The sequence below is a fragment of the Schistocerca serialis genome, chromosome 3 (assembly GCF_023864345.2).
Source record: "Schistocerca serialis cubense isolate TAMUIC-IGC-003099 chromosome 3, iqSchSeri2.2, whole genome shotgun sequence".
NCBI lineage: Eukaryota > Metazoa > Arthropoda > Insecta > Orthoptera > Acrididae > Schistocerca > Schistocerca serialis.
This window is the reverse complement of record NC_064640.1, coordinates 885,623,350-885,911,707: the sequence shown is the minus strand read 5'-3', so window position 1 is coordinate 885,911,707 and position 288,358 is coordinate 885,623,350. Positions and strand designations below refer to the sequence as shown.

At 43.8% G+C, this 288,358-nt stretch overlaps 1 protein-coding gene across 1 annotated transcript; it reads left to right on the top strand.

Moving 5' to 3' along the window:
- Nucleotides 1–59,045: 59,045 nt before the first annotated feature.
- LOC126471119 (uncharacterized) lies at nucleotides 59,046–174,235 on the top strand. The gene is made up of 4 exons (XM_050099201.1): nucleotides 59,046–59,153; nucleotides 133,508–133,793; nucleotides 161,411–163,948; nucleotides 171,961–174,235. Exons 1-4 carry the CDS (start codon nucleotides 59,135–59,137, stop codon nucleotides 172,184–172,186), a joined length of 3,069 nt encoding a protein of 1,022 aa, XP_049955158.1. The 5' UTR covers nucleotides 59,046–59,134; the 3' UTR covers nucleotides 172,187–174,235.
- Nucleotides 174,236–288,358: the final 114,123 nt, after the last annotated feature.

Below are 288,358 nucleotides of genomic sequence, written 5' to 3'. Positions count from 1 at the left end.
AAGAAACCAGAAAAGAAGCCTTGAAGGGAAAGATGACCCAGAGTACTAATGTGGTGCCTTCTGAAGAAGTTACATAAGGAGAATAGTTAGGTTGAACTTTAATTTGCATTTCCTGGAAAGTTTGTGTTTTAAAGTCTATGTACCTTTTCCTCAGATTCTATGAATACTAGAATTATGAAGTTTTGTACACATATTTATGTAAACCTAATAAACGTTGTCTCAAGAGAAAATTTTGAAATAAAATTGTTCTTGTGGAATTATAATTAAAAACTTACGAAAATTCTCCTATTTGCTCTATTTCAAAAACCTCATGAGAGAAGCTTTTAACATATAAAGAGATGAAACAGAGAAATTTTTGTAGAAATCATTTGAATACTTTCTGAGAACAAGGAATATACATTATTTTTTGAAAATAAAACTTCAAAATTAATTCAAGAAAAAGTTGAATATATATAATCAAATGATTATATATGTAAATGTGTTAATTTCATGTAAAGCGTGGTACAAAATTTCATTGCCATATCTCCAAAACTGTGGATTTGGTGCATTTTTGAAATAGTGTGTGTTTTTCATTAACGTCCCCCCTTAAGGCAGGTCTTGTCATGGGGGAAGCCTCGTGAGAGAGGCCCACCGCATGAACGTCTAGGGAAGTGATCCCAGTGGTGGTTTTCCGTTGCTTTCCACTGATGATAAAATGATAATGAGGACAACACAACACCCTGTCCCTGAGGGTAGAAAACCTCCGACCCAGCTGGGAATCCAATCCGGGCCCCTTGGCCTGACAGACCGCCGCGTTGGCCACCCTTTTTTTGTTGATCTTTGTGTTTTGTCATTGGGGACGTCACTGGACATCCGTTCAAGTTCGTTAATTGATCCTTCCACTCAGTTTTTTATTACAGAGGCCAACTAGCTCTCTGACCGAACACACTGAGCTACTGTGCCGGCTCCATTCAGCTATCGGGGCGAACGTAAAGTTTATAGCAAGGTTTATTGTTTATACTACCATATATTACGGTTCCTTCTAGAAACGTTCTATGGTGGAGCGAGATTAGTTGTACGGCTACTTCAGAGCAGTTATTAGTTTTCATGATCACGACGAAATCGATTCGTACGCCTAAAAGGCTTCAGGTGTTCGCCAGCTGTGACTTTTCAACATTTCCATTTCACTCTGCTACCAGTCCAAAAACAAGTGACCATTCATGACGGGTCATTTTTATACACCCTCGAACTCCCATTTAGACCAACGTTAAGGCAGAGCAGTACTGAAATATGGGAAGCGCAACTGTTTCTTAAGAAATATCATTTATGGATGAACTGCGCCTTACCACTATCCGACAAATAAGTAGAAGTTTGCTACAGATGACTTAATGCGATCATTCCACTTTCTGTCTGTGTTTGAATGATATGAGTGACTATAGTTGTACCTTATCGATGCAGTTGTACCTTATCGATCATACAGTCGAAGGTTACTGCGTTTTTGCGTTTCATGGAATCATACGCGACTATACATTTCTCCACGTTGTAAGTTGGTTGCAACAACTGAAGTTCTTGCTGTACATGACTACAATTCATATTACATAAAACTTTATCAAAAATAACTGCATCATCTGAATCATATATCATATCAGCGCACACTCCGCTGCAGAGTGAAAATCTCATTCTGGGAACTGCATCATCTGTATAAAGATTGAGACTGAAAGTAATTGTTCCTGTTAACCCATTAATGTATAATATAATCAGTTACGACTCTGCTACACTTTCTTAGACACAAGTTGTTATTTCCGTACCTATAAACGACCCTCCATCTAAAATAACGTGACTCATTCATCTTGAGAAGAAAGTTTTCAGTCCAGACGAAAACCTGCTTACATATCCTTCGTGAAATTATTTTGTTTAATAGACGCCTATGTACTATTGAATCAAAAGATGTTCTAAAATTTCGAAACACCAAATCAATCCAGTTAGCTCTACCCCTGGTACTTAAAATCGTACATGAACAGCTCGAGTTTGGTTTCGGGTGGTGGTTGTTTCTGATATCCGCACTGGTTGCCATGGTAAAGGACATTTTGTTCCAACTAGGTCATTATGATTGGTCACAATTTCTTCGTTTTCCGTCCTTCTTTAGTTGCCCCAAAATTTATGGAGGTGTGGTCTGTCTATGCAACTAAATGATAGGCAGTTTTTATTTTTCCATTCGAGTTTCGCTGTTTTTGTTTGTGAAGCATCTTCAGTGGCAATTTTCAGCGTTGTTGGTCCATATTATTCCATATATATAGCCCTGGAAATGCGTTCATTCAGTCATGATCCATCTCGTCGATTTCTGGCGTATTTTCACTCACATTTATTGTAACACGTCACATGCACTTTTCGTTTTGTGATCTATGTGTGTGTGTTTACAGAGTGCCGGAAATGGTCCAGCTGGAGCATGTGAGCTGAATAAACACATCTTCAGGACCACACATATGAACTAATATGGACTAACAAAACAGTAAAACCGCAGAAACATTCAGCCATGCTGCCTCTATAGCCGTCCATGACTGCGAAGGTGTAGCCGGTGCAGTATGTTATCCACTAACTGACTTCTCGATTATATCTCATAAATGTTCGATGGGATTCATGTCGGGCGAATTGGGCGGCCAAGTCATTCGTTCAAATTGTCCAGAATGTTCTTCAAACCTATCGCGAACAACTGATTCCCACTGACATTGTGTATTGCCATCCATCTAACAACTACATCTATATGGCTACTCTTCAATCACATTTACGTGCCTGGGAGAAGGTTTCATCGAGTCAGCTTCACAATAATTTTCTTTAATTCCACTCTCAAACAGCGCGTCTAAGAAGAAAAATGGTTCAAATGGCTCTAAGCACTATGGGACTTAACATCTGAGGTCATCAGTCCCCTAGACTTAGAACTAATTAAACCTAATTAACCTAAGAACATCACACACATCCATGCCCGAGGCAGGATTCGAACCTGCGACCGTAGCAGCAGCACAGTTCCGGACTGAAGCGCCTAGAACCGCTCGGCCACACCGGTCGGCGCGTGGAAGAAACAAAAACCTATATTTTTCCTTGCGAGCTCTGATTTCCCCTATTTTATTACAATGATCGTTTCTGCCTGTGTAGGTCTGCGTCAAGAAAATATTTTCAGGTTCTGAGGAGAAAGATGGTGGTTGAAATTTCGTGAGAAGATCCCGCCACAACTAGAAACGCCTTTGTTTTAATGATGTCAAGCCCAAATCCTTTGTCATGTCCGTTACACTCTTTCCCTTATTTATCGATAACACAAAACGTGCTGCTATTCTCTGAAATTTCTCGACGTACTCTGTTAATCCTATCTGGTAAGGATCCCACATCGCGCAGCAGTACTCCGAAACAGAATGGACAAGCGTAGTGTAGGCAGTCTATTTAGTATATCTGTTGCATCTTCTAAGTGTTTTGCCAATGAAACACCGTCGTTGTTTCGCCTCTCCGACAACATTTTCTGCGTGTTCTTTCCAACTGCTGTTGTTCGTAATTGTAATTCCTAGGTATTTAGTTGAATTTACGGCCTTTAGATTTGATTGATTCATCGAGTAACCGAAGTTTAACGGATACCTTTCAGCACTCATGTGGACGACTTCACACTTTTCATTAGGTAGGGTGGATATCCAAATTTCGTTCCATTCAGATGTCTTATCTAAATCGATTTGCAATTGGTTTTGATCTCCTGATGACTTTACTAGACGATAAAGGACAGCATCATCTGCAAACAGCCTAAAACGGTTTCATAGATTGTCTCCTAAATTGCTTATACAGATAAGGAACAAGGCTCAAATGGCTCAAATGGTTCTGAGCACTATGGGACTTAACTGCTGTGGTCATCAGTCCCCTAGAACTTAGAACTACTTAAACCTAACTAACCTAAGGACATCACACACATCCATGCCCGAGGCAGGATTCGAACCTGCGACCGTAGCGGTCGCGCGGTTCCGGACTGTAGCGCCTAGAACCGCTCGACCACTTCGGCCGGCAAGGAACAAGGGAGGGGCTATAACACTACCTTAGGAAACGCCAGAAATCACCTCTGTTTTGTTCGATGACTTTCCGTCAGTAACTACGAACTGTCACCTCTCTGACATAAGATCACGAATCCAGTCGCACAATTGGGACGATATTCCATAAGCTCGCAATTTCATTACAAGCCGCTTTTGAGGTACAGTGTCAAAAGCCTTACAGAAATCTAGAAATACGGAATAAATTTGAAATCTCTTGTCAATAGCACGCAACACATAGTGTGAGTAAAGCGCTACTTGTGTTTCTTAAGAACGATGTTTCCTAAATCCGTGTTGACTGTGTTTCAATAGACCGCTCTTTCTGTTGCTACCGCCTTTATCCCGCATTGTGCGCAGGGTTGGCAAGGTTAAGTACGGGATTGGCATGCTTAATTTTAAGGGGTGGCCGGATGCCCTTCCTGCCGCCACCTCATACCCCTCAGGACGGAGGTAGTGTACCCCAGCTGTCTGTGGCTAGTGTAAATCGTGAAATAGTGGGAATGTGTTTCAAATGTCTGCGAGTCGTGTAACTGAGGCGGGACGTGGGGACCAGCCCGGTATTCACATAGGAGGATGTGGAAAACCGCCTAAAAACCACATACAGTCTGGCCCACACACCGGCCGTCGTCGTTAATCCGCCGGGCAGATTCGATCCAGGGCTGGCGCGCCTACCCGAGTCCAAGAAGCAGCGTGCCCTGAGCGGAAAAATCTCCGACCCAGCCGGGAATCGAACCCGAGCCCTTAGAATTGTTGTTCTGTCACGCTAATAACTTTTTTTTTATTTTTTTTTTTACAGTAACAAACATAAACTGCTTCTAGCATTTTTTTAAATATACAAGACAATGACTTTAAAAAATAAAATTCTTCTGGGAAACGTAAATAAGTGGACTTTTTTTTTACATAATAGTGAAAAAAGAAAATAAAATATCCTGCTTCTGTCAGTACAAAACAATAACGTTCTACGTTCCTCTTTTAGGCGCGTACCTCCCTAATCCCGTCATACCTCGCGTTGGTGTCGGGTACGTCTTCACGTGTGTTGTGGATCCTCTCCACTGTCCTGGTCCGTTCTTGTTCTGATACTTATAGACAATAATTACATTCTCCTACCCGGGACACCCCAACTGGGTGGGGGATTAAGCAAGGCACTCCCTAAAAAATTTGCGTAATACACTCCTGGAAATTGAAATAAGAACACCGTGAATTCATTGTCCCAGGAAGGGGAAACTTTATTGACACATTCCTGGGGTCAGATACATCACATGATCACACTGACAGAACCACAGGCACATAGACACAGGCAACAGAGCATGCACAATGTCGGCACTAGTACAGTGTATATCCACCTTTCGCAGCAATGCAGGCTGCTATTCTCCTATGGAGACGATCGTAGAGATGCTGGATGTAGTCCTGTGGAACGGCTTGCCATGCCATTTCCACCTGGCGCCTCAGTTGGACCAGAGTTCGTGCTGGACGTGCAGACCGCGTGAGACGACGCTTCATCCAGTCCCAAACATGCTCAATGGGGGACAGATCCGGAGATCTTGCTGGCCAGGGTAGTTGACTTACACCTTCTAGGGCACGTTGGGCGGCACGGGATACATGCGGACGTGCATTGTCCTGTTGGAACAGCAAGTTCCCTTGCCGGTCTAGGAATGGTATAACGATGGGTTCGATGACTGTTTGGATGTACCGTGCAATATTCAGTGTCCCCTCAACGATCACCAGTGGTGTACGGCCAGTGTAGGAGATCGCTCCCCTCACCATGATGCCGGGTGTTGGCCCTCTGTGCCTCGGTCGTATGCAGTCCTGATTGTGGCGCTCACCTGCACGGCGCCAAACACGCATACGACCATCATTGGCACCAAGGCAGAAGCGACTCTCATCGCTGAAGACGACACGTCTCCATTCGTCCCTCCATTCACGCCTGTCGCGACACCACTGGAGGCGGGCTGCACGATGTTGGGGCGTGAGCGGAAGACGGCTTAACGGTGTGCGGGACCGTAGCCCAGCTTCATGGAGACGGTTGCGAATGGTCCTCGCCGATACCCCAGGAGCAACAGTGTCCCTAATTTGCTGGGAAGTGACGGTGGGGTCCCCTACGGCACTGCGTAGGATCCTACGGTCTTGGCGTGCATCCGTGCGTCGCTGCGGTCCGGTCCCAGGTCGTCGGGCACGTGCACCTTCCGCCGACCACTGGCGACAACATCGATGTACTGTGGAGACCTCACGCCCCACGTGTTGAGCAATTCGGCGGTACGTCCACCCGGCCTCCCGCATGCCCACTATACGCCCTCGCTCAAAGTCCGTCAACTGCACATACGGTTCACGTCCACGCTGTCGCGGCATGCTACCAGTGTTAAAGACTGCGATGGAGCTCCGTATGCCACGGCAAACTGGCTGACACTGACGGCGGTGATGCACAAATGCTGCGCAGCTAGCGCCATTCGATGGCCAACACCGCGGTTCCTGGTGTGTCCGCTGTGCCGTGCGTGTGATCATTGCTTGTACAGCCCTCTCGCAGTGTCCGGAGCAAGTATGGTGGGTCTGACACACCGGTGTCAATGTGTTCTTTTTTCCATTTCCAGGAGTGTATGTTCGATATCTCGGATGTCTCATAAGCTGTGAGTGATGTTCCTGTAGTAAGGCCCAAAAGTCAAGCACATTCTTACTGCCGTCTCGGAAAAGATAACGCACAGTCAAACCTCGAATCCAAGTCACTGCGTTTGTCTTCGTTCGGGGATAATATGTCCTATCTGGGAGAAGTAGTGTGCGTGGTTCTATTGTTTGCGGCCCCACCCGAAGGAGGAAGGAGATCATTTTTTTGACCAAACACCATACGTCCGCCGAAGGACCGCATATCAGGCGATGCTCCTCAGTGTCTATAACATTGCACTGCGGACACAGTGGCTCGTCCGCCATATGAATTGTATGCAACCTGGAACGAGTCACGTATTTCCCATTTACCACCTGATACCACAGTGCGCGCGTTCCCGTATCAAGGTGTGGTTGGTGCACTGTACGCCATACCACTGACCACGTAACTGTTGGTTGGCGGCGCTCTACGGCATTATTCGGCCGTCGTCGAGTCAAGATGTGATATATATCACGTTCCGTCGCCGTCCTGGTAGTCGGTAGTTCCATATGTACATAACTGTGTTCCACAAAGAAGGTTCGCATATGGGCAAGCGATGGTGAGATGTGAGCCACCGCTACCGGAGCCGAAAGAGAAGGTGGAGCGAGTTCGTCTATCAAGCTGCCCGTCAGACTTGTCTGGTGTCGTGTCCACAGCTTTATCATTGTGGTTACATAAATAGCCACTGCTCGGTCACGTACGTGGACTAGTCCAAGACCTCCACGACTACAAGGAAGGGTGAGGGTTTCGTATCCTACCTTAAAAAGCAGACCTGTGCTCACAAAATATCCTAGTGCCGCCAGGATTCGGCGGGCCAACACCACCGGCATAGGAAGAACTTGTGCCAGGTGGGGGATGCGAGAGGCTAGATAGTGTTGGCAAAGGTGACCCGTTGTATCATATCCAGTGCCCTTAACCTGTGACTTCGGACACTCGCACGAATTGTTTGCAGAAGATGTCTGTAACTCAGTGCCGCCGTGCGTCGAACGTCTGTAGTGAAGATAATTCCTAGGCATTTCATCTTGTTGATCGGCTGTAATGGTGCTACACTTCCTGTCGGGAGTCCTCTCCCGATGTTCATCGCTCCTGACTTTGCCATGTTCAGGCGACTTCCCGTAGCCATACAATACAAATTAATCCAATGCAAGGCCACTCTTGCCTCGTCGCCTGACCGTGCTAAAAACACTAGGTCATCTGCGTATGTTCGGCGTATAAACGTGTTGTGCCTTATCGTCATTCCTTGGAGTCGATTCCGGAACCCGCAAAGCAGCGGCTCGACAGCGATGGCATACAATATCGTTGACAGCGGGCACCCTTGTCTGACCGATCGTGAGATGGTGATGGGCCCCACCAAGCGTCCATTGATGAGCACTTTGGATGCGGCTCCGTGGAGTAGTCTCATGACGACGGTGACAAAACTTTCCGGAAACTTCATTTTCGTCATCACGCCCGTGAGATAAGCACGACTCAGCCTGTCAAATGCGCGATCGAAGTCTATCGAGACCAATACACCCCGGAGACGACATGTTGAAGCCAGTGCGATAACATCGCGGTAGTCGCTGAGTGCCGTTTGTATATTGCTAGCTCCTCCTAGCTGGGTTTGGTCGAGTGAAATCACTTGGCGTATCACGCGTTTAAAGCGTGCTGCAAGTATCCTGGCGTAGATCTTGTAGTCGCAATTAAGAAGGGTCAGTGGCCGGTAGGCCTGTATCCCTGTGCCGCCAGATGGTTTGTGGATGGGGATGATCATTCCTTCCACGAAGGAGGGTGGAAGAGTCACGTTGGGAGACATCAATTCGCAGTACATGGCAGTCCATCGTGGAATCATGAGATCTTTAAATGTACGATAGAACTCTAACGGAAACCCGTCGGGCCCCGGCGATTTTTGCGACGCTCCCTTATCAATCGCTTCCATTACGTCGTCAACTGTGATTTCACTTGTTAACTCCAGGTTGGCCGACTCGTCGAGACACGCGGAGAGCGTTCGTCGGACCTCATGAAAGGCTGCCTGATCGTGTTCCGCTTCTTGATAGAGATGACCGTAGTGTTCCACGAAAGCGTTGGCAATGTCTTTTTGCGTTGTCATGCGGCGACCATCTGGCAGTACGACCGTCTGTATTAAGGTTCTGCGGCTACGTTGTTTTTCTCTGATAACGTGATACATCGACGGGGATTCTCCACGGACTCGTTCAAAGGCCCTTGCACGGATTGCGACACCCTCCAGTCGGCGGCGCGTTATGGAAAGTATTTGGGCCTGTGCTCGTTTTATACCGGCACGACGCTCCTGTGAAGGTGCTTGTACAGAAAGTTCGCGGAGCATCGTGAAATAAAATTCCGTCGTGTATCGCCTCCACATCATCTGCTCTCTTCCGTATGCATTTAACGCTCGGCGCAATGCAGGCTTAACGCATTCCAGCCACCACTGCAACGTCGTCGGATATGTCGGGAGGCGTCGTTCACACACGTTCCAAGTGTCTTCTACTAAGCGTCTGCACTCAGGTTCCCTAAGGTGTGCTGTATTCAGTTTCCAAACACTGCAACTCCTCCACACTTGTTGACGACTCAGGGAGACCGTGCATATATATGCTATGTGATCTGAAAAGGCGACAGGCCACAATTCCGCATCGAGGATCGCAGGTTCGAGACGACGTGTTACGTAAATGCGATCGAGACGACTTGCAGAGTGACTCGTGACGTAGGTGTATCCACGTCTGTCGCCATGTATCTTCTCCCATGTATCAATGAGATTCATGTCCTGTATGAGTTGCCGCAGCTCCGGGCACGAAGTATAACGTGGGTGTTGATCTTTTGGTGCGAGCACGCAGTTGAAGTCGCCTCCAAATAAGACATGTTCATACCGACCTAAGAATAGTGTTGCAATCTCCTCTGCGTAAAATCGGGATCGGTCGCGCCGTCTGTCTGACCCCGACGGTGCGTAAATGTTAACTACCCGTACTCCCAGCACTGTGAGCGCCAGTCCTCGCGCTGACGGCAGGTACACCACATCCTCGGCTACTATGCCGCTACGTAGAAGTATCGCCGTTCCGCTGCCGCAGTTGGTAGTAGGTGTAATGTACGTATCGTACTCATAGAGGTCGGGGAAGCTCTCAACACATACTTCCTGCAGCAGAACGATGTCGACGTCTGACGCATGCAACATGTCTCGTAATAATTGCAATTTGACAGGCGTTCTGATTGTATTAATATTAATAGAGGCTGTTCGCTATGCCTGACGCTGTTCCTCAGTGCGTAAAGCGCACATGAACGCTTATGTTAATTTGTGTGCTGCTGCCCGGTGACATGCGGTCCGTGCGTCAGTCTGCATCTTCTGCGCGGTTAACATCCGGTGGACGCAGCACTCGCCATGGCGGGTGCGTCGTCGGTGTGGGGGTCAGTATCGGATTCGTCGGCCCAGTTCCTGTGCTGGATGTCCAGCTCCCGTCGTGTCTCTCCGGCCGGGCTGACCGAAGGCTGTGGCGTTGCTGCGGTGGGTGGAGGGACTCCTTCCGTCGGCTTTCCGTCCGGTGTGTCTGTATTTAACCCCTGTGTGGCATGATTCGCGTCGTACTGCTGTGTGGGATGGAGAACCTCCCGTTGCGCATCCGGATGCACTGTATCGACGTTACACCCAAGTTCGTCTGCTGTGGACTGCAGTAAGCAGGTATCCGACGGCGCTAGCCGTCGTTTCTTGTGGCGCTTCGGCGATCGTTGTTTGCGCGTGTGCGCCTCCGTATCCGAGTGCGGAAGTGACTCCCGGTGCTCAGGGACGAAAGCAGCTGTCGGCACAACAGCAGGATCAATTTCCATTTCTCCTACCGATCCTTTCCGCTCGGTTAAGTGCGTCGTCGGCGCCGGAGCGGCAGAGGTGCGCGTCGTTTCGTCACTGGAGGCGGTCTCTGCCGCAGTCGGTTGCCGTAAACTGTCAGGATTCTGTAGCTGGTCGTTCTTCGGGATGGGATTCGTTAGAAACGCGTCCGCATACGTTAGTGGCAGCGGCGTCAACGTGGACGGAGGTACGGGTTCGCCGTTTGGAACTTGCACTATCCTCCGCTGCATACATTCGGAACGGACGTGGCCCTCTTTCCCGCAGCCTGAGCATGTTTTGGGTTGTCCATCGTATATGACTATAGCTCTGCATCCGCCGATGAACAAGTACGAAGGTACATGTTGTGTCAGTTCTATTCTGATTTGACGCACCCCATTGAGAACGGGGTAAGTCGTGAAGTTGGACCATTTTTCCTCAACGTGGCTAAGCACTCTTCCATATGGGCGTAAGGCGTCAACGACCAAGTCAGACGGAACCTCGAAGGGAAGTTCGAAAATACGTATGTTTCGTAAGCCCAGTCCTGCATGATTAATAGTTACTTCTCCAACATGTCCATCAGAGTGACGAAATTTGAGTCCATGTTTAGTATCTCGGATGATTCTGTCACATACTGCATCGTTAATCAGCTTGACGTAAACGACACTGCTCACTATGGAGAGGTGGATTCCGATAAGTTCGTTGTAGTCAAGTTTAACTTCGTCTCGTAGGAACCTTTCTATTTCGTAGGCTTTCGGTCTCGCATATTCATTCGAAAAACTAATCTTGAGAGTCGACTTTCGGTATGCATGTGCCATTCTATATCGAGTCGTCTAAACGCCCGAGTACGCCGAAGAGGTAAACAACTGCGCGAGCGCGAACTTCTCCGGCAGGGACGTAAACAGACGTCCGTGCCGTAGCACCGCCGAAGGCAGACTGGTGTTAGTGCTCTCGGCTACCCTGGCAGGTTGTCAATAGATCGCTCTCTTCGAGGTAATTCATAATGTTCGAACTCAATATATGTTCCAAATTCCTGCTGCATATCGACGTTAATGATATGGGACTGTAATTTAGTGGATTACTCCTATTGCCTTTTTTGAATATTGGTGTGACCTACACAACTTTCCAGACTTTAGGTACGGAACTTCCTGTGAGCGAGCGGTTGTATGTAATTGCTAAATATGGAGCTATTGCCTCAGCATACTCTGAAAGGAACCTGAATGGTATACAATCTGGACTGGAAGTCATTGATTGTGCCTTGCTGCTAGCATACTTTACATACTACTCTTCTGATTTTGTGCCAGGTTTCGAGACAAAGATTCGTTGTGGAAACTATTTAAGTATCTCGCATTGAAGTCCACGTCACATTTCGAACTTCTGTGAAAGATCGTCAGTCTTGCAGATTCTGCGTTCGTGTAAATTTGACATGCTTTTTCGTTATTTCTGCAACAGTGTTCTGACCCGTAAAAATTCCGTCGCTGTTTGTGAACATGAAGTCAATGAAAGGCTCCAGATGGTCTCCAAGTAGCCGAACATAACCATTTCCAGTCAATGATAGATTCAGTTGGACCAGGGAACGCAGTGTATTCCACGTAATCACAGCCAACACCATTATGGAGCCACCACCAGCTTGGACAGAGCCTTGTTGACAACTTGGATCCATGGGTTCGTGGGGTCTGCGCCACACTTGAACCCTACCATCAGCTCTTAACAACTGCGATCGGGACTTGCCTCATCTGACCAGGCCACGGTTTTCCAGTCGTCTAGGGTCGAACCGATATTATCACGAGCCCAGGAGAAGCACTACAGGTAGTGTCGTGCTGTTAGCAAAGACATTTGCTTCGGGCTTCGGCTGCCTTAGCCCATTAACGCCCAATTTTGCCGCACTGTCCTAACGGATATATTATTACTTTGTCCATAATTGATTTCTGTGGTTATTTCGCGCATTGTTATTTGCTTGTTATCACTGACAACTCTACGCAAATGTCGCTGCTCTCCGTCGTTAAATGAAGGCCGTCGGTCACAGCGTTGTCCGAGGTGAGCCGGTAATGCCTGAAATTTAGCATTCTGGACACACTCTTGATCGTGTGGATCTATGATACTGAATTCCCTAACGTTTTCCGAAATGGATTGTGCCATGCGTCTGACTCCAACTACCATTTGGCGTTGAATGATAATTCCCGCGGAGCCTCCGTAATCACTTTGGAAACTTTTCACGTGAATCACCTGAGTACAAAAGACTGCTCCTCCATTTCTCTCCCCTTTTATACCTTGTGTACCCGATACTACCACCATCTGTATATTATGTGCATATCGCTATACTATGACTTTCGTCACCTCAGTGCACATTATCAGCACTCTTAATTTGTTGATTTTCTACGACGACGTTACAGTCAGTTGGTATAATTGCTAGCCATAATCATGATATTGAAGGAATTTCTCTCTCTTTAGTTTAGAGTATGTGAAGATTCTAATTTTTACTCGAAGTCCTCTGTTCAATACGGCAATTGCTTTGCACACGTGAAAACGGAAAGCTACGACAAACACTTACTCAGTGACGCAAATGAAACAACTATTCAATTTATTTCCTGTTTTGCCCCGTGTCTTGCTGGTTTTTTTCGTGACGACTGAAAAAAGGCCGCAGATGTTACACAGTTACCACCATAGACAGTTCTCGGTACACCCTGTAGCTTGGTACTGGAACAGAGTGACACAACCAGCGTTACGCATCGCGAGACGAGATCCTTTCCTTCAGCCGACCACAGTGGCTGGAAACAAGTTCAGCTTTTTTTACTGAATCGGTAAGCGGAGCGTAACTTCTAAGCACAACACAAGGCCAGCTGTAAAATTTACGACTATTATCCTATCTTTGTTCAATGTTTTTAAATTCCAGTTATATATACTAAGTCCCGTAGCAGCTGTAAAACTTGTGCAACGGCATAAATACGAGTTAAAATTCACTGAACGATAAAAAAGGGTGCTCTTCTGTGTTCGTCAGGTACACACTTGTCTCACATAACTTAAACACTGAGATAAGTTAATATTATGTGATTATACTTACATGAATAGAATAAAATTAGTCTAAATCCCAAGAGATAGTAGATGGAAATTACATTTTTCCTCCATCTTTTACACCTGCAAAAGCCTTGGGGGCTGGATCAGGGAATGGGGACGGTAGGTTTACGGTGATCAGAAGACTAGGAGGGAATTGGAGTTTTAATCCAAAGAAGGGAGCTTCAAGCTACTTAGTCATGGGTGAGGCTGGGGCAGATAAGGCGTTTGTAGCTGTAAAGAATGGTAGAAAAACGTAATCTCCATATCTGGCCTATTAGTCACGTAAGTTCCGTCCACAAGGTGTTGCGGGCCAATCAGTTACGACGAACCACCCCGCCAATGACGTCATTGGATGCAGTATGGAGGAGCATCGGGTCAGCACACTGCTCTTCCGAACATTGTCGGTTTTCATGACCTGGATACGCTACTATTCTGTCCAGTAGCTCTTCTATTGGAAACAATAATCCGAGTGCACCCTGTTTCAGTCCTTCCACTAATGAAAACTCCCTGGTAGTAGCGGAAATCGAACTTGGGTTCTCCGTATGGCAGTCAGCTGCGCTGCCCTTTAGCTATAGAGACGGACATATATAGTTATAGCAATTTTAGTCTATTCTCGTCATTTTGTCGTGCGGTTACTAGATGGGGGCCGCGAGGGATTAGCCGAGCGGTCTTGGGCGCTGCAGTCGCGGGCTGTGCGGCTGATCCCGGCGGAGGTTCGAGTCCTCCCTCGGGCATGGGTGTGTGTGTTTGTCCTTAGGATAATTTAGGTTAAGTAGTGTGTAAGCTTAGTGACTGATGACCTTAGCAGTTAGGTCCCATAGGATTTCACACGGTTTACTAGATGGGGGCGCAGGTTTGTTTGCGGTCGAGGTTTAGCCCAAGACAGTTCAGTCTGCTGGTAAGGTGGGTGGTATGATTACGGATGGTGAAGTGGAAGACAGGAAGTACGTCCTCTGATTATTGCCTGTATTTTGATAGGAGTGATTTTAAGATACTGGAGATTACGTCAAAAAGGGAAGTTACGGTGTTGAGTGTTGATGGACAATTGATAAGCTTGGAGAGCGGGGTGGAGGACTAAGATGGCGGTATCATGAGGTAGATAGATGAAATAGGCTGCTGGGATATATAAGCTGTGTGCAGGAGATGAAGGAGAGGGGATAAGACCGGTCTTCGGTACACTCCTGTGGATGAATGGAAGATGGGGATTGGTTCTGATTGATGGTGACGAAAGAGGAGCGGTGTGTCAGAAACTAAGTATAAGACAGGGATAGTTGTTTGGCAGTGCAAATGTTTGTACGAGTGTCGTTTAGTAAATAACGTCCCACAATTTTTTTCTCAGAACATTTTGCTCCCACCATTAAGAGTTAGAATTTGGTGACCATATCATTCAACATTTATTTTACACGTATGATTTTTATACAATGTCTCCATAATATTCTATGGCCTTACGGCAGCGTTGTGTAAGAATCATGTTATCACTGCATGAATTACTCTGTCATCACTTCAAAACCTATTCCAGTACAGAACCTTAACGGGGCCTAGAAAGTGAAATTCCGAGTGCGATAGGTCTGGGCTATAGGGTGGATGAGACAGTGACATCCAAACTACTTCTGGCGATACGTTATAGGATTCTGAGGATTGTGTGTTGGTGTGTAATGTTGTGTTGGAGCAAGATTTCTCGTGGATCGTTCTCAGAAAGACCATGTCACAAACGGTTCTTAAGTTTGTTCAGATTCTTCACGTACGCCTCTGAATTAGCTGTTGACCACATTGGTAACACAGCCCCAAAAAGGACACCATCACTATCCAAACAGACTGTCACCATGACTTTGTCAGCAGGAAGCTCTGCCTTGAGTTTCTTCCTTCTTGACGATTGCGTGTGGTGCAACTCCAGTGACTGCCTCTTTGTTTCCCGACCGAGGTTTTGTCACTGTAACTATCCGTGACAGAAAGGACTCTCGATTGGCCTCAAACAACTCCAGCATTCCAAATGAATTGACTTTTCTTCGAATCTTATGATCTGTTGTAAGAACTCATGGAAACCATCTTGAATTCAGCTTTGAAGAGCCAAGAGTCACAATCATTGGACCCATATTTTCATTGTTCACCGGCTACTGTTGAGCCAACTGTCGATTTGTGATGTGCCAGTCTGCAAGTATAATTGTGTCCGCAGTGCCGGGAGCAGTTCCTGTGGCAGTAGTCCCGATCATGGCCGACAATGAAGATCAGATTCTCCACTTCTGACGCTTAAACTCTCGCTACACATTGCCCAGCCTCGTTGCCATACACTAAACACAAATGGTTATGGATGTTGACAACGGGTTGTTTTTCCGCAACCAAGAATTTAATTACAGCCCGTTGCCTATAACGAGTGTGCTGAGTGGACGCCATTTGATGGTTTACTACGACTCTACCATTTGTCGGAACTGTTCGAAGCATCGCAAAGGGGCACATGAAACATCACATTTTATGTATCTAGAAGAACTTCTTCCTATATACACGGTGAGTCACTAACTATTACCACCTAGAATAACTCCGAAAGTATGATAGGAGATGAATAGTTCGTGGGACAAAACTTGAATGGGACAACGGGGGCCATAATATGACGTTGGTTTTTTGTTGCTAGATGGGGTCACTTCAGGGATACGAAGGTCAACTTTTTTAAAAAATGGGATGCTATAATTTCGTACTTATTTTCTGATGCCGGTTATAGAGACGAATACAATGATGTGTAATAGTAAGGTCCTTGAAGGTCAACTAAGTTCACGAAAGTGGCATGTACGTCCATTTACAGAAAGTGTTCGAAGTGATGACCATTGGTATCAATGCAGTGCTGCAATCGTATGATAGACTGAGCGGTATTCATTATCACATCAGCACTTATCGATGCACATACGCTGACAATTCTGTCTCGCATATCTTCAGGTGTAGTTTGAACGTCTTTATAAATAATGTCTTTTACGAATCCCGACAAGAAAAAATCCAGAGGCGTCAAGTCTGCCGAACGAGTCGGCCACGACACATCTCCTCCGCGTCCAATCCAACGATTTGGGAATTGTCTCTGCAACTCATTTCTAGCCATCAGCGAAAAATGTGCCGGACACCCATCATATTGTCACCTCATTATGTTCCTTGTTCCTAAATGTATCTCTTCTAATAACAGACGTAATGTTTCTTGCAGGAATGTGGTGTACGTCCTACCATTAAGACTTCCTTCGATGAAATAGGGGCCTATAATTCTGTCCTCCAGAATCTCACACCATACATTCACCGACCACGGTTTTTGGTGTGCAACTTGCCTAAACCAACATTTATTTTCAGTTGCTCAATAATGCATGTTATGTAAATTAACATTTCCATGGTTCGCAAATGTAGACTCATCAGTAAATACAATCAAATTAATAAATGTGTCATCCCTCTGAATCTGATATTGAGCCCATCGGCAGAATTCAATGCGACGCATACAATCCGTACAAGTTAATTCTTGGTGGGGACTGATACGGTAAGGATGATATTTATGGAGATGCAGACCACGAACAACATTACTCTGGCTCATGCCAGATTCCCTTGCGATTTGACGCGAACAAAGAAAAGGATCTCGAACCTCAACAGTTGTTCTCAATTTATCATGCACATATTTAAATGTACTACGTGTAGGCCGAGTACGTTCAGGATATCGTTCAGCGTCTCTAGCTCTCACTGAATTTCGTTGGCATTCTCCATAAATGACAGGCATATCAACTTCTTCTTCGGAGCAATACATCATTCTCATTCGCTTGATTCGACGATACTAGTCTTACCGTTCCTATTAGTGTTGTGTTGCGAAACCGTCGAATGGTGTTTACATGTCAATGGCATGTTAGATGGATACGCCATATTCGATGAATATTTACTATTTGCAAGATATACGAGAGAGAATTGTCAGAGCATGTGTTTGGATAAGTGCCGAAATGATAAGGAATACCACTCAATCCATGATAAGAAGATTGCAGCACTGCATTGATACCAATGGTCATCACTTCGAACACCTTCTGTAAACGGACGTCCATGCCTCCTTTTTGACCTTCATTGACCTTCAAAGACCTTACTGTTACACATCATTGGATTCGTCTTAATAGTTGCTATCAGAAAATAAGTTCTAAACTACAGCATTAAATTTAAAAAAGAAGGTTAACCTTCATATCTCTGACGCGACCCCACCTAGCAACAAAAAACCAACGTCATATTATGGCCCCCGTTGTAGCATGCAACATTTGTCTCGCAAACTTTTCAGTTACTATCATACCTCTGGAGTTATTCTAGGTGGCAATAGTTAGTGACTCACCCTGTATACGGCCTTAGAAAAAAATGAAGCACCCACATTACATGGTCAGATGTCAATATAACTTCTTATACATATACTTCAAAGACGGGTATGTAATTTATTAGATTTGGAATTCTGTGTGAAAGGTAGAACGGCCACCATAGTGCTTTAGTTCTGTTCGTGTTTAGTGTTGTTACCAGGCCTGGTAGGATATATAAGGGGCCTGAACAATGTTACACCGTTTCTCCCTTGATATCCAAAAAGCCTTCGACCGGGTATGGCATTCTGGACTGCTCTTCATGCTACAAACCTATACACCCCAGTTAAATATGTCAGCCTCGTAGCGATCTTCCTTCAACACCGAACTACACATGTCACAGTCAACCATGCCTGCTCTCGCATCTTTCATCCCGGTCAAGGTGTGCCACAAGGCTCTGTCCCTTCACTCCTCCTTTACATACTATACACTGCGACATTCCGAAGCCGCCTCCCCCAACTTATCTCCTGAACTGTGCTAATAGCACCACCTACCAACCCACTCAGTACACCTTTCAGCTCTCCCATGCGTCCCAACAACGGCACCTGAACCTCCTAGTCGAGTGGTGTAATACGTGGAAATTTCAAGTTAGTCTCCAGAAAATCCAAGCCAGCATTTTTGGTGCACCAGTCGGCGTTTCTGTCTCCAGATTTCCATCTCTCCCTCTACAACCAGCCCATCTCTCTGACTAACACAGTGAAGTACTTAGGACTAACTCTCGACAGAAAACTAACATGGAACGCACACCTCGTCACCATCGAACACAAAGCCCGAAACCAACTAAAACTACTAATAGGCTGCCATTGGTGTCTAAATCCTATCATTATCCTCATCTGTAACTCCCTCATTCACCCCTTCCTAATTCACACCAACGTTGCCTAGATCATTGCTTCTCCAAAATTCTTTAAGTCCATTGAAATCCTAGAAAGGAATGCACTTCGCCTCGCCTTCCGCATCCGCCTACCTACCCCAGATTGCATCCTTCACCAACTCATGCACTTCCCACACCTTCTTCCCTTACTAAAGCACCTTCGGATCCGCTATATTAATCGTAAAACCCGGCTCCAGCAACCTGTTTCCCACTCACTAATAACCAATCCACGTACCCTGCTGTGCCACAACATTCACATCCCATCTTCCGTGCACCACCATGTCGTATCCATCCCCTCCCGCCGGAATTTTAGCCAACTCCCACTCTCCAACGATGATATCCGTACCGAGATATACCCCTCTTTCCAATTCTAATCACAATGTTCCACGGCACGTCATTCTCCCATTTTCTCCTTCCCCCTTCATACACTTTGCTAACTTCTAGTGGTTACCTGTAGTTCTACACGGCCCCATAGTCATACTCACCGTCGCATCATCATCTTGACAATTTTTTTAAGTGCCACATAGCATCATCATTACACAATGGCATCATTAACGTTCATCAGGTGCTGTATTTTTAACTGTAATATAAAATCATTCAACGAGTTTTAAAAGCCGTCAGTATTTTCCATCATGTGTATTTTACAAAATCTTCGTTTATTGTCACCTGTTTTTATATAAAAAATCGTCATTACTGTCCAACTATGTATTTTTTATAAAATCATCTGTTATTTTCATCTTTCTTAAATTTTAACCATCATTAAATACAGTTTTGTAGCGTTTGGCTGAAGAGCGGCTTTATACGAATCCAGCCCGCCCCCACAGTGTAGAATTGAAATAACAATAAAGAAAAGAAGTGCAGAAGTTGAGTAATCACTGGGAGGAACACGGAGATGCCACGTACTCGTCTGATACGGCGTTATCAGCACCTAACATAGTTTGAAAGAGGTCACATTGTGGTTCCCCATTTGGGCGGCTGGTGGAACTGTGCATTATCCAGATTTGTGGGTCATTCGGATGTGACAGTGGCCCAACGTTGGATTAATTGGGAAGGTGAGGACGGGCATACTCCTTATCTAAGTTACTGGTCGACAACGCCTGACCACCGCAAGGGAGAGTCGGCCTACTGTGCACCAAACACATCGTTAGCGCTTTACATCTGCACCTGCCATCTGAGAAAAAGTAATACAACATTCTGTGTCATCCCACCCACTGGTCAGAGACTAGCGGCAGCTGGACTAGGACTGTTGACTCTTTTAAAAATGTCGGTAAACCGATATATCGATATTGAAAAAATATTATTATCGGCTCTCGATATATCGAAAACAGTTAGTGATATATCTATATATCGCCGCAAAATTATCTACGTACCGGTGAAAAAAAAATCGGCTGCACATTGTAAATATACTGCCAGTTTTACAGCTTCATATTTAAGTATTGACTTATTATTAGATATTCTGTACATCAACAAGGTAGCAGACTGCTTATTCCCCTTAGAGCAAGAACTGAAAGGAAAACGATGCACGTTCATGCTTTGCGATAACCACTTTTATAACAATAGTAACTGCATGTAAGTGGCACAATAAAAGCTGTCGTTGGATTTCGTCTGGAACACTTCATGTCGATTTCCTGTTTTTTCATCTCTACAAGCGCCGGCGAACTAGCAGTCGCAATGTCAAAACTGCGTAGTGAAGTTAAACATTGCAGTGTCTGTTGTAGCGCCGAGCGCCGACTACGTCGGCATTTCCTTCACACGTCTCCGCCCATCGCAAAGGCCTATCTTGTCTTGTCATTTAGATTTTTGTTCATTAGTTTCAGCAACTGTTTTTGAAGAATGCTGATGTGAAGAAATAGCGCATCAGCTGCGTTAAAAATGGTTTTTTAACGTAACTGATGTGCCACTTCTTCACATCGGATATAATGTTATTCCATTCACACTCACTCACACACACACACAGACACACACACACACACACACACACACACACACACATACACAGATAGAGACAATTTTCGCCGATATACGTCGATACTTTTTGGGAAAAAAAAACATCAATATATCGATATTTTATCAACACTCCTAAGTTGGAATAGAGAATTACCGCCACATGCATAGGTCTCCTTCGATGAATCAGTGTTCTGCACTACCATGAATAACCGTCGGCGAGTTTGGTAGCGGCCTGGCGAGAGGTACCTTTCTTCCAACTTTTTGGATAGGCGCTGCAGTGTTATTCCTGGCGTAATGGTGTGAGGAGCTATCGAGCACGATTTCAGGTCACGGGTCATAGTGACTGAGGAAACTCTGACGGCACAAGCGTATGTGACGGACATCCTGCGTTCTCACCTGTTATCTCTCTTGCGATAGTATATCTCGGTGCCAGTTTTCAACAGGACAATGCTCTTCCAAACATGTCTGTACTATTTGTCTTCGAGTTGTTGAGGTACTTCCGTGACAGCACTAACCTCAGATCTGTCCCCGATAGATTATGTGTGGCACCAGCTATGACTTCAATTCCGTCCCAGTGTCAGGATGTTGTTGTTGTTGTGGTCTTCAATCCTGAGACTGGTTTGATGCAGCTCTCCATGCTACTCTATCCTGTACAAGCTTCTTCATCTCCCGATACCTACTGCAACTTACATCCTTCTGAATCTGTTTAGTGTATTCATCTCTTGGTCTCCCTCTACGATTTTTACCCTCCTCGTTGCCCTCCAATACTAAATTGGTGATCCCTTGATACCTCAGAATATGTCACACCAACCGATCCCTTCTCCTAGTCAAGTTGTGCCACAAATTTCTCTTCTCTCCTATTCTATTCAATACCTTTTCACTAGTTATGTAATCTACCCATCTAATCTTCAGCATTCGTCTGTAGCACCATATTTCGAAAGCTTCTATTCTCTTCTTGTCTAAACTATTTGTCGTCCACGTTTCACTTCCATACATGGCTACACTCCATACAAATACTTTCAGAAACGACTTCCTGACACTTAAATCTATACTCGATGCTAACAAATTTCTCTGCTTCAGAAAAGCTTTCCTTGCCGTTCCTAGTCTACATTTTATAGCCTCTCTACTTCGACCATCATCAGTTATTTTGCTCCCCAAATAGCAAAACTCATTTACTACTTTAAGCGTCTCATTTCCTAATCTAATTCCTGCAGCATAACCCAATTTAATTCGACTACATTCAATTATCCTCGTTTTGCTTCTGTTGATGTTCATCTTATATCCTCCTTTCTAGACACTGTCCATTCCGTTCAGCTGCTCTTGCAGGCCCTTTGCTGTCTCTGACAGAATTACAATGTCATCGGCTAACTTCAAAGTTTTTATTTCTTCCCCATGGATTTTAATTCCTACTCCAAATTTTTCTTTTGTTCCCTTTACTGCTTGCTCAATATACAGATTGAATAACATCGGGGATAGGCTACAACCCTATCTCACTCCCTTCCCAACGACTGCTTCCCTTTCCTGCCCCTCGACTCTTATAAGTGCCATCTGGTTTCTGTACAAATTGTCAGGATATCGAGGACTAGTTACAATAGTTGTGAGGTATCTTCCTTCAGGAGAGGATACGACGGCTTTATGACCTCCTTCCCAAGGTGCATCAGTGAATGAATCCAGGCCAGAGAGGTTGCAACGTCTTGTTGATACATAGGCTCATACAGTCAAGGTCTTTGCAAATTATACTCGATTTTGTAATCGCTGCAGTAACATCACATGCCCTGTCAGCCCGTGAAGTTTCATTTTGTTTCCTCCTACCCTTCTAGGTGCTTCGCTTTTTTATGAGTCACTGTATATAACCGGATTCAAAAAAAATCGGAGCATCATTTATTGACCGACCGTCGTAGTTTGGAAAGGGGATGCGAGGATGCCATATTCGAATTAAAGCTTTTCCATGGTCGAGAGAGGCGAAGAAAACGAAACGACGTTTTTTCAGTTGTAGGGAGATGTGAACTGCGGTGTCCTGTAATTTGTCCCCAGTAAAATTTGTGCTCTGAAAAGATATACAACTGGACCCTATTCCCCCTTTCGGAACTCCGCAGGTAGAATAGCCGAGGGTTCTTCCGTGGCGTGCTGGCGAAGAGGACTGGGGATGTTCGAACAAGTAGAGTAAGAAAAAATTTTTACAGTTGGAAGTGATCCTAACTTATCTTATTTCTAGAATGAGATATTCACTCTGCAGCGGAGTGTGCGCTGATATGAAACTTCCTGGCAGATTAAAACTGTGTACCAGACCGAGACTCGAACTCCGGACCTTCGCCTTTATCCCGCCTCCGGCCATCCTGATTTAGGTTTTCCGTGATTTCCCTAAATCGTTTCAGGCAAATGCCGGGATGGTTCCTTTGAAAGGGCACGGCCGATTTCCTTCCCAATCCTTCCTTAACGCGAGCTTGCGCTCCCTCTCTAATGATCTCGTTGTCGACTGGACGTTAAACACTAACTACCACCACCACCACCTTCGCCTTTCGAGGACAAGTGCTCTCTCATCTGAACTACCAAAGCACGACTCAGAGCCCCTCCTCATAGCCCAACTTCTGCCAGGAAGTTTCATATCAGCACACACTCCGCTGCAGAGTGAAAATCTCATTCTGGAAACATCCCCCAGGCTGTGGTTAAGCCATGTCTCCGCAGTATCCTTTCTTTCAGGAGTGCTAGTTCTGTAGGTTCGCAGGAGAGCTTCTGTATTGTTTGGAAGGTAGGAGACGAGGTATTGGCATAAGTAAAGCTATGAGGACGGGTTGTGACTCGTGATTGGGTAGCTCAGGTGGCACCGGTACGGTAGCTCAGCGTGTTCGGTCAGAGGGTTTAGTTACCCTCTATAATCAAAAAACTGAGTAAACGGATCAACGAACAACCTGAACGAATGTCATCGGTCGTCCGCTACGAACAAATTCAACCAACAATATAGAAAAAAAATGAGACTAAAAAAAAAGGTGGTAGAGCACTTTCCCGCGAAAGGCAAAGGGCCTGAGTTCGAATCTCGGTCCGGCACACAGTTTCAATCTGCCAGGAAGTTTCATATTTTATTTCTGTCTGATGCAATAACAAAAAGTTTACTTATGACCGGATCTTCTTACATAATAACTTACGAAATAATTTTTCAGGTGATAATGCATAAAACGAAATTTTTTAGACTACGACAGAGTAGGTCTACGGATCACAAAGGAAGGAAAATCAGCATTTAAATGTTGAAACAAACAGAAACAGTGCAATACGCGTACGTAAGAGCGCATGTCGTAGAACGTCATGTGACCATTCTTTCGATAGTAGGGTGTATACTATCTGGCCATTTGCATGGCGGCGTCGACGCGGCGTCTTGCTGCAGACCTTTTGTCAACTCCAGCAGGCGTTAACTATAACACTTCGCTCAGCCGAGCTGATCACCATACCCACTGGGCTGGACGAGAGGTAGACGGCAACTCATAGGCAGCGTTTCAGTTGGACGAGGACTCTGGAGGTGCAGATAAGCCGTGACTTCATGTGCAGGTACTTTCCAGGTACACTGACCGAAAATTGCACCGGGCGCAGTTTTCACATACCCGTGAGCTGCAGAACCATTCCAGTTGTACCCAGACCACAGCCACGAACTGCATTGGGGCTTATACTGGGTGATCTGGAGTAGGACATTGGAGATTCCCTTGGTGGTGCGAACTATGTATTGCTTTCTGGCGGTGATACCATGGTATATCGTCCTTTGTGAGTTTCAGAAAATTAAACTGGACGTTGCCGATCAGTGATTCCTGAAACACTGCTGTTGCTGAAAGCCCAAATTTCGATAATAGAATCTATGATTAAGCGATGTGTGACTCTTAGGCGTAGGTTTTTTCGAAATTGACAGTGAGCTTTGTTTTACGAGATATAAGTTTTGTATGATGATGGCAGCAGTCAAAACGTCGTAATAAATGAAAAAAAGACGGTATAGACGGCATTGCTCATGTAAGTTCACAGTTGTCGTGGAGCCATTCTGCATCTACATACACATAGATACTCCGCAAGCCACCGTACGGTGTGTGGCGGAGGGTATCCTGTACCATTGCTTGTCATTTCCTTTCTTGGTCGACTCTTAAACGGAGCGAGGGAAAAAGGACTGCTGTATGTCTCCGTATGAGCCCTGATTTCTCGTATCTTCGTGGTCCTTGGCGGCAGTAGAATCGCTCGGCAGTCAGCTTCAAATGCCGGTTCTCTAAATATTCTGAATATTGTTTCTCGAAAGGAACGTCGCCTTCCATCCAGGGATTCCCAACTGAGTTCCCGAAACATCTCTGTAACACTTACGTGTTTTTCGAACCTACCGGAAACAGATTTAGCTGCCCGCCTCTGATTTGCTTCGATATCTTCCTTCAGTCCGACCTGGTACGGATCCCAAACCTCGAGCAGTACTCAAGAATAGGTCGCACCATCGTTGTATATGCGGTATTCTTTACAGGTGAACCTCTCTTTCCTAAAATTCTCCCTATAAACTGAAGTCGACCATTCGCCTTTCGTACCATAGTTCCCTAATGCTCGTTCCACCTTATTTTGCTTTGCAACGTTACGCCCAGATATTTAAATGACTATACTGTGTCAATCAGATATTAATAATACTGTATCCGAACATTAAATGTTTGATCTTCCTACCCATTCGCATAACTTACGTTTTCCCACATTTGTCGCTAGCTGTCATTCATCACACCAATTGGAAATTTTGTCTAAGTCGTTTTGCATCTTCCTACATTCACTCAACTTCGACACCTTACTGTACACGACGGTATCATCAGCAAACAATCGCAGAGTGCAGCCCACTCAGTCCGTCAAATCATTTATGTATACAGGGAACAACAGCGGTCCTATCAAACTTCCCTGGGGCACTCCTGACGATACCCTTGTCTCTGATGAACACTCGCCGTCGAGGTCAACATACTCGGTTCTATTATTTAAGAAGTCTTCGAGCCACTCATATATCTGTGAACTTATTGCATATGCTCGTACCTACGTTAACAGCCTGCAATAGGGCACTGTGTCAAATGCCTTCTGGAAATCAAGAAATGTGGAACCTGCCTGTTTCCCTTCATCCATAGTTGGCAGTATATCATGTGGGAAAAGGGCAAGCTGAGTTTCGCATGGGTGATGCTTCCTACACTCCTGGAAATTGAAATAAGAACACCGTGAATTCATTGTCCCAGGAAGGGGAAACTTTATTGACACATTCCTGGGGTCAGATACATCACATGATCACACTGACAGAACCACAGGCACATAGACACAGGCAACAGAGCATGCACAATGTCGGCACTAGTACAGTGTATATCCACCTTTCGCAGCAATGCAGGCTGCTATTCTCCCATGGACACGATCGTAGAGATGCTGGATGTAGTCCTGTGGAACGGCTTGCCATGCCATTTCCACCTGGCGCCTCAGTTGGACCAGCGTTCGTGCTGGACGTGCAGACCGCGTGAGACGACGCTTCATCCAGTCCCAAACATGCTCAATGGGGGACAGATCCGGAGATCTTGCTGGCCAGGGTAGTTGACGTACACCTTCTAGAGCACGTTGGGTGGCACGGGATACATGCGGTCGTGCATTGTCCTGTTGGAACAGCAAGTTCCCTTGCCGGTCTAGGAATGGTAGAACGATGGGTTCGATGACGGTTTGGATGTACCGTGCACTATTCAGTGTCCCCTCGACGATCACCAGTGGTGTACGGCCAGTGTAGGAGATCGCTCCCCACACCATGATGCCGGGTGTTGGCCCTGTGTGCCTCGGTCGTATGCAGTCCTGATTGTGGCGCTCACCTGCACGGCGCCAAACACGCATACGACCATCATTGGCACCAATGCAGAAGCGACTCTCATCGCTGAAGACGACACGTCTCCATTAGTCCCTCCATTCACGCCTGTCGCGACACCACTGGAGGCGGGCTGCACAATGTTGGGGCGTGAGCGGAAGACGGCCTAACGGTGTGCGGGACCGTAGCCCAGCTTCATGGAGACGGTTGCGAATGGTCCTCGCCGATACCCCAGGAGCAACAGTGTCCCTAATTTGCTGGGAAGTGGCGGTGCGGTCCCCTACGGCACTGCGTAGGATCCTACGGTCTTGGCGTGCATCCGTGCGTCGCTGCGGTCCGGTCCCAGGTCGACGGGCTCGTGCACATTCCGCCGACCACTGGCGGCAACATCGATGTACTGTGGAGACCTCACGCCCCACGTGTTGAGCAATTCGGCAGTACGTCCACCCGGCCTCCCGCATGCCCACTATACGCCCTCGCTCAAAGTCCGTCAACTGCACATACGGTTCACGTCCACGCTGTCGCGGCATGCTACCAGTGTTAAAGACTGCGATGGAGCTCCGTATGCCACGGAAAACTGGCTGACACTGACGGCGGCGGTGCACAAATGCTGCGCAGCTAGCGCCATTCGACGGCCAACACCGCGGTTCCTGGTGTGTCCGCTGTGCCGTGCGTGTGATCATTGCTTGTACAGCCCTCTCGCAGTGTCCGGAGCAAGTATGGTGGGTCTGACACACCGGTGTCAATGTGTTCTTTTTTCCATTTCCAGGAGTGTAAAACCATGCTGATTCGTGGAAATAAGCTTCTCAGTACCAAGAAAGATTATTATATTCGAATTGAGATATGTTCAAGTATTCTGCAGCAAACAGAAATTAGGGATATTGGTCTGTAATTCTACAGGTCCGTTATTTTACCTCTCTTATGTACTGGAGACATATTCGCTTTTTTTTTTCTAGTCGCTTGGAACTTTGTGCTGGGCGAGACATTCACTATAAACGCACGCTAGATATGGGCCAATGCTGCAGAGTGCTCTTCGTAAAATCAAACTGGGATTCTATCCGAATCTGATGATTTACTTGCTTTCAAATTGTTTCTCTACGCCAGGTTTGCTTATTACTATGTCCTACAGACAGGAGTCTGTCCGACGGTCAGATGACGGTATGTTTGTACGATTCTCCTGTGTGAGCGATTTCTTGAACGTGAAATTTAAAACTTTGGCTTTCGTTTTGCTGTCTTCAACTGCCACACTAGACTCGTCGAAAAGGTACTCAATGGAAGCCGTAGACTCGCTTACCTATTTTACATACGACCAGAATTTTCTTAGGTTCTCTTCCAGGTCTTTTGTTAAGGTGTGACGGGGGTAGCTGTTGTATGCTTCGCGCATAGATCTTTCCTCAGATGCACAAATCTCTACTAACCTTCGCTTGTCATCATTATTGTGTACCCTTCTGAGCCGAGAGTGCAACAGCTTCTGCTTCCTCAGCATCCGCTTAATTTAGTTATTAAACCACGGTGGGTCTTTTCCATCCTTTATCCACTTACTATGCACAGAACTCTACAGGTCACGATTTATACAGTCTGGTTAAACTTTGTCGATAATTCCTCTACATGCGTCTTACTCGAACTAAGTTATGCCAGTTCATTGTCTAATAACTGCTTATCTGCTCTATCTAGCAGAAACACTCTCCTAGCCTTCTTGACTGATTTATTAACTTTCGTAAATATAATTGCTATAATGACATCATGATCGCTAATCCCCGTTTCTATTCTGACGTTGTCAATAAGGTCCTGCCTATTTGTAGCTACAAGGTATAAGATATTTCCATTGCGTGTGAGCTGACGAGCTAGCTGCTCAAGACAATTTTCAGGAAACGCATTCAAAAGTATTTCGCACGACTGTCTGTCTGTAGCCCCCGCAAATCCATTGACATCCCAGTCAATACATGGCAGGTTAAAGTCGCCTCCAACCAGTACTGCATGATCCGTGTATTTACACGCTGTTGACCATAGACTTTCTTTGAGTGACTCTAGAATTGTCGCAGCAGAATCAGCTGGCCAGCAAAAAATTCAGCTTTAACTTGGTTTCACTTACACCTGTTATACTCTACCATATGACTACATTTCACACTCAACTTCTACTTCAATAGAGGCCATATTTATGTCAGTTGCAATGAACACTCCCCCTCCTATGGCCTCTAATCTGACTTCCCGATATACTTTCCACGACTCGTTAAATATCTCATAGCTTTCCACTTCGGGTTTCAGCTCTCGGTCTCAAGAATAATTTGAGAGTGAGAACTTTCCCGGAGGGCAGTAAATTCAAGGATTACATTGCTTTTATTTGTAAAGTGATAGGCAGCTTGAATCTTCTTCGATGATGCGCTCACAGAAAGCCTCTATGCACGACGCCTCGTTTTCAGCATCTGCTACTGGCGACGGGTAGGTAGGTCCGTGCAATCCTCACGCTACCATACAAAAATTGTAATAAAGCCACAATAAACTACACTAATACTATACTACGAAGGTCACTCCAAAAGATATGCACACTACTTTTGTAAAAATACAGTTTTCATTCTGCATGTGTGAAAATTTTGCAGTGGGTAGATACATCGTTCCCGCTTGTTTTCAAATTTAGTTCAGCCTGTTCCCGTGAGTGGCGCCGTCACAGCATGTCTTCAAGATGGCTGCTACACTTGACGTTCGTCAGAAGCAACGTGCTGTGATAGAATTCCTGTGCTGTGAAAACGAGACAATGGGAAATATCCACAAGAGGTTGAAAAAGGTGTATGGAGATGCTGCTGTCGATCGCAGTACAGTAATTCGGTGGGCAAGCAGGTTACGTGATGAAAGCGGGCACTGCAATATTAGGAACGCCAGGCCTCGTACCGCATGCACTCCAGACAATGGGCAGAATGTTAACGAATTGGTGACTGCTGACAGACGCATCACAGTGAACGAATGGTCACGCTACGTTAGGATAGGGGAAGGAAGTGTTTGCAGAATACTCAAAGTGTTGGCGTTAAAAAAGGTTTGTGCCAGGTGGGTTCCCAGGATGTTGACAGTGGCTCACAAAGATACAAGAAAAACGGAATGCAGCGAACTTTTGGAACAGTCGAGAATGATAGATATGAATTTCTTGTAAGAATTGTGACAGGTGATGACACATGGCTCCATCATTTTTCACCAGAGACGAAGAGGCAATCAATGGAGTGGCATCGTGCAAATTCACCCAAGAAAACAAAATTCAAAACCACACCTTCTGCTGGAAAAGTTATGGCTATGGTGTTTTTAGATTCCGAAGGACTCTTGCTTGTGGACATCATGCCAAGTGGAACCACCATAAATTCTTATTCATATGTAACGACACTGAAGAAACTTCAAGCTCCACTGAGTCGTGTTCGACCACATCGGCAAAAGCAGGATGTTTAGCTGTTGCACGACAATACACGGCCACATGTCAGTCAAAAAACCATGGAAGCGATCACAAAACTCTGATGGACAACACTGAAACACCCGCCTTACAGGCCGGCCGGAGTGGCCGAGCGGTTAAAGGAGCTACTGTCTGGAATCGCACGACCGCTACGGTCGTAGGTTCGAGTTCTGCCTCGGGCATGGATGTGTGTGATGTCCTTAGGTTAGTTAGGTTGAAGTAGTTCTAACTTCTAGGGGACTTATGACCACAGCAGTTGAGTCCCATAGTGCTCAGAGCCATTTGAACCATCTGAACCACCCGCCTTACAGTCGTGACCTGGCTCCATGTGACTATCATCTCTTTGTGAAACTGAAAGACTCTCTTCGTGAGATGAAGATGATGACTTCGTGAGATGAAGATGATGGCTCCCTTCTGCACGCTGCCAAACAGTGGCTCCAACAGGTTGGTCTAGAAGTTTACCATGCGGGTATACAGGCGCTGGTTCCAAGATGGCGTAAGGCAGTTGAGAGGGATGGAAATTATGTGGAGAAATGAAAATATTGTTCCTAAAGGATGTATCTACACACAGTAAAACTTTCAAACATGTGGAATAAAAGATGGATTTAAAAAAATAGTGTGCATTTCTTTTGGAGTGATCCTCGTATTTTATTTGCTTGGGGTCTAATTAATTTGCTTAAAATGTTCCAACATTATTTCGCACCATATTCTATCGCTTCTCGTAAACGCGTGTGATATGGTGGGACATAAAATTGGAAATCAATGCGTCCAGTATCATAGATGAAGGTGAAATGTGTTTCTGAAAGTAACTCCCCTGTTCGAACGTATTCACCATTTGCATCTAAGATCATTCAATGCTTGTAACGAGTTATGAACGAAACCCACATCATCTGTCTGAAAAGCCAGGTGAAAATAGCTTATTGTGCATTATACCAAAACACGTAGAAATTCAGGAATGTAATCAGGCATAGCTGGCACGGAGAGCCGTTTGTATGATCCTATGACACTAAACGCCTCTCAGTTCATGGTATAAAGTTCCTGCTACTGGTAAGTGAGGACAGGAATAACAAATTGTATTCAGTGAGATCTCCTTTTGGACGGATTTAGTTTTCTTACTGATTTTTCATTGATGTTTAGTGCAGCTTGTTTCTTCTTTATGTCCAGTTACTTTGACAGCTTTTAAGAATGTATTTCAAACAAAATCAACAAGCCAGAGAACCTACAAGGTGTGTACAAGATCACTTCTTCCTCTTATTTTATATACAGGGTGGTCCGTTGACAGTGACCGCCTCAAATGTCTCACGAAATAGGCATCAGCCGAAAAAACTACAAAGAACGAAACTCGTCTAGCTTGAAGGGGGAAACCAGATGGCGCTATGGTTGGCCCACTAGATGGCGCTGTCATAGCTCAAACGGATATCAACTGCGTTTTTTAAAATAGGAGCCCCCATTTTTATTACATATTCGTGTAGTACGTAAATAAATATGAATGTTTTAGTTGGACCACTTTTTTCGCTTTGTGATAGATGGCGCTATAATAGTCACAAACGTATAAGTACGTGGTATCACGTAACATTCCGCCAGTGCGGACGGTATTTGCTTCTTGACCGTTTACCAATTGCGCAAAAGGTCGATATCGTGTTGTTGTATGGCTATTGTGATCAAAATGCCCAAGTGCGTGTGCTATGTATGCTGCTCGATGCTGTCGCGACTAATCCGCACATCAGTAGCAGACAAATTGCGCGAGAATCGTGAATCACAAAAACGTCGGTGTTGAGAATGCTACATCAACATCGATTGCACCCTTACCATATTTCTATGCACCAGGAATTGCATCGCGACGGCTTTGAACGTCGAGTACAAGAAATGGCTCTGAGCACTATGGGACTTAACATCTGAGGTCATCAGTCCCCTAGAACTTAGAACTACTTAAACCTAACTAGCCTAAGGACATCACAAACATCCATGGCAGAGGCAGGATTCGAACCTGCGACCGTAGTAGTAGCGCGGATCCGGACTGTAGCGCCTAGAACCGCTCGGCCACCGCGGCCGGCGAACGTCGTGTACAGTTCTGCCACTGGGCACAAGAGAAATTACGGGACGATGACAGATTTTTTGCACGCGTTCTATTTAGCGATGAAGCGTCATTCACGAACAGCGGAACTTAAACCGGCATAATACGCACTACTGCGCAACGGAAAATCCACGATGGCTGCGACAAGTGGAACATCAGCGACCTTGGCGGGTTAATGTATGGTGCGGCATTGTGGGAGGAAGGATAATTGGCCCCCATTTTATCGATGGCAATCTAAATGGTGCAATACATGCCGATTTCCAAGTAATGTTCCACCGATGTGACTACAAGATGTTTCACTGCATGACAGAATGGCGATGTACTTCCAACATGATGAATGTCTGGCACATAGCTCGCGTGCAGTTGAAGCTGTACTGAATGGCATATTTCATGACAGGTGGATTGGTCGTCGAAGCACCATGGCCCACAAATTCACCGGACCTGACTTCCCTGGATTTGTTTCTGTGGGGAAAGTTGAAGGATATTTGCTATTGTCATCCACCGACAACGCCTGACAACATGTGTCAGCACATTGTCAATGAATGCATGTGCGAACATTACGGAAGGCGAACTTCTCGCTGTTGAGAGGAATGTCGTTACACGTATTGTCAAATGCACTGAGGTTGACGGACATCATTTATAGCATTTATTGCATTAATGTGATATTTACAGGTAATCAAGCTGTAACAGCATGCGTTCTCAGAAATGATAAGTTCACAAAGGTACATGTATCACATGGGAACAACCGAAATAAAATGTACAAAGTACCTACGTTCTGTATTTTAATTTAAAAAACCTACCTGTTACCAACTGTTCGTCTAAAATTGTGAGCCATATGCTGGTGACTATTACAGCGCCATCTGTCACAAAGCGAAAAAAGTGTTCCAACTAAAACATTCATATTTCTTTACGTAGTACACGAATATGTAATAAAAAATGGGGGTTCCTATTTAAAAAAAAACGCAGTTGATATCCGTTTGACCTATGGCAGCGCCATCTAGCGGGCTAACCATAGCGCCATCTGGTTTCCCCCTTCAAGCTAGACAAGTTTCGTGCTTTGTAGTTTTTTCGTTTGACGCTTATTTCGTGATATACACTCCTGGAAATTGAAATAAGAACACCGTGAATTCATTGTCCCAGGAAGGGGAAACTTTATTGACACATTCCTGGGGTCAGATACATCACATGATCACACTGACAGAACCACAGGCACATAGACACAGGCAACAGAGCATGCACAATGTCGGCACTAGTACAGTGTATATCCACCTTTCGCAGCAATGCAGGCTGCTATTCTTCCATGGAGACGATCGTAGAGATGCTGGGTGTAGTCCTGTGGAACGGCTTGCCATGCCATTTCCACCTGGCGCCTCAGTTGGACCAGCGTTCGTGCTGGACGTGCAGACCGCGTGAGACGACGCTTCATCCAGTCCCAAACATGCTCAATGGGGGACAGATCCGGAGATCTTGCTGGCCAGGGTAGTTGACTTACACCTTCTAGAGCACGTTGGGTGGCACGGGATACATGCGGATGTGCATTGTCCTGTTGGAACAGCAAGTTCCCTTGCCGGTCTAGGAATGGTAGAACGATGGGTTCGATGACGGTTGGGATGTACCGTGCACTATTCAGTGTCTCCTCGACGATCACCAGTGGTGTACGGCCAGTGTAGGAGATCGCTCCCCACACCATGATGCCGGGTGTTGGCCCTGTGTGCCTCGGTCGTATGCAGTCCTGATTGTGGCGCTCGCCTGCACGGCGCCAAACACGCATACGACCATCATTGGCACCAAGGCAGAAGCGACTCTCATCGCTGAAGACGACACGTCTCCATTCGTCCCTCCATTCACGCCTGTCGCGACACCACTGGAGGCGGGCTGCACGATGTTGGGGCCTGAGCGGAAGACGGCCTAATGGTGTGCGGGACCGTAGCCCAGCTTCATGGAGACGGTTGCGGATGGTCCTCGCCGATACCCCAGGAGCAACAGTGTCCCTAATTTCCTGGGAAGTGGCGGTGCGGTTCCCTACGGCACTGCGTAGGATCCTACGGTCTTGGCGTGCATCGGTGCGTCGCTGCGGTCCGGTCCCAGGTCGACGGGCACGTGCACGTTCCGCCGACCACTGGCGACAACATCGATGTACTGTGGAGACCTCACGCCCCACGTGTTGAGCAATTCGGCGGTAGGTCCACCCGGCCTCCCGCATGCCCACTATACGCCCTCGCTCAAAGTCCGTCAACTGCACATACGGTTCACGTCCACGCTGTCGCGGCATGCTACCAGTGTTAAAGACTGCGATGGAGCTCCGTATGCCACGGCAAACTGGCTGACACTGACGGCGGCGGTGCACAAATGCTGCGCAGCTAGCGCCATTCGACGGCCAACACCGCGGTTCCTGGTGTGTCCGCTGTGCCGTGCGTGTGATCATTGCTTGTACAGGCCTCTCGCAGTGTCCAGAGCAAGTATGGTGGGTCTGACACACCGGTGTCAATGTGTTCTTTTTTCCATTTCCAGGAGTGTATTTGGCCCGGTCACGATCAATGGACCACCCTGTATATGCCCACGCAAAAATAAATCCGTCATACACAATGCTAACTGCCAAAGCCAACCCTTTATATATTAAAACGCACGAATGGATTGTGAGCAATATTATCACTTCCCTGGTGGACAAGATTGCGCACCGAAGAGGAGCTCACAAAACTTCGTTGGACTTTTTCTCTTTATCAATCCTACAGCCCGCATCTTGCACCTTCCGACTTCCATCTGATTGGTCCAATGAAGGGTGCAGTCTGTGGGGCGGCGGATGTATAAGTTTGTAACAATAATAAAAAATCTGATTGCTGGATATATGCTTGCGTGTTGAATCAATTTCTAGCTTTTAGAATGTTGTTATTGCTGTCTTTTGCCGTTCTCAACACTGGCTCTCTATTTACTCCGTGACTCCCAGAAAGTGATTTAATAAAACTTGGAGCCAGTAAATAGATATCCGAGTGCCCACTTTACCTGAGAATGTTCTTATAGCTGCAGCTTATAGCTCTGAGGAATTAGGAGATTGTCCGGGATTTCTAATCAAAAACGGTTTTCCAAAATAGTTGAGTATATTCTGAAATTCACTGATAAACAACACAAGTATCCCTACAACCTAACTAACAGAACAGTTCAGAGTCTAAGGCGCTGATGCAACTATAAATGTCCGAATCAAATGTTAAAAAGAATGCTCGCCAAAATTTGATGAAAATATTTCATCAAACGCCACGCTAAATATTTGGTAGAATGACTGTCCCGCGACGGCACGTGAAAATACGACCAAACGCAAACTGAAGCTAGATAATGAAAATCACCCCAGAATTAACACTTCTCATGAAATGTTTTCATGGTTCCGCATATCTCTAGTAACTTAATACGGCACCCGAGGCTGTTTGTAGCAGATACACTGATGCGACGCGACTACCGACACAGATGGCGTGTCATTCAGTGTCTGGAGAGAACTGGGGCCTAGCTTCCTCGCGCAGTGTTCTTATATATAAAGCCGCGGTGCGGACGGCTGAGGGATCGCCTAATCTTTCCGGCTCTCTCGACTAGCCGCTGGGCTAGTAACGCACCACTTCAAGTTACATAATAATTTATAGCTTCTTTGGCTGATGGCCGAAGAAGCTCTTAATTTAAACGTGCATTCAGCACGCAGGTAAGTATTGATAATAAAATTTTGACGTGGCTAAGTTAAATACTTTCGGCGAGAGAATTAATTTAATTGCCCTGCACGCACTAGATGAGCTCTGAACTGGCCCTGTTGAGATCCGCTATCGCTATAATTTTATAGGTATTAAAAAGAAACTTTACACATGTTCATAATCATAGCGGACCTCCAACCTATTTAAATCTAAACATCCTAGCCTTATTTACTAGCCTACTTAATCTATCTTGCTTCCTTCAGTTTTGAGACGAAAACCAGAAAATCATGAATTTCCACTAAAGTCTTAATTTGTGAAATCCAAAGTACTGTTTTTATTAAATCATTATGAAAGATGAATCTAAATATAAATTTTGAAGTCTCTAGCTCTGTTCTGTTGCGCCAATGATTTTTCCAGAAAAACGTCCAAATCTCGGAAATGGCTGAAGTTATCGAACTGATATTTAACACACATTAATTTAGTATTATTTCTGACATGCTAGAAAAGTTTTAGTTCATTTGCTTGATTTTTAAGGTATTGCGCAACATTTATGACGTCAGAGCTAGTTACAGCAGACTGGCTGGCACACAATGGAAACTGATGTGAATTTACAACAGCGTGAGTAGGCTGCTTCCCTACATCACCCTCTACTTAAATTTTTTTGTTTATGAATGTTAATGAATGAAAAAAAAATTTAATTACAAAAAGGGAAGCAAGAGTACAGTTTAACTCCCTATGAAAATTCAAAATTGAAATATAAACCTGTAGAAATATTAAAGAAAACTTATTACCTAAATTAATTATTTAAATTGTAGGCATGTTTACTGCCTTTTAAACATTATCATTACTCAAAATTTTAAGCAAAGTCAATGAAATATTTTGGCATACATATTGCCTTAGACAAACAAACACATAAAAATTGAAAAATTATGAAAATCTTAGATCCATTAAATACATTAAATACATTTTTACATACACAAATTCAAAGAAAATAACATGATACATAAACAGATGATTATCTCTTAGCAGTCTTTTCTAAACCTGAAAGAAAAGTTCACAAATAATTTTTACACACGTGGTTGTAGCCGCTTTGGCTGGCGTCCTACACTTCCATTCACAAGGGTAGAGGAGGGGAAGTTGCTATGGTGTGCGTCCTTCACGTTCTCTCTAAATTACATGGGGGAAAGGGGAGGGGTCACTGTGAGTTGTGTCCAAGTCACTCCACGCTTTCACGCAGCTACCAGGCTGCCATTATCTGGTTTGTCCTGTAGAACAAACAAAAAGAGTGCCTCAGACTCTGTTCACTTAATATCTAAGGGTGGGTCACAATGAAATGGGGATATATACATTTTATCCTTCACAATGTTGCTGGAACAAAGTTAACAGAATTTTTTCAATTCTACTCTTACGATTACTTAACTGTCATAAATTCGGTAAACAAATGGTTCAAAACGCCATTAGTCACTTTAGAGAAAATTTATGCTCAAGGCATATAATCATAAATCCTATTTAATCTGAATTTATTAGTTCTGGGCCGGAACACTGAACCAATGCTCGGTACATTCCTGATAAATCTGCATTTTATTTACTTAACTGACTCATCTTTGATTACTTTATTCTTAGAGATAGTATGAGTATGATTAGTGGTTATTTTCTCAGCTTCTTTGTACATGTGAGTAACTTTTGGTAATAGTACAGTTGTGAGTGTTCAAAACACACTATGTTTAGTTGATTACTAAATCCACTTATTGGTCCTCTGCTGTTATCAGTTACACATCTGCAATTAGGTACTTACTTACTTTGAAGTGTATTTATGCTGAGCTAAAATAATGCTTCACGTCTATCAGTATGTTATTTATTTATTTTGCTAGTGTATGTACTTATTTAACACTCACTCTATTAATATTTAAAGCATAGGAAAGCACATTTATTTAATATTCATAGTGTACTGCAGTTGATTAGTTTGCTCACGCGACAATCCATTTCCACTCGATCGGACGCTGAAACCTCAGGTAGTCTCTCTCGGACCTACCACTAAACTGCATCAAATAATTATGGACTAGCGTAATGCTATATTCCTTAAACCTATAGGACAACATGAGCTACTCTGTCTCATCTAACGTAAGGGTACCTATGGTCGCATTCACGCCTCCAACTCATAACCTCAACACGTGTAGGTGTATCCTGTCACACACTACACTAAAATAATGGCCAGCTCCAACCTTATAAATACTTCAGGGACGTGTCCTTCACGTCTCAACCACAAACACTGCTCAATTCTATTACTCTGCCTTCCTTGCTACACTAGGTGAGTTCATCCTTACAACTTATCTACATATTTTTCATAACACTAAGCAATCTCTTTCTTACTATTTCTCAGTTAGCTCTAATGCATACACTAGGTTTCACTACCACTTTAGATCTTGCTTGTACATGAATTCATATATCTTTTTAAATTACTGTTGGTGGACCATTTCCAATAAAACAACACTTGTACTTACTATATTACCAGGGTACTATACATAATTGTTACTCAAATACATTTGTATCTTAATTACGTCATACTTCTCTATTGTTTATGTCACTATTAGGTTTGTCACATTAGGTATTTTGTTTCACTAATCGGTAGATAGAATGGTTACATAACTCATGGCTTGATAGCCATGACAGAAAATTTTAGTATTTGGAAAGAAGAGGTCGAAATTTTTGAAGACAGGAAAGATGAAGGATGAGTGAGACCTGAAAAGGAAAGAAGATCTCACACAGCTGGGACCGCACAGCTGCCACACTGTGTGGAGGTTATAGAGCAACCTCCTCCCTACAGCCTTCATTCACTACCTATAAATTTCTTTAGGTCAATCACGTTCCTGAGACCTAAGAGCTTCTTACTTTTAGGGTACTCTAGCCTATATGCATTGGCATGTGGTTTTCCTATGATCCTGAAAGGTCCTTGGTATACGAACATGAATTTTTTTGTTTCTGCATTTACTTTCTTTGATTTTTCTTTGGTTTTGACAAGGACTAATTGACCTATTTCAAAGCTAGTAGGTACAGCTTTCGCGTCATGACGCTTCTTCCTTTCCAACGCTCTTTTTCTCATATTAGCCCTGGCCTTTAGTTTCTTTTCGTCTGTGGATATTTGCATTAGAATAGGGAATTCTACCATATCTGCAATCACATTGTGCGGTTCTTGGCCAAACATCAATTCGCAAGGTGCAAAACCAGTTGCATCATGTCTTAAGTTGTTAATTACATTCTCAAAATACTTAATGTGCTCTGCCCAACTTGAGTGTTTCCGAGCACAATAAGTTCTGCAAAGCCTATTCAATTCCCTCATAATACGTTCACTCATATTTCCTTGGGGGAAATACGCAGATATTTTCAGATGTTTCACGCCGGCCTTATCTAGACATTCCTTAAATCTATCAGACGTAAATTGAGGTCCATTGTCTGACAGCAAATTCTTCGGAACGCCAATGTTCACGAAGAAATCTTTTTCCAACTTTTCAACCAATGTTTTTGCATTTGCTCTTTTAATTGGGTATAGCTTAACATATTTACTGAATCCATCCACAATAACAAAAACATGGGTACAACCACCTCTCGAAACTGGAAGAGGGCCAAACAAATCACAAGCCAGTAATTCTAGGGTTTCAGTTGGCTCTACTGAATGCATATCTCCTTGTATTCTGGTGTTGGCAGCACGGACTTTCTGGCACACTACACATGATGCTAGACGCTTGGCCACACGGCGGTACATGTTGTCAAACACCACCTTCTCTTGTAATTTGGCAATGCACTTCTTTGCACCGTAGTGCCCATACCTCAGGTGTACATAGTCGATTAGTAAGTCTACATGTTGTGAGGGAAAGCACAGCTTCCACTCAGAAACACCTACCTTCTTTCTTCTAAACAGAATACCTTTATGCAGACAATAGTATTGTGAAACCTTAGGATAGTTCGCATTTCCTAAATAGCTCTTCACTAATCTCAGTTGGTCATCTGCATTCTGCTCACGTCTCAAGTTCTTAATCACTCTCTTTAATGCACTTTCTTCCTTTACTTCGTGCAATGCAAACATTCGAATTTCATTTAGGTCTGTTGCTGTAACTCCCGCGTCATCACAGAGCTCCGCACTTCTAGATAGCCCATCAGCTACCAGATTGTCTTTCCCTTGAATATATCTAACCTCAAGGTCAAACTGCTGGAGATACAATGACCACCTTACCAAACGAGCATTCCTCAATTTACAGGTCTTTAAAAAGGTCAATGCCTTATGGTCACTGTAAACTATTATCTTGTGACCTAATAGATACTGCTCAAACTTTTGTACCCCAAATACAATTGCTAACGCTTCTAGTTCTGAGATGCCATAATTTCTCTCTGCTGCCTGTAAAGATCGACTTGCGAAAGCTATAGTCTTGTGCACTTCTTGTTCGTTCTCTATTTCTATTTGGAATATCTCCACAGCTATACCATAGCCACTAGCATCAACAGACATACAGAAAGGTTTTTCAAAGTCAGGATGATGCAAAATTGGACTATTAATTAAAGACTGTTTAAGCACCTCAAACGCCTGTTGACATTCTGCTGTCCAAACTCAAGGGGTATTCTTTTTCAGCAGGAGGTGAAGACAGGGAGCATTAAAAGCCTGATCACTAACAAAACGCCTATAGAAGCCGAAAAGACCGAACATTGATCTCAACTGCTTCTTGTTTCTGGGAGCCTCAAATTTTTCAATTACTGCTAGCTTGCCTGGGTCAGGCAGAATACCTTTTCCACTTATCCTATATCCCAAGAAACCTATTTCCTCTTTAACGCACTCTGTCTTTTCAATCTTTAGTTTCATGCCACCTTTCTCAATAGCCTCTAACACTTCCTCTAATAAAGCTATGTGTTCTTCCCAGGTAGGAGTTGCTATTAGCAGATCATCTACGTAAACTGTTATTTTATTGCTTAAAGCAGGTCCTAAAACATGGCACATCACACGTACGAAGGCACAAACAGAGATATTAAGTCCGAAAGGTACCACACGGTATTGGTAACAAACTCCTTCGTACAAGAAAGCTGTGTACTTCCTTGAACTTTCCGCCAGTGGCAAATTCCAATACCCACACGTGATGTCCATGGACGTTAAGAATTTCACTCCCCGGAATTTTTGCAGTAACTCGTCCATGTTCTGCGGTCTATCACTTTCCCTAACCACTATTTCATTCAACCAACGAGCGTCCAAGACCAATCTGACACTCCCGTCTCTTTTTGGTACAACAACAAGAGGATTATTGTATTCACTGACCGCTTTCTCAATCACACCCCACTCCAGCATTCTCTGTATCTCCTTTCGAACCGCCTCCTTCCTTGCTACATGTATTTGGTATGGCTTCCTGAAAAACACTTGGCCGGGTTTCACTTGTAATTGACATTCATAACCCTTGACTATGCCAGGTCGATCCGAAAATACCTTATGATGCCTTTTCAGAACCTGTCTCAGTTCTTCCTTCTGATTGGCTGAAATCCTATCGATTTCCTGCAATTTAGTTTCTATTTTGTCTAAAATAATTGCTTCTTCTTCTTCTTCTGTGTTCAGCTTATTGTTATTAAGATTAACACCTTCGTCCCAATACCTCCTGTTTTTCAGAACTCGTATAGGCAGCTCCCAAGTTTCATGATCAGTTACTACATGTTTATCACTAAAAGATACTATAATTATTCCGGTTATTGGCAAGACCATTTTTAACTGGCTTCTTTCAAAGTCAACAACACTCTGATATTTTGACAAGAAATCTATGCCAATTAAAACCTCAATACTGAGATTGTTTACAATTAAACATGGATGATCAATTAAATTACCATTAATGTTAAAGGGTAGTAAAGCTTCTTGCTTTACCATTTTTGACACCTTGCCAGTAGCACCAATTATTCTTAGTCCTGATACCCTCATTACAGTAAGTTTGTCTTTACCAGGTAATGCATCAAAGAAGGACTGAGATATTGCACTCACCTCACTTCCACTGTCTAAGAGACAACGTACATTGATACCCAACATATTCACTATTATTATAGGGTGGCTTATTCTAGGTTGTACAGGTGGTTCCTCACATTCATCTAGTAGTTCCTTTTGGATTTGTCTCCAACTAAAGTGATCGACATCTGTCTTCATTACATTTAAGTCACAGTATGTAGGGGTTTCCTGAATTACATTCTCAGCTGCCTTTTCCAGTCGGTCTATTAATTTTAAATCGAAACACCGCACGACTTCATTATATTTAGTTTGCTGAACATGACCCAAATTACTGTAGTCTGAGCGATTCTGCGCTTCCAGACCGGGCATAACATTAGTTACAGCTAAACCACTTTCACCATTATCGTCGGTTTCCTTCTTAAGTGACAACTGGTCACAGCTACTGGGTTCATCGACCCCAAACAGCCTACCCTCTACATTCCCACTTATCTCCTGTCCTAAATCTATTAATACATTATCAACATCCTGCACAGGCACTTTAGATAAGAGCACATCATCTTCATCGTAGATATAAGCATGAATTTCTTCTGCTTCTTCACCTGTCAATTCAGTATTCTGTAGCTCATCCCTACTGTTACACTGCTGCGCCTTCTCTTTCTCTTCCCACTTAGAAAGCGTCTCTAACACGGTATCTATCAAATACTGTGAGTGATCTAATATTTCTGTTGTATCCTTAGGTGCTACCGACTCTTCATCCACATGTTCAGTTTGAGTATTCTGATCTGTCTTACCAATTCCCTTAACTACTGGCATAGGAAAAGTAACCGCCTGGTGAGCGCCAGTGTCCTCATAGACGGGAACTAGTTTTCCTGCCTCGGCATACTACTGTTTCCTTTAGTTTCATTATAGTTAACTGGCATAGCCTTACTTTCCGTACTGTTGTTTACATGCATATTTCTGTTTGGAACAAAATTATTATCCCTTGGATGCCATTGTTGGTTCTGATAATTGTTTCCCCAATTCCTACTTCTCTTAGGATTACGAACACCTACTGTTCTGATGTTTACATTGCCATTTTGCTCGTTCCTAAAATTACTACTATTATTGGTATTGGCATTTCTGTTATTACGTGCTTGCTCCTCATTGGCAGCAACACGTTCTACACGTTCCAAATATTCAATGAAACGATCCAGATTGTCTCTAGGGGCTGATATAATTCTAGTTTGCCAGTACCATGGCAGTTTAGCTTCCAGACCTAGTATAATCATTTCTGGTTTTAGCTTTTCCGCCAAATGTGACAAACGTGAAATCCATGACCTAGCAAACTCTTTAATAGATTCCTTGCCTGCATTGAAGCGTTTCCCACTCCAAAATTCTCTCAACACTTCATTTTGCTTATTGCTAGACCAATACTCATTAATAAAAGCTGTTTTAAATTCCGCTAATGTTTTACATTTCAACATAACATCAGCTGACCAACGCATGGCGTCACCTGCTAAATGGCTTTTAACAAACGAGATTTTCTCTCGTTCAGACCAAGTTGGTGGAATCACATCTTCAAAATCGTTCCAGAAATCTAGCGGATGGATATTTTTATCTGGATCGAACCGCAAGAATTGCCGACACCCGATAAAAGCGGCATTTGCAGCTACAACTTGTTGTATACTACCATTACCAGAAGTTACTGAAGCTACTTTACTTTCAATGTTAGCAATGTTAGTACTAATATTTTCTACTTTCATTTCAACATTATCTACTCTTTGCACAATATGAGTAGTGTCAGTTTTGATTGCATCTACTTCTGCTTGACATATGTTTACTTTTATATTAACATCTTTAAATCTATCTGAGCACAGTTCAGATTCCGCCTCGATCTTTTCTGTTAACTTGTGCTCCAGCTTCGCGTCTTCCATTTGGAAGTCTTTGCGAACCTCAGCAACTTCGGATTTAACTGTTTTATACATTTCAGAAAACTGTTGAGCAACCTTTTTCTTAATATCCTCATGATTGCAATCAATTTTATAATTCAAACTGTCTAGATCCTCTTTCAACTTATTGCAACCAGCCTTGAAAGTATCGTCCATTACCTCCAATCGTTTATTAAAATTTGTTTGGCTGGCCACAATCTCAGACTTTAATTCAGCATTACTGCTTTTGACCTGTTCACTTATTTCAGACTTCAATTCAGCATTCATTCTAGCATTACTGGCTGACATTTCAGCATTACTGCTTTTGACCTGTTCACTTATTTCAGACTTTAACTCAGCTGTCATTTGTGCATTACTGGCAGCTATTGCTTGCAATATAACATTTAGATCAACAGCCCCAGCACCTTTGGGTTGCTCACTAGCTGGCTTTTTATCACACTCAGGTGACAAAAAACTAGCTCCAATACCAGAATCATCAAAACCAAATGAAACTTCTGATTGATTAGTCATATCTAACTTCTCCTTCTTAAACTCTACCATTTCTGATGACTGTTTCGTTTTTAATTCATCAGAGAAACTATCATCCAATAAATTTACAATTTCTACTTTCCGCTTTACTACAGGGGTCTCTATTATTGAATCATTGCCCCTTCCCACACTACTGTCAGGAGACAATACTTCATATTTCACCTTAACATTATTACTTTCAAGCATATTTACACTTGAACCGTTGTCTGGATTTACAGTTCCCTCAACAGACATAGGTTCTAATTTAAGTTTAAACTCAGTTTCTTTTGGCGGTTCCATCGCCGACAGTCTTTTAGTGCAGGTTAGTAAAATTTTTAACAGCTTTTCACTTAACTTAGTTCCTTCTGCAAGACGTATGGCGTTGCCGGCACGGCGTACCAGGATTCCTGATGCGACGTGGCACGTTGAACTGCAGACGGCTCTCCAACGGCTGTTGTGTGTTTGCGTAGCCCGCACTTGCAGGCTCAGCGCCGGCTGCTCCAGGGGACGACTGCAGTACGGCGAGACTGGCTTCTCGCGATGCCGGCAGCACCGCTAGACTCAGTGCCAGCTCCGTCAATCCAGATGCGTTGTTAATCCAATTGCGTCGTCCACATGCACACGTAACACATTCACTGTTTTATACTCAGTTGCGTGTCGCATTTCACTCGCGAATCCGAATAGTTAAAAATCACTTTCACTTAGTTGATTTCCCGGCCGATGCACCATATGTGGGGCGGCGGATGTATAAGTTTGTAACAATAATAAAAAATCTGATTGCTGGATATATGCTTGCGTGTTGAATCAATTTCTAGCTTTTAGAATGTTGTTATTGCTGTCTTTTGCCGTTCTCAACACTGGCTCTCTATTTACTCCGTGACTCCCAGAAAGTGATTTAATAAAACTTGGAGCCAGTAAATAGATATCCGAGTGCCCACTTTACCTGAGAATGTTCTTATAGCTGCAGCTTATAGCTCTGAGGAATTAGGAGATTGTCCGGGATTTCTAATCAAAAACGGTTTTCCAAAATAGTTGAGTATATTCTGAAATTCACTGATAAACAACACAAGTATCCCTACAACCTAACTAACAGAACAGTTCAGAGTCTAAGGCGCTGATGCAACTATAAATGTCCGAATCAAATGTTAAAAAGAATGCTCGCCAAAATTTGATGAAAATATTTCATCAAACGCCACGCTAAATATTTGGTAGAATGACTGTCCCGCGACGGCACGTGAAAATACGACCAAACGCAAACTGAAGCTAGATAATGAAAATCACCCCAGAATTAACACTTCTCATGAAATGTTTTCATGGTTCCGCATATCTCTAGTAACTTAATACGGCACCCGAGGCTGTTTGTAGCAGATACACTGATGCGACGCGACTACCGACACAGATGGCGTGTCATTCAGTGTCTGGAGAGAACTGGGGCCTAGCTTCCTCGCGCAGTGTTCTTATATATAAAGCCGCGGTGCGGACGGCTGAGGGATCGCCTAATCTTTCCGGCTCTCCCGACTAGCCGCTGGGCTAGTAACGCACCACTTCAAGTTACATAATAATTTATAGCTTCTTTGGCTGATGGCCGAAGAAGCTCTTAATTTAAACGTGCATTCAGCACGCAGGTAAGTATTGATAATAAAATTTTGACGTGGCTAAGTTAAATACTTTCGGCGAGAGAATTAATTTAATTGCCCTGCACGCACTAGATGAGCTCTGAACTGGCCCTGTTGAGATCCGCTATCGCTATAATTTTATAGGTATTAAAAAGAAACTTTACACATGTTCATAATCATAGCGGACCTCCAACCTATTTAAATCTAAACATCCTAGCCTTATTTACTAGCCTACTTAATCTATCTTGCTTCCTTCAGTTTTGAGACGAAAACCAGAAAATCATGAATTTCCACTAAAGTCTTAATTTGTGAAATCCAAAGTACTGTTTTTATTAAATCATTATGAAAGATGAATCTAAATATAAATTTTGAAGTCTCTAGCTCTGTTCTGTTGCGCCAATGATTTTTCCAGAAAAACGTCCAAATCTCGGAAATGGCTGAAGTTATCGAACTGATATTTAACACACATTAATTTAGTATTATTTCTGACATGCTAGAAAAGTTTTAGTTCATTTGCTTGATTTTTAAGGTATTGCGCAACATTTATGACGTCAGAGCTAGTTACAGCAGACTGGCTGGCACACAATGGAAACTGATGTGAATTTACAACAGCGTGAGTAGGCTGCTTCCCTACAAGTCCATGGGAAGCAGTGATGATACGGAGGTTACTGACGCAGCAAGACTTAGGCTCCGGCATCGACCGGTAGTGCGCCACCATGCGGGCATACAACCCCTCTCACTAAGGTAGCGTAAGACCTTCACATTGAACGGAGATTATATTGAAAAACAGGGTTTTGTAGTTGAAAGAGTGAGGAATAATATAGTATACTGGAATCCTGAATAAAACCTACCTGCTTTCAGAAAAAAAAGTGTGTTGCATTACTTGTTGAATGCCTCTTTCCACATAGTTTACATGCAAATAAATAAAAGTATAGGCACACACAGCATTGTTCAGTCTTGTATTTACGTGTTTCTTTGGTTGACGATCGGGTATTTGGAATACTGGAGGATAAGTAGACCGCAAAGCACCCGAAAACTGTAAATAGCAATGGAAGACGGTCATAAGATGGAGTGCTAAACTCCTATTCCTTTAACACAGCCGTATAGTAACATCATTGTTGTTTAACGCTCACTAGTAATGCAGGGTCATACACTATGTGATCAAAGCATCCGGACACCTGGGTGAAAATCACTTACAAGTTCGTGGCGTCCTCCATCGGTAATGCTGGAATTCAGTATGGTGTTGGCCCACCCTTAGCCTTGATGGCAGCTTCTACTCTCGCAGGCATACGCTCAATCACGTGCTGGAAGGTTTCTTGTGGATGGCAACCCATTATTCACGGGCTGAAGCACTGAGGAGAGGTATCGATGTCGGTCGGTGAGGCCTGGCACGAAGTCGGCGTTCCAAAACATCTCAAAGGTGTTCTATAGGATTCAGGTCAGGACTCTTTGCAGGCCATTCCATTACAGGGATGTTACCGTCGTGTAACCACTCCGACACAGGCCGTGCATTATGAACAGGTGCTCGATCGTGTTGAAAGATGCAATCAGCATCCCCGAATTACTCTTCAACAGTGGGAAGCAAGAAGGTGCTTAAAACATCAATGTAGGCCTTTGTTGTGATGGTGCCACGCAAAACAACAAGGTATGCAAGCCCCCTCCATGAAAAACACGACCACACTATAACACCACAGCATCCGAATTTTACTGTTGGCGGTACATAGATTGGCAGATGACGTTCACCGAGCATTCGCCATACCCACACCCTAACATCGGTTCGCCACATTGTGTACCGTGATTCGTCACTCCACACAATGTTTTTCCACTGTTCAATCGTCCAATGCTTACGCTTCTTACACCAAGCGAGGCGTAGTATGGCATTTACCGGCGTGATGTGTGGCTTATGGGAGGCCGCTCGACCATGAAATCCAAGTTTTCTAACGTCCTGCCTAACTGTAATAGTACCTGCAGTGGATCCTGATGCAGTTAGGAATTCCTGTGTAATAGTCTGTATAGATGTCTGCCTATTACACATTACGAAGCTCTTCAACTATCGGCGGTCTCTGTCAGTCAACAGATGAGGTCAGCATGTACGCTTTTGTGCTGTACGTGTCCGTTCACGTTTCCACTTCACTATCACATCGGAAACAGTGGACCTAGGGATGTTTAGGAGTGTGGAAATCTCGCGTGCAGACGTATGACACAAGTGACACCCAATCTCCTGACAACGTTCGAAGTCCGTGAGTTCCGCGGGGCGTCCCATTCTGCTCTCTCATGATGTCTAATGACTACTGAGGCCGCTGATAAGGAGTACCTGGCAGTAGGTGGGAGCAGAAAGCACCTAATATCAAAAACAGATGTTTCTGGGGGTGTCCGGATACTTTTTATCACAAAGTGTATTCCTCGTAGCCTTGTATATACAAAGAGTTTATTTCTTTAAGTAATGCACCGTGGTAATTGTTGAACGTTGAAAGTCTCGTAATTATGTGCATCTTTTATTGACGACTGGATACTTGGAATACTAGTGCAAATCAGTCTAAAATAATGTAACAAATTGCAAAAAGTGATGCTAGGTGCTCATACAATGGAGTGCTTACAGAAAATGCTATGCTGTCATTAATTTATAATAATTCTGCTGAGTCACAGTCAAACACTCTAATGTCTAAGCGTCTTTCATCATAAATTAAGTTACCATTTCCCAGCAATTTGCAGAATATACCATAACATCATTAAATTATCTTAGTAATTCAGCCATTCCCCATTCACGTACTGTAAGATCAAAGCGCCTTGCCTCTAAGCTACGGTTATATTTACCGCTATTCATTATAATGGAAATGAAGGCCCATGCTTCTTGACAGAGCGTAGGGGAACGATGCGGGAGACCTACACCGACGTACTAGGTAAGGTCCTAATGGAGGTGGTTTGCCGTTGCCTTCCTCCGACCGTCATGGGGATTAATGATGATGCTGAAAGTGAAAATCCCTGAGACCGCTGCGAATCGAACCTGGGACCCCGTGCTCGGGAAGCGAGAACGCTACCGCGAGACCACGAGCTGCGGACCGCCATTTATTAAGCTGGGTAATTCTGCTGCTCATGATCTTTTCACTATAGTGCATAAACCTCGAATAATGAAACTAATCCCATTGGTCTGATAATGAAAGGAGGAGGGGAGCGGACTTCATTTAAGTCTTCTTATTTGTCTAGAGAGAAAAGAGGAGGGTACAGGGAGGCTGACCTTATGCCCACTGAGGATCGATGAACTTCATTTTCCCAGCATTTTTATATCACACGATTGCCCGACAGGCATGGCTGGGAATCAGGTTACACTGTGCCTCGAATTTGGTCCTCATACCCCCTCTGACCCAGTACTCGCGTCCTTGTATCTTCTTGTGGCAAAATATCTGTATACCGTCTTTCTTGTAGAGTCAGAATAAGTGACGTGTGCGTCTCAGCCGCGCAGGGTAGCGGTGCGGTCTCAGGCACCTTGCCACGGTTCGTGCGACTCCCCCCGTCGGAGGTTCGAGTCCTCCCTTAGGCATGGGTGCGTGTGTTGTCCTTAGCGTAAGGTAGATTAAGTTAGATCAAGTAGTGTGTAAGCCTAGGGACCGATGACCTCAGCAGTTTGGTCCCATAGAACTTACCATAAATTTCATTTGTGCGTCTCAATGGATAAAAGTAGATTTTGGAATTATAAGACTTCCAGAATTCCCTTGGTGTCTTAGTTCCTTATCATTCTGTACTCTATCGTCGGAGATGATGTAGACACTAGGTTCAAATGGTTCTGAGAACTATGGGACTTAACATCTATGGTCATCAGTCCCCTAGAACTTAGAACTACTTAAACCTAACTAACCTAAGGACATCACACAACACTCAGTCATCACAAGGCGGAGAGAATCCCTGACCCCGCCGGGAATCTAACCCGGGAACCCGGGCGCGGGAAGCGAGAACGCTACCGCACGACCACGAGCTGCGGACTAGACACTAGGTTATAATTGTTCAAATTTATGATGCCCGATTTTGCCTTATTTTTTTTTTTAAAATTGCAGGCACAATATTCCACCTTGTAATACACCTACACTAGCTGATCAAAAGTATCCGGACGTTATTAGTGAGACGTGTCCACCCTTCGCCTCTATGACTTGAACCCTGCTGGAGACGCTATCGATGAGGTGTCTGAATCTCTGTTGAGGAATGGCAGCTCAGTCACCCTCAAGAAGGGAAACTAGACTAGGTAGTAATGTCGGACGCTCAAGTCTGTAGTGAAGTTAACGTTCTAACTGAGCCTGAAGATGTTCCATTGGCTGCAGGTCGGCACTCTGGACAGGCAAGTCCATTCCAGGTAAGTTAATGTCCAGAAACCGTTCTCTCACAGATACTGCATCATGACGGGATGCATTGTCATGCCGTTACAGTCATCGTCTGCGAACGGTTCGTCTACTGTTCGTGGTGCACAATTCTGTAAAATGTGTTCATATCCTTCCACATCTACCGTTTCCTTAAGCCGTCAGCACACGGAGCTTGCAACCGAACGTTGAGCGTGCCGAGTTTCTCACATCATAGCGTGGAATAGCACGTTCGGGAGTCTTTCCGCCAACGCCACCTACGTCACACGCACGCCGTCTCCCTTCAGTACAGAGTTGTGAGGCGCCATATTGGCGTTCATTTCAAGCCTATACGTAAATATGCCGTTTCTGAGCACCAGCAAATTGAGAACCACTGGAAAACCTGTTGTTAACTGTATGATTCGTTCCGATAAAATAACGAGAAACATCATATTCGTGGCAAAAGAATTACTGTAACTTGCTTATTGTGAAAGCATGCTATTTGAAGGAAGCGACACACTGAAGATCCACCCACAACGCATTGTTCTTGGTTCAATTTGTTATAATTAAAATTCAGTTAGTAAGATATCGACGATTAAGGTTTTCAGCCAGTGCTCTGATTGAGGGTCAATAGCATGTTGTTGGTTTAGTGAAGTGAGTAGCGTCGTAAGGCAGTGGTTCGCGACTCGAATCCTTCATATTTTTTTCCTAACATCTGCGTTTTTATTAGGTTCTGATACTTTATTATTAGTTTAATATAAGTATATACTATAATATTTGATGTTATGTAAATGTAAGTTCGCCTTTCTTTGAGAGGTGACTTTGTTCGATTGGCTTAATGTATAGGACAGCTTGCGCTACTTGTAAGAAGATATTTTGCTTCTTTTTCTTTGACGCTTTGTAATTCACATCTTGCAAATATTGTGCTACTGGGTAGGAACAGTGATCAAGTAAGGCTGACCTTGGGATCTTACTAAAATGTGGGAATGATGAAATAATGTTTATCTTATGTGGAGAAGCATTGCAACTTTGTATCGCACTGTTTGTAATGGAACTTTCATAAGCCTGTGTCCTTATTGATTGGACATGGTACTGTCCTTTTCGTGGACGATGGAGGAAATGTGCGTTTTAATAGAGCTAACGTGGGAATTTTACGCCCGTCCATTTAGTAAACAGTGTGATTTACGAGCTAGAAACATCCCTCAACTGCCGCTGGAGTGCGTTGCGATCGCGTATACTACATTGGGGCCCACGTACGGTATGCACAAGTCTCATCGTTTCTAAGCGTTCAGCAGCACGTTGAAATTAGCACGCTCAACGTTCACGTTCGACAACACGGACCAAGTGCTGACGGCTTTAGGCGCGATAAGGGGACTAGAAATCTGAGGATGACGCGGATAATTGCAGGGTGCAAAAGGTTACACACAACATCTGCGGATATCAGACTGTAGTCACATGAGTCGAGAGTGTAACGTAACAAATTATTACGAGTCGCCATCGTGCGTTGAAAGCATAGCTTGCCGTGCAGCCGGGAGGAGAGTAGATATGGTTCTCAAGCTCGCACAACTCACGTTGACTTCTGTGCTGCGCGAGCGGTGTACTTGGCTAACGCTGCGTGCAATACGTTACACACATTGTCTCTGAATATCAAAAGCTACTATTAAATGTTAATAGATCTTCTTCATACTTATTGTACCTAATTCTATGGATAACACAATCATACTGCTAAAATTTCAAAAAAATGGTTCAAATGGTTCTGAGCACTATGCGACTTAACTGCTGAGGTCATCAGTCGCCTAGAACTTAGAACTAATTAAACCTAACTAACCTAAGGACATCACACACATCCATGCCCGAGGCAGGATTCGAACCTGCGACCGTAGCGGTTACGCGGTTCTAGACTGAAGCGCCTTTAACCGCACGGCCACACCTTAAAATTTCATACCAATAACATCCGTACTTTTGGAGATATAAATTTTTACCTAAAACACATAATAACCGTTCTTTCATTGTGAAATTTGAGTCACGGACTATAATGTGTTCATGTATAGTATCAATTAAAACTAAAACCAAGAGGATAGGTTCACGTAATCTAATTTTCTGCAATTTTCTTTAGTTTCTTACCACAGATTTCTAACGTAATTAAAAATATTTTGGAAAACTATAATTTTATAGTGTTTTGATTGTGTGAGTGTTTTGGAGAGACTGAGTGAATGGGGGACATACGTGTAAGCGTGAGAAAGTTGTTGTGAAATAGCGAAATTTGTGGCGTAGTCCGAGTGACCTTGATTTTGATAAAAGGCAGTCAGAAGGGTCGTTAAGTATAAAATTTATTAGTAATTTATTCTGTGTAAAGCAATCGTATTTTGTTTTCATTGATTTCGGAATTACGAGATTTCTAGTCTAAATTACTTGTGGTTATCTCACTGACTGACGTTAGAAATACCGTGAGTACAGAAGTCCTCGAGATGATTTGAGTGACTGCTTAACATATTAGCCAATAGCATTTCAGCATTTCCCGCGCGGTTGAGTATGGCTTTGTGCCTCAGATCTAAGAGTCGAGATAGTTGCTCGGGAGCCGTCTTCTGGTTAGCACCTATGTTAAATTCCGCTGGTCAAATTTGTACCAAAACGAATAAATCTGCGCATTTCGTCGGTTCTCGTGTAGTTGATAAAAAGTGACTACAGTGTTAGGTATTTTGAAAAAATTTGAGCTTTGTGAGTGTTTTTTTTTTTTAGGAGATTTCTAATGTGAACATTTCAAGTCGTACATAAACTCCGTGTGGCGTGTTTCGTGGCAATTACGAGACATGATGGCGGGCACTTCTGTACAAGAAGACTACTGAACGACTGACTGTGTTAACTCGTAAATAGTCGTGTGTCAGTGACTGTTTAGGACGTTTACAATATCGGGACGGATTAAATATCTTCTTGCTGCTTTTGGGTGTGAACTTGTTATAGAGACAGTCAGTAGCATTCCACGACTGATGTTGAGATATTAAATACGGGCTTGACAGCCATTTTTAGCGTTTTAAAGACAATAAACAACTAAAAGGAATTTTTTTACTTTTTTTTTCAAACGATCCATGGAAGAATACCGAACGCTCGGTAGTTTAACTAACTTTCAGTTACCGCCCAGCCCGCATCTCGTGGTCGTGCAGTAGCGTTCTCGCTTCCCACGCCCGGGTTCCCGGGTTCGATTCCCGGCGGGGTCAGGGATTTTCTCTGCCTCGTGATGGCTGGGTGTTGTGTGCTGTCCTTAGGTTAGTTAGGTTTAAGTAGTTCTAAGTTCTAGGGGACTTATGACCACAGCAGTTGAGTCCCATAGTGCTCAGAGCCATTTTTTTTTAGTTACCGCCCATAGACTGGAGTTACGTGGCCCTTGCGTGGTAGGTATTTAGTCGAATTTTCGTCAATGCTGGTTTTGTCGGTTAAACCAGCCTCTACCATCGTACAGCGTAAGGGCAAACAACCTTAAATCTCTGCAGAAAGGTGGCCTGATTGTTTAATAGATAATGAGAGACCAACCCGCCCCACCGCAAGAGACATGAAGCAGTAATTTCGACGGTAATGAGACTAGATTGTAGTCTATGCCCAATGTCATTCCAGCTGTATATGGAGCAAGCGGTAAAGGAAACCAGGGAAAATATTTAAATGGAATTAAAGTTCAGGGAGAAGAACTAAAAACATTCAGCTTTACTGATACCATTGTAATTGCGTCACAGATGGTAAAGTACTTGGAAGATCAGTTGAACGAAATGTGTAACGTTCTGCAAAAGGATTATAAAATGAATATCACCGAAAGTAAACAAGTTTAATGGAATGTAATCAGTTAAATCAGATGATGCTGGGGGAACTGAATCAGAAAACGAGACGCAATGGATGGTAAATGAGTTTTGCTGTTTAGGCAGCAAAATAACTGATGAAAGCTGAAGCGTAAGCCATTATTCAGACTGGCAATAGCAAGAAAAGCATTTTTAACAAAGGTATTTGTTAACATCGAATAAATGTTTATTGTTAGGAAGTGTTTCTGAAAGTATTTATTTAGAGGAGCGGCAGTCAACGCAGTCCGTACAGTCACTACTAGGACGTTCCTGCTTCCATGGCAGTACGTGGTTTGAAAACATTTTCATTAGGTTTTCTTAAAATTTTGCCATAAACTATTTAGAAAGTAATTATTATTATATGTTTCAACTTGCTGTAATTCTGCTTTATAAATTTTGTGAACTAAAGTGGCTTCCCTACTTCATAGATCACCGTTACTGAGGAACCCGAGTGTGGTTAGAAAATTTTACTGTTAGCATAGATACTTCAGTGGACGGTAGGTAGAAAAGGTTGACTAATTCTGGTCTAGAGTGTAGTCTTATACAGAAGCGAAACATAGACAATACAAATTTCTGGCAAGCAGAGAATAGAAGCTTTCGAAATACAACGCAACAAATAATATAGGGAGACTTGACAACTGAGGAGGTGCTGACTCGAGTTTGGAAAATGAGAAGCTGTGACGCAACTTGATTAAAGAGGTGGATCAGTTGACAGAAAACGTTCTGAGCTATCAATGAATCTCAGTTTGTTAATGTAGGGATGCACAGGGGGTAAAAATTATAGAGGGAGATTGACAACAGTAAACAAGTTCATTTGGATATAGGTTTATAGGTTGCTGTAGATGTGGAATTCGTGGTGGGCCGCATCAAAACAATCGGAAGACTGATGAAAACAAAAATGTAGATATGAAGAGGGTTGCACAGGATAGTCTAGGGCGGAGAGTGACATCAAAAAATGGTTCAAATGGCTCTGAGCACTATGGGACTTTACATCTGTGGTCATCAGTCCCCTAGAACTTAGAACAACTTAAACCTAACTAGCCTAAGGACACCACACACATCCATGTCCGAGGCAGGATTCGAACCTGCGACCGTAGCGGTCGCGCGGTTCCAGACTGAAGCGCCTAGAACCGCATGGCCACACCGGCCGGCCGAGCGACATCAAACCATTACTCGGACTGAAGACCACAAGAAAAACCACAATCTGGGAACCCAACGCTTCTGAGTCTCGTTCCTTAAAGGGTCCGTCATAAAAGCCTTCAAATTGGTTGTATCCAGGTTGAGCGACTCTGTACGAGCACTTGGTAACGACCTCGTCCATGAAGGCGTGTGCCAACTGCTACGTGTAAATGTGTGAAGGGCAGTGGATGAGCCGTTACAGGGGTGTCGTGAACTTTACGACCACGGGCTCTGCACGCCGTGAGGTCAACATGGTGTTTGCGACTACAAGTAATGTTTTAGCCGTGAGTTTTCTGACCGTTTCATTGGTAAGAACATACCTTCACATTTTATCTGGGCTTAGGCATGTAAATTGGCATGTTGATACTTTTATTTCTGAATTACTGCAATACTGCAGCAAATGTCGTGCTTAATATCTTTTAATTTCCAACTTAATTTTTTGTTAGAAAAAATAGATTTTAAACTTCTTAAATCCCTCTTATCGTCAAATATTCTTGTCTTTACCTTTAGTCAAGGTTAAGGTAGATGTTATTTCTTTTTTGAAGATGTAAGCAAGAGGAATATTTCTTACTTTCGGCTGAAGCCTTTACTGCGTCCTTCTACGGATTATTTATTAGAAAATATACGTTTGGATGTTTTTGACTTATTGAGGACTTTAGTTTCTTGTGCTAGATTTCGACTGCAGTTATTGTCCTGTGCCGCTAGGGTTTTCCATCCACTGATTTACCATACAGTCTGCGAACTGCGTGGCCCTTTTTCCACAGGTCAACTCCTCCAGTTTCATCATCATCTGAGCATCAACACTGTTTAGCGAGCACTGCATCACACGTATAGAAAAACAATCGGACTTCATCTCTGTCTTTCTATCCGTCCATTAATCCCAGTTCTTGTATTTTCTTCCACGGAGGTTAGTCGAAGTGAAAATCGTAACCAGTAAGGGATAATTCGGGGAACATTGTTTCCATAGCTGTGTGTAACACTATGGTTTTCGGTGACCACTCAGACATCTTATTGCACTGAAGCACCAAAGAAACTGATATACGCATGCATATTCAAATACGGAGATATGTAAAGAGGCAGAATACGGCGCTGCTGTCGACAACGCCTATACAAGGCGGAAAGTGTCTGGCACAGTTGTTAGATCGGTTACTGCTGCTACAATGGCAGGTTATCAAGATTTAGGTGAGATTGAACGTGGTGTTATAATCGGCGCACGAGCGATGGGACACAGCATCTCCGAGATAGCGCTGAAGTGGGGATTTTGCCGTACGAACAATTCACGAGTGTACTGTGAATATCAGGAATCCGGTAAAACATCAAATCTCCGACATTGCTGCGGCTGGAAAAAGATCCTACAAAAACGGCACCAACGACGACTGAAGAGAATCGTTCAGCGTGACGGAAGTGCAGACCTTCCGCAAATTGCTGCAGATTTCAATGCCAGGTGTGGCCGAGCGGTTCTAGGCGCTTTAGTCTGTAACCGCGCGACCGCCACGGCATGGATGTGCGTGATGTCCTTACAGTAGGTTAGTAAGGTTTAAGTAGTTCTAAGTTATAGGGGACTGATGACCTCAGATGTTAAGTCCCATAGTGCTCAGAGCCATTTGAACCATTTCAATGCCGGGCCATCAACAAGTGTCAGCGTGCGAACCGTTCAACGAAACATCGTCGATATGGCCACTCGTGTACCCTTGGTGAATGCAGGACACAAAGTTTTACGCCTCGCCTGGGCCCGTCAACACCGACATTGGACTCTTTATGACTGGAAACATGTTGCCTGGTCGGACGAGTCTCGTTTCAAATTGTATCAAGCGGATGGACATGTACGGGTATGGAGGTAACCTCGCGAATCCATGGACCCTGGATATCAGCAGGGGTCTGTTCAAGCCGATGGAGGCTTTGTAATGGTGTGGGGCGTATGCAGTTGGAGTGATATGGGACACCTGACACATCTAGATACAACTCTGATACGTGACACGTACGTAAGCGTCCTGTCTGACGACCTGCATCCATTCGTGTCCATTGTGCATTCCGACGGACCTGGGAAATTCCAGCAGGACCATGCGGCACCCTACACGTCCAGAATTGCTACAGAGTGGCTCCAGGAACACTCTTCTGATTTTAAACACTTCCGTTGGCCACCAAACTCCCCAGACATGAACGTTATTGAGCGTATATGGGATGCCTTGCAACGTGCTGTTTACAATAGATCCCCACTCCCTCGTTCTCTTACGGATTTATGGTGTCAATTTCCTCCAGTACTACTTCAGACATTAGTCGAGTCCATTCGACGTCGTGTTGCAGCACTTCTGCGTGCTCGCGGGGGTCCTACACGATATTAGGCAGGTGTACAAGTTCTCTTAGTGTATTTCAGTGTGTAACAATGTGGTTTTCGGTGACCACTCAGTCATCTTATTATTAAATCCGGAGCCGGCCGCAGTGCCCAAGAGGTTCTAGGCGATTCAGTCAGGAACAGCGCGACTGCTAAGGTCGCGGGTTGGAATCCTGCCTCGGGCATGGATGTGTGTGATGTCATTTGGTTAGTTGGGTTTAAGTAGTTCTAAGTCTAGGGGACTGATGACCTCAGATGTTAAGTCCCATAGTGCTCAGAGACATTTGAACCATTTGAAAACGTACTATATTCAGCTCCATAATCCAAATAGAGTCATATTAACAACTGATGTAGGACAAGGGCAGGATCAGTAAGTAGGATAGAATGCTCCAACTTTTTGGTTGCACATATTGACGAAAACTTGAATTGGAAGAAGTAAATTACTGAGCTTCTCAAGCAGTTTTGTTCAGTTACTTTTGCTCTTCGTATAATTGCTGATCTTGGAAACAAACGTATCAACCTACTGACATATTTTGCATATTTCCTCTCAATAACGTCGTACAGAATAATTTTCTGGGGTAACTCAGCACCAAGAAGGAAAGTACTGATTCCAAATTCTGGATTCTAATTCTGGAATATTTACTTCGTCTTCTTTGGTAATGGCATTTCGACAGGCCGTGCTTAGTAACTCTGCTTTAGCAGCTCTGTCATTAATAGTATTTCCGTTGCTATCGCGCAGAGAAGTGATTGATTGTACCTTCCAGCTAGAATACTTTACATACTACTCTTTGAATTTTGTACCAGGTTTCGAGACAAAGATTCGTTGCGGAAACTATTATAAGTATCTCGCATTGAAGTCCACGCCATATTTCGAACTTCTGTGAAAGATCGTCAATCTTGGAGATTCTGGGTTCGTGTAAATTTGGCACGCTTTTTGCGTTATTTCTGCAACAGTGTTCTGACCCGTAAAAATTCCGTCGTTGTTTGTGAACATGAAATCAATGAAAGGCTCCAAATGGTCTCCAAGTAGCTGAACATACCATTTCCAGTCGCCGGCCTGTGTGGCCGAGCGGTTCTAGCGCTTCAGTCTGGAACCGCGCGACCGCTACCACCGCCTCGGGCATGGATGTTTGTGATTTCCTTAGGTTAGTTAGGTTTAAGTAGTTCTAAGTTCTAGGGGACTGATGACCTCAGATGTTAAGTCCCATAGTGCTCAGAGCCATTTATTAAATCCGGAAAAAGGTTTTTCATATTTATCTTGAATTTTATCTGGGAGCAAAACAGTAAACAGGAAACACATTCGTCTCCTCTTCTGCGCTTCTGATATCGACATGTATTGTGCTAAACCTACAACAGGCTCAGAGACGCCATAGTCGGAAAGTTCACTTGGCCATCGTAGGCTACTGCTGCTATGTCGCGAAACGGAGGGAAGCAGCGAGGGTCACCGCATGCGCTCACTGCCTGTCGACCTCTGTTAACGGTACATCGTCAGCTGGTCCGATGCGCCAGACTCCACGTCGGCGGCGGAAGAAAACGCTCTACTCGTATAACCAGAGCTTCCGATATTTGGAGCCTGTCGCCTCGAAAGTGAAACTGAGTTTTCCCAAAGGCTCCGCGGCGGTAAGGAAAAGGGGGGAGGCGGGGGGGGGGGGGGAGAGACTGCGAGTGCCCCTCCAGCCTGTAGCGGCTTTGGCCTGCGCCGGCGTCCTTTCTCCGGACTTATAAAGCGGCGGGCGCGCCGCCCCGCGCCTAGATCGCTACACGCCGGCCGCGCCACTCCCTGCAGACATGTGGCTCCTCATTGCAGGTAAGTCGCACCTCGCAATCACCTACTGTTCGCGCTGAGCTCGTAACTTAGGCTGCAGGGTTCAATACCTTTTATGCTTTCGATCTCTTCCTCCTGGTCGGCGCTGGTAAATATTTCCCGGTTTACTCCTTTGCGGTTTCGTTGGTGGATAGTACCCTGCGTTGCGGGCACCATAAAATGAAGACACCACTAACTTGTTCTTACTACTGTGATAATGTTTTGGTTCTATTCTGCGTAATTGTATAACTGAACAGACAGCAGTCATATTGCTCGAACAGTCCACGGGTATACTGCCGGTTCATAGCGTCCAACGGGCACAATATTTCGGCGATCAGACATGTCGCTATCGTCAGGTGCGCTGACGATAGCGACATGTCTGATCGCCGAAATATTGTGCCCGTTGGACACTATGAACCGGCAATATACCCGTGGACTGTTCGATCAACAAATACGCCGGGAGAAACTCAAGAATCACAGCAGTTATATTGCTTTTGTTTCTTAGTTTTAACCTTTGTTTTCTCTGCAAAGCAATCGCCGATGCGGGATGTGGGATATATAGTAACTGATACTATGCGATAGGGCGTCACGGAGTGCGCGAGACGATTTTAGGAAACAATGGTTTAAATCGAGGTGTAGGCGGAAGGCCCGCGCCGGTTACTTTCACCGGTGCCGCGTGCGTTGGTCCGTTAGGTTGCAAAGTGTGGCTAGGTCCTTGGGCGGCGTCAGCTGCGGGCCTCGACAGCGATAGGAAGGCCGAGGCCCCTCCGACGTCACGCCCACAGGCTCAAACAGCACATACAGCTCCGTTCTCTCGTTTCACAGGCTTAACAACTACAGTACGCTACCATAGTTCTTCAAGAATGTGGCGATTGTTTCGTTCTTTTTCCTCTCAGACTACTCTTCCACGGTCCTCTAGTACTGCCACAAACTTGGCATTTCATGCTAGTGTTTGTCTCGTGATAGAAATACAATGAAGCATTTACATAGTTACTTGTTTTTAGTTTCACGGAAAAATATGAACGAATTATCTTACTTACTCGTACAATGTCTCCACCGCCGCTCTCAAGTGCCATTGATACGTAGCAAAATTGTCTGTTTCGGTCCGAGTTGTGCTTACATAAATTTATAAAATAGTTCGCGAAGAAGACCGTAAATGTGAAATTACGTTTCAGGCAGAGAAAGACTGTCAGTCCATTCAAACAAAAGCATTTAGGTCATTGCATAATTTATCTCTAAAAGACCTCGTCAACATGTTTCTTTAAATATACTCTTTGGCGCAACGAAAAATTTAAAAAGACTAACCAACAGTTCACTTTTTGTCCATACGAGAGGTTATCACACTAAAGGAATTGCATTCTGTTTTGCTTCTGTTCTTGTATTTATGTTGCTTTCGTTCATAGAACTTGTCTGAATTATTTCGGTGGGAATGATTTTGGTGTGTCAATTATTGGTATAACTGACGTTACTGCTTTGAGTTTTCCCACTGAGTGGATTTTATATCATGTTGCTTTTTCAGTTCTAAATAATAAATGTTAGTTACTGACATCAAATACTGGGGTGTGTTTAGTGAAACAGGGTCGAGCATAAATTAGAATCATGGTGTAGTAAAACTCTATGGTACACGCACTGAATCATTCGGAATAATCAAAATTACGATGCACTTTATTTAACAGAAATGTTATAATAGGTTAAAGAGTATACTAGAATATCCGACGATTGCGCTATCGGTATTTAAATATAAAATACACTCATTTTGAGATGAATACAGAGAGTGTAACTGATAACAATACTTTTCAAAATAAAAGCCATTTCGATACTATTTCCGTAAGGAGACAGATAAATATGAATATGCTTACGCAAGATTACATAGAACTATGTTTCTAAAACAAGTCTGAAGATGTTCGAACGTTACAAAGTTTTCAATGTGCCCTGTTTCACCCTATTTATCTTCTTAGTTTCAGTTCATTTTAAATAAAACATTTGTTGTTTAATTGGTTACATCTTATTTTCTTTATTATTATTGGTTGTAACAAGTATTATAAGTAAGTAGTGGAAAAAGCCACAGATTTAATCAATAAATTTACATTAGATTTAACAATTATTTCCATAAATTTATGGGATCTATTTGTATGATACTGTACTAGCTCCGTTTCTTGGAAAGACAGTGTGTGAAAGCAGTGGACAGTAGTCACCGACTCTCCGAACTTCATATGCTATTTATGTCGTAAGTACTTGTTAAGGAGCCTGCCTTTGGAAGGACATACCCTGCTTACCCACCTTTGAACTTGATAATCGAGGACTCTCTTTATGGGAAACAAATTCGACCTTTTTGGCTCTATAAATTACAGCGTGCTGAAAAGCGAACTCATAAAAAAAGTTGCGTAAGTCACGAATTACGCAACGCACCGTGTGCTGTGATGCAATGCTGCAGAATGCGAAGCCGAGAAACTTGAAACAGGCAAGTTGCTTCCCACGTTGGATACCAGATACAGCTTCAGCCATGTGGTCCTTCAACGTCTCAGATTCGGCACAGCGGTTTATTGTCTCCTCCACTCTGAATTGCGACCGTGAGACATGATTATGCAGATGCCGTCTGCCTTGTTTTTCATAAACAGCGCGATTATAGCATCAAGCGACGATTCTGGATGGTAGACGAGAATGAATTATGCAGTGGATATAGTATTCAAGAACTAAATCCAAATATTTTTTAAAAAAAGAAAAAAGAAAATGATGTTGCTTGAAGACTACGCTTGACATCAGCGAAGCATATACTTCCAGTATTTCTTATTTATCAACAACACTCATTACTGGTTGCTTGTTTACATTATGAATTTTTATTGTTCAATTTTGACCCGGGAGATGTGAATTATATGCTGTTTTGGACATATACTAGACACAAAACTAAGAAATTAAAATAAAGCTACTGGAGCTTTTGGTCATTTCTAAACTTTAACGATTGTTGTGGTATTTTACTCCGAATATACTTCTGTGACGAACCAGGCGGGTTTTTAAACCTAACGAAACAGTGAAAATAATCATGTGATTATTTCAGATCATGTTAGCCTGTGACTCAGGAACTTCCGCATAGCAGAATAGCGAAAAAGCCGTTTAACGTTGAACACTTGCCTCGTAAAACTAAATTGCTACTCGTGGGTGCAAATTTCAGTAATTTGACTCTTAAGTAGAGTAACGTTAAAGCCACTTAGAGTTCAGTGTAAACAATTAGGTGTCGTCAAGGATTTTTCGGCGCTCTCAGGTTAGTCTGTCGCGTCCTTGCGGCAGTGATTTGCATGTAAAGCAACGCTTGGCCTTGAGTGGTATTGCCGGTTCGACTGACGGAGTCAGGGCGAATATCTCATCCACGTGTACAGTGCTGGGTGCATGAGTATCAGAGGAACTCGTCTGTAGTTTTCTACGTTTGCTTAGAAGTATAGGCTTTAACAGAAGGAATTCTGGAAATATGTTAGTTTAGGAACGTAGAGATAGCATATCTCACTGCAGATGCCAAAGTAAGGTATTCTATTGGGCCGACTCAGCACATTGCCTATCTCCAGGCGCAGAGAGTTAGTCACTCATAGTGAAGCGTTTTCTGTAAAGTATGATGTCTTCTTCGTTTATGACAACTATAGTAATCATGGACGATAAATAGTTTGGACAAGAAGAGAATAGAAACTTTCGAAATGTAGTGCTACAGAAGAATGTGAAGATTAGATGGGTAGATCACATAACTAATGAGTAAGTATTGAATATAATTGAGGAGAAGAGAAGTTTGTGGCACAACTTGACTAGAAGAAGGGATCGGTTGGTGGGACATGTTCTGAGGCATCAAGGGATCACCAATTTAGTATTGGAGGGCAACGTGGAGGGTAAAAATCGTAGAGGGAGACCAAGAGATGAATACACTAAGCAGATTCAAAAGGATGTAGGTTGCAGTAGGTATCGGGAGATGAAGAAGCTTGCACAGGATAGAGTAGCATGGAGAGCTGAATCAAACCAGTCTCAGGACTGAAGACCACAACAACAACAGTAAACCTCTTACTAGGTTATACGTGGATGGACAACGAACTAGGGCGCAGAAGTTCTCTAGATACTTGTTCGTAAATGTAGGCTTTGTTCAAAATGATATTGCATATTCCTTAATTGAATTAGATATGGAGTATAGGTACATCATTCGTGGCAGAATGTTGCGTCATTCAAAGACCTTGTGGGAACTATTTCTAAGAAAATGACATTGATATACTCGCAGGCTCGATCGATATACTTAGTCAATTTCAAAATCAAAATTCATTCAGTTCTTTGAGCTGTTTGGGATTATTTCCCTAAATCACTTACCCGAATATCACGATCTTTCATTTTTTCTTCTCTTCTACTCTGCCTCTAATGATCTAATCTAGAAATCCGCCGCTCTGACCGCTCAGCTACTGAGCCGAACGAGGAAAGGGTAGACATGCTACTTTTATACGGCGAATGCCAAAGAAATGCTGTCGAAACAGTACGGCGGTATAAGGACGGCGAACCCGATCGTCGCTGTCCGTCGCGACAGGCAATTGCCCGAATTATGAGGTCACTAGTGTGAACAGGCAGCTTGAATGTCAAAAAGAGGACGAGCAGGAAGACTGCAACTGACAGAGCACATAAAGAAGCTGTTCTGGCTACGACACACTTATCAGTCCGCACGGTGGCACGAAACGCATTGCCAAGGAGTGTGGGATCAGCCAGGCGAGGGGCATTCGCATCTTATAGCGGCATAAATTCCATGCCTGTCATCTGTCTCTACATGAGGCACTCGAAGGACTTGATTTCGACCATAGCACAGAATGTTGTCGGATTGCTCTGCAGCGCCTGCGAGATGACACTACATTCTTCCAAAGTGTGCTCTTTACCAACGAAGGCCGGCCGATGTGGCCGACCGGTTCTAGGCGCTACAGTCTGGAACCGCGCGACCGCTACGGTCGCAGGTTCGAATCCTGCCTCGGGCATGGATGTGTGTGTTGTCCTTACGTTAGTTACGTTTAAGTAGTTCTAAGTACTGGGGGACTGATGATCTCAGAAGTTAAGTCCCGTAGTGCTCAGAGCCATTTTTACCGACGAAGCAACCGAGCGAGGTGGCGCAGTGGTTAGCACACTGGACTCGCATTCGGGAGGACGACGGTTCAATCCCGTCTCCGGCCATCCTGATTTAGGTTTTCCGTGATTTCCCTAAATCGTTTCAGGCAAATGCCGGGATGGTTCCTTTGAAAGGGCACGGCCGATTTCCTTCCCAATCCTTCCCTAACCCGAGCTAGAGCTTCGTCTCTAATGACCTCGTTGTCGACGGGACGTTAAACACTAACCACCACCACCACCACAGACGAAGCACATTTTACGAACCACGTAATGTGCATTTACGTAATATGCACTACTAGGCAGCTCAAAACCCACGCTAGCTTCGTCAGGTACAACACGAACAACAGTGTAGCGTAAACGTATCATGCGGCCTGGTTAGAAATTCCATTGTGGGACCTTACATCAACCCAAGGGTGTTAAATGATAATACGTATGCACACTTACGATAAATTCCACACGTTTTTCTGGAAGATGTAACACTGGTTAAGCGACAGTGTCTTAGTTCCAACAAGTCTATTTTGTGGTAAGGTCTTATAGGACCAAATTTCTGAGGTCATCGGTTCCTCAACAAGTCTGTTGCTCAGCTCACTCTTCCCTACAAGTCTGTTTTGTGGTAAGGTCTTATAGGACCAAACTGCTGAGGTCATCGGTTCCTCAACAAGTCTATTGCTCGCTCACTCTTCCTGCGTTGCAACGCATATACTAAACTAAAAGTTTCCTGACCGTTAAATAGACCGAAATGCTTCAGTACAATGTCCGGCCAGTTCCCCTGATTTCTCTCCTCTCCAATGAAAGATGCAGTCTATCGTGAAGCCCCAACTACGCCAGACAATACGCGCTGTCGAATCGGCACAGCATAAAGCAGCTTTCATCCAATGTGTTCTCATCTGTCCATCTCTCTCTCGAACGATGATTTCAAATTTGCCTCGCATTCGATGGCAAACAGTGTGAGCACAAGCTTAAATAAAGTGTAAAACCACGTTTCGTTAAGAAAAGCATTTATTTTGTGGGTGAGATTTCGTCAGTCACTCTGAATAAAGTGTTTAGTTTTTTAAATGTGTATTCATTCTAATGACAATTTCGAGTTATTTATACAGACACATTCGTGCGACAAATGGTTCAAATGGCTCTGAGCACTATGGGACTTAACTGCTGAGGTCATCAGTTCCCTAGAACTACTTGAACCTAACTAACCTAAGGACATCACACACATCCAAGCCCGAGGCAGGATTCGAATCTGCGACCGTAGCGGTCGCGCGGTTCCAGACTGTAGCGCCTAGAACCGCTCGGCCACTCCGGCCGGCTTCGTCCGACAGTAGCGTGTTTTAAGAAGTATTCAGGCATGACCAGACAAGGAAAGGTCAGATATTATTATTATTATTATTATTACTATTATTACCATTATTATATAAATCGAAGAACGTTAATTAACTAGTTTATTTCTTCCGTGACTAGGGCTGTTTATCATTATGAAGTATGTACGACCGACGTTTCTGTTTCGGCTTTGACAAGCAAGCAGCAGCAAGAAGGTTTGAAATGGAAAATTGCCAGACAAAGTAGCCTCTGTTTCCACAAGCATTTGGAAATGTACCCACAACTGAAACAGTTTTCCTAAGTTCCATATGATGCGCCGAAGACCCATATACAAAACTCATAGCTGATCCTTTATCTATGTCGTACCGGGAATGGGGTTTCTCTTAGTGGCATAGGATTTTCTTTCCGGTCACGAAAGCTGACAACGGCCGGGAGAGCGGTGAGCTGACCACATGCTCCTCTATATTCGCATCCAGTGACGCCTATCGTCTGAGAATGACAGTGCGGTCGGTCGGAACCGTTGGGCCTTCCGAGACCTGTTTGGATGGAGTTTAGTTGTACTTCAGTAGGACTGTCTTGCTGCATATAACGATGGAGCCTAACGCGAGATATGTGCTTGCCGGTGTTTACACCGCAATAGTCGCCTCTGATCACATTGCTTTCCAATTTTAGTACATTTCTCGGATTCTTGCGGAACGTTTCAACTTCATTATTCAAAAATGGTTCAAATGGCTCTGAGCACTATGGGACTTAGAACTACTTAAACATAACGAACCTAAGGACTTCACACACATCCATGCCCGGGACAGGATTCGAAACTGCGACCGTAGCGGTCACACGGTTCCAGACTGTAGCGTCTAGAACCGCTCGGCCACCCCGGCCGGCCAATGTCATTATTAATAAGAAACATATCACTGCACTCATCTTTTCATGCGATTTCGGATGCTATTTAAAAAGGTATATCATTCCATTAAAAAATGATACTTGCTTCAGTAGCTCGATCTGTATGATTTTTAAGACTCTTTATCACACAGCAAAGCATGTACCCCCTAGTGTACTATCATTTGCTGAAAACCTCTTTTCTCTATCTAGAACTCTTCACGAAATAAAAGGGGTGTTACGTCTTATGTTACTCACCCTGCATAGAGTGATAAGCTGCCCGTACTTACGGGTTTCACGCAATGCACAATGCCTTCAAAAACCAAAGGGAAGATTTTCATGTCCTCATGCTCTCTGTGCGCAAACTATTAGTCCTACAGAAAAACTGAAGAAGTCGTTTTTGTAGGAAATTTAATGTAATGTACTTATTTAACTTTTTACTGCGATACGTTTTCGTTAGAGGTCACAGTTTTCAGATATTCAAAAGATACACATATTAAGACCACTTTTATACGTTATTCTTAAATAAATCGAAATCTATGTCGTTCAGCGAAAATGAATGCCAGTAAAAAATTTAACTACATTAAATTTTCTACAAAAGCTCTTTTACATGTTTTATGTAGAACTAATGGTTCGAATGTAACGAGCGAGAGAATATGATAGTCCCGTGTGTCGTTTTTGAAGGCATTGAGGGTTGCATAAAACCCAGAGGTAGGGGCAGTGAATCAGCCTATGGTCAATGTCTACTACGAGGTTGGATATTGCCTGGTGGCGTTGCGGAAAATGATATGTTAAGGAAAGTATATGAGAGGATCAAAGATAGATGGGGAATCATTCTAGCAACGACATGGACCACAAATGTAGAAATCTACTGACATAAGTGGCTTTGACAAAAGTGATATTAATATTACCCAAAGCCTGTGAACGAGTATCTCGAAAACGGCGAAGCTGGTCGAATTTAACGTGCTACTGTAGTGAGCATCTACAGGAAGTCGTAGAACGACAGTGAAACTACCACTGAGCGATAAGTGGTTGGACGTCCACGACTCGTCATAGAACAGGGAATTTAGAGAGTTGCATGCTCTGTAAAGCAGAATAGGTTGCGATCTGTCGCATCTCTGCCGAAAGAGTACAACGCTGGTGGACGCATAAGTGTTTCGGAGCACACCGTTCATCGGACATTGTTGAACGTGGGGCTCCACAGCAGACGACCATTACTTGTTCACATGTTGACTCGACAACACCGTGAATTACGACTGCAGTGGCCACGGGACCGTGGGACGATGACCCATATGTGCCCGATTCGTGATCGAGTAGGCCAATACACGTTTGTGCTACGCCAGGTCATTGTCGTCTCCACAAACGCCGTCATCCATGCGAATGGCAGTCTGAAATGTGCACCCCGCCAAGGACGCTGCTTGGTGGGAACAGTATTATGCTATGAGAGACGTTCGGCTGCGCTCGCGTGGGACCTGCGGTGGTAATCGAAAACACTCTGACAGCTGTGGGCCACCTGCAGCCCTTCGTGCTTATGTCTTTCCCGCTGGCCATGTCATCTTCCGGCAGGATTATTGTCGCTGTCTCAAAGTCAGAATCGTGTTACGGTGGTTTGAGGAGCATGGTAGTCTACTCTCGTTGATGTGTTTTCCACGAAATGTGCTTGATGTGAATACAATAGAACCCATTTGGGTCGCTATCAGGCGCCATCACAGCGTACACAAATCAGCGGCCCGATGTTTAATCACATGACTTGTGGGTGGTCATCTGGTGCGAATAAACGTACTGTAAGTAGGCTGTTTAGGTTTTTATGTTGGTAACGTCACGTAGCGCTCTGTATGAAAATCACTGGTTGTGCTGTGTGCAGTCTGAGGCTGGTTGGCATTGTTGGAATATTCGCTATTGTTGTGTTGGGCAGTTGGATATGAACAGCGCGTAGTCCGCAGCTCGTGGTCGTGCGGTAGCGTTCTCGCTTCCCACGCCCGGGTTCCCGCGTTCGATTCCCGGCGGGGTCAGGGATTTTCTCTGCCTCGTGATGACTGGGTGTTGTGTGATGTCCTTAGGTTAGTTAGGTTTAAGTAGTTCTAAGTTCTAGGGGACTGATGACCATAGATGTTAAGTCCCATAGTGCTCAGAGGCATTTGAACCAATTTGAACACCGCGTAGCGTTGCGCAGTTGGAGGTGAGCCGCCAGCAGTGATGGATGTGGGAAGACAGATGGCAGAGTTTTGAGAGCGGGCGATCTGGATGTGTGTCCGTCAGAAAAACGAAATTTGTAAGACTGGATGTCATGAACTGATATATATATATATATATATATATATATATATATATATATATATATATATATATATATATTATGACTTTTGAACACTCTTAAGGTAAATACATTTTTTTTCTCTATAAAAATCTTTCATTTAATAACTATGCCTATCAGTAGTTAGTGCCTTCAGTAGTTAGAATGCTTTATTTAGCTGGCAGGATTGGCTCTCGCTGTACTGCAGTACTGCTACGGTCGCAGGTTCGAATCCTGCCACGGGCATGGATGTGTGTGATGTCCTTAGGTTAGTTAGGTTTAAGTAGTTCTAAGTTCTAGGGGACTGATGACCACAGATGTTAAGTCCCATAGTGCTCAGAGCCATTTGAACCATTTTTTTTTGTACTGCAGTAGTTCGAGTAACGAAGATTTTTGTGAGGTGATTCATGAAAGGTATAGGTTATTGTTAGTGACGGCCATTCTTTTGTAGGGATTATTGAAAGTCAGACTGCGTTGCGCTAAAATTATTGTGTGTCAGTTTAGTGATGATCGTAATAAGTAAAGAGAGATATGTATGAGTACGTTCAGTTTTGTTCAGATGTTTGAAAATCAAGTAACTTAAGGGGTTTAACAGCACAGTAATTCATAAATTTCTCTAAGGGGATGTTTCATAGTACCAACAAACTGTGGAATCCATGAAACGCTGAATAGGTGACGTAATGCGTCCCAAAGATGGGCCAACAACTTATTAAGCAGGTGGTCATAATGTTTTGTCTGATCAGTGTATACAATAAAGGAAAAAAATCGCAGCTCCAAAAAATAATTAATGTAGAGTAATGAAATTTCTGGAATAAATTTGTCTAGGCAACATGTTTAAATGGTTAGCATTGTAAGATGACAGATTAATGTAAGCGCGAGATAAGCCATTGCAGACGTCAAATGCAGGTACATTAGTAACCAATGTAACCACCAGAATGTTGAATGCAAGCATGCAAACGTGAATGCATTGCACAGGTGCCGGACGTCAGTTTGTGATATGAATTTCCACGCTTCTTGCACTTTTTTTTTCTTCTCTCATTTTGTTCGCTTTCGTTCGTTGCATCGACTCGGGGCGGACGTCGGAAGACACCCGTTTAAGTTCGTCGTTGATCTATTAACTCAGTTTTTTTTTTTTTACAGAGGGCAGTTAACCCTCTGACCGAACACGCTGAGCTACCGTGCCGGCTGCACAACAATCAGTCCCTGACCGGAGAAAATCTCCAACCCCGCCGGGAATCGAACCCGGGCCCTTAAGATTGACATTCTGTCGCGCTGATCACTCAGCCACCGGGGGCGGACTACACTAGGTCGGTTAATATAGGGCCGCTTAGTGCTGGTTATGAATGATGCTGCAGTTGCCGTCCGATGATGACCCACATGTGCCGGATTCGTGATCGAGTAGGCCAATACTGTAGAGCATGTTGGGTTACGACAGCAGTATGTGGGACGAGCGTCATCCTGTTTGAACACACCTCCCAGAATGCTGTTCACGAATGGCAGCACAACAGATCGAAACACCAGTCTGACGTACAGTTTTTCAGTAAAGGTACGTGGGATAACCACGAGAGTGATTCTCCTGTCATACGAAGTCGCATCCCAGATCATATCTCCTGGTGTAGGTCCAGTGTGTCTAGCACTCAGACAGGTAGGTTGCAGACCCTCAAATGGCCTCCTTCTAACAAACGCACGGTCGTCACTGCCACTGAGGCAGGGCCAGTTTTCATCAGAAAACACAACAGACCTCCACCCTGCCCTCCAGTAAGCTTTCGCATGACACCACTGAGGTCGCAAATGGTGTTGGTTTGGGGTCAGTGGAAGGCACGCTACGGGGCGTCTCGATCGGAGCTGTCATTGAACTAACTGACTTGTAACAGTTCGTTATGTCACTGTGGTGCCAACTGTGGCTCAAACTGCCGTTGTATACAGGGTGTTACAAAAAGGTACGGCCAAACTTTCAGGAAACATTCCTCACACACAAAGAAAGAAAATATGTTATGTGGACATGTGTCCGGAAACGCTTACTTTGCATGTTAGAGCTAATTTTATTACTTCTCTTCAAATCACATTAATCATGGAATGGAAACACACAGCAACAGAACGTACCAACGTGACTTCAAACACTTTGTTACAGGAAATGTTCAAAATCTCGTCCGTTAGCGAGGATACATGCATCCACCCTCCGTCGCATGGAATCCCTGATGCGCTGATGCAGCCCTGGAGAATGGCGTATTGTATCACAGCCGTCCACAATACGAGCACGAAGAGTCCCTACATTTGGTACCGGGGTTGCGTAGACAAGAGCTTTCAAATGCCCCCGTAAATGAAAGTCAAGAGGGCTGACGTTAGGAGAGCGTGGAGGCCGTGGAATTTGTCCGCCTCTACCAATCCATCGGTCACCGAATCTGTTGTTGCGAAGCGTACGAACACTTCGACTGAAATGTGCAGGAGCTCCATTGTGCATGAACCACATGTTGTGTCGTACTTGTAAAGGCACATGTTCTAGCAGCACAGGTAGAGTATCCCGTAAGAAATCATGATAACGTGCTCCATTGGGCGGAGGTGGAAGAACACGGGGCCCAATCGAGACATCACCAACAATGCCTGCCCAAACGTTCACAGAAAATCTGTGTTGATGACGTGATTGCACAATTGCGTGCGGATTCTCGTCAGCCCACACATGTTGATTGTGAAAATTTACAATTTGATCACGTTGGAATGAAGCCTCATCCGTAAAGAGAACATTTGCACTGAAATGAGGATTGACACATTGTTGGATGAACCATTCGTAGAAGTGTAGCCGTGGAGGCCAATCAGCTACTGATAGTGCCTGCACACGCTGTACACGGTACGGAAACAACTGGTTCTCCCGTAGCACTCTCCATACAGTGACGTGGTCAACGTTACCTTGTACAGCAGCAACTTCTCTGACGCTGACATTAGGGTTATCGTCAACTGCACGAAGAATTGCCTCGTCCATTGCAGGTGTTCTCGTCGTTCTAGGTCTTCCCCAGTCGCGAGTCATAGGCTGGAATGTTCCGTGCTCCTTAAGACACCGATCAATTGCTTCGAACGTCTTCCTGTCGGGACACCTTCGTTCTGGAAATCCGTCTCGATACAAACGTACCGCGCCACGGCTACTGCCCCGTGCTAATCCATACATCAAATGGGCATCTGTCAACTCCGTATTTGTAAACATTGCACTGACTGCAAAACCACGTTCTTGATGAACACTAACCTGTTGATGCTGCGTACTGATGTGCTTGATGCTAGTACTGTAGAGCAATGAGTCGCATGTCAACACAAGCACCGAAGTCAACATTACCTTCCTTCAATTGGGCCAACTGGCGGTGAATCGAGGAAGTACGGTACATACTGACGCAACTAAAATGAGCTCTAACATGGAAATTAAGCCTTTCCGGACACGTGTCAACATAACATCTTTTCTTTATTTGTGTGTGAGGAATATTTCCTGAAAGTTTGGCCGTACCTTTTTGTGACACCCTGTATACTGGACTATGCGGCAGAGCCATACGCCCAACACGATGGTCTTCCCTCTCGGTTGTGCCACGTGACCGTTCAGAGCGTTGCCTTCTTGCGATCGTCCGTTCTCGTGACCATCGCTGCCAGGAATCATGTACAGTGGGTCCATTCCTGCCACGTCTTTCTGCAATGTCGGAGAAGAAACATCCAGCATCTCGTAGCCCTATTAGACGACCTCGTTCCAACTCGGTGAGGTTTTAATAATGGGGTCTTTGTCTCCTTAAAGGCATTCTTAACTAACGTCAACTCGCCACATCCAATTTCAAAGGCAACTAAAGCTCACGACCAGTACAGCACGTATTTAAAACAGATCAGATTTGCATTCCCATAGTGTTGCTTCTAGCGCCACGTTTATGTGACCGGCGCTAAATTCGAACAGACATCATATTTCAGAGGTAGGAACACGTTTACCAATTTTTATGTTGCGAAACTCCATCTTGGTGTTGCGAATTTTTTTCCGTTACATATATACTCCCTTAAACCAGTGCAACACTTCTATCAACTTGAATCCAAGACTTTGTGAACCGGTGCTGAGTGTCGTACATAGGCAGTTTATACCTGACGTCATCCTCATTGGTAAAGAGTACTATTCTTCCAATTTCGCAAAGTTGGCTTGAGTTTGATGATATATAAAGGATTTTCACCATCAAGAGACTATTTCACATCTTATCAAATGGCTCTGAGCACTGTGGGACTTAACATTTATGGTCATCAGTCCCCTAGAACTTAGAACTACTTAAACCTAACTAACCTAAGGACATCACACAACACCCAGTCATCACGAGGCACAGAAAATCCTGACACCGCCGGGAATCGAATCCGGGAACCCGGGCGCGGGAACACATCTTACCCATTCATGCTGTTGTATACAATGATTGTTTTTTCTCGTATGGGCTCACAGTCCTTGAGACTCATTAGTTGATGTATATCACTTCACCATGAAGCATACATCACTGTTTTGCGACGCCATTAGGTGTTATAAGTTTATATAACGCCATATAGTGCAGCTTAATACATACGATGCCTTGTATCAGGACGATGACGTTTCACCTTGTAAGAATACATGGCCAATCCACTGCTTCACAAAGAAACACGCCCATATTTGCTGCTGGGGTAGTAACGACGACAATCAGTTCTTAGTTCGTCATTTTGTTTCCTTGTATGCAGATAGCCAAGAAACAGCAAAAGCGACATAGCAGGGGTCCTGGGTGAAACTACAAGAGCAGTTACTGAGTATGGTGTCCTTCCGGCAGCGACATACTGAATATCAGAACACGTTATGGTGCCCTCTTACTGCTATATGAAATACGAAACAGTTGTCCATGCAGTGAATGCGTCGGTCCAGCGTGGCTAGAAGACCGGCCTAGGTGGCCGAGCGGTTCTAGGCGTTTCAGTCCGGAACCGCGCTGCTGCTACGGTCGCAGGTTCGATTCCTGCCTCGGGTATGGCTGTGTGTGATGTCCATAGGTTAGTTAGGTTTAAGTAGTTCTAAGTCTAGGGGACTGATGACCTCAGATATTAAGTCCCATAGTGCTTAGGGCCAATTTTTTTGGCTAGAAAAAAAGCCTCCCACCGCTGGACTAGCAGCCTCTGTAGGTCAGTAATGGTCTGAGGGTGATGTTGATCTGGAGTCCTTTGGCCGAGAGTTCTCTATGCATGCTGGATCGGATTTAAGTCCAGAGCTGGCCCTTCTAGATGTGGGATGTGCTCATGCTGCAGGTACACGTCCACCAGCCTACCATCAGATGGAGTCCAAAACCCTAACACACCCCTAAGTGTGTACGGTATCTTCCATTTGGGTTATGATGCACGGCTATTGGCAATCATTGCATGTTCCACGAAATTCCATACCTGATGAGAGCTTAAATTCGAAATTTTCCGGCTGTCAAAATTAACTAACTGAATACTAAATTCAGCAAGACGTAAGATACAAGGTAGAGATAGTAGTAAAAACGGTACTGACTGTTTCAAAATGTACGGCGTACCGCGATTGCCATTATACTTTAGACAATACTTGTAAATTTTAATTTAGGTAGGTGGCGCAGTGATAAGACACTAAACTCGTATCAGGAAGATGGTTCAAATCCGAGGCTTGAAATCCAGTTTTAGATTTTCCGTGGTTTTCCTAAATCACTTAAAGCGAAAAACGGTTTGGTTCCTTTGAAAGCAGACGGCCATTTCCTTCCCCTGGCAAAGCTTACTCTCCTGCGCTAATGAAGTCGTCGTCGCATGTTAAATCCTAATAACCATTCCTTGCTTCATTGTAGCTTTTAACTTTAATGATACTTTATACTCCAAAAAAACGCATAACGTTTACATCCCATCAGAAAGAAGGCAACCGTAATTAGAACTGGAACACTTGCGGACATCGATATTGCTGTAGTAAGGAGGGAGACGTTGAAGCTGGAGTTAGAAACGGAATGAAGGTGACTATAACAATGATCACACTAGCTACATTGCGAAATCTCCAATGACTCACCTCTGAGTTGCCTTGTTTCCTACACAGTCAAGTAAATATTTGTCAAATCGCAGTCGATGCAGTGCAAGCATCCAGGAATTTGAATTTGTGGTTTTTCTGATGCTTAACACTGATAATTTGAAAGTGTAAATCTGAAAACGTAATGTTTTTAGACGCCAAAATCGCTTGGCAGAGACCAGTATTCTAATACTAATACTGACGCTGAAATTCGCTGGCAAAAATTCGTTTTATTGAATGCTAACATGGAATAAACATCAAAGACCTGAATTACAAAAGAATAGTCTACATATATGTGAAGTACAGCAAATCACAAAACTTTTGATTAAAAAAGTTCGGATGTTGTTGTTGTTGTGGTCTTCAGTCCTGAGATTGGTTTGATGCAGCTCTCCATGCTACTCTATCCTGTGCAAGCTACTTCATCTCCCAGGACCTACTGCAACCAACATCCTTTTGAATCTGCTTAGTGTATTCATCTCTTGGTCTCCCTCTACGATTTTTACCCTCCACGTTGCCCTCCAATACTAAATTGGTGATCCCTTGATGCCTCAGAACATGTCCTACCACCAGATCCCTTCTTCTAGTCAAGTTGTGCCACAAACTTCTCTTCTCCCCAATCCTATTCAGTACCTCCTCGTTAGTTATGTGATCTACCCATCTAATCGTCAGCATTCTTCTGTAGCACCACATTTCGAAAGCTTCTATTCTCTTCATGGCCAAACTATTTATCGTCCATTTTTCACTTCCATACATGGCTACACTCAATACAAATACTTTCAGAAACGGCTTCCTCACACTTAAATCTATACTCGATGTTAACAAATTTCTCTTCTTCAGAAACGCTTTCCTTGCTATTGCCAGTCTACATTTTATATCCTCTCTGCTTCGACCATCATCAGTTATTTTGCTCCCCAAATAGTAAAACAACTCCTTTGCTGCTGTAAGTGTCTCATTTCCTAATCTAATTCCCTCAGCATTACCCGACTTAATTCGACTGCGTTCCATTCTCCTCGTTTTGCTTTTGTCGATGTTCAATTTATATCCTCCTTTCAAGACACTGTCCATTCCGTTTAAAGTTACGATAATGCTTGCAATAACTGAATCGTGTTTCGTACAAGAGAGACTCAGATCCTTGGAGAAGCAGCGGTGGTATCTGTTGATGACATCGTGCAGGAGCCTTCGCCCAAGTGAAGGGGGCTGCTCCACTTATTTATTATGCAAGAAGAAGGCAGTCCTTTCCAAGTACCACTCGACTCAACATAAAACTAGAGCCTAGGAGTAACTAGTCTGGCGAAAGTCTATTAGATGGACGCGGAGTATCGTGATTACATCATTTTAACTTGAAAGTGAACGACTCCCACAATGGAATTGGAGGCATTGCTATTAATCTGTTGTGTTATGAGGCAATACACACGTGTTAGGATCATGACGCCGCATCAGAAACTGATATACCACACGTCAGCTGTACAGAGCTAACGGCCTCCACGTTTTTACCTACCATTAAATCTCAGCCTCCAGTTATTTTAAGTACAACTGCTGCTGTTGCAGCTATCAAATATTCATACAATTATATAAGTTATCAGTGAAATGACCACCTAATGTAGCCTTTCGATACATGTCAGGAGAAAAACTTCTATTTTTCCGTTGCCAATATTTCTCATAATATGTGTATGCCATTTCAGTGCTTGGAATGAATTTCATTCGTCTTTAATTTATTCCAGCATCAGTACTCTTCCTTTGAACTGCGCTAACACTGCAGCCCACTGCCGAATAGCTTTGAAGTCGCATAAACGAATATTTAAAACCACGTAAAACTGATTTGTCAAGCCAGTATGTAGCCGTGCTAAAATCGAGTAGTATTTCGCAGCGACTTGATGGAGCCATTTCCTGCAAGTAAGTTAAGTACTTACCTACTCGTCAGATCTTCTAGCACTGAAAACTGTGTTGAATAACAGTTGAACCGAATAATTGTTCACACATTATTCGCTGCTTGGCATGAATACGTGCAAATTACATTTAAGTATGCGCAATCTTATGAAACCTTTAAATATTAAAAGGAAACGTTAAGGATAATTACGTGAACTATTCTTAGAGCTTATGTTTGTTCAAATAACCTTTATTTCTGCATTCAGGGAATGATACAAGGTCAACCCGAACTCTTTGCAATCGAAGATGATTTCGACGTCTCGTGGAGCTTTAGGAACGCAGACTCTATACGATGTGCTGTTCTCACGACAATCTTCAGTAGGAATGATTCGTTAAAATGGAGGATACACGCTACAGGGCCTATTTCCTTAATGAGTGGGAGATACGATCAGCAGGAATAATTCATAACAAAACCAGATCACGTGCCATTAGAAGTATGAAAATAAGGAAGTCTGGTGGGAGCCTGTCGAAGTGTTGACAATAAAAGGAAAATGGGTCCAGCGGATGACGAGGTGACAGAAGACTAAGAAAAGTCGTACAGGACAAATATTGGTTGCAAAACGGTCATGGCATTTTCGAAAGGGCTATCTAGGCGTTCGTCTTTACAGATATGGGGAAACGACGGAAAATTAATCTGAATTGTTGGCACGGATTTCAGTTTAACTCCTCTAGAATGTTAGTCCTGAACCGTAGAATAAAAGTGCCAAGGCTTTATATAATGCTGTAATTTCCGTGTCCGGCAGTGTGCCTTGGTAGCTGTTGCTTCAAGTCTACGCTGACGTCTTTTGAAAACTCTGAAAACTCATAGTATCAATTGCTCAACTGAGCAGACCGGTACATGCGGTGTCTTCATGACTGTACTCTGTTCTCGTCTCCATTGACAGACAAAGGCTTTTCCTAAGACAGAAGAATAAGATCGGCTTACTCCTAGGAACGGCGTGTCAGAGGAGAAAGGTCGGCATACTGTTAATTACAAGTCAGAAAAGAAAGATCAGGTAAGTGGTAAGAACGACAGATTGGGACGCTTTCTGTAGACTTTTTTATGAGGTGTCTGAAGGCATCAGCGTCAATAACGAAATACTGATTCGAAAGCTTTCGGGGAACAGTTCTTTCGTGATCTATCAGTTGCAGGATCGTTTGAGAACCTTCTCTTTTCCTTTCCTAACGTAGCACTCTGCATACTCTAATAGCTGTCATATTCCTTTCACTTTCCTTGTAGCTGCCATACAAGTAGTTTCCCAATAGCAACACTGTGTAACTTGGTAATAATTGTGATTACTTGATGCTCCCTTTCTAACTTTTCCCTTTTCCTAACATTACATATAGAAAATGTTTCATGGTGGTGTGGGCGTACGCGATAATGCCACTAGGCAACTGTTTGCTACTTTTGAAGCTGATTGCAGAACATGCTTCGAACTGAAATGTCTGTTTTTATTCAGAAAAGAACTACTGATGAAACAAATAACATAGATATCTGTAACACTTGTAATTACACGGTGCAGAAGTAATAAAGGGTCATTTCCTTGGAACTCCGTCCTTGTCCCCCATTGCGTCACAGAAGCTTGAAATTTAGCTGAAAGGTGACTATAGCTTTCCTCTGTAATTTTTTAAAACGGGTGGTGCCTTGCGAAGTCACTGTCGAGCTTGGCGACGCTGCAAACAGCAACGTATCGACACATGAAAAAAAGGGCTAACGCTCAGAAGTTATTCTGAGTTGTAATGTGGGTAAGAGAGGTCACATTGGCATCAAATTTCTCCAAAACTCTGCCAAACGCCGCCGTGGACTGGACGTGTCACACGATGGGAAGGTCGTCCACACCCCCTCCCCCTCCCCACCATTAAAAACATCTCACTATTTCTCCTGACGCCTCTGCGATGGAGGCCAGAACTGAGACATCCAGCACTGAAATCACACATTTTTCTTATGAATGGCCGAGAAAAACAGTTTGGGCACGCCGCTGCTCAGAATCGTGACGAAAATGCCTGAGGAGGTGACATAAAGGACGTTAATGATATCACCCCTACCCATGGGACGTCCATTTAACACATTTCGCAATCTAAAATGACTGTTTGCAGTGCAATGTGGAACAGAACGAAGATCTTGATAAACTTTAACCATACTGACATCTCCCATACAATTGACTCTGTCTCTAGGGGCATCGTTTGAGCCTGTAACCACAATGAACGTGATCTGACCCCTTGTGAATGTACCACGACCCTCAATTTTTGGTCTGGTGTACACGATGGAATCACTAGGGTCACTTAAAATCTATTCTTTGAAATTGGAACGCGATATGAAGCAGCAAAGGATGTTTATATTTTTTCTATTCCTCCTATTCGTGGCCTCCTGTGGTGCGATCACGAGGGGAAGTTGGTCAGGGTGAGAGGTTTGCGACATGGACACATGCATGAATAAATGGTCCCTCTAAGACCCTCCATTCTGGGTCATCTGCACTCGTTTATTGAGAACTGAAAAAGGTACCTGTACAGAGACAACACTTCACCGTTTCCTATGCGCCTGCCGGCAGGCAACCCTTTGAGACCCTTCAGATGGCGCATGCCCATAAGCAGGAGTTAGATCAGCAGTGTAGCACTACTAAATTGTGTGCCTGGGAATCAGCCAGGGGCTGTCTCTGTACAGGTACATTTTTCAAATGTTCAACAAAGGTGCTTAGGTGACACCGAAAGTATTGCCGAACTTGGGGTTCTTAGAAGGACCATCTGTCGTTTTATTCATAGACCTGTCAAATTTCGTAAACACCCCCCCCCCACCCCCACCCTGCTCCGCACCTCGTCATAACGGCACAGAGGGGCGCGAAATAGAAACAGAAGGGGTGGAAAAAGCATAAACACCCTGTGCTACTTCGGATCACGTTCAAATGTCGTCGAATGGTTTTGAACGCTCCATAGTGATTCCATCATGTGTGCAAGAGCAACAACTGCAGTCGCGCTGAATTCCAATGTGTCAGGTCACGTTCACTGGGGTTACAGCCTTACAAATGTTATCAAGAAAAACTCTCTATTGGACATAGCACCGCAAACTGTCGTTTTCGACCGCAAGAGTGTGTAAGTGAACGTTCCAAGGGACGCCCTTTATAACATAACTGAGGTCCCTTCTTGGCGATACCTAGCGCTGCTGTGAGTGAAATGTTTTTTTCACCCTGCCAAAAGCAAACCGCGTGATTTCAGTGATATCTGTCGGGGTCCTGACCTCCATTGCAGAAGCCTCAAGAGAAGTGGGTGAGATGTGGGTAATGGGGAGGGGTCTCTGAACACGTTCCCATCGTGTATCACGTCCACTGTGGCATTGGGAAGAATTTTGGCGGAATTTGGTGCCAATGTGACCTCATTAATCCACGTCACACTTCACATGAACTTCTGAGCTCTGCCCATATTTATGGCGTGTGTCGGCCCTTTGTTGTTTGAAGCGTTGCTGAGCGTGAGGGTTACATCGCAGGGCGCCACGCTTCTGCACCATTACAGACAAGGGTTGTAGGCACCTTTGAGCCAATTTTCAAACATGTAGGTCGTAAAGGGGGAGAATGACAGGGTTCCAAAATAGTGATCCTTTAATTCTTTTGCGTGGTGAATTTACTTTTAATGCCCATCCAAAAATATACAGTATGTATCGAGGGCATCGGGAATATGTGATCCATGAACTACAGCGTAAATGCCGTAAGTGTGCATGTACTGTAACAGATTTCACCATCATGCAACTTCTCCCTTTTACCTTGAACCATCTTCGTGCTTAACTATAAAAAAAGTATATCTTGTGTTTCACATTTTCTCCAACTGCAAATTACAGCACCCCAGTTTCAGTTCAGACCGGAAAACTTCTAGTTTTGTAATTCTGAATGTGCTATTAATTTTGATTTCTAACGATACGCATTCTACCTCTCCCTTTGAGAAGCTCTAAAGTCCCTTCGTCTCCAGAAATACAAATTTTAGACACTCCCACCTACCTTTGTTCTAATTTATTCACTCTCCTCCCTTTCTCCAGTACTAACTTCTATTTGTTTCTTAGAATATTGTGGTGCTGAGGACACGCGAATTTCTTCTTTTATCTCTTACCAACAAGTAGTCATTCCATTGCGTTGGTCAAATGGTTCAAATGGCTCTGAGCACTATGGGACTCAACATCTTAGGTCATAAGTCCCCTAGAACTTAGAACTACTTAAACCTAACTAACCTAAGGACATCACACACACCCATGCCCGAGGCAGGATTCGAACCTGCGACCATAGCAGTCCCGCTGTTCCGGACTGCAGCGCCAGAACCGCTAGACCACCGCGGCCGGCTGCGCTGGTCATCTCGGCTGTTTTTATGTCTTCTGACTGACATGGCATCTGTGCCATTTATCACGTATCATAAGACGTCAGGGGAACCTCAGTATAAAATTGTTCCCTCACGTTTACAACACTGACATGCGTAACACGTAAAGTAAATGTGTCATGAATTCGGATAAACCGTAACAGCATGTTTTATATGCTGTTTGTATTTCAGTGCCAACTGATTGCGTAGAGGGGCTACAATGTTAGTCTGTGTTCATCCACAATGGGTTGTGTAAGTACTAGAGAACATTCAGTGAGAAGGGAGGCAGTCAACCTATCCATGATGTATTTCAGCCTACAGCTTCGTCGTTTCGATGGAAAACACAACCATTACGAACTGTCTGTAAAACGTTGATAGCTGCATTTAAGTAGTCGTTAGTACTTCACATTAATTTTTTTCCGCATAGTTCTCATTGCGAGAATCCACAAGCTGTTCTCTTCGCTGCAGATATTATGCAAAAGATGTTTCAGATGTTAATCAAACCTGTGAATTGAAAGATTTCGTGCAATAATTGGTGTATTATCCTAACGAGCTCTTTAATAATATTTTACCCTGCATACCTGCCCAATTTCGGGGCATTACTGACGATTACATTACGGTACTCGATCTTCTCTGTAAACGAGTGTGTGTCAACAAGTACCAGGAAGGTTGTTGTTGTTGCGCCAATCGATAGTTTTCTTGTTAGTCTATACGGATGCTGTGCATGATACCGTGCCGTAGTCCCACACATCCCGTTCACCCGACAGGCGCTAAGATAAATGTCTGGACGGTTGCGGGGCTACGGCACGGTCACTCACGTAACTGAGCGAGAGAAGGCAGCAGCCGACCCACAGGCAAGGAGAACCTCCACGCCTTTCTCCGCCAGAGTGGAAGCCAACCTTTCCATTCCGAGCTACGTATCAGATCCGCATAAAGGCCGCTGTTAATTGAGCTCGGCTGTGACACAGCAAAGAACGAGCAGTTTTACTGAAAGTAGCCGTAAAACGTTGATAGCTGCATTTAAGTAGTCGTTAGTACTTCACATTAATTTTTTTCCGCATAGTTCTCATTGCGAGAATCCACAAGCTGTTCTCTTCGCTGCAGATATTATGCAAAAGATGTTTCAACATTTTATGAACGATTTGCCTGAAATTTTCCCGCTAAGAACGCCGAGACGGTAGCACCTTAATCTAACAACTGGTGCGCTGGATCCAGCTGTCTCTTACAGTCGGTTGCACAACGCTGCGTCAACAGGAAGATTATATAGGTTCTGAAATTCCTATTAAATACATGTAGAAGGGACCTAGTAGATCGATTTTTATGGAGGATACGCTATACAGGGTCATATTCGTTGCATAATTTTTATATGCTCATTAAGTTATACGTATACTCCGTCCACAGGCTCTGGCGGGCCCATCGGTAGCGACCCACCACCGTGTCATCCTCCGACAATGGCTTCATTGGATGCGGTATGGAGGAGCGTGGAATGAGCACATCGCTCTCGCGGGAGTTTTCAGTTTTCATGACCTGGAGCTGATCTATCCGGCCAAGTAGCTCCTCAGTTGAAATCACGAGGCTGATTTCATCCCGTTCGTGGTCTCCCACCAAGGAAAAATCCCTGCCAGTACCAGGAATCGAACCAGGGTCTTCCGCATGGCAGGCAGCCGCACTGACAACTCACCTCCTTTTTTTCATCTTTCAGTTTGTATCGAAAAAGGCTTCTTTGGCTAGTTTCTCACACTATATTACTCACCGTGCTTGTTTCCTTTTTCCTCCACTTCTTTTTCGTTATTTAAACTTAACTCTGGAAATTAAATTTCTTCGTGTTGAGAAGGGGAAAAAATTAAATTAAAATGCTCTCTTATTCGGGATTCGGATATATATATATATATATATATATATCACTTCATAATATCCAGTATTACAAATTTACTCTTTCTGGCGGACACACGTCCAGATCGTCCGCTCTCAAAATTCTGCCATCTCTCTCCCCACATCCACCACTGCTGGCGGCTCACCTATAACTGCTAAGCGCTGTTCACATCCAACTGCCCAACACTACATTAGCGAATATTCCAACAATGCCAACCAGCCACTGACTGCACACAGCACAGCCAGTGATTTTCATACAATATCCAGTATTACAAATTTACTCTTTCTGGCGGACACACATGTATTTAAACCGACAGACTCTGGGGGGTTGTAGGGGACATCAAAATAAATATTTTTCCCTAACGTCATTTTTTCCTTCGAGGATTATTTAAACCGTTGGAGGCCGTATTACGATCTTCAGTAGTTCGAGGGCGTATTACGATTTTCATTTGTAGGCAACTGCTGTCCACCAGTGTAGTACTGCATTGTCTCTGTTTACTAATGGAGCGATACACCTGGAGTGAGTACATTGATATGGTTGGTGCGTACTACATAGCGCACCACCACGGACGAGCTGCACAGCGGGTTTATCAACAACAATATCCTAATCGCCGTATCCCGCATCATACGACCTTTGATGCTGTGTACTAACGTCTGCGTGAGACCTGGTCATTTAGCAGATTACCTGGACAGGGATGCCGTCGCACGGTAAGAAAGCTGCAATTTGAGGAAGCTGTCTTGCAGCATGTGGAGCGGGATCCTTCAATCAACACTCGTGCAATGGTACGTCACATGGGGACGAATCAGACGAATGTAAGAACAGTCCTTCGAGAGCAGTTGTTACGTCAATTTCACTTACAGCGTGTCCACAACCTGGAACCAGTTGATTATTCACCCAGAGCACAGTTTTCGCAGTGGTACCTGGAGCAGTGTGAAATGCATCTTAAATTTCCATCCTCTTTATTGTTTACCGATGAAGCAACGTTCGGGCGTGACGGAGTCTTCAACATGCACAATTCGAATGTTTGTAGTGAGGATAACCCGCATGCCACAGTTACTAACGCTCATCAAGTGCGGTTCTTCGTTAATGTGTGGGTCGGTGTTGTTGGAGACTGTTTAATTGGGCCGTATCTGCCACCTAGTTGTTGTCTCTTGGTCATAAAAAAATGGAAAAGTGTTTGTTGGTTTAATTAATTTGCCGCCAGAGAAATCTTCCTCTACCGGTTTAAATACTCCTCATAGGAAAAAATGGCATTAGGGAAAAATATTTGTTTTGATGTCCCCTACAACCTTCCAGAGTTTGTCGGTTTAAATACTTTTCACCCTGCATAAACGGAGAATGTGCTTTCTATGTTACTAAGAGCGTTGGAACTTCAATAGTGACAACTATTTATTAACAACTTATACACAATAGACACGTGTTTCAAAGTTTTACTGTCGTTCAAGTAGTCACGAGTATTGTCTAAAATCCGTTGCCAATGATGTGGAAGTCTTAGGATACATTTAGGAGCGCCGGTTGTGTTGACAGTTCGAGTGGAACGGCCAGTTGCCCGACGAATCTCTCTAATAGCTCTGAATCGAATGCCATGAAGTGCTTCCTGCAATTTAGAAATCGATTTGAAATCACAAGGGCTTAAATCCGGGTAGTGTGGTGGGTGGTACAGCACTTTCCCAGCCTCGTCAATCGAACAAATCAGTCACAACTCGTGTCATATGCGCCCGATCATTATTCTGCAAAGTGCTGGACGAGTTCTGCAGAAAATGTCGCCGCTTCATTTTCTAAGCTGCTCACAGGCTGCGTTCCAAAAATGAACAGCTTAGAGAAAGAAGTGGTGACATTTTCTGCAGGTCCCGTCCATAATTTTGCAGGACAGTCGTCTGGCGAATATGGCGTAAGTTGTTACTGATTTGTTTGATCGATGAGGCTGGAATGTGCTGCACCACCCACCACACTCCTCGCACTTAAGCCTTGTAACTTAAACTTGCTTCCTAAATTGCAAGAAGCACTTCATGGCTTTCCATTCAGAAATATTACAGAGATTCGTAGTGCAATAAACCGCTGCACTCGAACTATCGACAAAAATGGCGCTGCTAAGGGTATCCTACGATTTCCACATCGCTGGCAAAGAACAACAAAACTTTGAACCGTTTATCTATTGTGCATAAGTTGTAAGCAAATAATTGCCGCTATTAAAGTTCCAACCCTCATACAAGAACAAAATCGACCTGAGTTTCAGAGCCACACGCTAATTTTGATGCTTCTTTCGCAGTTAACTAGAGAAATTGACCGATATGACGACTGACATATTCGTTGCATAAATTTTATATGCTCATTAAGTTATAATATACGTATACTCCGTCCACAAGCTCTGGCGGGACCATCGGTAGCGACCAACCGCCGTGTCATCTTCCGACAATGGCTTCATTGGATGCCGTATGGAGGGCCGTGGAATGAGCACATCGCTCTCGCGGAAGTTTTCACTTTTCATGACCTGGAGCCACTCTACCCGATCAAGTAGCTCCTCAGTTGAAATCACGATGTTAATTTCATCCCGTTCGTGGTCTCCCACCAAGGAAAAATCCCTGCCAGTACCAGAAATCGAGCCGGCCGAAGTGGCCGTGCGGTTAAAGGCGCTGCAGTCTGGAACCGCAAGACCGCTACGGTCGCAGGTTCGAATCCTGCTTCGGGCATGGATGTTTGTGATGTCCTTAGGTTAGTTAGGTTTAACTAGTTCTAAGTTCTAGGGGACTAATGACCTCAGCAGTTGAGTCCCATAGTGCTCAGAGCCATTTGAACCATTTTAACCAGAAATCGAACCAAGGTCTTCCGCATGGCAGGCAGCCGCACTGACAACTCAGCTCCTTTTTTTCATCTTTGAGTTTCTATCGAAAAAGGTTTCTTTGGCTAGTTTCTCACACTATATTGCTCACCGTGCTCGTTTCCTTTTTTCTCCACTTCTTTTTCGTTATTTAAACTTAACTCTGGAGATCAAATTTCTTCGTGTTGAGAACGGGAAAAAATTAAAATAAATGCTCTCTTATTCGGGATTCTGATATTCTTCCGGTTCAGTAAAAGACCATTAGCACTCCAAGAGCGTCGTCAGTCCTCATTGCAATTCAACTCGAATTCAGGCAGAGATGATTAAAAACTTTTGGAATCACTCAACATATTTTCTGCCGTATCCTTGTCGCGTGATCCAGTGTTGCTGATGCAGGTAAGACTGGCAGTCTAATACATGCGGAGTAGCTGTGGTAATCGAGTAATGAGTGAAATGAGCCACGTACCAAGTATACCATCAGTGTTTTGACGCTGGCAACATGTGCCATTCTGGTTGAAAAATAACTTTCATGTCGATACTGGTAGGACTAACTAAGGCCAATTCATTTCTTGCCCACGACTAGATTGATGTTTGACCAGAAAAAATAAATCTCTGTGCGAGGATATCCTGTAATTGACACTTTATGGAGAGATGATTTGGGGTTACACTGATGTTGTCTAACTTCACTATAGTAGGAATTTTCCCACTGACTACATCCAATCAGGTGGATTTAACATCTGACAGTAGTAATTTTGACGAACTTTTCGCCAAAATCTGCTGCAGCCTGCCGATGGATAACTCCAATAAGGTGGGTGCACTGGTACACGCTAAAATGCTTGTTAGTATAAAAAAGCTGTGGAATGATGGAAGGATTGCACCTCCATGTAATTTGTACGGAGGCGGACAAGTTTTGATATGCTCTGGCCAAAATGCTTGAAGAATGGCGGATAATTTCTCCCGAACCCATAAACAGTGCAACGAAGTCTCCCTCCAGCTGTCCAGAATTCTCATAAACAATTATTCCCATGTAGCACCGCAAGAAAGAGTCTAATGGCGTTAAATACGAGAAGTATGCCCGCCAACAGTTTCGGTTCATCTCCATCTATGAACTCTCATCGAGTGTTTGTTAGATACGATCTATAACGGGAAAAATGGGAAACGGAAAGTGCACTTCTTCAACAATGTTCACAGCCAAAATTTCCAATAACTCCAGCAGTACTACCTGGAGGAAAATATCTTACCTCTGGCGCGTTTCGAGGGGAGGCAGATTGTCAGCACATTCAAATCTCCGTCAATAATATAAAGTATGTCCAAATGGAAACGAGACTAAGTCTGTCACACGTAAAAAAGTGTTAATAACAATATTATAATTACAGTTCATGTGGAACTGCACAACTATACATAATTGCCATTGACATTAATGGTAGAAGCTGAATAACTGTCTTAAACGTTGTGCCACGTCCAGGACTCGAACATGGGTCTCCTTGCTTCCTAGGCAGAAATGCTGACCATTACACCACCGCAACATTATGATCAACACTGCTGCACTAACTATTCAGATCGAATGCCCTCCCCAACACAAACTTCAGTTCATATCTTCAGCTTACTTCCCCCCTAAATTGCCACTATTGCCAGGGCATTGGAATAGCACTCCAGCGTTGGACGCAATGGGGAAGTCCCGTACCACAGGTCATCGTATAGATCTTCTTCAGCTTCCAGCATTAATGTAGATAAAGATGAGACTTAAATGTCTTTGGGAAAATTTAATTGTGATGTGCAGTTCCTTTGCTTATAGACAGTTCAACAGCAATGTCACGTGTGATAATGAGACGATTCGTCCGTATGAGCTCTTCCACAGAACAAATCGTCGCACTGGCGGTGACAACGTGCGCCAGCCCAGGGCGTGGCGTGTCCTTGATGTTTAGACTTTCCGCCTCATTACGCTGGCACGACCAGGATATTGTACATCGAGAGATACTGCTCTCCTTACACCTCTTTCATCCTGCGATAAATCTGGGCGATGAAAATGGATAACCACTCCCTGTGACGACCGGGAAAAGTCCCTCGTGCATCCAACTGTGGATACAGATCTCCAGAAATGAGGAAATTGCTGCGAAGCCGTTAACTCATCTTTTGCAACTGGGAATGCCATCACACCATCTCTCAGCAAACACATTCACCCACTGGGTTTACATAAAACTCCGCTACCGAAATAGCCTCCTTTTCCATTGGGCGTGCCCTTTATTTTTTCAAAAAGTGATGCCCAATGATTTCTGAAATCAAGAGGAATGGGCGTCTGGGGATTTACGTAATCCTAAGTGTGACTATTTCGACTGTCGACATTATCTTCACCAATGAAATACGCTTTGGTAGCGTCTAAATGTTTAGCGACGGTCGAATTGGTGAGACGCCTTGTAAACATAGGCCAGCTTGTTAAAACAAGTACTCATACTATGTAAGGAGACACTGTGAGTAGCTTAAGATACAGAAATGTGTTGTGAGAAACGTCAACAACAGGGCGGGACTTACAAACGAACATACGTCAAACATTATACAGTAAGCCTCCTCCACAACTTCTAGAACTTGCAGAATGCATTGTATACGTTGAAAAGTCCACTAGATCTCCAGATAAGACTTCGTTTGCTCAGTTTGTGAGAAGGCAACAGGCTTTCTATCGAAATACTAGGCTAACTGCAACCAAAAGCATTGCGGCTAATTATCACGCTTGTTCTGTAACAAACTTTGAATTGACTGTGTCCCTGATTCTTCTGTAATTTATTCAAGTGAAATATTTGGGGCCTAGAACGCACAATGAGACAGCTTCAATTTACAAATCTTCATAAACTGTGAACATCAGTCATTCAGTTTTTGAAAAACTCTAATTGTACAGATGACTCTGACTAAAAAGATAAGAGGGAACATTAGAGCTTACCGTTTATCTACATACATACTCCGCAAGCCCCCTTACGGTCCCTAACACTCGAATAGTATTCGAGAATGGGTCGCTTTAGCGTTCTCTACGCCGTCTCCTTTATAGACGAGCTACATTTTCCCTAAATTTTGCCGATAAAACGAAACCATCCATTCACCTCTCGTAATACCAGCTTAGTGTGCTCATTGCATTTGATATCGCTTTGCAGCATTATTCTCAGATATTTAATCTATATGAGCATACTACTAATGCTTTATTCGAACGTTACAAGATTGTTTCTCCTACTCGTCCACATTAATTTACATTTTAATACATTTAGAGCACCGGCCACTATGGCCGAGTGGTTCTAGGCGCTTCAGCCCGGAACCGCGCTGCTGCTACGGTCGCAGGTTCGAATCCTACCTCGGACTTGGATGTGTGCGATGTCTTTAGGTTATTTATGTTTAAATAGTTCTAAGTCTAGGGGACTGATGACCTCAGATGTTAAGTCCCATAGTGCTTAGAGCCATTTTTTTTACATTTAGAGTAAGCTGCCATTCATTACACCAACTAGAAAGCCTCTCTAAGACACCGTATACCGTCGCACCTTAACTCAACTGCGACACCATCCCGTACACCGCAGCGTCTTCAGCAATATGCCGCAAACTACTGATCAATCAGTCCGTCAGATCATTTGTGAGTGCAGAGAAAAGAACGGTCTTACCACACTTCCTTGGAGTACTCCTGACGATACACTTGTTTCTTGATAAGCACTCGCTATCGAGGACAACGTGCTGGGTTCTATTACCTAAAAGACTTCGAGCCACTCACATATCTGGGCACCTAACCTTTATGCTGGGACCTTCGTCAACAGTCTGCAGTGGAGCATCGTGTCAAACGTTATGCTGAAATCTGATGCGCCTGTCATGGTTTTATTTATTTAGGCTTCAGTTAACATTGCTGAAAAGTTCTCAGGTTTCCTACAGGGTGGCGGTTTTAAAGTAGCGCGACGGAAGAGTTTCCATCAGTATCGAATCCCTCTCCGCAGCATAGGCTTGTAAAGCCATAAAATGTGATGACTCTCTACTCGGCGGTCGAGATAATTTCCCCACTAAGTCGCAAGAGGTGAGAAGGTAACAACATGCGATTTTTGATCGCCAAGCTACGCGCCAGTCTCCACGGTCAAGTTACAAACTTCTCAGCGGTGTTTCAAGGAAAGGATGTGTCAAGCTGTTGATGGTGATTCGTTCATCGGATAAGAAAATTACGCAGAGAGGTCTTTTAGTGTTATTTGGGAGAGGCAGAGCATCTGTAAGCGGTAGGTTTCAATTTTACCTTCTCTCTCAGTCGCTACAGAGCTGATTATGGTTCGCCAGTGCTGTCTTAACGGATACATCGTTTTACTAAGCTCTACCTGAAAATACTAATTTCTGCAGGACCAATTGTAAACTAGCCGAAACGCTTGAAATACCTTATTTATGCTTCAGTAATAACACGTCTTTCAAGGATTGAAGTAAACTGTTTTTTTTTTTTACTTTACTCTGAAGAGAATATGCCCTAAAAAGTTACATTGGGAAGTAACCTACGACAAAATAAAAACCTTAAATAGTGTGGTACAGTCAACTGGCTGACAAGACTCCAACCGAATGGAATATTTCTAGAGCAGGCTCACTACATCTTTATTTGCCTTATGCTACTTCAGGTAACACTGTCGATTATAGGCGAGATAGGTTTACTCATTCATTTGACAGTGTTCATAATACGATTGGAACTATACGACGAGAAATGAAGGGACGTCGTGAAGTTTGTGTTGAAATGTTTCGAGCGCATTTGGAAAAGAGGATACTTTGAAATGAGAATGAAAGAATTTTGGATGTTGGTTGGTTGGTTGATTTGCTGGAGCGGACCAAACAGCAAGGTCATCGGTCCCATCGGATTAGGGAAGGAAGTCGGCTGTGCCTTTTCAAAGGAACCATCCAGGCATTTGCCTGAAGCGATGTAGGGAAAACATGGAAAACCTAAATCAGGATGTGGGTTTGAACCGTCGTCCTTCCGATTGCGAGCCCTGTGTCCTGACCACTGCGCCGCCTCACTCGGTAATTTTGGAAGTATTGCGTTCAAAATACGAGGGGGCTTCAAAAATGAATTACTCGTTATTATGGCAGGCCAAGTAACTTTTACTGAATGCTCCACTAAGCTGCAGAGTGACATTAATAAATGGCGCAATTTTTCAACATAGTCAAGAGGTAACTGTAAACTACTGTCGGAACATTCTACTAATCTTTCAATTTGTCAACGACATAAATTCGCTCCTTGGTCTCGAAGCCATTCAAGAACTGGTGTGTGAACTTACTCATCGCTGTAAAATCTCCTTCTCACCAGATGTTCTCTCACTTTGCAGGAAAGTTGGAAATCACACTGTACCAGAAATGGACTTCCAAATCGTCATCACCCACGTCTCTGCGGCCTTGGTCAAATTGTTGGTATCATTTCATTATGGCTCGAAACAATATTGATTTTTTTTCCATATAACGTCAGAATTTCAACATGAATTTTTGTGCTATTTAGACGTTTTGACCATAATAATCGTACTACCCGCGTTCTTCGACTTTGGGGCACGTTTTTAAGGAGACCACACCGTGGTTCAGGTCGAAAAAAATCGATTTTCGGTTTTCATCATATTTAGATAAGTACTCTGAAAAGGACTTTGCTGAAAAAAAATTTTTTCTAGCATTTAAAGAGCATTTTCCTACAACGTGTGTCCCCTACATTGCAAGTTACAGATTTTTTTTTACTCCCGAGTGTGTTGGCTATCCTTGGAATGCAACGGCCGGTATTCTTTTGTTTCTGCTGATTGTAAACAACACGCTTTCAAACACGGGGTTAGTTTTGCTCAAGTGTAATTGCGAGTAGTTGTTATAGAAAACTTCAGGTATACTATGGCAGGTAATTAGGAGAAATAAAGAAAATCTGGAAGCAATGGAGAGAGATGTTTGGGCCATATTCTTCCATAAGTCCTCTACTGGTGATAAACCATGTCATGGATTGTGTCCATCAGGAGAAGATTCGTGGTGAAATACAATTGGCTCAGGCAACTGGAGAATATTATTCTCGCCAGCATTCTCTTCCTGCTGCTGTTATTACAGCAATTAAACCTATTTTCAGAGACTTGGATCATCCTGACATTCTAAGAAAATGTCTGGATGGGCAGACACAGAACCCAAGTAAATGTTTCAATAGCATAATTTGTAACCGCCTTCCTAAAACGGTATTTGTAGGCATGCATACAATGAAACTAGGAGTTCATGATGCTGTTATTACATTCAATTGTGGTAATATTGGAAAGTGCTGGGTACTGAAAAAGCTGGGAATTAATCCTGATCACTGAGCTGCAGCATTGCGATAAAATGTGGATAGCCGATGCAGACAGGTCTGCATCTAATATGGCCAAGAATGCAAGAGAAACAACCAGGAAGGTGAGAAAGAAGCTGGAAGACCCGCTGGAGGCCAAAGAAGGGCCATCATATGCAGCAAGACAGTTTTAATTAACTTTAAGTAACAAATTTTACAAGTTTTTTCTTTAAAGTCAATTTCCCGCAAACTAAAATTTTCAGTACATATGCCCCATAATATCAGAAACTATCATAGATAAATGAATAAAATTTTCAGAGACTCTGCATAACATAAAAAGCCACTTCTGGTACTACATTCATTAATATTCCCCCATTAGGAAGTTCACAAAAAAAAAAAAAAAATTCTGCAGAAAATACTTAATATTTTTGTTAATAAATTTAAAAAAGTATTTCTTAAAAACTATAAAATGGATAAAGTAGATTGTAGTACAGTTGACTCTATTAACATCATGTAACATACAGTAAAAATATTAAGGTCGTGCATAAAATAGTTTCTTCAGAAATGGGTCAAATACTTACCTAAATTAACGTGGGTTCGATAGGAAGGGTGTGGTCCCCTTAATTGCTGTGCCATTTCAGTCGTACACTGCGATGCACCTATTATTCGTTTTGTTTATTTAGGCTTTAGGTGTCAATGGTGAAAAGCTGTCGAGATTCCACCAGAGCGGCACAGTTAAGATACCGCGACGTTTCGAAGAGTGTCATACTCTTCTTCTGGCGAAGACCAAACAGCCAGTAATATAAAAATACAGAGTTAACATAAAACTTTGAGAACTGTATCTGGAGGAAAATCGTAACATGGATGTCTCTGCAGAAAACTGTAACATGCACTCTCTTCTGACCATGATCACTCTTGTAGTGCAATGAAAGGAGGAACGAAAGATTAGTGTTTAACGTCGCGTCGACAACGAGATCATTAGAGACGGTTGATGTGAAATGGTCTTAGCTTGGGTTGGCAAATACACTCCTGGAAATGGAAAAAAGAACACATTGACACCGGTGTGTCAGACCCACCATACTTGCTCCGGACACTGCGAGAGGGCTGTACAAGCAATGATCACACGCACGGCACAGCGGACACACCAGGAACCGCGGTGTTGGCCGTCGAAAGGCGGTAGCTGCGCAGCATTTGTGCACCGCCGCCGTCAGTGTCAGCCAGTTTGCCGTGGCATACGGAGCTCCATCGCAGTCTTTAACACTGGTAGCATGCCGCGACAGCGTGGACGTGAACCGTATGTGCAGTTGACGGACTTTGAGCGAGGGCGTATAGTGGCCATGCGGGAGGCCGGGTGGACGTACCGCCGAATTGCTCAACACGTGGGGCGTGAGGTCTCCACAGTACATCGATGTTGTCGCCAGTGGTCGGCGGAAGGTGCACGTGCCCGTGGACCTGGGACCGGACCGCAGCGACGCACGGATGCACGCCAAGACCGTAGGATCCTACGCAGTGCCGTAGGGGACCGCACCGCTACTTCCCAGCAAATTAGGGACACTGTTGCTCCTGGGGTATCGGCGAGGACCATTCGCAACCGTCTCCATGAAGCTGGGCTACGGTCCCGCACGCCGTTAGGCCGTCTTTCGCTCACGCCCCAACATCGTGCAGCCCGCCTCCAGTGGTGCCGCGACAGGCGTGAATGGAGGGACGAATGGAGACGTGTCGTCTTCAGCGATGAGAGTCGCTTCTGCCTTGGTGCCAATGATGGTCGTATGCGTGTTTGGCGCCGTGCAGGTGAGCGCCACAATCAGGACTGCATACGACCGAGGCACACAGGGCCAACACCCGGCATCATGGTGTGGGGAGCGATCTCCTACACTGGCCGTACACCACTGGTGATCGTCGAGGGGACACTGAACAGTGCACGGTACATCCAAACCGTCATCGAACCCATCGTTCTACCATTCCTAGACCGGCAAGGGAACTTGCTGTTCCAACAGGACAATGCACGTCCGCATGTATCCCGTGCCACCCAACGTGCTCTAGAAGGTGTAAGTCAACTACCCTGGCCAGCAAGATCTCCGGATCTGTCCCCCATTGAGCATGTTTGGGACTGGATGAAGCGTCGTCTCACGCGGTCTGCACGTCCAGCACGAACGCTGGTCCAACTGAGACGCCAGGTGGAAATGGCATGGCAAGCCGTTCCACAGGACTACATCCAGCATCTCTACGATCGTCTCCATGGGAGAATAGCAGCCTGCATTGCTGCGAAAGGTGGATATACACTGTACTAGTGCCGACATTGTGCATGCTCTGTTGCCTGTGTCTATGTGCCTGTGGTTCTGTCAGTGTGATCATGTGATGTATCTGACCCCAGGAATGTGTCAATAAAGTTTCCCCTTCCTGGGACAATGAATTCACGGTGTTCTTCTTTCAATTTCCAGGAGTGTATGTCACTTTCTGATTTCCCTGCTGATATTAGGGGTTCTCATCTACAATAATATTTGCCGGACCATGTCTCTGACACCCTGTTACACTGAATCGCTAAAAATTTTCTTTTCGGACCCGTTACGTCGCAGTACGTTCCCAGTGACCTGAGTGGTTGTGATGGGGGCGAGCAGCAGCAGTATTTTCCATTGCGAACGTTAGTGAATTCTGGCTACCCATTAAAGAAATGATTCGTCGGTAACGGGTTACGCACTTTTAACTCGGTTGTGATTGCGATCATAGTCGCCGTCTTCAGAGTTTTGTTCGAACTACTACATTGAAGCCTTCTTAGAACTGTTTCGACATCTGTCAGCAGCTAAACTACAAAAGCCATAAGCCCACCTTAACGACGACGATAAAAACTTTCCAGGAAGGGAACGTACAGTACAGCGACTGTGTAAAAAGTGTAACTGGCGCGTTCCGTAACTGAAAGGAAGAATGCGAGCGCGATAGAACAAGACACGACTCGCGTTACGTGAGCTTTACGAGTACGCTGGCTCCGATTCCCAGACGCCGGCTATGCTCTCACACGTCGTTGCAAAAGCAGTTCCCTTCCTGCTCTCACCTTTCACCGTTCTGGTTCACTGGTAATGCACACATCACACGCATTAACTGTAACAGCCGTGGTGGCGCGATAGTTAACACAATAATCGCTTCTGGCACTACGAAATAGCACTGCTCGTGCCTGCAATCTTGCAAGTACTGGCGCTAGGAATGGGAGTGTTCGGTGCTAGAAGAAGCACAGTCTACATCTCCATCCGATCTACACTCCGCAAGGCACCTCACGGTGTGTGTCTGCTACTACTTTGCGTAACACTGTTAGTTCCCCTTTTCCTGTTCCAATAAATAAATGTAAATGTCGTGTGGCTAGGGCCCCCCGTCGGGTAGACCGTTCGCCAGGAGCAGGTCTTTCGAGTTGACGCCACTTCGGCGACCTGGGCGTCGATGGGGATGAAATGATGATGATTAGGACAACACAACACCCCGTCCCTGAGCGGAGAAAATCTACGATCTAGCCGGGAATCGAACCTGGGCCTTAGGATTGACATTCCGTCGCACTGACCACTCAGCGACCGGGGGCGGACCTGCCTGTTCCAATCACGAATGGTTCGCGGGGAAGAACGATTGTTGGTAAGCCCCTGCTTGACTTCGATTCTCTCTACTTCATGGTCTTTGTGCAAGACACAAGTAAGAGGTATCATAGACTCTTCCAGTTACGTAAGTTATCTAAACGTTAACAGCAAAGGTTTGCCACTGGAGTTGGCGGATCATCTACGACAGCCGTGTTCAAATGGTTCAAATGGCTCTGAGTACTATGGGACTTAACATCTGAGGTCATCAGTCTCCTAGAACTTAGAACTACTTAAACCTAACTAACCTAAGGACATCACACACATCCATGCCCGAGGCAGGATTCGAACCTGTGACCGTAGCGGTCGCGCAGTTCCAGACTGAAGCGCCTAGAACCCCTCTGCCACACTGGCCGGTGACAGCCGTGTCCTAGAGTATAGAGGGTGTCCCATTCTATCGGAGACAGATCTTCTAAAGCGACTAGGTTCAGCAACTTTTGCAATCAGAATAATTGTCAATTTTGGGGATATAGAAATTAGTAAGCTAACATACTTTCCATATTTTCACTCTCTGATGTCATAAGGCAGGGGCGGGCAGGAATCCTGCACGTGTGCGGTGCACTTGCTCGTGTGCAGTTAACACTTGTTCTGCGTGCACACAGGGGCAAGCTGGCCACCCGCTTTTCTCGTCTCCCCACCATACCCGCCTCTCCGCTCCTTCCTCTGTAATGCTTGCTGTATTGAATGAAGGAATAAGGTTAGTAGGAGTGCTTGAAAGAAATCATGGTTTGAAAGAGTACCTATTACCTACTATACGTTTTACTTGTCACAGGTGGAGTTTACAATACGTTTAATACCTGGAAGACATTTCACAAATTAGCTGGTTTTCTCCTTGCAAATTGTGTTCAATGCATTTATGTGTCCGGTAATGTCCACTAAAAATGCAAGGTCGGCAACCCACTCTGGATCTTCTAACTTGGGATCGTACCTTCCGTTGTCCTTTAAATACTGATTTATTGGTATTCTCGGCTCAAAAAATCTTTTGAGTACATTACCGCGGCTAAGCCAGTGGCCTTCACTGTGGTATGGTATGTCACCATACTCTTCCCCAATTTCGGCTAAATATGTTGGAACTGTCTATGTGTAAGCCCCTTGGGATCTCAAATAATTAACTGTCTGAATAACCACTTGCATGACGTTCCCCAGTTTTGCCCTTTCATTGCAGGTGCTGTGTCTGTTTCACCGACACCAAACGTTCGCAGTTTAAGCAGCTGAATCAACAGCTTCTTCAACGGCTTTTAGGATGTCCTCGCCAGTGGTCGTGGTTTTTAAAGATATCATCTAAAAAATCCTCTGTTATGTGCAGAGCAGTGCCCACGCCGCGGACATAAATCACTAATTGCGCGGTGTCTGAAATGTCTGTGAACTCATCAAGTGCGATGGAAAATGCAATGAACTCCTGCACTGCACTGCTTAATTGATGCTAAACGTCACCTGCCGTGGCACTTATACGACGACTTACAGTCCGCTGAGAAAGAGTAATAGCTCGAAACTAATTTGCATTCAGTGGGCAAAGTAAATCAGCAGCGTCATTGATGCACTCCTTTATAGAATCACCTTCAGCAAATGGTTTTCCAGCTCTCGCTATATTAAGCGCAGTCTTATAACTTGCACGTACCGCTGGGCTATCAATGTTGTCGTCCTGAAAAATTGAAAACAGTGCTCCATAAAATGTTAAATCAGTTAGATGAGAGACATGACGAAAGATAGTCGCAGATCTCTCGTGACAACAGCAACGTATGTCAGATTCATCTAGTATCGTCAGATCGCTCTTCTTAAGCTCAGTAAATTTCCCCATCCGCTCAGAATCCGACAATAAATTGTACTGTCCTTGTGAAATTTATTATAATGGCGTTCAATACTAAACTTCCGTTGACCAGCGAGGATACTCCCACATACTAAACATTTCGAATTTTCAGGTTTTTGCACAAAGAATAAATGATTTTCCCATTCCTTTTTAAAAGATACCAAATCTCCACTTCTCCGTTTCCTTAGTTCACTCTGCATTTTCCCGTTCTTGCACGCGAGCAGCACACGTGCAGCGCTGTGCGCTCATGAGCCGCGTGCAACGTTTTCCCGCCCCTGTCATACGGTATAGTATTTTGGGGTAACTAAACACTTAGAAAAAAATTATTCACTCTTCAAAAGAAAGTGGTTAGAATAATGTCTGCGGTTCATAGTCGCACATCTTGTAGACATCTTTTAAAAGATTGGGAATTCTTACAACAGCATCACAGTACATTTACTCACTAATGAAATTTGTTCTCAACAACATGGACCAGTTTAAAAACAACAGTGACATTCGTGATTATAATATCACAAAAAAAGACTTACACTATCCTTTACTCAACCTATCTTTGGCACAGAAAGGGGTAAAATATGCTGCTATAAAAATTTTCGACAAATTACCAGATGAAATAAAATGTCTGACAGACAGCAGTAATAGCTTAACAAATAAATTGAAATCATATCTCCCTGGCAACTCCTTCTATACCATAGATGAATTCTTGAATAGGAATAACTAAATCTATAAATATAGTAAATGCATTTAGTGCTGTTTAAGGTAATGGGGTAAATAATAGAAATATTCATCCTTAACTATGTATATTAAAGAATCTTGTTTCATATGTGCATTTCTTGTGCACTTCACACGTTCACATCATAACGGCTATCGTACCGTGTGATTGATCAATGGAACACGAAACCAACCAACCAACCAACCAAGTACTGCAGTTAGCATTTGATTTGTATTAAAGAATTGATATTCTGTTCGCCAGTTCAGAACATAGCCAACTGGAACGATAAATAAATGTGTGGAAAATACTGCTCAAAAACATTGAGCATTTAATGAAGAAAATGATTGTAACAAAATTAGTTACAAATGTTTATTTTGTTATTAAAACCGCCTTTTCTTCCTGCAAATTAATTTACGTTTCCCAGACGAGTTTCGCCTTTCTCTCTCTCTCTCTCTCTCTCTCTCTCTCTGTGTGTGTGTGTGTGTGTGCGTGCGTGCGTGCGTGCGTGTGTCTCTCTTCAGCAAACTCTCTCTCTCTCTCTTTCTCTCTCTCTCTCTCTCTTTCTCTTACACACACACACACACACACACACACACACACACACACACAGCGAGAGAGATAAACATCATCGTAAACAGGAGGAAACACATAATGGACTCACAATATTTACGTCTTTTTCGAATAAATATCTATAACTAGTGGCAAAAGAATAATAGTGCACCGCAAAGAAGAATGTGAAACATGGTGTACAGTGTGAAAGAAAAAATTCAGAATATAAAATTGTGCTTATATTTCGGAAATGAAGTGGTAGTGGACGAACTCGGACGAGATGAGAGAAAACGCAGATGCCAACAAATTGTAAGTAATTACTTATTTGCAAAAAAAGACACGTGAACTGTTTTATAATCTAAAAATAACAAAACTGTATCGTTCTAGATTGCACTGAAGATGCCTTAGAGTAAGGAAAAGGCGAAATGCGCCTGGGAAAAATAAATTGCAGTGAGAAAAGGCGGTTTTATGAACAAAATAAAATTTACGTACTTGCTGCGCAAATACAGTCGTTAATTACAAATGTACCAGGGTTGACTGAAAAGTATAGTCTCCACCTTCGTAACTCTTCAATAGTTGGCGGCATTGATATGCGTTAGGTACTGGCTTGTTCCGTAGCCTCTTCTCTACAGCTCCAGTTGGCGGGAAGCCTTAGTATCGGACGGTTGTGTTGTTACAGTGTAGAGTATGGAACCCTGCGCAGACGGTCGGTCAATGCGTGCTGTCACTGAATTCTTGACACCAGAAGGTGTCACTCCAAAGGAGGTTCATCGGAAAATGAAAACAAACTCTGAAACGACGGCTAACAAGGATCCGAAAGGAAAAGGGAAATGGCTTCCTGCAGCATGACAGTGCCAAACCACACACTTCACGTGCCGCCACAGCACAACTTCAGAGACTGAATCTCACCACCGTACGGCATCCTCCATACAGTCCAGATTTCGCATCGTCTGACTTCCATCTGTTACCAATAATGAAAGACGATCAGCGCGGACATTATTATGCTTTTGATGAAGACGTTGAGAGAACTGTGAGACTGTGTTTGCGAAAACAGAGTGTCAACTTCTTCCGTGACGGTTCAGAAAACTAGTTCATCGTTGGCAGAAATGTGTCCAATTGGTTGGTAATTACGTGGAAAAGTGAATATTGGTAATTAAAGATGTGAGTCTAAGGATTATTTCTACGTTTGATTTATTAAAATATTCCCATCAAAAAATGGTTCAAATGGCTCTGAGCACTATGGGACTTAACATCTGTGGTCATCAGTCCCCTAGAACTTAGAACTACTTAAACCTAACTAACCTAAGAACAGCACACAACACCCAGCCATCACGAGGCAGAGAAAATCCCTGACCCCACCGGGAATCGAACCCGGGAACCCGGGCGTGGGAAGCGAGAACGCTACCGCACGACCACGAGATGCGGGCTAAAATATTCCCATCCAAACCCAGTTAGCGAAGGTGGAGGCATTACTTTTCATTCAACTCTCGTATTACAACGTAGAACAAAGAAGTGGATATAAAACTATGAGACAATATTAATGTATCTAAGAACTATCTTTTGCGTCAAAGAACACTTGACATATGTCATCGCGGTATTTTTGTAATATGCTGCGTTATTTATTGAATTATACGGCTGACTTTCCCGTCCTTGTTCAGAATTTCTGGTACATCAAATATTTCACACAAACACGACATTCACAAATGGTATCGAGGGTGGTCTTTTAGTGCTTCTTGCTTCGTCGACCATCTCCCAATGCACCGAAAGATAGAACTCCTAGGCGACATGGTTCGTTGTTGATGTTGTCGCTCTGATTACGTCGCACAGCTCCGCGCTACCTCACGACCTTGCTATGAAGTGTCACGCTCGTATAAGGTGCAGACGAGGGAGTCGCGAGGATCATGACACACTCCGTCCCAAATAATAAAAGATTAATAAAAAACAAAAAGACGTGGCTATTTTTCGACATATTTAACTTTTCAGATGTCTTATATAATATCCGGAGAATAAACTGGTGTGTAAACTAAGAGTCCCGTAAATGCAAAGAATTCTAGAAATTACGAGCTGTCTTCAAAACAGGATGCTTTTTAGTTGCCTGTCCACGTGGATGGGCTTCTTCCCTGAGTACCTGCAGAGAAAACTTCAGCCAGGTTAAATGTACACATTCACAGGCTGACACTACCTACGAATAACAACGATCCAAATCCGAAATGGTTCGTGAGTCCGCAGGTGGAATTAACAAACCAGACGAAGTTCAATAAGGCAACACTGAAAGAGAAAGAACCTCGATTAAAAAAAAGAAATTTACAGAAAGGCTGACTTCCCGAATGTAGAGGGCAATGGCTCAACGAAACAGGATTCCTCTCATTTCACGCTCACATAGCCAATTCTTTGAGACCTTTTTACACAGTGGTAACGTAAGAGAAATTCTGATAACGGTGAGCGCACACTACGATTTTATATTGTGTAAATTGTGACATAACTTAAGGTGTGAGAGTTTTTTTGCTATTATAGCTCATAAACCAGTTGCATAACAGTTGTATTTCTCGAAATTTCCGGATGAACGCTTTTAAAATGCTGCACATCTCTGAAATGAAATTCTTGACATTACACAAAAGCAGTGTAGAAAGCACTTACGTGAACAAATGACTTTCTTGACTTGACTTAATTCCTTTGGCCCCTATGGGGGCATAGAGCATCCAGGAGAACTCGCCATCCGTCTCTGTCTTTGACCATTTACCACAATTCTGCCCAGGTCTTCCCAACTCTTTTTGCTTCCCCTTCCACTGTCCTCTTCCATGTTCCCCTTGGTCTTCCTCTCTTCCTTGTTCCCTGGGGATTCCATTCCAATGCTTTTTTCTCGATGGCTCCATCTGGTTTTCTCAAGGTGTGCCCCAACCAGCCCCACTTTCTCTCTCGTATCTGGTTTTCTATAGGTATCTGGTTTGTTATTCGCCAGAGCTCCTCATTACATATTTTTTCTGGCCACCAGATATTCATGATGCGTCGAAGACATCTATTTATGAAGCTCTGTAACTGGGATGTTGTCTTTTTATCCATTTCCCGCTTTCACTGGCGTACAGAAGGACAGCCTTCACATTTGTATTAAAAATACGGATTTTTGTTTTGTACGTGATATTTCTATTTTTCCATATTGGATACAATTGTATGAAGGCAGCATTTGCCTTTTTAATGTGGTTTTTCACGTCATCTCCAGCTCCACCATCTTCCGCCACTATACTACCCTGAATTTACTCTCATTTCCTTTGTTTTGCCTATATTTATCTTCAGGCCAGCAGTCTCTGCTTCTTCTTTCAGCAAGTTTAATTTAGCTTCCGTATCAGTCAGCCTTGGAGCTAATAAAACTATGTCGTCTGCAAAATCCAAATCCTCCAGACGTTCGTGGATCCCCCACTGGATTCCTCGTCTCCTGCCTGCTGTGACTCTTCTCATAACGGAGTCTAGAACGAATAGAAAAAGTGTTGGTGACAAAATGCAACCCTGACGGACTCCAGTTGTTACTTTTATGGGCTCTTTCATATTTCCCTTGTGGGGTACGCAGCATTTGTAGCCATCATATAGATATTTTATGATGTTTAAGATCTTCTGTGGTATGCCATACTTCCGCACGCTTTTAAAATGCTGCACATCTCTGAAATGAAATTCTTATCATTACACAAAATCAGTGTAGCAAGCACTTACGTGAACAAATGATATAGTAATAATAGTAACTATTATTATTATAATTATTATTACATCAAAACGATTTATACATCGTGTAAACGAGAATTGCTTACAACGTACCAGAGCGGTTTAGGGGACATCCAGACGATCAGTTTGATACAGGACACTTGTGGTATATCATGCCGGGAAACCACCTCAAATTGACCTATAAAAGTCACCCAAGCTACGGCGCTCGTGCACCACAACGTGCTTTCACACATAGAAATTATAGAACTAACCTTTTTTTCAGTTTTCTCTCAACATTTGTTAATTTTACCACCGTAAAGTTAACAACTAAATCGATTTGTTTCTCTGGTGCCGCGCGGCGTAGCCGCGCGGTCTGAGGCCCCGTCGGAGTTTCGAGTCCTCCCTTCGTTTATGAAATAACACTTAAACTAGTTAACAGTTTAGGTTTACTCTAGCCGCAGAAGGATCAGAGGTCAGTTATGTATTATCTCTTTTCATAGTTATAGACTACAAAGTGCGAGGCGTCAACTGATTTTCTCTGCTGTTTCCCACCAGTATGTCACAGATTTTCCTTGCATCTGTCATTAATAATTAAAATTGCCTATTTCATAAACGATGCGGTATACTGGCACAGAATGTGGCACGTACACAATTTCAGCAGGCGTAGATCGTCTTTAACATTACAAAAAGAAAAAGTCGCATGGTGCTGTTGGCTGGGAGACGCCTCATTAAGGAGCGCCCCCTTCATCCAAGCACAATGATCCCTTTCCTCTGCGTGTGTGATAACATTTTCTTAACTTGATCTGTTAACTGTAGGTGAACGTAATGGTTGTGTGTTTAGTGTGATGTCACGTTTGTGTTTCATGAAGATGAGAGAAGGGATAGGGTGAAACCAGGTGCTGGCACATAACCTACTCCCCTCATCTACATCTACATCTGCATCTACATGGATACTCTGCAAATCACATTGAAGTGTCTGGCAGAGCGTTCCTCGAACCACCTTCACAGTTCTCTATTATTCCAATCTCGTATAGCCCGCGAAAAAAAACAAAACCTATATCTTTCCGTGCGAGCCCTGATTTCCCTTATTTTATTATGGTGATCTTTTCTCCCTATGTACGTCGGCGTCAACAAAACGTTTCCCATTCGGAGGAGAAAGTTGGTGATTGAAATTTCGTGAGAATATTCCGGCGCAATGAAAAACACTTTTGTTTAAATGATATCCACCCAAAATCCTGTACCATTTCAGTGGCACTCTCTCGCCTACTTCGCGATAATACAAAACGTGCTGCCCTTCTTTGAACTTTTTCGATGTACTCCGTCAGTCCTATCTAATAAGGATCCCAAACAGCGTAGCAGTATTCCAAAAGAGGACGGACAAGAGTATTGTAGGCAGTCTCTTTGGTAGATCTGTTACGTTTTGTAAGTGTCCTGCCAATAAAACGCTGTGTCTGGTTAGTCTTCCCCATAACAATTTCTATGTTTTCCTTTCAATTTAAACTGTTCTTAATTATAATTCCAAGATATTTAGTTGAATTTACGGCCCTGAGATTTGACTGATCCATCGTGTAACCGAAGTTCGGATTCCTTTTAGCACTCATGTGGATGGCATCACACTTTTCGTTATTTTGGGTCAATTGCCAGTTTTCGTATCATATAGATCTCTTTTGTAAACCGTTTTGCAGTTTGTTTTGAGATCCTGATGATTTTACTACTCGATAAACGACAGCGTCATCTGCAAACAACCTAAGAAGGCTGCTCAGATTGTCTCCCAAATCGTTTGTATAGATAAGGAACATCAAAGCGCCTACAACACTATCATGGGGAACGCCAGAAATTACTTCTATTTTACTCGATGACTTTCCGTCAGTTACTACGAACCGTGACCTCTCAGACAGGACACATAACTGACAGTCACATAACTGAAACGATATTCTACAAGCACGTAATTTCACTACAAGTCGCCGTGTAGTCCTGTGTCAAGAGTCGTCCGAAAATCCAAAAATACGAAATCAATTTGAAATCCCTTGTCAATAGCAGTCAACACTTCGTGCGAGTAAAGAGCTAGTTATGTTTCACAAGAACGATGTTTTCTAAAACCGTCTTGACTGTGTGCCAATAAACTGTTTTCTTCGAGGTAATTCATAATGTTCGAACACAATATACGTTTCAAAATCCTGCTGTTTATCGGTGTTAATGATATGGGCCCGTAATTTAGTGGATTACTCCTACTACGTCCGCCCCGATAGCTGAGTGGTCAGCGCGGCGGACTGACACGTGAAGGGGCCCGGGTTCGATTTCCGGCTGTGTCGGAGATTTTCTCCGCTCAGGGACTGGGTGTTGTGTTGTCCTCATTATCATTTCATCATCCTCAGTGGAAGGCAACGGGAAACCACCACTGGAATCACTTCCCTAGACGCTCATGCGGTGGACCTCTCTGACGAGGCTTCCCGCATGACAAGACCTGCTGTACGGCAGAACACAAAGAAGGTTATTCCTACTACCTTGCATGGTATTAGCTTGACCGCCGGGCTTAACGTCCCCACCTTACAGACGGATCACAATCAACGATGTCACATATCCTCACTTCATGAAACACTGGGGAGAACTCTGGTATTTACCGAGCGAGGTGGAGCAGTGGTTAGCACACTGGACTCTCATTCGGGAGGACGACGGTTCAATCCCGCGCCCGGCCATCCTGATTTAGGTTTTCCGTGATTTCCCTAAATCGCTCCAGGCAAATGCCGGGATGGTTCCTTTGACAGGGCACGGCCCACTTCCTTCCCCGTCCTTCCCTAATCTGATGAGACCGATGACCTCGCTGTTTGGTCTCTTCCCCCAAACAACCCAACCCAACCAAACTTTGGTATTTAGTCTAGGATAGTGGCGCGAGGTTTGGTAATCAGAAATCTTACGCCTCTACCTCTTCTCCCCTTGCCGGCCAAATTCCGGTGGTGAATAATTCTTCTACCACCGGGATTGGAACAAACCACCTTCATGTTGAGTGCCAGTGCACAGGCGTGCGATTGCGACCTCGGCAATGGAGGAGGCATTTTAAGCTGGAGGTCAACTCACCAGACGTCCTGCTTCCCTAAGAGTTGGCTAATGTTTCCGAATAGTTTGGCCGGCACAGAGTTGATGGGCGAACCTTGCTTTGTCTTTGTCTTTATTGGTTTTGAGCCCTTCCGTTAGCGTTAGTGATTTTGACTGCCAGCCGGATAAGCCGATTGAGTACACATAGCCTTGGAACTCTGCTCGTGTGTGTCATATATCTTCGGCGAGATTCACTTTGTCTGACAGCGCGAAGGAGCTATAGTCTAGAGTCATCAGCATGGTAGTGAAACGGAACGCATATAAACAATCGAGCTCGATTACGCTGTATCTTTTACTGTTGGGAATGCACCAGCTTTTTGACGATAGGTGGGACTGTCGTTCTTCTTGACTCTGTACTGGCTGACACTGTTGGCAACAGCCCCCAAACCAAGTGTGTCTTCCATAAAGTCGATAATCTACTCTAAAAATTATCCTTATGTAGACGATCCGTATGACAGGCTTCTTTGAGGAGATTTTATTTTACAGCAAAGAGAACAGTAACTGCATAGCGTCGCTTTCTTAACAGTCTGAAGCAAAGATACGATTTTCCATTTTTTACTTGTGCATAATTCCCTCACATTAACCGTATGGCACTCATCCTTGAGGAGCACGCGTAGGGACTCCGTTGTTCTCTGCCGTCTCCGAATTGGACATACGCGGTTGACCCACAGCTATCTCCTTCGCCGTGAGAACCAGCCCAAGTGTCGCTGTGATGCAGGGCTGACAGTGGTCCATCTTCTGATGGACTGCCCCCTTTTAGCCCCCTTGCGGCAGTCCTTTAATTTACCAGCTGCACTTCTTTTAATTCTAGGTGACGATGAATCCATAGCTGACTCAGTTTTACGTTTTATCAGCGCAGCTGGGTTTTATCACTCACTCTAGTGTGGGTGCTCTCGCATGATTTCTCAGGCTACACCCACTCCAGCGCTTTTAATTGTGACGTGGATACCAAAATAGTGTCTTTTATGGTAACAAGTTGTGTTGGTACCTCTATCAAAGCTTTCCAGCTGGAGGTTCTTCGTTTGTAGTTGAGTGGTTGACCTTTTACCTGATCCCTCAACCACTGTAGTCTGTTTTACTCTAGTCAACTATTTGCTCTGCTCCTTTTAAGTGTCCTCTGTTTTGTGTTATTGCGGTGTTTATTTTAGCTCTGTACCCCTTGGTGTTCCCTCCCTCTGGGTGCAGAGGTTAGCTTTTACTGTGTAGGCCTTTTACAAGTATGTCTGTTTGGAACAGGGGACGATGACCTCGACGTTTAGCCCCCACTGAACCCCAAAACCAACCAACCAACCTCACGTTAAAAACATTCAAAAAGCTTTGATTCTGGATGGTTAGGTATTATGGTGGCAATTGTGGCGCAGAATAAGTGATCATAGTATTTTTGTCGAGAGTGACAGATCACACATGAAGGCTACATCATTGTAAGTGAAGCTGTAGAGGTGTCCGATTTATTCCGAATACGCATACAGTGTTCAGTGAATCGTGTCTCAGTGGATCCATCGGTCGTGATGTTCAGGATTTAAATGTCGTTCACAGTGCTAGCGAGAAGAAACGAAACAATTCGAATCACAGACCTATCTATCCATCCGAAACCAGTTGAACGGTGAGTAGCAGAGTAGCAGCATCACTCTCTTCTTTCGTTCATTATAAGAACCGTTTTAACGCCCTGTTAGAATGACGTGCAGAGAATACTTCTACCCTGACATGGTTTATCAAACATTAACCTCAGGCTCATTAACTGAAAATTCTATGTGACTGAAGAGCATAAGCAAACTCTGTAGTGTTAAAAACGCTGTTTTCGTCTTTGTTTCGTCGTCTTAGTCTTCTCGATAGCAACAAAACTCAAGCAGCTCCTCATTAACATTACCTTCAAAATTTTTGTACAATATGACGCCAATGTTAGCCTTTTACAGTTTGACTGACAGTATGATGTGTGGGTGAACGAGAGGGACAGTGGGAAAGAACGAGTGCGACTTTAATCGAGATTTTATTCTATTATTTAACGCTGTAGACGTCTTAAATGTGCTAATAACTCCACAGCTGAGTGCCCTTAACCCTCAAACACACACACACACACACACACACACACACACACACACACACACACAAACACACACACAGCCTCGATTATGTATTAAATTAATTCACAGATCTCGCAGCATACGAATTGTCTTTCATGAGTCAAATGATAATCATCTCATCTCATGCAGTATCTTCCTAGGGTATCTAGGGTTAATATTTGTCTCTGTTACAGGTGGACCGCGCCTACTCGTCATGACTAATTTTGTCCAAATTTATGGTCTATGCAATTTGAAGTGACACAAGTGAAAGCTCCAGACGACTGAGCATTTGGAAAAAAAAGTAGTTTTGGCGAGTGTCAGACGAGCCATGTGTATTTCTGTTAGTGTGTTGTCTTGGCGGTGTAAAGTATGCAGTTGTGGGATCGTGTCTCTAGGCGGAAGTTTTTGATTTTCAATTTTTACGTTGCTTCAACAGCAAATAAGCGGAAATATTGCTAAACATATCGTATTTATTAATATTTTCATAAAGACATGAAACGGAAAGGCACAGGAAAATTTGGGAATGCAGATAAATTTCCAGGAAGGGATTGTAAGGCGTACACGAGAATTGTGTATGTCATACACGTGCTGGGATGATATTCATCGTAAAACAGGGGAAGCAGTAATTTTCTCAGCATCTTCCACACGTTGTAAACCTTGCATTTTTACAATTACATGGCTGTTTTAAAGTTTATATTAAAAACAAACTCATAAAAAGTTCTCTCTTATCACTTATTTGGCAGTAAACCAAGTGCAACGCACCATTTTGGCAAATATTGGCGAGGGTAGCTGGTCATGTGTAGTGAAATGCATTTATATGCAATCTTCTCGGGAAGTGATTTCTTTTTCTCTGTCGATGTGATTAGAGTAATTTTTAAGATTTTTATCGAATTATTTACCTCACGGGTAAAATAGACATGGTAGCTGCCGAGGTCTACACGAAGATCAAAGCTGAACTAACGCAGTACGCCGCCCCCTACACTTTAATTACAGTTCCTTCTTGGAAGTTAGTTACAGATTCCTCGTGGACGCTGTAAGTACAACCTTTTCTCGGAAATGACCATACGACCCTCGGCTTATCTTTACACGCGAACCGCTGCCTGGGCAGCACGCTAACATAAACGGTTCGTACCGCGCCCAACCGGCGCCACGAATGTTGTTTTTTCTAAACACTCGGCCATCTGGAGCTCCCATTTTGCCACTTTCATGTCTGGCGAAGCCATTTATATACCATACATGTGGACGAAATCGATTATGACGAGTAGGCACGGTCGCTCTGTAAGACACACAAATATTAACCCTGCGTACTCTAGGAAGATATGAGATGAAACGACTATCATGTGACTTACAAACGATAATTCGTATCTTCAAGATCTGTGAACGAATTTCATACATAATCAGTGCTGTTACTGGAGGTTATTAAAAAAACGTTCATCTAATCAGTCTTTTGATGTAAACTGGATCACAGGAAACAGGTGAACGAAAATAGAGATAGGAATCTGACGGGGACATGCTAAAGGAATCATTGCCCAATTCTCCTTAAATGATCTAAGAAAACCACGGAAAACCTAAAATCTGTGTGACTGGATTGCGACTGGATCCGCCATATATGAGTCCCGTATCTTAACCAACGTAACATCACAACATTAATCATCTAAGACTATATCTATTTCAATACTCAGCAGATCACAGGAATCTATTAATGACTCCTCATTCTGTTCACATGTCGTGCCCGTGGACACATTACAACTATTCCAAGACTGCAGAGAATAATCGAAATTACGGTTCCACGTTCTTGTCCGTTAAAAGCACATACATTACGGGCGTTGCCTTCGGAGTACCGTGCCAGTCGCGGTCTATAGGGACGACATTCTGCAACGGCAGGAAAGCCTCTTCGTGGTTTGTTTAGATGTAGACGCCATTTAATGGACAATAATGTCCACACAAAGCCCGTCCGATGTTGGAATACATGAAACATGAATAAGTCACAGGGCTGGAGTGGAGTGCTCACTACTCTGATTTAGATAATAATGAACAAGCGTTGGACGCGACTGGTGTGAGGAACGTGGTCTTGAAACCACCGTTGCTGACTGCTATCTTCTAGATGGTTCTTACCCAGCAACTGACTGCGTGCTCCACAATATACGCAGCCGTTTTGCATCCTATACTTCCCTGTGAGCGCTTCACACACACAGCAAGCGTGGCCCACAGCCCGTGGTGACTTTCTGGGACACTTTGCATTCATATCAGTTTGTTACGCCTCAAAATATTATAAAGGAACGTTTTGGCACACGTTATCGCCGTGTTTCGTGCTAGGTTTGGGATATAAGCCAGCTTATGAACTCGCCTGCTTAGCTAAGTGCTAAGAGTGCCTGACTTATGTGAACGACACGGTTCGATTCTCGGTACTGCCAGGGACTTGTCCATCGTGGGAGGACAAACGGCATGCATTCAGCATCGTGATGCCGAGTGAGGAATATTTGAGTGACAAGGTCTGGGTAGCTGGCAACTGTGGGGAGAGCGGTGAATCAATCCAGTACCCCTGCACATCGCAACCGAATGACGCCACTAGCAGAGGGTGACACGGTGGCCAGTCGGTACTGAATGGCCCGACATAACCTTTTGGCGGAGGTTTCGCTTTTTGGTCAACTTATGAACCTGAATGCAATTATCTTGTAGCTTTACAATTATTTTTGTGTAATTAACTTGTAGTTTCACAACGCATCAGTTATGTCAGGTCGGATCAGTTTTCCCTTACTCAAGAAAATAGTTCCGGTGAGTGAAAATTGAGAGAGAGATTGTATATGCTGTACTAAGCAGCGTTAGATTACATCATTGTCTAAAACCCGCACGGAACAATACCAGTAGTAACCATCGAGAATGAAGTAAAGTAGCCGGCCGCGGTGGCCTAGTGGTTCTAGGCGCTTCAGTCCGGAACCGCGCGACTGCTACGGTCGCAGATTTGAATCCTGCCTCGGGCATGGATGTGGGTGATGTGCTTAGGATAGTTAGGTTTAAGTAGTTCTAAGTTCTAGGGGACTGATGACCTCAGAAGTTACGTCCCATAGTGCTTAGAGCCATTTCAACCATTTGAAGTAAAGTAGAATGACCACAAAAAAAAAGGAAGAAAAGCAGATGCCGAGCTGTCATTCATTGGGAGAATATTAAGGTGAATTTCCACGGTCTATGTTGCCAATCTGATACACTGAAGAGCCAAAGAAACTGGTACACCTGCCTAATATCGTGTAGGGCCCCCGCGAGGACGCAGAAGTGCCGCAATGCGACGTGGCATGGACTCGACTAATGTCTGAAGTTGTGCTGGAGGGAATTGACGCCATGAATCCCCCAGAGCAGTCCATAAATCCGTAAGAGTACGAGGCGGTGGAAATCTCTTCTGAACAGCACGTTGCAAGGCATCCGAGATATGCTCAATAATGTCCATGTCTGGGGAATTAGGTGGCCAGCGGAAATGTTTAAACTCAGAAGTGTGTTCCCGGGATCACTCTGTAGCAATTCCGGACGTGTGGGGTGTCGCATTGTCCTGCTGGAATTGCACAAGTCCGTCGGAGCGCATAATAGACATACATGGATGCAGCTTATCAGACAGGATGCTTACGTACTTGTCACCTGTCAGGGTCGTATCTAGACGGATCAGGGGTCCCACATCAGTCCAACTGTTCGCGCCCCACACCGCTACAGAGCCTCCACAAGTTTAGATATGAATGTTAACACCGATGCTTCACTGCTCAGAGAAACTTCAGGGCGAGATGGATGAAGTAATGTAACATATTAACTACTCCAAGGAAATGAATGGAAGTTCAGGAGCATGTTGCCATTTGTACAGAGTCCCTATCCGGATTTTTTATTTTATTTTGAGTTTTACGTTACTTACACTGCAAATAAATCGGAATAAAGCTTAATGTATTGGATTTATTAATACTTTTATTAAAGGCATGTAAATGACACTTTGGGAGTGCAAATAAATTTAAATAAATTTCCAAGAAAGGATTGTAGCTACAGCGTCCGCGAACACTCCTATTCCTAATTTCATTTTGACCTTCCAGCTACCAGCCCTCGGCAGCTGCACACGAACAAGTTTCCAGTGCAAGTAAAATCAGCCCATCTGGAAAAAAAGAATTACATCTTGAGAAAGCTGGATCACAATACATTCCATTGTACATCACCGGCTATCCTCGTTAATATTTCGCAAAATGATACGTTACGCGTGATATACTGCCAAACTGTGCGACAAGGCAGAATATTCCATGAATGTCAACGAAGTCTGTTTTTGTGGAAACTTTAAAACAAACATGTACTTGTAAAAATGCGGCGTTTATAACGTGTACAAAATGACGAGGTAATTGCTACTTCCCCGTTTACTACGCGTAAATATCACCCGAGCACCTGTAAATCATCAACTACAAAATAATAAAAAATCTTCATTTATATACGAATTTCTTGTGTGTGGGTTAAAACCTTTTTCTGAAAATTTATTTGCAATCTGAAATTTTCCTTTGCCGTTCCTTATCATGGCTTTTACGAGAACATTAATAAATATTGGGTTCGTACCTAAGATCGTAGCGTTTATCCATAATTTAATAAACACAACAGATAGAGATAACAGAAACTTTAGTAATCAATAATATATTCCTCTTCACGAGTCACCACAGTCTGCCAACGCTGGGGTAACTTTTCGATTTCGCAGCTGTTGAAATCATGTGGTTTTGAGGCGAAGAACTCGTCGAGCCATGTTAGGAGTAAATTTTCATTTGAAAAAGGAAGTTGAGAGAGGACAAGTTAATCTCTCACCTATTCTTCGCATACGGAGAATTATTAAAGATTTTATTACGACCTGACGCACCTTGAACGAGACTCCAGAAAGTTAATGGCCTGACCAGACGTTGATGGAGCCTGGTAGGGCGCTAAAAGCATGAGGTATTTTTATCATTCTTAGCTGGTACAAGCGGCTTGTTGGGAGTTGAATGCAATTGGCGGCGAGCCCCTCCCATAGTAAATCTTGCCGGACAAGTCCACAGCCGTGCAGGGCAATTCATATTACACCACACCGTCACTGTTCCACCAGATGACTAACATTATCTTTTGTGGGAGAGCGCAACAGTTTGTAAGGGGAGTTGTTGCCTTGTTTGCGGTCAGCCATTCCTTTCTTTTCCTTATGTCAACATAAAGACACCAATTCTCGTCACCAGCAGCGATACAGTATAGGAACGGTCTGTGTTGTTCACAAGCCAATTGTGCAGGGATGCACATATGGCCGCCCGCTGCTTTTTGTGGCTTTGGCTTGGAGCTTGTGATACCCATACACCCGATTATTTGAATATTCGAGACTACATGCAAATGTCACACGATGGTCGACTGATCACAGTTCATCTCATTTACCAGTTCTCGAGATCACTGACGTGTATCATTGTGTGTTAACGCATTTAAACGATTTTCATCAAACCCCAAAGCTATTCCTGAATTCAGACAGTCACTAATGCCAAAACGATCATACTTAAAACAAGAAAACCATATTATTGTCGAGCTCTGTCCAATGACATTAATCCCATACACTGAGCAAATTTTTCTGGCTGCCTCCGCTTCTGTAACCCTTCACTTGAATTGAAACAGAAAAATATGACAGAAATGTTTCGAGTACTCCTTTGGGCACTCCATTTTCTAGGTTGGCAACTCCACTCACTATCTCCTACTGACAAAATGACAATATGTAAACTCAAATAACAACAATGAACTACAAATAAAAAAGACTATCCGTAAATAAACTTAGGGTAACGGGAATAACAGCATACAAAACAAACACGCTATGAATCTATGCACCAACCTACACTTGTGGCCATTAAAATTGCTACTCCAAGAAGAAATGCAGATGATAAACGGGTATTCACTGGACAAATATATTATACTAGAACTGACATGTGATTACATTTTCACGCAATTTGGGTGCACAGATCGTGAGAAATCAGTGCCCAGACCTACCACCTCTGGCCGTAATAACGGCCTTGATACGCCTGGGCATTGAGTCAAACAGAGCTTGGATGGCGTGTACAGGTACAGCTGCCCATGCAACTTCAACACGATACCACAGTTCATCAACAGTAGTGACTGGCGTATTGTGACGAGCCAGTTGCTCGGCCACCATTGACCAGACGTTTTCAGTTGGTGAGAGATCTGGAGAGTGTGCTGGTCAGGGCAGCAGTCGAACATTTTCTGTATTCAGAAAGGTCCGTACAGGACCTACAACATGCGGTTGTGCATTGTCCTGCTGAAATGTAGGGTTTCGCAGGGTTCGAATGAAGGGTAGAGCCACGGGTCGTTCAAAGTGCCATCAATGCGAACAAGAGGTGACCAAGACGTTTAACCAATGGCACCCCATACCATCACGCCGGGTGATACGTTAGTATGGCGATGGCGAATACACGCTTCCAATGTGCGTTCACCGCGATGTCGCCAAACACGGATGCGACCATCACGATGCTGTAAACAGAACGTGGATTCATCCGAAAAAATGGCGTTTTGCCATTCGTGCACCCAGGTTCGTCGTTGAGTACACCATCGCAGGCATCCTGTCCGTGAAACAGCGTCAAGGGTAACCGCAGCCATGGTCTCCGAGCTGATAGTCAATGCTGTTGCAAACGTCGTCGAACTGTTCGTGCAGATGGTTGTTGTCTTGCAAACGTACCCATCTGTTGACTCAGGGATCGAGACGTGGCTGCACGATCCGTTACAGCCATGCGGGTAAGATGCCTGTCATCTCGACTGCTAGTACTACGAGGCCGTTGGGATCTAGCACGGCGTTCCGTATTACCCTCCTGAACCCACCGATCCCATATTCTGCTAACAGTCATTGGATCTCGACCAACGCGAGCAGCAATATCGCGATACGATAAACCGAAATAGTGATAGGCTACAATCCGACCTTTATCAAAGTCGGAAACGTGATGGTACGCATTTCTCCCCCTTACACGAGGCATCACAACAACGTTTCACCAGGCAACGCCGGTCAACTGCTGTTTGTGTATGACAAATCGGTTGGAAACTTTGCTCATGTCAGCACGTTGTAGGTGTCGCCACCGGCGCCAACCTTGTGTGAATGCTCTGAAAAGCTAATCAAATGGTTCAAATGGCTCTGAGCACTATGGGACTTAACAGCTATGGTTATCAGTCCACTAGAACTTAGAACTACTTAAACCTAACTAACCTAAGGACATCACACAATACACAGTCGTCACGAGGCAGAGAAAATCCCTGGCCCGCCGGGAATCGAACCCGGGAACCCGGGCGTGGGAAGCGAGAACGCTACTGCACGACCACGAGCTGCGGACAAAAGCTAATCATTTGCATATCACAGCATCTTATTCCTGTCGGTTAATTTTCGCGTCAGTAGCACGTCATCTTCGGGGTGTAGCAATTTTAATGGCCGGTAGTGTAATACAATAGATTGAGAATTATTTCCAATTATTTGCAGTGTAAGTAGGGTAGAAACGCAAAATAAAAATGTTTCAGCATAGGCATTCGACGCACGACTCTCGGATTACGTTTCTGTGCTCTTTCATCTGCACCAGCAGCTACCCAACACGGATTACTCACGCTTCGGCCGACTCGCGCCAAAAATGCTATTTCTTCTAAACGCGCCGCCATCCGGAGCTCCCACTTATTACGCTTTCACTTCTGTCTCAGACGTGGATACTTTACAAATTTGGACGAAATCGGAGATAAATAGGCGCGATGCCCTTGTAAAGTATCCTATCAGGATGAATTTTCGCACTGCAGCAAGCTAAATGTGCACGGATTTGAAACATCTTGTCAGATAAAAACTATATAGAGGACCGAGACTTGAATCCGGAATATTTGCCTTTCGTAGGCAAATACTCTTCCGACTGAGCTTTACATTAAGACTCACGAGCTTCCCTCAGAGCTCTCCTTACACCAGTCTCCTATCTTCCACACTTTATATAAGTGCAGTGCTGCATACCTTGTGCGGTTAGCACCCTTTTCTTCTAGGAATGCTAGCCCCACAAGGCACGAGGGGGAATTTCTGTGAATTTTCGACAGTATGAATAGGAAAGCGGTACTGATGGAAGTAAAGCTGTAAGGAAGGGTAGCACGTCGCGCCTGGAAATCTTAGTCGAGAGATCATTTTCCTACTATAGACAGAGGTTCCTGGTTTGAGTCCCGGTCAGCCACACAGTTTTAATCTGCCAGGAAATTTCTAAGGTGTGCTTATCGGCAGATGTTTCGTTTCCGTGAGTCAAGCAGATGTGAGTCCTTAACTTTTCCCGGCCAACTGAATGTTCAAATAACATACGGGATTGCTGCCGGGTGACGTCGTCCACCACCGCCGATATTTCGACAGGAGCACACCCTGCCATTCTCAAGGCACAAATGCAAGGAGGAAGCAGTGTGCAAGGGAATTTAATATCTCGCTTCACAGAGGAGAAATAAGGAAGACACCACACACAGAACAAGTAACCGGAGAGTCAACACACAACCAAAGAAAACCAACATCAGAAATATCGATAGTGACTATTAATCAACAATTCAATCCACCCGAATATTCAGTTCACTATGAAGGTGGAAAAGAATGTACGCCTTCTCGTCCTTCATGTGTTGGTCACAAGGAAAACTGATGGTACGTTGGGACATTCTGTTTATAGGAAGCCTACTCACACTGACTTGTATCTGCGAGCTGATAGTTGTCACCATCCAGTTCAGCGTGAAGGAGCACTTCGTACCTTGGTTCACAGGGCCCATGTTATCTCAGACCCTGAAAGTTTGGCAGCTGAGCTATCACATCTCGAAGTCACCTTTCGTCAGAATGGTTATAGTGAGAGGTAGATCAAACTTGCGTTGCGCTATCAGCCTTCTGTGCAACGGGTGAGTAACGATAGCAACGAAGTTGCACCTACGTCTACGGCCTTTTTGCCTTACGCAGGAAGCATTTCCAACAGGATTGGCCGTATTTTGCGGAAATATAATGTGAAATGGGTTTTTCGACCGCCTTCTAAGATTAAGGTTCAAAATGGTTCAAATGGCTCTGAGCACTATGGGACTTAACATCTGAGGTCATCAGTCCCCTAGAACTTAGAACTATTTAAACCTAACTAACCTAAGGACATCACACACATCTATGCTCGAAGCAGGATTCGAACCTGCGACCATAGCGGTGGCGCGGTTCCAGACTGAAGCGCCTAGAACCGCTCGGCCACACCGTCCGACACGGAGATTCTGGCTTGCACGTCCAGCTATTAGGATAGTGTTATTAAGGAAGCTGTTTAAATCAAACTATCAAGCAACCTTATAAACAGAGATGGTGGATTTTGTTTAAATGGTGCTTGGAATCTGGCTGTCTCTCACAAAAAAACAGAGGGACAGAATTAGTGCTACCTCATCTGTTGATTAATAGTCACTATCGATATTTCTGATGTTGGTTTTCTTTGGTTGTGTGTTGGCTCTGCGGTTACTTCTTCTGTGCGTGGTATCTTCCTTGTTTCTCCTCTGTGAACCGAGGTATTAAATTCCCTTGCACATTGCTTCCTCCTTGCATTTGTGCCTTGACAATGGCAGTGTGTGCTCCTGTCGAAATATCGTCGGTGGTCGACGACTTCACCCGGCAGCAAACCCGTAAGTTATTTGAACAGTCAAGCAGATGTTAACAGCAGGTAGAGTCGGAAGACCAATCGTCGATCCACATCATCACATTCTTGTGGCGAGGAGGATGGTAGTTCGGCTGTTTGAGGACACGCCAAGCGGAGAGAGGGCGGAACGCATTGGCAGCCAGTGGTCCGCGCTCGGCTTCGTATTGTGTGGCACCGCGGGCTCTGGCCGGCTGCCCGCGGGAGAAAGAGCAGCAGTGAAAGTGTTCCGTGTATCAGCAGCCGGCCGTCTACTGGCACCGACTGGCGCCCTCTCCGAGTCTCAGCACTACGCTCCTTCCCAGTTTCTCTTTCTGTTCCATATCCAGAAACGTCTACCAAGGCAGGGAGAAAATTTCTCGGTCAATCCAGAAATTGCGTTCATATAAATGCCGATATGTTTCTGTTTTGGTGCTTCATGTTTTCCAGTAAGTCAACCGTCAGTTTTAATTATTTTCAGCCATAATGTCTATGTTTGTAAACCGTGACTGTGTGCGAAAATTATTTATTTCAAGTTTCTGCTACCAGTCACTTTTTACTTTATGCTTAATTTAACATAATGCAACGCGTTTCGAACATGTTTCGTTCATTTTCAAGCGTTTGTACATACATACATACATAGAGAAATGTTATTTAAAAATAAACAGTTTTAAACTAGATTAATCTAGAACAGTTTGTTTTTTACTGTAGCTGCTGGTGTGGCATTTGGGGGGAAGGAGGGCGGCTTTGTATACAGGGTGTTACAAAAAGATACGGCCAAACTTTCAGGAAACATTCCTCACACACAAAGAAAGAAAATATGTTAGGTGGACATGGTTCAAATGGCTCTGAGCACTATGGGACTCAACTGCTGAGGTCATTAGTCCCCTAGAACTTAGAACTAGTTAAACCTAACTAACCTAAGGACATCACAAACATCCATGCCCGAGGCAGGATTCGAACCTGCGACCGTAGCGGTCTTGCGGTTCCAGACTGCAGCGCCTTTAACCGCACGGCCACTTCGGCCGGCTAGGTGGACATGCGTCTGGAAACGCTTACTTTCCATGTTGGAGCTCATTTTATTACTTCTCTTCAAAGCACATTAATCATGGAATGGAAACACACAGCAACAGAACGTACCAGCGTGACTTCAAACACTTTGTTACAGGAAATGTTCAAAATGTCCTCCGTTAGCGAGGATACATGCATCCACCCGCCGTCGCGTGGAATCCCTGATGCGCTGATGCAGCCCTGGAGAATGGCGTATTGTATCATAGCCGTCCACAATACGAGCACGAAGAGTCTCTACATTTGGTACCGGGGTTGCGTAGACAAGAGCTTTCAAATGCCTCCATAAATGAAGGCAAGAGGGTTGAGGTCAGGAGAGCGTGGAGGCCATGGAATTGGTCCGCCTCTAACAATCCCTCGGTCACCGAATCTGTTGTTGAGAAGCGTACGAACACTTCGATTGAAATGTGCAGGAGCTCCATCGTGCATGAACGACATGTTGTGTCGTACTTGTAAAGGCACATGTTCTAGCAGCACAGGTAGAGTATCCCGTGTGAAATCATGATAACGTGCTCCATTGAGCGTAGGTGGAAGAACATGGGGCCCAATCAAGACATCACCAACAATGCCTGCCCAAACGTTCACAGAAAATCTGTGTTGATGGCGTGATTGCACAATTGCGTGCGGTTTCTCGTAAGCCCACACATGTTGATTGGGAAAATTTACAATTTTATCACGTTGGAATGAAGCCTCATCCGTAAAGAGAACATTTGCACTGAAATGAGGATAGACACATTGTTGGATGAACCATTCGTAGAAGTGTACCCGTGGAGGCCAATTAGCTACTGATAGTGCCTGCACACGGTGTACATGGTACGGAAACAACTGGTTCTCCCGTAGCACTATCTATACAGTGACGTGGTGAACGTTACCTTGTACAGTAGCAACTTCTCTGACGCAGACATAAGGGTTATCGTCAACTGTACGAAGAATTGCCTCGTCCATTGCAGGTGTCCTCGTCGTTCTAGGTCTTCCCCAGTCGCGAGTCATAGGCTGGAATGTTCCGTGCTCCCTAAGACGCCGATCAATTGCTTCGAACGTCTTCCTGTTGGGACACCTTCGTTCTGGAAATCTGTCTCGATACAAACGTACCGCGCCACGGGTATTGCCCCGTGCTAATCCATACATCAAATGGGCATCTGCCAACTCCGCATTTGTAAACATTGCACTGACTGCAAAACCACGTTCGTGATGAACGCTAACCTATTGATGCTACGTACTGATGTGCTTGATGCTAGTACTGTAGAGGAATGAGTCGCATGTCAACACAAGCACCGAAGTCAACATTACCTTCCTTCAATTGGGCCAACTGGCGGTGAATCGAGGAAGTGCAGTACATACTGACGAAACTAAAATGAGCTCTAACATGGAAATTAAACGTTTCCGGACACATGTCCACATAACATCTTTTCTTTGTTCGTGTGTGAGGAATGTTTCCTGAAAGTTTGGACGTACCTTTTTGTAACACCCTGTATCTAGAAATCGAAGTCAGTGATGTCTTCTGCTGGTTTTCTTCTTTGTTATTGACTATGTATATCACAGCCTGTATCGGATGCAGATAGATTTGCATCAGTTATGTGTTACCAAAATAGTGTGAAAGGCTTTAATATGACAGTTGATCACTTACAGTTACATCCTCTTGCTGCTTCAGTTGTATCACTGGTGTAATGGCGAACCTGTTGATTGACATTACACTATTGCACATTATATTTTGTCACTGAATGCCACTGCATAAATTACTTCGATGTTACACACGCAACACAAGATGGCGGACTGTAGCATGTGTGTCCGTATCGATTATCGAGGTTTTGTATCGATATTCTTGGTTCTAGTCGATTATTTACATTAAAATTTCGTGAATCTATTGAGTTATAACTGGCTTCAGACTGTTGAAGAATTTTGAGTTTTCGAATACGGTTATTTCATTAAGAATGTTATCTCCATGATTTGTGTTATGTATGAAAATTTCCATTTCCTCCATGATATCCATTCCTTTAGTTTTTCCTATTTTGTGTAAAATTTCGAGTTTGTCTTCGATTTTCAAAGTGTTGTGGACTGGCAAGACAGCCAATCCACTGTGACGGGTAGCCGAAAAGCACGCGTTTAATCTCACGCAGGCTGGCGTGAGGTCTGGAACAGTTAAAGGAGTTGAGTCTAGTATAAAAGGTACATAGCTGCTGGAATACTTAACTTTAATCCATAATTGGTTAACATCGGTCGGACGGTACATGCATCACAAGATAAATAGCAAATGATAATGGCGCCTTGCTAGGTCGTAGCAAATGACGTAGCGGAAGGCCATGCTAACTATCGTCTCGGCAAATGAGAGCGTAATTTGTCAGTGAACCATCGCTAGCAAAGTCGGCTGTACAACTGGGGCGAGTGCTAGGACGTGTCTCTAGACCTGCCGTGTGGCGGCGCTCGGTCTGCAATCACTGATAGTGGCGACATGCGGGTCCGGCGTATACTACCGGAGCGCGGCCGATTTAAAGGCTACCACCTAGCAAGTGTGGTGTCTGGCAGTGACACCACACAAAGGGTGGCTTGTGTCTTTAATGTGAGTTGCTACTGCTGATTTGTTACATTTATCAAGCCTGTAGCAGTCTAAATGTTCTTTGAATCGGGTTCTGAAATTTCTGCCTGTTTGACCGATACAATATTTATTACATTGGCTGCAGGTAATTTTGTAAATGCCAGATGCATCAAGACTTGTATCTGGTGGTTTTATATTGTGAATAAGCTTCCTACTTTGGTTGTTGTTGGTGCTGAAGCTAATTTTTACTTATCTGTTTTTGAATAGTCTTGCTAATTTGTCAGATACTATTCCAAGATATGGCATTTTTACACATTTGACTGCTGGGGCACTGTCAGTTGTGAGTGTAGTTTGATGTTGTTTGTTCAGTTTATTTTTTTTTGTTGTGACATGGTATTAATTAGAGAAGGGTCATATCCATTGTTTATTGCAGTATATGTTATGGTTTCTATTTCTTGTTGGAGTTCTGTATGTTGAAGTGGAAATTTGTGTGCTCTGTACAGCATTGATCTATAAGCAGCTTTTTTATGGGAGGAGGGATATGTTGAGGAGTTTGGTATAGTGCCAGTAGGTTTTCTGTAAACATTGAAAGCTACGTTTTGGTTCTGTTTTGATATTTTTATGTCAAGTTTTATCGTGGAATACTTATTTATACGTCATTGTTCGCACTTCTTTCAACCGGAATATTTTCATCTTTTCTGTGGTCTCCTGCATTTTCGCCGGTAAGGGACGATGGTAGAGGAATGATGCATCTGCACAAGCCCACAAAAAATGCCTCCACCATCTGCTGGAACGGTGCTCTGTTGACTGCCGGAGCGAGGTGGTTCAGTGCTAAAATACTGGACTCGTATTCAAGAGAGCGATGGTTCAAATCCCCGTCCGACCATCCGTGTTTAGGGTTTTCGTGATTTCCGTACATCGCTTAAGACGAATGCCGGGATGGTTCCTTTGAAATTACGCCCCATATTTCTGCAATAAGGTCTTGTGCCGATATCTAATGACCTAAGAGCCTAAAGGAGTTTTGCTATTTGGGGAGCAAAATAACTGATGATGGTCGAAGTAGAGAGGATATAAAATGTAGACTGGCAATGGCAAGGAAAGCGTTTCTGAAGAAGAAAAATTTGTTAACACCGAGTATAGATTTAAATGTCAGGAAGTCGTTTCTGAAAGTATTTGTATGGAGTGTAGCCATGTATGGAAGTGAAACGTGGACGATAAATAGCTTAGACAAGAAGAGAATAGAAGCTTTCTAAATGTGGTGCTACAGAAGAATGCTGAAGATTAGATGGGTAGATCACCTAACTAATGAGGAGGTATTGAATAGAATTGGGGAGAAGAGGAGCTTGTGGCACAACTTGACTAGAAGAAGGGATCGGTTGCTAGGACATGTTCTGAGGCATCAAGGGATCACAAATTTAGCATTGGAGGGCAGCGTGGAGGGTAAAAATCGCAGAGGGAGACCAAGAGATGAATACACTAAGCAGATTCAGAAGGATGTAGGATGCAGCAGGTACTGGGAGATGAAGAAGCTTGCACAGGATAGAGTAGCATGGAGAGCTGCATCAAACCAGTCTCAGGACTGAAGACCACAACAACAACAACAACAAGAGCCTTTGCTGCGGAGGTCGCTAACTCAGGTCTGTGCGGTGGCGCTCGAGTCTAATGTAAGCTGGTACCAAACCAGGTGGTAGATGAAATTTTCGCTGCGAATATTTAGCCGACAAGGCAATGAGAGTTGATTACCAGACTTTGTGGCAATGTCCTTTACAAATTCGAAATTTCCTCGCAGTTTATCATGATGTGAGGTCATGTGACATTGTCGAGGGTGATCCATCCGTCTGACGGGAACGTTAAGCCCGACCATTGTCTTCGTGCTAGCCGAGAGGAGTAGGCTATGTCCCGGCACCGGGTTTTACCTTCTCCCTTCTGCCATTATCATCATCATTATAATAATAATACAGCATCAACAAAACACCACACTATACGCACAGCCATTAGACTCACCCTTATTCAACAAACAGACATAAGACACAGTTCTCACATATTCGCATGCGAAGTGGCTGCTGTGCGAAGAGGAAGTAAACCCATTCCCACTAGGCGCCTAACCAACCTCTTGTGGTCTCCCAATCTACAATGCCATATGATTTTATCGTTTTCTAATGATCTACATCTACATTTGCATCTATATGATTACTCTGCATTACACACTTACGTATTTGGCAGAGGGTTCTCAGAATAACATTGTTTATTCTCGACCGTTCCACTATTGAAAAACGCGGAGGAAAATGAACTCCTAACTCTTTTCATGCCAACTCCGAATTCTTTGATTTCATTAAGACGATCACTTTTCGCTCTGTCGGTAGCAGTCAACAAAACATTTTTATACTCTTGGAGGAGAAAGTTAGAGGCCGAAATATCATCAAAAGAGCTGGATCCAACGAAATTCTCCTTTGTTTTAATGATTGCCACCCAGTCGCTTACAATATCCGTGACACTCACTCCCCTATTTCGCGCCAATACCAAATGTGTTGTGTTTCTTCGAACTTTTTCGAGATCCACCGTTATTCGTATCAGGTAACAATCGCATACCGTGAAGCAATACATCACAATAGGAGAGTCAAATGTAGTGTAGGCAGTCTCTTAAGCAGATTTGTTACATCTTCTAAGTGTTCTTCCACTAAAACAGTCTTTTGTCCTCCTTCCTGACAACATTTTCTATGTAATGTTTCCATTGCCGACGGATCGTTAAACCTTATCTTCCCTTCTTTTGACAGTCGAGATAAATAGCGACGCGTGGAATGCGCCACACTCATTTGTCCAGCTGATTTTTTTCGTTTAGAGCGTGCAATGGTGGTGTTCCGCGCCATACCGATTTACATGCTCTGTGACGAGCGGCTAACTGAGGCTTTGTTGTGGGGCGACGGCATCATTACCTCGTAACGAGGAGGGAGTGACTGATCACGGCTCCCGTCGGGACGAGGTCACTGTAAATTTCTGACAAGATATTAATGGGAATTGATTATATTAAATAATAATTCGACAATTGTATTCATTTCTTAGTTACGAAATACTATTAATCACTCTTGTTCTCGGCGCCAATTCTTAATGGACAGAGATAGTACTAATTTAAACCGTCTTTGTCAGTCAAATTCCTGCGTCTTCTTTGCCTTTGTCCCATTTCTCTACGGGACCGACATTGTTAGACGACACTGTCAGTGGTAAGATGGTGGCCGCACTCTGCCAAAAACTGATTCGAACGTAGCACTTTGCCAGTTATTCACACGTGTAACTGTCTGCAGCTCGTGGTCTAGTGGCTAGGATTGCTACCTCTGGCTCACAGGGTCCCGGGTTCGATTTCCGAGTTGGGGATACTCCCTGCTCGTGGACTGGATGTCTGTGTTGTACTTGTCATTCCATCATCATTCGTGTAAGTAGCTGCATTGGACTGTGTGCAGATTGGGAATTTGCCGGCCGGGGTGGCCGAGCGGTTCTAGGTGCTATAGTCTGGAGCCGCGCCATCGCTACGGTCGCAGGTTCGAATCCTAATTCGGGCATGGATGTGTATGATGTCCTTAGGTTAGTTAGGTTTAAGTAGTTCTAAGTTCTAGGGGACTGATGACCTCAACAGTTAAGTCCCAATGTGCTCAGAGCCATTTGAACCAGACTGGGAATTTATACGGGTGCTGATGACCGCGCAGTTGAGCGCTCCACAAACCAAACATCATCATCATCAAACACGTGTATCTCGCACAATTCTTGCACCCTCGAAATTATTTTTACAATTTTTTCTCAGTTTTGTGCACTGAGACCGCACACCAGTCACTGTTGCCTCCTCGGCTTATCTTTGTCTTCGGCCCCGCTGTGATCGTCGCCACTCTCCGACTGCCATATTAGCATCACTTCCGCGTAGACTTTCTACCTGTCTGTCACACTTCGACCACATAAACAGCACACAAGTGTTCTCACGTTATATTCTTACGGGCACGATACTATTACGAAGAATTCTTGTCTTACAGCATTTTTGTAAGCAAAGAAATTAATCAGAGAGACACTCAGCCGAGAGGCAAAAAATGGTTCAAATGGCTCTAAGCAATATGGGACTTAACATCCGAGGTCATTAGTCCCCTAGACTTAGATTTACTTAAACCTAACTCACCTAAGGACATCACACACATTCATGCCCGAGGCAGGATTCGAACGTGCGACCGTAGCATCAGCGCAGTTCCGGACTGAAGCGCCTAGAACCGTTCGGCCACTGCGGCCGGTCGAGAGGCAAATTCAGATATTAATTTACATATTAAAAATTAATGAAATTTGTGTTAATAAATATGTGAGGTGACCTTCTAGGTATCAGAGGATATGGCCACCTGTCTCTAGAACAAATCAAATGTCTCTGGTTCAATGGTTTATGAGTGCATAAGAACATGGAGAGCGTTTTCCTTTTTAGTGGTCCGTTACGTGACTCATATGTAGCGAACTTCTGAAATATTTCACAGACTTCTGAGAAATTTCTTCTTCCTTCTTCATTCGCTACTGCCTTTATCCCTCAGTGAGCGCTGGGTCGGCAGGGTTAAGTATGGAATGGGCATGGTTAATTTTAAGGGGTGGCCGGATGCCCTTCCTGCCGCCACCCCATACCCCGGGATGGAAGTAGTGTACCCCAGCTGTCTGCGTCTAGTGTAAATCGTGATATGGAGTGAATGTGTTTCAAATGTCTGCGAGTTGTGGAACTGAGGCGGGACGTGGTGACCAGCCCGGTATTCACCTAGTAGGATGTGGAAAACCGCCTAAAAACCAAATCCAGGCTGGCCGGCACACTGGCCGTCGTCGTTAATCCGCCGGGCGGATTCGACCCGGGGCCGGCGCGCCTACCCGAGCTTAGGAAGCAGCACGTTAGCGTTCTCGGCTACCCTGGCGGGTTCACAGATTTCTGAGTAACATAGTCTAGTTTTCCCCCTAATTAGGGCTTTGCCAGCTGGGGTTGCCGAGCGGTTCTAGGCGCTACAGTCTGGAACCGAGCGTCCGCTACGAACGCAGGTTCGAATCCTGCCTCGGGCATGGATGTGTGTGATGTCCTTAGATTAGTTAGGTTTAAGTAGTTCTAAGTTCTAGGGGACTTATGACCACATCAGTTAAGTCCCATAGTGCTCAGAGCCATTTTAACCATTTTGTTAAGTTCCTTAGTGCTCAGAGCCATTTGAACCAATTAGGACTTTCCGCAGGATGTTGTGTTTACACATCAACTGTGCTCCAAAACAAGGACTGAGACAGGCGTTCTGTGACGTGGCGAAGACAAGGCTGCGCCAGTAATTGGCCGTGTCGGGCGCCGCGTGTCGCGGTTCTGCACGGCTGGCAGTGAGAGGTGTCAGATGGAAGTGAACGTGCAGGGAGCGCCAGTAGCGCAGCTGCAGCCTCTTTCAAGAACGACTACTTGATCTGCATCACATACCAGCCACTTCATGACCTAACTGCGTTCGCAGGAAATGTTACACTCTCTCAAGTAATTCGGTATTAAGAAACGTAATGCTCTTTAACTCATACAGGAGCGTTATCACGTTGAACATGAGAAACTTCAAACGGTTCAAATGGCTCTAAGCACTACGGGACTTAACATCTGAGGTCATCAGTCCCTTGGACTTAGAACTACATAAACCTAACTAACCTAAGAACATCACACACATCTATGCCCGAGGCAAGATTCGAACCTGATACCGGAGCAGCAGCGCGGTTCCGGACTGAAGCGCCTAGAACCGTTCGGCCACAGAGTCCGGCCATGAGAAACCACCCCATCTGAAACTGTACTGCACAACATAGTTAGAGAGTCACTTCTTTGAAACCCCGTAATTGTCTCTCAATGCGACGCAGAAATTTGAAACGTGGCTCAAAGGTGTCTATAATCTACCTCCGTAACGGGGCAAAAGCGTGGCGTCCTAAGACGTCAACTTGGGGTTTAGGACACTTCTAACAACAAGGTGTTGGCACAAGCGAAAAAAATTCCAGAGCTCAGACGTTCATGTGAGGAGTAACATGGGTTACTGATATCATATTGGCACAAGATTTGGCCACTAAGAAATGCCCAACACCACCGTGGACGTATCACACAATGTGAAGGTAGAATGAGATTTTCACTCTGCAGCGAAGTCTGCGCTTTTATGAAACTATCTGGCAGATTAAAACTTTGTGCCGGACCGAAACTCGAACTCAGGACCTTTACCATTCGCGGGCAAGTGCTCTACCAACTGAGCTACCCAAGCACGACTCACGCCCCGTCCTCACAGCTTTACTTCTGCCAGTATCTCGTCTCCTACCTTCCAAACTTTACAGAAGCTCTCCTGCGAACCTTGCAGAACTAGCACTCCCGAAAGAGAGGATATTGCGGAGACATGATTTAGCCACAGCCTGGGGGATGTTTCCAGAATGAGATTTTCACTCTGCAGCGGAGTGTGCGCTAATATGAAACTTCCTGGAAGATTAAAACTGTGTGCCGGACCGAAACTAAAACTCAGGACCTGTGCCTTTCGCGGGCAAGTGCTCTACCATCTGAGCTACCCAAGCACGACTCACGCCCCGTCCTCACAGCTTTACTTCTGCTAGTACTTCGTCTCCTACCTTCCATACTTTACAGAAGCTCTCTTGCGGTTCGCAGGAAAAGCAAAGGTCTTGAGTTCGAGTTTCCGTCCGGCACACAGTTTTAATCTGCCAGGAAGTTTAATGTGAAGGTAGTCGAGTAATTTCTTACCCACACCTGACTCCTTCTTTTGAGGCCCTAGCGACGGAGGTCAGAACCGCGACGCCCAGCCTTGAAATCACGCGGCGTTCTTATGAGTGGCCGAGGAAAATATTTCAGTCACACCGCCGCTCAGAATCGCCACAATGCCTCAGGAACTGGCGCAAAGGGCGTCAACGATACCACCCCTTCCTCTGGAGCGTGCCTTACACGCATTTTGGGGTCGAAAATGACAGTTTGCGGCGCGATAAGCAATAGGACGACGTTCTTGACAATGTTACAGAAGTAAATTATAGGCACATTTGAGCCAAATTTCAAAGTGCTGCGTCGCAGTGGGTTAGAATTACGGTGGTTTCAAAGAAGTGACTCTTTAATTGTGTTGCGTAGTGTTTATGTGTATCACGTACATTCCATTTCCTGTGATCTACTTTATGTGAACAAGTCCATTTTGCGTCTACTTTAGGTATAATTTCGTAACTAATGCATCTGTACATATTAAAGTTTTCTGAAATTGCTTGCAGTACGGCGTCCCCAGGGTAAATGGTCGGCACAAGGAAAAACATTCTCGATTCTTGTAGTCTCTCCTCATTTGAAAAGCAACTTGGTTGTTAGCGAAGGGCCACTTACTCCCACTTCCAGAAATATTCTTCGAAACCACTACAACTGCCTCAAAGGGTACACCAGTTCTACGCCGGCCGGAGTGGCCGAGCGGTTATAGGCAATTCAGTCTGGAACCGCGCGACCACTACGGTCGCAGGTTCGAATTCTGCCTCGGGCATGGATGTGTGTGATGTCGTTAGGTTAGTTAGGTTTAAGTAGTTCTTAGTCTAGGGGACTGATGACCTCAGATGTTAAGTCCCATAGTGCTCAGATCCATTTGAAAAATGTTTTGAACCAGTTCTACAACCCACATGCGCAGCCGGCTGATTTCTCTATTTCATGAGCTTCAAATCGCTACACGAAATTATTTAATCCAGGCCTTCCTACCAACCACTATCAGTGGCCGAATGCAGGAATATCAGTTGTCCTTTTCGTGGTCCTTATAATAGCAGTAGCATTCTGCCAGCATTCTCAGAAGTTTCTTTGACCCATCCAGATAGCCACGCGCGTTGCCACACCGCTTCCGGTATTTATGGAGGCGTGCCATTCCTGGGTCGAATCCACCTGCAGATGAACGACGAGGCCTGGTGTGCTGGACAACCTAGATGTGTTTCTTAGAGTGTTTCCCCCATTCTACTCTGTGAATACCGGCCTGGTACCCGCATCCCACCTCAGTTACACGATTTTCAAACATTCAGAAAACGTTCACACACTTTAAAATAGCATAACCATACATTAGATACAGACAGTTGGAGTACAAAAATTCCGTCCTGGAGGGCGGGGGGCTACAGCGAGGGCAGCTGGCCACCCTCTACCACTAATTCTGACATATCCAATAATTAACAAGCACAACAAGTGAAGATAGGCTAGGAAAAAACGAGAAAGAAGATTATCAGTAGTAGCGCTGGGAAATATCAGCCGTCAGGGGAAGATCACAGGCCCTAAAGCCAGTCCCAGGGGCCTGAGCACTATCAGTTTACTAGAATTATGGGAAAACCACCCTATCGGCTGGATACAAGCCCTCATCCCCCAGATACTGGTAAATAGCCTTAGCTTCCTCAATAGCGGATGGGAATAGCAAACAGGTACGACTGGGAAAAGATATAATGGAATTGTATAGGTGTGGAGAATGTTAAAGGAATGCATTCTCTATGTTTGGCCTGTTAGTGGATGCAGTCACTTATTGGCTGTCCGTTGGACGTGTAGGTGAAGTTTGCGTATTAGTCAAGTGTTTGCGTATTAGTCTAGAGTTAGTCCATTATATTTTAGTGTGTTAGTTGACTGGATGGGACAGTCGTGGATGGTTAGGGAGAAATTGGAAATTTGTGGTAAGTTCAATGGGACCAAACTGCTGAGGTCATCGGTCCCTAAGCTTGTTGTTATGGTCTTCAGTCCAGAGACTGGTTTCATGCAGCTCTCCATATTGTTCTATCCTGTGCAAGCTTCTTCATCTCCCAGTACCTACTGCACCCTATGTCCATCTGAATCTGCTTAGTGTATTAATCTCTTGGTCACCCTCTACAATTTTTACCCTCCACGCTGCCCTCCAATACTAAATTGGTGATTCCTTGATGCCTCAGAACATGTCCTACTAACCGATCCCTTCTTCTAGTCAAGTTGTGCCACCAACTCCTCTTCTCTCTCGAATTTTATTCAATACCTCCTCATTAGTTCTGTGATCAACCCATCTAATCTTCAGCATTCTGCTGTAGCACCACCTTTCGAAAGCTTCTATTCTCTTCTTGTCCAAACTATTTATCGCCCATGTTTCCCTTCCATGCATGGCTACACTCCGTACAAATACTTTCAGAAATGATTTCCTGACACTTAAATCTATACTCGACGTTAACAAATTTCTCTTCTTCAGAAACGCTTTCCTTGCCATTGCCAGTCTACATTTTATATCCTCTCTACTTCGACCATCATTAGTTATTTTGTTCCCCAAATAGCAAAACTCATTTACTGCTTTAAGTTTCTCATTTCCTAATCTAATTCCCTCAGCATCACCCGAGTTAGCTCGACTACATTCCATTATCCTCGTTTTGCTGTTGTTGATGTTCATCTTATATCCTCCTTTCAAGACACTGTTCATTCCATTCAACTGCTCTTCCAGGTCCTTTGCTGTCTCTGACAGAACTACAATGTCATCGGCGAACCTCAAAGTTTTTTTTTCTTCTCCATGGATTTTAATTCTTACTCCAAATATTTCTTTTGTTTCCTTTACTGCTTGCTCAGTAAACAGATTGAATAACATCGGGGATAGGCTACAACGCTTAACCTTACACACTACTTAATCTAAGTTAAACTAACTTACGCTAAGGACAACAACCACACCCATGCCCGAGGGAGGACTCGAAACTCCGACGGGGGAGCCGCGTGGACCGTGACAAGGTGCCCAAAACCGCTCGGCTACCTCGCGCGGCGCTTAGGGAGAAGTAATGGAAGCAGCACCTGTGGTCTTTTGTCTTATAATTACTGAGATTACGAAAGACTTATCTTGAGGAGCTGCTGGTTACATCAGGAAGTAAACTGGTTGGAGGCAACGTTGTGATCCCTGTAGTATACGGTAGACGACTAGGAAACCCGTGTCGTTCACGTGCCGAAGTAGGTGAACGAGAAAAGGCGGAATAGTCTTGTCTGCAATGTAGAGCTATAAACGAGAGAAGAGGGAACAGTGCCTCGGGGCATACCCGCAGCTGGGTGGAAGATACAGGTACGCATCGCGTTAAAAATTTGAATTAGACACTATAGGCCTATATCGTTGACATAGATCTGTTGTCGAATTTTAGAACATGTTTTTTGCTCGCGTATCATGTCATTTCTGGAAACCCAGAATCTACTCTGCAGGAATCAACATGGATTCCGGAAACAGCGATCGTGTGAGACCCAACTCGCTTTATTTGTTCATGAGACCCACAATATATTAGATACAGGCACCCAGGTAGATGCCATTTTCCGTGACTTCCGGAAGGCGTTCGATACAGATCCGCACTGTCGCCTGATAAACAAAGTAAGAGCCTACGGAATATCAGACCAGCTGTGTGGCTGGATTGAAGACTTTTTAACAAACAGAACACAGCATGTTGTTCTCAATGGAGAGACGTCTACAGACGTTAAAGTAACCTCTGGCGTACCACAGGGGAGTATTATGGGACCATTTCTTTTCACAATATATATAAATGACCTAGTAGATAGTGTCGGAAGTTCCATGCGGCTTTTCACGGATGATGCCGTAGTATACAGAGAAGTTGCAGCATTAGAAAATTGCAGTGAAATGCAGGAAGATCTGCAGCGGATAGGCACTCGGTGCAGGGAGTGGCCACTGACCCTTAACATAGACAAATGTAATGTATTGCGAATACGTAGTTTTGTGTTGGCAGAAGAGCCAACACCGTGTTAGGAGTGGAGGCCGAAATGTACGCGTTTTAGCTCACGCAGGCTGGCGTGAGGAGGGAAGAACTATACTGACGTGAGGTCTGGAACATGACAAGGAATGAGAATTCAGAAAGCGGACGTAATTAGTTTGATACTTAACTTTAATCCATTAATGATGAACGTCGCTCATGACGGTACATGATTCACAATATTATCTGTTCAGAATACATCCTTGAAGTATTTACAGTACTTACAGTAACTGAATATGGCGCCTTGCTAGGTCGTAGCAAATGACGTAGCTAAAGGCTATGCTAAACTGTCGTCTCTGCAAATGAGAGCGTATGTAGACAGTGAAATTCGGCCGTACAACTGGGGCGAGTGCTAAGGAGTCTCACTAGACTAGACCTGCCGTGTGGCGGCGCTCGGTCTGCAATCACTGATAGTGGCGACACGCGGATCCAACATATACTAACGGACCGCGGCCGATTTAAAGGCTACCACCTAGCAAGTGTGGTGTCTGGCGGTGACACCACTCATAGAAGAAAGAAGGATCCTTTATTGTATGATTATATGATAGCGGAGCAAACACTGGTAGCAGTTACTTCTGTAAAATATCAGGGAGTATACAACGGAACGGTTTGAACTGGAATGATCATATAAAATTAATTGTTGGTAAGGCGGGTGCCAGGTTGACATTCATTGGGAGAGTCCTTAGAAAATGTAGTCCATCAACAAAGGAGGTGTCTTACAAAACACTCGTTCGGCCTATACTTGAGTATTACTCATCAGTGTGGGATCCGTACCAGGTCGGGTTGACAGAGGAGATAGAGAAGATCCAAAGAAGAGCGGCGCGTTTCGTCACAGGGTTATTTGGTAAGCGTGTTAGCGTTACGGAGATGTTTAACAAACTCAAGTTGCAGACTCTGCAAGAGAGGCGCTCTTTGCATCGCAGTGTAGCTTGCTGTCCAGGTTGTAATGGTACTTGAATTACGTAACCATTATGGTACCTCACCTGAACCTCTCGATACGAACAATATTCTACCGTGTTTTTGTAGAGTATTTAACATATTTCTGAGACAACATTCAGATTTGATTTCATTAATGTAGAGGTACTTTGATACATCGATATGTTTATATTGCAATGATATTATTCTTTCTTTTGTCACTATGATCTTTGACGTACTTGTAACTCTGATTTTTGGGTGCGTAAGCGTTTATTAGTTAATTGGAGAGTCGGACCTTGAGAAAGTAAAGTCTTGGACGTCATGTTGGAAAGATGCATATTGTAGTTAGCTTATAAAATGTAAGGAAGATGTTTTCAAGTATGTTTTGTATTGTTAAGTGATGTTTTGTGTGTTACGCGATATTGCAACAAAAGCAATAAAAAAGAAGTGTAACTTAAATTCGGAGTGCTGATTATTTTTTTTTTACATCACGATTGTGCTAACTTTCAGAGGTTTAATCTTCAACAATGGTTTGTGAAACACATCTATAAAAATTTTGAATATATCAGAATAAAACCTAGGCCTCTTTGCATCCGAGCTTGGAATCATCACCACCTAGATTTTCGACGATTGAGCAATGATTTTACAACAAGACCAGCGTGGGAAACACGAAAAGATGAGTGCCTAGTTTATTCATTGTTACATGTAATGACTTTATTAACTGTGCTCTAATGACACCTGCCACATAATATCACTGTTGTTGCCCGAAAATGCAGTATTTAGCAGCGTGAGCAACACCACAGTCATTATTAAATTTTGACCTTTGTTGAGGTAGGGTTGTTAGAAGGTTTCGAGAGGGTGCGTTTCTGGATGAGGTATCGAATATATTGCTTCCCCCTACTTATACCTCCCGAGGAGATCACGAATGTAAAATTAAAGAGATTCGATCGCGCACGGATGCTTTCCGGCAGTCGCTCTTCCCGCGAACCATACGCGACTGGAACAGAAAAGGGAGGTAATGACAGTGGCACGTAAAGTGCCCTTTGCCACACACCGTTGGGTGGCTTGCGGAGTATAAATGTAGATGTAGATGAAGTACGAGAAAGAGGTGGTGTAATGCGGCAGTGGTGGAGCTGACGAGGTGCTGTGTGGTTGCAGCGTGCCTCCTGGCAGCAGGCGTGCGCGGCCTCCAGGCGGGGTCCACGCAGGCCCTGTACGGAGCGTCCCCCGGCCAGTACGTGCTGCGCTCGCAGGAGCCGCAGCCGCAGCCGCAGCCGCAGCCGCAGGCGCAGCCCCAGCAGGCGCTGCAGCAGCTGCCTCCAGAGTACCTGGGGCTGCTCCAGCAGCTGGTGGCCCAGCCGCAGCAGCAGCCGCAGCAGGCGCCGCCAGCCGCCGCCGTCCAGCAGCAGCAGCAGCCCGGCCTCAGGCAGATCGTCATCACCAGGTACTCGCCTCTACGTTCTTTTCTTCTGGGTCGTCAGTCTTCTCACTAGTTTGTTACGGCCCACCACCAGTTCCTCTCCGGTGCCTACCTCTTCACCTCAGAGTAACCCTTGCACCCAACATCCTCCATTATTCACGATATGGGGGCTCGTGCACTGTTGATGGAGATCTATCCGTCAGATGAAGATGTTAAGCACGGCGGCCCTCTGGTTGCTATTCAAGATGAACTGTCTATTTGCGTGCACTCATTCCGACAGGAGCCTGAACTCATCCGAGGGGATATCCCAGCCAACAACGCTGTATGCTATTTACACTTTTACTAGGGGGTTCATTTCAATCACCACTTTCTGTTCAATTACACTACAGGCCATTAAAATTGCTACACCAAGAATAAATACATATGATAAACGGGTATTCATTGGACAAATATATTATACTAGAACTGACATGTGATTACATTTTCAAGCAATTTGGGTTCATAGATACTGAGAAATCAGTAGCCAGAACAACCACCTCTGGCCGTAATAACGGCCTCGATATGCCTGGGCATTGAGTCGAACAGAGCTTGGATGGCGTGTACAAGTACAGCTGTCTATGCAGCTTCAACACGATACCACAGTTCATCAAGAGTAGTGACTGGCGTATTGTGACGAGCCAGTTGCTCGGCCACCATTGACCAGACGTTTCCAATTGGTGAGACATCTGGAGAATGTGCTGGCCAGGGCAGCAGTCGAACATTTTCTGTATCCTGAAAGGCCCGTACAGGACCTGCAACATGCGGTCGTGCATTATCCTGCTGAAATGTAGGGTTTCGCAGGGATCGAATGAAGGGTAGAGCCACGGGTCGTAACACATATGAAATGTAACGTCCACTGTTCAACGTGCCGTCAATGCGAACAAGAGGTGACCGAGACTTGTAACCAATGGCACCCCACACCATCACGCCGGGTGATACGCCAGTATGGCGATGACAAATACACACTTCCAATGTGCGTTCACCGCGATATCACCAAACACGGATGCGACCATCATGATGCTGTAAACAGAACCTGTATTCATCCGAAAAAAATGACGTTTTGCCACTCGTGCACCCAGATTCGTCGTTGAGTACACCATCGCAGGCGCTCCTGTCTGTGATGCAGCGTCAAGGGTGACCGCAGCCATGGTTCAAGTGGTTCAAATGGCTCTGAGCACTATGGGACTTAACTTCTGAGGTCATCAGTCCCCTAGATCTTAGAACTACTTAAACCTAACTAACCTAAGGACATCACACACATCCATGCCCGAGGCGCAGCCGTGGTCCCCGACCTGACAGTCCATGCTGCTGCAAACGTCGTCGAACTGTTCGTGCAGATGGTTGTCGTCTTGCAAACGTCCCCATCTGTTGACTCAGGGATCGAGACGTGGCTGCACGATACGATACAGCGATGCGGATAAGATGCCTGTCATCTCGACTGCTTGTGATACGAGGCCGTTGGGATCCAGCACGGCGTTCCGTACTACCCTCCTGAACCCACTGATTCCATATTATGCTAACAGTCATTGGATCTCGACCAACGCGAGCAGCAATGTCGCGATACGATAAACCGCAATCGCGATACGCTACAATCCGACCTTTATCGAAGTCGGAAACGTGATGGTACGCATTTCCCCTCCTTACACGAGGCATCACCACAACGTTTCACCAGGCAACGCCGGTCAACTGCTGTTTGTGTATGAGAAATTGGTTGGAAACTTTCCTCATGTCAGCACGTTGAGGTGTCGGCACCGGCGACAACCTTGTGTGAATGCTCTGAAAAGCTAATCATTTGCATATCACAGCATCGTCTTCCTGTCGGTTAAATTTCGTGTCTGTAGCACGTCATCTTCGTGGTGTAGCAATTTTAATGGCCAGTAGTGTATTTTGATAGATGTACTTGAGTACTTGCTGCAAGGGAGCCAAACCAGTAGCTTTGCAGCGTATATACAGGGTGTACATAAAGTCCAGGAACACTTTCAATTATTTATTGCACAAGAACCAAACATTGTACAGATATCATACATATGTCATTTTGAAGAGAGACCCAGAAAGTTTTTTTTTCCTTGTGTACCGCCACACCGTAGTTTGGTAATTTGCCGCTAGTGAGCACTAGTCGCAAACACGGCGAGTGCAGGTGCCGTGCTAAAGAAGGGGATAGTTATTTCATAGCTCCCCGATCACCAGATCTCACTCCGTGTGCCTTTCGCTTTGGGGGCACATTAACAATCTTGTGTATGTACCGCCTCTACCACGTGATGTAGCAGAGCTCCGGGAGAGAAGAAGGGAAGCGACTGCCACAGTCAACGATGCTACGCTGGGACTGGTATGGCAAGAATTAGATTACCGTATTTACGTTTGCCGGGTCACTCATGGTTCGCATATCGAATGTTTGTAAAAAAGAAAAACTTTCTGCGTTTCTCTTCGAAATGGAATAGGTATGACATATGTACAATGTTTAGTTCTCGAGCAATAAATAATTGAAAGTGTTCCCGGACTTTATGTACACTCCGTATCTTAGTTGCTACCGAAAGCCACATGGCCTTCTAGTAGTCAGAAAGTGCTTTATTGTCCTGGTTAAATCACAGACTTCTCTGACATATTTGAGATGGCGGTGTTTGTGTTTCCCTTAACTTTTATCCTCTCATCTCATTTTGCTCCCATTATCACACAAACAGTGGCCTGCTGATGGTAACTGAAGTTCGCTCTAATTTTATCAAACAGTTGCGCCCTCTGAAGACTTTTTACCATTGTTCCTTCTCCAGGCAGAGAAGTATACGTACACGATTGATCCCAGGCGTCTACTGGTTGATAAGGAATATTTGAATTAGAAGAAATAATGCTAGTTACGTAATTTAAAGCAACAAAAGAGGAACATTTAGTGTAATAATATCCGTGGTAGTCACAATTCCGCCCATGAAATGTTAAACACATCAAAAAGAGTGAGAAGGATGCAATAAGAATACGACTATTGGGTGAAGCACTACAGAGAACTACGGTGCGAGCAGAGACAATAGGAAGACCTATCGCAAAACAGACCCTGATCGTAATGAACCTCACCACATTAACAATAGAAAGCGTCAGAAGACCTTGACTGAAGTTAAACAGGAAAATAAAATTCAAATGGTTCAAGTGGCTCTGTGCACTACGGGACTTAACATCTGAGGTCAGCAGTCCCCTAGAACTTAGAACTACTTAAACATAACCAACCTAAGGACACCACACACATCCATGCCCGAGACGGGATTCGAACCTGCGACCCTAGCAGTCACGTGGTTCTGAACTGAAGGGCCCAGAACCGCTCGGCCACTAAGGCCGGAAACAGGAAAATAAAGGCAGAATTGGTAAAACATGAATGCAGAACACTACAGAGGAGATCGTTACACTTTATCAATTTCTGTTTGTGCACAAGTATACTACCCAAAACATCGAAAACAGCAGAGTCAATACATTTAATTAAGAAAGATGGTAAGAATTACAGCGTCATATCTTCTCAAATCATTATATAAGTTACATGCAACAATAAGAAGCAGCAGGTTTTAAATAACGGCAAAAATTCTCGTTTATGAAGAATATAATGAATTTAGAAAGGCTAAATCGACTGTAATCAATTAATGTATTCCACATTAAGAAATAGAGAAAAGATGAAAATACAACTTGCAGTATACAAATAGCTTTTATAGTCTTTCCAAAAGCATTTGGTAATATAAACAGAAATTATTTTCGACACTAACATAAACAATGCCATGATATGTCTACAATAGCCATCGAAGAATGTAATAACAGTAGATAAATCAAAGATTGATGTAAATTTAATAAATAAAAGCGTAAGATCGGAGTATTTATTATCATTTATTTCAATAGCTATATAAATAATATATAGAATTAAAAGCAATATATGCAAGAGTATCAAAACATCAAACTAAAGTATTTGAAATTGTATATTACTGTAGACAGATATTTTAATACAGCAAAAAAAGTAGACTTACAACATGCACTTCACCATTTGGGTTATTTATGTACAGAAAACCAGGCTGAGATCTCTAAAGCTAAGGCTACAATGACGGCTTTCTGTTGTAAAGCTCCAGGCCGAAGCAAAATCGTGGTGGCAAATATAATCTTGGAAGAAGTATGTATTCGGGCTATCAGACTGGACAAAGAGTAATAAATATAGTTGTAACACTGTTTATTTTTGGAAGCATGTGGGATGACATCCACAAGACAATAAAACTTCCATAAAAATGGTCTTCCAGTACTTCGTTATAGGAGCGATGCGAAGAAGGTACGACTGAATGAGAGATGGACAAGTGCAAAAAGAGCGATAAGTAGAACAAGCTAAATGAAAAATAAATAAATGGCTCAATTCCTGGAGCTAATACATGACTTTAGTAGTTAACATTAGTTTATAATTCGCAGATGGAACAGATTTAGGAAGATAAGCAGAAAACAAAACAGGCTTAACGCTTAATCAGTGGAGAAGAAGGAGAAGATGAAAAAGAAGATCAATATATGAATGTGAATATTGAGGAATACCACATGCCCATTGTTTTAGAAAATTGAGTATCTATGATTTTTTACTTTAAACATATAAGTCCATCGTGATATAGAGAAACTCCATATGTTCTGACATTTTCTATGTCATTATGCAGCCTTTGTATCAGCTAAAGCGAAGAGGAACCCCCACATGTACAAAAGATACGGACTTCCTCAAAATTTTATGTTGTCAGCACTGTTTTAAACAGAGAGAATTATCGATGTGTGCCTATATATGACAAGAAAATGCGTGACCTAAGGCGATTTCTACCATTTCTACCAAAAGAAGAAATCATCCAGAAATTTTATGCTGACATATACAACTGGCCAACATGTGTCAAAGAACCGTGAGTGGAGTATAATTCCAATGACAATGGAAAATAGGCATAATTTGGTTGATTTTTGTCCATATTAGCAATAAAGTACGAGTTGAGTAATGATTTATGCTTATTTACTGCAAAATATTATCGACTGAAAAATTTTATTCAACGTCGAGAAAACGTATCACAATTGTCTGCAGTGCATTGGCATTCTTTTCTCTACATCCGTTTAACGAAAAATAAGAAGAATGAGGTAATTTTAAGAAGTTCAGTGTTTTTTATATGTCCTGAAATGTTTTTTTTTGAACATGTGGGGTTTCTCGTATTCCAGTTCATATGAAGAAGAAGACGAGGAGAAGGAAGAGCGAGATATAGTAATGTAGCAAGGCTGTCCTGCGGTGATTCTATGCAATGCCCTCCGGAACCTTCAGTCGACAGACTCAATCGATATGTAACGCTGTTCTGGCTACCTTGGACATGCCATTTTATGTCAATATTTCATTGATTTGTTGTGTATCAAATTGATCATGGAAAGCAGATTAACACCATTAATTTCTTTTCATTTTCGTGTAAGATATAAAACCCTCCTCTGAGTGAACGTGAGTGTGGCCTGTTAAAAATTATTGTGTATATTTTTTAAATACGACGTACAGCGCTTATATGCAGTAAAGCGTTTTTTATGTTAGCCTCTCAATTAAGAGATTTTATTGAATTGTTAATAGATTTCGTTGCTGATTGCTTACCGACGGGACGAATAAATTTAAAAAAGAGATGGATATGTAACACGTTACGGTATTACAGAATGGCATATACTAAAGACGGTCAAATTATTTGTGTGACCTTGATAAAGAGGGAAGCCGGGTAAAAGCGCAGTTTGCAGCCTTTGCACTGTGATTAAGGTACTGGACTCCAATTATCAGTCGTGGGATCCAAACTGCCGGCCGAACATCCACATTTTAACTTCGATAGTTTCCTTAATCACTGTAAGTGTATGCCGAATGGTTGCTTTGGAAACGCCTCGGCCTATTTTCTTCCCCGTATTTGTCCAGTATTGAGCTGCTCTAATAACTAAACGTTGACAAGACGTGATCCTTTCTTCCTGTTGTAGATTTCTGCTATGAGGTGCTATCTTCCTTCGTTATGTCAAATGCAATATCTAATAGAGATGAGCTCGCTTTCTACTTACCCTAAGTGAGAAAAATACATTGTTCTCCCTTTATTGCCAAACTTTTTACCAGCGTTTCATCGTCCTAGACCTTAAACAATGTACGTCGAAGACCGAAAATAGAATCGGTGGGGCAATCAGTTGGCTGCCCAGATCAGGCGACATAAATCTGTCCCGCACCGACATCGACGAAGAGACGCTTTCAGAACGGGACAGCAAAACCTCACAACTCATAAAAAAGTGACGGCCAGCAACTTCTTCAGTCTCGGCGGCAGCACGTTCTCAACAAGCGCAACGTCCAGCTTCGAAAGCGTTTGGGGACGCACGAAAACAAGTTAGGTGGCTTCGAGAGATCAATCTGTGGCGTGTTGCAACGGCAAGTCCACTCACCTGGTGCAACTCTGGTGTCGCAATGCTGTTCTACTTCCCCGGCACGCAGTCGTTTGCTGGCGTGGTCACAGTCCCCGCGACTGTAGATTGCTATCTCGGAAGCGTTACGATCGTATTGTTCTCCTTCTGTAACTTCAAACTGCAAACTATGATTAACTCCTCTAAAAACATTAGTAGAATGCTTTAATGATATGTGTTTATGTTCAGTGTAGAGACGTACGAAGGAACAAAAAGAATTAACACAGAGATAATAAATCAGTTTCGTACTAAGACAAAGACGAACGTAACTGGTTTTCCTGGTAAGGTCGAGTTCATTGAGGTTGCCTGAAAGTTCCCTGAATCACTTGTACGCATAATACACCACTACATACTTTGCAAGCCATTGATATCTTTGTTGTGAAGCGAATAAATAGTTTTACACTGCAGTCGGGATTTCTCATAGCTCCAGTCGACACTTGGCCTTGGATTTTGGTCTAAATATATCAACGAAACACCACCTTTAGAGGACGAAATGCTGCCGGAACTTTGGAAATTATCTACACGTTCGCTATGGTAGCAGAAAAAACGCATTGCAGTCGTCAACAGCAAGATTATCTAGAAGTTGTATTTAGTGTTAGATGGTGAATTCGAAAGTTCATATATGTAAAAATCCTTTGATAAAAAGGAGATATAAAAGAACAGAACATGAAACGGGTGATGCTAACGACAGGTCATGGTTGCTAATGATAAAAAAATGAAAAGCTTGTAGAAGTTGTGAAGAGATAAGTCCTAAGAAAAATGGAATGAAAACTGAAATCTATTATAAAATTACGCCCACGAACAGATTTCATAAATTGGTCCATTTGATTTAGTATCCAAAAGACAACTCTAATTTGTTAGTTAGTATGGGGCAGATGGACGTCAATAGTTCTCGCGGCATCGGACATTAAACGATTTGAACATCACATTAACGCATAAAACGTGGAGACAATTATTGCTTGTACTCCTCGATAAACTCTGCAATGAATATAATTTGTTGCTTTTTAGGGTCGTTATTACGGTCATATGCAAGCAACTGCAGAATATTTCATGATTATTCAGTGAAAATCTGTTTCTTAAATTTTATAAGTAATTTTTCGTGACAGAATGGGTACACTTATTCAGTGATTCTCTAGTTCAGATTGTGTATACCCCACGTACAAAGAAATACACACAAGCTGGAGCAACTAAGAGAGCAGTAAATCCGAGACAGGCACACGGAATTTTCCAGAATTGGTGATATAAGCCTTTCCCAGCATATATTGATTTCTATAACACAAAATCAATATTTCGTTATGGTTCCGTTTCATATAATTCATTGTTATTCCCTTGTTACCTGTCAGGTTATTACGGTTCGTAGTACGCGCTGCCGGGCCCACGTTTAATAGTTGATTTGCAGCTCTGCGCATGTTTATCGTAACAGAGTGGGTACTTGCAATACCTTGTTGCGCTAATGCTTGGTAATAAGCACGGAACTACGTCGTGTGTAAGGAATTTGGTTATTTGTCCACGCAATGTTTTCGTCTGTTCCCGCGTAGAGGGTAACCTGATGTCTTGGCAGTTAGGCCTACTCGGGTACAGGAACAGGTATCTGTGTTTTACTCTCATGAGTAGGGTTTTGCTCTACCAAAACTACAGTCCGGCAGTTTCGGTACGATATATAAATGTTGAAGCAAATGGTAGGATCACCGTAGTATTCGTAGCATTGGTAGGGAAATAAAAAAAATGAATATGTGAGAAACTTGGAGCCGACGAATTATCTTCGTTTTTTGTTTGTTTATTTATTTTGCACATAATTAGAACCGCTTATCGTTCAATGTTAGTCCACTGAGTAGTTTATATCCTTCAAAATTATAAGTAGCATTTTGTGGGTAATAAAAATTAGTTGATCGCATAACATATGCGTTTCTATGTAACGGAAGCAACTCCTTTTGCTGAAAGCACAGTTAAATGCACAGACATAAAAGAATCTATATAATCAATGCTGTTTTTTGTTCTAATTAGAACATGCTTTCTCATGACCAAATGCAAGAGTTTCCTGTTATTACTGATTAATGCGACAGCAGTTTATGAATAAGAGAAACATATTTTATATAATCTTGGCGAAGTAGTGAAACGATGTTTGATAAGTTTTTGTTTTGCTGTTTTTTGTGTCTTACGTTCTTTCTTGAGGTAATTGCGGTTTCTAGCGCTATGTAATAATTCTGCATTTTTTTTCACGTTTACTACAACACCCCTCTGTTCCACGTTACAAATCAACAATTTTCGAATAAAATCAGAATTAAACACCGATAATTTCAGTTTTGGTATAAATACTGTTTATTTTTAGGGAACAAACAGAAGAATGACTGCGTAGAACAAAAATGTTCCGTAAATTACGCCGCCCTTTATATAACCTCAGTCAGTTTGTAAATGGTTCATCGCTATCGACATCTAGGGGAACCTAGCAAGACACTGATCGCTTACGCAAACAAGGCAATCAAAATCAGGTGAGCAAGGAACCTAACTCACAGGTTATGCGGTTGCGATTTCAATGAAACAAAACTACTATGAGAACCACTGTAGTGCTACGCGGACTTACTATGGTCTACAGCAGCTTACGGTAATTTCACATCTGTACTGATGAGCCAGAGCATTATGGCCACTCCCCACAGCGAGATATAATGCCGCCTGGTAGCGTTACGGGCACGTGATGAGGTAAGGAAAGTACATAAGCGGAGCTGAGACGAATGGGAAATCATTCAAGCGAAGATACTGGCCGCAAAAGGAGAAATCCACTGTCACAGAAGAATTCCACAGAAGATACATTGCTATGGCCCGACTCCTCCGAAGCAGTGCCTTAGAAACGGCGAAGATAATCAGGTGCAAGGTTTCAAGAGTTTCTATGTGACCTGTGGTACTACACTACTGGCCATTAAAATTGCTACACCACGAAGATGAGCTACTGACGCGAAATTTAACCGACAGGAAGAAGATGCTGTGATATGCAAATGATTTGCTTTTCAGAGCATTCACGCAAGGTTGGTGACGGTGGCGACACCTACAACGTGCTGCCATGAGGAAAGTTTCCAACCAATTCCTCATACACAAACAGCAGTTGACCGGCGTAGCCTGGTGAAACGTTGTTGTGATGCCTCGTGTAAGGACGAGAAATGCGTACCATCACGTTTCCGACTTTGATAAAGGTCGGATTGTAGCGTATCGCGATTGCGGTTTATCGGATCGCGACATTGCTGCTCGCGTTGGTCGAGATCCAATGACTGTTAGCAGAATATGGAAACGGTGGCTTCAGGAGGGTAATACGGAACGCCGCGCTGGATCCCAACGGCCTCGTATCACTAGCAGTCGAGATGACAGGCATCTTATCCGCATAGCTGTAACAGATCGTGCAGCTACGTCTCGACCCCTGAGTCAACAGATGAGGACGTTTGCAAGACAACAACCATCTGCACGAACAGTTCGACGACGTTTGCAGCAGCATGGAGTATCAGCTCGGAGACCATGGCTGCGGTTACCCTTGACGCTGCATCACAGGGAGGAGCGCGTGCGATGGTGTACTCAACGACGAACCTGGCTGCACGAATGGCAAAACGTCATTTTTTCGGATGAATCCAGGTTCTGTTTACAGCATCACGATGGTCGCATCCACGTTTGGCGACATCGCGGTGAACTCTCATTGGAAGCGTGTATTCGTCATCGCCATACTGGCTTATCACCCGGCGTGGTGGTATGGGGTGCCATTGGTTACACGTCTCGGTGACTTCTTGTTCGCATTGACGGCTTTTTGAACAGTGGACGTTACATTTCAGATGTGTTACAATCCGTGGCTCTACCCTTCATTCGATCCCTGTGAAACCCTACATTTCAGCAGGATAATGCACGACCGCATGTTGAAGGTCCTGTACGGGCCTTTCTGGATACAGAAAATGTTCGACTGCTGCCCTGGCCAGCACATTCTCCAGATGTCTCACCAATTGAAAACGTCTGGTCAATGGTGGCCGAGCAACTGGCTCGTCACAGTACGCCAGTCACTACTCTTGATGAACTGTGGTATCGTATTGAAGCTGCATGGGCAGCTGTACCTGCACACGCCATCCAAGCTCTGTTTGATTCAATGCTTAGGAGTATTAAGGCTGTTATTACGGCCATAGGTGGTTGTTCTGGGTACTGATTTGTCAGGAGCTGTGCACCCAAATTGCGTGAAAATGTAATCACATATCAGTTCTAGTATAATATATTTGTCCAATAAACACCCGTTTATCATCTGCATTTCTTCTTGTGTAGCAATTTTAATGGCGAGTAGTGTAGTAGAAGACACCATGACAGCTATGGAGCACGTGAACGTTATTCCGAATCACCTGCATCCCTTTATTTTTGATGTCTTCCTCGACAGCGAGACATCTATCAGTAGGATAACTGTTCCTTCTCACAAGGCCAGAATCGTGCTGAAGTGACTTGATAAGCATGACAGTGGATTCATTTTGATGGCTTTGTCTCCAAATTCACCTGATCCGAACCCAATGGAACACCTCTCGGTCGCTAACAGGTGTCAGCTTAGCGCTCTCAAACCACCGACCCTCAATTAACTGGAACTGCGTGACCTGTGCTTAGATACCTCGTGGCACACAGTCCGGAAACCTTCCATTGACTTGTCTAATCCATGCCAGGCGGAATCGCTACTGGTTTCCGTTCCAAAGCGTGGAACAAAACGTTATTAAGCAGGTGGTCATAAGGATTTGAATCATCACTGTATGTTCCATTTGGAAATAGCGGTAAGCAGATTAACGTCTTACTGTGTTGCGCCATGATATCTACAGTCAGATGGATCGATAATAAAACTCGATATACCTCGAAATTTTCTTCTTTTATTCATGGCTCTATGTATTCTCTACCATTAGCAAATGTACCATCACATGTACCAAGAGTGAACAAAAATATGTACACACCGAACAGACAACACATTTTCATGCCTATTTCGGTGTAGGGAAACCGCTGAAATACAAAACAGCTTCCAGTTGCCTAGGAATGAATGAATGCAAGCCCTGTATGGTTTTCAAGGGAATCTTATACCATTCTTCGTGTAAAATAGTAGCAAGTTCACGTAAAGTTAATGGAGGTGGATAGTGATCACGGACCCTTCTCTCCAAAGTAGGCGACAAAGACTCAATAATGTTGAGTTCTGATGACTGTGATGGGCAGGACAGATGTGACAATTCATCCTCGCTCTCACACGGGCCCTGTCGTCTTGGAACACGGCATCACCATTGGGGAATGACCTGAGCACCTAAAATTGTCACATAACACCAACGCGAATTCTTTACAGACGAATGGAAAAACTGGTAGAAGCCGACCTCGGGGAGGATCAGTTTGGATTTCGTAGAAATATTGGAACACGTGAGGCAATACTGACCCTACGACTTATCTTAGAAGATAGATTAAGAAAAGGCAAACCTACGTTTCTAGCATTTGTAGACTTAGAGAAAGCTTTTGACAATGTTGACTGGAATACTCTCTTTCAAATTCTGAATGTGGCAGTGGTAAAATACAGGGAGCGAAAGGGTATTTACAATTTCTACAGAAAGCAGGTGTCAGTTATAAGAGTCGAGGGGCATGAAAGGGAAGCAGTGGTTGGGAAGAGAGTGAGACATGGTTGTAACCTGTACCCGATGTTATTCAATCTGTATACTGAACAAGCAGTAAAGGAAACAAAAGAAAAATTCAGGGTAGGAATTAAAATCCATGGAGAAGAAATAAAAACTTTGAGGTTCGCCGATGACATTGCAATTCTGTCAGAGACAGCAGAGGGCCTGGAAAAGCAGCTGAACGGAGTGGACAGTGTCTTGACAGGAGGATTTAAGATGAACATCAAGAAAAGCAAAACGCGGATAATGGAATGTAGTCGAATAATATAGGGTGATGCTGAGGGAATTAGATTAGGGAATGAGACACTTAAAGTAGTAAAGTAGTTTTGATATTTGGGGAGCAAAATAACTGATGATGGTCGAAGTAGAGAGGGCACAAAATGTAGACTGGCAATGGCAAGGAAAGCGTTTCTGAAGAAGAGAAATTTGTTAACATCGAGTATAGATTTAAGTGTCAGGAAGTCATTTCTGAAAATATTTGCATGGGGTGTAGCCATGTATGGAAGTGAAACATGGACGATAAATAGTTTGGACAAGAAGAGAATAGATGCTTTCGAATTGTGGTGCTACAGAAGAATGCTGAAGATTAGATGGGTAGATCACGTAACTAATGAGGAGGTATTGAATAAAACTGGGGAGAAGAGAAAAATGTGGCACAACTTGACTAGAAGAAGGGATCGGTTGGTAGGACATGTTCTCAGGCATCAAGGGATCACCAATTTAGTATTGGAGGGCAGCGTGGAGGGTAAAAATTGTAGAGGAAGAACAAGAGATGAATACTCTAAGCAGATTCAGAAGGATGTAGGTTGCAGTAGGTACTGGGAGATGAAGAAGGTTGCACAGGATAGAGTAACATGGAGAGCTACATCAAACCAGTCTCATGACTGAAGACCACAACAACAACACAATACTTCTCAATAATGTGACCATGCAGACTAACCATGCGGCCCATGCCCAGACCATCAACGAGACGTATACTCGGCCAGAAGTTGGAAACAATATGAAACAAGACTCATCCGACCAAACGATTTTCTTCCATTGCTCCATAGGCAGGTTTTTATGGCTCTGGCACTACGTTTACCTGTTACGAGCGTTTGCATCACTGATTATTAGTTCTGAAATTGCAGCTCGCCCTACAGTCCTCCGTTTGTGGAGCTCCCTTCACGCCGTTACGGATCGGACTGGCTTCGTGAGTGCAGCATTCAGTTCTACAGTCACGTCTGCATTATGATCCTCTTAATTTTCGTCCAATCTTACTCAATGACCGTCTGTCACAGACACTCAGCATACGCTTTTGTCTGATTTGTGGCTTAGCGAATGACGTTTTCACGCTTTCTCTGTGTGGGTTATAAAGCTTCGATACGGTGCCTCTTGAAACTTGGAACACTTCGACTACCTTGGTTAAGCAAGCAGACACCATACAAGCATTGACAAGTTGTCCACGTTCTAGTTCACTTAGGTTCGATATAATGCACTCACACCTACACAGAACTCTGTTCTGACCACGAATGAAACTTGCAACTTACTGGCAACATTGCACAGGTGCCTTTCGTTATCAAATGTCAAGCGCAACTTGCAGGCTTGGCTAGCAACTGCGTCTATGTTCAAGCACGCATTTCTCGAGGTGTTTCTATATTTTCGTGCAACTCCTGTACATGATAGTAGAACATTACCATATGGTAGAAACTGGCCTACAGTAGCGAACAAAACATTTTATTCAAATAAATTCAAGTATCAGACAACCACAGCGGAACCATACTTCACTGAACTTAATGTAGAGCATTTATGATTGTGCTGCAATAACCATTTACGTTAAGAACTTAAATTTGCATTCTGCCTCTGAATCAGTACTCAGTCCAGTCCCAGATTCTGACAGATATCGTACAGAAACTTGTTTTCTTTCGAAGCTCGCTGTGTGGTGCTGAATCAAGTGCTGTAATGTATGGCAATGAAGTTACGTGATGTTCGGTGTTTGTGGGGACCTCTGGGAGATTCCATTGTGACTCATGTTAAATTTTGAAATCAGTGTTTTGTTGTGTTGACCTTTTATCAATCTATAAAACTTTATTTTCTTTTGTAAATCATCATTATATATTATGTTGTTCGGGCAAAGATCTGGAATTAATATTTGAGCAGTTACGAGCATTAAAATGAAAGGACAAGAATGTATTTTATATTGTGATTAATGTTATAAATTTGGACATCCTATTGCTAATGTACATTTTAGATCAAAAGTTTCCTGAAACTATGAGGAGTGTGGATCTAGTTTTTATCACACAATATTCATATAACGTTGGCATTCAAATAACAGTTACCGTTTCTAAAAATATACATACCATGTAAAATATTGTAATATATTGAAAACAGCACGTGACTCAATGTTACATGACTCATGTTACTTACTACTTATTGTGAGAAAAACTTTCCCTGCTAGCAGAGAATTGAAAATATGACGTTACTTACAAATAAGATAAACTTAACATTAACATTTCAGCTTTTAAACACAATAAAAAATTATAAGAACATGACATCTGGGAAAATAAACTGTAAGCTCAGTGAGAATTTAGAGTACTGAAAATATCGCCATACATGACGTCAGGTGAAATAATTTTCTTTATAATTTTGTCCTGTGTGAATAGAATTTCATCACATTTTGAAGGCTATTTCAAATATTGACCAGCATGTTCCATTGCACTGATCAGGTAAGAATTTCCAAAAATTGCGTGTGCTTCTCTGCATAGAATTTGCCATCATATTCTACTTTGTATCAGTCTCCGATTTTCACCCTTTCTATAGCTCCTTCAGTATGATGATCTGCAGCAGGGAAATTATTGGAGACAACAGATACGCTTGTAGTACTCCTTTCTTGTAGTGAAAGCAGTGAATGATTTTTATGTTTGGTACTGATGATGCTGATGAAAATATTTGAGCCAGATTAAGTTTCGCATTCATTCCTTAAATTTCACCAGTGGTCATATGAAAAAATTGCATAGTTGTTGTACCTGCAGCTGCCTGATCAAAAGTTAATGCATCACCTACTATGAATTTTAACCTTTTTACTGCATTCCACACTTGCCTTTTCACAAGTGCACCAATTCCATCAATGGCTCCTTTCCTCATTGAGGAACGATTGAAGTTGAGATACAGGTGCAGTAATATATTTGTTTTTAAATTTTGAGGCAGGTCGATCTGACCAGATTGAAATTATTTCCAAATTTTCAGGTATGGTTGACAATACCCTGCTAATGTATGCAGTCACAGTATCCTTGCAATGGGTTAAGCTGCCTGAAACAACAATTGTGTGATGAGAACCTGAATGCCACAGTGACACAGTGAAAATAATAACTTGTGCTTGTGCTCAATATCCACTTTGAAACTCATCTTGATAAACAGAAATGTAATTTTCAGCAAAATCAATATGCAGCAGTGCAAACTCCTTAGAATCGTGGCTCAGACCCATTTCCTTTTGCTGATAATAAGATGCAGACTGAGCTCTCTATGTATAGCAATGAGGAAGAACCTGAGGAAGTATGGAAATTTAGTATTTCACTATATCAGCCGTAGAGCCTTCTTCTTTGACTTTAATAATTTTAGAGTTGTTTTCTTCCATGTTCCAAATTCACAATTTACAGCTCGTCAATTTTATAGGCTTCTGTGAAACCTATACCATTCTGACAATTTCATTCATTCTGCCAACAAAGCTCACTTGGTGACTGGCATATGATGGTTGATACAAATTTTTTGCTCTAAGCTGGGATATTATGTTTCCTATGAAGGCTGCTGATAGCACGTATGAAATTTTTGTGATATTGAAACAAACATAAGTTATGAGGTACTTCCCTGCTTAAGTGATCATGTGGTGGCCAGACTTCTGCAAACTTAGATTTCCCAATTTGAACTTCAGAGCGTTCCTGTTTGAATACATCATATGTTTCCATGATGGACATGAGAAAGTGACGAATGTGAATTTTCTCTTTCTCATTATTTTCTCTAATCACTTTCGTATCCTCCCTGCTGGGTGTCTGGCAACTGACATCACGACAGTAAAAACCAATTACCAAGTCTCTAGTTTCAGAATTAAGGGCTGTATTTTGTGGACTACTGCCATGACTGGGTCTTTCAGACTTTCTGATGAATTTCCATACACGTCACTGAACAGCTCACGAAGAACTATGACTTTACATTGTGGTGAACATGGCAAGAAACGATCAGGTCAAGCCGTGGCATCACCTAAAGCACTATGTGACTTATATGGTGACAAACCAGTTTTACTAGGTTTCTGCTTTTGTATCTTATGTTACGCTATGTTTTCTAACTCTCTCCCTAGTTTTAGCTCTTTCTTCTAATAAGTCATTCTCAAATGCAGAAACTTTTGTTTATGCTTCTGTTGACATTTTCTAGCTTCTTCCAGATGCTGCTTGTTAAATTCTTCATAATTTTCTTCACTCTTTAAGTTTCCCTGCCTCTTTTTCTGTCTTTCTGCTGCTGTTAAGGGCATCGTGTTCTTTTAACCTTAAAAAAAATATAACAGTGACTCATATTAAGTGAATCACGTCACGCACTTAATTTTCTGTTTATACAATATTGCTTGGAATAGGGAAATTTTTAATAGTGATATTAGTTACACATTCCCACAAAGAAATAAATTACTGTACAAGATGGTCAGCTCTAATTTTCTACTTAATATAAAAACTTCATTACGTGAGAGTGACTCGTGTTACATGAAAGTTCATGCTATTGTATTATGTTATTTATCCTAACCTGTAATTTACCTACCTCAATTTTATACTGTTTATGAAACACATAAGGCTAGGTAACACTAATTAGATGTGATATACTAATTCTTACCTTCCAGTTAGTTGAAATCAAGGTCCAAAATCTCCAATAATTCACACTGCCATCACATGAAAAACACATGGCCTTATAAAAATGGCTAGAAATTATCGAGGTAAAGCAATAATGAGCAATAAACATTGCTGACATCCAGCTTTTTCAAACAATGTATAAAAAGTACCAAATTCTATTTTTTTAAAATCATAAGTGTATCCTGCTTTACATGGAATGTCCCTTCTAATGACGATTTTGGCGGTTGATAGCGGCTATGATAGAAAGGAATAATAGTATGTACTGTCAAGGAGCGTGAACTTGGCCTGAATACTGCAACAGAGGTAGGATGATTTGAATTGAATTCGCTGAAATGGAACGCAAAATCAGTCAGATGTACTGGTATGTTGCGATATTAGTGATATCCGTTTAGAAATGTTGAACTGGCAGCATAATGAATAAGTCATCACGAATGAATATACACTGCGCAACATAATTAAAGGGCCACTTTTCCGAAACAACGTAACTGTACCCCATTGCAATGGAAAGGTTTGAAATTTGGCTCAAAGGTGCCTACTACCGTCCTCCGTAATGGTGCAAAAGCATGGCACCCTGAGATGTCACTCTGGGGCTTGGCGATTCTTCAAACCAAAAGGTGTCGACAAATGCGACAAAAAGACCAGAGCTCAGAAGTTTAAAGATATTACCTCGGTAACAAATTTCACTACAATTCTGCCCAACACCGACATGGAAATGTCGCACGATGGGAAGGACGTCATACTCTCTGTTACCCACATCTCACCGCTCCCAGCGTTGAAATTACCCGGTTTCCTTGTGGGTGACTGTGGAAAAGATATCAGACACATCGCCGCTCAGAATAGGCTCGAAAAGGCCGCAGAAGAAGGCATAAAGGACATCAATGAGACCACCTCGTCTCTTGGAGCATCCATTCATACAAATTTCGCGATCTGAAACAAGAGTTTGCCGTGTGGTGTGCAGTAGAATGACGTTCTTGAGAACCTTTGACACTCCTGATACCCTCTGGACTATTCAACCCTTCTCTAAGGAGATCGTGGGGCAGGAACAAAGCTGAACGCGATCAAACACCTTACTTCACGCTACGCTCTTGTAGACAGTATGGAACCACTGGGGACAGTTCATAACCATTGGACGAAATTTAAACGTGTTCCGAAGCAGCAAAACGTGTTTATGCTTTTTCATTCCTCCTGTTTCACGCCTTCCTATGACGTGATCATGGGAGGTGCGACAATGATGCACATGTGAATGAAAGGCAAAGGGTACCTCTAAGATCCCCAATTCGGCAACAGCCTCAGTATCAGCTGTGCACCGTTGTTGGTACATGGAGAGCCATTCACTGACTCCTAGCCGCCTGTGTGACAGGCAACCATTTCGACACCCACGAGCTGAGTGGCGCTACGTTGCTGAACTAGCGCCTGCTGACCACATGCAATAACGAAGGGGTGCCGAAAGGGATGCCTGCGACGCCAGCACATTGGAATCAGTGTGTGGCTTTCTGTGTACACAGGACGATTTTTAAAGTGCCCAACAGAGATGCACAGATGGCATCTAGGGTACTGCCGAACTGGGAGGTCTCGCAAGTACTTTTTGAAGTCTCATTTGTGCGCGTGTCTATGGCGCACCCCTCTCCGCCCCTCCCTACCATTATCACGGCATAGGAAGGCGCAAAATAGGACGGTCGAAAGTACGCATAAGCACCCTTTCCTGATCTGGATCACGTTCAAATTTCGTTGAATGGTTTTTAAGGGTCCCTAGTGGTTTCACCGAGTACGTGGCAGCAAAAATTGCGGTCATACGACGCTGCAGAAGAGTCAGATTACTTTCAGTGTGTTTGCATCCCCTCAATATCCTTAGAGAAGAGCTGAATAATCCAGGGGGAGGGGGGGAATGTCAGCAGTGTCAAAGGTTCTCAAGAACGATGTTCTGTTGTAAAACTCACTGCAAAGTATCGTTTTCTACTGTGAAAGGTGTTTAAATGCATGCCCCAAGAGAAGAAATGGCTTCATTTACGCCCTTTATGCCACCTCCTGAGGCCTTTTCGTACCGATTCAGAACGGAGGTGTGTCTGAAATCTTTTCCTCGGCCACTGATTCGAAAACCTCGTTACTTCAGCGATGGGCCTCGCGCTTCCTATCTCCATCGGAAAGGCGCCCAGAAAGAAGTGAGACGTGGGTAATGGACATTTTGACAACCTCCTCATCGTGGGACACGTCCACGGTGGCGTTGGCAAGAATGGTGGTGGAATTTGGCACCAATATGAAGTCACCTTATACCTCACATGAACTTCTGAGGTCTGGACTTTTTCACATGTGTCAACACCTTGCTGTCTTTGTTTCAAGCGTCTCCGAGCCAGAGGGTGACGTCGCAGGGCGTCACACTTTTGAATCGTTAAAGAGGTAGGTTGTAGGCACCTTTCAGCCAAATAGGAGACAATTGCGGGTTTTCGAAAAATTACCTTTTAATTGTTTTATGCGGTGTATATAAATAACTGCTACTTGAAACAGCATCTTCATCTGATCGCGAGCAGAAACCTTCACTGATCAGGCTATCCAGGATACTGTAAGAACCGATGCAGATTGTGATTGTCACCTTGGTTTCCCTCTTACTTTTCGCGAACACTGCAACCAGGCGTTCTCCCACGGGATACATCTAAATCTACATCGACATACATAACCCCCCCCCCCCCCGTTCCCCCCCCCCCCCCCCATAGCCATCGTACGGTGCTTGGCGGACGGTACCCTGTACTATTACTTGTCATTTCCTTCTCTGCTCCACTTGCAAATAGAGCGAGGGAGAAGCGACTGCCTATATGCCTCCGTATGAGCTCTAATAAAGCAGCATTGGGTGGCCGATTTTGATGAAAAGCCAGGTTGTACCAGAATCCCAACAAGGCACAATTTGCGTGCCCAATTCGAAGAATGCATCGCGAAGCCAGAATGGCTATAGGTAAACGAGTTAAAGCTTAACATCTGATTAGACAGTTCTAAGAGTTCTATACTTCGTTAAGGTCAGGCACAAGGAAAGGACGAATATTGTTGGAATTTAAACAAGTAGTTGTATTGCGACACCTTAAATAAGGAACAAGTAACTGAGTAAAAATACATTTAAAAAAAAATAAAATGCTTGTATCTGTGGTTAACATAATTTATCAGTACAGAAGTGCTATGTCGGGACGTAGAGGAACACAATATGTCTATGAAAATATCGGAAGCATAGTGAAAAACAAAATTTACTGAAAAAAGTGTTTAAGTAGTACATTGGATTCTGTAGTGCCAGCAAACCCCCGATTCTATAAAGAATCTACCTCGCATGTTTAAAACGGATCCATACTTTTGATTACTTTAGAAATGAGTTAATGTGTTAAATATTTCACAGTAAGCATGTAAGCGAGAGAAATTTTGGTAAAGGTTTGAAATTATGTTTAAATTTCATTCAGAGTCACTAAGTGCTCTCATTATCAAACACTGGATAAATATATTCTGAGAAATTAGCGCTCCGTTTTAGGTAAACGTTAGATTTTCACGCATTTCAATGTTTATGACATGATATCTCCTGAACAGTGTGTTGTACAATGATATAATTTTGCAGGTACATTCAGCGCTATATATGGACACTCTCTGCAAAATGTGTCGCAAACATAGTAATAAAGAAAAAAATAAATTAAAATGTTGTACCTGAAACAGGAGTCTTACTGCATGAACAACGACCATGATTTCTTAGGTGGTGTCAGAAAACTTTCGTAAAGATTTGAAATTATGTTTGATGTTTGTTGCGAGTCAGGGTGCTCTCATTCTAAAATGCTGGATGAATATAGTCTGCGTATCTGTCTCAAGACACGTAAACAGATTTTAACAGTAAAAGCTTGATTTTCAAGCATCTCAATTATCATGACGTCATGTCTCCTAAACTATGAGTCGTCGAATGACATAATTTTGCAGGTACATTCAGCGGTATATGTGGATAATGTCTGCAAAGTTCATTGTGAATAGAGTTAGCAGTAAAGAAAAATTTTCTCGAAGGTCTGAAATTATGCGTAAAGTTGCAAATCCGTAATTACTCTCATTCTCAAATAATGGATGAATATAGTCCGGGTATTAGCGAGCGGTGAGTTAGGACATATACGCAGTTCGTAGCTGTAATACTTGTTTTATTGTCTTGAACCTTTCACATGAGACTCTACCTTATAATGAGTAGATTATGTCAACATTTAAATTTTTTTAAATTTGATCACTATTTCTATGAAATATTGAAAATCAAATTTCTGTTGCATCTGGAAGCCTTTAGATAGGCAACCTGCAACTAACATTTGGTTCTTTGCCCTGACAGTCGCTTAGTAATGTACATAAGATAAGAAAAAATGTGTAGAAGAACAGATACTGTAAGTAATAGAGTAAATGAGCTGTGTAGCTCGACTTTTGGAGATTCTGAACCATAAAACTGTTACAGAAGCAAATAAAAAATGGTTGAATTCAACATGGAAAATATTGGCCTTGTAAACTGGAAAGGAAATGACTTGTAGTTTCAGAAATATGTACACTACTGGCCATTAAAATTGCTACACCAAGAAGAAATGCAGATGATAAACGGATATTCATTGGACAAATATATTATACTAGAACTGACATGTGATTACATTTTCACGTTATTTGGGTGCATAGATCCTGAGAAATCAGTACCCAGAACAACCACCTCTGGCCATAAAAACGGCCTTCATACGCCTGAACATTGAGTCAAAAAGAGCTTGGATGGCGTGTACAGGTACAGCTGCCCATGCAGCTTCAACACGATACCACAGTTCATCAAGAGTAGTGACTGGCGTATTGTGACGAGCCAGTTGCTCGCCCACCATTGACCAGACGTTTTCAATTGGTGAGAGATCTGAAGAATGTACTGGCCAGGGCAGCAGTCGAACATTTTCTGTATCCAGAAAGGCCCGTACAGGACCTGCAACATGCGGTCGTACATTATCCATCTGAAATGTAGGGTTTCGCAGGGATCGAATGAAGGGTAGAGCCACTGGTCGTAACACATCTGAAATGTAACGTCCACTGTTCAAAGTGCTGTCAATGCGAAGAAGAGGTAACCGAGACGTGTAACGAATGGCACCCTATACCATCACGCCGGGTGATACGCCAGTAAGGCGATAACGAATATACGCTCCCAATGTGCGTTCACCGCGATGTCGCCAAACACGGATGCGACCATCATGATGCTGCAAATAGAACCTTGATTCATCCGAAAAAATGACGTTTTGCCATTCGTGCACCCAGGGTCGTCGTTGAGTACACCATCGCACGCGCTCCTGCCTGTGATGCAGCGTCAAGGGTAACCGCAGCCATGGTCTCCGAGCCTGCCATCTCGACTGCTAGTGATACGAGGTCGTTGGGATCCAGCACGGCATTCCGTATTACCCTTCTGAACCCGCCGATTGCATACTTTGCTAACAGTCATTGGATCTCGACGAATTAGAGCAGCAATGTTGCGATACGATAAACCGCAATCGCGATAGGCTACAATCCGACCTTTATCAAAGTCGGAAACGCGTTGGTACGCATTCCTACTCTTTACACGAGGCATCACAACAACGTTTCACCAGGTAAAGCCGGTCAACAGCTGTTTGTGTATGAGAAATCGGTTGGAAACTTTCCTCATGTCAGCACGTTGTAGGTGTCGCCACCGGCGCCAACCTTGTGTGAATACTCTGAAAAGCTAATCATTTGCATATCACAGCATCTTCTTCCTGTCGAGTAAATTTCGCGTCTGTAGCACGTCATCTTCGTGGTGTAGCAATTTTAATGGCCAGTACTGTATATGGCGGAAAATAACAAGAACGACCTGGACGGAAAGGAATACTACCCTGTAAGTCTTAAGAACAGTCAACGAAGTGATCAGATTACTAAAGGGAATGAAAAAGAGAAATTAAAATGCGTTGAACATGCCATCATAAGCAACACTTTTATAATTAATATTTTTTTGGCATGTGCTGGGAAAGAAAGGAAGAGGACGGCCTAGGAGGAAGTAGTTGGAAGACATCGAGAAGAGGATACGATGTGATGTTACAAGAAACTCAATCGAACATCCAGTGGCATAAGAGATTGGCTGCATCGACAAAATATGTTTGTAAACGGAAGACAGAAAAACTGATTTTCGCTGCTGACGAAGTTGCAGAAGATATGAGCATTTCTCAGTTACCGGTTCTACGGAGACTCGTCAAACATAACTACAGGAGAAAAGAAAGGTGAAAGCCGTGGCACAAAAGAACAATTTCACTGACAAAATTTTTGAGGAATCCTTTAGATATCTTTACATATAAAATGGCGTAAATGACTAACCGCATGGAAATACAAGTTCCAGTACTGGTTAGGAGAGAAATTCATTACAAACTTCAATTATCGTCGAACACATAGCAGTGATACCACATTGAATATCTCGTACCTTTGTTCCAACAAACAAAGCTGACATCTTTAGAATTCAGTCCAGGACACCATCGCACCTCCAAAATCTGGGTTCAGAATTAATACAAATGCGCGATAAAAGCGTCAAGCGGTTTTATTACTCACTTGGAATACTAATTATACAATGAGAATGGTATAGTCATCTACATCTACATAACACTCCGCAAGCCACCGTACGATGCGTGGTGGAGGGTACCCGTTACCACTACTTGTCATTTCCCCTTCCGTTACACTCGCAAATTCAGCAAGAGAAAAACGACTGTCTATACGCCCCTTATAAGCCCTAATTTCTCGTATCTTATGTTCTTCGCCCTTACGCACGATGTATGTTGGCGGTAGTAGAATCGTTCGGCAATCAGCTTCAAATGCCACTTCTCTAAATTTTATCAATGGTGTTTCTCGAGAAGAATGTCGCCCTCCCTCCAGGGATTCTCATTTGAGTTCCCGAAGCAGCTCCGTAACACTTACGTCTTCTTCGAAACTACCGGTCACGAATCTAGCAGTCCGCCTCTGAACTGTTTCGATGTCTTCCTTCAATCCGACCTGGCATGGATCCCAAACACTCTATCAATACTCAAGAATAGGTCGCACCAGCGATCTGTGTGCTAACGACATGCCTCTGCAATAGGGGAGTCGAATTATGCGTAATGTAGTGGCGAAAGCAGAGTTCTACAGAGACTACACTGCCCACGATCTCAGTTGTAAACCTGATCGTCCGGTGAAAACTCCGAGCAGTTTTGTCACTGTTGGGGAAGGCGAGCTCCGTCATTTTCAAAATACTTTGACGTGAACGCTGAGTTTATACGAGCAGTTTTGTCACTGGTGGGGAAGGCGGGCTCCGTCATTTTCAAAATACTTTGATGTGAACGCTGAGTTTATACAAGATTACGACCCGCTTATTTACCATTTGATTACGTTCTCTGTCTCTAACTCACTGAAATGAATTCAGAGGAAACGCCAATACAGAACACTTAGAAAATGTATCAGATCTACTAAAGAGATTACACTTGTCCGTCCTCTTTTGCAGTGCAGCTGCGCGATCTTGGATCCTTACCAGATAGGATTAACGGAGTACATGGAGAAAGTTCATCGAAGAGCACCACGTTTTGTATTATCGCGAAATAGGGGAGAGAATGTCACGGACATGATTCAGGATTAGGAATGGAAACCATTAAAACAAAGGCGTTTCTCGTTGCGGCGGAATCTTCTCACAGAATTTCAATCACAGCTTTCTCCTGCTAACGTAAAAATATTTTGTTGACGCCGACCTACGTAGGGAGAAACGATCATCATAATAAAATAAGGGAAATTAGAACTCAGACAGAAAGATATAGGTGTTCGTTTTTCCCGCTAGCTGTTCGAGATGAAATAATAGAGAATTATTGTGAAGGTGGTTCGATGAATCCCCTGCCAGGCAATTAAGTGGGATTTTCAGAGAATCCGTGTAGATGTAGATGTAGATGAGTATAGCCTAGCGCCTCACCCTTCTTCCACAGTGTGTGTGACCAGTTTATTCAGTTCCGACGGTGTACTCTTATGTTTCACACAAATTTCTAACCTTACTGAAACAACTGGACACACATTTTTGCTCTCAAGACAATCTGACCTTAAAACTATATTCAGTCGCTGAAAGCTATCAAAAGAAATGACTTATGAACCTGCCATTCTAAGCGAAAATAATAAAAGTTATTCATGTGGAAATGGCTAGAGTAATTAGCAGTGATTTAAAGGAAAGTAGGAACTGACTTAGTGAATCGATATCAGTATATAAAAGAAAGGAAACTTGTCTTGTAAGAAGTAAAGGTGACAACGTTAAAGAGGTCTCAGCTCTATACTGGAATTTCATACAGCGAAGAGTCGAGAAATGTAATCATTGCCGGCGAATGTGAGGATGGTTTCTTGCATCTAAGTATACAGTGTACTTCACAAACCGCTCTAAGTGAGATCCTATCTTGCAAAATCTCAAAAGGAACTCAATGGTAATAACTATGGGTAGGTGAACATTCGAAACAGAAGAATAAAATGAGGAGTTATCTAAACGTTACGATTTGGATGTGAATTTCTCTTAAAGTCGGATATCTTTTGTTTCTCACTTTCTGCTTTTAGTAAGTACTGACATTGTAGCTTCCTAAAGTACTCTTACACATACCACATGTTTTCGTCTCTTGGGTTTCCGCAAAGTTCTGATCATCTTCGATAACGTCACTAATATTGGGACATGGAGTAATAACGAACATAAAACGAACCAAATTGTAGTGTCTCAGCTCTTAAAGACTCATCGCTGCTAAAGCAGCTCACTACAAACTATTTTTTGAAGTAGACAATTCCGACAAAGTTACTGAGGTTTTCACTCCAAAAACACTTACAAAACTGCTTGCAGTTCACCTTCAACAATACGATACACCGAATAGTTTAGATCATGTATCACCACCTGAAGAATGCCTGAGTTATACAAAAGTAGTATAATCAATTATTTTGGTAATGTTTGTAAGAATGTGTGTGTTATTCAGACAAATACCCTAAGACAAAAAATTAATTTAAACTCAATGTCATATTTTTAGTTTAAAATAATGCTGAACCCGGTATCTCGTGTAAGTATTCCAGACCAGTTTAAAATTAAAGTTATTGAAGTGAATGTTACCTGTGCAGGTTTGGCTTCAGCTACGGCCAAGGTCTTATTGTTTCCGAGCTCCCTTTCGAAAAGTCAGTGTTGTCGTTTTACTTTACGGAAGGTCATGGTTCATTAAGAGCTTGTTTGCCTTGTGCAGTTTTGTTAGCAAACTTGCACTGGAACTCTGATGGAAAAAGACTGGGATGAGTATAGATCAGAGAAAGAATCAGTATTGTTCAAATATTACTAGAGTCACACATCTGAAATGCTGCTACCAGCATAGCTACTCAAGCAAGGCCAAAGTCGTGTACAGTCTGAGTTTTCCAGTTTGAGCTGGGTCTCTCGCTCTGATAACATTGCTATCCTGACTTTACTTAAAAAGGTTCTTCTTGGCCACATTGAGAGCTCGAGTATTAATTGTATGTCACTGGCCCACATTGATGGAAAGGATTGTGAAATTGCTCCCCAAAGTATTTTTCATTGTCTATTGTCGTGATAATATCTGGATGTTTATGTTAATGTATAAATTAGGGTACAAAATGATATTAAATACAAATAATCGATAAATCTAATATGAAGCAACGCTCCAATTTGTTTGTGCAGTTACAGAAGTGATAACTTGAAAATAAAGTGTAGTTTGACGTTAATGGGATCTCCAGTGAGCATCATAGAGAAAATAATTTGGCCGTGTTAGTAAACGTATGTTTATGAATTAAATTACAGTTCCATGTTTCTAAATAAGTGATGTACTTCAAAATACTAACTTATTCGAATAGTGTGAGTTTTTGCATCTAATGAATATGGGAAGCGATCACAGTATGGCGTCTTCCATTGTTTATTTACAGCAACCACTTCAAAAAGTGCGTGTGTGTTTTGAAAACATGAAGCTGCATTCAAGATTTAGGTTTTTAAATGTCCATTTCCAGTTACATATTGGGGAAAATTTGTGAATAGACTTGAAATTTATCTATAATATTTGACCTCATCACTTTTAAGACGTTGCCTAATGTTCCAGTTTGTTTTATATTTCATGCTATTTTTTAAACGTGCTGATTTCATAGCGAATGTTTTCGTATTTACACTATCAAAATGCTGAAAAATGGTCATTAAATACGGTGTAGAACGCACTTACCCATTGTCAAAGCTATTTTTTCCTCAGTCTGTACAGTTAATATTCGAGAGCATAGTTTCATTGTCACTGTGTAAGCCGTTGTCTCTGTCAGACACGTATTGCTTTTGTGTTTACCCAGTGCTGCAGAACTGTTTATTTTGTACCTAATTTTCTGTTTCCAAAATCTTCGAATACTGGGTAGTAAAGAAGAGTTCCAAATATTCTTGAAATAAAAATATCTAATGTGCAGAACCCGCAAAACTGCAGCAGACGTTATCAGATATTTGGTTTAATCTCTAATTGAGAAACAGTATTTTATTCGAACTGTTAAATGTTGACGAATTTTACAATCTCTAATCACCAGCCTAAATTCGCAGCCAATTAGTAGTTTACTTTTTGTTTACAGTGAGGTATCTGTTAATATTTATTTTATTTTGTAACCTGGTGTGATAATAAGCATTTTTAATGTGTGATTTCTTCTGTTTTGTGCACAGAACTCCTGAAGCAAATGCTGTGCAGTATACAGCTGCACAAGCACACCAAGCTCAGCAGCAGGCACAGGTGCAACCACAGCCTCAGGCTCAACCGAGCCCACAAGCCAGGCTACAGCTGGTGGCTGCAGAGCCCACAATCGCCGCCCAATACTACTCTGCACAAACTGAAGCACAAGCACAGGCGCAAGCACAAGCACAAGCACAGGCACAAGCTCAAGCTCAAGCTCAAGCTCAAGCTCAAGCTCAAGCTCAAGCTCAAGCTCAAGCCCAAGCTCAAGCTCAAGCACAAGCACAGCTGCAACCCCAACCTCAGCCACAGCAGCAGCTGTTGACTCAGCAACAGCTGCAGCAACACGTTCTGACCCAGGCACAGGCCCTGCCACAGCAGCAACTGGTGGTTGCTACATCACCACGCTCAGTCGCTCTCGTTCCTCAGCAGCTGACACCCTCCAGAGCCCACAGTGTGCACGAAGCACGACTGAGGGCCTCGTTGGCCGGTGAGGATCCGAACGCAGCCGTTCAGCAGCTGATAGTGGCAACTCCGACGCCTACACAGACACAGTATGAGGGTGCACAAGTGGCACAATTCCTGGCTCTGTCCCAGCGACAGCAGGCTCAGGAGCAACAGCAGCAGCAGCTGCTACAACAGCAGCAGCAGCAACAACAACAGCTACAGCAGCAGCAGCTTCAGCAACTGGCTCCCCAGCAGGCTGTCCAACAAGTGGCTATACAACAGTCTCATGCTGGCCTTGCTGAACAGCGCCAGCAGGCTGCTCTGAGGCAAGCTCAGCAGCCACAGATAGTCTACCAGAGTGTCGAAGACCAACAGGCCGTCCTCCAAGCCGCTCGACAGCAGTCGGCCCAGCAACACACCGCTGTACAGCAAGCCGACCGGCAACAGGCGGCACTCCGAGAGGCACAGCAACAAGCTGCGCTGAGAGAGGCACAGCAACAAGCTGCGCTGAGAGAGGCACAGCAACAAGCTGCTCTCAGGGAGGCGCAACAGCAAGCTGCCCTGAGAGAGGCACAGCAGCAAGCTGCTCTGCGAGAGGCTCAGCAACAGGCCGCACTACGAGAGGCTCAGCAACAGGCTGCACAGCAGGAGGCACAGCAGCAGGCAGCACTGCGAGAGGCTCAGCAGCAAGCTGCACTGCGAGAGGCACAGCAGCAGGCGGCTCTCAGGGAGTCCCAGAGGTACAGACCCGTACAGCAGGTGGAACAACAGGCTGTGGTTAGGGAGCCACAGTCCTATCAGGAGTACGAGCAGCAGCAAGACTCCCAGACGCAGATACCCGTGTTGCAGCAAACACGCAGACCGGCACCGGAGCAGTATTTGCGTGAAACGACTCGCCCTCACCAGGCGAGGCGGCCGCAGGCTTTCTCGCGCACTCGTCAGCGCATTACGACTCCCCCTCCGATCCACGACGAGGAAGTGATCAACTCTCTTCTCGGCCAAGCGCCAGAAACTAGGACCATCTATCAGTCCACCGCACGTCCTTCGTACTTCGAACAGACTACTCAACCCTCTCAATCGTCTGTCTTCGAATCGACAGCCTCGGGAAGACAAAGATCTCAACGACCGACAGCTGCACTCGACAACGGACAACCTGCTGAGCCCGAAGGAGGAAACTCTCTACCTGTCGTGCGTCTGCCCACACCTGACGGGCAGCGTCCTCTCACCCACTCCGAGCTCCAGGCTCTTGTTGACGCCGGTTTCAAAGTAGCTCCAGTGGCAGAGAGTGACACCCCTGCTCCCAACCCCGTGTACTATCAGCCACAGCAGCAGTTAACCTCCACTAAGAGACAAAGGTCGTATGCAACGCCGACACCTCCTGCTCAGTCAGTGGGTCAGGAAAGAAGCAAATCACGCAGGATACAACGGCCACAAAGGCCGCAGAGGCCACACAGCGCTGCTCCGGCTACGAGGCTGCAAGACGAGTATCTCAGTTCCTTCCCTAGCCCGTCCCCTACAGCTGGTAGGCCCGTGTACGAAGACACGAGAACACAGCGTCCTGTCTACCAAGAAATTGTAACCCAGGCTCCAGTTTACCAGGAAAGTCCGACAGCACAACCCACGTACCAAGAGCTTACTACAGTCCGTCCTGTCTACCAAGAACCGACGACAGCAAGTTCTGCCTATCAGGAGATAGAAACACCTCAGATTATTTTTCAGGAAGATCTGAAAGGACGGCAGATATACCACGACGCTCAGACTCTGCAGCAACAGCGGCCTACCTACAACCCACAGCCCGTAGTGCCGGAAGCTGCCCCAGCACCTGTGCAGTACGTGGCAGCGACGACGGCCGCACCAGCTACAGTGGCGGCCCTGAAAGACCCTTACCAAGCGGTGCAGGAACATCTTCGAGCCCAGCAGCGCACGCAGGCTAGCGCGCCCCGGCGGTTCCAGCAGCAACAGCAACTGGTGCAGCAGCAGGAACAGCAGCAACACCAGCAGCAACAGCAGCAGAACCGCTACGACCAGCAGCAGTTCTTAGAACAGGACCAAGAACAGCAACAGAGGCCGGAACTGGACTACAGGTAACATGTCATTCCAATCGTTGCAAAAACCTTCTATCTCCAGTTTGTCAAACAACTTTAGATTGAAAAATGAAAAACACATTAAACTGTCTATTTACTTTGCTATTTAACATTCAGTTCGTAGTAGATTACTAGGTGACAATAAACTATGAAAAAATATTTTCATATCACAAAGGGCTGCCATGGGGGGGGGGGGGCTCTAAGCACTATGGGACTTAACATCTGAGGTCATCAGTCCCCTAGAACTTAGAGCTACTTAAACCTAACTTACCTAAGGACATCACACATATCCATACCCGAGGCAGGGTTCGAACCTGCGACCGTAGCAGTCGCGCGGTTCCAGACTGAAGTGCCTAGTACCGCTCGGCCACCGCGGCCGGCGGGCTGCCATGACAAAGATCTTTAAGACATAGTTAAAACTTTCAGAAATTTTCTGTCGACTGATTTAAATCTTTTCGTTGCATTCCTTTTTGTTGCCAAGCGTTGATATTTTGAACGCATTTAATTATATTTTAGTAACAATGAATTGCTTGGTTTTGTTTTGTTTTGTTAGCTACGAGTTCCATATTTCAGTCAGTCATGAAGTGTAAAATTCTCGATTGAAAAAAAATTGGAAACATTCCACTGAAAAAAAAAAACAATATGTTTAATGTATCAGATCCGGACGGGGGTACTGCAACTGTGGTTAAACAGCTTTGTAATGTTCATAAAACGTTTTTTTGCCCTGTAACCCACTGCCAAAACCGGCCAGTGTGGCCGAGCGGTTCGAGGCGCTACAGTCTGGAACCGCGCTACCGCTACGGTAGCAGGTTCTAATCCTGCCTCTGGCATGGATGTGTGTGATGTCTTTAGGTTAGTTAGGTTTAACTATGTCTAAGTTCTAGGGGACTGATGACCTCAGAAGTTAAGTCCCATAGTGCTCAGAGCCATTTGAACCACTGTCAGACATTTTATCTCCACTCGTAAGTTTTAAAAGAGCTTTACAACTCTAGGTCTAACTGCGACAGGTTCGCCATGAGTAGTGCAGATGACTTTTCTTTCTGTGTCTTGAAAATAGGATCTAAGATGAACATCAACAAAAGCAAAACTAGGATAGTGGAATGTAGTTGAATTAAATCGGGTGATGCTGCGAGACTTAGATTAGGAAATGAGACGCTTAAAGTAGTAAAGGAGCTTTGATATTTGGGGAGCAAAATAACTCATGATGGTCGAAGTAGAGAGGATATAAAATGTAGACAGGTAATGGCAAGGAAAGCGTTTCTGGATAAGAGAAATTTGCTAACATCGAGTATAGATTTAAGTGTCAGGAAGTCGTTTCTGAAAGTATTTGTATGGAGTGTAGTCATGTTTGGAAGTGAAACGTGGACGATAAATTGTTTGGACAAGAAGAGAACAGAAACTTTAGAAATGTGGTGTTACAGAAGAATGCTGAAGATTAGATGGGTAGATCACAAAACTAATCAGTAGGTATTGAATAGAATTGGAGAGAAGATAAATTTGTCGCACAACTTACTAGAAGAAGGGATCGGTTGGTAGGGCATATTCTGAGGCATCAAGGGATCATCAATTTAGTATTGGAGGGCAGCGTGGAGGGTAAAAATCGTAGAGGGAGACCAAGAGATGAATACACTAAACAGATTCAGAAGGATGTAGGTAGCAGTAGGTACTGGGAGATGAAGAAGCTTGCACAGGATAGAGTAGCATGGAGAGCTGCATCAAACCAGTCTCTGGACTGAAGACCACAACAACAATAACATATATATACTTTCAACGTCAAATGGACTCATCGCTGAATAAATACTCTGTGAAACAGTTGTTAGTATTCCGAAATACTTAAATTAATGTCTTCTATAGACTGAGTTGACAAAAGTCGCGGGATTCCTTCTTCTGACCGGGATAGTGCAGCAACGCGACGTAGCATAGTCTCAAATCGTTCGAAAACCTCTGCAGAAGTACTGAGCCATGCTGCCTCTATAGCCATCCATAATTCCGAACGTGTTGCCAGTGCACGATGTTGTGCACAAAATGACCTCTCGATTATGTCCTGTAAATGTTCGATAGGATTCATGTCGGTCGATCTGGGTGGCGAAATAACTCTCTCGAATTGTCCACAGCCGGCCGAAGTGGCCGTGCGGTTAAAGGCGCTGCAGTCTGGAACCGCAAGACCGCTACGGTCGCATGTTCGAATCCTGCCTCGGGCATGGATGTTTGTGATGTCCTTAGGTTAGTTAGGTTTAACTAGTTCTAAGTTCTAGGGGACTAATGACCTCAGCAGTTGAGTCCCATAGTGCTCAGAGCCATTTGAACCATTTTTTGAATTGTCCACACTGTTCTTCAAACCAATGGTAAACAACTGTGGCCCGATGATATTACACGGTTATTTGGGAACATGAAGCCCACGAATGGCTGAAATGATCACAAAGTAGCCGAAAATATCCATTTCCAGTCAATGATCAGTTCAGCTTAACCAGAGGAGCTGGTCCGGACCATGTAAACATAGCCCACACCACCAACTTGCACATGGCTTGTTGACAACTTCGGTCCGTGGCTTCGTGAGGTCTGCGCCACACTCGAACCCTACCATCAGCTCTTAGCAACTGGAATCTTGATTCATCTGACCAGGGTATGGTTTTCCAGTAGTCTAGGGCCCAGCCCATATGGTCACGAGCCCAGGAGAGGCGCTGCAGGCGATATCCTGCTATTAGCAAATGCCGGAAGTCTGCTGCTATAGCCCATTGACGAGAAATTTCGCTGCACTGTCCTCACGGATATGCCTATGGTCGTCGTACATCCCACATTGATTTCTGCAGTTATTTGACACTGTGTTACTTGTCTGTTAGCACTGAAAATTCTATATGCAAACGCCACTGCTCTCGGTCGTTAAGTGAAGGCAGTCACCACTGCATTGTCCGTGGAGAGTGGTAATACCTGAAATCTGGTATCCTCGGCTCACTGTTGATACTGTGGATCTCGGAATATTGAATTCGCTAATGACTTTAGCACATCAGTAAAAAATAGCAGTGTTTCGGAATGCCAACCACTATCTCACAGGGCATTTATTTAGCGATGAAATGTGTTAAATATGTTGTCAACACACAATTTGAGGTAGAAAGTAATATATATATTGTGATGCCTGATCGATTTTCACTTTTTCCAGTATCGCCTGGACTGCATTACGAGTGGCTCCACTTCTTTTGCTATTGTCGATTCTTTATGGAGAGGCGGTCTGCCACTTCGTTCTGCGTCATTCAGACTTGTTTGATCACAATGAAAATATCTGGGCCTACTAACTTTTATGTCATATAACGGTGTATTATTACATACATTTCCACCAAACCAGCATGGATTGTTGCGAGATTGTTCCCCTTCAAATGCAAAAAAATTAATTACCGTATTGCACGATTTTCCACTTTATCAGCGGGCTGCGCCATTTTGTTTTGGATCTTCTAGCGACCATTACGGTAATGTGGTGCAGAGATTTCAATGTGCACCATAAATGCAGGCGTGTACCTATAAACAAACAGAAAAAGTTCAAACGATTTACGGCGAAGCAGCCGGGTCACGTCTTCGATAACCGCAGAAATTTTAACAGGTGCACACCCTGCCGTTTACAAAGCACAAATGCAACGAGAGAGCGCTATGCAAGGACACTTAAAACCTCGGTATGCAGGACGTATACCAAAAAACAACACACACACACACACACACACACACACACACACACACACACACACACACTCACACTGTAAATACTAGCGCCACCACACAGCCAAACATGACCTACATCAACTTCCGACTTTCTTTTTTTTCGATACGCACCCATATAGCCATCTCGATAGAGGAAAGACGATGCGACAGGGTGCTTCTACGATTAAGGATATTAATGAGTGTCAAATTAACCTGGCGGGAAGTTACATAGGCTTAGACTTGTCACGCGATACCATGCAGGCGACTTTCGTGTTGATTATGGTGGTACGAAGGACAACACAACACCCAGTTCCCGAGCAGAGAAAATCTCCCACCCGGCCGGAAATCGAGCTCAGGCAACTTCCGTTAGCGATCTGCCGCGATGACCCTGCAGCTACCGAGGTGGACGTGTGTGTTGCCTTTCGGCATATGCCCTGCGCACCGAGGTTTTAAATTTCCTTACAAATAGCTTTCTCATTGCATTTGTACCTTGTAAATGGTGGGGTGTGGACCTGTAGAAATATCGGCTGCTATCGAAGACGCCACCAGGTGCATTGCCGATAAAAGGGCTCTGAGCACTATGCGACTTAACTTCTGAGGTCATCAGTCGCCTAGAACTTAGAACTAATTAAACCTAACTAACCTAATGACGTCACACACATCCATGCCCGAGGCAGGATTCGAACCTACGACCGTAGCGGTCGCTCGGCTCCAGACTGTAGCGCCTAGAACCGCACGGCCACTCCGGCCGGCCATTTCCGTTAAGTTCTTTTAATATTTTATATGGTGGGAGAATCTCAAGTTTCACTTGCAAAAATTAATGGCGTAATTTTATTTTTTCTAGGTAATAATTAAGATAGCGAGTACCCTCGTATAGAACGATCAGCGTAAGCTATAATATTTTGGACATGGCTGCACTACAGCAACGGTTACAGAACAGCGTGAATAAAAGATAACCAACCAGCTGAGGAAATGGTGGCTTTCAAATAAACTTGACCACTGTTTCGACGGATCTAAACCCGTCTTCTTCAGAAGGACAGACCTGCATACAATGCAATAGCTTATAATGAAAACGCCATGGAACAGTATTACTTGTCTAGCAGAAGGTACTCCCTACAGTAGGTGTAGGACTATCACAAACAATATGGTAACGATCACAATAGGGCAAGTAGTACTTACAACTTCACATTAGCAATTTCCCCAGTAAAATCTGTCTCCACATGACATTTATGGGCAACGTTCTGTATGTCATATTTAAAAACTGAGGTCCCTGGTATCAACGGCTTGTCACATCAGTAAAAACAATTACTTAGAATAATAAGCCATGTTAGTAGATACATGCCGACTGAGGGAGAGCGGAAAGCGTGGATGTAAGTAAAGCAATTCCTGAGGCACATGCACCGATAAACATGTACACTTGGCGGTCTAAACAGCCAATAAGCGTAAGCACATTGAATTTACCAATACAAATATACCATGCATATCAACTAGTATAGAATAAGATGTTAAAAAGACAAATACATAAAATATACTGGCATAAGTTAAGATCCTTATAGGACTGTCAGTACATTATCATACGGAAATAGTGATATCTATGTATAAGTACGTTATTACAAGCATATTGACAGAAATGAAATTAATATCACCTCCAGTACATCATCATATTGGAAGCAAAACTGCCAGTGCGTAAGCACGCTATTAAACGTAAAGTGAGTAAAAAGCAAAAATTTATAGGTATCTGAAGAGTGGCAAACATAACAAAAGTGGGTGGCATCAATATCCCAGTACAATATTAACTTGAAAACGAATACATATGCACAAAAATTTTATAATACAGAGGGGGTCCAAAAAATGTATCCACTGTTTAAACGTCCATAACTTGCAAACTAATTGACGGAGTTGTCTCATTTTTGGTGAAAGTGTAGCTTAAAGTCCAACTTAAAGATATCACTGTAGGTGTTCAGAATGGTCACCATTAACATCCACACACAAACGATGCCGCCGAACTGCAGCACGAACTACTGACTGCAACGTGTTCAGTTGGATATTTGCATATGAATGTTCGATGGATTCTCGAAGTTCATCCAATGTGCGTGGCTTTTGTCGATAAACGTCGTCCTTTAGTGTTCCCCACAGGTAGAAGTCCAGGGGAGTAAGGTCTGGGGAACGTGGGGGATACTCCACAGCACCTCAACGGCCTATCCATCTTCCAGGTAGATTTTCGTCGAGATACGCCATAACACGACTTTGGTAATGGGCTGGGGCACCATCTTGTTGAAAGTAAACTCTTCTGTCTCCATACAAGTCTCGGATGGCAGGTAAAATGGATGTCTGAAGCTTCTGAAGGTACACCTCACCGGTAACTGTGCCGTCAAAGAAGAATGGCCCAATCAAGCCGCAGTAAGACAACCCACACCACACATTTACTACTGGCAAATTCACGGCTTTGTCTATATGGACGTTCGGATTTTCGGTGGCCCAGTAGATGCAATTGTGGCGATTTACTGTACCATTGAGTTTGAACTGTGCCTCGTCAGACCACACAGTCATCTCTGCAAACTCTTCATCGTTGTGCACCATGTTAGTAAACCACTCGCAGTACTCCATTCTACGATCTGGATCGTCCTCGTTCATTGCGTGTAATAATCGTGGGATGTAGCACTTCCACTTTGCAGTCTTCAAAATTCGCCGAACACTTGAGCGACTCACACCAGTTTCACGGGCACACTGTCTCACAGACTTCTGTGGTGAGCGAGTGAATTGTTGTAACACACGACGGGAGTTAGCTGGTCTTTTTACTGTTGCAGGTCGTCCAGATCGTTGTTTGTGTACATCTTTAACACAGCCTTCGGCTTCAAATTTGTCTCGAATGCGACGAATCGTTAAACGTGTCGGTGGCTCTGTTTGATACTCATTTCGCCATTGCCGTTGAACCTCATTAATGATTTCGTACTTAAAATACCACAAAGACAACATCGAATGTAAGGCTTGCGCCAGCCATGTTTACACGAGTAACTAGGTGCAACTAAGAACAAAACACTGACTATCTGGCGACTGTCATCTGACGAAATAAAACAACGCAATACAACGCTTGTGTGGCGATTTCCGGAACTACAAACTATTACACTACCAAAGATGAGACAACTCCGTCAATTAGTTTGCCAGTTATGGACTTTTAAACAGTGGATACAGTTTTTAGGACCCCCCTGTAAAATTTTGTGGAAATGAACCACTCGTAAAGGCTACGGTCCGTCGTATGAAGATTTTTTTGCGAACAGTATAGGGTTGAAAGTATCGAAAAATTGTCCACAGCCAAGCTGCAGCTGGTCTTTTAGTAAATTCCCGTATTTGCGCTCAAGATGTTTATAGATCTCTAATTCTTCCCAAAGGTCCATCCTGCGCCCTTTGATTTCTCTATGAAGAACAACTGTGTCTTCCAATTTTTTCGGAGCTTGGTTGGCAATCAGTAGCTGTTCAGCTAACGTAGGGTTATGTACCGGCTGATAAAAAAGTCAGTATGTTAACGTTACCTGAAAAGGCGCTTTTAGTGAAACTGTATTATCAGACTGGGGAATGCGCTAGTTCAGAGTTACGATGCTATCGCCATAGGAAGGGGATTCAAACGGGTAAAGGTCCGTTGACAGAATCGCATCATCCCCAGCCTGGCTGATAAACACCTGCTGGAACGTACGATGTTTATGCAGGGTGGCGTTCTATCCCATATCGCTAGACGCGTGAAAGATCTCTTGCGCGCGTCGTTTGGTGATGATCGTATGCTCAGCCGCCACTTTCGTCAGGCTTGGCCTCCCAGGTCCCCAGACCTCAGTCCGTGCGATTATTGGCTTTGGGGTTACCTGAAGTCGCAAGTGTATCGTGATCGACCGACATCTCTAGGGATGCTGAAAGACAACATCCACGCCAATGCCTCACCGTAACTCCAGACATGCTTTACAGTGCTGTTCACATTATTCCTCGACTACAGCTATTGTTGAGGAATGAAGGTGGACATATTGAGCATTTCCTGTAGAGAACATCACCTTTGCATTGTCTTACTTTGTTTTGCTAATTATTGTTATTCTGATCAGATGAAGCGCCATCTGTCGGACATTTTTTGAACTTTTTTATTTTTTTAGTTCTAATAAAAGCCCATGTCATTCCAAGCGTGAATGTCAATTTGTACCTACCTATCTACATTATTCCGTGATTTATTCAGTTTTCAAATTTATACTGACTTTTTGATCACCCGGTATATAAGTTCCTTTCTTTCCTAATAGATGCTCTTTGCAGTTTCGAAGCTGATTGTTACATAAACCAATGTTTGGCAGGTTCGCCGAGGTTGCCGCGGCGCCCATAGTGGTCGAAGAGCCAGCGACAGTGGCGCCGCCGCCGGCTACGCGCGGCCGAAGGCCGTACCACGCACGGTCGCGGCTGAGGGCTCGCCAGCAGCATCCCCCGGGTGACGGCTACTCCGGACAGGACTACGACGCCGAAGCCTACTCGGCCGCGCGCAGGGTGCGTGGCCGCCGACCGCTGCCCGCCGACAGGTCCTGAGCTCACACTACTCGCTGACACTGGAGCCGAGTCTCACCCCAACAGAATCTCGTTTGACACTAAATTTGTCGTACGGTCTTCGGATACAAAATTGTAAATCTCATCATTTCAGCGATAATCATCTAGAGTGGGGAAAACTTTCCGCTCGTCTCTGGCATTAGTGCTGTCTCTACTACAGTGACGCAGCCAACAAGCTGTTCTATATTTGAAAGTCGCAGGTGTAGACACAGGAACTTTTGCTACATTGAATGAAAAAAAAAAGAACTGGTTAAGATCAAATGGACTAGTTTCACAGATGGGTAAGCGGTGCTGCGGAGCTCAGACATTGGTGCGGGAACATTTCGTGGTCTGCCATTCGCCGGTTTTGATACTTTCGTGCTTTCAATTCCTGAAGTTTGTTTCGTAGTAAGGGAAACGTATACATTCCCAATGACTGACACGTTTTACTTGACTCACATTTGGAATCTATGATCGGAACGCAACTTCACGTTGTGGGTTCAACAACTCTTAACCACTGGTTCCGAGTAGCTCAAGGATGGAGGTAAACTGATAGGTTTTCTAATTGATATTTTTCGTCAAACTACGTTTTCCTGGAATGTCTCTGTAACGCATTTTAATTTGTAACGTTGCAGACTATTAGCCAATTTTCTTCATGACTCAAAAATTGACGCTAACACAGAAATCTTGATTAACTTCTCACGATCTGGGCTCACAGTCATGAAGAACTCTTTAAAGGTCATCACATTCACGGTTGGCTGCAGAAATTATTTATTTCACAACTGCAGTTTCAGGGTTTGGATATTTTCAAGTAGTACTGCAAAAGATTCACATGTAAACAGTGTGTTGGAATACTGATTTGTGGCGATTTATGTAAAGAATGTTAGCACTGGTAATATTTCACGTAAGTTACTCATTTCACAATGTACAGAGATTCGCACTCGTTTGATGTTACTGTATTTCTGCAGTGAAAAGGCTCATTTTTGACGATGACATGTGTGCATGTCGGAGGATTTCAAAGTCTGACATCTGCTGAAGCATAATCTTTTGCAGTAGCACTTGAAAATGCCCCAAAGGCCGAAATTGCAATTGCAAATAAATAATTTCCACAGTCAAAGGCGAATGTGATGCACTTCAAGAAAACAAAAACCTTAGTTCACTGAAATTGACAAGTTTTATGCTTTTAAATTTTGAAGTGGTTTTCTGGCCTATTCCTACTTGAAATGATTCCAATACTTCCATAGTGTGGAAAAAGTGATAACCTACGACGTAAGGTTTCAATTTCCCGTGTTGTGGAAATTTTACAGATGTATATGAGAAGAGGGTAGGGAAAAATGGTGCAGTATTGCGTGTTCGTTGTAGTTAGAGTATTTTTCTCTCTGGCGGGACACGTGGCAATATCGTGAAAAACAATAGAAGGATGAATGATATCGTTTAAGTATTTAGATGCGTGAATGTTGCTGCACATGCCTTTTTTTTTAACAAGGACGAATGTTGTCAAATTAACTACTTACTCGTTGTGCTTTCGAGTTATGTATATATGATTTTATGTTTTATGAACAAGAGTCGGTGTACAAGGAATATTTTGCGAATAACATGCCTGAAACGTGGGAAGCTACTTACGCATATGTGGATTTTTGGAAACTAGAAGATTATTTTCAGTGGTTCAATGAAATGCGTGTTTCTTTTGTGCTTAAGGTCTACAAAGCTATCTTGCCCTAAACTTTTCACTTTTCATAAGTAATATGCGGTATCTTCTCTTATGCCTTGTAATGTTCATGGGCAGCGTCCAGTGAATTAAACGGACTTCAGGTGTGTGAAATGCGGCTCTTAATACGAAGAATTATGTATGTTTAAACGAATATTTGGGATTAATATACAATATTTTAATTTTTGTTGTCGAGTTCCTGTGTTTTTGAATGTTTATTTTATGTCTCGTCCTGATTAAGTTCAGGCAGTACCTGTGTATACTCACTTTGTAGAAAGAAATCACGTAATATGTAACATTATTGTGTGTTGGAAAGAGTGCTTAATAAAGATGTGTGCATATCACAGATTATTTCTGGTGAAGAAGGTTGCTAGTTTTAAATACATTTCTAACTTTCACATGCATAAGTACAGCTGCACCGTAACGATGTTACTCTCTTAGCGCTACGCTGTTCAACTCTTTAAAGTACACATCCATCTATTTTGCATGGTAGGAGGAGAACACATAAATTCATCATTATGTAAAAGTCATGTTTGCATATCAAGAACGATTGCGTCTTGAATTGTTGCTTGGAGGCTGTGTCTTCCGTAGTGAAAAAATATCACTAACAACATTCCGAAACTTATTTTCCCTGTTTAGATCCGAATAAATTAACCGGATCATGTCTATATTTGATCAAGAACATAGCTTCTTAATTAGAACCATGACCGATGACATATGATGGAACTCTCTCCATCAAAGAAATGCCATTTACATGCCTACAGTGGCAAAAAATTTGAACCCCGAATGGACTGTATGATATCATACCTAAGGGAAGGGGACTGTGAAGACGTCATACTAGTTTAAGGTACATCTAGAGAAAGTTTATAGGTTCCATCTTTGTAGATAAAACTAATGTAGAATAAATGTTTCACTTTGTAGTGAAGTTTGCATTATTTTGAAATAGCCTAACATACTAAAACTGCACGCTGGGCCAAGAATCGAACACAGAACCTTACCTTAGGTGAACAATGCTCTTACTGACAGCTGCCGGTTTTTTCTCTTTCCTTATATATATAGTGTGTGTGTGGCTTCTTTCCCAGTTGTTTCTTACAGTCGTTTATCTGTTCCATTTTATTTTTCTTCTTTCTCTCCTTTAGAGAGATTTGGCAGTGTCCCTGGAATGGTGGGGTCTATCCAAGTCCTTACTGGTAATTCAGAACATGCATTCTCCTCTTGTGTAATACTGAATGAATAACTAAAGTTAAATAAATCAAACAACTAAAAGATGTAATTAAATATATAACTTCCTCTTTCGATGGCATCCAAATCCTTCCTTTCGTTAGTAAATATATTTTTCAATGAAATCAAGCTTAAAATTTCCAATTAAATGTGATATTCAAACCTACCAAAAGCCGATCGTTTATTATGCCCTTAATTTAAGATTCGAGGAACAGTTTTCTTGAGGCCTCGTGAATTCTTTTTCCCCATACGGTTTAGTTCCCTTACACGAGATCCTAAGCTTTTGTCTCATATTATTAACCAATTCCTACATTGTGAGAACAGTAAGTGTAATTTATTGCCAAAAATATGTCTTTGTACTTGCAATTTGCGTTTACTCATTAATGGTGTAAGAAATTGGCACCGCGTTTGTTCATGACGTAGGATAGAAATTCTCTCATTAGCCTACTGACTGAGTTGCTTTTTATTTGCAGGTAGTAGCTTGCTTCTGGCCTTACCGGATTGGATTTTTTTTTTACACTACTTCGATGTCTACTGTGTGAGTTCTACTGATTATGGTTCTCCATATTGACGCCCAATTTGTATTAGGATACTTTTCATCAATGTTGTTTCGTGTCCCTCCTTTCCGTTTTTCACTAATTAGTTAGTGTGTTGTTAAGATCTTTTTCGTCTAGAAGCCTTCCTTTACGTATTTCGGTTCTACATTTATTTTTCCTACGTCAGTAACAGTTGTAGGTTTCCTGGCCTTATCGCTTTTAAATACGTAGGAGTGATGACAGCTCTCACTGACAAAATTTAAAGTGTCCATCTGATTAAAAAGTTATCAGTTTTAATCCAGTCCACCATTTTAGGTACTCTTGCTACTGTTTAACCTTAATTTTAAGCATTTCAGCTTGCGATATGTTGACAATAGGCAGCTGATTTTTCTCTATTATTTAGGGCAAAGGCAATATATGTGCGATCTACTATACCTCCGATAACATTAATGTATTTATGAGTCAGTTTCGCTCTTTTGTATCAATGTTCAAATGTGTGTGATATCTTATGGGACTTAACTGCTAAGGTCATCAATCCCTAAGCTTACACACTACTTAACCTAAATTCTCCTAAGGACAAAAACACACACCCATGCCCGACGGAGGACTCGAACCTCCGCAAGGGACCAGCCGCATACTCCACATTTGTATCAGTATTTTTTCCGTTTATTCTCTACTGAAGTTCATTTAGCTTTTGTCGTTACATCTCTCCTATTCACTACTACAGCGGACATACATCAAGAGCAACTGCTAACGTGAAGCGTTGATTCTCAATGTAGCCCAAACCATGTCCTTTCCTTTCAGTCAAAAATGGTTCAAATGGCTCTGAGCACTATGGGACTTAACATCTGAGGTCATCAGTCCCCTAGACCTTAGAACTACTTAAACCTAACTAACCTAAGGACATCACACACATCCATGCCCAAGGCAGGATTCGAACCTGCCACCGTAGCAGCAGCGCGGTTCCAGACTGAAGCACCTAGAACCGCTCGGCCACACTGGCCGGCTTCCTTTCAGTCCTCGCGCATTCAAAATGAGGCTTCCCCAGTATACAAATTCATATGTTTTACATTAGTTTCTAGAAGTTTCATGTTCATTTCACGTATTACTATAGCTCCTTCGTCCTTAACGTACCTCATGATAGTCATGGGCTTTCTTTCTAGTGCTATACTTGTCAACTTTACACTTACCCGTCTTAGAATAGGATCCACAAAAATAACAGACAGCACGAACTACAGTGGGCTTTTTTGTGGACCTCCAGATGGTATCTTCAGGTCTTTTGTAATCTGTCTATCAACATGATTTTTTCTGTCATTCCCCTTATCACATTTCTCCTTTCTTCTTTTCCCTGGCCTTATCCCGAGTCCTTACTATTTGTCTGGCATATTCTTCTCGATGTGACAACGTTAGTGTTAGAGAGTGGCCTAATGCCCTTCCAATCGTCCTGTCACCCCCACTGAAACCCCCCCCCCCCCACCCCCGCCTTCCGTGATACAATTTGTGTACTCCACCTGTCTGCGTAAAAGTGTGACAACGTTTTCCAAATGTATACGAATCGCGTATGTTGGGCGCGACGTGGACACCAGCACGTTATACTCCTTGTCGGATGTGGGAAACCGCCTAAAAACCACATCCGGGCTGTCCGGCATACCGGCCCTCGACGTTAATTGAGCGGATTCGATCTAAGGCCCGCGCACCTCTCCGAATCCCGGAAGCGGTGTGTTCATGCGCGGTGCTATCCGGGCGGGTACCCTTATAATATTCCTCATTACGTTTATTATAGTTTTCCCCTAAACCCATTATCTTCATGACTTGTTCTAGGTGCCTGTAACTTACATGAAAAATGCTTTGCAAAAGTCTCAAAACACCGATGCACGTTCGATGTTTCTAAATGAAGTGTTTGCAGGATAGATCTTCTTGGGAAACAGTGCTGGTGCTTTTGAAGTAAATTTACTGTTAGCTGAACAAGACTTTTGTTTCGTGCCCTAATCACAATCTTGCAATCAGCTGTGAACGTTAAGGAAAATCAGAATTTATGAACTAAAGTTTGGAAAGAGAAGTACTTTGCTGCCTTTAAATACCATGCATTAGGACTGTTGATATTTTTAAAAAGATGTGGAATGCGATAAATCGATATTTAAAATATCATTATGCGCCCACGTTGTATCTAAATAAGAATCGATGTATCGATTTATCGACGAATAAACTATCGACGTACCGGCCTATAAAAATATCTGCTGCACATTGTAAATATGCTGCCGGTTTTAGAGCTGTATATTTAAGTACTAATTTGTTATTAGAATTTATGTACATTTCCGAGCTAGCAGCCTGTCTGTCCCCCTTAGAACAAGAACTGAAAGGAAAGGGATGCATGTTCACGCTTAGTGATAACCACTTTGCTAACAATGGTAACTTCTTGTAAGCGGTACAGTAAAAAGTGTCTGATGTGTCCGTCGTTCGATTTCGTCTCATATCGGATTTGTCCGGAACACTTCATGTCGACTTCCTCGTTTTTTCATTTCTGCAACGCCAGTTACCTAGCAGTGGTAGTGTCAAAATTGTGTGATGAAGTTTAATGTGGATGTTTCTGTTGGTAGTACCGTGCGCCGATTACGTCAGAATTTGCCCTCACGCGTCGCCGCCCACTGCAAAGACCAGTCTTGTGATTTAGATTTTTATTCGTCAGTTTCAGCAACTGTTTTTGAAAAACGCCGATGTGAAGAAATAGCACACTAGTTGCATTAAAAATTGTTAAATCTTGTTATTCCACTCACATCGCCACCCCAAGCGCGGTCAGACTTCTTCTTTATGTCACTTATACTTGCTTCACACAGTCAAAGAGAAAAGACTGGGCGTGTTGAAATCTCAAAAAATAGTAAGACTCCTTCACCCAGTGAAAGTGAAATTATGTTCTACAACAATTTCAAAAGAACAATTTCAAATATTTACCGAACGTTGCAAAAATATATAATATAAAAGAAAAATCTGTCCTCGACATTGCCTTTTTGATATCGATGTATGGCAGAATGAAATTTCGCCTGCGTATATCGATATTTTTTGGAGAAGTATCGATATACCGATATTTTACCTGGGGCCCTATTATGTACCCCCACTACCTACAGTCACAGCTTCCGCTATGTCAGTAGCTCCGTTCAAGTGTCCAAATATCACGTTCGCTGTCCTAAAATTTTTGCTGGGCTACCACTAATGGAACAAAGTAGGTGACAGATGCTGGTAGAACTGAAGCTGTAAGAGGGGTCATCAGGCGGTAAAAATATTGCCTTTAGATATGAAAAGAAAGATTCCTGATGAAATTCAGAAACTTGATAGTGTGATAAGGTTTAATATAGTACTTATTCCACTTATTGGAAGTCTCAGACATGCCTGTTGCACACTTATGTGTCTGACAACAATCTGAAAACCGACTGCACCGCATGTGATCAATAAGTTCTAGTCCAGTCACACTTCATGGAAACTTTATTTCGTTATGATTTCCTCGTTCTATGCTGATTACAATAATTAGAAACTCGACCATGATATGCTGACTCACATTAAAGTAGGTACTGTGAAGGTTACGTACTGAAGGTAGGCAGTTTCGCTCACTTACGCATATGGGCTCGTCATTTCACAGTAGTTGGCGAAGAATAATTGTCAAGTGCTGATGTTTAACAAACCATCCATGTTCAGTACAAGATTTTATTTCGGGCCAGATGAGGCGATGCATTGCTTCGTCAAAATTATTTTCTATCATCATGTAGCATCTCTGAAATGTGTAAGTTGGTCAGTCATTAATGCAGGAACGCCTTAGTGCAGTTGAATTAATTAGAAACAATGGAAAGTGCTCGAACAGACCGGGAAAATGCCATTGGCTGTTGCATACAACCAGATGTGTTGTCGAATTACAAGCGATCGAGCCTTGCAGCCAGCAGTAGGAACTCGAACTTCCCGCTGTGATCTTCAGTAAGGTGTAATCTACACTCATCAAAAAAAATTTTGCATCACCCCTGAGTTTCGAAATTCTTCCACTAGAAACAAAAACTGGCTCTGAGGCATACGCATATATTCTTTTGCAATGTGTTCAGCCCACCACCCCTCCTAAAGAAAACTAACGACAAAATCGTCTGTTTTCCATGGAGCTTTGATCACAGTACTCTTGAGCAATACATGGTGGAACGTCTCCTTGCCCTGATGAAGGCTTGAATACGTCGTAGCATACCACTGATGAGATAATCAAGCCAGCACTGCTCCCACTTGTCCCGCTCTTCAATAGCAGTTCTGCGTAAGACGCGCTGAGTACGTCGTCGTTGGCGACGTCCAAAAACAGGTCCTTTGAATCGATACCACACTTGTTCGGACAGGTTCATTTCCAGCGAACAAGCAGGCGACTCGTTCCTAGCATACTGAAGGAACCCGTTCACGAAAACAGTACGATGAACGCTAGACTTATCATCCATCAAGATTAAATTGTCACCAAAATGTTGGCGACACGGTCCCGCTGTTGGCTGCAGTATCCCGTCCCTGTACCGAAGAGCACTGAGACTGCTCTCAACAACCACGAGAGGTGTACCGTCACCCCATGGGATGCCATCTCAGAGCATTAATCCATCACCACCTTGTTGTACACTCCTGGAAATCGAAATAAGAACACCGTGAATTCATTGTCCCAGGAAGGGGAAACTTTATTGACACATTCCTGAGGTCAGATACATCACATGATCATACTGACAGAATCACAGGCACATAGACACAGGCAACAGAGCATGCACAATGTCGGCACTAGTACAGTGTATATCCACCTTTCGCAGCAATGCAGGCTGCTGTTCTCCCATGGAGACGATCGTAGAGATGCTGGATGTAGTCCTGTGGAACGGCTTGCCATGCCATTTCCACCTGGCGCCTCAGTTGGACCAGCGTTCGTGCTGGACGTGCAGACCGCGTGAGACGACGCTTCATCCAGTCCCAAACATGCTCAATGGGGGACAGATCCGGAGATCTTGCTGGCCAGGGTAGTTGACTTACACCTTCTAGAGCACGTTGGGTGGCACGGGATACATGCGGACGTGCATTGTCCTGTTGGAACAGCAAGTTCCCTTGCCGGTGTAGGAATGGTAGAACGATGGGTTCGATGACGGTTTGGATGTACCGTGCACTATTCAGTGTCCCCTCGACGATCACCAGTGGTGTACGGCCAGTGTAGGAGATCGCTCCCCACACCATGATGCCGGGTGTTTGCCCTGTGTGCCTCGGTCGTATACAGTCCTGATTGTGGCGCTCACCTGCACGGCGCCAAACACGCATACGACCATCATTGGCACCAAGGCAGAAGCGACTCTCATCGCTGAAGACGACACGTCTCCATTCGTCCCTCCATTCACGCCTGTCGCGACACCACTGGAGGCGGGCTGCACGATGTTGGGGCGTGAGCGGAAGACGGCCTAACGGTGTGCGGGACCGTAGCCCAGCTTCATGGAGACGGTTGCGAATGGTCCTCGCCGATACCCCAGGAGCAACAGTGTCCCTAATTTGCTGGCAAGTGGCGGTGCAGTCCCCTACGGCACTGCGTAGGATCGTACGGTCTTGGCGTGCATCCGTGCGTCGCTGCGGTCCGGTCCCAGGTCGACGGGCACGTGCACGTTCCGCCGACCACTGGCGACAACATCGATGTACTGTGGAGACCTCACGCCCCACGTGTTGAGCAATTCGGCGGTACGTCCACCCGGCCTCCCGCATGCCCACTATACGCCCTCGCTCAAAGTCCGTCAACTGCACATACGGTTCACGTCCACGCTGTCGCGGCATGCTACCAGTGTTAAAGACTGCGATGGAGCTCAGTATGCCACGGCAAACTGGCTGACACCGACGGCGGCGGTGCACAAATGCTGCGCAGCTAGCGTCATTTGACGGCCAACACCGCGGTTCCTGGTGTGTCCGCTGTGCCGTGCGTGTGATCATTGCTTGTACAGCCCTCTCGCAGTGTCCGGAGCAAGTATGGTGGGTCTGACACACCGGTGTCAATGTGTTCTTTTTTCCATTTCCAGAAGTGTACATGTTGGAGGCATACGACATTATCGGGTTGTTTCCCAACACATTGTCTGAGATTGTCAGGGTACAACAGATTTGTGTTTCGTGCGTAAGCAACATCCGACGACAATCCTTTGGCGACCATTCTGCATAATTTCTGGCCCATCTATAGTGATGTCCACGGTTCTGTGGTGTTTGAAGTGATGCTCGACACAGTCGTTAGGAATGGAGATAAGCATCATGCAATCGACTTCTAACAGTTTTATGTGATGCATGACGTCCTGTAGCCTCTTCGAACGCCGAAATTAGCAACAGAGCACTCAGCCCACGGTTCCTTTCGTTCAAACGTCGGTGAATATCGATAATCTTTTGCACCTCTCGAACCAGGACGGCCTGTGCTGTGTAACTTTTTAACACTACCTGTCAGTTGGATCCATTTGCATGTCCACACTACATCATTTTGACTCGGGTACACACGTCCAGTAACTTTCTTCGTTGACAAGTCTATACGTAACGTGATGATGCGAACCTGATAATAGGTTGGGACTCTCCTACGTGATATGATGGATGTTCACTCTGTCGTTCCACAGACGTGTCTAATGCGTTAATACTGGTGTTTTACTTTCAACTTAAATGCTGCAACCCATTCGAGTGTGGCGTTTTACACGTAGGTAATTGCGTGTATTCTTTTATCCATTTTGGTTGGAGAACACCGCAGCTGTTTTCATAGATTACGCTGTAGGAAATACTGCAACTAGCCACACATTTGCTTGAAATGATTTTATTACACCATTGCTATTTTCGGTCCTGAGCCCATCGTCAGATGATAACGTTGGCTTCTATTACATTTGTGTCTTCCTGAAAAGCCCTCCTCTATATACAATAGGACAGAGGTTTGGTTTTCTTCTACAATCCATACTAATCAATGAATTGAACTAAGTTATCTTGTTTTAGTTCATTTCACTGAACTCTATAGACTGTAATAAAAAATAAAGGCTGCTATTTTTCTTGACTTCCGGAAGGCGTTCGATACAGTTCCGCACTGTCGCCTGATAAACAAAGTAAGAGCCTACGGAATATCAGACCAGCTGTGTGGCTGGATTGAAGAGTTTTTAGCAAACAGAACACAGCATGTTGTTATCAATGGAGAGACGTCTACAGACGTTAAAGTAACCTCTGGCGTGCCACAGGGGAGTGTTATGGGACCATTGCTTTTCACAATATATATAAATGACCTGGTAGATAGTGTCGGAAGTTCCATGCGGCTTTTCGCGGATGATGCCGTAGTATACAGAGAAGTTGCAGCATTAGAAAATTGTAGCGAAATGCAGGAAGATCTGCAGCGGATAGGCACTTGGTGCAAGGAGTGGCAACTGACCCTTAACATAGACAAATGTAATGTATTGCGAATACATAGAAAGAAGGATTCTTTATTGTATGATTATATGATAGCGGAACAAACACTGGTAGCAGTTACTTCTGTAAAATATCTGGGAGTATGCGTGCGGAACGATTTGAAGTGGAATGATCATATAAAATCAATTGTTGGTAAGGCGGGTACCAGGTTGAGATTCATTGGGAGAGTGCTTAGAAAATGTAGTCCATCAACAAAGGAGGTGGCTTACAAAACACTCGTTCGACCTATACTTGAGTATTGCTCATCAGTGTGGGATCCGTACCAGATCGGTTTGACGGAGGAGATAGAGAAGATCCAAAGAAGAGCGGCGCGTTTCGTCACCGGGTTATTTGGTAACCGTGATAGCGTTACGGAGATGTTTAATAAACTCAAGTGGCAGACTCTGCAAGAGAGGCGCTCTGCATCGCGGTGTAGCTTGCTCGCCAGGTTTCGAGAGGGTGCGTTTCTGGATGAGGTATCGAATATATTGCTTCCACCTACTTATACCTCCCGAGGAGATCACGGATGTAAAATTAGAGAGATTAGAGCGCGCACGGAGGCTTTCAGACAGTCGTTCTTCCCGCGAACCATACGCGACTGGAACAGGAAAGGGAGGTAGTGACAGTGGCACGTAAAGTGCCCTCCGCCACACACCGTTGGGTGGTTTGCGGAGTATAAATGTAGATGTAGATGTAGAAAGTCTCTGTTCTAAAATGAGTAGAGGAGGTTTTTTCTGGAAGAGGCAAATGCAAAAGAAGTCAACGCTATCATCTGACGATGGGTTCAGGCCCGAAACTAGTAATGGTATAACAAAATCATTTCAAGAAAACTTGTGGCTGGTTGCAGTATTTCCTACAGTGTAATTGTGCATATGTTTACAAACTGCGTCAGGAGTGACCTTATATTCGGTGCAGGGGCAGTCACAACAGCAACACATCTACACGACATATCAGAGTGATGCAACACTTCTGTTGACGTGTGTATACTCTAGGGCTGACAAATGGTTCAAATGGCTCTGAGCACTATGGGACTTAACATCTGAGGCCATCACTCACCTAGAACTTAGAACTGCTTAAACCTAACTAACCGCCGGCCGCGGTGGTCTAGCGGTTCTAGGCGCTCAGTCCGGAACCGCGCGACTGCTACGGTCGCAGGTTCGAATCCTGCCTCGGGCATGGATGTGTGTGATGTCCTTAGGTTAGTTAGGTTTAAGTAGTTCTAAGTTCTAGGGGACTGATGACCTCAGATGTTAAGTCCTATAGTGCACAGAGCCATTTGAACCATTTTGAACCTAACTAACCTAAGGACGACACACACTTCCATGCCGGAGGCAGGAAGCGAACATGCGACCGTAGCGGTCGCGTGGTTCCAGACTGAAGCGCCTAAAACCGCTCGGCCACTAGGGCTGACAGAATGTGCTTCATTTACGATACGATCCCGTATTGTTGTATGAAATTGGAGATAAACATCGCAAATAGTAGAGTACCTGACAGAAGACTACATATTTTCCAGATATAAGGCTTTGCTGTTGTGTAGACTTATGAGTCACGTGCCTCCTCTCTCTTAGCGAACTAGAAAAGTTAAACGAAGCTACATCTGTGCACGAAACATTCTTATATGATCGTTGTCGAATCAGCTTTAGGGGATACAAATGGTTCAAATGGCTCTGAGCACTATGCGACTTAACTTCTGAGGTCATCAGTCGCCTAGAACTTATAACTAATTAAACCTAACTAACCTAAGGACATCACACACATCCATGCCCGAGGCAGGATTCGAACCTGCGACCGTAGCGGTCACGCGGTTCCAGACTGAAGCGCCTTTAACCGCACGGCCACACCGGCCGGCTAGGGGATACATGTGGACTTACCACAGTTTGTTCTGTCGTACGCTGATATCATTATTAATTCGTTTTTTCTTATGAACCATTATACTCGTCTAACCTGAACTTGTATAATCAACGACTAGTTGCAACGAGAGGCTCACTGAACAACATCGCACGTGAGACATTAATCCCGTAGCATATATCTGGGCTATATTTAACAGAGGCGCGACAATTCCATCGGCTGTCGTTTCTGTTCGAGGTGACTGACAAAATGTCTCTTAACGTCACATCTTAACCTCTCTGCCGGCTGCTGTGGCCGAGCGCTTCTAGGCGCTTCAGTCCGGAACCGCGCTGCTGCTTCAGTCGCAGGTTCGAATTCTGCCTCGGGCATGGATGTGTGTGACGTCCTTAGGTTAGTTAGGTTGAAACGTCCCCTTTGAACTATTTATACACGAGTGTCCTCTGAAATACGTAATTCTTGTATTACCTGTGTCAGCTGATCTTGTACTTCCCGGATTTCTCTTTTGTACTGTGTATTGATTTGATTTTGATTCTGTTTGAATTTTCTAATTTGTTCATACTCTTCTGTGTCAGTGAAGGCTACAGGTCTTGTGTCATTCAGATCATCATCTACCTTTGTAGACAAGTTAGTGACCTGATCCGAAAGTTCGGCTACTTTCTCCGATAGTGAACACATTTCCTCAGTGTGTTTTTCTGAACCAAGTTTCAGAGTGTCCATTTGTGTTGAAATCGAATCTATTGTGTCCTTTAAGTTTTCCTGAGTTTTTGCAAGTTGCGTAACCGAATCGGTAGATGCAACTGAGTCAATTTTAGCTTGCAAGGTGTCGTGATTTTCATGAACAATGGTTTGCAGTTCTTTTATGGCTGCTTCGTGATTCTGTAATACATTTTCATGCCGCGAAAAAATAGGTTGAAAATGCTCACAAATTTGTGTTTTTACGTCATTACAGACTTTTTGACATTTCGATTCAATGTTATGTAACTCAGTAGTTAAATCTTCACGTGTTTGTTCAAGTGTGGTGTCTAACTTTTGAAGATTTTGTTCCATTGTGTCTAACTGTTGCTGTGTTTGTCTCTGGTGTTGTACCATTGTGTCTCCTGAATCTACAGTATTTGCGAAATTGTGTCCTGTCATTTCGGATTCCTGAGGCGAGCTGTTGCCGACCGATCGATCGATAATGCTTCCCTGTTCACTACCTGTTTCAATGTCTACACCATTGTTTGCAGCCCGCTCCATTTCCCTATGCACAATTACCAAATTACTACTTTGAACATCAGTTAATTCATTACTCGGTGGCGCTAACACACTGCTTTCATTTTCACTGTCATTTCTCAGTTTACTTTGGAGCCTAGTATTACGTTTTTCACACGCCATTATTGTCACAGTATTTCACACGACAACACAGAAAAACACAATTTGAAGATCAAAAATAAGAGAACACATTAACATAGCACTGAAAATAATATCTAGTTAATTGCAGCTGTGAAATACTTGGTGCAAATCTACATGCATGCCACAACTGTTTTACTGTACAACAATGAAAGACTGCAACTACAAAGGAGATTCTCTCTACAATTACGCGCTAGCAATAAACAAAATCTACACTAATTACACAAACTACAAGAAAAAATCAGAAGATTCCAGAGAGGTATCCTCGGCTAAGGGTCGACATATGGAACGTCCCCTTTGAACAATTATACTAGACTGTGCTTAAACTGACAGACAATATTTTGTTAGCGCAACGCAATCTGACTTTCAAAATTCCCTACAAAAGAATGGCCCTGACTAACATTAAACTATACCTTTCACAAATCACTTACCTCACAAAAATCTTCGCTGCTCAAGCTACTGCAATACAGCGAGCGCCACTACTGCCAGCTAAATAAAAGATTCAAACTATGGAAGGCGCTAACTACTGATAGGGATAGTTAGCAAATCAAAGATATTAATAGAGAACAAACAATGTATTTACCTTGATATCATCATATATAAATATAGCAGTTCATGACAAATTTCAAAACTCCGCCATCTCTCTCCCCACATCCACCACTGCTGGCGGCTCACCTCCAACTGCGCAACGCTACGCGCTGTTCACATGCAGCTGCCGCTGCCCAACACTACAATGACGAGTATTACAACAATGCAAAGCAACCACAGACTGCACACAGCACAGCCAGTGATTTTCATACAGAGGTGGCGTTACCAATAAAAAAACCTAAACAGCCTACTTACATAGAGAAAACATAAACAGCCTACTTACAAGGTTTAATTAGTTCTAAGTCTAGGGGACTGATGACCTCAGATGATAAGTCCCATAGTGCTTAGAGCCATTTGAACCATTTGAACCTCCCTGATTACCTTGGATGTAGATGACTAGCAATGTCAGCGACTCGAGGCACTAGTACACTATTGTAACGGAATGTTGCTTTTTTGTGGCTTGCTTTTTAATTAGCGATTTTACGCAGTTGCCCTTTCCAAAGATAAGTTATATCAATCTGTATATACCACACCATCCTGTCACATAAAAATATGTTCTAACGTCTCAATCAAATAAAACAATTGTAAGATGTGTGATAATTAGTCTGATTTTCAAATTACGAGGCTGAAAAAATAAATTGCTCTAGCAATAGTAAAATGACCAGAAGAAAATGAAACACTTATTGCAAATAAATAGTACTGATACTGGGAAGCTCGGCTAAGCTATTCACCCCAGGTATTTCTCGAGCCGTTTAAGATATCGCAATTCTGGTATCACCCAGATGAACTGTGAGAAAGTCCTCACTAAATAACTTACGGTTTCTTTCCATAGCTGTATTAATTACAGTGGTATCGGTGTCAGTCGCTTTTTCAAATTAAACTATAGTACTTTGGGCCGCTGATATCTTAGTTCTAAGAAAGACAAATTCAACGGCGGCTCAGTCTTCAAAATTTTGTTAGCACTTTCTGAGAAATTACAACATTTATGACTTAGGACTCGTCAGTTTTGAACATGAATCCAATTGCTGTCTTATGAGGAAGTTCGTGCTGTTATGTGGAGCTGTTGAGGCAGGCTGACGGGGCAATAAACTTTGACACGCCCAACAGTCTACTAACAAAATCTGAATAATGGAGACAAGTTTCATGTAAAACTGATATTAATCACACTTGATTATATGTGGTTAAACCGACGTATCAACTGGAAGGCAAAGGACGTGGCACCATTTAACTATAGTAATAGTTCTGCTATTGTTTCTGCCAGAGCCTTCAAGGAAAGCAAAAATTTTATTCGGTTTGTAAAACAGGCAACTGTGGTATAAATATTGTTAAATAATAACTTTGCTTCATGAAATTAATGTAAAGATACTTACATTGCACAATCACATCAGCAACAGGAACAAAAATGGAATCACCAAAAATAAGATTATAAAAACTTCCATAAAATTCCATTAATGTCATCAAGTACTCAAAAAGTCATCCATCTATTGCAATACATATTTGCAGTCGTTGGTACGAGAGCTTCTGCATAGTTCGAAGCTATTCTTCCCATATCACTGCACCTGGTGCCACAACGCGATGTTTTAAATCCTCTTGGGTCGCTGGAACTTGTGCATAAACTTCATCAGAGAAAACCGTGCAGCGACGTTAAATCAGGCGAACATGCAGCACAACTGATAATGCCTTCACAAGCCATCCAGTGACCAGAAAGAGCTTTTCTAGCCTCAAATGCCGATGTCCATCGTGCTAGTACCTCATGGATCTACGTATTTCAAGAAGTATTTCCTCTAAGAGAGCATGTAGGACTTTGGTATCGAACTGTGTGTATCTTTTACGCGCTACAGATTCTTCAACGAACTAAGGACCAGTCACTTAGTCTTCAATAATCCCGTAACAACTCTTTGCGCCGGCCGCGGTGGTCTCGCGGTTCTAGGCGCGCAGTCCGGGACCGTGCGACTGCTACGGTCACAGGTTCGACTCCTGCCTCGGGCATGGATGTATGTGATGTCCTTAGGTTAGTCAGGTTTAAGTAGTTCTAAGTTCTAGGGGACTGATGACCACAGCAGTTGAATCCCATAGTGCTCAGAGCCATTTGAACCATTTTGCACTCTTTGCACACCATTGTCTTTGATATTCATATTGCCTCAGCCAATGTGTCATCTCAGCGGCCGAATAATGTGCATGGAGGGGTAAATAAAAGTGGCCCGGAGAGCAGAGTTCAAGGGTACAAAGAAACACAATAGAGGAAAGGAAATACAGTACTAACCTGATTATAGCAGATGTTCATTGTTTGGTACCTTAACACCCTAGTCAGCAAGTGACTGAAGGCGGATCGAAGCCAGACTGCTGGAATTGCTGCAATCTCATCCGAAATGTTGTGCTGGAGTTCTTGAAGACTACGAAGATAGTTGTGATACACCTTAGACTTTAGGGCTTCCCACACAAAGTAATCGCACACTGACAGATCGACCGGGGCGGCCAGCTAGGGTCGCAACCAGACTGTCACTTGATCGACGTCATGTGCCGATGTCTTGCGACAGGCGTCAGTTTGATTTGATATGACTCTGAAACATTTTCTTATGAACTGCAGCCATATTTTCTGATGTGCGGGCACATTTCGGAATGCTTTTTGCCTTGTTCAAAACAGATCTTGACTGACGACATTTTCGGACTAAGCTTTGCACAGAACTGGCACTTTGACATCATTAAAAAACTCAACCGTCCGCAGCTCGTGGTCGTGCGGTAGCGTTCGCCTTTCCCGCGCCCGGGTTCCCGGGTTCGATTCCCGGCGGGGTCAGGGATTTTCTCTGCCTCGTGATGACTGGGTGTTGTGTGATGTCCTTAGGTTAGTTAGGTTTAAGTAGTTCTAAGTTCTAGGGGACTGATGACCATAGCTGTTAAGTCCCATTGTGCTCAGAGCCAAACAACTCAACAAATAACTGACCACACTGTTTCCAGCACTTTGTGTTGTCGTGTAACCTTCCACAACAAACACCGCTGCTCCGCTGTGAGTACCATCATCCCATTGGTGCCACTCCACTCACGCTAACACAGACCGCACTACGCTCTGAACCGCTGTGGATCACGGGGAGGATGCACACGTGACATGCGCGTCACGGGGTGTGGTTATATGCATACATTCACGTCCAATCGTGTCCACTCGTCCGGGCCACCTTTATTTGCACCACCATGTACCGGGTGATCCAAAAGTCTGCATAAATTTGAAAACTTAATAAACCACGGAATAATGTAGATAGAGAGGTAAAAATTGACACACATGCTTAGAATAACATGGGGTTTTATTAGAACCAAAAAGAAAACAAAGTTCACAAAATGTCCGACAGATCTCTTGCGCGCGTCGTATGGTGATGATCGTGTGCTCAGCCGCCACTTCCGTCATGCTTGGCCTCCCAGGTCCCCAGACCTCAGTCCGTGCGATTATTGGCTTTGGGGTTACCTGAAGTCGCAAGTGAATCGTGATCGACCGACATCTCTAGGGATGTTGAAAGACAACATCCGACGCCAATGTCTCACCATAACTCCGGACATGTTTTACAGTGCTGTTCATAACATTATTCCTCGACTACAGCTATTGTTGAGGAATGATAGTGGACATATTGAGCATTTCCTGTAAAGCACATCATCTTTGCTTTGTCTTACTTTGTTATGCTAATTATTGCTATTCTGATTAGATGAAGCGCCATCTGTCGGACATTTTTTGAATTTTGTATGTTTTTGGTTCTAATAAAACCCCATGTCATTCCAAGCACGTGTGTCAATTTGTACCTCTGTATCTACGTTATTCCGTGATTTATTCAGTTTTCAAATTTATACTGACTTTTTGATCACCCAGCTTTCCATGATTCATAAAGGTAGCTTCATGGGAAAGAGAATTCTTTGAAGGAAGAACTTAGTGTCCTGATGCGTCTGAATCGAGCAACGGAATCCCATGTGTCTTCTTCAATCCCGCTTGTTAATATGACAGTGAAGTGACACATGATACGGACTAAATCTGCCTGTACGCAAAATGCGAACAATGCTGGGTTGACTTATTCCTGAGGACCTCGCAAATTTTTGGAGCTGACTTATGGATTGGGAGCCAGTACATCTAATCCATTCACTTCGATCTTTGTAGGCTTGCGCCCCAACTTCTGCATAGTATTCTACTGTCCTTCAGTCAACAATTTTTTGCGCTTTCTATGAAGTTTTATTCTTCTCACCGCTTGTCGGTATAACTTTGTGCATACAAGTGAAATGTTCTACTCAAGATCTCTCTGCATTCTGCGTAAATAAGTAGTATATTTACACCGATGCGCCAAAGAAACTGGTTTAGGTATGCGTATTCAAATACAGAGATATGTAAACAGACAAAATACGGCACTGCGGTCGGCAACGCCTATATAAGACAAGTGTCTGGCGCTGTTGTTAAATCGGTCCCTGCTGCTACAATGGCGGGTTATCAAGATTTAATTGAATTTGAACGAGGTGTTATAGTCAGTGCACGAGCAATTGGAAGCAGCATCTTCGAGATAGCGATGAAGCGGGGATTTTCCCGTACGACCATTTCACGTGTGTACCGGTCATATCAGTAATCAGGGAAAACATCAAATCTCCGAAATCGCAGCGGCCGGAAAAGATCCTGCAAAAACGGGACCAACGACGTCTGAAGAGAATCGTTCAACGTGACAGAAGTGCATCCCTTCCGCAGATTTTAATGGTGGGCCATCAACAAGTGCCAGCGTGCGAAACATTCAACGAAACATCATCGACATGGGCTTTCGGAGCCGAAGGCTCACTCGTGTTCTCTTGATGACTGCATGAAAGAAAGATTTACACCTCGCCTGCGCCCCTTAACACCGACATTGGACTGTTGATGAGTGGAAACATGTTGTCTGGTCGGAAGAGTCTCGTTTCTAATTGCATCGAGTGGATGGACATGTACGGATATGAAGACAACCTCATGAATCCCTGGACCCTGCATGTCAGCAGGGAACAGTTGAAGGTGGTGGAGGCTCTGTAACGGTGTGGGTCTTGTGTAGTTGGAGTGATATCAGATCCCTCATACGATTAGATACGACTCTGACAGGTGACACGTACGTAAGCAGCAGGACAGTACGACACCCCACACGTCCAGAATTGCTACAGAGTGGCTCCAAGAACACTCTACTGAGTTTAAACACTTTCGCTGGCCACCAAACTCCCCAGACATGAACATTATTGAGCACATCTGAGATGCTTTGCACCGTGCTGTTCAGAAGAGATCTCCACCCCCTCGTACTCTTACGGATTTATGGGCAGCCCTCCAGGATTCATGGTGTCCATTCCCTCCAGCACTACTTCAGACATTAGTCGAGTCCATGGCACCTCGTGTTGCGGCACTACTGCGTGCTCGCGGAACCCCTACGTTATATTATGCTGGAGTACCAGCTTCTTTGGCTCTTCAATGTAGTTGAAAAAATCAGTACAGTCGCATGCGGGTATCAACCCACGTCCTCCCGAATGCGAGTCCTATATATTAATCATTGTTCTACCTCGCTCGATGACATTAATATGGAGTGTGTCCACCCTTCGCCTTTATAACGGCTTCACCTCTGGTGGGTACACTTTGTTTGAGGTGTCTGAATGTCTGTGGAGGAATCGCTGCCTATTCTTCCTCAAGAGCCGAAACCAGAACAGCTAATGATGTTGGACGCTTCTGTCTGGAGGAAAGTCAAGGTTCTAACTGATACCAAAGGTATTCCATTTGGATCAGATCGGGACTCGGGCCAGATCAGTCCATTTTAGGAAAGCTATTGTCTACAAGACATTGCAATACAGAAGCTTAATATGGCAGGGAGGATTGTCATGCTGATACAAATTGATCGTCTCCAAACTGTGTGTCTACACAATGCTGTAAGATGTGTTCCTCCTGTATTTAGTGTTTCGTTAAACACGATAAGGAGACCAGACCCTGATCACAAAAACACTACCTTCTGCTTATTTCACTGCTGGCACTTCGTTCTCCAGGGATTCGCCAAAACCGAACCCCACCATCGGATTGCCACAGTGTATCGCGTGATATGTTACTCCAAATCATTTGTTTCTACATCTACATCTACATCTACATGGATACTCTGCAAATCACATTTAAGTGCCTGGCAGAGGGTTCATCGAACCACCTTCACAATTCTCTATTATTCCAATCTCGTACAGCGCGCGGAAAGAACGAACACCTATATTTTTCCGCACGAACTCTGATTTCCCTTATTTTATCGTGGTGATCGTTCCTCCCTATGTAGGTCGGTGTCAACAAAATATTTTCGCATTCGGAGGAGATAGTTGGTGACTGGAATTTAATGAGAAGATTCCGTCGCAACGAAAAACACCTTTCTTTTAAGGCTGTCCAGCCCAAAACCTGTATCATTTCTGTGACACTCTCTCACATATTTGGTGATAATACAAAACGTGCTGCCTTTCTTCGAACTTTTTCGATGTACTCCGCCAGTCCTATCTGGTAAGGATCCCACACCGCGCAGCAGTATTCTAAAAGAGGACGGACAAGCGTAGTGTAGGCAGTCTCCTTAGTAGATCTCTTACATTTTCTAAGTGTCCCGCCAATAAAACGCAGTCTTCGGTTAACCTTCCCCACAACATTTTCTATGTATTCCTTCCAGTTTACGTTGTTCGTAATTGTAATACCTAGGTATTTAGTTGAATTTACGGCTTTTAGATTAGACTGATTTATCGCATAACCGAAGTTTAACGAGTTCCTTTTAGCGCTCATGTGGATGACCTCACACTTTTCGTTATTTAGGGCCAACTGCTGCTTTTCGCACCATTCAGATATCTTCTCTAAATCGTTTTACAGTTTGTTTTGGTCTTCTGATGACTATATTAGTCGGTAAACGACAGCGTCATCAGCAAACAACGGAAGACGGCTGCACAGATTGTCTCCTAAATCGTTAATATAAACAAGGAACAGCAAAGGGCCTATAACACTACCTTGGGGAACGTCAGGAATCACTATTGTTTTTCTCGTTGACTTTCCGTCGATTACTACGAACTGTGACCTCTCTGACAGGAAATCACAAATCCAGTCACATAACTGAGAAGATATTCCATAAGCACGCAATTTCACTACGAGCCGCTGGTGTAGTACAGTGTCAAAAGCCTTCCAGAAATCCAGGAATACGGAATCGATCTGAAATCCCTTGTCAATAGCACCCAACACTTCATGTGAATAAAGAGCTAGTTTTGTTTCACTGGAGCGATGTTTTCTAAACCCATGTTGACTGTACATAGAAGGGGCTCTCAACTTCGCGCTTATCAGCGCTCGTACAAGTCCCAACCTTTGCTCAGTCCAATCTCGCCACTTTCACGAATGAAGATGAAATGATGAGGACGACACAAACACCCAGTCATATCGAGGCAGGTGAAAATCCCTGACCCCGCCTGGAATCAAACCCGGGACCCCGTGCTTGGGAAGCGAGAACGTGACCGCGACACCACACTCTGTTACACGAGTTAAAGCGTCACTTTGCACTTAATACAGTAATACAGTGACGGAAAAAAATCCGAAAAGCTACTTAAACACTTTTTTCAGTAAATTTTGTTTTTCACTATGCTTTCGATATTTTCATAGACATATTGTGTTTCTCTACGTCCCGGCATAGCACTTATGTACTGATAAATTATGTTAGCCGCAGATACAAGCGTTTTCTTTTTTTAATGTATTTTTACTCAGTTACTTGTTCCTTATTTAAGGTGTCACAGTCCTACTACTTGTTTAAATTCCAACAATATTCGTCCTTTCCTTGTGCCTGACCTTAACGAAGTATAGAACTCTTAGAGCTGTCTAGAGTTAATCAGATGTCAAGCCATTCCTTCTCTTGGGGCGTGCATTTAAACACCTTTCTCGGTAGAAAACGATACTTTGCAGTGCGGTTTCCAACAGAACGCCGACCCCTGTGGCCGAGCGGTTCTAGGCGCTTCAGTCTGGAACCGCGCGACCGCTACGGTGGCAGGTTCGAATCCTGCTTCGGGCATGGATGTGTGAGATGTCCTTAAGTTAGTTAGGTTTCAGTAGTTCTAAGTTCTAGGGGACTGATGACCTCAGATGTTACGTCCCATAGTGCTCAGAGCCATTTGAACCATTTTGAAATAAATAATGTAGAGCAATTAAATTTCGGGAATACATTTGTCTAGGTAACATATATAAGTGATTATTACTGAAACATCATTAAAAATGTGAAATGATGGTACATTGATAATCGATGTAACCGCCAGAATGTTGAATGCAAGCATGCAAACGTGCATCCATTGTGTTGTACAGGCGCTGGATCTCAGTTTGAGAGATGGAGTTCTAAGCCTGTTGCACTCGGTCGGTCAATACAGGAACTGCTAATGCTGCTTGTGGATGACTCATGAGTTTCCGTCCGATAATGTCCCATAAGTGCTCTTTTTGAGACAGATCTAGTTATCGAGAAGGCCAAGACAACATGTCGACACCATACAACAGCGGTACGTGCGCGAGCGTTATCCTGTTGGAAAATACCCCCTGCAATGCTGTACATTAATGATAGCACAACATTTACAATCACCAGACTGACGTACAAATTTTCTGTCAATGTGTGTGGGACAGCGATGAGAATGCGCCAGCTCTCTTTCAAAATCGCACCCCGAACCATAACTTCAGATGTAGGTCCAGTGTGTCTAGCATGCAGACAGGTTGGTTGCTGGCCCTCACTACCCTTCTTCTTCTTCTAAGCAATACACGGCCATCACTGGTACCGAGACAGAAACAGTTTTCATCAAAAGACACGACAGACCTCCATCCTGCGCTCCAGTGAGTTGACACCGCTGAAGTCGAAATTGGTGGAACGCTTGCTACAAGGCGTCTGGCTCTGAGATGCCTGTGACATAACCGATTTCTAACAGTTCGTTGTGCCAACTGCTGCTCAAATTACTGCTGCAGATGCAGTACGTTGCGCCAGAGCCATAGGCCGGACACGAAGGTCTTCCCACTTCGTAGTGCCACGAGACCGTCTGGAGCCCGGCCCGCTTGCCACCGTACATTCCCGTCACCAACGCTGCCAGCAACCATGTACAGTAACTATATTCCTGCCAAGTTTTTCAGCAATACCACAGAAGGAACATCAATCTTCTCGTAGTCCTGTTAGGTTATCTTATCAAACACAGTGAGGTGTTGGGAAAGGCGTCTTTGTCACCTTAAATCTATTCTTAACTGGCATCAACTCAGCACCTCCAATATGAAATGTAACTAACACTCACGACCGTTACAGCGTGTATTTAAAGCAAACCTGATTTGCATCTTTCAGATGTAGGAACATGCCTATCAACTTTCGTTTACGCCACACAAATCATTCTTGGTGTTGCGATTGTTTTCTCCGTCAGGTTTATCTACATCTACATATCTACATATATACTCCGTTAGCCACCAAGGGGCGTGTGGTGGAGGGCACAATTCGCGCCAAAGTCATATCCCCCCCCCCCCCCCCTCTGTTCCACACGCGGATCGCGCGAGGGAAAAACGACTGTCTGAACGCCTCAGTACGAGCTCTAATTTTCCTTATCTTTGAATGGTGATCATTGCGCGATTTGAAGATGGCTCTGAGCACTATGGGACTCAACTTCTGAGGTCATCAGTCCCCTAGAAGTTAGAACTACCTAAACCAGCTAACCTAAGGACGTCACACACATCCATGCCCGAGGCAGGATTCGAACATGCGACCGTAGCGGTCGCTCGGTTCCAGACTGTAGCGCTTAGAACCGCTCGGCCACTCCGGCCGGCGCGCGATTTGAAAGTTGGTGGTAATGATATATGCTCTACATCCTCGGTGAAGATCGGATTTCGGCATTTAGTGAACAGCCCCTTCTGTTTAACGCGCCGTCTATCTGCAAGTGTGTCCCACTTCAAACTTTCTGTGAGATTTTTAACGCTCTCGCGATGGCTAAATGTACCAGTCACGAATCTTGCCGCTCTTCTTTGGACCTTCTCAATCTCTTGAATCAGACCCAACTGGTAAGGTGCCCATACAGACGAACAATACTCCAAGACTGGACGGACTAACGTTTTGTAAGCAATTTCCTTTGTTGAAGGACTGCATCGCTTCAGGATTCCACCAATAAACTGCAATCTAGAGTTTGCCTTACCCGTTACTCGAGTGATCTGATCATTCCATTTGAGATAATTTTGAATAGTCACACCCAGATACTTGACGGATGTTACCGCTTCTAAAGACTGGACATTTATTTTGTACTCGTACTTTAATGGGGATTTTCGCCTTGTTATACGCAGTAGCTTACACTTACTAATATTGAGAGATAAGTGTCAGTCATTACACCACGCATTTATTTTCTGCAAATCATCATTGATTTGTTCACAACTTTCGTGTGATACTACTTTCCTGTAGACTACAGCATCATCGGCAAGTCTCAGGCCGCTGTCAATACCATCAACCAGATCGTTTATGTAAATCGTAAAAAGCAGAGGACCTATTACGCTGGCCTGGGGCACACCTGAAGTTACCTCGTTCAGGGCGGCATACTGCTCCCTGTCTGTTAGAAAACTTTCTATCCAACCACATATGTCATCGGATAGACCGTAAGCGCGCACTTTATGTAGCAAGCGACAGTGCGGAAATGAGTCGGGTCCAGGAGTTATTCGACCGTTTGTAAACGCTGCGCTTTGTGCACACGATACTCATTAAAGCCTGTATTATGGTAAGTTGACGGGCTTCACCTTATGAGAAAGGATTTTTGTATAGATATTGACCGCGTGTACCTGAATGGAGGCAAATCAGACTTACACCCACTCTGTAATAACAATGATACGTCAAGCAAGTCCGAAATGCAACTACACGTCAGGACGGACAAGAAACAACACAGAAGATGCTACCAATTTGTTAATAATACGGTCGCCAGCCTAATTAGGCATTAACTGTGTTTCTTCCCTGTACAAGTTAATGTACGTTCATGCGAAACCACACGTAATAACACTGCATAATATGGTAAATTTTAGAACCAGAAAATCTACTGAACTGATAATTTCACTTTCTGTACTAATATGGATAAACCATAAATACATAACATTATATTATAATATTTACTACAAAACTTCGTACTGTCTATTGATCTGATTAAAATCGGGCATAGGTTACCCTAGAAATAGCACTTTCGAAACACACACACAATGTCAATTTTGATAAAGGTAAAACACTGATAAATTTTGGTTTCTATTTTGGCTTTAACTTTTGCTAGTCAAATCAATTTAGAACACTTCAGAGTTCAAATGAATAAAAAAAGGGGGGGGGGGGACCTTGAAACTGTTATGATCACTGTATTAAAACACTTAATTACTGAAATCATTATGCCCTCAAGATTTCCAATATATGATTTACTACTCTTTTTGTCTTATTTCCTGCTCATTTAAATACCATTATATCTGTCTCGAAATAATTAAGCTTCATTACTAAATCAATATCAAAATTATCTTTCAACTTTGTCAGACCTTGTTATTCGTCTATTGGTTCATTAACAAAAAAATTCTTTAAACATCATTCTAACATAGCTAGGTCTGCAGGTAATTATTATTAACACAAACTTTAATTTTTCATCTCGGGACACTCGGATTGCACAACATTTGGAAAGGACCCTGTCTAGGTTAGTTGTGAGGATAATTAAATGATAGGGCAGTTCTGGTAAAATTTAAGTTGTTATTGAACAGTATGGAACAAAAGTAACACTGGTCCACACGAATACAGTACTAAAAGTTTCAACCTGTTTGTATCGATGTGGCGGTTGGCGGGCGGCGAGTTGGCGAGGCACAGAGGACACATACAACCACAGCAATGGCTCTTGATGTATCGGCACTGTACTTCTTCATAGCGTCGCAATACTTTTCCATTTAGTGCCTATGGAATTTTGCCATGCTGTATAGGCGTCGGAACGGCATATCCGAGGCTCAATGAAACTACGTCTTCCAGGAGAGCCTCCTCGATCCAGAACGTGTTGCTCCGACCAATGCCCAATTCCGACTACTACTGCTGAGCCCGTTATACCGTGCAGCGCCCGTGTGCATTTTCCCGCGCTCGCCTGCCATCCACCTTTTACCGCTCCCTTACAGACAGGGTATTCACCCGAGTTTTTGCATTCTACATATTCTAATACATTGCCTACGCATGGACCAGACGCACAATTACAATTTTAACATCTTACAATAGTTTCAACATTTCTTACATTTCAATTCTGTTATAATATTGCTTGAAATTTGACATAAACATTAATATTCACATCGAAATTTGTTTACAGTTTTCTTAACACAATAACACGAAACAAAAAAGAAATGAAATCAGGACATCGATTACACTAATTTATCGAAAATCAGAAGAAAAAATATTATATGTACAATAGGACAGCGTTGTTATTGTTGCACGTTGTACCCCATTCTTACTTACTCCTCACGCAAAGTGATAGTACTGGCTCGACAATTGGTAGGAATTTGGAACTCACGAATTTCCCCTTTTGTTTTTCTTATCCACCCTCCGCAATGCTAGACGATCCCTGTCCGTCTTGCGTGTCTCAGGTTACGTTTCCACTTCACAATCACAGCACCAACGAACAGTCGACTTAACCAGCTGTAGAAAAGTTGAATGTCCCTGACGGATTGTTAGTTAGGTGACATCCTAGGACTAGCACACGTTGGACAGTTACTGCTTCTATTGTAATAACACAGTGCTCCCCGCCTCCAATTATACTCGCTGGTTCGCCTCTCGTGACATCTACTGGTCATTTCCGTATTACATAGGAGTGCCTGAAGAAATTTGATTGTGTACTGTTCATCAGTTTGTAGCGATGAAATTCCCTAAGGAAAAAACTATCGTCGTAATATCAGCATTGCGTGAGGGAAACAAAGTGCATCATATTGACTGAAAATAACAAACCAACTGTACATTGGTTTCCTGAAAGTCGTTGATATAGATCCTCACCATCGGTAAGTAATCAGTATACGAACTTTATGAACAGTTCGTAGCAAACAAGCAAGAAGTGACCTCAAAAACGAAGATAGCAGTGCTGTAACTCAGGGTTGTATGCCAGGGCTGTTCTTGTTTACGCCAGATAGCCTGTAGTGCTAAGAAGCTGTTCGCATACGATGCAGTTCTGCACAGCGAGATGACGTTCTTGAAAACTTGTTACGGAATGAAGAGAGTTGCTGATGTTGCTCCTGGTGCAGAGATTGGTAGCTGACTTTAAACATAATAAAATTAATGTAATGGACGCATTGATCCACCATCTTTTGACTGCGCAATCTGAGGTCAGTTACTGAATCAGTCGCAGGCTTCGGGCATCGAGGAGTTTCTGTCTGGACTGATTTAAGATGGAACGATGCCGTAAACCTCATCGTCGGTCGGCAGATGCCAGCCTCAGTTTTACTGGAAGAATCCTAAACAAGTGGAATACAAAGTCAGAAGAGGGCGCGTACAAATGTCTTGTTGAACCAATTCTTGAGTATTTTTCGTCGGTCTAGGGTCCTTAAAATTTAGATTAACAGAAAAGACAAAAAATATTCAAAGAACAGTTTCACGATTCGTCACGTGTTCGATTAAAGCGAAGGAAGATTAGTATTTAACGTCCCATTGACGACGATGTCGTTACAGACGATAGTCAATCTTTGGATTGACACATTGTTTTAGTAGACTGGAGCTTTCAGAAAGGTTCAGTGAAAATAAACAGGTCTCGTGAACCACTTAGGTATGCTGAAGCTATGAACAGATCTCCTACACTAAAACAAAACGTAGATATTATCGTAAAAAGATAATACACACATGCCTATTTTCAACTTTTTACGGTGTAATGAATAGTCCATTAAATTCAGATGGACTACAAAATACATTTTGATACATACTTGCTTCTAGTTGTCCAAACACTAACCTTAAGTACTGAAACAAAAAAAGGAAGCAACTCTGCGTGTTATGTTCCCTTCGACGATGACACTTTTGCAAATCGAGCCCGATGGCGGATTAGACAGCTATAGGGCCATGAATGGCAGTCATCTTTCCAAGGGAATCGTCCCAGCATTTGCTTCAAATAGTTGAGTAAAATCACAGTCAAGCTAAATCTGGTTTATCAGCCACGAACTTGAACCACTCTTCCAGTGCCTCGACCACAGTACCTTCTAACTTGTCTAGATCAATAATGCGTGAGTAATACCTAGATGTCCTTTTCGGTAGTAATTTTTCATACCAATCGGCCTCCCGGATATCGAGGAATAAATAATCCTGGAAGCAGAAATTCAGTGCCAATGCACAAGGGCGTGCTGAAAAACATTGTCACCGATTTTTATGTGAAGACTCTTAAAGTTTTTTTAAAAAATAAAACAGACGTTATTGACATACTACACTGTTTTCCTCCATGTCTACATATTTGCAGTCCTCTGCCCGCTCGAGGGCTCCGAATTGTAGCGAGTAACATGGTGGTGTGTAACGTTACTATGTCAGCGCGTGAGAAACAGCCTGCTGTAATCGAGGTTCGAATTCGAAGAGTTCGTCCGTACATAGAACACTATGTTTTTCAGCATGACAATACCGGATGACACACAAGTGCTGCGACATCTGCAACAATCCGACGCCTTGGGATCACTGTCGTCGATCATCCTCCATAGGATCCCGACTTGGCCCAATACAATTACCATGTGTTTCCAGAACATAAAGAACTCCTTTGATGACTTCATTTTGATAGTGATGAGGCGGTGCAAGCAGAGCTGAGATTTGTGGCTCCGTCAGAAAATTCAGACATTCTTTTGTCACTATGTCTAGGAACTGCTCTCTCATTGGGAGAAATTTGTTCGTCGCCAGAGTGACTACCTTAAGAAATAAATATGTAGAGGTGAAGAATAAAGATGTAGAATGTTAATAACGTTTGTTTAGTTCAAAAAGCCTGAAAAGTTTTGGCATAAAACATTCAGAGGCATTACTTTCAAGCACGGCCTCCTAATACGAAGATGTATGTGACATTAGTGGAGATTGCTCGTACATATTGTGGTGTCACCGCCAGACACCACACTTGCTAGGTGGTAGCTTAAATCGGCCGCGGTCCATTTAGTACATGTCGGACCCGCGTGTCGCCACTGTGTGATCGCAGACCTAGCGCCACCACAAGGCAGGTCTCGATATACGATAGAGCACTCGCCCCAGTTGTACGGACGACATTGCTAGCGACACTACGGACGAAGCCTTCCTCTCATTTGCCGAGAGACAGTTAGAATAGCCTTCTGCTAAGTCCATGGCTACGACCAAGCAAGGCGCCAATTGTAACAGTGCATGTATCTTACGAGTCGCATTTGTATAGTCAAGAGAGATGTATCACAAGGAGTCATTAAAGTTAAGAATAAAGCAGCTACGTACTTTTCTTGCTACCATTCAATAGTTATCCTGTTCCAGAATTCACGCCCGTCTGCGTTAGATAGCGTGCCTATCGGCCCCCTCAAAATAACACTGTGTCGGCACTTCTGTCGACACATCACATATTACTAATAATAAGGTTTGCACGCCCTCTCCATTCTCTCGGCCTCACGAACATCTGTTCACCCATGATTAAACGTTCAGCGTTACTTGTGGACGGTAGCTCTATTCACATTTTCGTGATAGAATTCAATGCGCTCACTGTGAATGTCGAAGGGTGTGACTTACTGCCGGCAAAAACTGAGTCACGTGTTTTATAGTTGAATGGATCTTTAACCGTTGCGTTCATTGCCGTAACTTGCTGCACTGATGGAGGACAGGTCCACGGTACGGTCTATAGTAGAATAACCTGTACACCTTACTGAACAATGAGAACATGTGACCATTTGTACACAAATAACTTCCTTTTCCTAATTATACTCGTAAGTTTATTAAAGATCAAGTAAGAAACTTCTATGGTAATTCCTTTATTTATCAAAATGATTAATTAATTATTTAATTCCATAATTAAAGGCTTATGAAAATATTTTACACAATGGAAAGTAGAAACTGCAGCGAATGGCGGTATCAGCCGAGTACTACGAACAATTGCACAGTGAAAGGGCTGCTGTACTGGCGGATAAGTGAGAAAACAAAAACACCCAGGCTCCGGAACAGGTGACTTTCAACTCTATGCAAGAGCAGCCTCGAAAGAAAAAAAAAAGTTTATCCTACAAGACTAGTTCATGCTTCGAGATCCTGGCTGATGTGATTACCTCTCGATGACTTCAAGGGGCAAGTGTGCTTAATGTCAGAAAAAGTGTACTGAGTACGTATTACGTACTGGTGAGATGCTACCTACGTGTTCAGTGGATGTTGTGTTTAAACTCCATACGTGCCGTTTTCATATAGACGTTTTAAGAATTCCTTAAATCATTAGAATAAGACTATAAGAGAAAGAGATATTTGCAGAGTCTTAAAGGCGAAAATGTTTCCTCCCACCCTAAGAAAAAGAATGACAAGACCGAGAATCCAGCTCAAGGTAAGATTTAAACACACTTATTTCTCTGATTTCCTAAAAAAGTAATATCCCTATTCACTAGTTATCTATAAAAAAGAACTAAATATCGTAATGTGTGTGAAATTATCAAAGAAGAACACCGTATGGCAGTAAATACTCAACCAGCGTACGATGTGTAAAACATCTATAGTTAAATATGACAAATTTAGAGGCACAGCAAAAATTAAAAAAATTATAAGCTGCAGTTATAAATACAAATTTATTAAAACCCTCAAAACGTTTCCTCTCTCACAAAAGGACAAAAATAAATTCAAACAGTGGCGATGAACTTCAACAGGTACTTGAACCCAAGGATGAAGATATACAAGATCGTAAATGAAAGAAATACGAATGAAGAGGACGTGAGCAGTGGTTTAGTGTGACATACAAATATCGATGGCTATATATTATCATCTGATGTTCATATTCATTTTTTTCACAAATTAAATCAAGTCCTAGTGTCCATGCTTCGAGATCTAGGTGATGTTCATTCCTGCTAAAGTCTAAGGTATCGCATGTTCAGATATGTGAGTGATGACAGCATGAAAATGAAAATCATCGGGAAAGGAAAAGCGTACTCCTTCACAAATGGCTCTAAGCACTATGGGACTTAACATCTGAGGTCATCAGTCCCCTAGACTTAGAACTACTTAAACCCAACTAACCTAACAACATCACACACATCCACGGTCGAGGCAGGATTCGATCCTGCGACCGCAGCAGCAGCAGCGCGGTTTCGGACTGAAGCGCGTAGAATCGCTTGGCCACAGCGGCCGGCCCTTCACATATATGAAATGGAATTACCTGAGAAAAGACCAAGAAGTCGATAGTTGTTAACTAAATGCATTGACAGATCAAAGAAAACTGAGATGGGAAATATCAAAGATAATCAACTCGGTCATGATAGGAAGAGTTACTCCACATTGAAGGTAGTGGAAATTGATTGTGATATTGAGTGGCTGGGTCTCCATTAAAACATGAGTGATGGAATTAAATTATAATTTTAATGATATTCTTCAAATATCTTATGACAATCATGAACAGATAGAGGACTGCAAAATAAAAAGATATCTTATGTGAAAAATGACTCCGTTTTACTTCCCTTGGAATCAATACTCTACGTGACTGTTTAGAAAAGAAGTTAATTTTCAGTGTTTTCTAACATACTCATTGGCTCTAGCCCTATGGGGTAGCCGCGCGGTCTGAGACCCGTTACCGCGGTTGGCACGGCTCCCCCCAGTCGAGGGTTCGAGTCCTCCCTCGGGCATGGGTGTGTGTGTGTGTGTGCGTTGTCCTTAGAGTATTTAGTTTAAGTTAGATTAAGTAGTGTGTAAGCCTAGGGACCGATACTAATAATGTCGTGTGACTGAGGCCTCCCGTCGGGTAGACCGTTCGCCTGGTGCAAGTCTTTCGATTTGACGCCACTTCGGCGACTTGCGCGTCGATGGGGATGAAATGATGATGATTAGGACAACACAACACCCAGTCCCTGAGCGGAGAAAATCTCCCGCCCAGCCGGGAATCGAACCCGAGCCCTTAGGATTGACATTCTGTCGCGCTGACCACTCAGCCACCGGGGGCGAACTAGGGACCGATGGCCTCAGCAGTTTGGTCCCATATGAACTTACCACCAATTTAAAAAGAAAAAAACATTGGCTCTATCGGAACTTACAAAGCAAAATTCTGTCAAGTGGCTACAATCATAATGAAGATACGCGCGGAAAAACGGGCTAACCCTCAAATTTAAAAACTTGCCATCTGTTGCTAAGTACGGGGACTATCAAAATTGACATTTGCCTCACCCTTAAATATCCCTTAGGAGTGAGACCAATGTCAATTCTGATAGTTCCCGTATCCAGCAACAGATGGCCACATTTATCTGTAAGCTTTTACATTTGAGACAATCATGTTTTCCCGCGCATGTCTTCATCATGACCATGAGAGAGAGAGAGAGAAATTAATGTTACAAGTATCTTTCGAAAGTCAACGATGACGGCACTATTGAAGGTAGCAATTATTGTGAATGTCAACGTCCATCTCGTTGGCAAAAAAAAAGATAAAAAAACAGTTGACACGTGAACTCAAATGGCATTACGCTGGGACTATTACGAGGGAGGGCTGAAAAGCAATGCCTTAGAATTTTTTGTGTAGAAACTCCTAAAGCTTTTTAAATGAAACAAACGTTATAAACATTCTACATCTTTATTCTTAGTATATATATATTTATTTCTCTGTATAGTCTTCTTGGCGATGAACACATTTTTCCCAACGACAGATCAGTTTGTTTATACCGCCACAGGTAGAACGTTTGACGATGTTGACCGAACCACAACTTCTCCTCTGTTTGCATCGCTCCATCACTATCAAATCATCTAAGGCAGTGTTTTTCAGCCTTTTTTAATACGTGACCCCTTTCCAAGTAAAAATGTTCTGGCGACTCACAGAACCATAATAAAAGTATGATACAAAATATAATTGAAGTACCAGATCTGAAAGTGAGCGAATCTGCAAGTTGCTTTCAAAGACCCTTGTCACTTCCGTGTGACATTTATACCATAGCAGATGATCGTCATGAAACATACGTTACCAGCCATGATGCAACTGGTTTGTCCTGCGACTAGGACCCCCTGAGCAAGGCTTTGCGACCCTCCAGGGGCTCACGATCCACAGGTTGCAAAACACTGCACTAAGGTATTCTTTAACCCCTCAACGTCACGAGTCGCGAATTCGCATCACACCCGTGTGACTGTAATAAGTTTAAGGTTAATTATTTTTGAGCTCCAGTGGCGGTAGGTGCACATTCTCCTCGAAGCTACCGACGCTTCTGACATATGCTGTCATGACTTGATTGCTTCGGGAACTTCTACAGTGACATAATTTTTCTTCTTCCATTAAGAAATTTAGGTATTAAGAGGTGAAATGTTGATCACAGCGCGCTGTTTCTCATGCACCGACACAATTACGTTGCACACCGCCATGTTACAGCATGTTACAGACTACAATTCGGAGCCCTCTAACGGCCGAGAACCGCAAATATGTAGACAAGAAGAATAAAAATGTAGAATTTTAATAACGTTGGTTTTACTTAAACATTTTAACAGCTTCCACATAAAAATTCGGAGATATTATTTTGAGCACTCCCTCGCCACGCTAAAATGTTTTCGTGAGAGAATAGTTATCAGTATTGCGACTGTAAGTAATCCTCAATATTCCTACAGGAAAACTTGGACTCTCTGAAAGTATCATATCTTCTTTATCTCAGTAGTTTCAATTTCTATTTTAATTTTCTTCATCTCCATCATCTTCCTCGTTTCTATATGCAACCACTACATTCATATTCATCTTACTTTATGGGCGTTATATTCGTATATTTCATCCTAATCGTTATATTCGTATTCGTATAAAACTGTTTCTTCTCTTGATTGCTTCTGAAATCGTCTACAGTTCCTACTGCTTGACTTTTACGTCTTGGCATTTCAGATGTGACATCTGATGGACACAGTCCTTTATTCTAGATGGCGAATCGTAATTCTTCTTGCGCGAGTAGTTCGTTGTTTGCACTTTAGAGGTTCAGTGGCGAATAGAAGTTTTGTACACCCTTCATAAAAATCCACAGACGTACTTACTACGTATCTTTGTCACTGTCGATAAGTCAACTGTAAATACAGTAAATGTCTTTAAATGTGGTTCAAATGGCTCTGGGCACTATGGGACTTAACTTCTGAGGTCATCAGTCCCCTAGAACTTAGAACGACTTAAAGGTCATCAGTTCCCTAGAACTTAAAACTACTTAAACCTATCTAACCTAGGGACATTACAAACATCCATGCCCGAGGCAGGATTCGAACCTGCGACCGTAGCGGTCGCGCGGTTCCAGACTGTAGCGCCTAGAACCGCTCGGCCACCCCAGCCGGCACTTTAAATGTGACAGGAAATGTTATTTGTTGTCAGACTTAATTGGTCAGGTGCTGAAACGTGTCACTGTCATCCCATCTGTCACAAGCTCTAAAATTAACGTGTCTGAATGCTGTTGAGTTGAGATCATGAAAATAACTCAGAACATGGTGTGTCTAATGAGACGCATAATGATTCTTTCGGGATGTCAGCTCCAGGGTAGGATATTCAAGAAAAATGAAGAAGAATAAGAGGTCAACAATGTCTTTACTCTTGAGGTTACAAGAGGAAGTTTGAAATTCAGTCAGTAATACCTTCCTTATGGCTTCCAGTCAAAGTCTCATGAGAAAACTCTAGTACCAGCTTACTCCATCTCAGCAGCTACACCCGTTAAGTAAGTTCTGTTGCAATGTTTGATATGAATACCTAACCTCATTTATCTATATTACGTGCGCACAAGGTGGATAACACGGAATTGGCGTACTAAATCGGAAACAGAAAAATTGTAGAAAGTATTGTAACGGGTAGAACATTTTCAGAATTAACTGCTTGAAAACAGAAGCAAAAACTAAAAATGAATGAGAAGCTCTTAGTCTCTGCATATTGATTTTGAGGACCACAATCGGTTCGGTAAGTATCTACAGAATTGTTGGTATTTTCCGCCCTATGGAAACCGTTCGAAGAATCTGCTCCCTCTAAAGCGTGCATATGCACTATACACTAATTCCGAAACAGATCCATTCAAATTTTTTGTGTGTGACAGATGTACCAGTTGAAACAGTCATATAATAAATCTGTATAAATTGGAATGGTGGCAATCACAATCAAAGAACACATATCACACTCAGATGACATTGCAGCCCTGGCAGTGTCAGAAATTGAAACCAGGGACAGTGAAGAACGAATATAACAATTCAAGAAACGCCGGGCAGTATATCACTGCTGATACGACGAAAATGTTACGATTTTCGAAAGGAGTGGCGCAAAATGTCATTATAGTAAGTTGGGACTTCGACAATAAACGCTTTGCTCATGTGTTCATGTTGTTCACTATCAAAAAGGCGGAAGATACAACAGATTATTTATGCCTCCCTAACTTTCTTCAGTGTAAAACGTTCTAACATAATTAAAACAAACGCGTATAATGCAGTAATAGTCCAGTAACACCATATCGAACTTAAACCTAGAGCACCACGAAGGTAAATGTCGAAAACTATTAACACGATGCTTTAGCTTGGTGCCAGATTACATTCCAGCCAAAATCGCGATGGTGTAACGGTCCGAGAGAACACGTCTGCTTGATAGATCACAAAAGCAAATAGCTAAAGACAAGTCAGCTGTGGATCGAACGTACTTGAACGCAAAAACTCAAGAGAGCGTTAGCAGTAGTAAGATGTTGAAATTGACAAGAAACGGACGAAACAAATAAAGTTTATTTAAATTAGAAAATTAACCGTCGTTAATTATATACATGGCCATTATTACAGCAAATTCCTACCTTATTTGTGTGACCTGCATATGACACTTACAAAACACTTAATCGTAATGGGTTAAATAATGTTGTCTTTCCCCATCAGAACTGTTTTCCTTTTCACGGAAGTTTGCGTCAGGAAGCAATGTGTTACCGGATGTTGAAAACAGTTGTGAGATGACATTTCCTGGTCAAACCATAATTCATGTTTGGGTTGTTAAAAATAACATATGGTAACAATTTTATAGTATGCTTATATGAAAATTTTGATGAATGCTGAGTTCACGGCCTTTCCATGATTCCTCTGAAGACTGCTGAAAATATGTATTGCGATTGCAACTTCGATATTTTACTATATTCAAATACAGTGGGATATTGAACTGGACTCTGTAATGTTAAGTTACGCATGTCACGTCTTAACATAGTAGAGTGAACTTTAACGTCGCACTATGCTTGTAAATGACAAAATTTCGAACTGTAAGCGCAATCAATATTTTCAACATCCACAAGCTCATGATAGCACTTATATTACTACAACGTGGAGTGTGAACACTTCATTTTGTACAATTTCAATGGAGTGCACTACAGCATAGAATCTATATTGACCTTCCGTAACCGAATTCTTCAAACGTAAATAATTTTCTTGGTATTTTCTTGTGGAAAGGGAGTAAAATATATTAATGGCATCTCAGGTCACAATCATCCGAAGGGACACCCAAATAGGGTAAGAGATGGCGCACCGTTTCAAAATCACATATTTTAAGTCCGATGGTGTACGTTTAGTAAAACTATTTTTATAGAACTAAACAAACCAGTTGTTTATGACATACAATATTTTTGTTTTCGATGTAACATTTAAGCATTCTATTTGACCATGAAAACATCTTTACATTGCGGCGTCTATCCCTTATACTATGGGTGATACACCACATGCTAAAAAAACAGTGAAAGTACCTTGTTTTCTAACTCAAAATATGTATAAATATACTTATAAATACATTTTTGCTTATAAATATGTTGTGCAGTGAAAAAAACGATGAAGTGTTAAAAATAGTTTTTTAATGATATTTATATATCTAAGTAGTTCACAGTTTACTTATTGATTAAGTTAAAAATATAATGTTATCTAGAAATTGGTTATACTTATTTCGTCAGTATCCGATGAAAAAGTTTTAAGTAATTGGTCAATACATATATTCGGGAATATTGAAGAATATTGTGCATTGATCTTCATGAGATGGTGTGAACACCCTGAAAATGCATTCTATGTCGTTTGAACGAAAATACAAACAAATCAGAAATGTTTTCACTTATTTGAAACTTTTATTTGATTTATGCGGCCCGTATCCCTAACGAAACTATGTGAGGCGTATGTAGTGGCTCTTATTGCGGAATGTATCTCGATCAGTAGGGGAGAGATGCCGCACCTTACAAATTAATGACCTTTATAGCAAAGATGGCCGCTCTAGAATCAAAACACGCCCAGCAGAACTTACTGTTAATATAAATACTCAGGCATTTGGAAGTATTTGACTATTTAGTATACACTAAGAACTAATCGTGACGCTGAAAAAGGTTTTGAAGGGATATTTATAAACCTACCTTAGTTATTCCCACGAAGCTTCTTTAAAACTTCCTCGATCGAAATGTAAACACTTTAGTATGGCCTGTCGTCCATTGAGCAACGGCAGTGCCGATCCGCACACACTGTATCGGTATTTGCCGAAACTGCTAGGTGTGCGCAGTCTACACAGCATGCGGCGGCGCCTCTCCCGGATTTCCCCTAATGAGCCGAGAAACGGTCGCTTTGAGCAGTTTACATTGTACACTCACGTAAGTTCTTACATTGAATACTTTCAGATTTGTCTCAATTTACGTTGACCATTTTTCTCATGTAAACGGGAGGCTCTAACACTCATAGAGATGTCTTCTGAACAGGATCTCATCCATTTATTTTGGTAAGCTCTCTCTGTTAATCTAGCCTCCTACATTCATGACATATACACTACTGGCCATTAAAATTGCTTCACCAAGAAGAAATGCAGACGATAAACGGGTATTCATTGGACAAATATATTATACTAGAACTCACAAGTGATTACATTTTCACGTAATTTGGGTGCATAGATCCTGAGAAATCAGTACCCAGAACAACCACCTCTGGCCGTAATAACGGCCTTGATACGCCTGGGCATCGAGTCAAACAGAGCTTCGATGGCATGTAAAGGTACAGCTGCCCATACAGCTTCAACACGATACCATAGTTCATCAATTTGTGACGAGCCAGTTGCTCGGCCACCATAGACTAGACGTTTTCAATTGGTGAGAGATCTGGACAATGTGCTGGCCAGGGCAGCAGTCGAACATTTTCTGTAGCCAGAAAGGCCCGTACAGGACCCGCAACATGCGGTCGTGCATTATCCTGCTGAAATGTAGGGTTTCGCAGGGATCGAATGAGGGGTAGAGCGATGGGTCGTAACACATCTGACATGTAACGTCCAATGTTCAAAGTGCCGTCAATGCTAACAAGAGGTGACCGAGACGTGTAACCAATGGCACCCGATACAATCACGCCCGGTGATACGCCAGTATGGCGATGACGAACATACGCTTCCAATGTGCGTTCACTCCAAGTCGCCAAACACGGATGCGACTATCATGATGCTGTAAACAGAACCTGGATACATCCGAAAAAATGACGTTTTGCCATTCGTGCACCCAGGTTCGTCGTTGAGTACACCATCGCAGGCGCTCCTGTCTGTGATGCAGCGGCAAGGGTTACCGCAGCCCCGGTCTCCGAGCTGATAGTCCATGCTGCTGCAAACGTCGTCCAACTGTTCGTGCAGATGGTTGTTGTCTTGCAAACGTCTCCATGTGTTGACTCAGGGATCGAGGAGTGGCTGCACGATCCGTTACAGCTATGCGGATAAGATGCCTGTCATCTCGACTGCTAGTGATACGAGGCCGTTGGGATCCAGCACGGCGTTCCGTATTACCCTCCTGAACCCACCGATTCCATATTCTGCTAACAGTCATTGGATCTAGACCATGCTCGTCCAAACTGTGCCCCTGGGGCGCTAGCGCCCGCGATCGCCCGCGGCCAGCGCCCCGGGCGAATTGATATGTTGATGCAGTGGTAGAGCCGTACCGCTTAGCTGGCCGTGCGGACCGCCCGTCGCCAGCCGATAGAAATATTTGATCGCCCGTTTTCCCTTCGGGCAGAGGACGTCTCACAAGTGTTTCAACTAGAGCTGATTGACCTACACTGTCATATCCGCCTGAAGGATCGCTTTCTTCTGTGTAAAACTTTGGATGACTTTTACAGCTGTCTTCCACGAGGGAAATATCCTCTTTTGCAGAAGCACGCGGCCAAAGTTCTCTCAATGTTTGGTTCCACGTACATTTGTGAGCGCTTTTTTCTCTCTTTTAAAGGATGCTAAAGCTAAGAACCGTTCATTTCTTGGCGATAAAAATTTGACCAATTCTTTGAGGTTAGCGGTCTCATGGAATATTGTACCAAGCCTAGAAAAAATCGTTTCCTCGTAAAAGAAAAACGTGTAAGATGTTAATTGTCTTTTTTAACAATGTTGACTGTAAGAATTAAAGAGCTTTATAACCTTAATTCTATTTAATAAGTTTTCATACTTGGTCAGTTAAAATTATTACATACAAAACAGCAAACTAAGGATCCGATTTCTAAACTCTGAAACGGGATACAAAAGATTGTAGCACGAAGTATAACAGAAAATACTTACTTGTAACTACTAACAGTAAGAATGAGACTCTATATCCCTTACATAAAACTAATTCTAAAATAGAATATTTTGTTTACGTTAGATCTGACCGCGGGACAGTCCAGCACAGAGCAGTGCTGTGCGGTCTCACTCGCACTGCGGCTCTCTCTCTCTCTCTCTCTCTCTCTCGCTCGCTCGCTACTATGGCGAACCTAGCGACACACGGTCGTGGACGGGGCGCTGAACTACACTACACTGTCTTGCGCCCGCGGGGCGCAATTCTTGGATGAGCCTGATCTAGACCAATGCGAGCAGCAATGCCGCGATACGATGAACCGCAATCGCGATAGGCTACTATCCGACCTTTATAAAAACTCGAAACGTGATGGTACGCGTTTCTCTTCCTTACACGAGGTATCACAACAACGTTTCACCTGGCAACGCCGATCGACTGCTGTTTGTGTATGAGAAATCGGTTGGAAACTTTCCTCATGTCAGCACGTTGTAGGTGTCGCCACCGGCGCCAAACTTGTGTGAATGCTCTGAAGAGCTAATCATTTTTATATCACAGTACCTTCTTCCTGTCGGTTAAATTTCGCGTCTGTAGCTCATCTTCGTGGTGTAGCAATTTTAATGGCCAGTAGTGTATTTAAATGAGCCTCAATATCACGTTTGCCTTTTTTGAAGCCGTGAGACTACATATAACGTTAATGCTCCGTCTTACAAGAGCGTCCCCAAAAGTAAATCTTTCGAATTTCTTATATGAGCACTTTTAAAACTTTTTAAATAATACAAATGTTATTAACGTTCTAAATCTTTATTCTTAAAGTCTACATATTTGCTTCTCACCATTTTTTTTAAGGAGGTGGGGGAGGGCGGGGAAGGCAGAGCGATCAGGGGTCGTAACCCGAGGCCTGGTCACAGTGTCCTCCTCTTCCGTCAAGGAATCAGGGATGGGAAGGGGACTCTTTTGTGAGAATTATTATTTTTTTATTTTTATTTACTGTTTTTAATACATTCTTAATGTGGTTTTACTTTATACCACAACAAAAATAAATGTATCTAGCACCGCATCGTGCTCTGAGAAAAAGAAAACAATATCTCGGCACGTTCCTACACCGAGGTAAAGCATATGGGGAAAACGAAAAAAAAGTGCTTCATGCAGGATGCAGAAGGGGTGTCGCTACTCTCCTTACGCTTGATCATCCAGGTACGTTTTCACCTATATAATGTTATTCCACCGAAAATCGAACTTAGTCTTGTCAGCTCACTCAATGGGTATCGTCTCCTACCTGTTGATGATCCAGCTGCGTGGAGGGTCGCGTAGGGCACTCCCTAAGTAATTAGAAAAATACTCTCTGTATTTTGGGTTCCGTACGATCTTGCAATGACGTTCTTGTAGGCAGTTCCAAAAGTCTAATACTGCTTTAGGTCCATCGTGAAATAAGTAGTGTACCGCATGCGCACGGATCCACGTGACAGCGTTGGTCTTGGCGCGCGGGAAATACTGTTGATCCGGAAATAGTAGAAACCGAGGTGTAATGTGTTCCGGAGTCACTCGTAGAAAATATGACAAAATTTGTCGCACCAAGCGCCATAAGTCTTCTGCCGCGCCACATGTGAGACGGTGTTCGTCCGTGTCTGGTATCCCGCAGTCTACGCAGAGAGGTGATTCCGCCATGTTTATCTTGTGGAGGCGTGATCGGGTGATCTGTTTACCATTGACTGTGATGTACCATGTGGATCGGACGGCTGTGTCCAGTGTAACCGCGTGAATCGCCTTCCACACCACCTTCCAATTAAGCTGAGGGCTTTTGGTCTCAACGATGTTCGGTGGGCGCCTGTTTCGTCGGTGGTACTGCGATACGGACATAGCTGTGTTCAATGTAAAAGTTCCCGAAGTAGTAGAAGGGTAGGGGTATGTCTTGTGTCGTCAGTGGGGGCATAAGGGAGGCAACAGCAAACTTGTCAAACTTTCCGGGTGGTGGCGCCACAGCTTGAAGTGTGAGCTGACATACAGGGCCACAGCTCTGTCGTGGACATGGACTAGACCAAGACCTCCCCTTTCTGGGGGAAGGGTCAGTGACTCATAACTGACTTTGAAGAGCATGCCTGTACTGACGTAGGCTCCGAATGCCGCTAATAGACGTCGAGCCATCAGTAACGGTATTGGAAGAAAACGTGCTATGTGTGGAAGGCGCGATGCGAGGTAAACATTGACGAAGTGTGTCATTTGAAGAATGTCGAGGGTCCGCAGACGAAGGTTGAAGATCTGGACCCGAATTTGTTGTAATAAGCGGTGGTAGCTAAGAGCCGCAGTGCGCCGTATGTCGTCGTGAAACTCTATTCCGAGACATTTGATAGTGCCACGAAGCTGTAGGGATTCGACACACACTGGGGTCAACCCGTCTCCTATGGCCATGGCGACCGATTTGGCGACGTTTAGACAGCTGCCGGAAGCCACACCGTAGTAGTAATCCATTCTAGTGCTCTGTTGACATCATCGCGATTGCGGAACACGAGAACTAGGTCGTCTGCATATGCTGTACAGCGAAATGTGACGTCACGTAGGGTAAGACCTGTGAGGCGTTGACGGAGGCCACAGAGGAGCGGTTCCAGTGCCAGAGCATATAGTAACGTCGACAAGGGGCAGCCTTGACGCACGGAGCGGAAAATCGGGAGGGATTGCGAGAGACGCCCGTTAACGAGTACTTTGGAAGTCGCCCCTCGGAGGAGGCGCATCACGACATCTGTGAATTACTGTGGGTACTGCATGCGCTGGAGAACGGACGTTAGGTACGCGTGATCCACTCGATCAAAAGCTTGGCTAAAATCTAGTGATGCCAGAGCTCCCAGGATGCGGCGTGCCCTGGCTAGGGCTATTAAGTCACGGCATCCACACAGTGCTGTGTGGATGTTGTTGATACCCCCTAGGGAAGTCTGATCTGGCGAGATGACGTAAGGTAGGGTCGGTCGTAGACGGTTTGCTAATAGTCTGGTGAATATCTTCATGTCGCAGTTGACGAGTGTTAGCGGGCGGTAATCTTGTATTCGAGCCCCACCTTTAGGTTTGTGAACCGGTATAATTATTCCTTCTACTGAAGGTCGCAGGGAGCGGCACCGCGGGGGACTTAAGCTCCCGACAGATGTCTGTTAACTTGGGAGCCAGTAAATACTGGAAAGTTCTATAAAACTCCACAGGGAGCCCGTCGGGGCCAGGAGACTTATTCTCCGCTTTTTTACCGATGGCGTCGATAACTTCGTCTTCCGTAATGTCTTTCAAGAATTCAGTTTGTAAATCCTGTGGGACAATGCCGTAAACCAGTTGTGAGACTGCTGTCACCGTCGTCGGGTCGGAACACTGAACAGAATAAAGTCTTGCGTAATGGTCGAAGAAGACTGCAGCAATATCGCGTTGTGTGGTGTGATGACGGCCGTCCTCAGTGGTGATGGCATGTATCAGCGCCCGTCTTCGCAGTGTACGTTCTCGGATGACGTGGTACATGGTGGGTCGTTCCGTTGCGAGTCTGTCTTGTGTTCGCGCTCGGACGATCGTCCCTTCGAGGTGTCGGCGCATATGGGCTACGATCTGTGCTTTCGCACGCTGACCTGTCAAATGTCGTTCCGGTATGGGTGGCAAGGAGGCGCATTCGCGAAGGACGGTAAAATAAAAATCAAGGGTCTGCCGTCTCCAAGCAGCAGTCTCACGACCATACGTAATAAAGGTTCGCCGTAGGGCCGGCTTGGCGCAGGTTAACCACCAACTAATCGACGTAGGATACGTTGGGAGGCGGCGGACGCACAAACTCCACCTGTCTTCGATGGCGCGTCGACAATCCGGAGAAGCGAGATGAGCAAGGTTTAATTTCCAGGGATGTCGGCTGCGCCACACCCGTTGGCGACGAATGGTAACGGTGCATATATAGGCCTCGTGATCAGAAAAGGCTACTGGCCACACCCCCGCGTCACTCACCGTTGCCGCGAGAGAACGGGAGACGTAAATCCTATCGATGCGACTAGACGAGTGACTCGTGAAATGGGTGTATCCCGGTCTATTTCCTCGGACATGTTCCCATGTATCTACCAGCTGGAGATCGCCGATGAGTGTCCCAAGTTCGGGGCACGGTGAATGGCGTGGCAGCTGATCTTTAGGTGCTTGGGTGCAATTGAAATCGCCCCCTAATATCAAGTCATCGTGCCTGCCCTGAAAAAGCGGTGCTATTCCTTCTGCGAAGAAGAGCGATCGGTCACGACGGCGATTCGCTCCGGAAGGGGCGTACACATTGATAAACCGGACGCCTCGCACCGTTACGGCCATTCCTCTAGCGTCGGGGAGATAACGAACCTCGTCCGCCTCGAGGCCCTCTCTGAGGAGAATTGCGACTCCACTGTTAGTTGGCGAGGCGTGGGACACATGAGCCGTATAACCATACATACCCGGGAAATCGGCGACGAAGACTTCTTGGAGAAAGACAATGTCAACGTCTCCTGCTTTGAACATGTCTTGGAGCAGTGACAATTTCGTACGTGTCCGAATGGTGTTAATGTTGATGGTCGTTAAGCGATAGATCTGTAGATCGTTTCCTGCGGTGGGGGCCGCCGTCAGTGTCGCCTCGCCGTAAAAGGTGGGGCCTGTGTTCTGCTGGCCGCGTCCGCGCCGTCATCTGTTGCTACTCGGGAGGGGCCGAGGTGTGGGAGGAGAGACCCCTCTCCTCATCCACCACAGCGGCAGTAGAATCGTCTTCAATGTCATCCGCCCAAGGTCCGTAAGGTAACGGTGGCTGCGGTAGAACACTTGTGGGCTGAGTGACTAAGGGTGAATCCGCAGTTGTTTCGGGTTGTGTACTAACGGCGGGCGCTGTGCTGGCCATCCGTTTGTCCGAGAGAGCGGAATCGGGTTTGTCAAAATCAGACAAAGTGACAGGTGAGGGCGATCTCGTGTCATCCATTCTCCTCGTCGGTTCGTCGGCCGTCCGGTCGTCAACTGGAGAAGACGTCCGCTGGAGGCAATCGTCTGAGGGTGTGCGACGTCGCTTTTTATGTTTTCTCGGTGACCTTTGTTTGCGGACGTGGGTTTCTGAGTCCGAAAGAGTTTGTGGTTCCCGTATAGCATCCCCCTCAGGGAGAAAGGCAGAGGTCGGTACAACCCTAGCGTCGAGTTCCATTCTCTCGTCCGAATCTTCTTGTGGAGTCGATGGGCGGCGTTCTTCTACCTCTGCAGACACCGTAATGGTGTTGGTCAATCCAGGACCGCCGACAGGTGCGCATTCTAACTTTTCTTGTCTTCCGGGGGGGTTGTCGTCTGTCATGACGGCCGATCGTGTCACCTCTGCGTAATTGAGGGTGAGGGCCGTGAGCGTAGGAGGTGGTGTCGTGTCATGCAATGGAAGTTGTGAAACCCGACGTTGAATACACGCCGAGCGCACATGACCCTCCTGGCCGCAACCAGAACAAGTACGAGGTTGTCCGTCGTACATTACTATAGCTCGACAGCCACCTATGACTAAGTAGGACGGCACATGTTTCTTTAATACAATTTTCACTTGTCGGACGCCGTTGAGGACCTGGTACGTCTCGAAGGTGTTCCATTTTTCGGCCACGTGGCTAATTACCGTTCCATAAGGGCGGAAAGCTGACGTAACGACGTCCGGTGGTACTTCGAAAGGGCGTTCGAAAACTCTTAGTGTGCGTAATCCTAGTCCAACATGGTCAACAGTAACCTCTCCGATGTGACCATCGGAGTGTTTGAACTTGAGAGTGTTCGCGCATCTGTTCACAACTGCGTGACATAACTCGTCATCGACCATCTTGACGTAAACGACGGTACTTGTGATGGATAGGTGGATACCGATGATGTGCTGTGTTGGTATTTGAACTTCGTCACGGATGAATCGTTCGACTTCAAAGGCTCGTGGTCATGCGTAGTCGGGCTGGAAGCTGATCTTGATGGTAGCTTTTCCGTACGAATGAGCCATGGCGACTCAGTGTTAACGGACGCGAGTATTAGCTGCGGCGAGGAAATAAACAAACTACGCGCGCTCGCGACTCTGCGGACGGGACGTAAACAAGACGTCCTCGCCGCTCACCGGCCGAAAGCAGACTGAACCTTAGTCACCGTGGTGATAAACACATTTGTCCCAACGAGAGACCATGGTGTCGATACCGTCATTGTAGCATGTTTGATCTTGTTGACGAATACACAACAACCTCACCTCTGTTTGCACCGCTTCACCAGTATCAAGTAACGTCATCGAAGATGTTCTTCAAGCTATGAAAATCGGCTGGGGCCTAGTCGGGACTGTATGGAGGATGATCGATGACAGCGAACCCAAGGCATCCGACTGCTGCAGATATCGCTGCGCACATGTGTAGTCTGGCATTGATATGCTGAAGGATAGGGTGTTCCGTATGTGGACGATCACATCGAATTCGAAACTCGATTGCAGCACGCTGTTTCTCACGCACCGAAATAGTTACGTTACACATCGCCATGTTATACGCTGCAGTTCGGGTCTGCAGTCATTTTCTGAAATTACAATAATTACTACGAAAGAATAAGGTTTTACCAAATATGAAAAACGGTTCCAAGGTACAACATAGCCACGTACACAGGAACAAATATTCTCTTCTTTTCAATCGAGAAATCATTGTCAATACTGTTTTTAATAGTCTATGTGTTGCGTTATTACCCTAATAAACACTAACAATCTACCAGAAAAAAATCTGGAAATCTGTGGTAAGGTCTTATGGGACCAAGCTGCTGACGTCATCGGTCCCTAAGCTTACACACTACTTAATCTAGCTTAAACTAACTTACGCTAAGGACGACACACATACCTATGCCCGAGGGAGGACTCAAACCTCCGACGGGGAGAGCCGCGCTAACCGTGACAAGACGCCCTAGACCGCGTGGTTACCCCGCGCGGCAATTTGTCAGGTAAATCAAATTAAGAATAACTATTATCAAAGACCATTTACACGTTAATAAAGTTCTGAAACAGGAGCTGTTGCAACCAACAAAAGTTTCCATTTTCAAGACAGAAAATTAAAGAAAGTCATTTACCCTACAGCACCAAAGCAACTAGTATAGGCATGCGTATTCAAATACAGAGATATGTAAACAGGCAGAATACGGTGTTGCGGTCGGCAACGCCTATATAACACAGTGTCTGGCGCATTTGTTAAATCGGTTACTGCTTCTACAATGGGCGATTACCAAGATTTAAGTGAGTTGGAACTTGGTGTCATAGTCGGCGCACGGGAGATGGGACACAGCATCTCCGAGGTAGCGATCAAGTGGGGATTTTCCCGTAGGACCGTTTCACGAGTGTAGCGTGAATATCAGGAATCCGGTAAAACCATTCAACGAAAAATCATCGACATAAGCTTTTGCAGACGAAGGCCTACTCGTGTACCCTTAATGACACCACGACCCAAAGCTTGGCACATCACCTGGGCCCGTCAACACCTTAATTGGACTGTTGATGACTGGAAACATGCTGCTTGGTCGGACGAGCCTCGTTTCAAATTGTATCAAGGGGATGCACGTGTACAGGTATGGAGACGACCTCATTAATCCATGGACCCTGCATGTCAGCAGAGTATTGTTCAAGCTGGTGGAGGTTCCGTAATAGTGTGCAGTTGGAGTGATATGAGACCCCTGACACATCTAGATACGACTCTGACAGGTGACACGTTCGTAAGCATCCGGTCTGATGACGTGCACCCACTCGTGTCCATTGCGGATTCCGATGGACTTGGGCTATTCCAGTAGGACAATGCGACACCCCTTATGTCCAGAATTGCTACAGAGTGGCTTCAGAACAATTTTCTGATTTTCTCCACTTCCGCTGGTCGGAAAACTCGCCACACATGAACATTATTGAGCATTTCTGGGATGCCTTGCAACGTGCTGTTCAGAAAAGATCTCCACCCCCTCTTACACTTAAAGATTTGTAGAAAGCCCTGCACGATTCACTGTGTCAGTTCCCTCCAGGACTACTTCAGACATTAGTTGAATCAATGCCACGTCGTCCTGCGGCACTTCTGCGTGATCGCTGTGGCCCTACACGATGTTACTAGGCGCTTCAGTCCGGAACCACGCGGCTACTACGGTCGCAGGTTCGAATCCTGCCTCGGGCATGGATGTGTGTGATGTCCTTAGGTTAGTTAGGTTTACGTAGTTCTAAGTCTAGGGGACTGATGAACTCAGATGTTAAGTCCCATAGTGCTTAGAGCCTACACGATGTTAGGCAGGTGTACCAGTTTCTTTGGCTCTTCAGTGTAGTTTGCAAATATCACGTATTCCACGATAGGAGATCTTCCATTTGAATGTACAAGTTGGTTCACGCCTGAGGAGTGTAGTTTACACGTTATGTAAGTTGTTTTAAAAATTTACAGACTTTTACTCATCATAAAATTCTGTAACTGAAGCTGTAGGAATATACAAAAGTAAGAAAAAATGGCTCTGAGCGCTATGGGACCTAACTTCTGAGGTCATCAGTCCCCTAGAACTTAGAATTTACTTAAACGTAACCAACCTAAGGACATCACACACATCCACGCCCGAAGCAGGATTCGAATCTGTGACCGTAGCGGTCGCGCGGTTCCAGACTGTAGCACCTAGAACCGCTCGGCCACCCCGGCCGGCTACAAAAGTAAGAAACGTTCCTAATAGCTTCAACACATTATACAGCACTTAAGCATGTATCCGCCTCCCTAGCTGAGTGGCTAGTGCGACTGACTGCCAGGGGGAGGAGTCCGGTTTGATTCCCGTTGCTCCCAAAGGTTTTTTCCTTGGTAGGAGGTTCAAATGGTTCAAATGGCTCTGAGCACTATGGGACTTAACATCTATGGTCATCAGTCCCCTAGAACTTAGAACTACTTAAACCTAACCAACCTAAGGACAGCACGCAACACCCAGCCATCACGAGGCAGAGAAAATCCCTGACCCCGCCGGGAATCGAACCCGGGAACCCGGGCGTGGGAAGCGAGAACGCTACCGCACGACCACGAGATGCGGGCCCTTGGTAGGAGGACCGAAAGGGGTGCACTCGGTCTTGCAATTTAGAAGTAGTGTGTTCAGGTCACAAAACCGACAATGTCTGGAAGAGCGGTGTGCTGACCCCACCGCTTCCACATTGCATCCAACGGCGCCATTGCCAGAGGTTGACATAGCGGATGATCGGTAGCGATAGGCCCGCCAGGTCATGTGGACGGAGTTTACGTTGCCTAAATATATAGAACTCGTAATATTTAAATACTCTCTTTCAAATTCTGAAGGTGTCAGGGGTAAAATACAGGGAGCGTAAGACTATTTACAATTTGTACAGAAACCAGAAGGTAGTTATAAGAGCCGAGGGGCATGATAGGGAAGCAGTGGTTGGGAAGGGAGTGAGACAGGGTTGTAGCCTATCGCCGATGTTATTCAATCTTTATATTGAGCCAGCAGTAAAGGAAGCAAAAGAAAAATTCGGAGTAGGAATGAAAATTCATGGAGAAGAAATAAAATCTTTGAGGTTCGCCGATGACATTGTAATTCTGTCAGAGACAGCAAAGGACCTGTAAGAGCAGTTGAACGGAATGGACAGTATCTTGAAAGGAGGATATAAGATGAACATCAACAATAGCAAACCGAGGATAATGGAATGCAGTCGAATTAAATCGGGTGATGCTGCGGGAATTAGATTAGGAAATGCGACGCTTAAAGTAGTAAATAAGTATTGCTATTTGGCGAGCAAAATAACTGATGATGGTCGAAGTAGAAAGGATATAAAATGTAGGTTGGCAATGGCAAGGAAAGCGTTTCTGAAGAAGAGAAATTTGTTAACTACGAGTATAGATTTAAGTGTCAGGAAGTCGTTTCTGAAAGTATTTGTATGGAGTGTAGCCATGTATGGAAGTGATACGTGGACGATAAATAGTTTAGATAAGAAGACAATAGAAGCTTTCGAAATGTGGTGCTACAGACGAATGCTGCAGATTAGATGGGTAGATCACATAACTAATGAGGAGGTATTGAATAGAAATGGAGAGAAGAGAAATTTGTGGCGCATCTTGACTAGAAGAAGGGATCGGTTGATAGGGCATATTCTGAGGCATCAAGGGATCACCAATATAGTATTGGAGGGCAGCGTGTAGGGTAAAACTCGTAGAGGGAGACCAAGAGATGAATACATTAAACAGATTCAGTCTGATGTAGGTTGCAGTAGGTACTGGGAGATGAAGAAGCTTGCACAGGATAGAGTTGCATGGAGAGCTGCATCAAACCAGTCTCTGGACTGAAGACCACAATAACAACAATATTTGTAAACACTGCACAAAACAACACAAGTCTCACAACAACAAAAACAGTAGAAAATGCTAGACACTGCTTAAGGCAATGTCTAGTGTGTGTTCCTTCATGTGATTCGAAAATCGATCACTAGGGTGACACACCGACCAGGAAACATGATGTGTTCTAGAAACGCCATACTCGAGGTCCAACACTGTCCTCTTCGGTTTGCCTTCGTTGCTGATACATTTCAACGAGTGGAGGAAATTAGTGGAGCAATAGTAATAATAGATCTGAAATCAGTAGCAATAAAACAAAAATATTGCGGCAGAAACATATCTTAATAAAAATGGCATAAGTTGACAATGATCTCATATGATCTCGTGACGATTATTTGTATTCAGGGTAGTTGAAAACGATGACTGAATGTGCAACAAACGAAAACGACCGAACTGCTCTCAGTAATGGGAATTGGGTTGGTTGGTTGGTTGGTTTGGGGAAGGAGACCAGACAGCGGGCCGGCCGGGGTGGTCGAGCGGTTCTAGGCTCTACAGTCTGGAACCGCGCGACCGCTACGGTCGCAGGTTCGAATCCTGCCTCGGGCATGGATGTGTGTGATGTCCTTAGGTTAGTTAGGTTTAAGTAGTTCTAAGTTCTAGGGGACTGATGACCTCAGAAGTTAAGTCCCATAATGCTCAGAGACATTTGAACCATTTGAGGTGATGCAGTGGTTGGCATACTGGACTCTTATTACGGAGGACAACGGTTGAAATCCACGGCCAACCATGCAGATTTAGGTTTTCCGCGACTTTCCTAAATCGATTCAGGCAAATGATGGGATCATTTATTTGAAAAGGCCTGGCCGTTTTACCTGCTGTGGTGTGCGTACTGTAAGACCTTCGGTACACACACCATCAGATTATTTGACTTGTTGCTCTAACGAAGTAGGCGAGTGTCAGCAATATGTCTCGTGGTCTTATTGTGGCGTGTTTATCTTCTGCCGTTAGGTCAGACGATAGAAGTGCCACTTGCACGCTTAGAGTAGCAGATTGACGGTGACCAACTTTAAACAGAACTTGATTAATTTTCACACACATTTATTAAGATAATAAAAAAACATAGACATTACGTAATTTGATTCTGGATGCTGTTTACAATTGACAATCTGAAGTTCCTTTGGCCTTGGTACGTTAATCTTATTCTCACATATCTCTGATACTTGACAAAGTGTCTATTTATTTATCTTCATGACTATGTACAGGAACATGGTAATCTTATTAGGCACAGACTGAAACACGACTATAGACTGGTACACACAAATGCAGACTAATGCAGACTGGTACAGACTGGTGCAGACAAATTCAGACTGGTACAGACAAATGCAGACTGACTAATCGGAGGTCTGTACACTCGTTATGATACCTCGTGTGTTGATGTATCACTGCGCGAGTGTGATCCGCAAGGAGAAAAGGTTCTACGTTAGCAGCAATCTCATTGGCTGCGTTACATATTAATACGCGGATCAGCGGAAGCAGAATTTGGTCCAACTCTAAGGCAGCGCCATCTCGTAGTGCGGAGACGGACGAGCGCTGCGCCTGCGCTGTTGTGCTTAGCGGGGCGCGCTCTAGTGGGAAAGTTGTGTACGCGCTGACTACACGCAACTATGCACACAAAACCTGCCAAACACTAAGAGCCTGTTTTCCGTCTCTAAAGACCTAGATAACGACGGACGTTATAGCTGTCATGTTCTATCCTTCCTATTTTTATTCAAAGCCAATAATGACACTGAAGTCACTTAGATTTATTGTGGCACCCAGGATGTTAAAAGAGGCAGGACACGGTTCTTAATAGGGTGTGAGATAATCATGGGCAACAGTGCGTGCTGTGCAACCAGCTCCCATGCTGGCGACAAGGTTGGTAAAGAGTTCTTGTGATATGGCTTTCCATTCCTCCACCAGCACGGATGATAACTTCTGGACGGCGTTGTTGCATCTGGAAGTGCTGCAGTGCGTTTCCCCATGGCATTCCACACCTGCTCGATACGATCTTAGTCTGGGGAGCGGGCAGGCTGATCCATTCGCCAAATATTCTCTGATTCCAAGAGCTCCTCCAACTGCACTGTTTGATGCGGTAGCGCATTTTCGTCTATAAGAAAGAAGGCAGGGCCAAATGCAGCCCTAGAAAGACTCACATGAGAAAGGAGTACTGTGTCAAAATAACATTTGAAACGTTCCCTTAGAAAAATTAATGAATTACTGTGCTAATGGTTCTCTACGTTATTTGATTCTAAAACAACTGAGCAAAACTGAACGCACTCAGGCATTACTCTCTTTACTTATTCTGATAAACACTAAACTGACACACAATATTTTTAGAGCAATGCAGTCTGACTTTGAAAAATCCCTACAATAGAATGGCCCGGACAAACAATAACCTATACCTTTTATGAATCACTTACCTCACAAAAATCTTCGTTACTCGAACTACTGCAATACAGCGAGCGCCACTACTGCCAGCTAAATAAAAGATTCTAACTACTGAAGCCACTAACTACTGACAGGCATAGTTAGCAAATTAAAGATTTTGATAGAGAACTAACAATGTATCTACCTTAATAGTGTTCAAAAGTCATAATATATATATATCAGTTCACGATATCCAGTATTACAAATCTACTCTTTCTGGCGGACACACGTCCAGATCGTCCGCTCTTAAAATTCTGCCATCTCTCTCCCCACATCCACCACTGCTGGCGGCTCACCTCCAACTGCGCAGCGCTACGCGCTGTTCACACCCAACTGCCCAACACTAGAATATTCCAACAATGCAAACCAGCCACAGACTGCACACAGCGCAGTAAGTGATTTTCATACAGAGCGCTACGTGGCGTTACCAACATAAAAACCTAAACAGCCTACTTACATAGCCCCCATGCTCCCCACAAAAAAATTTACAAATTGTTTTGGGCAATGGGTCAATAATGATTTGAAAATTTTTCATAATTACAGTAACAAAGATATCAAATGCACACGCTTATTGATATACTGTTGGTCAAAAGCAAAAATTTTCTCACAGTCCATAAAGACAGTCCTGACCGTTCATCACAGTAAAATTGCAGTGTTTTTCTCAAAGTCTGAGCAGTAAAAGCAAATGCACACGGAAGTAGTGGATTTCCATGCAATCTTGAAGAAGTAGTGTAGTCAAAAAAAAAAAAAAAAAAAAATGGCTCTGAGCACTATGGGACTCTACTGCTGTGGTCATCAGTCCCCTAGAACTTAGAACTACTTAAACCTAACTACATCTACATCTACATCTACATCTACATCTATACTCCGCGAGCCACCTTACGGTGTGTGGCGGAGGGTACTTATTGTACCACTATCTGATCCCCCCTTCCCTATTCCATTCACGAATTGTGCGTGGGAAGAACGACTGCTTGTAAGTCTCCGTATTTGCTCTAATTTCTCGGATCTTTTCGTTGTGATCATTACGCGAGATATATGTGGGCGGTAGTAATATGTTGCCCATCGCTTCCCGGAATGTGCTCTCTCGTAATTTCGATAATAAACCTCTCCGTATTGCGTAACGCCTTTCTTGAAGTGTCCGCCACTGGAGCTTGTTCAGCATCTCCGTAACGCTCTCGCGCTGACTAAATGTCCCCATGACGAATCGCGCTGCTTTTCGCTGGATCATGTCTATCTCTTCTATTAATACAACCTGGTAAGGGTCCCATACTGACGAGCAATACTCAAGAATCGGACGAACAAGCGTTTTGTAAGCTACTTCTTTCGTCGATGAGTCACATTTTCTTAGAATTCTTCCTATGAATCTCAACCTGGCGCCTGCTTTTCCCACTATTTGTTTTATGTGATCATTCCACTTCAGATCGCTCCGGATAGTAACTCCTAAGTATTTTACGGTCGTTACCGCTTCCAATGATTTACCACCTATGGCATAATCGTACTGGAATGGATTTCTGCCCCTATGTATGCGCATTATATTACATTTACCTACGTTTAGGGAAAGCTGCCAGCTGTCGCACCATGCATTAATCCTCTGCAGGTCCTCCTGGAGTACGTACGAGTCTTCTGATGTTGCTACTTTCTTGTAGACAACCGTGTCATCTGCAAATAGCCTCACGGAGCTACCGATGTTGTCAACTAAGTCATTTATGTATATTGTAAACAATAAAGGTCCTATCACGCTTCCCTGCGGTACTCCCGAAATTACCTCTACATCTGCAGATTTTGAACCGTTAAGAATGACATGTTGTGTTCTTTCTTCTAGGAAATCCTGAATCCAATCACAAACCTGGTCCGATATTCCGTAAGCTCGTATTTTTTTCACTAAACGTAAGTGCGGAACCGTATCAAATGCCTTCCTGAAGTCCAGGAATACGGCATCAATCTGCTCGCCAGTGTCTACGGCACTGTGAATTTCTTGGGCAAATAGGGCGAGCTGAGTTTCACATGATCTCTGTTTGCGGAATCCATGTTGGTTATGATGAAGGAGATTTGTATTATCTAAGAACGTCATAATACGAGAACACAAAACATGTTCCATTATTCTACAACAGATTGACGTAAGCGAAATAGGCCTATAATTATTCGCATCTGATTTATGACCCTTCTTGAAAATGGGAACGACCTGCGCTTTCTTCCAGTCGCTAGGTACTTTACGTTCTTCCAGCGATCTACGATAAATTGCTGATAGAAAGGGGGCAAGTTCTTTAGCATAATCACTGTAGGATCTTAAGGGTATCTCGTCTGGTCCGGATGCTTTTCCGCTACTAAGTGATAGCAGTTGTTTTTCAATTCCGATATCGTTTATTTCAATATTTTCCATTTTGGCGTCCGTGCGACGGCTGAAGTCAGGGACCGTGTTACGATTTTCCGCAGTGAAACAGTTTCGGAACACTGAATTCAGTATTTCTGCCTTTCTTCGGTCGTCCTCTGTTTCGGTGCCATCGTGGTCAACGAGTGACTGAATAGGGGATTTAGATCCGCTTACCGATTTTACATATGACCAAAACTTTTTAGGGTTCTTGATTAGATTGTTTGCCAATGTTTTATGTTCGAATTCGTTGAATGCTTCTCTCATTGCTCTCTTTACGCTCTTTTTCGCTTCGTTCAGCTTTTCCTTATCAGCTATGATTCGACTACTCTTAAACCTATGATGAAGCTTTCTTTGTTTCCGTAGTACCTTTCGTACATGATTGTTATACCACGGTGGATCTTTCCCCTCGCTTTGGACCTTAGTCGGTACGAACTTATCTAAGGCGTACTGGACGATGTTTCTGAATTTTTTCCATTTTTGTTCCACATCCTCTTCCTCAGAAATGAACGTTTGATGGTGGTCACTCAGATATTCTGCGATTTGTGCCCTATCACTCTTGTTAAGCAAATATATTTTCCTTCCTTTCTTGGCATTTCTTATTACACTTGTAGTCATTGATGCAACCACTGACTTACGATCGCTGATACCCTCTTCTACATTCACGGAGTCGAAAGGTTCCGGTCTATTTGTTGCTATGAGGTCTAAAACGTTAGCTTCACGAGTTGGTTCTCTAACTATCTGCTCGAAGTAATTCTCGGACAAGGCAGTCAGGATAATGTCACAAGAGTCTCTGTCCCTGGCTCCAGTTCTGATTGTGTGACTCTCCCATTCTATACCTGGTAGATTGAAGTCTCCCCCTATTACAATAGTATGATCACGAAACTTCTTCACGACGTTCTGCAGGTTCTCTCTGAGGCGCTCAACTACTACGGTTGCTGATGCAGGTGGTCTATAGAAGCATCCGACTATCATATCTGACCCACCTTTGATACTTAACTTAACCCAGATTATTTCACATTCGCATTCGCTAATAACTTCAGTGGATATTATTGAATTCTTTACTGCTATAAATACTCCTCCACCATTGGCGTTTATCCTATCCTTGCGGTATATATTCCATTCTGTGTCTAGGATTTCGTTACTGTTCACTTCCGGTTTTAACCAACTTTCCGTTCCTAATACTATATGCGCACTATTTCCTTCAATAAGAGATACTAATTCAGGAACCTTGCCCTGGATACTAACCTAAGGACATCACACACATCCATGCCCGAGGCAGGATTCGAACCTGCGACCGTAGCAGTCGCACGGTTCCGGACTGCGCGTCGAGAACCGCGAGACCACCGCGGCCGGCTAGTAGTGTAGTCCTTCCAACAGAAAGACAGTGCTAACTCTTGACATGCAGACAGGTAATGGGCCACAACAGAGGAAACCGACAGAAGAGTCAGTCGAAGTTGAAGAATATTGGTAGGTAGGTCGTCACAGAGCAGACCCACTGTAGTCCTGGTAGAAAGTATGGTACTGGTGGGCCACCAGAGCTGCAGATCCACTGCAGTCCTTTACCGGTGAGAGTACTGTGTTAAAAGTTTTTGAGGTCATTTTGACCATTCAGCACTGTGCTTCCCAACATCATAACACCTGGACCACCAAAAAGATCATGTTCAACAATGTTGCTGGGTGCGTTACGTATTCCCACCTCTCGCAATGTAAGGATGCGTCCAGAATCAGTACTCAGATAGAATCTGCTCTCATCTCAGGAGAGCACGCGACCCCACCCCTCGTTGGTCCAATCCCCATGCTCGTGGCACCATCGCAAACGGTGCTACCGACGTGCTGGTTTCAACGGAACGCAAAGTACTGGCCACTGGGCAAAGGGACCATTCTCATGCAGTGAGATTCCATTACTTGCGGTCCTGTTAAACGTGGCTGAAATTTGACTCGCTGTTTAACTTAGGTCCCTTCTTTTAACACTGCACAATGTAGCGGTCATCTGTTGCCGTAGTTGACCGTCTTCTCCCTTTTGGGCAGAAGTGCCTGTAGTTTGGAACGTTCCCCATGCACGTGAAACAACGCTTTGACCAATACCAACCTACTGGGCTACTCTCGTCTCACTTCGTGCTTCTTCCAGCTTGCCGATGATCCTTCCCAGTGGGAAGGCATCCAGATGTCTCGTGGGCATGTTGTAATGAAGAACACTACCACAACTTACCGCAGCTGCTCGCTGCTTGAGACAAACCATATTTTCCCGTTCCTTCAACTGCCTCGTGTTGCGGTGCCAGCCTCATTTGGCGCTGTAGTCAAGCTGACCTGCCGTCCGGAGCGGCCAAGCGGTTCTAGGCGCTACAGTCTGGAACAGCGCGACCGCTATGGTCGCAGGTTCGAATCCTGCCTCGGGCATGGATGTGTGTGATGTCCTTAGGTTAGTTAGGTTTAAGTAGTTCTAAGTTGTATGGGACTCATGACGTCAGAAGTTAGGTCCCATAGTGCTCAGAGCCATTTGAACCATTTTCAAGCTGACCTCACGCCATGTGACGTCCAACTGGGAGATATGACGTGCCTGTGAGACCTCTGGCAACATGGTCCCGCATATCTACCGAGTAGTTTATCTTATCTATCTCGTCTTTAAGTTTCGTAGTGCAGTATAGAAACGATATACTGGATCACTCGGAAGTTTCATTAGGCTCTTCGCAGATGATGCGGTTGTCTTCAGAAAGGCAGGTTGGTTGGTTGATTTGGGGAGGGGACCAAACAGCGAGATCATCGGTCCCATCGGATTAGGGAAGGTTGAGGATGGAAGTCGGCCGTGCTCTTTCAAAGCAGCCAGTCTGCCATTTGCCTGAAGCTACTTGGGGAAATCAGGGAAAACCCAAATCAGGATGGCAGGACGGGGGACTGCACCGTCGTCCTCCAGAATGCGAGTCCAGTGTCCTAACCACTGCGCCAACTCGCTGGGTGTGTCTATAAGAAGATTGTAGGAAAGTACAGGACGACGTGTAGAAGATTGATAAATGTTTCAGAGACTGATAGTTGACCGTGAACGTAAATACACGTAACTTACTGCGCACAAATAGGCGTAGAAATCGACTACTGTACAATTACACTAGAAACAGTACTACCGTAAAATATATAGGAATAACCATTCGGATCGTCCTAAAGTGAACTGCCCAGAGAAAACAAATAGTGGGAAAAGCGTATGTCGGGCAGAGACTCTTAAAGAAACATAATTTATTCACGAGAGATGTGTCTTACAAAACACTTGTTCCACCGATTCTTGAGTATTGTTCATCAGCCGCGGACCCTTACCAGGTAAGCTGGCCGCGGTGGCCGAGCGGTTCTAGGCGCTTCAGTCCGGAATTGTGCGACTGCTACGGTCGCAGGTTCGAATCCTGCCTCGGGTATGGATATGTGTGTTGTCCTTAGGTTAGTTAGGTTTAAGTAGTTCTAAGTTCTAGGGGACTGATGACCTCAGATGTTAAGTCCCATAGTGCTCAGAGCCATTTGAACCATTTGAACCTTACCAGGTAAGACTAATGGAAGAGATAGACAAGATCCAGCGAAGAGCGGGGCGTTTTTTCATGGGACCTTTTAATCATTGGGAGACAGTTACGAAGATGCTCAACAAACCCCAGTGGTAGAGCTACAAAATAGGCGTTATGCTCCACGAAGAGGATTACTACAGAAATTTCGAGAGAGTACTTCCCGATAAGAGTCGGACAACATATTACTTCCTCCCACTACGTCTCGTGAAATGACCACAACGAGAAAGCCTGAGAAATTAGAGCTAATTACGGAAGTTTAGAAACAATCATTCTTCCCACGTACCATTCTCGAATGGAACAGCGAAGGGGGTAACAGACAGTGAGACCAGAAGTAACCCCCGTCAGACATCTTAACGTAACAAACTAGTCATAAATATATGACGTCACACGGTCCAGATAGATAGCTCCCGTCCCGCCAGTCAGTTAGTGTCTATCGTTCGTGCTGGCCGCGTTTGCTTTGCCCTGCACCGAGTTGCCCTGCCGTCCCACTGGTAAGATACCTCCACATGATACTTTCCACACAGTAATTTGCGTAGTGCCGCGACTAATCATGTTTGCAGTGACAATTTTTATCGCCATTCCGGCCCCTATTAGTAAACTTTTAGCGTCCGCTCACTATAAAATATCTTCTTTTTTCTTTTTAGGTACTAACAATACCACCACTTGCAAAGTAGGTTAGAAATCTGATTAATAATATTGCACACGCAGCATATGTTCGATTTATCGGGCAACAACAAAGTTATTGACTGTGGATGGTATCGTCAGAATTGAAATAATGAAGTCACTGTATGAAAGTCATTAATTTTGGAACTTATCTTGAATGGATTCCAAAGTAGATTTCGTCAAAGTTGTTATGGCTCATCTTGTTGATTCTAGGGTGATTCCACTTTGACTGCTAGAAAGTCCGGATCTGTATTTTAGCAATATTTGAAGACCTAACAAATGCGTTTTTCAGGATATTGTTAATGATCAAACAATCCCAGATCAGAACAATGGTATGGTACAAATAATTTTTTACTTGGTGTTCACGATCCACATGTTTATTAAACTTCCTGTAAATTCACATATACTTCTTCTTAATTATCACATCATCAAGAAAACAGTTTTGTATCAGTCTTCATATATTTAATTTCCACTTTAACCAAACACAAGACTTGACTGTTCTTTTACAAAGCGAAATAACAACTCAACTTCTACAAAGTGAAACAAAGACTGCTCCGTGCGCATTCGCGCCAAAACGGTTAGAAGTAAGTCAAAGATTATGACAATCAAACAGAAATGATTACACACAAGAACCATATCACTGTAATATATCGATAATCGGAGTACCTATACATTAATAAAACCAAATGTGAATATTGTCACAAAAATATGTCTGTTACTTCGCAGAAAAGTAGTACGATATTACTGGGGTTGGAGTGCCGTAATGGTCCCGTAAATAAAGAACCGTTACAAGGTGCAGGCAAATTTTAAAGAATGGAGCATGTCGTCTTTATCTTACGCTCGCCATAGTATTGACGATATTCTCTGAACAGTAAATTTTGACTAGAAGCGATGGGTATTCCTGTGATCTTTTAACGTTGTGAGCATATTTTAGACATCCCTTTATTAACTTTAATATCCACAAAATGTGGTGAAGCGGTACTTTGCTCTTTACCGTGTAGGTTGCACCTGATGATGCGTCTTGAGACTGCGAAACCCGTTGTGTTTTAATAAACAACAAATTTACCAGCTGTTAGCAGGGTTCTTCCTAACATCACGTCTTAACGTAGTACGCGGATTCTAGATCTAGATGTAGTGTGTGGGGGTATGTAAACTTCGAGATACAGACGTACTAGCGTTCCGGAAAAGTGCTGATAACGGAACCTCCCCATCGCACCCCCATCAGATTTAGGTATAAGTTGGCACAGTGGATAGGCCTTGAAAAACTGACCACAGATCAATCGAGAAAACAGGAAGAAGTTGTTTGGAACTACGAAAAAAATAAGCAAAATATACAAACTGAGTAGTCCATTCACAAGATAGGCAACATCAAGGATTACGTGATTTCAGGAGCGCCGTGGTCCCGTGGTTAGCGTGAGCAGCTGCGGACCGTGAGGTCCTTGGTTCAAGTCTTCCCTCAAGTGAAAAGTTTATTTTCGCAAAGTTATTATCTGTCCGTTCGTTCATTGACGTCTCTGTTCACTGTAATAAGTTTAGTGTCTGTGTTTTGCGACCGCACCGCAAAACCGTGCGATTAGTAGACGAAAGGACGTGCCTCTCCAATGGGAACAGAAAACATTTGATCGCAAGGTCATAGCTCAACCGATTCCTCCACAGGAAAGCACGTCTGATATATTCTATACGACACTGGTGACGGCATGTGCGTCACATGACAGGAATATGTTGTCGACCCACCTAACTTGTAGACTTGGCGAGTGGGTAAAAATATTCTTCTACCTTGCCCCATTAAGATTTTCTTGTGGATGTGATAATCACTCCCAAAAAAGTGATGAAAACGTAAGAGTTTCCAGAATGAGATTTTCACTCTGCAACGGAGTGTGCGCTGATATGAAAATTCCTGGCAGATTGAAACTGTGTGCCCGACCGAGACTCGAGCTCGGGACCTTTGCCTTTCGCGGGCAAGTGCTCTACCATCTGAGCTACCGAAGCACGACTCACGCCCAGTACTCACAGCTTTACGTCTGCCAGTATCTCGTCTCCTACCTTCCAAACTTTACAGAAGCTCTCCTGCGAACCTTGCAGAACTAGCACTCCTGAAAGAGATGATACTGCGGAGACATGGCTTAGCCACAGCCTGGGGGATGTTTCCAGAATGAGATTTTCACTCTGCGACGTAGTGTGCGCTGATATGAAACTTCCTGGCAGATTGAAACTGTGTGCCCGACCGAGACTCGAACTCGGGACCTTTGCCTTTCGCGGGCAAGTGCTCTACCATCTGAGCTACCGAAGCACGACTCACGCCCAGTACTCACAGCTTTACGTCTGCCAGTATCTCGTCTCCTACCTTCCAAACTTTACAGAAGCTCTCCTGCGAACCTTGCAGAACTAGCACTCCTGAAAGAAAGGATACTGCGGAGACATGGCTTAGCCACAGACTGGGGGATGTTTCCAGAATGAGGTTTTCACTCTGCAGCGGAGTGTGCGCTGATATGAAACTTCCTGGCAGATTAAAACTCTGTGCCCGACCGAGACTCGAACTCGGGACCTTTGCCTTTCGCGGGCAAGTGCTCTACCATCTGAGCTACCGAAGCACGATTAACGCCCCGTACTCACAGCTTTACTTCTGGCAGTATCTCGTCTCCTACCTTCCAAACTTAACAGAAGCTCTCCTGCGAACCTTGCAGAACTAGCACTCCTGAAAGAGATGATACTGCGGAGACATGGCTTAGCCACAGCCTGGGGGATGTTTCCAGAATGAGATTTTCACTCTGCGACGTAGTGTGCGCTGATATGAAACTTCCTGGTAGATTGAAACTGTGTGCCCGACCGAGACTCGAACTCGGGACCTTTGCCTTTCGCGGGCAAGTGCTCTACCATCTGAGCTACCGAAGCACGACTCACGCCCAGTACTCACAGCTTTACGTCTGCCAGTATCTCGTCTCCTACCTTCCAAACTTTACAGAAGCTCTCCTGCGAACCTTGCAGAACTAGCACTCCTGAAAGAAAGGATACTGCGGAGACATGGCTTAGCCACAGACTGGGGGATGTTTCCAGAATGAGGTTTTCACTCTGCAGCGGAGTGTGCGCTGATATGAAACTTCCTGGCAGATTAAAACTCTGTGCCCGACCGAGACTCGAACTCGGGACCTTTGCCTTTCGCGGGCAAGTGCTCTACCATCTGAGCTACCGAAGCACGATTAACGCCCCGTACTCACAGCTTTACTTCTGGCAGTATCTCGTCTCCTACCTTCCAAACTTAACAGAAGCTCTCCTGCGAACCTTGCAGAACTACCACTCCTGAAAGAAAGGATACTGCGGAGACATGGCTTAGCCACAGCCTGGGGGATGTTTCCAGAATGAGATTTTCACTCTGCAGCGGAGTGTGCGGTGATATGAAACTTGTTACATAAACTGCTACAAATGAATGCAACAGTTTCACAGTCGTACAGTTTTCCTTGTGCTCTGTCAAAACATATGTTTTTAACGTTTTCAAATTTTTTCGTGTGTAGACCGTCGCGGTGCGGTCGCAAAACACAGACACTAAACTTATTACAGTGAACAGAGACGTCAATTAACGAACGGACAGATCATAACTTTGCGAAAATAAAGAAAGTAGAACTTTCATTTGAGGGAAGACTTACACCAAGGACCTCTCATTCCGCAGTTTCTGACGCTAACCACGGGACCACGGCGCTACGGAGGTCACGCTGTTCTTGATGTTGCCTATGTTGCTCATGAATTAATCAGTTTGTATATTTTGCTTATTTTTTTCATAGTTCCACACAACTTCTTCCTGTTTTCTCGATTCATCTGTGTTCAGTTTTTCATGGCCTATCCACTGTGCCAACTTATAACTACATCTGAGGGGGGGTGCGATGTGGAGGTTCCCTTGTGAGTACGTGAGGGACGAAGCTGCGTCGTATGACGAATTGAACATTGTTACAATTCAGCTCGGGCTCGCGACGCACTATGAGTGCTGCGTGCAACAGGATACGCACGACGTGCCAAACCGTTTCGGCGGCTGCAGAACGATCGGCTTACAAGCGTCGGCGGCGAAGGTCACGGCTGCGCACTGATTCACAGGCGGATCCTGTTGTGCGGTAAGACGAGAGCGCTGGCGTAGCGCGGCTGGTGAAAGGCGAGGCGGGTCTGCGCGGCCTTGCATCCTAACTGCCGGCCCGGGCTCTTCTCTTTCTTATTTCGACAGCGCGGCCATTACGAGCGCAAATTAACTCACCCTAGGTCGCGTGTCCTTGCGACGTCCGGTCTCCTGTCAGCCTCTGTCGCCTCAGGCTGATGGACCGTTTGGTCAGCTCCAAGGCTGCTAACGCAGCTCCGTGAACGATCAGCTAGCGTCTGCTTCACCAGATAACACCCACATACACTACTGGCCATTAAAATTGCTACACCACGAAATGACGTGCTACAGACAGGAAGAAGATGCTGTGATATGCAAATGATTAGCTTTTCAGAACATTCACATAAGGTTGGCGCCGGTGGCGACACCTGCAACGTGCTGACATGAGGAAAGTTTCCAACCGATTTCTCATACACAAACAGCGGTTGACCGGCGTTGCCTGGTGAAACGTTGTTGTGATGCCTCGTGTAAGGAGGAGAAATGCGTACTATCACGTTTCCGACTTTGATAAAGGTCGGATTACTGTCTGTCGCGATTGCGGTTTATCGTATCGCGACATTTCCTGCTCTCGTTGGTCGAGATCCAATGACTGTTAGCAGAATATGGAATCGGTGGCTTCAGAAGGGTAATACGGAACGCCGTGCTGGATCCCAACGGCCTCGTATCACTATCAGTCGATATGACAGGCATCTTATGCGCATGGCGTGCAGCCACGTCTCGATCCCTGAGTCAACAGATGGGGACGTTCGCAAGACAACAACCATCTGCACGAACAGTTCGACGACGTTTGCAGCAGCATCAGCTCGGAGACCACGGTTGCGGTTACCGTTGACGCTGCATCACAGACAGGAGCGCATGCGATGGTGTACTCAACGACGAACCTGGGTGCACGAATGGCAAAACGTCATTTTTTCGGATGAATCCAGGTTCTGTTTACATCATCATGATGGTCGCATCCGTGTTTGTCGACATCACGGTGAACCCACATTGGAAGCGTGTATTCGTCATCGCCATACTGGCGTATCACCCGGCGTGATGGTATGGGGTGCCATTGGTTACACGTCTCGGTCACCTCTTTTTCGCATTAACGGCACTTTGAACAGTGGACGTTACATTTCAGATGCGTTACGACCCGTGGCTCTACCCTTCATTCGACTCCTCAAAGAAAGTGCTTGGCATGGCGGTAGCCTGTAGTAGAAGTTGTTGTTATTATTAATATTGTAATTACACTATGTAATCAAAAGTATCCGGATATCTGGCTGAAAATACTTACAAGTTTGTGGCGCCCTCCATCGGTAATGCTGGAATTCAGTATGGTGTTGGCCCACCCTTAGCCTTGATGACAGCTTCCACTCTCGTAGGCATAGGTTCAATCAGGTGCTGGAAGGTTTCGTGGGGAATGGCAGCCCATTCTTCACGGAGTGCTGCACTGAGGAGAAGTATCGATGTCGGCCGGTGAGACCTGGCACGAAGTAGGCGTTCCAAAACATCCCAAAGGTGTCCTATAGGATACAGATCAGGACTCTTTGCAGGCCAGTCCATTACAGGGATGTTATTGTCTTGCAACCACTCAGACACAGGCCGTGCGGTATGAATAGGTGCTCGTTCGTGCTGAAAGATGTAGTCGCCATCCCCGAATTGCTCTTCAACAGTGGGAAGCAAGAAGGTGCTTATAACATCAATGTAGACCTGTGCTGAGATGGTGGCACGCAAAACAACAAGTGGTGCAAGCCCCTCCATGAAAAACATGACCACACCATAACACCACCGCTTCCGAATTTTACTGTTGACAGTATACATGCTGTCAGATGATGTTCACCGGGCATTCGCCATACCCACACCCTGCCATTGGATCGCCACATTGTGTACCGTGACTCGTCACTCCACACAACGTTTTCCCACTGTCCAATCGTCCAGTGTTTACACTCCTTACACCAAGGGAGGCGTCGTTTGGCATTTACCGGCGTGAAGTGTGGCTTATGAGCAGCAGCTCGACCATGAAATCCAAGTTTTCTCACCTTCCGCCTAACTGTCATAGTATTTGCAGTGGATCCTGATGCAGTTTGAAATTCCTGTGTGATGGTCTGGATAGACTGCCTATTACACATTACGACCCTCTTCAACTGTCGGCGGTCTCTGGCAACCGACGAGGTCTGCCTGTTCGGTTTTCTGCTGTACGTGTCCCTTCACGTTTCCTCTTCACTATCACATCGGAAACAGTGGACCTAGGGATGTTTAGAAGTGTGGAAATCTCGCGTACAGACGCATGACACAAGTGACACCCAATCACACGACCACTTTCGAAGTCTGCGAGTTCCGCGGAGCGCCCCATTCTGCTCTCTTACGATGTCTAATGACTACTGAGGTCGCTGATATGGAGTACCTGACAGTAGGTGGCAACACAATGCACCTAATACGAAAAACGTTGATTTTGGCTGTTTCCGGATACTTTGGATCACATAGTGTATATAGGGTATATACCATACCAACAATTTAATAGAAAGTTGTTGAAGAAGCATGGCACATTGATTACAACAGCAAAAACTAAGGATTTGCGTGCAGTAGTGGCTTTTTTGCGTTTGGTGCCATTTAGTCTTTCTGATCAAAACTATCCAGGCACTCTCGTGTAATATGGAATTGATAACTAGATGTTAAGGTAGGCGGACGTGCCAGTATAAAATGAGGCGGGGAGTATTGTGAAGTCAGAAGAGAAGCAGTAAAACAGAATGGGTAGGTCAAGAGAGCTCAATGACTTCGGACGTGGCCTGGTCGTTGGATGTCACGTGAATAACAAATCCACCAGGGACATTTCAACTCTTCTAAATCTTCCCATGGCGACTGTTGGGGATGTGATTGTGAAGCGGAAACACGGAAGGACAACCGCAGCTAATCAAAGACCAGGCAGATTTCATGTACTGATGGACAGGAACCGTTGTCGGAGGGTAGGTGTAAGAAATCGCCTGAAATTAGGTGAAGGATTCAAGCGTGGGTTCCAAAGTGCTACCAGCATTTCAGCTAACGCGCAGGGAGTTAAAAAGTATGGGGTAAATTGGTTGAGGAACTCCTCATAAGTTACAAATTTCTGTAGTCAGTGCTAAGCGACACTTGAGATGATGTAACGACCGACGTCACAGCACAGGAGATGCTCGGAAACGATCGATTTAGGGTGATGAATCTCGTTACGCCCTATGGCAGTCCGACAGTAGAGCTTGGGTTCGGTGAATGCCTGAAGAACTTTACCTAAGAAGCATCATTACCGACATTGAAGTATGGAGGAGGTGGTGTTAAGTTATGTGTATGTTCTCCGTGGCTACATCTACATCTATATCTACATTTATACTCCGCAAGCCACCCAACGGTGTGTGGCGGAGGGCACTTTACGTGCCACTATCATTACCTCCCTTTTCTGTTCCAGTCGCGTATGGTTCGCGGGAAGAGCGACTGCTGAAAAGTCTCCGTGCGCGCTCAAATCTCTCTAATTTTACATTCGTGATTTCCCCGGGAGGTATAAGTAGGGGAAAGCAATATATTCGATACCTCATCCAGAAACGCATCCTCTCGAAACGTGGACAGCAAGCTATACCGCGATGCAGAGCGCCTCTGTAGCAGAGTATGCCACCTGAGTTTGCTAAACATCTCCGTAACGCTATCACGCTTAAAAAATAACCCTGTGGCGAAACGCGCCGCTCCTCTTTGGATCTTCTCTATCTCCTCTGTCAACCCGACCTGGTACAGATCCCACACTGATGAGCAATACTCAAGTATAGTTCGAACGAGTGTTTTGCAAGCCACCTCCTTTGTTGAGGGACTACATTTTCTAAGGACTCTCCCAATGAATCTCAACCTGGCACCCGCCTTACCAACAATTAATTTTATGTAATCATTCCACTTCAAATCGTTCCGTACGCATACTCCCAGATATTTTACAGAAGTAACTGCTACCAGTGTTTGTTCCGTTATCATATAATCATACAATAAAGGATCCACCTTTCTATGTATTCGCAATACATTACATTTGTCTGTGTTAAGAGTCAGTTGCCACTCCCTGCACCAAGTGCTTATCTGATGCAGATCTTCCTGCATTTCGCTGCAATTTTCTAATGCTGCAGCTTCTCTGTATACTACAGCACCATCCGCGGAAAGCCGCATGGACTTTCCAACACTATCTACTAGGTCATTTATAGATATTGTGAAAAGCAATGGTCCCATAACACTCCCCTGTGGCACGCCAGAGGTTACCTTAACATATGTAGACGTCTCTCCATTGAGAACAATATGCTGTGTTCTGTTTGCTAAAAACTTTTCAATCCAGCCACACAGCTGGTCTGATATTCCATAGGCTCTTACTTTGTTTATCAGGTGACAGTGCGGAACTGTATCGAACGCCTTCCGGAAGTCGAGGAAAATGGCACCTACCTGGGAGCCTGTATCTAATATTTTCTGGGTCTCATGAACAAATAAAGCGAGTTGGGTATCACACGATCGCTGTTTCCGGAATCCATATTGATTCCTACTGAGTAGATTCTGGGTTTCCAGAAATGAAATGATACGTGAGCAAAAAACATGTTCTAAAATTCTACAACAGATCCATGTCAGAGATATAGGCCTATAGTTTTGCGCATCTGCTCGACGACCCTTCTTGAAAACCGGAACTACCTGTGCTCTTTTCCAATCATTTGGAACCTTCCGTTCCTCTAGAGACTTGCCGTACACGGCTGTCAGAAGGGGGGCAAGTTCTTTCGCGTACTCTGTGTAGAATCGAATTGGTATCCCGTCAGGTCCAGTGGACTTTCCTCTGTTGAGTGATTTCAGTTGCTTTTCTATTCCTTGGACACTTATTTCGATGTCAACCATTTTTTCGTTCGTCGAGGATTTAGAGAAGGAAACAGCTTTGGAAAAAGGTGTTTAGTATTTCAGCTTTACGCTTGTCATCCTCTGTTCCAACGCCATTATCATCCCTTACTGCTCTTAAGAAAACGGTAAATAAGGGACGATATAAACACATTTTATAGCACTGTTTCGTACGTACTGTAGAGGAACAGCTCGTAGACGATTGTTTGTATTACCACGATAATGCACCTTGTCGTAAAGCAGCAATGGTTTGTGAACAACAACATTCTTGAGAGGGACTAGCCTGTTCCGAATCTTGATCTGAACCCAACGAACACCTTTCGTATGAGTTAAAACGTTGTTTCCGTTCCAGAGCACAGCGTCAAACATCAATAGCTTCTCTGGTTAGGTATCTTGAGGAAGAATTGGCTGCCCTTACTCCACAGACGTTCAGACAGCTCATTGAAAGTGTTCCCAGTATAGCTCAAGTGGCCATGAAGGCGAAGGGTGAACACATCCTACACTAACGTTCACCATAGTTGTCCGGATAATTTTGATCAGACAGTGTACGTAGCCGCTCTAATCCGAGGACTACGTAGTCAGTCCGTCTCCCGCCCTTTACGTTCGGCACCGGTTACACGAAGTCACTTGACTGTTGTGATACAGTTATGTCAGTTATGCTACACTACTGGACATTAAAATTGCTACACCAAGAAGAAATGCAGAAGATAAAAGGGTATTCATTGCACAAATATATTATACTAGAACTGACATGTGATTACATTTTCACGCAATTTGGGAGCATAGATCCTGAGAAATCAGTATCCACAACAACCACCTCTGGCCGTAATAACGGCCTTGATACGCCTGGGCATTGAGTCAAACAGAGCTTGGATGGCGTGTACAGGTACAGCTGCAAGAGTGGTGACTGGCGTATTGTGACGAGCCAGTTGCTCGGCCACCATTGACCAGACGTTTTCAATTGGTGAGAGATCGGGAGAATCTGCTGGCTAGGGCAGCAGTCGAACATTTTCTGTATCCAGAAAGGCCCGGACAGGACCTGCAACATACGGTCGTGCGTTATCCTGCAGAAATGTAGGGTTTCGCAGGGATCGAATGAAGGCTAGAGCCACGGGTCGTAACACATCTGAAATGTAGCGTCCACTGTTCAAAGTGCCGTCAATGCGAACAAGAGGTGATCGAGACGTGTAACCAATGGCACCCCATACCATCGCACCGGGTGATACGCCAGTATGGCGATGACGAATGTCCAATGTGCGTTCACCGCGATGTCGCCAAACACGGAAGCGACCATCATGATGCTGTAAACAGAACCTGGATTCATACGAAAAAATGAAGTTTTGCCATTCGTGCACCCAGGTTCGTCATTGAGTATACCATCGCAGGCGCTCCTGTCTGTGATACCGCGTCAAGGGTAACCGCAGCCATGGTCTCCGAGGTGATAGTCCATGCTGCTGCAAACGTCGTCGTACTGTTCGTGCAGATGGTTATTGTCTTGCAAACGTCCCCATCTAGAATGAGAGACGAGGTATTGGCAGAGGTAAAGCTGTGAGGACGGGGCGTGAGTCGTGCTTGGGTAGCTCTGTCGGTAGAGCACTTGCCCGCGAAAGGCAAAGGTTCCGAGTTCGAGTCTCGATGCGGCATATAGTTTTAATCTGCAAGGAAGTTTCAAACGCCCCCATGTGTCGACTCATGGATCGAGACGTCGCTGCACGATCCGTTACAGCCATTCGGATAAGATGCCACTCATCTCGACTGCTTGTGATACGAGGCCGTTGGGATCAAGCACGACGTTCCGTATTATCCTCCTGAACCCACCGATTCCATATTCTGCTAACAGTCATTGGATCTCGACCAACGCGAGCAGGCAATGTCGCGATACGATAAACCGCAATCGCGATATTCTACAATCCGACCTTTATCAAAGTCGGAAACGTGATGGTACGCATTTCTCCTCCTTACACGAGGCATCACAACAACGTTTCACCAGGCAACGCCGGTCAACTGTTGTTTGTGCATGAGAAATCGGTTGGAAACTTTCCTCATGTCAGCACGTAGTAGGTGTGGCCACCGGCGCCAACGTTGTGTGAATGCTCTGAAAAGCTAATCTTTTGCATATCACAGCATCTTCTTCCTGTCGGTTAAATTTCTCATCCGTAGCACGTCATCTTCGTGGTGTACCAATTTTAGTGGCCAGTAGTGTAAATATTTTTTTTAAACGCACCCAAAATTCTAATTTGAACTGGCAGCCAATGACCACTTTTTATAAACGGTACATGCAACTGTAGTAGGAGCATCACCAGGAGGCCATCGGCAATGCTGAAGTGTCTGAGGTGGACTGAACACTGACTAACGCAGCAGATGATTCACGATGGCGTGCTGAAAGGCATACCTCCAGATCTTTTACTCTGTTCTCAATATCGGTTGACGTATTTCATGTGTGTGTTCGGAGCTTACGGGCGCTTATCGCCGAGATTATCAGCACCCTGTTACATTTGATGCATATTACTCGGTCGACTTTTCCACTTTGCTGCCGACAGAGGGTTCCGAAATGTACCGTGTAAGATGGCGGTGTATAACTATATCTGTGCGCGAGACTGAAAGCACGATTTCGACGAGTTCGTCCTCTCATGGAGCACCGTTTCCTTCATAATGACGGTGCCAGACCACACAAGAGCACTGCGACATCTGCTACAGTCCGACGCTTTGACTTCACCTCGTCGACCATCCTCCATACAACTTCTACTCGATCTCATTCGATTTATATGTTTCCAGACCCACAGTTTCGGACTCCCTCAACACATCATGAAGCCAGTTAGCCCCGCTTAGCACGTCGTAACTGGATGTCATCGGTGGACACTAGACGCTTTCCAGCTGGGTAAGCCACGTCCCCACCAATGGATGTGTCTCTTCCAATCCTTTCACTACCTGATTACCAGTAACAATAGCAGCACAATACTACGCAGTATACGCACTCATTATATCATCCAAATTACACTGAAGAGTAAATTATTACAGATAGTGTCTATTTTTAGATACAAAATTGCTGTCACCTTGACAAAAGGAATAATTTTTAAAAAATTCCGTAATTTTAAGAATCACTTTTCTCAGGATCTGTGGACTGAACATTAAATCTGAGACTGTAATCAATGTACGCGTACGTGGAGAACTTCTTTGCGCAGCAATCGCCGACATAGTGTAACTGAGGCGGAATAAGGGGAACCAGCCCGCATTCGCCGATGCAGATGGAAAACCGCCTAAAAACCGTCCACAGAGTGGCCGGATCACCGAAGGTCAACACAAATCCGCCGGGCGTATTCGTGCCGGGGACCAGGCGCTCCTTCCCGCCCGGAAAGCCGTGCGTTAGACCGCTCGGCCAACCGGGTGGGATGAACTACGTACTTACATCCAGCTATTTAATGAGTGTTTCAATAACGATACTCCTTTTCCGAAAATGAACTCACATATGTCTTTGTTGACAGGGATAACTGGACGAGCCTTAGACTGACTGGACTGATTTTGGGGAAGAGACCAAACAGCGATGTCATCGTTCTCATTGGATTAGGGAAGGATGGGGAAAGCACTCGACCGTGCCCTGTTAAAGGAACCATCCCGGCATTTCCCTGAAGTGATTTAGGGAAATCACGGAAAACCTAAATCAGGATGGCCGGACGCGGCATTGAACCGTGACGAGCCTTAGAAATTGTTAAAAAAAAGGGTTCAAATGGCTCTGAGCTCTATGGGACTTAACATCTGAGGTCATCAGTCCCATAGATCTTAGAACTACTTAAACCTTACTAACGTAAGGACATCACACACATCCATGCCAGAGGCAGGATTCGAACCTGCGACCGTAGCGGTCGCGCGTTTCCAGACTGAAGCGCCTAGAAACGCTCGGTCACCTCGGCCCGCTACCGACAAGTCTCACATTTTTGTGTGCATGTGGAGCAAGAGCAAACATTCTATCTGATGTAATACAATTAAAGGCCACTATATAAATGGTAGCTCTAGTAGTACGAAATATGTAACTCCATGTATTTTCGCAAACTAAATTTATTGTGTATATCTGCTTTCCCCATCGTATCCCCTTAAATGAGGTAGTTAATTGCTTAATCAGGGACAGATAATATGAACTAGTTACTATGGGTTCACTTTATTAATAGTTCGCAATGCCATAGTAAGAGAGCTGGCTACATATCGTTCCATTCTGTTAGTACGTCACTGAATTTAAAATTCCGTGTTTCAGTTACAGAGTCTGCTGTTACACTGAAGGACAGCACAGGGAAGGTATGCTTCTTCCAAATCAATCCAATTGTGCCAAGAACCCTTTGCCCGTTTTTCCATGGATCTTTAATGGTTCTCAAATGTTATCCGCAGATTCCCATATTATATCACTTGCGTGTTCTTTTCAACGTTCGTAGTGTCTACCTTATTGTCGATTGTACATACCCACTACTTTGTTCCCAGTATGTTGTAAAACTGATATTGTATAACTACACTCCCGACAATGGCATCTGTATCAGTTGTCATTGACGCATGCCGGTGTGGTGGCGCTGGCCCTATAAGTTTTCGGTTCGTTTTTCGACAGTGGAGAAATATTCATTATCAGTATTTGGCCAACAAGAGTCTGGGAGATAGTTGTGAACAATTTCTGATCACAGTACTATGCGTCAGCGTCATGGGCTGTTCCAGAAACTTTCCTCCTTGCCGTGCGTAGGAACATGTATCACCGTCGATAGTGAGGTATCCGTTTTAAATGTCCATTAGCTCGACAGTCTCATTGGTGTTACCTGAAAGGAGTAAGCTATGTTGATTTTAACCCAAGCCATTCTTTCATTCTATACTCATCTACGAAGGTCGGTCAGAAAGTAATGCACCATATTTATTTTTTCTCAGCCGAAAACAATGCTACGAATGCGAAACATTACGTATGTATTATTTTAAGTTTCCTGAGTGAGCGTGACAAGTTTCCGTCACTTCAGACAGATAGCGTAGCTCCAGGTCAGTTTCAAAATGGAGTCTGTAGGTGATGTACGTTACAAGCATCGTGCTGTCATTGAATTTCTCACTGTAGGCAAAGAAATGTGGGAAATATTCACAATCGCTTGTGCAAAGTCTATGGAGCATCTGTTGTCGACAGAAGTACAGTTAGTCGCTGGGCACGGAGGGTGAGGTCTTCAGAAGGCGGTTCGGCGGAGCTCAACGATTTGCAGCGGTTGGGGAGACCATCCACGGCTGTCACACCCGACATGTTACAGCGAGCTGATGTTGTCATTCGCGAGGACAGACACATTACGACTCAGCAGTTGGCACTGCATCTGTCAATCAGGAAAGGAACTGTGGATGCAATTATCCTTACTCTTCGATATTCAAAATTGTGTGCAAGATGTGTCCCACGGTATCTACCGGTGGATCACAAATCGCACGGAAAAAACATTTGTCTTCATTTGTTACACTGTTTTGAACTGAGGGGGAGGCCTTCTTTTCCCGGATTGTGACGGGTGATAAAACCTAGGATCATCATTTTGAGCCCGAAACAAAAAGACTGTCGAAGGAACGGCGCTATTCCCGCTCCCCACGGAAGATAAAATTCATAGCAACCGCTTCCGCCGGTAAGGTCATGATCATTGTGTTCTGAGACTGTGAAGGTATGATCCTCATTGATGTGATGCCAAGTGTGGTGTCACCGCCAGACACCACACTTGCTAGGTGGTAGCTTAAATCGGCCGCGGTCCATTTAGTACATGTCGGACCCGCGTGTCGCCACTGTGTGATCGCAGACCTAGCGCCACCACAAGGTAGGTCTCGAGTTACGGACTAGCACTCGCCCCAGTTGTACGACATTGCTAGCGACAGTACGGACAAAGCCTTCCTCTCATTTGCCGAGAGTCAGTTAGAATAGCCTTCTGCTAAGTCCATGGCTACGACCTAGCAAGGCGCCATTAGCCTTACCTAGTTTGAGAGTTATCGTATAAATGTCTCAAGAAGAACGTGTAAACCAACAAAGAATAAAGTTAAGTATATTCCAAAGCTACGTATTTTCTTTATAGCAGTCATAACGTATCCTGTTCCAGACTTGACGCCAGTCGGCGTGTGTGTACGCGTGCCTCTTCCATTTCGGCTCCCTTCCCAGTGTGGCGTAGCAAGCTTGTTACGCCACAACACCAAGAGGCGGTACCATTAATTCAGAAGCATATGTCAGCACATTAACAAAACTCAAGACGTGCTTCCGGCGACTGTGGCGCCACAGCAACCCAGGTGATGTTTTGTTGCAACACGATAACACTCGGCCCCACACAAGTCTGAGGACTGCCGAACACATCGCAAAACAGGGTTGGACAGTGTTACTCCATCCACCCTATAGCCCTGACCAAGCCCCCTCGGACTTCCACTTGTTTGGGCCATTCGTGGAAGATATTTTGAAGACGATGAGGGGGTGATTCATACAGTGAAGCACTGGCTCCGCCACCAGGACAAGGATTGGTATCGACTGGGCATACACCCCTTATTTCGCACTGTAGGAAGGCCATGGAATGGGATGGAGATTACGTGGAAAGATAGGGTTCAAATGGCTCTGAGCACTATGGGACTTAACATCTGACGTCATGAGTCCCCTAGAACTTAGAACTACTTAAACCCAACTAACCTAAGGACATCACACACATCCATGCCCGAGGCATGTTTCGAACCTGCGACCGTAGCAGTCACGCGGTTCCGGACTGAAGCGCCTACAACCGCTCGGCCACCGCTGCCGGCGAAGGATAGGGTTTGTACATAAAACACCATTCCTTTGTGTGTGTAGTTCTCATTATGTTCAAAGAAGAATTGTTGAAGAAAAATGTGGTGCATTACTTTCTGGGCAACCCTTGTATAAAAGAAAAAGGAACACCACACGAGAATACACAGCGCTAGGACTCGCAGCTTTCATCCACACGAGACTGATACGCAGTTGACATAGAATTTCGAAAAATCCTCACAAAATGTGGATCCGAACCACTGATCAGACGCAGAATTAAGATATTCCCTAATGTATTGCACATACTATTTTATGGATTTTGTTTTCATGTTGGCAGTTTTCGTCTAGCTGTCACCATTTACTTGTTAACACGATGTTTTTTTAGCCTAAACTTTTTGGCAGCATGCGTTTGGCGTACCGAGTCAGGTTAAGCACTATCACTTGTTCGCATATCACTGTTTCTTCACAAAAAATCACTTCATCTCTCCAGTAAAAAATCTTAATCTTGATTAACTGTTCGTAGCTTTTCATTATACTTATGAACCGCACCTTTATTCTCCAACGAATCTGCAACGAACAGCCGGCCGGAGTAGCCGAGCGGTTCTAGGGGCTACAGTCCGGAATCGCGCGACCGCTACGGTGGCTGGTTCGAATCCTGCCTCGGGCATGGATGTGTTTGATGTCCTTATGTTAGTTAGGTTTAAGTAGTTCTAAGTTCTAGGGGACTGATGACCTCAGAAGTTAAGTCCCATAGTGCTCAGAGCCCTTTTTTTTGCGCAACGAACAAATGACAACATTTAAACATCTGCCATTTCCCTTCTCACCTTACGAAGAATTCATTCGTCATTAATTCACCCGATCAAATACATAGCATAACTAGGAAAAATGGAGCACTGCGATAAATCCAAATACTTGTACTTATCTCATTCGTTGTGGCTGTAAAGTATCCGTAACGCATTAAGATGAACTGTTTGATCGCGGAAGATCGTAATACGGTCCCTCCTTTCAGTCATCGCACGAACATAAAAATGACAGATATTGAGGTAAGTGATCGGGAAACTGAAAAGGAACTACAATAGCTTTATACTGGAAAGGCATCTGGACCAGGTAAGATACATGTAAGAATCTAACGAGATTGTGCGAAGAAATTGTTGCCCTCCTAGCAGTATCTTATCACAGGTCGCTCGAGTAACGCAGGTTACTTAGCGACTGGAAAAAAGCGCAGGTCACTGCCGTTTTCAACAAAGGTCGTAGGCAGATGCTCGTAATTACAAACCCATACCGCAGGTGTAGATGAATTATGGAACATGTTATGTGCTGAAGTATTATGATGTTTTGGAAGACAACATGAATATCGCAGAGATATTACGAATACAACTCGCTCTGTTCATCCAAGACATCCACCACGCCGTAGGCATCGGCTCTCAGGTTGATGCCGTGTTTCTTGACTTCAGGGCCGCTTTTGATACAGTTCCGCACTGTTGTTTAGTGAAAAAATAAATGCGAGCTTAATGAGTATCAGATCAGACTTGCGACTGGATTCAAGACTTCCTTGCAGATAGGACTCAACACGTCGGTCTTAGCGGAATAAAATTGACAGATGTAAAATTATTTTCAGGAGTACCCCAGCGATGTGTGATAGGACCGTTACTGTTTACAATACACCGGCAACATGTTTGCACCGCAAATGGCTCTGAGCACTATGGGACTTAACATCTGAGGTCATCAGTCCCCTAGAACTTAGAACTACTTAAACCTAACTAACCTAAGAACATCACACGCATCCATGCCCAAGGCAGGATTCGAACCTGTGACCGTAGCAGCAGCGCGGTTCCGGACTGAAGCACCTAGAACCGCTCGGCCACAGCGGCCGGCTGATTATTAATTTTTGAAGAAAGCTTAAAGTTATATATTCATACCTTTTTATTTGATGTGTTCTTAAAAAATTTGCAATCACAATTTTAAAAACTAGTATTTACATGTGTACAAACAGTAAAGAATATTCTTTATGTTTAACAGCCATAAAATAAAAGCCCACTGACGATGCTGCAACTGCAGTGAAACGTGTTTGGGATAGAAAACAAAATTGTGTTTTGCTAGAGGCGAAGCCCATCCAAAATCATATTTAATATTTATAAAGTGTATTTTTTGTGCAAACATGCACCATTTTAAGTGGAACAATGCTTATTAATATTAACAAACTACGTGTACAGACACTGCCAGTGGTCATTTTGAACACAACCTGTGATGGTCAGTTGTCACGCTGCTGGTCAGAACCCACATAACTAGTGTATGCATCTTTGTTGTTCTTTAGTGTGTACTACCACAGATACTGTACACGTGTCGGTGGGGAAACTTTTCACAATGCGATATCTCATAAACGGCTCGCATTAGACTCCTGCAACAAATACCACTGACATTCTAATTTACCCTACTTTTAATTTGTGGATGTCAATAGGCATTGCTCTACTTAAAAAGTGTATGTTAGCACAAAAAATACACTTTCTAATTTTTATTACAATCTGTGTATTGGCGAACAATAGCAGCCGCTGACTACCAATCCATTCTGTGAAAACCTCGCGTCAATAGCACTTTCCATTTCCGCAATATTTGCGTTGCAAGGTTTAGGCGTTTCACCCTGTATACTAATGATCCAGTGGATAATTTCAGAAGGTCCTTGAGGTCTTTTGCAGATGATGCAGTTGCCTTTAAGAAGACAGCAAGGCCAGAAAACTGTGACGAAGTGTAGGAAGCGCTGCAGAGGATTGATAAATGGCGCTGTCTGTAGTAGTTGACCTTGAACAATCTGTTTCGCATGAATAGGCGAATAAATTCGTTACTATACAATTACGCTGTTGGTGTCAAACCGCTAGAAACAGTAACTACCGTCAAATACTTAGGAGTAACCATTCAGAGCGACGTAAAGCCGAATGACGACATAAAACAAATAGTAGTTAAAACAGACGCCAGGTGGAGATTCACAGGAAGAGTATTAAGAAAATGTAATTCATCCACAAAAGAAGGGGTCTGCAGAACACTTGTTCGACCGATTCAGTCTGGGACGCTTACCAGGTTGGTTTAACACAGGATCGGCCACGGCGTCCTTTCGTGTGTGTGTGTGTGTGTGTGTGGGTGGGTGGGTGTGTGTGTGTGCGTGTGTGTAAGGTGAGCCGAAGTACTACATTGCATTAAGGCTGCACTTCTGGGATGGTTGGGTACAGGGATCTATTTAAGCTATATTCAGACGTAAGCTGGGGGGCGGTCTCGTAGCCCTACTAAAGGTGTTGGTTATCGTTGAATCTAATTAGTGGGGGCCTCGATAATTGCACGAGGGACCTGCACTCGGTGCCACCGTTGTGGGGCGATACATCTACATCTACATCTACATGATTGCTTTGCAATTCACATTTAAGTGCTTGGCAGAGGGTTCATCGAACCACAATCATACTATCTCCCTACCATTCCACTCCCGAACAGCGCGCGGGAAAAACCAACACCTAAACCTTTCTGTTCGAGCTCTGATTTCTCTTATTTTATTTTGATGATCATTCCTACCTATGTAGGTTGGGTTCAACAAAATATTTTCACATTCGGAAGAGAAAGTTGGTGACTGAAATTTCGTAAATAGATCTCGCTGCGACGAAAAACGTCTTTGCTTTAATGAGTTCCATCCCAACTCGCGTATCATATCTGCCACACTCTCTCCCCTATTACGTGATAATACGAAACGAGCTGCCCTTTTTTGCACCCTTTCGATGTCCTCCGCCAATCCCACCTGGTAAGGATCCCACACCGCGCAGCAATATTCTAACAGAGGACGAACGAGTGTAGTGTAAGCTGTCTCTTTAGTGGACTTGCTGCATCTTCTAAGTGTCCTGCCAATGAAACGCAACCTTTGGCTCGCCTTCCCCACAATATTATCTATGTGGTCTTTCCAACTGAAGTTGTTCGTAATTTTTACACCCAGGTACTTAGTTGAATTGACAGCCTTGAGAATTGTACTATTTATCGAGTAATCGAATTCTAACGGATTTATTTTGGAACTCATGTGGATCACCTCACACTTTTCGTTATTTAGCGTCAACTGCCACCTGCCACACCATACTGAAATCTTGTCTAAATCGCTTTGCAACTGATACTGGTCTTCGGATGACCTTACTAGACGGTAAATTACAGCATCATCTGCGAACAACCTAAGATTGTCACCCAGGTCATTTATATAGATCAGGAACAGCAGAGGTCCCAGGACGCTTCCCTGGGGAACACCTGATATCACTTCAGTTTGACTCGATGATTTGCCGTCTATTACTACGAACTGCGACCTTCCTGACAGGAAATCAGGAATCCAGTCGCACAACTGAGACGATACCCCATTGGCCTGCAGCTTGATTAGAAGTCGCTTGTGAGGAACGGTGTCAAAAGCTTTCCGGAAATCTAGAAATACGGAATCAACTTGAGATCGTCTGTCGATAGCGGCCATTACTTCGTGCGAATAAAGAGCTAGCTGCGTTGCACAAGAACGATGTTTTCTGAAACCATGCTGATTGCGTAACAATAGATCGTTCCCTTCGAGGTGATTCATAATGTTTGAATACAGTATATGCTCCAAAACGCTACTGCAAACCGACGTCAATGACATAGGTCTGTAGTTCGATGGATTACTCCTACTACCCTTCTTAAACACTGGTGCGACCTGCGCAAGTTTCCAATCTGCAGGTACAGATCTATCGGTGAGCGAGCGGTTGTATATGATTGCTAAGTAGGGAGCTATTGTATCAGCGTAATCTGAAAGGAACCTAATCGGTATACAATCTGGACCTGAAGACTTGCCCGTATCAAGCGATTTGAGTTGCTTCGCAACCCCTAAGGTATCTACTTCTAAGAAACTCATACTGGCAGCTGTTCGTGTTTCAGATTCTGGAAGATTCCATTCGTCTTCCCTGGTGAAGGAATTTCGGAAAACTGCGTTCAATAACTTCGCTTTAGCGGCACAGTCGTCGGTAACAGTACCATCGGCACTGCGTAGCGAAGGTATTGACTGCGTCTTGCCGCTTGTGTACTTTACATACGACCAGAATTTCTTCGGATTTTCTACCAAATTTCGAGACAATGTTTCGTTGTGGAACCTATTAAAGGCATCTCGCATTGAAGTCCGTGTCAAATTTCGCGCGTCTGTAAATTTTAGCCAATCTTCGGGATTTCACGTTCTTCTGAACTTCGCACGCTTTTTCCGTTGCATCTGCAACAGCCTTCGGACCTGTTTTGTGTGCCACGGGGGATCAGTTCCATCTCTTACCAATTTATGAGGTATGAATCTCTCAATTGCTGTTGCTACTATATCTTTGAAGTTGAGCCACATCTCGTCTACATTTGCGTAGTCAATTCGGAAGGAATGGAGATTGTCTCTTAGGAAGGCTTCTAGTGACACTTTATCCGCTTTTTTAAATAAAATTATTTTGTGTTTGTTTCTGGTGGATTTGGAAGAAACGGTATTGAGCCTAGCTACAACGACCTTGTGATCACTAATCCCTGTATCAGTCATGATGCTCTCTATTACCTCTGGATGGTTTGCGGCTAAGAGGTCAAGTGTGTTTCCGCAACCATTTACAATTCGCGTGGGTTCGTGGACTAACTGCTATAAATAATTTTCGGAGAAAGCATTTAGGACAATCTCGGAAGATGTTTTCTGCCTACCACCGGTTTTGAACAAGTATTTTTGCCAACATATCGAGGGAAGTTTGAAGTCCCCATCAACTATAACCGTACGAGTGGCAGTACATTCCAGGTGTCGGCTAGTGCGCCTGAGTTCATCGATCCTATGAAGGAGTTTCTGCGTTGCATATGTGATGTGATAGGAGATGCATGAGATGTTCAGTTCGGCGTGCAGGTAGGCAGTCCGGGCCGATCTTGGAGCTCCTTAGACGAGGCGAAGGCATCTGTTTTGAATCACTTGTAGGGCCCGAAGGTTGCATGGGCTGGTAGTTGGCTTCAAATGGCTCTGAGCACTATGGGACTTATCTTCTGATGTCATTAGTCCCCTAGAACTTAGAACTATTTAAACCTAACTTACCTAAGGACATCACACACACCCATGCCCGAGGCAGGATTCAAACCTGCGACCGTAGCGGTCACGCGGTTCCAGACTGTAGCGCCTAGAACCGCTAGTGGAATCTGAGTGTCAGCGCTGTTTACCTCTGTTTACCTTTCGCTATTTGTTCCTTGTATAAACGAAGTAGACAGATCCAGTGGCTGTTTGCACAGTAAGAGACAATCTAGCAGTCTTCACAAGCCTTTAAAAATCATTGGGAATGACAGAAGAGAAGTATGAGGATTCTTAATATCTATCAGTGATGTGATGTAAGTGTGATAACAGAAGCAGAAACGGAAACAGATGTCAAAAGCCAGTTTTAGCGGAAACGGAAGCGGATGCGGAAGTGGATATATTCAGAAAAAGGAACAAATCTTTATCAAACATTACTTTTGTATTATGTAAATGCTCGATGTTTCGATATTCTTCGTATATATTTGTTCAGTGGCTACGCTACTGGGAGGAGCTAGTGGCAATAGATAGTGGTACTTGTGTCCATTTGATTTCCACCACAATACCGTATCATTTTTAGAAGAAGTCTTTTTTCCTTTTTGTACTCCAGTAGATGTGATTGTAGCATCAACAGCATATTACCGTTTTCGTTAGTCGTAGTAGGGTCTTGCTGATCTTCGTTCATATAGTATTTAACATGAAATCTAAAGTTTGTAGTGACGTTTCTAATTAGGATTTGGTGATTAGGCCACAACTTGTTCAAGGCTGATTTTCAGTTTCAGAGCTATTGGGTATACAGTCATCTTGAAATGCGTTTGATCTCTGGCTTTCATCACCAGGGACTCAACTTGCTTTGCGACGAACGCCATTGAAATATTTTTACTTGTATCGCAGATCTACACTGAACAGCCAAAGGAACTGGTACACCTGCCTAATATCATATAGGGCCCCTGTGAGCACGCGGAAGTGCCGCAACACGACGTGGCATGAACTCGACTACTGTCTGAAGTAGTGCCGGAGGGAACTGACACCATGAATCCTGCAGGGCTGTCCATATATCCGTAAGAGTACGAAGGGGTGAAGATCTCTTCTGAACAGCACGTTGCAAGGCATGCCAGATATACTCAATAACGTTCATGTCTGGGGAGTTTGGTGGCCAGCGGAAGTCTTTAAACTCAGAAGAGTTTCTATAGCAATTCTGGACGTGTGGGGTGTCCTGCTGGAATTGCCCAAACGCGTCGGAATTCACAATGGACATGAATGGACGCAGGTGATTAGACAGGATGCTTACGTACGTGTCACCTGTCAGAGTCCTGTCTAGACGTATTAGGAATCCCACATCACTTCAACTGCACACGTCCCACATTATTACAGAGCCTCCACCAGCTTGAACAGTCCGCTGCTGAGATGCAGGGTCCATGGATTCATGAGTTTGTCTCCATACCCTTACGCGTCCATCCGCTCGATACAAATTGAAACGAGACTCGTCCGAACCGGCAACATGTTTATTGTCATCAAGAGTCCAATTTCGGAGTTGACGGTCCCAGGCGAGGCGTAAAGCTTTGTGTCGTGCAGTCATTAAGGGTACACGAGAGGACCATCGGCTCCGAAAGACCATATCGATGATGTTTCGTTGAATGGTTCCCATGCTGACACTTTTTGATGGCTCAGCACTGATATCTGCAGCAATTTGCGGAAGGGTTGCACTTCTGTCACTTTGAACGATTCTCTTCAGTCGCCGTTGGTCCCATTTTTGCAGGATCTTTCTCCGGCCACAGCGATGTTGGAGATTTGATGTTTTACCGGATTTCTGATATTCGGGGTACACTCGAGAAATGGTTGTACGGCAAAATCCCCATTTCATCGTTATCCCGGAGATTCTGTGTCCCATCGCTCGTGCGCCGACTATAAGATCACGTTCAAACTCACTTAAACCTTGGCAACCTGCCAGTGTAGCAGCAGTAACCGATCAAACAACTGCGCCAGACACTTGTCTTATGTAGGCATTGCCGATCGCAGCGCCGTATTCTGCCTGTTTACGTATCTCTGTATTTGAAAAATGATTCAAATAGCGCTGAGCACCATGGGACTTAACTTCTGAGGTCATCAGTCCCCTAGACTTTAGATCTACTCAAACATAACTAACCTAAAGACATCACACACATCCATGTCGAGGGCAGGATTCGAACCTGAGACCGTAGCGGTCGCGCGGTTCCAGACTGGAGCGTCTAGAACCGCTCTACCACCCCGGCCGGTTCTCTGTATTTGAATACGCATACCTATGTCAGATTCTTTGGCACTTCAGTGTAATTACGTCGCAATTTTGTACATGTCATTTTTGGTCAGTTCTCCAAATCTCGTGCTTGAATTCAATTCATCACGTAATTTTCCTGTGAAACTTTGGAATTATTTTGAGGCATCAGTCTTTTGTTTCTTCTTGCTGTAAAGTGGTCAGAAGAATTTGAATTAGTAGCATGACTGACGAAATACTCGTTTGAGGTGTGCTGAATTTTCTAGCAATTTCATCGAATGGTTTCATTACTTCTACCAATTTTTGAACATTTATCCAGTGTTCAGTGGAGGTTATCGTGATTAGATGAGAACATAAGTACAAATTTAGCGAATTTTGAGCTTTTAAATTTTTTCCATCATATATAACGTGTGATTATAGCTGGAAATAGAAGAAATGAAATTAACAGATAGGATTTTCATAAAAACAAAACACACAATACTTACACTAAAGAAAAACCATAAAATTGTATATATATATATATATATATATATATATATATATATATTCAACAATATTTCAATATTTAATGCGTTGGGCAATCCTGAATGACAGATAAAGCAGGTTGATTATGGCGTTCCCTTTGCAGTTTTGCTAGCTCGGTTTGTATGACAAAGGAATGATTGAAATGGTGACACGTTTTTCAGTTTAGTGGTAAGCTCTAAGAACCGTATCTGTGATTCCATAGCAGCTTGAATACAAACTTGTATATGATGTAATGCACAATTCACATCATCAAAGCCAGACAACTACAATGCTTTGTTCATGTTATATCCACGATCATGAACAATAAAATGTACTGCTTAGTGATTTATGCCCCATTCATGAAGTGTAGTTTCAAATTTTGTCGATATTACGTCACCAGTATGACGCCCAGTCATGACTTCACATTTAAAAACTATAGACATGTTGTGAAAATACTTGGAAATACCAAGAGGAGTCAAACCATGTAATGAAGTTTCAGAATGTCGATCAGACCATATGTCAGGTATGAAAGCTACTTTTTCAAATTCTTAAAGTAAATTTTTGAGTTTTCTTGCCAGGCTGTTGTACAAGTTATCGTAGAAATACGAAGTAAAAACATCACGACCTTTCAACTTACGCTTTGGAAGAGCAGCATTCATTACTGTGCGAAAGCCAGTACCCTCGACAAAATTAAACGATAAGTTCTGGAGGGCAATCATTTTAGCAATCACATGATCCATATGTTGAGACTTTAGGTGTGAGGAACCTCATTAATCATTTACTCGCAGACTTTGTTGCAACGTAGGTTGTTGTTTAGCATCTTTGGCCGGAGTAAAAGAAACCTATAGCAACGGCAATATAAAAATAGTAAATACCCAAACAATTTGAGTATGTGAAAACTACAAAACTAAAATTCAAAGTTAATTAGCAGTGTGCCCAGCTAAAGCAATTGTAAAAGAAACGTTTCGGAACAGTTTATAAATCACGCTATAGTATCTCTGTTGGGTGTTAATTTGTAAATATTGTATTTTATTCTTCATATTCGATATTAGGATTCAGTAACTTATTTACCATAATTAGTTTTCATTTTGGAACTGATGACGGCAAATAAGTTATCGATACCTGGTATCCAATATGGAGAATAAAATCCATTAAATAAATTAACATTCTACTGAGTAAATACACTGTGATTGGTACTGGTTGAAATTATAAACGTTACGTGAGTACCATCACTCTCCTGTAGATAAATGGAAAATAAAAGTCTTAGAAACTCTTTTCCCAGTGCGATAACATTTTAAAGTGCTCACCTCATACTGGATGAGGGGCAGGCACGAAAAATCAGTTTAAAATTCACTGCAGTGCTGTATTTATTCCGTGCCACAGACTGTTATATGCTTATATCAAGTGCTGACAGCAATAAGAAAAGACACATATCTATCGACTTGTCCCGACACGGCCAGACCAGGGCTAAGGGTGGAGTGACCTCTTAAAAATGTTATCGTATTGTGAGTCATTCGGATAAAACAGCTTTTCACCAGCAGTGGACAGAGCTCACTCTTTAATAATCGGACTCTATTATTAGTACCGACTACATTATTATACATATACTGACTAACCTTTCGTCTTTTCGCCTCCACTAAAAGTTTGATTTTTCATCTAATTTTTCAAACTCCGCAAATTTCTGGACATCTAATGATTTAAGATGACTCTTCAATGCGGTTGTCCTGCGCCCTTTCCGCGAATACACTTTGTCACAGATTTTGCATTTGGAACTCAAGTCATTAATCTCAATGGAATAGTTCCAAATAAGACTTGTTTTTGGTTACGTTATTGCACTCTTAACTAGCGTTACACCATAAAACTGTTGACTAAAAACCACAGTATAATACAGTAATATTATACAGCCACACCAGGTAGACTGACGAGCGAGAAAACGCTATACTTTCGCGGCGATGGACTGAGATCAATGCGTAATAATAAGCACGCTCATCGACGATCTCGCCATTGTTGGAAGTTCCGATATACTTCCGATTCAAAAATGCGGAACCGGAGGCGGAAGGGGGTGTGAAAAATGTGCGACACTTCAACAGTTGCGGAAACGGAATCAGAGACATGTCTCATCACTAATACCTATCATACCATCACATAATCGACCTGTACCACAAATTCAACACCAAGCAGAGATAATTTAAAGATTCAGTTGACGAAGAATGAGGAAAAAATTACAACGATGGGCAGATTGGGATTCATTTTCCTATACATCAAGTAGTACTTTGTGCTAAATTTGCAGTCATGGAGCACGTGATGACATTGGTGATACAAATAGTAGATTTTCAGAAATCTCACGCATTATTACACTGCCAGTTGCAAGAATTTTCGATGGAAATATAGGAAGAGTATTGAACTGTACTGTAAAGCACTTAGGTTAAGTCAAGGGGCATGCCTGGATCGGTTTCTCGATTTAAACCCGTTATTGTTGTATTTATGGATAATTAAGGAAAGCAGGAATGGAAATTAGAACATCCAGAATGCATTGCAGACCGCTCATTTTAAGTGGACTTGACTGCACGCCGCCCACAGTAATACATTGCAAGGTAAGGAACAACTTATTTCTAAGTTGATGGAGATGCATTTGAAAAGAAAACCGCATTGCAGGGGAGACAAATTTTGAGAAAAATAAACGCCCATTTCCCTAACCTGACTGGCATTGAAGAAAACAATTACGAGTTTTGAAGAATTCATTGAGACCTTTAAATAATTATAGGGGAAGTCTTCTAAACGTTTCGAGAACACTGCTATTCTTAGACCTGTTTTCGAGCTGATTTCCAAACTGTTTTCCGTTTCAGCTGATAGTGCCCCTTTGCACGTGGAATTGACTGGTCTGCAATGTAACTCCAATTTGAAAGACAAATTATTTTATGTTTAAATTATTCAGGAGGTCTATGTTGTTTTCCTCCGAAAGCATTTTCACATCTCCATAATGAGGCTGTAAACACGATAAATTATTTCGATCAGCATTTGTGTGTGAAGGGCTCTTCTCGATTATGAAACCAAATAAGCCACAATTACGTGGGAACCTGTGTGCGAAAATTTGTGGAACTATTTGCATGTTGCCATATGCTGATAGTTTGTACCGGACAAAAATTATATTATATCTTCAGCGCACCAAAATTTATTAAATAATACTGAAAATTCGTTTTTTGTGAACTTTGTTGTTGAGAAATATGAAATATGAAAGCAAGTCGCATGCAGTGCGACTGCATTGCCATCTAAATGCGGCGGATTCTCGTATACTCCTATTTTCCCAGCTCATGCTCACACAGCATGGCGTATTGATGGGGCAGAGTGTAGACTGGTGAGAGAGCTATGCACGTGTGCTAGAGCACAGCTCGAATGCAGAATTCTTGGTTAGCTCTGGTTTACGTTCGTTTAGTAAGCGCTAGAGCATTACGGGGATACTCAACATGGCTGCATGAGATGTGATGTGCATCACAGGGAGATCTGCTATTGAAATTCCGAGAGAATACATTCTGGGAAGCAGAAGTAGAGCAACAAATTACTTCCTCCCACATGTATTTCGCAAAATGGTCACAAAAATCCGAAAAATTAGATCTACTAAAAAAGAAAACAAACCACCTTCAGTCAAAAATTGTGATTTTTAAATACACGATGACTTCATAGCCCTGAGGTCTCATCCTCATTTGTTTTATCACTCAACCTCATTTCTGGAAATATGTTACTGCTGGTACTGTGAAGAGTGTACACACTATCTGATCAATAGTATCTGGACAGCCCCAGGCATTGCGGGATTGGCCACCAGATGTCACTAGAGGCGAAGCTGCCAGTACAAATGGAGGTGGGGAGTACTTTGCTGACAGTAGCTAAGAAGTAACAGAAGAATGGGTGTGTCAGGCGTGCTCAGTGGCTTGAACGTGGACTAGTTATGGGTTACATACCGAACTTTAGGAATTTGCGCCTTCAGTTGAATATCACAAGTCTGCAAATAGAACCAGGCATTTTAACAGCGAAAAAGTGAAGGTAGGAGACTCAAAAGTTGTGAGATACAACACAACTCACAAAAACCACCTTATAAACCATGTTGAGTTCAACTACTGCAAGTAGAAAGTAGTGATCGCTATGCAAATAATACGAAAAACCATTTGAGATGAATCGATTCAGTTGAAGATTTAACGAACATAGTAAATCAACTAATGGAAGACAATTCGAAAATGAGTAAGAAAATCAACACAACGATCGATTCAAATTCTAGATTAGAAGATCTAGTATCATATGTGACAAAAATCATCTCGTAAACAAATTGAAAAAGCTCAAAAAGATACGGCATTGTTTGCTAAAAGTGGCCCACTAAATGCTTCAGTACAAATCAAGAGCCGATTATCGAGTTTTTAACACACATCTGTGACACAATCATTCAAAATTCTAACCACAGTGCGTCACATCCCTTTAAATTCACTTAAAAACAACCGAGTATGAAGAAGAAAACAACATTCCGACTACGTTAGAGAAGTCGTAACAAATAAATAATAACGAAGCAACACCGAATCTGTGTGTAAATAATATTTCTTTTAACAAAACAAAAATTGTGCAATATAACAACATTGTCACTATGATAGGTCTACCTAACAACTCGGAACAAATAAACAATAAGAGCCTACAATCCATGAAGCAAAACAGAATCAACGTATGAATAAAATTTTCTTTACTAAAATATGAAATAACACCAGCAATGATCAAAATAGCCTTTACATCTCTGTGAATATCTAAGAAGAGACACTTTCACTCAATACAAATATAGACTGTCGTGAGATCTATTTTGGGAAATTAACTGCTCGTTGTTGTGACGGGCAAATTCCATCCTCTACTGCAGAACAACAAACGAGACAAATGGCTCTTGAGCACTATGGGACTTAACTTCTGAGGTTATCAGTCCCCTAGAACTTAGAACTACTTAAACCTAACTAACCTAAGGACATCACACACATCCATGCCCGAGACAGGATTCGAACCTGCGACCGTAGCGGTCTCGCGGTTCCAGACTGTAGCGCCTAGAACCGCTCGGCCGGCAACAAACGAGACAACATGCACTAAATTACTCATGATGCAACAGTACATTCAAGAGTGCTATATCAGAATGCACTTCAGAAAACTGCAGAGAAAGAGAGATCAATGCGTCAAACCACATCATCAGTCAGAAATTCAAGTGCCAGAGACATAAAAAATCTCATAATAATTACTGTTGATGAGTAAAGAGTGCTGTGTAAAGAGAAAAAGAGATGGTTCCATGCATGAAAAGCGGAAAACGGTATAATAACTGAAAACGTTAACAGATTTCTGGCGAAAATCTTTCCAGGCTATCCCAACTTTCAAGAAGAGAAACTAGAAACTAGGTTTGCAAACAGCAGTTTCGAGATTGGCGTTGACTTTCATATAAAGCTAATAAACACTTCCATATGGTCCAAGCAACAATGTTGCAATGAATTATCTCCGTCCTAACAGGCCACCGAGGGTCCAACGGAACTGACCGACCGCCGTGTCATCCTCATCCCATGGGCGTTACTGACCGCCGATATAGAGGGGCAAGTGGTCAGCACACCACTCTCCCGGCCGTTGTCAGTTTACGAGACCTGTCCCTACTTCACAACAAAATAATTCATTATTTTGTTTCACAAGGGCTGTGTGCACCCCGCTTGCCAACAGCGCTCGGCAGACCGGATCGTCACCCACACAAGTGCTAGCCTAGTTCGACAGCACTATACTGTAGTAATCCGACAGGAATCGATGTTACTGCTGCCGCAAGGCCGTTGGCTAAGAACGTTGTAATAAGAAGTCTTTTGTTCCGGAGATCAGCGAGCGCGCCGATAAAATAGAGTCTCATATTAAAAACCAGGGTCAAGGGTTATTGGGTAGAAAGAATATTAGTACTGACACTCACATTCCTTTCCTTATAGCGAAAGATGATCTGCAGTGTCTAAGAACTGAGGTGTACTATTTATCGCTAAATGTAGAAGAAGCGAAACCAGATGCTTGGTATATCTGTGAGTACTGTTTGAGTAAAGCAGAAGGTGACTAATACAGTTCTGTTGAATATTTAGGTACGGTAAATGCATGGTTCGACTAACTGCAATCCATGGTAGTGTATCTGTATTTGCCAACAGAACTCTTAATGTGAAGTAAATCAATTTACAAAAATCTTAAACTGGCTGCACTAGTGTTAACAATTATTGATCTGATTAGTAGCCCTGTCCACCATTCACCAGATGGTAACTTTCTAAGCTTTATTACACAGATGGAGAACGGTTTACCTTACCTTACAAGCTTTAAGTCTAAAATAGCATTGTGCCGTGACTTCAACTTTTATACAGGTGGTGGAAGTACTAAAGAGAGGCCTTTATTACCTTAATAAACAATTATGGGTTGTCTGTAGCAAACCAAGGTGATGCTTGTCCAGACACTGTTATCACTGGCGTACTTGAGCCAATGATTGCAGATCACAGTGCACTAGAAACAGAACTTAGTCTGTAGAGTAAGAGTAAATTGTAACCAAGCACATTTCACTCAAGTTATACATTCAGTACAAGGATTACTAAATAAGAGAGAGTCAGTGAGCTGAAAGCAGTACTTTCTAATGCCAACTGGAAGCAGAAAATTGCTGAAATGGGGCCAATGACTTATTTTAAAGCCTGTTCCAAAAATTAAGAAAGAAACTTGATTATATTTTCCCAAGAACAGCTAAGAAGGATCTTGTAGGCAAATCAAAAGACAGGGAAAGTCCTATTAAAGGGAAGATATGGTATACACCGGAGATACATAAATTAAATTGATTTTCGTGATATGCAGAACTGCTTGGAGAAAGGTTCTCAAAATACCTGCTTCACTGCAACTACTTAAGGACCAAAAGAATTTACCGAATTGGAGTGGAACATGCAAAAATACCGTGATAGGTTCATTAAAGGGGCCCGTAATCCATTTAAAGCAGTTTGGAAATCGGTAAATGAGCACAGGAAGAATCTCACTGCCACCTTAAATGGTTCAAATGGCTCTGAGCACTATGGGACTTAACATCTGAGGTCATCAGTCCCCTAGAACTTAGAACTACTTAAACCTAACTAACCTAAGGACATCACACACATCCATGCCCGAGGCAGGATTCGAACCTGCGACCGTAGCGGTCGTACGGTTCCAGACTGAAGCGCCTAGAACCGCACGGCCACACCGGCCAGCTCACTGTCACCTTAAATTCCTGTAGTCCTGATGTTTTCAGTCAGGACAGTGTTAATATGATAAAAATATTTAAACAATGTAACAGACTGAGGCTTAGATTCTAAAGGTCATTTAAAAATGTAAGCTGTTGCACTATTAAAAACTGGAAATAAGTGCACCCTAAGGAAGTTGTAGAAATTCATTTAAGAATACAGGAAGTCCAGACTTCTATGGTGTGTCCTGCACAGCCCTTAAGAAAATTATTCCAGAGTTTGCTCGACCACTATTTATCGTAAGCAACAGATGTTCATCTTTCGGTGTCTTCCAGAATTTTTGAAACTAGCGCGGACAGTACCACCCTACGTATAAGAAATGTACACATGTGAAGAGTGCAGTTTTAGAGCAATTTCAATAGAAGTCCCCATTTTAGCCAAAGTTATGTTTATAATGAAATACCAAATATTAAGTTACTTTGAAGACAATAAACAAAGTCCGATATTGACCCAGTATGACCTCAGCAAAGCATTTCACTGCATCTCGCACAAGATACTGCTTGGTGAGCTAAAGTCAGTCTCCTAAGAACAAAATCTGGAGCATGGCATATCCCTGGGATCCGTCACACGACCTCGCCTTTTCCTGATCTACACTCCTGGAAATGGAAAAAAGAACACATTGACACCGGTGTGTCAGACCCACCATACTTGCTCCGGACACTGCGAGAGGGCTGTACAAGCAATGATCACACGCACGGCACAGCGGACACACCAGGAACCGCGGTGTTGGCCGTCGAATGGCGCTAGCTGCGCAGCATTTGTGCACCGCCGCCGTCAGTGTCAGCCAGTTTGCCGTGGCATACGGAGCTCCATCGCAGTCTTTAACACTGGTAGCATGCCGCGACAGCGTGGAAGTGAACCGTATGTGCAGTTGACGGACTTTGAGCGAGGGCGTATAGTGGGCATGCGGGAGGCCGGGTGGACGTACCGCCGAATTGCTCAACACGTGGGGCGTGAGATCTCCACAGTACATCGATGTTGTCGCCAGTGGTCGGCGGAAGGTGCACGTGCCCGTCGACCTGGGACCGGACCGCAGCGACGCACGGATGCACGCCAAGACCGTAGGATCCTACGCAGTGCCGTAGGGGACCGCACCGCCACTTCCCAGCAAATTAGGGACACTGTTGCTCCTGGGGTATCGGCGAGGACCATTTGCAACCGTCTCCATGAAGCTGGGCTACGGTCCCGCACACCGTTAGACCGTCTTCCGCTCACGCCCCAACATCGTGCAGCCCGCCTCCAGTGGTGTCGCGACAGGCGTGAATGGAGGGACGAATGGAGACGTGTCGTCTTCAGCGATGAGAGTCGCTTCTGCCTTGGTGCCAATGATGGTCGTATGCGTGTTTGGCGCCGTGCAGGTGAGCGCCACAATCAGGACTGCATACGACCGAGGCACACAGGGCCAACACCCGGCATCATGGTGTGGGGAGCGATCTCCTACACTGGCCGTACACCACTGGTGATCGTCGAGGGGACACTGAATAGTGCACGGTACATCCAAACCGTCATCGAACCCATCGTTCTACCATTCCTAGACCGGCAAGGGAACTTGCTGTTCCAACAGGACAATGCACGTCCGCATGTATCCTGTGCCACCCAACGTGCTCTAGAAAGTGTAAGTCAACTACCCTGGCCAGCAAGATCTCCGGATCTGTCCCCCATTGAGCATGTTTGGGACTGGATGAAGCGTCGTCTAACGCGGTCTGCACGTCCAGCACGAACGCTGGTCCAACTGAGGCGCCAGGTGGAAATGGCATGGCAAGCCGTTCCACAGGACTACATCCAGCATCTCTACGATCGTCTCCATGGGAGAATAGCAGCCTGCATTGCTGCGAAAGGTGGATATACACTGTACTAGTGCCGACATTGTGCATGCTCTGTTGCCTGTGTCAATGTGCCTGTGGTTCTGTCAGTGTGATCATGTGATGTATCTGACCCCAGGAATGTGTCAATAAAGTTTCCCCTTCCTGGGACAATGAATTCACGGTGTTCTTATTTCAATTTCCAGGAGTGTATGTGAATGATATAGACTGTAACACCAACATGTTACAGTTTACTGATGAAACCACTCATTTCGCCAAAAGAAAATGTGCTGCACAAGCTCTGCCAGCAAAATATGTGCTCCTTGAAAACATCAAACAATCAAAAATAAAACGAAAATGAACGAAGAGAAAATACATCTCATGATTTGCAATCTCAGCAACGTTGGATGTCAGGATAAATGGAGAATGTCAAACTGCTGGGGTTCATGATTGACAGCAAGTTATCAATGAATGAGCACACAGTGTATGTCTGCTCCAACCTCTCCCGTTTGATGTTCCTGCTGAGGAGACTAAAAGAGCGTATTAACTTACCAGTTCCTTATAACAGAGTGTTATGCACTATTGCATAGCCATATTAGCGCCTGATGTTATGAGGACACTCTGCAGGTTGCAAGGACCAAGGACGTGTTAGTGCTACAAAGAAAAATCTGTCGAGATCATCGTATCAACCAAAAAAATGGAGAACTGTAAGCCTACATTCACCCAGTCAAGAATAATGACCGTTTTCAGTCAGTATGTGTCTTATACGGCATCAGCGTAAAATAAAGCCAAGGGTCTTCCAGTATGAGGCAAGAAATACATACTTATTACATCCACAACAAGAGACAAATAGGAATACCAAGCTGTCGACTGACATAAGATAGTTTTCCAATGGTTGCTCTAAAAATGTTCAACACACTGTCTCAAGAAGTGCACTGTCTACTGCAAGGATTATTCAGAAGGAAAAGTGCACAGAACTAAAACAGCATACATTAACAACAGTGACTCAAGTGATTAGACAAGCCGGACGGAGTGGCCGAGCGGTTCTAGGCGCTGCGGTCTGGAACCGCGCGACCGCTACGGTCGCAGGTTCGAATCCTGCCTCGGGCATGGATGTGTGTGATGTCCTTAGGTTAGTTAGGTTTAAGTAGTTCTAAGTTCTAGGGGACTGCAGTTAAGTCCCATAGTGCTCAGAGCCATTTGAACCATTTGATTAGACATAGAAATGTCGTTTTTCATATGTTTTACACGTTGTTGTTTTAAACAATTTTCTTTATGTGTAATACGTATGATAAATAATGTAACTCTGACTTAGTCTGTCCGTTCATGAATGGTAAACGACGAAAATATAGTAATGAAAAAGTAAATAAAGTGATATCACCAGAGTAACAAACCTATCAGGGACATTACAACACTTACAAAGCTGCACGAGTCAACAGTAGTTAATGCGACTGTGGAATGGAAATGCGAAGGAACGACCACACCTAAATCAAGACCAGGCTGTACTCATGTACTAACAGATAGGAGCAGTCGAATACTGGGGAGGGTTGCTGTAAAAAATCGCATGGGATCAGCAGAAGGAGTCACTCGTGAGTTCCAAAGTGCTACCAGCAGTCCATGTAGCACAATGGATGTCTGTAGGGGATTAAAAAGAGTGGGGTACAATGGTGGAACAGCTTCTCAAAAAATTGTTCAAGTGGCTCTGAGCACAATGGGACTTAACTTCTGAGGTCATCAGTCCCCTAGAACTTAGAATTACTTGAACCTAACTAACCTAAGGACATCACACACATCCATGCCCGAGGCAGGCTTCGAACCTACGACCGTAGCGGTTGTGCGGTTCCAGACTGTAGCACCTAGAACCTCTCGGCCACACCGGCCGGCAGCAGCTTCTCACAAAACACAATGTTTCTGTAGTCAGTGGTAAACGACACTTGAGGTAGAGTAAGGGGCGACGCCACTAGACAGTGGGTGGCTGGAAAAGAGTGATCTGGAGTGATGAATCACGCAATACTCTATGTGCAATCCGATGGAAGGGTTCAACTTTGGCGAATGTCTGGAGAATGTCACCATCATGTGAAGTGCCAGCACTGAAACACGGAGGAAGTGGTTGGTGTTATGGTATTGGAGTGTGTTTCATGGAAATGGTGTAGACCACTTTTTGGGCTTAAGAAAACGCTAAATAGGAAAAGATGTGATCATGCTTTACAGCACTGTGTACTGCGTAAAGCAGAGCAGTAATTCGGAGACGATGGTTGGTTGTACTAGAGTGCACACTGTCATAATGCAGCATCTGTAAGGCAATGGTTTGTGGACAATAACCTTCCTGAAATGGACTGGACTGCCCTCAGTCTAGAACTGAAACCAATGGAGCACCTTTGGGATGAGCTACAACGGTGCATTCCCTCCAGATCCCAGCGTCCAACATCATTACCTTCTCTCATTTCAACTCTTGAGGAAAAATGGGCTGTTATTCCTCCGTAGACACTGAGACTGTACCCGACAGAGCTCAATCCATCATATAGGCGAAGGAAGAACACATCCCATATTAATGTCCACTAATAGGTGTCCAGATCTTTTCATCAGATAGCGTTTGTGAGACAGGACGGGTCACTCCATAACTATTCTCCATATTCAAAGGTAAAATTTATTGGTGATTTCCCAGCCAAGACATCGTGTTTGTGAAACGACAGGAATTTATCAGTATGAGCAGGCATTCATGTAAGCGTGTACATTGTTAATCCATGTGGGGTCTTTATAGTGGCTCTCCTCCGAATGGTACTTTTGTGGAGTTGAGAACAAGCCGGGAGGTTGGTCATTTAACAGGAAATCTTGCTGTGGCCTTTGGGACGTGAACGTGACGTGCAGCTATTAGGGAAAGGAACTTCTGGAATTACTTACTGGGGACAGAATACTGGGCCGAAGATTTTCTGCCACGGTGTGCAGACAGTGCTTTCGGTCCATGGGGTGGAAAAACTGCCTACCTGGATCTACCTCCTAGGCACCTCATGCAATAGCAGAGGCCGGGGTGCGTGAGAAATCTGATTCGCCCATCCAACGCGTTACGATAGCTTCGTAAACGTACTTTGGGAGCAGGGGTGCTGGCCATAAAAATTCGCGAGTTACCATGTTCACTGTTGACAGGACACTATCGAAGGAGCTGTCAGGTAGTGCCATCCCACGGCCTGCAGAGCTTTTTGGGAAACCTCAGACCTTCAAAACAATTTTAGAAAGAGCGCAACATTTATGACAGCTCTGAAACGATCAATGTTGGGACACCAAAGTACTTGTCATGGTTCAGCTGGTGCCTCTTGTCGGACATGCCGCAACGTTCAAGTCGTCCAGATCCTGATCTCCATGATAAAGAGCTTGATGAGTACTAAAAATAACACACTGCGTAAAGTGACCATGGGAAAAAAAAGTTGGGAGCAAAATGCCTCCTATCTGCGAGGGATTTTGCGAGTCAGGGATTGCCCACTTCTTCTGAAAAGAGGAGAATATTGTTAACTTTGATTAGGATTGGCCAATCAGTAGAGCAGATGAGTTAGAGGGGACACATGGAGCTGATGAAATCTTGTGGTTCGCACAAAACCCTTGTGGGGGAGGTTGCACTAGTGCTTTCGCGGTGGTTACTGAGGTTTGATGGGAAGTGAGGAGAGGGGATACTTGGTCTGCCGATTCAGACTGCTCTCTGAAGTGTATCTTCTGATTGAGACTAGGTATGGAGAGGATTCTGGTCTTGACTTCTGTTATTAATGGGGTGCGCTTGGGATACTTGTCCTGACTGGAGAACCTGTGGGCTTAGCTCTACCGACGGCTTAGATCTCACTCATCTCGCACTGCTCACTGTGCCGAGGGCAATCTCATTCATCACAGGTCTGCCTCTTTGACGTTTGATCTCCTTGTACCCGCTTCCGTATAAGTGAGTCTAATTGGTCAGTGGCGAACGGGAATGTAACACGCTGGAATCTGCTGATATTTTAGTGCCCCATTAGAGATTAATTGCGATCCGTCTAACAGATCGGTAGCCGTGACTTTGCGTGTTTGATGCCCGCGATGTGGAATTACAGATGCCGCATATCGCTGCTCTACAGATGTTTGAACCACGACGGTCACCTGAGACAGCGCCTCACATCGAGAAAAGTGGTACTGCATTGTGCTCCGGCTTGTTAGGACGAACAAGATCACAATCTCGCCGCTTGTTCTCAGCTGCACCAACGTAGTACAACTTCTGTGTAGAATAAATCCATCAGTGTTGGATAATTTGAGATTGCGTTATCCGTATTTGGTGCCAGAGTAAATGGTTCCATCAGAGAAACCTTAGTCTTTGCCAAGCAGCCGTCCCACAGGGTTTTAAACTGTTCTTTGCATATTTGTGACACCATCAGATCATGTTTATTTTTCGTCATCGCGCTTAACATGTAATTTTGGCCAGTTCTAATTGATAAACTTGTGCCATTACTCTTATGAAAGATCACTCCCGTATTGATATATTAGTCACCCAATAGCAGTTGACAAAAATAATGACAGGGACACCATTTCATTAACAATATTTCAGAATTGAGGCAATCAACAACAAACACAATTAAAGGCCAAAATCAATTTAGCAAGCTCATAGGACAGGTAGTCAAGTGGAAGTTTTACCAGTTAAAGTGATTGCTGTCAGGGCGGTAACTCAGAATCGCCTGTAGCCTTCCAAAACATACAGGAAGTCCATATAATCTAATGTTTGTATATTACAATGAGGCCCATTGTGATAGAAATTTTTACAAAAATAAGACAAAATTGAGAATTACTTACTATTGTCGACGATGTTTACATAATTTTTAGGTCCAGTATATGTAGACATATTTATACACATGTAAACACTTTTCGTCTCATAGCAACTTTATAAAAAAAATTCAAACGAGTCAAAGAATATCCAAACGTAAAGGTGTTACATTTCCTCGTATACAAAGATGTTGCTAATTCTAAGATGATACAAATTCTTCAGATTTGTTTCCAGCAGGAACGAGTGCTCCTCCACGGTTTTAATGAGATCCAAGATAGGAGAAAAGGCAGCATCGATCGTAAATTTTTTATCCGTACATTGCAGATCGAGTTCAGTTACTGTGTAGCTATCTTCAGCGCAGTTATATCCAACTCATGATGTCTCAAGGTAAAATCGTGCATGGTCATTTTATTTAGGATGAGTCATCATCACTTCACTGCAATAGCGTTGAAGATAGTTATACAGTAGCTGAAATCGATATACAATAAACAGATGAAAAATTTACGACTGGTATTGCCCTTCCATCTATCTTGGATCTAACACACGTATGTCATTTGCAAAACAAAGTGTTCCTTCACATATTAGATGTGTCATTATATTGTATTATGGTTGCAACTATTAAATTCTTGCTTCTTCACGACAAAATGAACTTTTGAAATTGCTAAAAACACTGTGACTATTCAACTCAATTTCTTGGTTTAAAACATTCTCACAAATTTTTTATCTGTAAAAGGGTATTACCAGTTGTTTTAGCAGATCACGTTTTCCACCAATATTCTCTATGTGGATCACGGTTTGGCCGTTATGGATGTAGTTCAGTGTTTGTCTGTTCAGGTACATACCGTTTCTTTTTCAGGATTTGTCAAAGTGGTTTTACCTTCAAAAAATCGATTTCTAAGTGGTTAGTGAATATGTCAGCGAGAAGGCTTGAAACGTTCTTTCTATCAATAGAGATTATCACTAAATGAGAAATATTTGTGGGGCATTACCAGATCCAATAATGCGACTAACTCTGAAGTCTCAGGCAAACTTAGTTTTTGTGTTTAATAAGGTTTTTCTAATAATTTCAATTGTCTCACTAACATGTACATTTGTGAGCAGATTAACAATATCAGATGAGGTGAATCTAGCTTGTATCAGGAGTTTTACATCTTTAATGAAAGTTGTTTACCCATGCGTATTTTAGCATTGTGTTTGTGGATGATTGGGAAAGATTGTATGCTGGTGTGTTCTGAAACATGACAATTGGTCTAATTGAAACAGTCAGCAGAAGAAAGTGCTAACATACGAGTACATAATGTTGAGTTATTGTGTGTTATACGTTTGGTTAAATATGTCAATCGTATATCATAGAGGACTTATTTTAACTTTTTCTTGAAATTGTTACACTATTTTTTAGCTATGCACTCAGTCATACGAGTAAAAATTGTTAGTAACTCTACAAAATTATTTACTTCTGACTTTGTTCCCACTGTCTTCATCAAAAATTTCTTGGAAAGGTTTTGAGAGTGAATATTCGAATTTTAATATTTTAGTTCAGCGACGACTAGAGTGTACTAGAGACGCTAAACAAAAGAAATAAAAAAAACTATTACACTAGTGTTCAGACAGTATTCCATATCAGGTTTCCTATAATGACTGAATTAATACACCAAGTGTTTCCAATCTTTCGTGTTCGTTTTCCTTTAAACACTGGAGACTCGAAACTTTTCACATGCACAAACTGCAATAAATTCAATATTCGTAAAACACTCAGGAAGAAACTACGTGAGTTTTTGTTGAGTGTAGAGACAACACTAATAAAGCAATTTAGGATTTTCATTGTCTTCATTATTCACTTAAAGGCTTTGCAAATAGTGGTAATTTATAAGAGATATGTAGCAAGTAAAGGTTTTTCGTTGATGATAGGTGATCCATTACATGTTCTTGCTAACTGTAGGGTGGAAGGAATTGCCTCTTTATCTCTTTTTTGTAACAAAAAATTTAAAAAGTCCGCATTCACTTAAAGTTTGACTTTCATTGACGTTGTCTCCTGCTGTCTACTTCTCTATCAGTGGCTCTAGATTGTACTCCTTCCCAGAAGTAAATACACACAAACTCTTGTAGAGAAGTAAAACAAGATAAAAAATGCTAACCTACAATTTTTAACGTTACGGCCGAAACAATGCTAACCCTAAAGCACGTTTATTATAGATTTCCTATTAGTACAGGGTAAAACGAACCAGTGACTGTAACAGCCTTGCATGCGTTCGTTGATATATGTTATACTAAATTTATTTGCTGCTTGCATTAAAGAATTTCCCAAAATTTCAACAAATCCTATGTCTAAACCTATTGAGATTAGACTGACGACAATATAATGCTAAGCCACACTTGTGTATCTTAGCATGTGATGAATCTCCTGGTCTTAAGCAGGATCTGCTTTACTGTCATCAAAAAATGGATCACTGTTGTCATTAATATCTTCGCCAAACATGATTACAAGATTTCGACAACACTACTATGTTGACATTGTGGGATGTCACTTTTTTCGTCCAAAGATAAGATCAGAAATGTGGTAAGGCAAAATAATATATATGGCCGACATACGATTTCTAGCAGTGCAAGTGGAACATTTTAATCTCATTATGTAGTGTAGATAGCGTGACCAGACTAATTCTCACTTTCTTCATGTCCCAAAGAACAGATACCATCTTCATATACATAGTTAAGGCTCACCGGCCATTTGACCATATTCTGTGCCAATGCACAAACAGTGCACGAGCTCTTACGGGACTCGGCAAAAAGCCGCGAGTAATGAGTATAATGGACAAGGGCACTATGAATATAGAGCTGGAAAATGAGTTGAGGATGTGGATCTCACCGGAGGTGTGCCAGAGATAAGTTCCTGTAGTCGCACTGTCCCCGTTGACTTATATCAACGCCTGTATGCAGCTAGGGGTATTCATTTCAACGTAATGTTTTGGTTGTGCCCTGCGTTTGGGGACAGTTGGGTTAATTAATGTGCAACTTTTTATTCTAACTCCAGACACAGAAACACAGAGTCAATTGAAATTCGTGAATGTTGGTCCTTAGAATTTTGCTGCCTCATTTTTTTGCATTTAAATTTCTTATGTAATTATTTCAAAAATAACGTGAACAATGTTATATGTAGATGTGCTTACGAAGAGAGTAAATTGTTTATGGATATGAAATAAGTTAGCATTATACTTCCAAGCACAAATATAATCGTAGGTGGTTGCGAGATTGATTCGATTACGCGCGACCTTTCAGACCGGTCCAGAATGCTATGGACCCTCCTCTTGTTCTTATTAATGAGAACACAGAAATAGGAACCCGTCCTTGAGAAGGAATCTGCTGTCTGTTGTCAGGGGTTGGTTGCCCACTGTGACACGTGGTGTGATCATCGCCCATGGTCGTGTTCCCCATCTTAAAGGCCAGGGTCTCGGATCCTTCCTTTTTCTCACTTTGCCCGAGAAACTCTCGCGATAATCTGGGCAGCAATCACAGATTACGCGCGGGAAATTTTTCTGTGCCACAGTCGCGTGAAGACGAAGAACACCTGCTGCAGCCGGGCTAACCCACTTACTTCAACTACCGAGCGGCCTTACGTGACGCAACGGCACGACTGGACGCCAGAGCCTGGAGGACAACGGACGGCATCAGCGACTGGCACTCTTTCCCTAAATTACTCCAAGTGAATGTCGATACGGATATTTGTACGATAATTCCGCCAGTCCTATCATACATTCTCCGCAGTTCAAAGATATACTACGTAAGCTGCAAAAGCACCTGCCCCCACAGCCGATGTCCGCAACGCAGGAATGTGCGGTTGAACTCGGCTCTGAGGTAACTGCTTCGAATTGTGGCGGTTGGGAAAGTCTCCACTGCCATTATTTCGCCAACAAAGAGAGGAGTCGAAGTAGCATTAACTTCCTGATCGCCAGACTTTGCTCTAATATCCTGGTGTAAGTAGGCTGTTTAGGTTTTTATGTTGGTAACGTCACATAGCGCTCTGTATGAAAATCACTGACTGTGCTGTGTGCAGTCTGTGGCTGGTTGTCATTGTTGGAATATTCGCTATCGTAGTGTTGGGCAGTTGGATGTGAACAGCGCGTAGCGTTGCGCAGTTGGAGGTGAACCGCCAGCAGTGGTGGATGTGGGGAGAGAGATGGCAGAATTTTGAGAGCGGACGATCTGGACGGAAGAGTAAATTTGTAATATTGTATATCATGAAGTGATACAAATATGATGACTTTTGAACATTATTAAGGTAAATACATTGTTTGTTCTCTATCAAAATCTTTCATTTGCTAACTATGCCTATCAGTAGTTAGTGCCTTCAGTAGTTAAAATCTTTTATTTAGCTGGCAGTATTGGCGCTCGCTGTATTGCAGTAGTTCAAGTAACGAAGGTTTTTGTGATGTGATTCATGAAAGGTATAGGTTACTGTCTGTCAGGGCCATTCTTTTGTAGGGATTATTGAAAGTCAGATTGCGTTGGGCTAAAATTATTGTGTGTGAGTTTAGTGATGATCAGAATAAGTAAAGAGAGAAATGTCTGAGTACGTTCAGTTTTGCTGAGCTGTTTGAAAAGCAAATAACGTAGAGGTTTTCCAGCACTGTCATTTATAAAATTTTTCTAAGGGGATGTTTCACTGGATAAATTCCAAACCTCTCCACAGAGTGTCATGGAACGACACTGACGGTGATCCATTCGTCGGATGGTGACGTTATGCTGGGTAGTCTCCATGGTAAGAGTAGGTTACATGCCGACACCAGGTTTCACCTTCTCCCATCTCACATCATCTTACATCACAAACGTGACACCAAACTGTATACACGCACACCCAGTAGAGTCACCTACACTACTCGGCAGATACACCTAAAACACACCTCTCCCACTTCACGACGGTATGGTACTATTGTATTCGACCAATGTTTGCATATTGCTCGTCAGTATGGGATCCGTACCGGATAAGATTCATAGAGGAAATAGAGAAGAGCCAAAGTAGAGCGGCGCGTTTCGTTACAGGTTCATTCAGTAAGCACGAAATCGTTGCGGAGATGATCAATCAACTTCAGTGGCAGACTCCTCAAGAGAGGCGTTCTGCATCACGGTTTACTATTAAAGTTACGTGAGTGTACATTCCTATAAAAGTCAGCCAGTATGTTGCTTTCTCCTACGTATAGCTCGCGAAAGATCACAAAGATAAAATTAGAGACATTTGAGCCCACACGGAGGCTTAACAACAATCGGTCTTCCCGAGAACTGTTTGCGACTGGAACAGAAATAGAGAGAAGTGACGGTGGTACTCAAAGTACCCTCCACCACATATCGCAAGGCGGCTTGCGGAGTATAGATGTCGAGCCTAGATAGTTGAGGCTACCATTTGGGATCTCCCAGCCATCTGTATCATATGACATCATTTTACTGTCCGTAGATGTAATCACTATGGTAATCGGAAAAAAGCTAGGCTCGTGTAGTAGCTAAGGTAGGGTATTAAAACGATAAACAAAAAAACATCATGTCAGTTACACGTGCTACAAACACTGGTTGCCACACAGAGAGAGACAAGAAGCTTTCGAAATGTGGTGCTAGAGAAGAATGCTGAAGAGGCGATGGGTAATCGGGTTATGGGGAAAAGACATATATGGCATTCATTCTTTCTTTCTTTGGGCCTTTGTTCTGCTCCAACGTGGGGTCGGCCGTAGTATTACGCCTTCAAATGTCTGAGAGTCGTGTAACTGAGGCAGAACGCGGGGACTAGCCCGGTATTCACCTAGCGGGATGTGGAAAACCGCCAAAAAACCACATCCAGGCTGGCCAGCATAATGGCCCTCGTCGTTAATCCGCCAGGCGGATGCGAACCGGGGCATGTGCGCCTACCCGAGTCCAGAAAGCAGCGCATTTTGGCTCTCGGCTACCTTGGTGGGTCAGAAAAGATATATATGGCATATGTTTTCTAAAGGGAGGGATCGGTTTACAGGACACATTTTGTGGCATAAAGGAATTTTCAGTTTGGCAGTGGAGGGAAATGGGGGGAAATGGGAGGAATTATTTGAGAAGGAGACCAAGGGATGAATACAAGTCGCAGCTTGAAATAGATGTAGGTTGCACTAGTTGTTCGGAAGTGAATAGGATTGCAACGGATTTTCTAGCGCTGAGAGCTGAAGACCACAACAACAGCAATAATAACGACAACATAGCATTTAAACACAAGGTGTTCACATTATATATAGTACCATACATTAAAGGACATACTCTCAGATGCACCATAATATATACACTACTGAATGCCTCGAGATAGAGAAACAACTGTTGCATCAGTGGACTACATAAGAAAAGGGAAATCTGCGGTAATTATCGTCTCATCATATGGTGTGTCCGCGGCGAACGGCCAGCATTACTTTACGACTGCCTGATATTTATTCAGTGAGATAACTGCTAATTTTCTGAAGCGTAATCCCATTCTGACAGAAGAGCAAACTCCGGCCGTAGAGAGCAAGCGGGGTTGAGCAGTGGTTTAATACACTACAGTCGCATTCGAGGGAAGTGAGGTTGAAATCCGCGATTGGCCACCCAGACTTTCAAGGTTTCCCCCAATCACTAAAGTCAACTGCTAGCATAGTTCCTTTGAAGGGGACATGCTCGATTTCCATCCCCATACCTGCCCAGTCAGAAAGTGTGCTTTTCTTCAGCTCTGTTGTGATCGTTACAGGTGATGACGAACTTGTATTACCTTTTCCAAGCCAGTACCGGACATATTTAACAGCTACCGAGTGATACCCTACGTTATGTTGTCTACCAACTAATCTTTACGGAGTATAGAAATTTCGACACAACAAAGGGTAGAATTCTGAAGTTGTGTCAGTACACGAAGGAGTAAAACTTTGGAAAATATCGCCCCTACAGCTTAGAACTACCAAAGAAATGTTTTGAAAGGGACGGGAACTCGAACGTATGATTGTGCTATTTCTTTCCCATATAATTTGCATTACTTTGTTAAAAATGAAGGTGTGATGGCCCTACAAGATCTTGTTCTATATGTAGACAACTCGACATCGTGTGAACTTTAGGTGCCAGTCTGGCTACTAATCTGGGCAATAGATTGAAGATTCACATTTTAGAAACCCAATTATTGCATCCCACGGCTACGCTTAAGTTTGATATTTGGCTCGAAGCTTTCTACAGCCTTTCTCTGCAATGGTGCAAAAGTGTGGCTCCATGTGACGTCACCCTCGGAAACGACAACTCTTCAAATAGCAAGGTATCGACACATGCGAAGAAAAGCTACAGCTCAGAAGTTCATGTGACGGGTAAAGTGGGTTAGTGATGTAAAATTGGCAACAAATTCCACGAAAATTCTGCCCATCGCCACCGAGGACGTGTCAGTCGATGGTAAGGTCTTCACACCCCCTCTTACCCATATTTCAACCCTTATTCTGACACCTCTGCGATGGAGGTCAGAACCACGACGCTCAATGTTGAAATCACGAGACTAACTGAGGAAAACTTTCTGATACAACACCGCTCAGAATCGGCACGAAAAGACCTTAAAACTCCGTCCGAACAGGCCTTGGAAGGCCCAACAGTACCGACCGGTCGCCGTCTCATCCTCAGCCCACAGGTGTTACTGGATGCGGATATGGAGGGGCATGTGGTCAGCACACCGCTCTCCCGTCCGTATGTCAGTTTACGAGACCGGAGCCACTACATCTCAATAAAGTAGCCCCTCAGTTTGCCTCACAAGGGCTATGCCCACCCCGCTTGCCAATAGTGCTCGGCAGACCGGATGGTCACCCATCCAAGTGCTAGCCCAGCCAAACAGTGCTTAACTTCGGTGATCTGACGGGAACCGGTGTGGCAAGGCTGTTGGCACGAAAAGACCTTAGCGGATGGCATAAAGATCTTCAATGAAACCACGCCTTTCCCTGCGACGTCGACTACTACACGTTTGTGGTCGGTAACGACTGTTCGCAGCGCGACGTGCAACAGAAAGACGTTCTTGACAATCTTTGACTCTGCTTACAGCCCTTCTCTAAGGACACTGTGGTGCTGCATTCCCTTTAAACACGATCGCACCACTTTGGAGCGCAGCGCGACCGCTATCTTTGCTCTCGTGTACAGAATGAAACCACTAGGAATGGATGGACGAAATTTGAACGTGATACGAAGCAGCAAATGATGCTTTTGGTATCTCAGTCATCCTGTGGCATGGTCACGGAAGAGTGTGATATCCACACATGCGTGAATAAAGCGGCAAAGGGTTACCTCTAAACAAAAACTTATTCTCTGGTGACTACACAACGCATTTCGATCCCTGTCGGTCAATTCCTAATAGTGCTTGCGGCTGAAAAGTGATCCTGAATCGGATCTTTACTATTTCTTTTGATTTTTATGAAAAATATCTAAATTACTAACGTTTTCCTTGACTGACAGTACAGTATAGTGAGTACTGAACGGACTAATGGTAAAATACATCGTAAGCCACAGACGGTGAGAGATTACGACTCACCACTCTTTTTATGGTCTCAAAGTTACAACATTACGCAAAAGAAATTGCTTCACCTTAGTTCTGAAATTATGTTCTCAGAGCCCTTACGAACTGTCCGACAGGTTCTTCTGTTACCTGTTCAACAAACAGTACAAACCATAGCGCTAAGGAAGAAGATCAACACTCATTTCAGTATTTAATACTGGCTCTGGGACTCATTTCTAGCAATGTAATTTGTAATTTATCAGTTAATTTGTTATGTTTGGAATGTTTACTCCACTTTTCGAACAGACGAGTGATTTTATTACTCTTTATTTTACGCAATACATCCACAAACATTTTTGAAAATTAAACCAGCAAGAAAGATATAAGTAAGTGATACCACAGACAAGATACACAACAGTAAAAATGTTATGATCACAGAACTGTGTGTGATTCGGGTTCTAAGTATACAGTATGATGTGAATCCTCCAGGTACCACGGTCGAAGGATCGAAATACCACAGCATGTAACGAAAGAGAACTTCGATATGTCCTTTGACACATTCTGTCTACGTGTTTTGTATGCAACTCCACTAAGCAACTAAGCTGCAGGATCGAGAGTCTACTAAGATACTAACCAAGCAGATTTGATAGCACTCCACATACTAAGTACGTGCACACCAGACAAGCAAGTGTACTATTCGTGCCCCTAAGAGTACTAATACATTTCTTGCCAAATGTTAATGGGTATTTTCCTTCCGCAAAATGGCATACGGAGTTATATGAAGAACGTCAGAAGGTCGTGGTCTAGTGGCTAGCGTTGCTGCCTCTGGATTATTGGGTCCCGGGTTCGATTCCCAGTCAGGTTGGGGATTTTATCTGCCTGGGGACTGGGTGCTTGTGTTGTTCTCATCATATCATCATCATCGTGTCAGTGGCTAGAATGGACTGTGTACAAAACTTGGGCTGTGTAAAAATCGGAACTTGGTTCGGGCGCTGATGACCGCACAGTTGAACGCCTCACAAACTAGACATCATCATCATATGAGGAACGGACGCTGCCGCTGTCTCTAAAAACTCCACGATAAAACTATATTGGTTCAGGGTGTCCTCAACATATGTAAGTCAAGGTGACATGTTGCATCCAGCGGTACTGCAAATCACGACGCTTACCATTTGGCAACTATGACGATTAACAACGTAGGCTGTAGCGTTACGTTTCACACGGTAGCATTTACAGTTGAGAAGAATTACTACAGGAGAGCTTAAAGCAGTACTCTTTGCATAATACCACTTTTGTCCTCTCTCAGCGACCCATAGACGGTGTTGATGTGCCAATAGCAACATGAGACATTTATGGCTTCTGAAAAAAGCAAGCCGACACAATTAGATGCGTGTCACCTGTTCATACAGCAGAGGAAGATGTTAAACCATCAAAGCACAGGTGTTTACATCGCCTGCAATGTTTCAGCACTGTGTATATACAATGAAGCTCCAAAGAAACTGGTAAAGGCATGCATATTCAAATACAGCCATACGTAAACAGGCAGTGCAATGCCTATATGAGACAACAACTGTCTGGCGCAGTTGTTAGATCCGTTACTGCTGGTACAATGGTAGGTTAAGTGAGTTTCAAGGTGGTCTTACAGTCGGCACACGAGCGATGGGACACAGCGTCTCCAAGGTAGCGATGAAGTCGGGATTTTCCCATTGGACCATTTCACGAGTGTACCGTGAATATCAGGAACCCGGTAAAACCTCAAATCTCCGATATTGCTGCGGCCGGAGAAAGATCCTGCAAGAACGGGACCAACGACGACTGAAGAGAATCATTCAACTTGACATAAGTGCAGCCCTTCCGCAAATTGCTGCAGATTTTAATGCTGAGCCATCAAAAAGTGTCAGCGTGTGAATCATTCAAAGTAACATCATCGACATGGGCTTTCGGATCCGAAGACCCACTCGTGTACCCTTGATGACTGCACGACACAAAGCTTTACGCCTCGCCTGGGCCCTGTCAACGCCGACATTGGACTGCTGATGACAGGAAACATGTTGCCTATTCGAACGAGTCTCGTTTCAGATTGTATCGAACGGATGGACATGTACGGGTATGGAGATAACCTTATGAATCCATGGACCCTGCATGTCAGCAGGGGACTGTTCAAGGCGGTGGAGACTCTGTAATGGTGTGGGGAGTGTGCAGTTGGAGTGATAAGGGACCCCTGATACGTCTAGATATGACTCTGACAGGTTAAATGTACGTAAGCATCTTATCTCATCGCCTGCATCCATTCATGTCCACTGTGCATTAAGACGGGCGTGGGCAATTCCAGCAGGACAATGCGACACCCCACGCGTCCAGAATTTCTACAGAGTGGTTACAGGAACACTCTTCTGAGTTTGAACACATCAGCTGGCCAAGAGACTCCCCAGACATGAACATAATTGAGCACATCTGGGATGCCTTGCAACGTGCTGTTGAGAAGTGATCTCCACCCTGTCGTCTCTTAGGGATTTATGGGCAGCTCTGCAGGATTCATGGTGTCAGTTCCCTCCAGCACTACTTCAGACATTAGTCGAGTGCGTGCCACGTCGTATGGCGGCACTTCTGCATGCTCGTGGGGGCCCTACACGATAATAGGCAGGTGTAACAGTTACTTTGGCTCTTCAATGTAGGTTTACTACCAGTTAACGGCAACGAGGAAAACATGGTGACCGTCACGAGCAGTCGGGACATCTTGTAATCCAGTAGCCCTCTTACGTCAACTTGTTCCAATAAAGCATCACTGTTGCAGCAGTCAGCCTTCTTACGAGCTACAATATGAGCGTATGACAAACTAATTCCGCAGCGACAGATCGTTCAAATTGTTCACATGCTAATATTGCACCATTTAAAGGTGACAATGCATGTTGTCACTTTTTTTCATGTTTCAACTGCGTTTGGTGGGTCTCTGCTGAATAATCTTAGCACCATAGCGACATTTCCAGTAACTGTGCATCAGCGTTTGTGTATTTCCACCTCTGTGCGATTTTACTCAATTGTCACTGGTGTACTATTCTAAGTCTATCATTTCTTTTTCTATCACTTGAACCTTGTCCCGCAGTTATGCAGGGTCAGCCATCGTTAATCGGATTTGGCGTGTTAATGTTGAAGGGGTGGCCGGATGCCCTTTCTGCCGCCACCCCGTACCCCGGGGACGAAATTAGTGTACCCCAACTGTCTGTGTTGAGTGTAATCCATGGAATAGTGTGAATGTGTTCAGATATCTGCGAGCCGTGTAACTGAGGTGGAACATGGGGACCAGCCCGGTATTCACCTAGCAGGATGTGGAAAACTGCCTAAAAACCACATCCAGGCTGGCTGGCACATCGGCCCTCGTTGTTAATCCGCCGGGCGGATTCGATCTCGGGCCGGCGCGCCTACCCAAGTCCAGGAAACAGCATGTTAGCGCTCTCGGCTACCCTGGCAGGTATTCTAAGTGTATCATGCTTTGGACTTAAATAGTTGATTATTTCTGCGTGCTGCAATTTTCATGATCGATAGTGTGCTCTGGTAAAAACTTTCTGCTCTTTTCAAAAATATATAATAAAATATTTTAAATTTTTCATTATTCGCATGTATTTATAACATTTCACTAGTTCACTTCAGAAGCAATTTATGTTTTAACTGTGCTGTCTCGGGGCACTTTTCACTGATAACTGAGTACTAGTAGTTCGTGTCAGCGCCATGATACATCACACACATGAATATATTTTAATACCCTGTTAGTATTTCTAAGTGTCCGAAAACTTCTCGGACACCACAAACCGGAAATTTTACGAAATTATTCCCTTTGATGAACTGTATGTTTTGGATCTAAACTTAATTTTCGTTCATCACACAAGAAATCAACACTACAACATAAAAATTCTGACGTTTTCTTCCTTGTCAACACATGGCTTCACTTCAATCGAAACGTGTCGATCGAAGTGTAGAAACATCCTTATCGCTTACTATGGAGGGGGTGGACAAAAATACGGAAACATCGCGAAAAATGCATGCTTGAAAACAAATGCAGATGCTATCAAAGCCTGGAGGTTGCGCTGTTATACGAACAACACCTGTGCAATGTCCCAAATACGTTGTAGGTGCCAGTCGTAGCCAGAACAGCGTTCTGTGTATCGAAGTGTAGAAACATCCTTATCGCTTACTATGGAGGGGGTGGACAAAAATACGGAAACATCGCGAAAAATGCATGCTTGAAAACAAATGCAGATGCTATCAAAGCCTGGAGGTTGCGCTGTTATACGAACAACACCTGTGCAATGTCCCAAATACGTTGTAGGTGCCAGTCGTAGCCAGAACAGCGTTCTGTGTAGTTATTTTGGAGCACAGTGCACTCGTACGTGAGCAGATTCTTGGTGCTCTTTTGGGAATGCTTCCGTAACCAAGGTAACCCAGTGATTCGCGTTTCACGAGGCACCGTATCGAAGATTTATACCGCATACAGGGAAAACGGGAAACATCATCCGCTAAATCACGACGTGGACGAAAGTGAGTGTTAAGTGGTCGTAAGGGATGGTCATCGAAGAGGACTGTGACGAAAAATAAGAAGATGACATCTGCAAAAGTCACTGCACAACTGAATGTTGCTCTCGCGAAACCGGACAACACCAAACCAACACGAAAGGAGCTCCATAAACAGGGAGTTACAGTGCGATCTGCAATTCAAAAACCGCTCATCAGTGACGCAAATGTCCCTAACCGGAAAACGTGGTGCTGAAAGCATAAAACCTGGATTATGGGGCAATGAAACAATGTCATTTGGTCGGTTGAGTCTTGTTTCACAGTGGTTTCAACTTATGGCCGAGTTTAAAGACAAAAAATAAAATATGGAGTTGTTTCGATGACGATTTAGGCATCCATATCGTATCCCACAGGTTCCATGACTATTCTACAAGATCGCATTACTGCCAAGGATTATGTGACTGTTTTGGCTGGTCACGTGCATTTCATGATATATGTTTGCTCCCCAACTGTGATGCTGTTTACCAATATAATAGGTTCACTATTCACACAGCTCACAGCGACCAGGGCTGGTTTTTTTGAGTCCGAGGATGAGTTGTCGCATCTAACTTGACCACCACAGTCGCGAGGTCTCAATATTATTGACTCTTTATGGTCTACAACGGAGAGAAAGTTGTGAGTTCGCTATTCATTTCCGTCTCCCTTGCGTGAAATTGAAACTATTTTCCAGAAGTAACTGTATAAGATTCCCTTGAAAACCATACAGGACCTGTATTTATCTAAGACGACTGGGAAAATATTGTACGCCAACAGTTGTCCTATGCCGTATGAGGCATGGTAATGTGTTCCGTTTCTGGTGTTTCCGTTCTTTGTCTACCCCTGAATGTGGCTGTCATTTGTAAAATGAACATAATAAACAGTCCAGTAGCAGTAGGTACGGTGAACATGTGAATGACAACAGAGGGAATTCACTGGACGAGTGGAAAACTGGAACATTGAGATATAATTGTTCGCGCACCGGCTGCATGATGAAACTGGCGCTAGGCTGAACTTGAACTCATTCCTCGGCGATCTTCTGCCTTGGAGAGCAGCTGCTCGGTCACGCCGCCAAGATCGACCTTCCAAGAAGACGTTCACCTGCCGCATCGGGTGCTACCGTAACAGCCGGCGTCATCCGCTTCGCTTTCTCTGAGGTCTGTCTGGCAACGTTACGTGAGCAAACCGTTAGCTGGAGAAACTAGTTCTGCTCGCGCTTACCAGATGGCACTAGCTGGCAGACACGTCGTGGCAAGGCACTGAACGAGTCACACTCTGTTTCGTAGTCAGGTGTATTCACACGGCACAGTGTCAGTGAACTTGACTCCCACAGGTAATTGCTAATATACAGGGTGTTGCTAAAAGGTACGGCCAAACTTTCAGGAAACATTCCTCACACACAAATAAAGAAAAGATGTTATGTGGACATGTGCCCGGAAACGATTAATTTCCATGTTTGAGCTCATTTTAGTTTCGTCAGTATGTTCTTCCACCTACGTTCAATGGAGCACGTTATCATGATTTCATACGGGATACTCTACCTGTGCTGCTACAACATGTGCCTTTACAAGTACGACGCAACATGTGGTTCATGCACGATGGAGCTCCTGCACATTTCAGTCGAAGTGTTCGTACGCTTCTCAACAACAGATTCGGTGACCGATGGATTGGTAGAGGCGGACCAATTCCATGGCCTCCACGCTCTCCTGACCTCAACCCTCTTGACTTTCATTTATGGGGGCGCTTGAAAGCTCTTGCCTACGCAACCCCGGTACCAAATGTAGAGACTCTTCGTGCTCGTATTGTGGACGGCTGTGATACAATACGCCATTCTCCAGGGCTGCATCAGCGCATCAGGGATTCCATGCGACGAAGGGTGGATGCATGTATCCTCGCTAACGGAGGACATTTTGAACATTTCCTGTAACAAAGTGTTTGAAGTCACGCTGGTACGTTCTGTTGCTGTGTGTTTCCATTCCATGATTAATGTGATTTGAAGAGAAGTAATAAAATGAGCTCTAACATGGAAAGTAAGCGTTTCCGGACACATGTCCACATAACATATTTTCTTTCTTTGTGTGTGAGGAATGTTTCCTGAAAGTTTGGCCGTACCGTTTTGCAACACCCTGTATACTGCTTGTAACTTAGCAAGACAATATCTAAGGCGAACACTCGCTTCACTTCGGCTGATCCGTATGATGCACCTCCCAATTACTCAATATTAGCAGTTTATAAGTTAAAATGTTCCAAATAAAGTAGTCATTGCAAGGTGCATGTTCTCCGCTGACATTACGAACTAAAACATGCATTTTGGAAATACTTTATGTTATCATTCTATGATATAACATTAAATCGAACAAATAGTTTTCTTGGAAAATAATCGTTGATACTCGTTTGGTTAACTGTTAAATCTGACTGTTAAGAATGTATTTTACTGCACATGAGGAAGCCAACTGTGACAAACACTGTGCGAAAGAATGTGAGGCGGAAGCTGAAACACGAAAGTAGATCACAGGGCCACCGCCGACCGAGTTGATTTTTTTTCAATTAGAAACTGATCGAATACAATTTAATTACTTTAGAGAAGTTTTATATAGTTTCATACATACTACTTTTTGAAATAAATGGTTTTAGCTCCGTCATAAGTCGCTTTGAGAAGTATCTTTTTTTGTTTCTTGATGGTGCTGGTTTCGGACACCTGTAACTATTTTGAAACCAACTGTACGTATCGTGTACCGTTATCAAATACATGCGATAACCTGTGTGCAAAAACTGTCCCTTCAATGATAATCAAAGCGGAACTATGACCGACTCAAGAACAATAAAGGGAGCACATAAGACGGACATTACAGTTCTCTAATGCCCTTCATATGTCGTCTTTCTACTGTTGGTGAGTCGACCATAGTGCCGCTGTGATTATCATTGTTGGGGCAGTTTTTGTAAACAGGCTGTCGCCTGTTAAATGATACGGTTGGTTTGAAAATGGACACAGGTGTCCGAAACTAGTCACCAACAAGAAATAAAGAAAGATACTTCTTAATGCAACTTATGATGGGGCTACAACCATTTATTTCAATTATAAAACAATTTAATGCCCTATATTTCACCTGCAGCGTGCTGCAAGTTTGTACGCCACATTTTCTCGTATTTCTGTACATCATCAATAACGTTACAACATTCCGTATATCTGCCATTTTCTTTGGTACAAGTGTATGAATTTTTTTTAGTACTAGATACACATTACATTTCTTTATTGTGGCACTAGACTTGCATTCGGGAGGACGACGGTTCAAACCCGCGTCTGGTTATCCTGATTTAGGTTTTCCTTGATTTCCCTAAATCGCTTTAGGCAAATGCCGGAATGGTTCCTTTGAAATGGCACGGCCGACTTCCTTCCCCATTCTTCCCTAATCCCATGGGACCGATGACCTCGCTGTTTGGTCACTTCCCCCAAATCAACCAACCAACTTATTCTGGCTTTTGACGTTTGATTACTTGTTATGTCTTTAACGTGTGCAATATATTTTATCTTCACTGGAGCATTTTTGTATAAAATTTTGTTGTGCTTCGACACGGTTTACAATAAAGTATACTATGTCGTTGAATTATTATTAATTGCCAAATAATGTATTAGAATTTTAAGTATTAGAAATAATGCCTCATTCGTATACTGTTAACCAGCTACTCAGCACCATAATGAAATACCAGTCTCCCGAGAAGTTAGGCTTTAGAGTACGAAATATACAGGAGTTGTTTGCTTCACTTTACTACGCTATCAGGTAGTGAATTAGTCCTTAGCTGAGTTAGCTACATATCATACGCTCTCTGTGGCTCAAATCGGTTCCATACCTGTGCTTGTGAACTTGTTTCATTACACTAGTGAGAACATCTTCCTACACTTTAAAACTACCATTCAAACATTCGATGGTCCCTGTATCCACTTAATGAGGCCCAGGTAGCAATCGCAGTACTATCCCCTGGTAGTCTCTGACTCTGCGATTTATACTTCACTACCTACTACAACACCGTTTGAAACTCTTTACATGGGTAACGTGAAAAATACTGCATGATAAAAATGAAGTACCTAGAACTGCAGCAACAAAGCAAATAAAACTTCACGGGTTGATAGTGTATATGATGCTGTTTCAATGATAACAAAATGGAAATGTTCAAATGTTCAAATGTGTGTGAAATCTTATGGGACTTAACTGCTAAGGTCATCAGTCCCTAAGCTTACACACTACTTAACCTAAATTATCCTAAGGACAAACACACACACACATGCCCGAGGGAGAACTCGAACCTCCGCCGGGACCAGGCGCACAGTCCATGACTGCAGCGCCCCAGACCGCTCGGCTAATCCCGTGCGGCGATAACAAAATGGAGTCAAATTCACAAAAGAGATCAGTAATATGACCCTGCTTATCGGTATGACGCTGCACCCGCTCTGGCCTCGATGCATGGTCGTATCCTTAAGTTCTGTTTGCTTCAGGATCCTTGAACATATTATCAATTTGAATATAATAAACTTTGTTGAGACTCAGAAGCTTATGTCCACGATGAGCATGGTTTTAGGAAGCATCGCCCGTGCTAAACTCACCTTGCCCTTTTCTCACATGATATACTGCGATCTATGGATGAAGGGCAACATACAGTTTCCATATTTCTAAATTTTTGGAAAGCGTTTAACACGGTGCCCCATTGTAGGCTGTTATCGAAGGTATATGGAATAAGTTGACAGATATGTGAGCAGCTCAAGAATTCGTTAAATAATAGAAACCAGGTTGCGGTCCTCGACGGAGAGTGTTCATCAAAATGGTTCAAATGGCTCTGAGCACTATGGGACTCAACTGCTGAGGTCATTAGTCCCCCAGAACTTAGAACTAGTTAAACCTAACTAACCTAAGGACATCACAAACATCCATGCCCGAGGCAGGATTCGAACCTGCGACCGTAGCGGTCTTGCGGTTCCAGACTGCAGCGCCTTTAACCGCACGGCCACTTCGGCCGGCGGAGAGTGTTCATCAAAGACAAGAGTATCTTCAGGAGTGCCCCAGGAAAGTTGTTCTCTATACACATAAGTGATTTTGCGGACAGTGTGGGCAGCAATCTACGGTTGTTTGCTGATGATGCCGTGGAGTACGGTAAGGTGTTGAATTTGGGTGACTGTTGGG

Bases quoted from the DNA above. Each gene is read 5' to 3' on its own strand.
- LOC126471119 (XM_050099201.1), top strand. The intron at 133,794-161,410 runs GTACTCGCCTCT...TTTTGTGCACAG, and splicing joins AGGCAGATCGTCATCACCAG to AACTCCTGAAGCAAATGCTG. The intron at 163,949-171,960 runs GTAACATGTCAT...AATGTTTGGCAG, and splicing joins AGGCCGGAACTGGACTACAG to GTTCGCCGAGGTTGCCGCGG.